This window comes from Hemicordylus capensis, chromosome 3 (genome assembly GCF_027244095.1).
Source record: "Hemicordylus capensis ecotype Gifberg chromosome 3, rHemCap1.1.pri, whole genome shotgun sequence".
In the NCBI taxonomy this organism is placed as follows: Eukaryota; Metazoa; Chordata; class Lepidosauria; order Squamata; family Cordylidae; genus Hemicordylus; species Hemicordylus capensis.
In genome coordinates, this window is record NC_069659.1 from 42,246,277 (window position 1) to 42,534,634 (window position 288,358).

The 288,358-nt window shown below is 44.6% G+C and overlaps 1 protein-coding gene and 3 long non-coding RNA genes across 5 annotated transcripts; 2 read left to right on the plus strand and 2 right to left on the minus strand.

Annotated features, from left to right (window-relative positions):
* Nucleotides 1–2,168: 2,168 nt before the first annotated feature.
* On the minus strand, nucleotides 2,169–42,167 carry LOC128351288 (uncharacterized). 2 transcript variants are annotated; one of them, XR_008319689.1, is made up of 5 exons: nucleotides 41,352–42,167; nucleotides 18,225–18,308; nucleotides 17,453–17,551; nucleotides 15,175–15,269; nucleotides 2,169–2,640 (listed from the first exon to the last, which is right to left on the minus strand). It is a non-coding gene; the product is annotated as an uncharacterized LOC128351288 (long non-coding RNA). The 2 variants fall into 2 exon arrangements; XR_008319690.1 differs by having other exon boundaries at nucleotides 15,175–15,321.
* Nucleotides 12,871–39,622, plus strand: RFC3 (replication factor C subunit 3). Its single transcript, XM_053310680.1, has 9 exons — nucleotides 12,871–13,118; nucleotides 16,591–16,728; nucleotides 18,302–18,369; nucleotides 20,830–20,927; nucleotides 23,629–23,810; nucleotides 25,884–26,020; nucleotides 26,108–26,206; nucleotides 36,787–36,856; nucleotides 39,313–39,622. Exons 1-9 carry the CDS (start codon nucleotides 13,032–13,034, stop codon nucleotides 39,502–39,504), a joined length of 1,071 nt encoding a protein of 356 aa, XP_053166655.1. The 5' UTR covers nucleotides 12,871–13,031; the 3' UTR covers nucleotides 39,505–39,622.
* Nucleotides 42,004–138,957, plus strand: LOC128351290 (uncharacterized). The gene is made up of 3 exons (XR_008319692.1): nucleotides 42,004–42,332; nucleotides 138,566–138,744; nucleotides 138,837–138,957. It is a non-coding gene; the product is annotated as an uncharacterized LOC128351290 (long non-coding RNA).
* Nucleotides 118,452–130,029, minus strand: LOC128351289 (uncharacterized). The gene is made up of 3 exons (XR_008319691.1): nucleotides 129,367–130,029; nucleotides 126,799–126,886; nucleotides 118,452–118,652 (listed from the first exon to the last, which is right to left on the minus strand). It is a non-coding gene; the product is annotated as an uncharacterized LOC128351289 (long non-coding RNA).
* Nucleotides 138,958–288,358: the final 149,401 nt, after the last annotated feature.

Genomic DNA, 288,358 nt, shown 5'->3' on the forward strand with positions numbered 1-288,358 from the left:
TTCAAAAGAACATGCTCAGTAGTTTCAACAGCACTAGAGCCACAAGCACAGATCATTCTTTCATAAAACGGAGTTTTCCTATATCTCCCAAGTAATACTGCCATGGGCAGTATTATACCTCGCTAGGATACAGGCTCTCCTATGGCTGGGAGTTGTTAAATCATAAAAATATGCTGCTGGCTTCAATGTCCAGTTTAATCTTCCAAAACCGAAGTGTCTGAGGACCAAATTGACATTGTTCTGATGATCAACATCACTTATTCTTAGTCGGAGGGATTCCTTGGCTCTTTTGAAGCCAGTTGCCAAAAGTGAACTCATTGGAAGGCCATGAGACTTAAAATTTAGACTTCAAGTGACGGTGCCATGAAGAATGGAAGGAGTCAGTTAACAATAAAGAAATTAACCCAATTGGAAAGTAGTTAAGTTTTAGCCAGTAGCATTCCTGCCTCCAGCTTAAGAACTTGGAGATAGCTTTCAGATTTTACTAATTTTTGGAAGACTGGAAAAAGTTCAAATCCATCTTTGCCAGATGCACAATATGGATGAAATATAAAATAATATAACATGGAAAAACCCATCAAAGTCTGATTCTCTCACTTGCTTGAGCTGCACTCAGCATGTTGCAGGGGAGAGGAAGACCTCTACCTTCCTCAGGCCACACAGTGACCTGGGTACCTACGGTGTTGCACCATAGCCTTTAAGACATCTGCTTGTTTGGAGCTTTTGAGACATAGGAACATAGGAAGCTGCTTTATATTGTCAGACATTGGTCCATCTAGCTCAGTATTGTCTATACAGACTGGCAGCGGTTTCTCCATGGTTACAGGCAGGAGTCTCTCTCAGCCCTATCTTGGAGATGCCAGAGAGGGAACATGGAATCCTATTTATTTTATTTTATTTTATTTTATTTACCTAGTGCATTTGTATACTATCCTATACAAAAAAGTTCCTGAGCAGTTCACAATCTGCAAGAGCATCATGCAGATGCTTTTCCCATCCCCTAAGGGGAATATCTTACAGAGCTCACATATGTAGTCTCCCATTCAAATGAAAACCAGGGTGGGTCCTGCTTAGCAAAGGGGACAATTCATGCTCACTACCACAAGACCAGCTCTCCTCCCTAGATCCTTTTCTCCTCCTGCCTTTCAACTTGGCCATTGACCTAAATTAAAATTACTGCCTTCCTGAAGCAAACACTAGGTTGGCTAGGTCCACAACATCAAAAGAGACGACAGGGAGTGGGACAGCCAAAAAAGAGGATGTATAGGACATTCATCTCCAAAAAAGAGGGCCAGAGGGAATGAAAAGAGGGCACTAATTTGCATAAAATTTGCATATGTTAATTTAAATGTTTAGGTGAACATATGAATTAACATATAAGAGCCCAACCTTTTCCAGTGTCAATGTTAAAAAACAAACCGGCATCAAAGTATATAACGTATCTCTAATCCTTTTGCCCACCCCCATCCCCAGCTGCTTCAATTCCGGACAAAGCAGCAGTCGGGCCAAATTTTGATATATAAGATGTAGTTATAAGAACATAAGAACAGCCCTGCTGGATCAGGCCCAAGGCCCATCTAGTCCAGCATCCTGTTTCGCACAGTGGCCCACCAGATGCCATTGGGAGCCTACAATCAGGAGTTGAGGGCATGCCCTCTCACCTGCCATTACTCCCCTGCAACTGGTACTCAGAGGCACCCTGCCCTTGAGGCAGGAGGTGGCCTACAGCCCTCCGACTAGTAGCCATTGATAGACCTCTGCTCCATGAAGTCATCCAAACCCCTCTTAAAGCCATCCAGGTTGTTGGCTGTCACCACATCCTGTGGCAGAGAGTTCCACAAGTGGATCACGCATTGTGTGAAACAAGTGGATCACGTGTTGTGTCCTTGACTTGTCAGTAGGGTGGCCAGGCCCACACTGCCAAAAAAGAGGACAGTGTTACAAAAAAAGAGGGCTATCTTTTTTAATAGAGGACATATGACCACACTAGCAAGCACTCACACTTTGGCTACTGTTAATGGAACTGCTCCCGGGTGATTGGTGAACACCCCTAAATGTTTCCGGGCTTTGTGTGGGAAATTAGTGACCTGAGGTGGAGCAGTCCCACGTCAGAATAATTTTTGTGCAAAGTTCTGGTCCCGGGGAAATGAACTGATGAGAGGTTGAAGTTCAAAACAAAGGAAGGTTTTATTTGGGGTTCAGGGGTACCGTGGAATAAGAGTTGATTAAAGCAATATTACTACTAAAAATGCTTTACAAAGATTAACCAGATACTTGCAAAGAGGCAATTTAGCATAGTGTCCGAATTAAATCACTTCCAGGCTGGCTAGAGAAAAGAAGGCTGTAGATAAACAGGTTTTTGGATTTAAGAAAAGATCTGGGATAGGGAGAGCCCAGAGGGGCACAATGATTATCATACAACCTCATCCTTCCTTTAGTAGCAACTGGACCCTCATAACTCAGGCACAACCGTAGGACCTCTATCCTCAGGCATGGAACCAGGCGACAAAGAACCAAAAGCAGCTTGGGGATTAGGCAGCAGGGGTAAATCCAAAAGGTGTCTGTTCTTCTGCAGTCAGCTTCTTGTAGCAGCAAAGTGAGTTGGGTAAATTGGACCAGCAAGGAAGGCCAACCTGGAGGCTGGAAAAGTGAATGATGCAATGAGCAAGACACAGCCTGGTGTTATGACGGATGCCAAATCTATCGCCCATACAATGGGCGACTCTATGGTGTAGAGACCAAATGAAGCACACTGGTTCAAGAAACCAGGACCAGTTATAGCCCAAAAGCCCGGAGGCAAGATACCAGCCACTCCTCTTTCCTGAGGAAGGAAATTCCAGTGGATCTCGAAAGGATCCATTGAAGCTATTCACTCATCCATGCACAACTGGGCTAAGGAAGACCAGCCCAGTTTTGCACGCACATGTGTACCACTGGGATCAGGCCCGATATCGGTGGTGCCTCAACGGCAAACATGCCTCAGCCAGCTGCAAGGAGGGGAGGGGGGATCCCCATGATGCACTGTGCACTCATGCAATGCATTATTGGAGCTCTGGAGGATGGGGCAACATGGGGCAATGATCCTGGCACCCAGACCCTCAGAGCTACTGGCAGCAGCCGGTGATCGTCTGGGCGGGCGATCCACCTGCCCAAAGGAAGGAACCTGCTCGTCTGCAAGGAGGTAAGCTTTTTAAGGCTCCCTCCCTGCTAGCCCTCTTGCCCTTTCTCACTGGTCATGAGAAAGGGCTCATTGTTTTTGTATGCTGTACCGGAATAAGACAATGGCATGAATGGTCAAGAACAACCTGTATGTAAATGGACTAAATGGATGTGCAAGGATGATTTCTGTTAGGTTGGAAAGACCCAGTAAACCAATCAATAATTTTAATGAGCACCTCTGAGTTCCTATTGCCCACTTAGCTCTTTTGTGATGAGGAAGGGAGTTGCATTAGCAGTGCCTTAACTGACTTATCGTGCTGAGGTGATTAGTGTTAGCTTTGAGGCAACTGCAGAGAACGGGAAGTTAAGGGTCAATCTTCAGACAGAGAGACTTTGAGCATGGAATTAACTTGTACGCTAACTCAGTCTACCTAGACATTTCCTAATATAGGGAAAGGCGCGAGGCTAATCCCCTTTCAACTTGCTTGGCAGCTGTTTGAATCTGGGGGTGATCGTCCCACTGCCTCCTAAGTGACCTGTCCCCAATCTGCCAACAAAAGGGTAGCCCATGATCCCATGAGACTCCTGAGCATGTTAAAAGTGGGAGTTTACAAGCCTGTAGTTTTTTAATGGAACTTCCAGTGGGGTGATTGGTGAACACCCCAAAATTGCGTTCGGGCTTTGTGTGGGAAATTAGCTCAGAGTGGAGCAGTTCCACATCAGAATAAATTTTAATGCAAAGTGTTACAGGAAAATGTCTGACAGAGAGAGAGAGATGTTCAAAAACAGAGAAGATTATATTTGAGGGTAGGGGGTACAATGGAATAAGAGAGTAACTTAAAGCAATGTTATTACTAAAAATACATTACAAGATTAACCATAAAAATGCTAAGAGGAAATTTAGCTTAATATCTGTATTAAACTAACTTCTAGGCTGACCAGAGAAACGAGGCTCAGAGAAACGGAGAATAAACAGGGATAGTGGGATCCCAGACTGGGGTGCAACAGTTATCATACAACCTCTTTCCTTCTGTTATTGGTGGGTGGATCCTTGTAGCTTGGGAGCAAATGAAAGACCTCTTTCCTTGGGGATGGACCAGGGAGCAGCAAACAGCAGTGACGAGTGAAGGGGGTTAGGTAGCAGGGGTAGATCCAAAGGGCATCTGTTCTCATGAAGCCAGCTCCCTGGTAGAGAGGAGGGCTGTGCAGATCGGATCTGGCAAGGGAGCTTATCTAGGGTCTGGAAGCAAGGGTGGCCTGCAGAGCAAAACACGGCCAAGTGGTATGGCAAGTGTCTGCTGCAGCATCCAAGTAATGGGTGACTCTAAAATATGGAAACCAAGTGAGGGGTACTGGAAACCAAAGGGAGAACACTGGCTCAAGAAACCAGGGGCTGTTAAAGCCCAAATTGTGTCCTGAGGGAACATTCCAGTTGCTCTTCTTTCTTGGGTAAGGAGGTTCTGGGGAATCTCAAAAGACCCCATTGTTTGTTGTGCTGCGCTACAACACAATGCTCAAATAGGTCAATGCAAATGGAGTGATTGGACATGCAAACACAGCAACTCTTTTAGGTTAGAAAAACCTAAAATAAAATAAAAAAACACCTAGTAAATCAGTGTTTTAATGGGTACATCTCTGAGTTTCTACTGTTCATTTTAGCCTTCCTTTGATAAGGAGGGAATGCACATCGTGGAGCCTTATTTGACTTCCCTGCTGAGGTAATTGGTTTTTAGCTCATTTGAGGCATCTATGGAGGAGAAGTAAACCAAAAGAGGGTCAATCATTCAGAGAGACTTTGAATGGAGAGTTGACTTTTGCGAGTTAACTTTGGTAGTCTACTTAGGTATCTCAGCATGGGGAAGACGCAAGGCTAGTTCTCTTATAATTTGGCTTTGGCAGCTGGTAAATCTGGGGGAAACTATCCCACTGCCTACTAAGTGACTGTTCCCCAGTATACCAACTCATATTGTTCCCTTGCTAACTTGGCAAAGAGGCACCTTGTAAAGTGGTGATTCTCTTTATTTAGCAGGGGGAGAGTAACTGGCCCTAACAGTACCTCCAGTGACTGTTGCTGGTGTCTATCTTATGTTTCTTTTAGATTGTGAGCCCTTTGGGGACAGGGATCCATCTTATTTATTTATTTATTTATTATTTCTCTGTGTAAACCACCCTGAGCCATTTTTGGAAGGGCGGTATAGAAATCAATCAATCAAATAAATAAGTATTGTGAGGCTCCTGAGCATGTCAAAATTGAGACCCATATGCCTGCAGTCTCAAACATAAACAGAGAGGCTTCTGGGAGCCTGCAGAAAAGCAGTGCTGGCAACACTACCTTCTCTAGGAAGCTCCTCCTCTACTCAGGTCCATTTGCTATAAAAGCACAGGCAATCCTATGGAGCCAGGAAGATAGCCCGTGCCTGTACTCTGCTGAGCAATAAAGAATTTCTTTCTCAGCCCCTACTGTGTTCCACAAATACTGTGCCTGAGATGGCTGTCCCAAAGGCATACTTCAGGTACAAATCTAGGGCTATAATTCCCTTGATCCCCTCAGCTGTTAGTCTTGCTGTTGCTACTCCTATAGCCTTGTTTTCAGCTTCTACATACTCAGTTTCAGATGTGTTCTTATGCCTGCCAGGTCTTCTTTGTCCTCCATGTATTTCACTCCAGCTCTGATTCCTGCCTTGCATCCTCGCCAGCTCTCATGTGTTCTTGCTAGTCTGCCTTTTGTGCCAGTCAAACATATATTCCCCATTTACCAACATCTTGATTTTGATCCTCGAGCTTAAAATCCAGCCACTCGTGCTGCTTCTTTCCTCTGGCTTTGTCACTTCATTCACATTGCTTCTCTAGTTTGACCCCTTGGCCAAAAAAACTAGTCTTGTTCACGGTACATTCTTCTAGCTATTTGCTCTTGTCCTGTATGTGGCTCCTCCTCGTATCTTCCCCAGCCTTGGTCCTTCACCTCTGAGAACAAGAATTGATGCTTCTCAAAGTAGTCCCAAAGCAGATAAAGAGCAGGTGCTGTCTTCATTGGCCACAGTTTTGGAGTCTGACATATTAAAATGTGGGTCTGTCCAATGCAATCAAGGTTGCTCTTTTCACTCCCTCATTTCACTGGGGTGACATCAGCCTGTCAACACTAGAACCATCTGTCAGTTGATAAGGGCCTATTTTCCCTAGTAATTAGTAGTCTGGCCTCTGGTAGGCACACAGAAATTCACTCACAGCAATACAGCCATCATGACAGGGAATGGATGATCTAAACCAGAGTGACAGCTGACACAGCTAACACACCAAACCATCAAGTACTGCCAATTTTGCTACACCAATATTTGCTCAACCAAATCTGTAAACAAAAGAGGACTTTCTGAATGAAAGACACTAAGGCGTATTTGCGGAGGACCTGGTAGTGGGTATGTGGCAAATATTGATCATAGCTGGCTCCCTTGAGATAATCATGCTGGTATCATTTGCTTATTATGTTTGCAGTCTGCCTTTCTCCCCAAAGAACATCATTTTAGCTTCACAATAGCCCTGTGAGAGAGATTAGGCTGAGAGAAAAGTGGCTTGCCCAAGGCAATGAGAAAGACAATGTTAAAGATGGCTTTCTTACAATGAGAGGTAGCTTTTTGGCTAACAAATTGTCAGTTAGTTTAAACTGCCTTCAGTTCCTCAAAAAGGCACCTATTTTTTGGTGTTGATAATATGCAGTTTAACCATATGTGTGCCACAGAAGTTATTGGTTCACATCTCCAGCTGAATTCTCAATGTGCAGCAGGAGAAACCTGGGTGTGTGGCATTGTGGTAAAGAGTGGAGTAAAGATAAAGTGTGCCGTCAAGTCGATTTTGACTCCTGGAGCCTACACAGCCCTGTGGTTTTCTTTTGGTAGAATCCAGGAGGCATTTACCTTTGACATCTCCTGTGCAGTATGAGATGATGCCCTTCAGCATCTACCTATATCGCTACTGCCTGATATAGGTGTTTCCCATAGTCTGGGAAACATACCAGTGGGGATTCAAACTGGCAACTTTCTGCTTGTTATTCAAGCATTTCTCCGCTGCACCACTTAAGGTGTACATAAAGAGTGGAGTACTGCAGTTTTATTAATTAGGGCTGTCAACAACCCATTAAAGAATGTTTAGTTGATTAATAATCTTCCTTTTAACTGATTAACATTTTAATTAGTCCAGAGTTTGAGAGTAGGGTAGGGCAGTGTGACTCATGATGTCTGAAGTAATGTATTTCTCTTAAGTATAGTTTATGTCCATCTATTATATTAATTCTCGTAGACGTGCCTCTGTGGGGATGCGTCCCGGCAACCCAGCGGATTGGCTGGGCGGTGGAGGCGCCTGATTGTCTGGCACACCCAGGAGGAGGAGAATTGGCCGGCCCATGCCGGCAGGCCTGGCCTGGTGACCGGTGGTGGCCGCAGACTCTAGCAAGTGAGAGAGGCGGGGAGGGGGAGACAGAGCGAGCGAGAGAGGCACGCGGGGAGGGGGAGACAGAGCGAGCGAGAGAGGCACGCGGGGAGGGGGAGACAGAGCGAGCGAGAGAGGCACGCGGGGGGAGAGACAGAGTGAGTAAGAGAGGTGCGCGGGGAGGGGGAGACAGAACAAGCGAGAGAGGTGCGTGGGGGAGAGAGAGACAGATCGAGCGAGAGAGGTGCGGGGGAGAGAGAGCGCGAGCGAAAGAGGCACGGGGAAGAGAGAGCGCGAGTGAGAGAGGCGCGGGGGGGAGAGAGAGCGCGAGCGAGAGAGGCGCGTGGGGGGAGAGACAGAGTGAGTGAGAGAGGCGTGCGGGGAGGGGGAGACAGAACGAGCGAGAGAGGTGCGGGGAGAGAGAGACAGATCGAGCGAGAGAGGTGCGGGGGGAGAGAAAGCGCGAGCGAAAGAGGTGCGGGGGAAAGAGAGCGCGAGCGAGAGAGGTGCGGGGGGAGAGAGAGCGCAAGCAAGAGAGGAGCAGGGGGAGAGAGAGCGCGAGCAAGAGAGGTGCGGGGGGAGAGAGCGCGAGTGAGAGAGGTGTGGGGGGAGAGAGAGGGCGAGCGAGAGAGGAGCAGGGGGAGAGAGAGCGCGAGCAAGAGAGGCGCAGGGGGAGAGACAGCACGAGCGAGAGAGGTGAGCGAGAGAGGCGTGCGGGGGAGAGACAGCGTGAGCGAGAGTGGCGCGCGGGGGAGAGAAAGCGTGAGCGAGAGAGGCGCGGGGGAGAGACAGAGCGAGCGAGAGAGGCGCGGGGGAGAGACAGAGCGAGAGAGAGAGGCGCGGGGGAGAGACAGAGCGAGCGAGAGAGGCGTGGGGGGAGAGACATAGCGAGCAAGACAGGCGCGCGGGGGAGAGACAGAGTGAGAGAGGCGGGGGGAAAGACAGAGCGAGAGATGCACGGTGGGGGAGAGACAGAGTGAGCAAGAGAGGCGCGGAGGGGAAAGAGACAGAGCGAGCGAGAGAGGTGGTGTGGGGGGGGCAGAGAGAGCAAGAGAGCTGTTGGGGGGGGGACAGAGCGAGTGAGAGAGCTGTGGGAGGACCAGCCAAACAAATTTTCCCAACTAACCCCCAAAAGGAAGTGAACTACCGCACAGATGCTCTGTGCGGGTTCAGCTAGTTTACTATATTTGTCTGGTTTTTTTTAATATGGTACACTGTATAATTTTTAGAGATATGAGCATATATGGTGATACTTCATATATATTTCTGTGAATCCACCCCACTCTGTAAATGAAGATTAAAAAGTAAGGTTACTGATGGACATCCAGAATAACAAAGCACTGATGCTGTGGGACAAGCACTATTGCTTCTGAAGAAGTCAAATAACTGAGTTCCACTGCTCATGCAATGAAGATGACAAATTTTGACAACCTTCCCTTCCCCTGGAAGTAGTCTGTGCCAGCTAAAGATATGTCCCTGAGGATTGCACAGCCCTCGGGAATGTAGTTTCAGTTTGCTTCTGGGAGAATGGGAGGTCAACAAAATTCACCTCCCCCACTTATGTACAGGTGCAGCATTAGTCTGGAACTCTTCAGAAGCACTGGTGCTACATCGGTGCTTCTCTCAGACACCTATGCTTCATTAGTCTAGATGATGATAATGATGACTAACAACAACAACAACAACTAGCTGATCCTGCACAGAGCATCTGTGCCCCTAGTTCTCCCTGTCTCCCCTCATTTTCATTTTGTCTTCAGCCCCAGTCCATTCTCCCCCTCCCAGTCTGCTTTCTCTCACTGCCTATCGGCTGCTTTCCCTCCCCACCTTCCAGGCTGTCTTTTTCCCTCCCTGCTGGCCGGTCGCTGTCCCCCACAGCATTAAAACATCAAGTACACATAACACATGAAATCACAACACAGCAAAAAAACAAAACATCAGCTACTGTCTGCCTTGTGTAAATTGTATGACCAGGACACACAGTGTAGGAGATTTCTATGCAGGTTTTTCTTTTCCTCTCCCAAAAAAGGCCTTTGTTCGAATTCAGGCTGTGACGAATCGCTGATATATAGAGGAAGAGTGAGTTAGCTACCTTACCAGATGTTCTGTATTTGCCAGATGTCCTTTATGATGTTTTAGTGATTTTTCTTTATTGCAAAGCATAACAGCCCCACAATACATAATGGATGCTATTTCAAAGTTTGCTCGATAAACAATGTTTGAAAGTTAATACCCTAATCAGCGGGGAAGTAATGATTAGCAAGCTAGAGGTTGCCGGTTCGAATCCCTGCTGGTATGTTTCCCAGACTATGGGAAACACCTATATTAGGCATCAGCATGCAATATAGGAAGATACTGAAAGGCATAATCTCATAGTGTGTGGGAGATGGCAATGATAAACTCCTCCTGTATTCTACCAAAGACAACTACAGGGCTCTGTGGTTGCCAGGAGTTGACACCGACTTGACAGCACTTTACCTTTATTTTATCCTAATCCTAACCCATTACACTGGAAGTCATTCACAATGAAGTCAATGAGACTTTTCCAAAACAAGATGAGAATGCAAGAGACAGGGTAGTACAAATATCAATGATCTCCCTTTCCCCAGGAAGCACTCTGTGCCACCCAAAAAATACATCCCAAGGCCAGGGTCATGCAGCCTTCAGGGACATATCTTCAGATGACACAGAGGACTTCCAGGGCAAGGGGAGGTTCTTGAACCCCGCCCCACCTCCCACACAAAGCACCAGTGCAGCATTAGTCTGGAACCCTTCAGAAGCACTGCTGCTACACCAGTGCTTATCTCATTGGACTGGTGCTTTGTTAGAATGTCAGGCAGTGTGAAGAAGCAGTGGAAAAGGCAAGTTCAGTATTAGAAACCATTAGAAATGGGATTGATAATAAAGCTGCTGGTATTTTATAAACTATCTTCATACAGATCTATGGTGTGGCTCTATATAGAACGTAGTGTATAGTTCCGATCACCCCAACTCAAAAAGACTGGAAAAAGCACAGAAAAGACCAACCAAAGTGATCAAGGGATTGAGCACCTTCTATATGAAGAAGATTAAGTATTTGGGGCATTTAAATGTAAGGGGGAAAGGACAACTAAGGGGAGGGGGACCAGATGTTTATGAATGATGGGAGTGGGGACAGTAGTGAGAGAGATATTTTTCTCATTATTCCATAACTAGAATTCAGAGTCACCCAACATAATCGATTGGCAGTAGATATACAACGGACAAAAAGCAATGTTATTTCATTCAATTCATTAGCCCTATTCAGACATTACGTTGTATGTGTAAATGTCTGCACATACATGCATGTTTTTGTGTGAATGACTATACATGTGTTTATTTCCCAAGTGAACCTAGGTAAAGGTCCCCTCATATGCAAGGTGCAGATAGGAACTGTACTGCTGTATTTGTGTTGAACATGTGTGAACAATTGTACATGAATACAGATCCAAAATACATACACTATACATACTATATGTGTGCTGAACATAATATGCGAATAGGGAAATTAAAGAAATTCCTGTCTCTGTAGGATAATATAATGGTCAGAATCTGATATGGCTATTAGAACAGAATTAAGACAAATCCGTGGGGAATAGAAACAACAAAGATTTTTGTGGCACCTCAAAGATGAATATATTTGTTGCAGCATAAGCGTTCATGTTAGTCTTTTTTGCTTATGCCACAAATAAAGTTTTTAATGTTAGTCTTTAAGGTTCCTCCAAACTCTTTGTTTTTATAGCTGCAACAGGTAATCCCCCTGGAAATGGTTATCAGGAGGATATGATAAGAAAATCTCCAAGTCAAGAGGCAGTGTTTTTCTGAATTCTAGGAGCTGGAGGCTGGCAACAGTAGATTGCCTTCATGCCAGGGGTGTAACTATAATAGGGCAAGGGGAGACAGTTGTCTGGGGGTCCACTGCTTTGGGAGGCCCCCAGAGGCAAGTCACATGACTGACTCCCCCAGCTGTGCACCCGCCAGGGCTTCCTTCAGTTGTATTCATCCTACAAAATTGATCTGAGTGTTAAGACCTGGAGCTACCAGAACAACATGTCTTTCTCTAGTACCATTAAATGACTTGCATCCTCGACAATTTACAAAACATATATATATATATATATATATATATATATATACACACACACACACACACACACACACACACACACTATGCTTTTTGTTACCACTATTCAGTAGGGATGTGCACGAACCGGTTCGGAGGCCATGTTGGAGGCCTCCAAACCGGTTCGGAACCAGACCAGCGGTCCGGCACTGAGGGGGGGTCTACCTTTAAGGGCGGGGGGGGGAGAACTTACCCCTCCCGCCGCTCTTCCCCCTCTGGCGCTGCAGTTTAAATTGAAGTTTTGGGGGCGGCAGCGTTCCTCCCTGCCGCCCCTGCCCCTGTCGTTGCCAGGAAGTCTCAGTAACAGGGGCACGCATGCGCGCGCCACCTACATCACACGCACGCTGCGTGTGATGTAGGAGGGTTGCGCGCAAAGCGGCGACGGGCGTGCGCCGCGACGCACACATGCGTGCTCCTGTTACTGAAACTTCCTGGCAACGACGGGGGCAGGGGCGGCAGGGAGGAATGCTGCCGCCCCAAAAACTTCGATTTAAACTGCAGCGCCGGAGGGGGAAGAGCGGCGGGAGGGGTAAGTTCTACCCCCCGCCCTTAAAGGTAGACCCCCCCTCAGTGCCGGACCGCGCCACACGGTTCCGTGCACATCCCTACTATTCAGTCTCATTTAAGATTTCTTTACTTCATGAACTGAGCTTCAGTGAGGGGGGGCAGTTTAAAATCTTGTCTCTGGGCCCACTCCAACCTTGCTACATCCCTGCTTCATGCCCTGCTTGCGGGCTTCCTAGAGGCATCTGGCTGGCCGCTGTCAGAAGCAGAATACGGGTGGTCTAGAGACAATACAGCAAGACTCTTCTTCGTGGAAGTTCTGCGTTGCAAAACGATGGAGAAATGCCCTCTTGTTCGCTAATAACCTTACAAAAAAAACCCGCCACCTACTGCTGGTTACCTAAAATTCCTATAAAAGCGGCCCACTGCTGCCGACTAGCCGATTCAAAGCACAGCTTTTTGCACGGATTGCCGATGAGACAATTTCATGCACACCACCCCGTCGCGCCTCATTTCTCTACGCGGATTTGCTTTGTTGCTTTTCCAATGCTTCGCTTCAATAGCGGCGGTTTTCATTTTGCAAAGTTTATCCCAAGGCGGCCACCGTAACGTCACGGCGCTGACTCCAGTCTCCCGCTAGCGGAAGCGAAACGGCGCTGAGCCGCAAAAGGGAGGTGGTTGTGCGCGTGCGTGGTGACGTCTCTCTCCCCAGGCTGGGGTTCTTCTCTCTACTTGGCGGGAGCTGCTGCAATCGCTGCGCGCGCTTTTTCAACCCGCTCTTGTCTTTACTGCCCTGCTGCGGATCGCAGCCATGAGCCTCTGGGTGGACAAGCACCGGCCGAACTCGCTCAGTAAAGTGGATTATCATCGCGAGCAGGCGGCGCAGCTTCGTAACTTGGTGAGCCGCGGCTGGAGCCGGGTGCTGTTAGGGGTCGCGGAGTATGGGGAGGGAGTCAACGATCTCTCTTGGCTGCTGAGTGTCCCAGTCTCTGGAGACTGTTTTATCTGGTATCGCGTTTCTTTGCTCCTCTTTCAGTAGTAGGTGGGGTTGCCAACTCTTACTTAATCTAGTCCTGGAGAATCGCGCCCCCCCCCCCCGCAATATTTTGAACAATAGTTTTGCCAGTACGATTACGCCATTAGACTCTCCAGGAATGCTTTCCATTGTCGGCTGATGTCGATTTACGCAGACTCCAGCCTCGCACCCCATATTTTTTGATAATATCAAGGCATTAAGACTTCCAACATTGCTTTCATTAGTGATTTGGAAACTGATCTACCCTGGTTCCTGGGGACTCCAGGGCAATTCTGGAGGGTTGGCAGCCCTAGCGACAGGTGCAGTATAGCCAGAGTGCAATCCCAGAGTCCGATTTTCAAAATTAGGCATGATTGTGGGGATAAGTGAAGCAATAACACTTTGAACATGTGCAGAATGCATTTCCTTCTACATAGTGACTTGCATCATCAACACTTGCCGCTCAAAAGCAAGCATAAAGTGACTTGTGTGGCACCTTAATGACTTCCACAAGTTTATTGTGGCATAGAGCTCACTTCATTGGATGCATGAAATGCTATATTGAGTTGACAAATCAAAACATACACAAGTACACAGAGAAAGTAGTAAATACTTGGGTACAAAAGGCCATGAAATGCAAGTGGCATCTCTGTTTGTGATATGCAAATGGTATTCAAGATAAGCCCAGTAACTGTTCACAAAAGCAGTAACTGGCAGTAATGCAGTATTTCCAGTGCAAATAGCATGGCTTCCAGATAGGCTTGAACCCTGACATGTTTGGTCCCCAGAGATCAAACACACAAATCAAGTACATAATGAAGCATGCTCAAGGGTTTTTTGGTTTTTTTTTTAAACACAGCTGACTGTTAATGGCCTGATTTAGAATGACTAGTGTTCTTTTTTTAATTTTTTTTAAGGATGTCTCATTCTAGAATATTACAAGCATCATCCTTATTTTAGAAGCTCAAAAGCAAGGATAACAATTCCACAGTCTCTGGCTGAAGTGTTGCCCTTTGTGGGTTGATTTTGAGCTAAATCTCAGCCTCAGAAAATGAGAAACACACACAAAAAAGTAGTGCATCTGAGCATATGTAGTACATGCCCCTTTCAACATTAACCGCAGCCTCCCCTTCCAACAGGAATGCTGGTATAGGACTTCTAGGTTAGAGGTTATGAATTTTTAATATACTTAAAACCCTGGCATCTTCTGTTGACATTAATCACTGATGGTCTCTGTTCCTGCCTCTAAAATCTTATTAACCCTGGCCCTGGCTGGTATTGCTCTTATTGAGGGCATTTTTTTCCAGTGAGATATCCCAGGGTAATAGTCTATTTATATCTGACTTGGTGCCACTGTGCACTGTTTGTCAGGCCTGGAATGAAATTGGAACATTTTGTGTACTCTTACTGTGAAATATGTAACTACTCTGTTGAAACATTATGCACAAAGTGAAGTAACTTTGGGGTGAAAGTAATTTATCTGACAAGATTTCAAACTTGGTGCTTTGAGCCAAGGCAGATCTTGTTCTGGAATTCAAACTGTCCCTAGGTTAAATGGAACTTGACACCATGGCCCAGGGGCAAAGGATGTGCGTAACCTGGCAGTTAATTCCCAAGTATACCTTGTAATCCACATTAGAGATTGCCAGTTCTACTTTTATATAGTTTCTCCTCCAAGAGCGTTTGATGGGAGAAGGCCATGGCGTATATTATAGTCTAATCCTAGCTATATAGGTACATAGGAAGTTGCCTTATACTGAACCAGATACTGAATGGCAGCAGTTTCAGACAGGAGGCTTTTCCAGATTCACCTGGAAATGCCAGAGATTGAATTTGGGGTCTTCTAAATGCAAAGCAGATGCTCTACCACTGAACTACAGCCTCATCCTGAAATGAATTGGACATATAAACCTGGTTTATTTCATTAAAACTTACTTACAGGTATGGATGTCTAGTCTTGCAGGATAAGACTTGTCAGTCTGTGCCGAATTCTGCAGCCCATGCTACTCGGAACTGCTGCTTGTAGATTCTTGTCTAAATATAAATACCAATCTTGTTCAAAAGGAAGCCTCAGTGACCTGAAGGGCTGTAGAATTTTGTATGAGAGACTATTTACCACGATATGCATTCTTGTCAATTTGTATCTTTTTGCAATGCTGGCTGCAAACTTAGAAGAGTTATTCCTATCTATCTATCTATCTATCTATCTATCTATTTATGGAATTTATATATCACCTAATATCAAAATCTCTAGGTGGTTACAGAATTAAAACATAAAACAAAATATAAAACATTTAAAATACATAAAAAGATACAATAGATAAAAACACATTAAAATTTAAAAAAAATGGTATCAGTTGAAGGCCTGGGAAAACAGGTACGTCTTCAGGGTCCTCCTAAAAACAAACAGAAGGGGATGCTCTTATTTCAGCAGGGAGCGAGTTCCAAACCTCTGGGGCAGCCACAGAGAAGGCCTGGTCCCTAGTTGCCACCAAATGAGTTGGTAGCAACCATAACCGGACCTCTCCCGATGATCTTAATAGGTGGCAGGGTTCATGACAGAGAAGGTGCTCTCTTAAGTACCCTGGACCTAAGCCGTTAAGGGCTTTATAGGTAATAACCAGTACTTTGTATTTTGTTCGGAAACATATACGCAGCCAGTGAAGTTATTTTAGAATCAGTGTTATGTGGTCCTTTTGTGTTGTCCCAGAGACTAATTTGGCAGCTGCATTCTCAGCCATTTGTAGTTTCTGAACTACGTACAAAGGCAGCCCCACGTAGGGTGCATCACCGTAGTCAAGCATAGAGGTTACCAGCATATGTACCACCGTTTTAAGGTCATTTGTCTCGAGAAATGGACATAACTGGCGTATCAGTTGAAGCTGATAAAAAGCACTCCTGACCACTGCCTCAACCTGAGAGACCAGGGAGAGTTTGGGATCCAGGATAACTCCCAGACTACGGACCTGATCTTTTAGGGGGAGTGTAACCCCATCCAGAACAAGCAGATCTAAACCATCTTTCGGATCCTGACCCCCTACAGACAGTACCTCTGTCTTGTTTAGATTCAACTTTAGCCTGTTATCCCTCATCCAGCCCAATATCGCTTCCAGGCAGGCACTTACAGGAGTCATGCCATTTCTTGATGAAGTTGGTATGGAGAAAAAGATCTGGGTGTCATCAGCATATTGATAGCACCCCAGACCAAACTTCCTGATGATCTCTCCCAGAGGTTTCATGTAGATATTAAAAAGCACTGTAGACAGTATGGAGCCCTGTAGAACACCACACTTTAACTCTCATTTTTCAGAGCGAAAGTCTCCTATAACTTAGTTTTGGCTAATTCTGTTCACAGGTTCAGTGTGGCGATTTCCCCCATCTTTTAGTGTATGGGCCATCAGGAGCTGGAAAAAAGACCAGAATAATGTGTCTGCTGAGGGAATTGTATGGCTCTGGAGTAGAGAAGCTCAGAATTGAACATCAGAATATAACGGTAAGAATATGTCTCAAGAAAATAACGGTATCTTTCAAAGACAAGATACAGAAATTGAGCACGGCTTTTCAGAGTGTCTCCATAATGCACGAAAAGCCAGTGCCATTACAAAATGTGCAGTTTTTTAATCTCCATAGGAAGTTTAAACACCATACATACAATTGATGAACTAGTCAATTGGCTGTTCTCTCTTACTAAGTATTAGCAACATGATTAGTTTGTAGGCATTTTGCGCTGTGGGATTTCTATTTAGCCAATCAGTACCAGGAATTTACCACTGCTGTTATCTCCTTTCAGTTGTGTGATATTGGATATAATTTAGTCTGGTACTTGAAATTTCCTGCTGGCTCAAGCTGAAGCCAGCAGTTAGTATAAGAGTCATGTTTATCTCTCTCTCTCTCTTTGGTGTCCGTCACTTTTTAACTACTCCTGCTTTCTCACATGCCAGGTGTAACTTGATAGAGGTATTTCCAAAAGGGAATTTTCAACCAACAGAGTTATCTCTTTGCATAGTTAACAGCTTGAGGAGTGAAGTGATAACTGGGAATTTTATTATTAAATAATCTCCTTCAATTGGTTCCAAACTGCAAAAAGAGTGTTGGTGCTTAGTAGTAGGCTGAGTTCTTAGAGAATGCGATTGCAGCTTCCCAAAGTCCTGTGCAAAACAAATAGGGATGAAGAAATGTTGGATAGGTTCATCATCCAGACAAAATATTTTACTCACCAAGCTATATTCGCACATTACTTATCAGGACTTTTTTCACTTGTCAGGCATCATTTTTCACTCATCAACAGACTAGTAGACTAGTGGATTCTTGTAGCCCTGCAAATAGTATTTTGTTACAGTGTTTAATATCTAACTTAACTTAATTTTGAAAATTTTTCTTGGATCTAGGAGCCAGCCCAAACATTTAGGAGCCAGATAGTGGACATATGACAAAATTACCGGGCTTATTGGCAAATATTGTGGATGAGAAGGTTAAATGGGCTTCTCATGATCTCCTTTACAAGTATTGTACTTAGAAACAGGGCTGCTTGCTTATCTTTAAAATTAGTAGTAGTATAAAAATTATTATTTAATAAAATACATATTATATTAAACAACTCTGCCTCTGAAAATCTGTCTAGTTAAATTTCTAGGTGCTATGGCTCCCTGATGCCTCAGATTTGTCAAGCCCTGACTTAATTTAAAAATAGGCTGCAATGTTTAGTTGATCAGTCCACTGTGTTTTTCCTTAAATAACTTTTAATACAAGTATTTATAAAACTGCAAATAGCAAGAACCACTTTAAGAGGCATTACCGAGAGAGTGAGTGAGGGTGTGTGTGAGAGTGTGTGAGTCAGAGAGTTCCCCTTTTAAGAAGATGTCTTCTGCAACCAAAACATGCATCACTAAAGTATACTTTCCCCCTTTAGAACTAATTTCCCCCCCACATGTGAATGTATATAGATTGAACTGAAGGGGCAAAACTGATGTACTTTTCCTGTAGGAATACCTTGTGATGTCAGTTGAGTCCTTCCTGCATTGGCTTCATAAATGTCATTTTGAGTTTTGTTTTGTTTTAATTTTCAGGCACCTTCTAAAAAGAAAATTGAAATTAGCACTATTGCAAGCAACTATCATCTTGAAGTTAACCCAAGGTATGTTTGCAATAATCTTTAGTAATGCTTACTTATGTTAATATATATACAGGTTCTCCCCCCCCCATTTTTTAAATTAAGACAAAATATACATTGAAATATATCTTAGAATTCTTAACACTGTAGGACCATATTGCTCCCAATACTTAGCATATGCAGACAGTGTGAGATTCTTTTTTTAAAAATGTACCAACCAAGCTTCCAGACAGAAAAAGAACAAGTTGTTATAGTAAGAACTAATCTGCCTACTTTTCTTTCACAATTGCAACTGAATTAAATTTGCTCCAAACTGGTTAAGCAGTTTACAAGTTAGCCCACTTGCACCTCAAAGGTTCATGCACCTGCCATATTGAATTGGGGAAGATGACATCATCACAAACAATGCATTTTAAGTGTCTATGTGTCCGTACAGCTGTACCAAATTTGGTCCAAATCAGTTCCCACTTGCACCTCAAACATTCCCGTTTGCCATCTTGAATCAGGGTGGATGACATCATTACAAACTACGCCCTTGAGCAGCCCCTATGTGTCCCTATACCTGTAGCAGATTTGGTTCAAATTGGTTAGTGGTTCACAAGTTTGCTCAGTTGTATCTCAAATGTTCATGCATCTGCCATCTTGAATTGGGGTGGATGACATCACAAACCAAAATTTAAATGGCAAGGCAAGGGAGGGAGGAAGAGGGTAGAGGGAAGAAGAACGGAAGAGAAAGAGGGTAGAGGACCGAGACAGAAGGCTGTGCGAAGCAAATGCAAGAAGGCAGCACAAGGCTATGTGTGCGTTTACATTGGGGTTTATAGTCCAAACAATCTCCTGTCATTCCAAATATACTTTGTATTACACTTTGACATTTTTTTTACTGCAGTCCCACCATATATGGCATTTCCAACAAAAATTTGATGCTGTCTGATATATAAGATTTATTCTAAATATATAATATATAATATAACTGAAGCAACATTTTAAAGTGTTTTTTCTTTAATAGCAATTTTTTTTTTTTTGAAATCTCAGTACCAAATTGGCACATATATTTCCATTGGTCTATTGGAAGTGTTTCATTAAGTTCTGCTTCCCATTTTCATCAGTATAGATCAGATTCTTTAATACCCTCTTTTAATAGTTCATACATTTTTATATGACCTCTTTACATATATTCCCAGATATTAATGATGATTCTAAACTTGGATTTGCTTTGACCTAAATCAGTTCTCTGTGCCACTCTTCATAAAAGATTTCGTACTTGCAAGTACTGCAACCAAGTTACCTTTAGCTGAGGATCTGCATTTCTCAACTGAAGGAAGTACAAGAATCTTCTACTCCAGAGTTTTTCATATGAAGCATATTCCGCTTGTTTCCAATTAGAAAAGTCAGATATTTGTTTGGCCACAGCAAAATCCTTGTGATACGAAAATGATGCAATAATAGATTGCCCTGCAATAAGATTTGCTTTGTATTTGTCCCATATATGTTTTACAGAATATCTTACTATATTTGGTCTCTTAACATACTGAGTTTGCTCTGCTTTATCCAGAAGTATGAATTACGCAATTTTATAAGTACCTCCAACCTTGGTTTTTAAAAAACTGAAATACAAGGCTTCAAGCAAGGAAGAACATATTAAAGAGGTGGTGGGAGTAGAAATGTTTGTATTAATATGGGTTATTTATAACAAGATGTAAGTTTGGATTTGAAAAATACAGATTTTAATAATATTTGCATATATGTTGTCACTTCAAGCAGAGTCTTCAGGGGGCTGAAAGTTTGGCTCCGTTCATGGAGTTCAACACTAGCTACCCTGCCCTAATTTGGAGAGATGCAAACACAAGTTAACAATTTAGGAATCGAAGACCAACATCTCTGTTAGTCAGCTCATGTGACCTGTGTTTCCTGGTCACAATCTGAACACAATGGCTGACATCCTGACCCACAAAGCGCCTGTGGAAGGACACTGCATTCATTGTAAAGCTGTTATGCCAGCTCCTTGTGCCGAGTCTGCAGCTTGGCCTCCAGACTAGTGTTGTGCTACCACAAGCTTGTCTGCACTTGGCAGCAAATGCACAAATCCAGTTTTTAGCACAATTATGCAATCTTCTTGCCCTAGCACAATTTTGCTCATCATGCAAGTGGTTCATTAGTCAGGATGTTGGAGTGTGTGTGTGTAACAAACCTAGACCCGGCTAAAGCTGCCGCCTGGGAATGGAGTGCTATTGGCTAGCTTTGCATAGATGTGGTTTGTTATTCTGGCCCCTATGTTCTCTCCCTTGAACTGCTGAGGTGTCTCCTCCACTGTCCCAAGGCAGGTGTGGACTGATTCAGTCATGACCTTGTATATAGTAAGTCCCATTGAATTAACTGGGATTTTCTTCTAAGTAAGCATTCAGAGCATAGTAAACTATTACAGACATGTAATGGGGAAGTGGGGGAGGGGAATGTTTTTTTTAAACTGAACTGTTTTTTCAGTGATGCAGGAAATAATGACCGGGTAGTAATTCAGGAATTATTGAAGACAGTAGCACAATCACAGCAACTTGAGACAAGTACTCAAAGAGATTTTAAAGGTCAGTAATGAGCTATAATCTTGCTGGAAAACATTGTTTAATAATTTGCGCAGGTTAAACACACATTTTGAATGGAGGTAGTTTCTTTGTTTCATATTTTACGTTCTTCAGCTCATTGGGTTGTATCCTATGTATGTTTTGTGTGACTGGCGGAGACTTCCATTCTGGTGGCAATTTTTGGAAGTTTTTTCTCTTCTGCAAACCGCCCCCCCCCCCAATGCCTCATTGCAACCTGCTTTGCAAGGTCTCCAGTTATGAGCAAATTTGGCGGATGCTGTTGGGAGCAGGAGACAGAGAAATTCCTTTGTGGGAACCTGTACATACTTTAGGTTTTGTTTACAACTTTGTTTTTAAATGGTGTTTGGAGATGTAACATTTCCTGAAATTTTGAATTCCTGGAAAAGCTAGGTTCTTCCTTCCTTTAAAAACCCCCAAAACAATTAGAGGGAAGGCTGACTTTTCAAACATAAATTATGTTTAAAAAAATTCAAATACATTGGGTAGCATCCAGCCTAAGTTAGTCATGACTAAATCCAATTAAAATAATGGGACTTAAATTAGTCATTATTAATTTGTCTCATGGATTATATTAGTGCTTAGTCATGACTAACTTAGTCTAGATGCTGTCCAATGTAGTCAACAGTTTGGTAAATTTTTATGAAAGTGTACTTTTAAAAGTGTAAATGCCTTTTGTTTTGTTAATATATACAGATATACTTAGTGTCACAGAAGGAGCTTCAAGCTGTTGTAAAAAGCTACTTTATAAAGTGGTAGCTCTCTTATATTTGCAGGGGGAGAGATGTCCAGTTCCACCCAGTTTCTATTGCTGGTGTCTCCTTTCTGTGTGTTTGATTTTTTTTAGTCCTTTTGGGACCCTGAACCATTTTCTCATACCTTCTTGCTATGTAAAGCTTACTTCATTGACTTTGGAAAATGGAAGTTTTGCATGAATCAGAACAAACTTCTCAGTTCTTTTCACATGTTAGTTTGTTCTGTGTTTTCTTCTTCTGTGCATAAGATGCATCAGTTCCTTTCACTTTCATCAGTTCCTTTCCTTCACAAAAGTCAAAGGCTGTGTTGTATAAGTGCTTGTCACCATTCTACAGAAGCAATATGATTTTCCAGTTTCCAGATTGCACTCCTCATGAAATATATTCTGTACTCGCCAACATTTGAGAATGTCTTTCCAACATCAAATTCTAAGAGTGTTGTTTTCTTGGTAATCCCATCAAACACTGTAGCCGTTTTATAGCAGTGGTGGATTGGTTGTGTAACGATTTCTTTTAAATGCTACCTCAGCTTCATTTGACCTCAATTATCTGTGGCTTCCTTTGATTCAGCTAAGTTTGCCTTTTTACCATTCTTGTTGGTTGGAAGAGAAGAAACAAAGGGATGTATTTTTTACAGAGCAGCACCAGCTGCTACACAAACACGACATTGTGAAAGTGATTTCTTGTTCTTCAATTCCATACCACTAGGAAGTGTGTGTGAATATTATTCTGAAAACATGGTGGGGGAGGGGGAAGGCAAATTGCATAATATTTTCCCCATCTGATTGATACCTTTCTTCCCGAAGGGGTGGCTCTCTGATGGGAAAAACCTATATGATTGGCTGTGCCTGTGTGGCTGGAATATATACATAGGCTGCCCGCAGCATAGGACTGCACCATGTGAAAGCAACTTCTGTGGAGTCTGTGTGTGTGTGTGTGTGTGTGTGTGTGTGTGTGTGTGTGTGTGTGTGTGTGAGAAAAGCTATGAACCACACCACCCATTGAGATCATCTGGAGAGGTTCGTCTGCAGTTGCCACCTGCTCGTCTGGTGGCTACTCAGGGACGGGCCTTCTCTATTGCCGCCCCGAGGCTTTGGAACACACTTCCTGCTGAAGTAAGAGCCTCCCCATCTCTTACAACTTTTAAAAAGGCAGTCAAGATGTATTTGTTCACCCAGGCTTTTAATTAGATACTGTTTTAATTGTGTTTTTAATTGTGTTTTAATAGTTTTAACTTCTTAATTTTAATTGTTGAAATGTTTTAATCTGTCTTTATTGTTTTGTAAACCGCCCAGAGAACTTGCGTTTTGGGCATTATAGAAATGTAAGTAAATAAATAAATAATAAAAGGGGGTCTCGCTGGAAGGATCAAAAGTGGAAATACGAATCCTGGTAGTCATTTTATTTTTTTTAGTAATACAGGAGAACCCTTTTATTCATGGGGGTTCCATTCCGCGGGGTTGGGATAGCACATCCATGAATAATGGGGCATTAAAATAAATGTCAGTTGGGGGTTAGGTTCCCACACCACCCAAAAGGGGAAAAAGCAGGCAAATAAAGGGTATTGTGCTCCAGGAGTCTCAGGATGGCCCCCCAAGGGTAAGAAAATTGGCCGAAAAACTGCGCCCCCCCTGTTTTTGTGTAAAATGAGCCGTAAAATGGCTCCCGATCTCTAAATGGTGGCTGGAAATGATCTCTGAGGTCATTTCCAGCCACCACCTACCTGTGGATAGGCAGATTTAACCCTTGTTGTGCTGACTTTTTTCACATATACTGAGGTTGGGTGTCCATTACCCAACAGCGGAAATGCGATTAATGAGGTTCTCCTGTGGTCTGTTGTGTTCGGTTTAAGCCAAAACCATGTTAAGATTTACTGTGTGAGTGTTGTGATAAAGGATAGCTTTGTTTTTGGTTTGTTTGCTTCTGTTTAGTGGTGCTATTGACAGAGGTGGACAGACTTACAAAAGATGCCCAGCATGCCTTGAGACGAACCATGGAGAAGTACATGGCCACCTGCAGATTGATTCTGTGTTGCAATTCCACATCGAAGGTCATTGCACCTATCCGGAGTAGGTGCCTCGCAGTGAGAGTGCCTGCCCCCAGCCACGAAGATGTGAGTTCAGGCAAAAGCAAAAGAATTGTCCGGTGCACAGTTTAAGCAGCTGTCTTACTACATAAAACATAGTGTGCACCATATCATGCAACTAGTTTTATCCATGTTGAATGTCTTCTCTGATTTTGTACCTACATAGATAGTCGCTGTTTAAAAACTTTTTGTATATTTGGTATGTGTGTGTATGCATGTGCGTACACACACACGTACACTTCTTATACATTTATGTTGTACAATTTGTTTTTATTCAAATATTTGTATTCTGATAAACTTGGTCTTTGTTTAGCAAGGACTGATAAGAGGGAAGGTTGTTTGGAGACAGAAAGTTAGCTGGGCACTAGTGGCTGAAGCAGTTTGGAAAGAAAGACTGGAAGTTCAGTTACTTTGCCGCTGACTGGGTTGACCAAGCCTTCTCCTCTAGTGTCCATGCCTTTTCTAGTCTGAAGGAAAAACCAGGAATGAGACAAATGTGATTTATCATGAAGGGGGAAAATAGTAGTCTGAGGGCAGCTTTGAATTATGATTCATTAAAAAACTTTCCATGAAGAGGAGGCTTTCTATCTCGAGACAGGTTGGGACTTGTTTTCCGCAATAAATCACTCTTGCGCCGTTCCTGCTTTTTCCTTCTGTCTGAGTTGGTGTGGTATTTCCCCTCCTGTTTGTTTTCATGTATTTTTCTAGTCTCTACTTTTCTCCACAAAGCTAAGAGAGTCTAAATGTCTACAACTCTGAAACTGTTCAGTATTTTTCCTGAGTGCTGAATGCACTCCTGTTTCTATATATTTGTAAGGTATATATTAAGCTTCCTACTGAAAGGCAGGGCCATGTTATATGGGGATACATTTGGATTCAGAGCTTAGAGATCATCCATCATGGAACTCAAGGTGGCATACATAGTTTGCAGGCATTGCATCCATCAAGATACTGACAAGACCTCGAACTCATCCACTTCAACAAGGCAGTAATATGTGTCCTAAGTCCATATGTATGCTGGCCTCATGCTGTTCACTTCTGTGATCCACCTGCTCCTGCTGGTGAAATCTTAGCTCTCATGTAGACTCCTTATAATAAATTCTGTGCCAAATTGTGCAATGATCCCTGGATAGATATTCTCTTTCAAAGTAGTAACCAAATCACATTGTAATTTTATTTATTTAATTTATATATCACCTCATGCCAAATGCTCTAGGTGGTTCACAACTATATATACAATAAAAATACAATACAACAAACTCTTTTAAAGGCTACAAAGATGTTAAGCCACTGATATCTCTAGGGAGCACATTCCACAGCGCAGGAGTGACTACATATAAGGCCCGTTCCCAGGTCGCCATCAGATGAGCTGGCAGCATCTGGAGATGGACCTCTCTCATCTCTTCAATTATTGGTTACTCATGCTGAATAGCATGACATCTAGGATGGGCAGGTCCTAAAATACACAGCATCACCATGTTGGGTGCATCTGAGGTTCTTGTTTCCTTTTTGCCATAAGGGCACAGCACGTTATGGCTGGTGCTATTTGTCTCTGTCCCAGGAAGCAGTAGGAAGGAACCAGTATGTATGAACATATGAAGCTGCCTTACACTAGTCCATCCATAGTGCCTACTCTGGCAGGCTCTGAGTTCTTAGGCAAGTTATTTCCCATAGCCCACTGCCTGATTCTTTAACTGGAGGTGGCAGAGATTGAAGCTGGGTCCTTCTGCATGCAAAGCACGGGCTCTACCACTGAGCTATGGCCCTTCCTAGTCCATTTTCCCTGTGTAAAGATATATATGCAAGGAAAGATCATGTTGTTGCCACTTGTTGCTGGTCCAAGGCAAATCATGATGGCAGGAAAGGGAGAGGATACAGGTGACCTCAAGTGTTACCTATAAATTTGGTCCTTGTGCACATTCAGTTGATACCCGTTTATAATATGGCCACCTTCTGTAAAGCCGACCCCATAGCTTATTCTTACAGCATGGTACTGCTTAAATTGAGAGGTGAGATACATTGCTTCTGAGAGAACTCTTGTAGGATTGCCTCACCCTCTGAGACAGTGTCAAACTATTCAATGTCCTGTTGATCTTCTAGATCTGCAATGTGTTGTCTAATGTTTGTAAGAAGGAGGGTCTCTCTCTTCCTCAAGAACTGGCTCGGAGGATTGCAGAAAAGTCTGGCAGGAACCTCCGAAAAGCCCTTTTGATGTGCGAAGCTTGCAGAGTACAACAGTAAGTCAGGAAAACAGAACTGATACAGGATATGCTTTTGTTAACTTGTTCTTGGCAACCCCTGAAAACATGTTGCTTGTTGCCCAGGCATCCTTTCACTCCTGATCAAGACATTTCCGAGACAGATTGGGAGATATATCTGAGAGAGACTGCAAATGCCATTGTTAGTCAGCAGACGCCCCAGAGGTAGGTGAGCATGTTGAGCTGCGGCTGGTAAGTGTTATGTTGTAAAATATGACACTTCTAAGGTTTCTGACATTAAAAAGGCACTGCAGCATTTTTAATACTGTGTTCATTAGAATGTCTAGACTGTGCATTTCCCAGAACTGGATTTCAAGCCTATATAGGAGATGGTTGAACTAGATTTCAAACAATGAGGTTATTCTTGGTCACTTAAAGCACAGAACACTTAAAAAAAAAAAAAACATACCCTGCCAATGTGTAATTGTTTTCAAACCATATATTGTAAACATCTGGCAAGACTTTTGAAAGATTCCAGGAGAAGTATGTAACTTGGTACATGCTGAAACCTTAAACTATTCCACAGCCTTGCAGCCAAAAGCAAATAAATAGGCTGCGGGCAATAAAATCCAATACTCACTCTCTAGGCATCTGAAAGTGCAAATCCTATTTTCTAAGGCAAGTGCTGTAATTTTTCCAGACACAAGATTAAATACAGTTTCTGCTGTGGCTATTTCACAGGATTTTTCTGTTTTGTTTTGCATTGTGGGGTTAGGACTTTATTTTGTCCCTCTGATTTCTGCCATCTCTCCTGTCTCTGTGGGGAAGGGTACAAAGGAGCAGGTTGTCTGTAGTCTGCGGCCTTTTCGTCAGGTGCATTTCCTCCCTTGCCCTTTGTTTCCAGTTTGCTGTAAGGATGGGCTAAAATTCATACTGCTCTAGTGGGACTAGATGGGACTCTTGGTATTTTCACCCAGGAAATGTGTATGGAATATAGTGAGTAAAAGAAGTCATTGAAATATTAATAGTTCCCATTAGCAGCCACCTACAAGAGTCTAAAAGCTGCTGCGTTGAAGCAGTCTATTGTGTAACAAACTTGCTTGCTCAGTGCAATGAGCTATTTTCACTGAAACCGATGAGGACAGCTTTTTTTGTTTATGCGGTAGTAACCCCACTCCCCCCTTTCGGCTATAAAATGCATTGGTGTTGGCACTAATTCATTGCTGTCCTAATGTCATTCATAGCTGCCAAACATTTGACTGGCTTTCGATACATTGTGTTGGCAGAAATTGAAAGACAGCATGTCACGGTGAATTTGGAGCATTTAATCTTTACTGCTGTGAACAGATGATATTGTAAGTCACATGGTCCACTGCTGATCTCATTAAAACTTCATAAGAGCTTCCATTATTTCCCAATATTGTTACCATTGTAAAAAAAATCCAGTTCAGAGACGAGGCAACCTGTTTAATTTTATTTAGTCATTACATTACATACCGCCCACTAGCATGACTCTAGGCTGCTTGCAAAAATTTAACATGAACATTTAAAGAATACTTAAATATATAAACTGTTAAAAACAATTAAAGGAATCCAGCAGCAAATGCCTGAAAGAGGTGTTCTCTTAAATACCTCGGGCCTATGCCGCTTAGGACTTTATAGACTATTACCAGCACTTTGTGTTTTGCCAGAAACTTATTAGCAGCCAGCGCAATATTTTTCAGAGAGGAGTAATATGGTCTCTTCTAGTTTTCCCAGAGGCCAGCCTGGCTGCCAAATTTTGCAGTAATTGAAGTTTTCAGACTAGATACAGAGGCAGCCCTATGTAGTCTAATCTAGAGATAACAGCATATGCACTACTGTTTTGCGGTCACTCTCTTCTAGAAATTGACTCAGTTGACCTATCAGCCTAAGCTGATAAAAATGCCGTTGGTCATTGCCTCAATCTGAGAAACCAGAGAGAGGCTTAAGCCCAGAAGTATTCCTAAACAGCATACCTGATCCTTCTGGGGGAGTGTAACCCCATCTATAACAGGAAGATCTACGGTAGCTCCTGAGTTGCAGCCCACAAAAATAAGTGCTTCCAACTTGTCGGGTTTCAGCTTCAAATTATTACCTCTTATCCAGCCCATTACTGCCTGTAGGCAGGCATTAAGGGAAGCATTCCTTAATGGGAGTGACTTTTCCTGAGAATTTTGTCATAGAGACATAGATTGTAGGGATGTGCGAAATGTTTCGGGTACAGAATGATCTGTACCCGAAACTGCCTGTTTCGAGTGATTCATTGCCGAAACGAATCACCCTCTTGCTCTCCTGAAATGTTTTGGAGCTGAAACAATCACCCCTGTTTCGGCTCCGAATTATTTGTAGCTTTTGCTCTCCATTTTGTGGCCAATTAAGTCCTCATCCTTCCTCCTCCATTTTGAGTGTGATGTGTCCTTGAATTTCCCGCCTTTTTGCCTCCCATTGACGTCAATGCAAAAAAGTCTGATCTGACGTCTACTTGAATTTCAGGTCCCAGGGCCAAAAGAGTGGGGTAGGGTGGTAGTGCCTTGAGGCTACCACCCAAATTGCAGTGGAATTTGGCAAAAGGCTGGTTTTTGGTGAATTGCTGAAGTTTCCGTGTCTTTGGGGCGGATTTGGGGCATAAAGTGTGATCTGGGGCGGAAGGGTGGGGTGGGGTGGTAGGGCCTAATGGGTGGAGGCTACCACCCAAATTGCAGGAGAATTGGGCAAAGGGCTGATTTTTGGTGAATTGTTGAAGTTTACGTGTCTTTAAGGTTTTGGAGCTCCACTCCTTAGTTCTCGCTTTGCAGAACAACATTCTCCAAGTGACACCATCTGGAATCTATCAGAGAGGTAGGAGCGGAACCACTGTAGAACTGCCACCCAATCCCAACTCCCTTAGGCGGTCCAGAAGGATACCATGATTGATGATATCAAAAGCCGCAGAGAGATCCAAAAGGCTCAGCAGAGTTGCACTCCCTCTGTCAGTACCCAGTTGCAGATCAACCATCAGGCTGACCAAGGCAGTCTCAATCACTTTGCCCACATGAAAGCCAGTTTGAAATGATTCTAGATCATCTGCATCATCCAAAACTGCCTGGAGCTGAGAGGCCACCACTTGTTCAATTACCTTGCCCAACCATAGAAGATTAGAAACAGTTCTGTAACTAGCTAACATAGAGGGATCCTGTGAAGCTTTCTTCAAAAGTAGTCTAATAAATAGCCTCCTTAAAACAAGGAGGCAATCTGCCCTCCCTCAGAGAAGCATTGATAATATTTACCAGACCCTCTCTTTTAATATGATTATCAGATGAGATAAGCCAAGTTGGGCAAGGGTCAAGAGATCAAGCTGTCTTAATTGGAGCTGTGGCTTTCCATTCCTGATTGCCTGATTAGCTGTACCTGTAGGCACTAATTACTATCATCCAAGTCTAGGAATCTGTTGTGAGAGGCTCTGGGTTTCTGGGGGTGTAGCTGGTGGTAGGTGGCCAGCCTATAGGTGGCCACTGAAGCTGGCTGCCAAAGGGGGCTGGCCTTTGGTATGGGATTGAGGCAGAGTGTGGTCTTTTATGGCTCTTTTAGAAGCTGCTGTTTAGATAGCTTCTGTTGTTGGGAGTTTTGGGTGAGATTAGTCTCCAATTTGTCTAGGCTTGTCTGGAGATGGGGAGACAGGTGATGGAGTGTGTCCACTGATTATGGAGCAGCTATTCTGGTGGTGGTGGGGAATAGAAGTAGCAAGTTCAGCATGCGGTTACAGGGGAAGGGAAATCAGAAATTTAATGGCTTTCCCCTTTCCACCTGCCTTGCCGGCTCTTTGACCTTGGGGAGCAGTAATAATTACCCACAGCTTCATCTTGCTCTTTTGTAATGTCAGGTCGGTCCAGGATAAATTGAAAATCATCCATGATCTGATTATGGATGAATGGGCTTACCGATATGTATCACAGAGACTTGGTTGGGGAGGTTGGTGGCCCAGTCTGGCCCTAGCTTCTCCCTCCAGGGTACTCTGTTGAGGAGCAGATGAGAGGACGTGGGCAGGGAGGTGGAGTGGCTGTGGTCTACAAGAATAACGTCTCCCTTACCAGGATCTCTGTTGAAGTGTCTAATCATATTGAATGTGTGTACTTAAGTTTGGGGACGAGGGATAGACTGGGACTTTTGTGGGTATACTGATCACCCCTGCCGCCCAACAGAGTCCCTAACTGAGCTGACAGACTTGGTCTTGGGTTTGGCATTGGAGTCTCCCAGGCTTATCATGTTGGGTGACTTCAGTGTTCACTTCAGGACCAATTTGTCCAGGGTGGCTCAGGAGTTCTTAGCAGCCATGACAACTATGGGCCTATCCCAAGTGGTCTCGGCACTGACTTGGCATGTTGCTAGACACATGCTTAATCTGGTATTTTACTCTGATCAGGGTGGTGTTCCATGGTCAGGGACTACTGTGATTTCCCCATTGTCATGGACAGTGGACATTGTCACCATCTGGTTAAGGTTGGACTCACAAACACTTCCCACCTCTGCAGGGGTGAGATGCCTATTAGGATGGTCTACCCAAGAAGGTTATTCAATCTAATAGGATTTCAAAGTCTTGGAAGGATTTAGTGTTGGCTGTGCCAGTGATTCTGTTGATGCCCTGGTAGAGAACTGGAACAGCAAACTTGCCAGGGCAGTAGACATGATCACTCCTAAGTGTCCTCTCTGACCCACTCCAAAATTGGCCCTTTTGGTATACAGAAGAACTACGAAAGCAGCGAGATAGACGAGTGCAAGTGAAGAAAGACTCTAGTCAAAAATGACAGATTACAACATAGAGTGCATTTGAAGACCTATGCTCAGGCAATATGTGCAGCAAGGAAGTGATTCTTTTCTGTCTATTGCATCCGCAAGCTCACATCCAGTGGAGTTGATTAGGATTGTGAGAGGGTTAGTACATGCCCCTCCTCTCTTGAATCAGAATTTGAAACCATCAATTACCCGTTATAACATTTTAAATGAATTCTTTGTGGTTAAAATTTCTATTAAACGCAGATCACACAATGATTGCAAAATTTAATGCAAACGTGTCCAGCAACAACTCTTATGTGGTAGGCTGGATCAGTCTCAGTTTGTGACTACTGGTAAGCTTCTTGGAACTATGCAGCCTACCATCTGTTCTCTTGACCCTTGTCTGACATGGCTTATACTACCTGGCAGGGAGGCTGTTGTAGAGGGCCTGGTAGGGATCATAAATGCTTTTCTGAGGGAGGGCAGGATGCCTTCCTGTCTTAAGGAGGCAATCCAATCATTAGTCCTCTTCTGAAGAAGTCTGTATTGGGTCCCTCAGAATTAAGCAACTATAGACCTGTCTTCAACCTTCCATGGCTGGGCATGGTGATTTCCCAGCTCCAGATAGTCTTGGAGGAAACTGATTATCTACACCCATTTCAAACTGACTTTTGGACGGGCTGTTGGGTGGAGACTGAGTTGGTCAGCCTGATGGATAATCTCCAATTGGGAAATGACAGAGGAAGTGTGACTGCTAGAACTTTTGAACCTCTTGGCGGATTTTGATACTATCGACCATAGTAACCTTCCGTAGTGTCTGAGGGGGTTGGGAGTGGGAAGCACTGCTTTGCAGCGGATCCAGTTCTATCTATCTGGCAGATTCCAGATGGTGTTGCTTGGAGACTGTTGTTCTTCAAAACATGAACTTTTATATGGTGTCCCCCAGGACTCCCTACTGTCTCCAGTGATTTTCAATATCTACATGAAAAACAGCTGTGAGAGATCATAAAGGAGATTTGGTGCAGAGTGTTATCAGTATGGCGCCCATTAGAAGGCCTAACCTTAAATGCTGCCTGGAGGTGGTAATGGGCTGGATGAGGGATAACAAACTAAGACTGAATCCAAGTAAGATGGAGGTACTTATTTTGTGGGGTTGGAGCTCAGGAGACAATTTTGATCTGGCGTTTCTGGATGCGGGTCACACTTCCCAAGAAGGAACAGGTATACATTTTGGGGGTGCTTATGGATCCAAAGCTCTCCCTGGTGTCTCAGGTTGAGTCAGTTGCCAGAGGTGCTTTCTATCAGTTTTGGCTGATATGCCAGCTGTGTCTGTTTCTTGAGATAAATGACCACGGAACAGTACATATGCTGCTAACCTTCAAACCTGACTACTGCAATGTGCTCTATGTGGTGCTGCCTTTGTAGCTCGGAAACTACAGTTGATACAGAATGCGGCAGTCAGGTTGGCCTCAGACATCTCGGAGAGACCATATAATTCTTATATTAAAAGAACTACACTGGCTACTAATAAGTTTCTGGGCAAAATACAAGGTGCTGATTATAAGCTATAAAGTCCTAAACAGCTTAAGCCCAGGGTATTTGCATACATCTTCTTCACTATGAGCCCCATTGCCCATTGAGATATTCTAGAGAGATTTGCCTGTGGTTGTCACCAGCTTGTCTGGAGGCTGCACAGAGAAGGGCCTTCTCTGTTGCTGCCCCAAGACTCTGGAATACACTCCGTGCTGGAATTGGAGCCTCTCCATCTCTCACAACTTTTAAGAAGTCTCTATAGACACATTTATTCACTGTACTTGTGGTTTTAAATTGTGTTAAGGTTTTAATTTGTCTCAATTTATTGCTGTAAACCCCCCATAGATGGAAGTTTGGGATGGTGAACAAATATAAAGAATTATATATAAAATAGCTCTTGTTTTGTGGAATGATAGTCTTCAAGCTACACCATTTGGATCCTACCTGTAAGATAAGAGTGGAACACTGTAAAGTGGTGCCTCCCACTCTCAAACATTCCAGGTGATCCAGAAGGATATCATGGTTGATGGTATCGAAAGCCATTGAGAGATTCAAAATGAGCAAAAGAGTCATACTCCTGTTGTCAGTTCCTAATTGAAGATCATATCTAAGCTGTCCAGGTCTCAACCCTCTAGTTGTCAGCTGTCTCAGCACTCTAGCCAGCTGAAAACCTTTTTGAAGTGGATCCAAATAATCTGTTTTCTCCAAGACTACCTGGAGCTGAGAAGCCCCCATCCTCTCAATCAGCCATGAGAGTTTAGAGACTGGCCTATAATTACTCATCACGGAGGAATCTAACATAGGCTTCCTAAGAAGAGGTCTAATAGCCTTAAGACATGGAGGCATTGTCATCCTGCCCTCCCTCAGTGACCTCCTTGCTAGAAGATAGATGAGCCATGTTGGGCAAGGGTCACGCAAACAAGTGATGGACTGCACCATTCCAAATAGCTAATCCATGCGCTTTGGAGACACAGGTTGAACATGTCTGTTGGTGGACATGTCTGTAATTGATTCTGCAAAAATACTAGTATCCAGATTGGCCCGGATGGAAGAGATTTTATTCATGAAAAACTCATTGAAACATCACAGTGGAGGTACTGATGGTATCTAATCTAGGTCTTGGAGAGGGGGACCTATGTTAATCCCCTCACAACTCTGGAAACTCTGCTGGGTGTGAGCTTGTGGACACAATGCACAAATGAAAGGATTGTTTCCTTGCTGCATGCATCGCCACAGCATAAACCATTAACTGATTTTGCTTCACTGTTTACTTTCTCTGTGTGTACGTGGAGTTCATGAAAACATATGCCACAGTAAATTGGCTGGTATTTAGGTAGCACAAGGTTCTTCATTTTTAATGTGAACAATGTTTTTCATATGTGATGGTAGACCTAGAAAAATAGTTGACTACCTAGGACAGATTCTACAATGCTCTTAGCAAAAATATGCTTAAAAGATGCAAGGTAGTCTCATGCCTGTGTTCCACTTACCATTGAGCTTACTGCAAGTACCCTCATGCGAACACAACCTTCTACCATGGATAGTAGCAGTTCTGTTGCTGTAAAACAGAGTTTGCATAGTAGTGTGTGGGGGTCCTTTTGGATCAGATCTTATGCTGTTACCATGGCGGAATATATTCCAGATTCCAGATTTTTAACAACATATTTAACTGTCATGTAATGGAAACCTGTTTTTGATTTCAGTTTTTAGGCACTTGGGATTTTTTCAGCTATGACAATTTATGTTGATAAAATGTCAGGAACTGCTTAAAAAATAAAGTAAAGGTAAAGTGTGCTGTCGATGTCAATTCCTGGCGACCACAGAGCCCCGTAGTTGTCTTTGGTAGAATCCAGGAGGGGTTTACCATTGCCATCTCCAGCGCAGTATGAGATGATGCCTTTCAGCATCTTCCTATATCGCTGCTACCCGATATAGGTGTTTCTAGCAAGGGTTTGAACCGGCAACCTTTGGCTTGCTAGTCAAATCATTTCCCGTTGCGCCATTAGGTTAGTTGCTCTAAATACTGAGCCAACCCTTGGTGCTGTTCTGCAGATCAACTTGCCTGATATGTAGTATGAATCTCTGCAGGGTTCTTCAGCATTTCCAGGGATAATTTATGTACCTAACAGTATAATCCTATGCATGCCTGCTCAGAAGTAAGCCCCACTTTGTTCAATGGGGCTTATTCCCCATTGTAGCATTGTCATTGTGGGTAACCCAGCAAGATCACACCAAAGTAAATGAAGCATGAACAGCAGAAATGATATATAATTGATGGGTAATAGAAAGGAACAATGGTATGAACAAGAAAAACTATGTGATAGACAAATGTAATAGCAGACAGTAATTAGTACATGAGCCAGCTGGGGTGGTTGGTTCCATCTTGGGGAACAAATCCTCATTGTGATTTTTGACACGGTCTACACCCCGAGAGATGGGAGATGGGTGATAGCATTGGAATACTTCCGGCTTTCATTGTATTATCATGCTTTTGTTGTCCTGACCATTGGGCCTGCAGTGGCCAAATTTGCAGTGGTGTTTTAAAAGCTTTAAAATGCTTTAAAAACACAAAAGCTACTATAACATTTTATTGCTGTCAGAGAAATGGAAATGGAAATTGGCAGGAGTGTCCTCCAAAGATTACTACATGGGGAGGATACAACAGTGTGTTCATTGTTACCTTAGCCCTTTCCTCTGTGCAAAAATGACTGCAATTTTATCCTAATAGTTTGGGGTAAGGATAAAGAAGGGGTAGTAATACAGAGACTGTATATGCAGCAGTGCTATCACCTATTTTCTGACTCTAGGGGGGATAGATGTTGCCAAAAATCACCGTGGGCATTTGTCTCCTGAGATGCTACTGATGGCCGAAATTTATGGGCCTGGCTTATGGAGTAAAAGATCAGAAGAGTGTGAGGAGGGCACACTTTTTCTGCTGTGATTAAGGGTATAGTTCTGCTTGTGACAACACACAAAGTGGCACCACTAGAAGTCAGCATGGCTCCCCTTTCTCTTCCTTGAAAGGTGAAGAATACACATGCAGCTGAAGTATACGACTTCAGCTGCATGTGGGACTTCAAAGTTTTCTTTTATGAGAAATAGAAATCCTATTTAATAAAATTTTGATTCTTAGCATTTATTAGACTACAAAGCCCAGCATTTGGGGATAAGCCATGATGGTTAAACTAGTATGGTACTAGTATCAATGTGTATTGTAGACATACACTCCCTTACTCCTTCTCTCTTTCACTCTGTCTTTTTACTTTTCTTAAAAAGAGAGGGAGGTGATGCATGTCGTGGTGCCACTGATGTGATGTACTTGTGGGTTGGGAACATAGGAAGCTGCCATATAAGCTGGTGTTCCAGTCTGCCATGCCTTGTGTAATAGTTAACAAAGTTGTGGCCCTTTTCTTCCATACTAAGTCTACGTGTTTTCTTGAGCTGGGGTCTGGGGACAATGTTTAATTTTTGTTTTAAAATGTTTTTAAATTGTTAGTTGTTGTTTTATTGTTTTTAATTTGTTTTAGCTTTTCATTGTTTTATAAGTTTGTTTTAATTGTAAACCGCCCTGAGCCATTTTGGAAGGGCGGTATATAAATCAAATAATTAAATAAATAAATAAATAATAAATATACTGAGTCAGACCATTGGTCTGTCTAGCTCAGTATTGTCTTCACAGACAGGCAGCTGCTTCTCCAAGGTCCGTTAGTTGAGGACTAACAAGTACAAGATCTTTAGCCATGCTAGTCTGTAACACAACTTAGCTGTAGTCCGACAGCATTGTGGTAGCAAACAAGCATTCTCCCCTTTGCTAAGCAGGGTCTGTTTTGGTTTGCATTTGAATGGAAGACTATATGTAAGCTCTGTAAGATATTCCCCTTAGAGGATGGGGACGCTCTGGGAAGAGCACAAGAAAGTTCCGAGTTCCCTCCCTGACATTGGGCTCTGGGGACTTCTGCCTGCAACTTTTGAGAAGCCGCTGCCAGTCTGTGTAGACAGTACTGAGCTTGATGGACCAATGGTCTGATGCGTTATAAGGCAGTTTCCTATGACATCTGGTGAAAGCTGTTCTCAATGAGTCACCGCAAGGCAAGGAGATCCTTTGCCTGACTTTGGAACATCCAGCTGCCACTTCCTCCTCAGTGCTCAGTACACTGGCTATTCTCTGCAGGCGGAGAAATAAGCAGTATCTGCAGTGAATGGAAGATGAAGTGCAGGTATTTCAGTGTGAACAACAGTTCTTTTGAAATGGAGGTGATATGGTGAAGCAGGAGGGGGGCTATACTGTCCTCTAATGGAGCTCCTCTGTGCAAAATCAAATCGCTGCTGCTGTTTCATTTTCATCTTGTGTAGAATGCAGGTAAAACAAACTTTAAAGGCTATTACGAAACTAAAAGCCCAACCTTCCAGTGATGGAAGTTAAAACTTTTTTCATTAAAAAAAATAACCATCTTAGATTTGGATGACAGTGAAGTAATATTTTAATGATTTCTTTCTAATAGGTTGCTTGAAGTCCGTGGGCGACTTTATGAGCTCTTAACCCACTGCATTCCTCCAGAGATTATCATAAAGGTAAATGATGTCATTCTTGTAACTGGTTAGTAGTTGAAGGTCTGATTAGATGACACTGTGTGTGGGGCGGGTGGCAGGTAGGAGAAGAGTTCTTATTTTTGCTCACCATTGGCAAGAAACTAGTCTTATGCATGAATGTACAGACACTCATACATGTGTGTGATTAACTTGTACCTACATTCATTTTAAAAGAATATGTGGGTATCGGGCCCCAGGGAGGAGAGCTGGTCTTGTGGTAGCAAGCATGACTTGTCCCCATAGCTAAGCAGGGTCTGCCCTGGTTGCATATGAATGGGAGACTCCATGTGAGCACTATGAGATCTTCCCCTTAGGGGATGGAACCGCTCTGGGAAGAGCAGAAGGTTCCAAATTCCCTCCCTGGCTTCTCCAAGATAGGGCTGAGAGAGTTTCCTGCCTGCAACCTTGGAGAAGCCGCTGCCAGTCTGTGAAGATGATACTGAGCTAGATAGACCAATGGTCTGACTCAGTATATGGCAGCTTCCTATGTTCCTAAATGTGTGGTAGAAATAGGAAGTATATTTCTGTACATGTGTTCAGCATAACATGCAGATAACTGTATCTGTGTACACTGTACATTTTTTGTACATGTGTTGAACATAATGTGTGAATGGGGCTATTGTGTTTAGGATAATTTGGATCTGTATGTATAGGCCTAATTCAGATCATGCCAAACCAATGTTAGGCTTTTTTGCTCATGGGCTTGGAATGTTGTCAAAATTGACAAAGCATGGTTTTCAGTAGGTCTGCAAACCACAATCGGAAACCATGTTTTGGAGTAGTTTTAAACCATGGTTTATGCTAACTAGAGTTTGAGAGGATATCTGAAATGACATACCATAGTTTGCAGCCATTGTACCACCTCCAGAGGCAACTGCATGGTGGACGTGAGAATGAACTTATGAACCAGAGTTCTGAGCAGATTGAAAATGAAATCAGACAAGCAGCTCTGAGCTATTTCTGTCAGTGAACTTCTGCATCTCTTCCAGAGTGAGTGTGTTTCCTGGGAACCTTCTGTTGGTAATCTTAAATCACATCATGTTCCCTCCCATTTCCATGATCTACGCAATCTCTTTTAAGATCACCCAGAGAAGATATGCAGGAAAGAAAAGCACCATGAAAAAGGATGTGGAATTTCATTGGCAGCCCATAGTACATTGGTTTGTGCAATAAGCTGGGAGCTATGCAGTTCCTCTTGCACTGCCTGGGACTCAAGAAAGGGAAAGATAAAGAAAAAAGGAGGAAAAGATGAACACAAACTTGCTCATTCAGCTGTCTGCAGATCATTTTGCTGACATTGAGAAACCAGAGGCTACAGCTGTAGTTGAGTCTCCAAACTTTATAGTTTATGCATTATTTCAGAGGAGTTAAAAATGAGTGTGTGATTACAAGATTATGTTATGCTAGATTTATGCTACTCCATAGGGGACAGGGAGCATGACAGAAATATGGATTCATGTGTTTAAAAAATGTCGTAAAGAATATTTTTGTGGTCTCCTCCTGTTAGATTCCTTTATTCCTATTGCATATTTGTGACCCAATGCAATAAAACTAAATGATAGCCTTGGTGGTTCAGGGCACTCTGCATTTTGGTGATTCTGTTCAGGATTACTTGTGCATTAAAAACAAATCTAGTTGTATACTTAATATCTGCATCCTAAAGAAAAAGTAAAGTTGCACCGTCCAGTCGGTGTCACCTCCTGACAACCACAGAGCCCTGTGGCTGTCTTTGGTAGAATATAGGAGGGGTTTACCATTGCCATCTCCCATGCAGTATGAGATGATGCCTTTCATCATCTTCCTATATTGCTGCTCCCAATATAGGTGTTTCCCATAGTCTGGGAAACATACCAGAGGGGATTTGAATGGCAACCTCCTGCTCGCCAGGCAAGTTATTTCCCTGCTGCATCATTACCTTCTACTAGGTCAGAATTTTTAAATTACATTAAATTAAAATTTTAATTCTTCAAAAAAGTATTGGATATCTAGATAAAATGTGACTATTCTTCTACTAGGTCAGAATACTATTTGAACTGCCAAATTCTTGAAGGGTAGTTTTATGGACTGGCTGGAGCATCTCTTAGCTATAACATTCTAGGACAAGGGTTCTTAACCTTTTTGTACCTACAGGGACACCCCCCCCCCACTACCCCCGGCCTGGATCCTCATGTAGTATTCATGGAGCACCACCCGATTAATATAATTTTCATAAGCTTCATTAAAATTTGTGCAGGCTGGGGGAGTGCTCAGGTAGTTATTTTCAAGAATGTTATTCTGACTCACCAGAAAGCAAACAAAACTCGGTGCACCAGAGATTTCCCATGGATCCCAGGTGAAGAACCCTGTTCCAGGAGGTGGAGCTTCCAGGAAAACACAGTTCTCTGTTATTAAATAATTGTGTGTATTGCTCAAAGACTATTGTCTATTACTCCATTTAGGGCCTTCTGTCTGAACTTCTGAACAACTGTGACGGGCAGCTGAAAGGAGAGGTCGCACAGATGGCAGCTTTCTATGAGCACCGCCTGCAGCTGGGCAGCAAGGCTATTTATCACCTGGAGGCGTTTGTGGCAAAGTTTATGGCCATCTACAAGAAGTTTATGGAAGATGGACTAGAAGCCATGATGTTTTAATCTGAAGTGTGGAGAATTTCACATGGTTTGTGAAGTTGACAGGTTCTGCTGAGAAGCTGTACAAACAGCAGGTCATGGTCGTATCACTCTATGGGAAAATAAAAGTTTATATGTTGAATTTCAGGAATCTGAAGTGTAGTCATATGCCCTTCAAAGCAGTACAATCACTGTAGGAAACAGGAACGAAGTTTTGTTTTAGCAAGTTATTTTATCAGAAGAGCAGTGCCGGTATCTAAGTAGGGGTGTGTGTGTGGGTGGATTTTTTTCTAAACACTGACTGAGATGCACATTGAGGAAACACCAGCGCTTCTCATGAAGTGCTGCTGCACTGCAGCCTAGTGCAGCTCTACTGTTTGCAGTGGTTAGTGTTGGACTAGGACCAGGAAGACCTGAGTTCAAAAACTCTGTGCAGCCATGAAATTTGCTGAGTGACTCTGGGCCAGTAGCTTATCTCTCAGCCTAACCTACTTCACAGAGTTGTTGCAAGGATAAATATAACCATGTACACAGCTGTGGGCTCCTTGGAGGAAGAGTGGGAGATTGATGTGAAAATATATAAATGGGGGCAGGGTGATTTTTGCCAATCTCTCTTGACCCTGGAAGTAGCTCCTGTAGCTCAGAAGTAAGTCCCTGAGGTCTTTGTGAGGTCTCACGCAGAGCACTTCCAGGGAGATCAGAGAGAATTGCCCCCTGTGGGCATGTGCTGCGTTAGTACAGAATGCAGTAGGCAGCAGCCACCTGTTTTGCATGTTAGCCACTATTACTTGTATTTCACACATAGTCCAGTGGCTTCTTCCATTGCTTCAGGAGGTGCTGCTGTGTAGCTCCAGGCTGGAGTGTGATTATTCTTGACACTCTGGAGCACCCAAATATGTTTTCTTGAGTACTTGCTGTGGTGCTGAAAAAACTTATAGCCGGAAACTAAGCATGTTTACTCAGAGGTAAAAGAGGGGCCCGGAGTTGTTGAACACATACTTCTTACCTGCACAACAGGGGCGTAGCAAGGTTGGAGTGGGCCCAGAGATGAGATTTTAAAATGGCCCCCCCCACTCAAAGTCCAGGGCCTCCGCACACCCCAGGCCCCCAAGGATTTAAGTCTGATATTTCAAAATTAGTATGCTGCCTGGAAATACATTTCACTGAATACACACACGCACACTTCACATATATAGTGATATACATTGAGTACTATATATTTGTGCTCCTTTTAATGCCTAGAACACACTAGAAACACTAATGATTAAAATGGCCCCCACGATGCAGATTAGCAAAGGAGACTTTCAACCATGCAGGGTGAGCCTATGTTTGTTTTCTCAGAATTCTGAACAAATTCAGTCAAGTTCGATTCCAGGAGGTTTTTCACAGGAGGCTTTTAAAGCCCTTTAACACACATCTCCTCTGGAATGAAGGTGCTGCATTCACATGTTGGCCAGATTTACCCTGAAGTCCCTGCAAGTTATTGGGGAGCAGTTCACACACAAGAAAAACAAAATAAAATAAAATAAAAGCACCACACATGCTTCACAGTTCTCACTCAGACCTTCTGGGTTGCAAAACAAACTTGAACATAAATGCATTTATGAATGAATGAATGAATGAATGAATAAAATAAATATAATACTGTTTGTTCCAGAAGTTTTCTGCAATTTTCTGCCATGAAACAAGCCACTTATAGGACTTTTTAGATAGTGTTTTTTTAAAGCCAGCAATATTTCCAAGCTGTTTTAAAATAAATATTCAGAGACTTCTCAGTCCCTCCCCCTCCCTATCAAAGCCCTATGGCAAGCAGATCCCTATATATCCGTGGGGGCGGGGAAGGTAACCACAAAAAGTTGTTTACATTCTACCTGGCAAATGCTGAGCAGGGTTGGGCAGGGCAGCAAAGTGTCTGCTGCAGAGAACAGTGGTGGCCACTCTGGCTGTCTCCTCCTTCCTGGTTTGCTTGGGCTCTACTCGAGTTCAGGCTTCACAGAGGCCTACATGGAGCTCTTTGCAGCTTGTCTGTTGCGGGCCAGGAGAACAAGCAGGAGAGAGAGCGAACAGGGCAAGTGGCTGAGGGGACTTGGGGCTGGGCAGGGGGCAATGGGGAGTCACGTGAGGTGCCTCTGGGGGGCCCCTCCAGGCAGTGGGGCCCCCAGACAACTGCCTCCCCTTGCCCGATTGTTGTTACGCCCATGCTGCACAAGGTTCTAGGTTCAGCCTCTAGGATCTCCAGTTTAAAGGTTCCCTGGTGGCAGAGTTGAAAGAGGCCTGTCTTAGGACCCTAGAGAGCTGTTCAGTTTTGTTTCAGTCTCTGACCAGCAATACAGATACAAATACTTTAAGCGTTAATAACAGTTCATCCTAAAGTATAACAATTGGTTTAAGTACAGGCGAAGCTTGAATTCCCGGGTGTTCCGTTCTCCGTAATTACTGCAGATAAGGAAACCGCAAATACTAAGTTACTAGGACTATGCAATCGCAGGTGTTACATTCCCAGAGGACAGAAATCACATTAAAGGTGGCAAAAAACTTTAAAACGGGCAAAATAAAGTTCCCTAATGTGATCTGCAGGCCTCCTGCTGCCCAGCAATGCTCCCCGCCCTGAAGTCTGAATTGCTGCTTTCCCCCACAGTTTTTCTCCCCCGCCCTGCAATTTTTCAAAAAGAGGTTTCTGTCCCAAATGAGCCACAAAATGGTTCCTCTTCATAAAATGGTGGTCAGAAGTGATCTCCAAGGTCATTTCAGGCTATCTCTGAACCATGGATACAAGAAATTAACCCTCTTTTGGCCGGCTATTTTTTAATGTATCAAGGTAGGATGTCAGCCACCCAACTGCGGAGAGTGAGGTAAGCCTGTATTAGTCTGATTCTAGTAGTCACCACACAAAATTGGCTATGTTATATGAAATGTCAGAATCATGGTCAGCAAGAGGAGCTCCAAAAGGATCTTTCCAAACTGGGGGAGTGGGCGACAAAGTGGCAAATGCGGTTCAGTGTTGGCAAGTGTAAAGTGATGCACATTGGGATGAAAAACCCCAACTTCAAGTATACGCTGATGGGATCTGAGCTGTCGGTGACTGACCAGGAGAGGGATCTTGGGGTCGGGGTGGACAGCTCGTTGAAAGTGTCGACTCAATGTGCGGCAGCTGTGAAAAAGGCCAATTCCATGCTAGGGATCATTAGGAAGGGGATTGAAAATAAAACTGCTAATATTATAATGTCCTTATACAAAACTATGGTGCGACCACACCTGGAGTACTGCATACACTTCTGGCCACCACATCTTAAAAAGGACATTGTAGAACTGGAAAAGGTGCAGAAGAGGGCAACCAAGATGATCAGGGGCCTAGAGCACCTTTCTTATGAGGCAAGGCTACAAACACCTTAGGCTTTTTAGTTTAGAAAAAATATGACTGCGGGCAGACATGATAGAGGTCTATAAAATCATGCATGATGTGGAGAAAGTGGAGAGAGAGAAATTTTTCTCCCTCTCCCATAACACTAGAACCAGGGGTCATCCCATGAAATTGATTGCCGGGAAATCTAGGACCAACAAACAGAAGTACTTTTTCACACAATGTATAATCCACTTGTGGAATGTTCTGCCACAAGATGTGGTGACAGCCAACAACCTGGATGGCTTTAAGAAGGGTTTGGATAACTTCATGGAGGAGAGGTCTATCAACGGCTGCTAGCTGGAGGGCTGTGGGCCACCTTCAGCTAGGGTTGTGCATTTTGTTTTTCTGTTTTGTTTTTGGCCCTAATCCAAAACAGCCCCATTTTGTTCTTCGTTCGAAATTGCAAAAGCTGAATCCAAAACGTTATGGATTTTAACGGCCCTGGGACAAAACTAGTGGGTGGGAGTGGTAGTGCCTAATAAGGTGGAAGCTACCACCCAGATTTCAGAGGAATTGGGCAAAGGGCTGATTTTTGGTGAATTGCTGAAGTTTAAGTGCCTTGGGGCACTGCCACTCAACCCACTGTTTTGCCCTTCAGGCCCCCTTTCTGCCCCAAAGACATGTAAACTTCAGAAATTCTTTAAAAATTAGCCCTTTCCCCAATTCCTTTTGAATCTGGGTGGCAGGAGGCACCCATTGGGGCACTACCACCTGACCCACTCTTCTGCCTCCAAAGCCCCATTTCTGCCCGAAATCCACCCCAAATAACATCACCACACAACAACAACAACAGCAGAGCTTTGCAAAGAACCAGGCAGATTTCCAAAGGTCATGCACATCCACCCCCCCCCCCAAATGCAATTTATCTACACACAACAGTGTGAAACAACAACAATGAAATGCACACTGCCCCACTGGCCAATGTGGGTAAATTTTACCCTTAAACTTCCTAAAAAGGAATAAGGAGGCAATTGCTAGCAGATCAGGCTGGAAGGGCTAGAAATTCAAACAGATGTCAAAACTCAAAATGGAGACTGAAGGAGAAAGACTTTTCGCGATTGCAAAATGGAGTTCCAAAACAGCCGAAACAACAAAATGTTTTGTATCCGAAACGGATATTTTGTTTTGGTCACAAAATTTTCTATTTTGAGCATTGGGTGTTTTGTTTCGGCTACAAAACAGCCGAAATGGCCTGTTTTGGGCACAAAATATTTTGTATCCCAAATGAACTGTACACCCTACCACCAGCCTCAAAGGCAGGATGCCTCTGAGTACCAGTTGCAGGGGAGTGACAGCAGGAGAGAGGGCACGCCCTCAACTCCTGCCTGTGGCTTCCAGCATCATCTGGTGGGCCACAGTGTGAAACAGGATGCTGGACTAGATGGGTCTTGGGCCTGATCCAGCAGGGCTGTTCTTATGTCCTTATGTTCTTAAGAGGAAAGCAAACAAAAACCTCAGCTAAACGGACTGGAGGAGAGATGTTGCTGTGTGTCTGAGTGAATTATGCAGGGCTACATGGGCCAGTGGTCTGACTTTGTTTATGGCAGTTTCACTTCTAACTCACTGAATTTGCTGACATTTCCTAGAAAATGCAGCCCAAGTCATCTTTTCAGCTTAATCTGGCATCTAGGAAATGATTCCAACTCTTGCTTCAGGCAGTTTCCTGTGGGAGCACACAAGGAATGAGTATCTTTTATGTATGAACACAAAGGCCCTTGAAAAGAATCACTGGGGCTAGTCTCACGATCAGCAAAAATTGGGCTAGGAGAGCCTAGCCCGATTTTGGCTGATCGTGTAAACCACCAGGCTCGCAAGTGAGCCTCGTGGCTTACAAGCGGCTAGCCCGCTTTTTTAGCCCTCCCCTTAGCCCGGGTTTGTGGAACGAGCGCTCTGCAAACCCCGGCTTTCCGATCGTGAGTAGCTGTGGTGCGGCTCTGCAGCATGGCTACTCATGAGAAGACCCCCGGAAGGGAGGCGAAAAGCCGCCTCCCGGCTCCGGGGATCTCCCCAGTATGCCCTGCACGCTCACTCAGGGCATACTGGTCCTGAGTGAGGACTCCTGCTACCCTGCTGCTAACTGGGCAAAGAGGCACCTTTTACCATGGTGATTCTCTTTATTGAGCAGGGGGAGAGTAACTGACCCTATCCACCCCCAGCACAGTACCTCCAGTGACTGTTGCTGGTGTCTATCTTGTATGTGTGGGTTTTTTTAGAATGTGAGCCCTTTGGGGACAGGCAGCCATCTTATTTTGGAAGCGCGGTATAGAAATTGAATTAATAATAATAATAATAATAATGAGCACCTCAACACCATAGGGGCCACAGAAATCACCATCAGCCAATTACAAAAAGCAGATTTACTGGGAACAGCCTATATTCTGCGACAATATCTATAACAACAGCAACAACATTGACAATAAAATTCTCGCATCCCAAGGTCCTTGGGAAGGACTCGATGTCTGGATAAAACAAACCAGTCAATAACACCTGTCTGACTGTGTAAAATAATAATAATAATTATTATTATTATTAATGGAGCTTCCGGGGGCTGCGTGGCCCCCGAGCTCCCCAGCCCCCGCTGGCTCTGTCACAGAGCCGGCAAGGGTGTAACTATAGGGGGCGGGGGGGGCACGTGCCCCGGGCGCCATCTTTTCGGGCCACATGGGGGGCGCCACCATGACCAAACTTAAAAAAAAAAATTTAATACACATTTCTCCTGCTCAGTGCAGCAGCGCTGCAGCAGTCAAGGGAGCACGTCGGCGCCCCCTCCCCCACGAGCGGTCCCTTCCGCACCACCTGCGCCCCCCCCATTGCTTTGCTGGCGGCCAGTCAGTGGCCTGGCTTGGTGGCGGCGGGCCCCTTTCATGCTGCTCACTGCGCCTGCCCGCCCACGCCCCCCCCATTGCTTTGCTTGCAGCCAGTCAGTGGCCTGGCTTGGCGGCGGGCACCTTTCATGCTGCTCACTGTGCCTGCCTTTGGCTGAGGCTCGCTCGCTCCTTCGCTCGCTTAGTCTGGAACAGCCAGAAAGAGGCCCTCTAGTGGCTTGCCAGCCAGAGGGTCTCTAGTCAGTGATGCACGCATGCGCAACTCGGTCGGCATGCCGTGTCACGCTGCACATGCGTGTGGTGCATCCATCCTCCTCTGTTCGCCTGCACGTGGTGGCGCGGTCGCCGTCACGGAGGAAAGCGTGGTTGCTGGGGCTGGGGCTGCACTGCAGCAGGCTCAGGCAGGACGACGAGGACACACACAGACACGCGCAGGGAAGAAAGGATTCGGCGGCGGGCGGGTGAAAGCAGCAGACCTAGTGTCAGGGTGAGAAATTGAATGAGTTGCAAAAACTACAGAAGCCACATGTGGAAAAAAAAACATATTAAAGAATCAGGCTTTTATTTAGCTGCCCAACTATGGTTCTCAGATGCCTAACAGGTGTTAATGTTTGCATTATATGCTCCTTTCTCCACCCCAAAAGAAAGAAAAACAATCATAAAGATTCTTTGGCACTCAATCTTAAATGCATGCATGTATATGGAACTGAGAGTCAATTCCCACAGCCTGGGTAGTACAGAAGTGTGAGTTGACTCAAGCAGTGTAACATAGCTGCCTGTGCATTGTTACAAGGTGTTTCGAGAGAGTTTTACCATGAGTTCTGCTTGCTGGCATGCTCGTTTTTGCACTGTGAAAGCTTGCCTTGTGATCTCAGTTTACGCTGAAGTGCTCCTATAACAGCTCCATCTCAGAAAAACCTGCAGTGTTAGCTTTAACAAGTGCCTGTGGTATCCTGCTAAAGACACAAAGTTTGGCAAGAAAAATGGGGGAGGGGGTTATATGCCAGGACCTTTGGAGATTGTCTCTTGCTTGTGAGGAAAAACCTAAGTATAATGTGGTGTGTATCATCAATCATTGCATCATAATTCTGTTGTTTGAGATACAAGCCAACTCCACAGGGTTGCTGCTTGTGAGGAAAAACCTAAGTATAATGTAGTGTGTGTCATCATTGCATCATAATTCTGTTGTTTGAGATACAGGCCAACTCCACAGGGTTGTTGCTTGTGAGGAAAAACCTAAGTATAATGTGGTGTGTATCATCATTGCATCATAAAAATTCTGTTGTTTGAGATACAAGCCAACTCCACAGGGTTGTTGCTTGTGAGGAAAAACCTAAGTATAATGTAGTGTGTATCATCATTGCATCATAATTCTGTTGTTTGAGATTCAAGCCAACTTCACAGGGTTGTTGTGAGGAAAAATGTGTGTCAGTCAGATGTATGCTGGGGGGGCGGCGGCGGGGGGGCGCGGCGGGAGGGCGCAATTTCAGTGCTTGCCCTGGGCGCCATTTTCCCTAGTTACACCTGGGTGGCTGATCCGGCTGCCCAGCGCTCCCTTCTTGCTCGTGTGCGGGGAGAGTGGGTTTAGCCCGCTCTCCCCACTCACCCTGCTAAACCAGGTCTCACTGATCATGAGACCCGGCTCAATGTGTGGTGCCCTGTCTGACACTGGTTTAACTCTAAGGTTTAGCATGTGTAAAGGTGATAAAGGCCTCTACTTTGAAATGGGTGTGACCAGTTTTCTCTAAAACCAGAATATTCAGATGTTGTTGTCTACAACTCCCATCATCCCCAACTACAGTGGCCATTGGCTAGGGATTATGGGAATTGTAGTCAATATCTGGGAAATCCCTGTTACAGGCAACACTGAGTGTGATGCTTGTTTATTGTTTGTGAATGATCTTAAAATGCTTCCTGAGTGGGAAGGCAATGAGAATAGGGAAATCTATGAAATGGTTTTTTAATCCATTCAATCCAGAAGTCTTTAATTTTGTTGACTATGAAATATATCTATTAGGCAATGACATAGTTTTTTAACAGCACATTCTTGGTGGAGCTTGCACAGTGGTATGGGGATTATGTTGATTTGGGACTTTTTGTGACTTTGGACAGATTGCAAACAAATGATGAGCTCTCACTATCTCCTGGCTCACCAATGCACACTTATTTCAGTGGCATTCCTAGAATCAGTAAGCTATAGAGCCAGTGTGGTGCAGCTGACAGTGTCAGACTTGGACAGGTTCTGCTGAGCAGCTGTATAAACAGCAAGTCACGGCTCCATTACAGAATAAAATGTATGTACTGAACACTTAGGTTCAAATCTGAACTCTGCCATGAACCTCAGTGAGTGACTATTACCATCTCCCAGCCTAATCTACTTTACTGAGTTCTGAGTGTAAAATGAGAGAATCCCCTAGATCAGGGATTCTCTATGTTGGGTCTCCAGATGTTATTGGACTTCAGCTCCCATAATCCCCAGGCCCAGTGGCCTTTGGGACCAATAACATCTGGGGACCCAGCATTGAGAATCCCTGCCCTAGATCCTTACATGTGTCCCTTGGTTGGGCAGTATATATACATGCAGTGAAAATAAATTTAACACGTTGTCTTGCATCATCCTCATAAATAGTTCTCTCACCAAAAAATAGTTCCATAGTAAGAAGCTGCCTTCTACAGAGTCAGACTGCTAGTCCATCTAGCTCAGTATTACATATCGTGACTGGCAGCAGTTCTCCAGGGTTTCAGATGGAGTGTTCCAAGACGGCGATTTTACTTTGATTAACCACAGAAGGGCAAGTTGTATTCACATATCATCCAGCTTTAAATCGAAGTCCCTGCGAGCTATCAGGGAGCACTCCCTACACGATTCGGCTTTTTCATTGCTTATTGGAGCTTAGTCCGATTTATGTCCTGGGTTAAAAAATATATAGAGATAGAGACAGATAGAGATAGATAGATATAAAAAATAATCCACTTTTTGTAACAGCCTTTTAGGGAAATTTGAAATATCTGCTCTTCACTCTTAATCCTACGGTAAAGCCTGCTGTCTAGGAAAGCTCCTGGCAATGCCATGGATTGAATCTGAGACCTTCTGCATTTACCACTGAGCTACATCCCCATCCATTCACACAGTAATTTCACTGCATCATCTTTTGCTAGATTTATGTTGTCATTTGGTATCATAGAATAAGAGAGGGAGTGTCTTAGGACATTAAGTGAAGCTCTTATATTTACCTTCAGAGACAGTCAGGTTAAGCTTTAAGTTAGCCATGTCAGCATTAATTGTTCCCAAAGGCTGATGGTGACTTTCAGTTCGTGTAATTCAGTGTTTTGATTCTGACTTCCATGAAGACTGTTGAATTAAGTCACTGGAGAATCTGGACTTGTCTCCTTTGGTGCTGTGTTGCAACTGTAGCTTAAAATAGCAGGTTTGCTTGCAATAGCAGGTTGCAGTGAGATGTTTTCACGCTGCACTGAAAATAATGGAGTGAGAAAGAGAACAGGAAAATGCCATGCAGGCAAATACCTGTAGCTATATGGATTGTGCATATTTCTGGCTGATTAAAGAGACCTGTCTGAGCAGCATCCTTCTCTTTGATTCTGGTGTATGGTTCTAGCTTAAGGTTCAATAATTAAATCCTGTGTACTAGTTTTAGATCCACACTGTTCACTGGCAACACAGAGGAAAAACTAGCCGATGTCTTTCCCCTCACCTCACACAGACAAGGTCATTTAAGCAAAACAAAACAAAACACCCTACAAGGTTGGTGTTTAGGACTATAAGAAGCTGCCTTATACTGAGTCGAACCACATCCACACATCGAACCACATCCGAGTGGAATAGAATCCACATTGCAAGATAGGTGCTAGTCTCATCAGATCCAAGGAATCTGCTTTATACAGTCAAACCATTTGGTCCGTCTAGCTCAGTATTGTCTACATTCATGGCAGTGGCTCTCCAGGGTTTCAGACAGGCATTTCACAGCTCTATCTGGGGATGAACCTGGGATCCGTGTGCAAAGCAGACGCTCTACCATTGAGCAGATGCTCTATCACTGAACTACAGTATAACCCCAGTATGTCAATTCTGTTGGTGTGTGTCATGCAGGTGATTCTAGGCATGTGTACTCAGAAGGAAGTAACTTAAAGTTCAAGGATTTCCAGGTGCATAGCATTGCAGTTTTAATTTTATAAACCAATTCAAAAATGTACAATTGATGGGAGATAAGTAGGGTGAAAATACAATAGTGAGGCGGCAGGACTTATGATGCCCGCTGAGCAACATTTTATTTTGACTTCCTCTTGTTAAAAGGTTCCTTTTCTCTCAGGATAAATAGAATAGACTCTGAGAACTATCATTTTATTGGTATTGTCAGGTCTGAAATAAATTAATTCACCAGAGTAGGTACAGTGAAAATGAACGTTTAAATGGTTTTTGACTTTAGGGAAATATAGAGTAGGAATGAAAACAATATAAGATAATTAAAATTGGTGCTAACTGCTTCATGTTTCAGTGGTAAATCAGTTTAACTGCAGTCTGGAAAAATTTTGTACACCTAACAGACTATAAAATCATTGGGATGGGCTTGCAATGTAATCGCAGGCAGTATTTTGTTTGGTTATACTATTGGATTTTCTCCTTAGGATCCATCCTCTTGGGCTTGATAATGTAGAGCTATGCTGATTTAAGCACAGGGGCCCCAATCCAGATATAGGATAGAGTTACATATGCAACAGAATGAAGTAGCAAAGTCCTAAGATGGTAGAGGGATTCTGCTATTTCACAGATGAATTGCATTTTTTGAATGTTCACCTATGTGTAAACAACAAACAAACAGTTGAGTTGCATTCATGGTTCTCAATCCACCAGGGGTATCTATAATGGATGGGAGCCTACTTATGCACAAGGATCTCCCTTGCTGTCTTGGAGTGATGGACTAGAAATAATCCAAGCTTGAGAGTGGCACTGATTTCCATTAATCTTCTATTTCTGCTTGAGTACCTTCTTTAACAGCATGTGCTCTAAGAGTCTATTTCCTCTTGCTATTCTGGTCTCATTGAATAAACTGTAAATAAGTAGGTTCTTCTAACATTGTATTATCTGGATGCTCCTTAAATGTCCAAAAGTAGTGTGACTGTACGTGCATGTGTGTGCGCGCACACACACCTGTGAAACCCCTTCATTTGGTACTTGAAATAAAAATAGAAAGGCAGCGTCTTAAGAGACCAAGGGCATACTGTTTGCTTTCTGCTGACAAGCTTGCTTTTTTATCTTGGATAGGATAATGGTAGACATTAACCAATGCATACAGTTTGAAAAGACTTTCACAGTGAACTTATAATGAACTTTAATAAGAAAGGAGAACAAAGGAGGGCTGAAATACAGTTCAAAACTTTGCATGTGGTAACACTGGCTGTTATCACACTAAATGTTCAAAGTTGACAGGCAATTCAGTGGCACAAAGAGCTGAAATGAATGGCTCAAGTGTGTGTGCCAGGTGTTACAGATTCACTTCGGAAGGTGTAGCTTATGAAATGGCGTTCTTGGCTGGCCAACAGAGACTTGGTGGTGACTCTTTCCACTCCCTGCAGAGTGTGTGTGGAAATGGCTCTGGTCAAGGGCCTAAAATGCATTTGTGCATCTCTGATCACCATGTTACTTTCAAGCCTCAAACAAGTTTGCTTAAAGGATATATCTGGGCAAGTGAATATGTTTTCAGCCTTATAAAAACACAATTCAACTGCATTTCACAATGAAGGGTTGATAGATAAAACTCACTATGGAAAGAGAACATACAAGCTGTCTTATACAAAGTCAGATTATTGGAACATAGGAAGCTGCATTATATCCAGTCAGACTGTTGGTCCATCTAGCTCAGTATTGTCTTCACAGACTGGCAGCGGCTTCTCCAAGGTTGCAGGCAGGAATCTCTCTCAGCCCTATCTTGGAGAAGCCAGGGAGGGAACTTGAAACATTCTGCTCTTCCCAGAGCGGCTCCACCCCCTGAGGGGAATATCTTGCAGTGCTCACACATCAAGTCTCCCATTCACATGCAACCAGGGTAGACCCTGCTTAGCTAAGGGGACAAGTCATGCTTGCGACCACAAGACCAGCTCTCCTCTCCTCAAAGGTTACAGACAGGACTCTCCCAACTCTACCTGGAGATGCCAGGGAGTTTACCTGGGACCTTCTGTACTGAGCTATGACCCTGTTCCCTAAGGGGAATATCTTACAGTGCTCACATGTAGTCTCCCATGCAAATGCAAACCCAAGTGTACCCTGCTTAACAAAGGAGACAATTCATGCTTGCTGCCACAAGACCAGGTCACCTCCCCTACTGGCCTAGCCAGCAGAGTATTGTCCACTCCAGATTAGATTCAGTTGTCCAAAGTGTTGGATGGTGGCCTTTTCCAGGCCTTCTACCAGTGATCCCTTTCACAGGAGATGGCAGATATTTTATGTGCCGAAAAAGAAACAGCCTAATTATAAGTTGTAAGGCAAAACAGATAAAGAGTTCATTATCCATCCTACCCCCCTTTTTGGAGCAGGAAATTCAAGATTATTACAGCTCACCGATATGAAGTAATAGGTGTAATTCATCTTGCTGGGGAAAGAGTTCCTATAAGCTCAAGCAATTCTTAATGCTCCATGTAGAAACAATTGCTTGACTGCTAGCAATTAGTGCTGCACAAAATTATGGCCATGATTTTCAGTCAGTGACCTATAAAACAAAGCCCAGCACTGCAGTTCACTAAATAAAAGCTATGCAAGATGACAATGAAATGGACTCAGGGTTCCAGAGAGTCTAAACATGTCACCTTTGATTTCTAAATGTTTTTAATGAGCTTTAAGAGTGGAAATGTGCAGTCATACAACTAAGGATGTCATATGGAACATGCCAAATAGGATCCAGGCTCTCAGCAATACATACTAAACATTTTCACAGTCACCTATTTTAGGTTGGTCATGCTTCTCTAAAAATAATCAGGGTAGGATTTTCTGTCCTGTCAGTTTAATTGGAAGGAGTTTGTCTCCAAATTAGCTAGGTCGCTTGGGACCAATAAACTTCAAATCACTTTGGCTGCTTTCCATGATGGAAAAATTACTCTGTTAGCAAATGCACTATACATGGGCTTTGTCAGATGGTTATGGTGATCTTCTAATGCTGGGCTCTTAGCAGGGTGTGTGTTTCCTCCGCTGAGTACAGCATGCACCTGTGTTTGAACATTTTTGGGGTGCTATCAAGATTATATATGTCAGTCCCATTTTAGAGCAAAATGCTATTTCCACTTGCTAATTTCAGATTTACTACAACGCTCCATTTCCAAGAATGCACTCGAATTCTAATACACAGTAAAATGGTACAAGTATTTTTACTATGTTCTTTTCCCTAAACCATTGATTAATTTTTATCACATCTTCTTTCATCTCTAGCTGCAGAAAAATGGTCTTCAGTGGTGTGGAGAAAACCTAGTTTGCAGTGTTTACAACCAGCTGGAGTATTCTCCAGATAGACTTACAATTTGGAGCTCTAATTAATCTCCCGGCCAGTTACATGTGTTGCAAGCTGGAAGCGTATTGTGCTTTAATCTTTTTAGTTAACTAATTCTTCTGGAGTAATTTCCTAATGGATGTCCTCAAACTGTACCACCTTTTTATGTGCATCTATCAAACAGGCCTATTTTTTTAATGTACTCTTGGGGCCCAGGGATAGCCCTGCCAGACGGCAGACACACACTCACTGGGTGCAGGCAATCAGATGGAGACCAATGACAACACAGGCAAGCAAGGAAAAGGGGACAGAGCATCTCGGACATATCGATCAGTGTTCAGAGATGAGGCATCTGGGCTTGGGATGTGACTTAATGGTAGAGCATCTGCTTGCATGCAGAAGGTCCTAGGTTCAATCCCTGACATTCCAGGTAGGACTGGGAGAGATTCCTGCCTGAAATCTTGGAGAAATGCTGCCAGTCAGTGTAGTCAATACTGAGCTAGATGGACAAATGGTCTGACTGGGTAGAAGGCTGCCCCAGAGGAGGGGTAGCAGCCTCTTGCAAGACTACCAGGATTGCAGCTGATTATTAAGAGTAGTAGAAGGAATTGCTGAGGAGACTGGTGGCAATTTCCATGACAGCAGAGGCCTCTGGTGAGGCGCTCAGCTGGAGGAATGAGTTTACAGTGGAGGAGGCTTTGGGGTGATGTTAAACCCCTTCACCAGTAGTCTGAAGTGCAAGTGGGTGAAGAACGAATCCCACTAGCAGAGGCGCCATTATGTACACAAGTCTCAATGGCCCTATATATTGATATTTTTATACTGCTTTTCATCCTAAGATTCCAAGGTAGTTAACAGTGAGAAAAAAACAAACACAGCTGCGTTCTTAAAAGAGAGTCAAGGGCCATTCATTGGCCAAAAGCCTAGATGGCTCTATTGACCCCCAGCACAGTACTTCCAGTGACTGTTGTTGGTGTCTATCTTATGTTTCTTTTAGATTGTGAGCCCTTTGGGGACAGGGATCCATCTTATTTATTTATTATTTCTCTATGTAAACCGCCCGGAGACATTTTTGGAAGGGCGGTATAGAAATTGAATTATTATTTCTTGTTTACACAGTCAGACAGGTGTTATTGACTGGTTTGTTTTATCCAGACATCGAGTCCTTCCCAAGGACCTGGGAATAATAATAATAATAATAATAATAATAATAATAATAATAATAATAATAATAATTCATTATTATAATATTTAATAATAATAATTCATTATTATAATATTTAATAATAATAATAATAATAATAATAATAATAATAATAATAATATCATCCAGACATCGAGTCCTTCCCAAGGACCTGGGAATAATAATAATAATAATAATAATAATAATAATAATAATAATAATAATAATAATAATAATAGGGCAGACTTCCATTTCCTCTGAAAGGCTGAGAGAGGAGCCATGCAGATCTTGGTCATGAGCAAGTTGCACAGCCTGGGGGCATAGAACCACCCTGCTGGATCAGGCCCATGGCTCATCTAATCCAGCATCCGGTTTCGCACAGTGGTCCACCAGATGCCGCTGGAAGCCTACAAGCAGGAGTTGAGGGCATGCCTTCTCTCCTGCTGTTACTCTCCTGCAACTGGTATTCAGAGGCATACTGCCTCTGAGGCTGGAGGTGGCCTATAGCCCTCCAACTATTAGCCATTGATAGACCTCTCCTATCAATTAGGGGTGTGCACAAAACCAGCTGGCCCAGTTTGGTTTGAGCCTGAACCAGACCCAGACAGGACTGGGCCAGTTGGATTCTGCCCCCCATTGAACTCCCTCGGTTTGGTTCAGTTTGGGGGTGGGGTGGGGTTCATGAGTCAAATTATTGTTTTTTAGTGCTTATTCTCTCCGGGGGGCTTCCCATTGCCAAGGCCATGGGGGGTATCCCATGGAGGTTCCCCTCCCGCTGGCCTTCTTTATGGAAAAAATGGCCCAGTTCAGGTGTTCTTCAGCCCTTTCCGGGCCTCTCCACTGCTCTCAGTGACCATTTTGGAGGCCACTGCATGTGTGCAGCGGGCTTCTGCATGGCCTAGGTCATGACCCAGTCATGCAGGGGCCCATTGTGCACACATGGTGGCCTCCAAAAAGGCCACCATGATGAGGGAAAGGCCCAAAAAGGGCCAAAGGCTGCCTGAACCAGGCCATTTTTGCCATAAGGAAGGCTCGGTCCATGGACCCCCCTCCCCATGGCCTCGGAGAAGCCCCACAAAGGGAGTAAGTACTACTTTAAAAAAATTTGAATCATGAACCCATCCCCCCCCCTGAACAGCAGTGGGTGGGGTTCAGTCCAGGTTCTGACCAGACAGGGTGTTTCGGTTCAACCCCAACTGTCAAACCTGTCTACACATCCCTAGGGGCAATCACTGAAAAGACCATGTATGCACTCAACAAATAAGCCTGAGCAGGTTTCAGCACATGGAGCACAGCCCTCCCAGCTGACCTAGTCAGGTCAGAATGTTCCTTTCAGGACGTGTATCCTCTTGCATGTGGCTTCTCGCTTTGCTCTGTTTTGCTGCAGCCATAGCTTAGAATTATGTCTTCATTAGAGCCAACTAGGATTACCTTGAAACTAGGGCAGAAGTAGGCTTGTAAGCCATGGTTTCAGGCAATCATTGCTAGCTCTAGCCCTAGTTACATTAGCCTTGATGCAGATGGAATAGTGAACTGTGGTTGCAGCAAGTCAAGGAAGAGGAGAAGTCTCATCTGAGGTTGTGGCATTCACTGTTTCCAAACCATAGTTTCGAGAGATCAGGAATGCCTGCGTCTGTTTCTAGATTGTGAGTCCCTTGGGGCAGAGATCTGACCCTTCATCTGCGGTAAAAAAATCATCTTGTACATGGATGATACTGATGTTACTACTACTATTATTTCTGTATATACCGCTTTTTGATGAAAAAGTTCTCAAAGCAATTTACATGGGCGCGGAGGGAAGCTGGTTCCCTGTCTTCAAAGCACTGACAGTCTAAGACACACAAGGGACACATCGGCAATAGCTGGAGGAATGCTGTGCTGGAGTTGCACAGGGCCAGTTGCTCTCCTCCTAAAAAATAATAGAATTGCCTCTTGGGAAAGTGCCTTCTTGCCTAGTTGGCAGAGATAGATATTTATTTATTTAAACAAAAAGAAATCTAGGAAGTCCTTTGTCACATAGGCAAATGGTTTATTTTTCAGAGGTTGAACTCTGTTCCATGCAGCTTCAAGAGACACTGCTATGGGGAATGAGAGCCCCAATTCTGGCAGAAGGATATAACTGGGGCTCTTGTCTAGAGGCTCACCCCAGGCACTGGATGATGGTAGTTGCTGATATGGGCATATCAGCTCTTGTATTCTCTCTGCTTTGCTTTGCACTGTATTCCCTAACCCTAACCAGCCGTTCATCTGCTAGAGACTCAAGGAAGTTAGTGGAAGTGGCTTTCCAGTAAGTGATCAGTTGTTTTCTGATAAATTAAGGATGAAAGGGCAGATTACTTGGCAGAAGAGTGCTCTAGAAGGCTCTGCTCTGCTTGCCAGCAGAGGGATACTGCCTTGAATGGTGGCTATTTTACACCACTGCTGCTAAAGCAGATTTATAGGATCAGCCCAGCAGAAGCTTGGGTCATGCCAGTAGACTTAATGGCAAAGGCCGTTGCATAAAAACCTAAACTAGATAATCTCAATGTATGTTGAGTATAAGAGATAGTATAAAAGCAACAACAAAACTCTTAAGGCCCAAATCCTCAGCATAGTAACTTGGAAGAAACGCGGAACCCAACAGAGTTTATGTTGGGGTCAACAGGCAGAGAACCATGCAACAAAGGTAAACAGAATGAATATAAAAAGCAAACTACTGCTGAAGATTTTCTGCCTGAAAGTGAAGAAAAGAAAATTGCAGCCCAGTTGGAAAAAAATATAATGTTTTAAGGTTGTGGTGAGGGCAAATTCTTGGGGCAAGCAGAGTGTACTCATGAATTTTATTTACATTTCAAAGACTACTTAATTCCAACTCTTACTCCAGAATTGGATTCCTCATCACAGGGTATGAATAATGCACATGGAAGAAAAGAGCAGGTGATCCAGAGTGGCTTTCCCATAGTCTATATTTATTGGTATTCTTAATGGTACAGGAGAAATTTGGGAAGTAAAGCCATTACTGGCAAACACAGAATAGTGGCTAATGCACTGACAACCTGCAGGCAATGTTGTAGAAGCTGATTAATGCTACTTGTACACTTATCAATGCTCAAGGCTATTTTCAAGAATAATTGCTACAGGAGAGTGGAAGGTGTTTTAAAGAGTCTTAAAGTGAAATTACATAGTTTTTGCCTTGTGGGCAGAAACAAAATCTCATCGTCCTGATTATCTTATTTGTCTGCAAACTTCTACCTTGTCCTTCCTCCAGGGAGCTCAGAGATATAATTCTATTATGCTACTCTATAAAGGAAAACATTTTAAACATATTTTTTACATATCCCACTGCTGTAACAGTATTTTTAACTCCACCAAATATTGCAAAATTGTACATAGGAAGCGGCCTTATATTGAGTCAGACAATTGGTCCATCTAGCTCAGTATTGTCAACACAGGATGGCAGTGGCTTCTCCTAGCTTGCAGGCAGGAGTTAGGGATGTTCGAACTAGCTCGAGGTTCAGCCAGTTCACCATCAGTCCAGCTCAAGAGCTTGCCCTTGGGCCAGGCCCGTTTTGGTTGAGATCGAGCTGAACCCTCTCCCTGCCTGGTTTGGGGGTTCTAATTTCTTAATTGTTTAAATTTAAAAAACCATTCACCTTCCTTAAGTAGTGGTGGTGGCCATTTTGGAGACCATCGCGCATGTGTCCTGGCCATTTGTATGGCCTGGGTCATGACCCAGCCACACAAATGGTGTGGGGCACATGTGTGGCAGCTTCCAAAATGGCCACCACCACTTAAGAAAGGGCCGGAATGGGCCAAAACGGCCCTTAGAAGATTGGGGGGAGGCCGGCGGGGGTAAAGGGAAATGGCGGAAACCCCTCGTGGCTATGGCAGCACCTCCCCCCCCGAGGCCACCAGGTCCAGTGGTGAGTGTTTTAATTAAAAAAAAAAAAATTTAGAACCCCCAGACCAGGATAAATTTGAGCCAAGCCAGGGGTGGTTGTTCAGGGCCACAAAAACGAACCTTCCCAGTTCAGTTAGAGTCTGATTTGGACTCAAACCAAACTGGGCAAACTTCTTTTGTGCACAGCCCTAGCAGGAGTCTCTCTCAGCCCTATCTTGGAGATGCCAGGGAGGGAACTTAGAACCTTCTGCATGCAAACAGGTAGGTGCTCTTCCCAGACTGGCCCCATCCCCTGAGGGAATTATCCTAAAGTGCTCTCACATGTAGTCTCCCATTCTAATGCAAACCAGGGCACTCCCTGCTTAGCATAGGGGACGTGCATGTATCCTACTACATGTCTATTGACTGCTGCCTCTTAACATTGGTTGCCAGAAATGGTGGTGCATGTGGCTTTTAGTTACAGGGTGCTAAGGCCTGCAGAACGCAGGATGATTGCTGGGAGGAGGATAGCTAGCTAGGTGGTCTGGGTCTCATAGCAGAGAGTTGGACGTGATGGTCTTTTGATCCCTTCCAACTCTATGGTTAGGGACGTAGAAAGCTGCCTTATACTGAGTCAGGCCATTGGCTTATCTAGCTCAGTGTTGTCTCCACCAGTGGTTCCCAACCAGGGTTCCTCCAGATGTTGCTGAACTACAACTCTCAGCACCACCAACCACAATACATCACAGCTAGGGATGCTGGGGCTTGTAGTTCAGCAACATCTGGAGGAACCCTGGTTGGGAACCACTGGTCTGCATTGACTGGCACTGGCTCTCCAAGGTTTCAGGTAGGAGAGTCTCCCAGCCCTACCTGGAGGCACCAGGGACAGGAGTGAATCTGGGACCTTCTGCATGCAAGCAGATGTTCTGCCATTGAGCTATGGCACCATCTCCTATGGAAAATATCTTGGCAGTCAGTACTCACATGTAATCAGCTTTCCAAATACAAACCAGGGCAGACCCTGCTCAGTTCATGCTCATGGCTGGTAGACCAGCTCTCCTCTCTGGTGGGAGGAGGAGAAGCTGACCACTTGCTATTCATGTATGACCCCCATCAGCACCTAGTTTTGCTGGAAGATACTTCTGAGGAAAAGACAAAGGCTAGTCAGCCACAGCCAAGGCCACACCCTTTCTCCAGTGTGGACGGTTGCTACACACTTATGCATGTCTCTTGCTTCTGAGATGGCAACTAGTTTGCCCATCTCTGTTCTTCAAGGGATTGATAAATTTGGCCATTGGCCCACCAGTGGCTGGAAATATTACCTGCACCCGCCACGTGCATGTGCCCGCCCACTGTGCACGTTGCACACGGGACAGGCACAGGTGATACTTCTGGCCACTTTCCACCAAGAACGGGGGAAGGGGTGGCAGGGAGGTATGCTGCTGCACCATGGAATGAGCTAAAAATGGAGCGCTGGCAGGGGGAAAGTGGTGGGAGGGGTAAGTGCACCCTCACCTGCCCTTAAAGAGGCACCCCTGCTGGCATTGCACTGCACCTCCGTGGTTCCGTGCACATCACTAGTGGGGAAGTCTGCAAGAAAACTTGAAAGGAGCCCCCCTTGATCACATGGCAACCAGCGGTTAGAGAAGGTAAGTACTACTACCTCAAATTGTTGAATAGCTGAAAACTTCAGCTAAGACCTATCTTTCAAACAATCTCCAAATATGCTAAACAGACAATAAAACCAGTCATGAAGGAAGAAAGCTAGGAGGGGAGGCGGCGCTTTCCAGTGTATAGCACAATGTTTTGTATGTATGACTATTTGCTCATTGGGCAGAAGTTGTGGCTATGTGCTTGATGCAAGGAGCTCCTGTCTCTCAGGGAACAAGTTTGTTCCTTCGAGGCCAAGGTAGATGATCTGGAGAAGCTCAGAGTCAGAGAGGTACATGGATGAGACCTTCCGGGATGTGATGGAGGCATCCCACTTCCAGGCTGATGGCTCATCTGCTGTCATGGAGAATGGAGGTTTCTGGGAAGGAGGACATCATTCTGAGGAAGAGGGAAATGCTCCCTTAGAAGGGATCTCTTTCATCGATGATGAGCCCATATCCTCTAGCACAGGGGATACTCCTCCCAGGGGGCATGGGGAGTCCTAATAGTGGGCAATTTAATCATTAGGGATACAGAAAGATGAGTCTGTGACCTGCATTTAGACCACATATTGACTTACCTGCCTTGTGCAAAGGTTGTGGACATCACGAGGCATCTAAATAGGCTGTTAGGCAGTGCTGGGGAGGAGACAGCTGTCATGGTGCACGTTGGCACCAATAATGTTGGGGAATGCAGTTGGGAGGTCCTAGAAGCAAAATTTAAGCTGCTAGGTAGCATATTGAAGACCAAGACCCCCAAGGTAGCATTCTCAGAAATGCTACCTGTTCCACTCACAGGGCCAGAAAGACAGTCAGAGCTGAGGGGGTCTCATCGCGTGTATGAGATGGTGGTGCTGGGATGAGAGGTTTAGATTTATTAGGCACTGGTATACATTTTGGGAAGAGCCTGTACAAAAGGGGAGGGATCCACTTGAACCAAGATGGAACGAGACTGCTGGCACTTAAAATCAAAAAGGATATAGAGCAGTTTTTAAAATTACACCTAGGAGATAGCTAACAGGAGCTGCTGGGCAGTATCCAGTTTGGCAAATGCCATCCCTTAAGGCATGAGGGTGTAAATGCTTCAGATAAACCAGAATAGGACAGAGCAGAATCAGGTAAAGAGCAGACAGAAGGATGTGCTAGCTGATCAGAGAGACCAAATTGCCAAAAGAAAAATAGCATAAACCATGTAAGAGATTCAGCATATAGGTGCTTATATGCCAATACCAGAAACCTCCAAGCCAAGATAGGCAAGCTGGAGTGCTTGGTTGCTACTGAAAACATAGATATAGTTGGCATAATGGAAACCTGGTGGAATGGTGAGAACCAGAGGGACACGGTTGTTTCTGGAACAACTCTATAGAAAGGATAAGGAGGGATGAATTGGGGGTGGGGTAGCAATGTATGTTAAAAAGGGATAGAATCTAAGAGACTAGAAAGCCTAGGAAGACTGGATTCCTCCACAGAAACTCTATGGGTGACAATATAAGGCCTGAAAGGAAATGTGCTACTAGGCATGTGCTATCGCCCTCCTGAACAAAATGCTGACAGTGACTGGGAGGTTCAGAAGGAAATCAGGGAGGCATCAAAGAGAGACAGAGCTGTAATAATGGGTGACTTCAATTACCCACATACAGACTCAGTAAATTTACATTCAAGTAATGATAAAGAGGCCAAATTTCTAGATACACTGAACAACTGTGTGCTAGAACCATTGGTCAGGGAACCAACCAGAGAGAAGGCAACCAGAAGGAGAAGCCGCATGGCTTCTGCAAAGGTAAATCTTGCCCCACCAACATTTGGAGTTCTTTGAGAGTGTCAACAGGAGTGTGGATAAAGGTGATCTTGTTGACATAGTATACTTGGACTTTCAGAAAGCTTTTGACAAAGTTCCGCATCAAAGACACTTGAGAAAACTTAGCAGTCCCGAGATAAGTGGACAGGTTCATGCATGGATTGGTAGCTGGTTGAAGGACAGGAAACAGAGGGTAGGTATAAATAGACAGTTCTCTGAATGGAGGGAAGTAAGAGATGGGGTCCCCCAGATATTTGTACTGGGACCAGTGCTCTTTTAATTTGTTCATAAATGATCTAGAATTTGGAGTAAGGTGGCTAAACTTGTAGCAAGGTGGCTAAATTTGCACATGACACTAAACTATTTAGGGTAATGAAATCCAAAAGAGATAGCAAGAAGCCCAAAAGGGGGTCTCCAAACTGGAGGAGTGGGCAAATGCAGTTCAATGTAAGCAAGTATAGGGTGATGCATATTGCAGCAATCCCTCCACCCCAACTTCACATATGCTGATGGGGTTTGAGAAGTCGGTGACTGACCAGGAGAGATATCTTGGGGTTGTGGTGGACAGCTAGTTGAAAGTTTCAGTGCATGGCAGCTGCAAAAAAGACAAATTCTCTTTTAGAGATCATTAGGTAGGGGATTGAAAATAAAAATGCTAATATTATAATGCCTTTATACAAATATGTGGTGCTGCCATATTTGGAGTACAGTTTACAGTTCTGGTCACCATATCTTATGGAGGACATTGTAGAACTGGAAAAGGTGCAGAAGAGGGCAACCAAGATGATCAGGGCTTTAGAACACCTTTCTTATGATGCAAGGCTACAACACCTGGGACTTTTTAGTTTAGAAAAAAGACGACTGTGGGGAGACATGATAAAGGTGTATAGAATTATGCATGGAGTAGTGAGAGTGGACAGAGAGAAATTTCTGTCTCCCCCACACACTAGAACTAGGGGTCATCCCATGAAACTGAAGGCCAGGAAATTTAGGACCACCATAAGGAACTACTTTTTTACACACCACATAATTAATCTATGGAACTCTTTGCCATGGGATGTGGGGACAGTCACAAGCCTGGATGGCTTTAAAAGGGGCTTAGACAAATTCATCAATGACTAGTGTCTGGTGGCTGTAGGCCACTTCCAGCCTCAGAGGCAAGATGCCTCTAAATATCAGTTGCAGGGGAGCAATAGCAAGAAACAGAGCATGCCATCACCTCTTGCCTGTGGGCTTCTCAGAAGCATCTGGTGGGCCACTGTGTGAGACAGGATGCTGGACTAGATAGGCCTTGGGCCTGAGCCATCAGGGCTGTTCTTATGTTTTTTCTTTTTTCTTTTTCAAATTTGTCTGTCTCTGGGGAGTTTACAAAATAAAACAGATTATTTATTTATTTATTTATTTATTTCATATTTTTAATACTGCCGGATATGTACATCTTTAGGCAGTGTACAAATTTTAATACTAAAATTAGATTAAAATATATAAAACCATAAAAAAACCACAAATTATTAAAATTAATTCTAATTAAAATCTTGTAGGAACAAGAGAGTCTCGAGGGTCTTCCTGAAAACAAAAAGAGAAGGAGATGCTCTTAGTTCAGCAGGGAGCATATTTCAAAACCTTGGGACAGCCACTGAGAAAGCCCATTCCTGAGTTGCCACCAAACGAACTGGTGGCAACTGTAACCAGACCTCTCCAGAAGATTGTAAAGGGTGGCAGCGTTCATGACAAAGGAAATGCTCACTTAAATAGCCTGCACCCTAGCCATTAAGGGCTTTATAGGTAATAACAAGCATTTTGTATTTCACCTGGAAACGTATTGGCAATCATTGCAGTTCTTTCAAAACTGGTGTTATATGGTCCCTTCTTGTCCCAGAGACCAATCTGGCTACCTCATTCTGTTCCAGTTGTTGTTACCGGACTACTATGTGGCAGCCCCACATAGAGCACATTACAGTAGTCAGGTCTGGAGGTTACCAGCATATGTACCGCTGCTTTTAAGGCATTCACCTCTAGAAATGGACGCAGCTCACATAACAGCCAAAGCTGATAAAAACAAAACAAAAACGCTCCTGACCACTGCCTCAGCCTGAGAAACCTGGGAGAGCTTTGGCTCCAGGAGAACTCCTAAGCTATGTACCTGATCTTTCAGGGGGAGTGTAACCCCATCCAGAACTGGCAGATCTGAACCATCTCTCAGGTTCTAGCCCTCCACAGTCAGTACCTCTGTCTTATTTGGATTCAACCTCAGTTTGTTATCTGGGTGTCATCAGCATATTGATAATACCCAGCACCAAACCTCCGGATGATCTCTCCCAGTGGTTTCATGTAGATGTTAAAGAGCACTGGATGTTAAAGAGCACCAGAGATTAAAAATGAAAACCTTAAAACAATTGAAAACCCCAATCCAGTTAAAGCTTGGGTGAGAAAATGACTTTAATGGCTTTTTAAAAAGTATCAGATATGGGAAGGCTCCTATTTCTGCAGGGAGCACATTCGAGTGTCAGAGCAGTAACAGAGAACGCTTGTCTCTGCGTAGCCACCAGACGCTCCAGTGGCAACTGCAGACAGACCCAAGCTGTTTAGAGTTTTTTTTTAATTATTATTATAACCAGCACCTTGTGTTTTGCCAAGAAACTTATTAGGAGCCAGTGTAGCTCAGTGTAGTATAGGAGTAATATGGTCTCTCCGAGATGATCCAGAGATTACCAATCTTGCTGCTGCATGCTGTAGCAGCTGCAGTTTCTGGCCTACATACAAAGGAAGCCCCAGGGGTGTAGCAAGGTTGAACTGGGCCCAGAGACAAGATTTTAAGATGCGCCCCCCCCCCGAAGCTCAGCTCCTGAAGTAAAGAAATCTTAAATGAGGCTGAATAGTGGTAACAAAAAGCATAGTAATATAACACAGCAATGTGCCACAATAGAACTTCATCCTAAATTATGTTTTAAAAGGTTTTGTAAATTGTGGATGATGCAAGTCATCTAATGGTACTAGAGAAAGAGATGCGGTTCCGGTAGATCCAGGTCTTAACACCCACATCAATTTTGGAGGATGAATACAACTGAAGGAAGCCCGGACGGGTGGGCGGCTGGGGGAGTCAGTCATGTGAATTGCCTCTGGAGGGCCCCCCAAGGCAGTGGGCCCCCAGACAACTGTCTCCCCTTGCCCTATGATAGTTATGCCCCTGGGAAGCCCCACATAGAGCACACTGCAGCAGTAAAGTCTGGAGGTTACCAGCAGATGTACCATTGTTCTCAGGTTGTTTATCCCAAGAAATGGACACAGCTGGTGGATCAGCCAAAGCTGATAGAAAGCACCTCTGGCCCCTGCCTCAGCCTGGGACACCAGGGAGAGGTTTGGATTCAGAAGCACCCCCAGACTGGGGGAGGTGTGACCCCATTCAGAACTGGTAGACCAAAATCATCTCCCGATTTGTGACCCGACAGAATAAGTCTTATCTGGATTCAGTCTCAGTTTCATCCAGCCCATCATTGCCTCCAGGCAGGCATTTAGGGACGTTATGCCTTCTCCTGGTGATGTTGACAGGGAGTGTCAACATATTTGGGTTTCAGTTGCATATTCATAACATCCTGCACCAAAGTAGTGCCTCCAGAAGGATGCTATGGTCAATAGTATTGAAAACTGCCAAGAGATCCAAAAGGTCCAACAGAGTTGTACTTCCTCTGTCAATTTCTAATTGGAAATCATCCATCAGGCTGACTAAGGCTGTCTTCACTCCATAGCCCACCTGAAAGCCAGTTTGAAATGGGTCTAGATAATCGGTTTCCTCCAAGACTGTCTGGAGCTGGGAGCCCACTACCCTCTCAATCACCATGCCCAATGATGGAAGATTGGAGACAGGCCCATAATTGCTTAACTCTGTGGGACCCAATGCAGACTTCTTCTGGAGAGGTCTAATGATTGCCTCCTTACGACAAGGAGGCATCCTGCCCTTCAGAAAAGCAATTATAATAATATTTACCAGGCCTTCTACAACAACCCCCCTGCCAGATAGTATAAGCTGTGTCGGATAGAATTGGCCATGTTCTTATGACAGTCAGCTGCCCCCAGGATCTGCGGAGATAATTCATGCTTGCAGCAGTGTCTATTTACCTGGCCTCATTTTTCATCATAGATGTCAACTTGAAAAAGAATCATTTCCTATAATTCTTCTCCCACACACACCCATAGAAATAGCTTTTTGCAAGCCTTAGGAAAAAAGAGGGATGCTTGGTTCTCTGCAGGAAATGGCGAAGGAGGTTTTGATGCTCACATAGTTGCCTTGAGATTGTATTTGCCTATATTATGATATTTTAAAAAGAGATCTTGTTTCAAATGCTACAAGATCACATTCCTGGGTTATCTGCCATCCAGATATTCATAATTTTTGCATGAGAATGGCAATCTTGAAGAAGATTTCTCAAAGATACAGAAGGCCAAGGGGGATTTACTGCTAAAATCCGCCTGTGATATTTTTTAAAAAGCTCTTTTATTTTTTGCTTTGTGTCTCACATTTTCTGCCTTTTGTTATTAATTGCCTGACTGTCACACATCTTACTAAAATATTTCCTGCAAACATTGCATTATAAGCAAAACATTGTATTATAAGTAAGCATGGATGAGAGACCAATGCAAGTCCCTTTTGGGGTTGGGGCCATAGCTCAGTAGTGGAAACATCTGCTTTGCATCAAAAGGTCCCAGGTTCAATCCCTGGCATTTTCCGGTGGGGCTGGGTGAGACCCCTTGCCTGAAACCTTAGAAAGCCTCTGCTAGTCAACATAGACAACACTGAGCTTGATGGACTAATGGGTCCATCTAGCATTGTCAGTAATGCTACCTGTTCCACGCGCAGGTTCAGTGAGACAGGCAGACTTGAGGGGTCTCTGTGTGGATGAGATGGTGCTGGGAGGAGGGGTTTATATTTGTTAGGCACTGGGATACATTTTGGGGCAAAATAAAAAATGGCTGCCAAAAACAAAATGGCCACTGTACATGCTCAAATGGTCATTGTGAAGCCCCAGGCCATGCCAGGCCTCATAGAGGCCATTCGAGCATGCTCTGCATCCTCCAAAATGGCCACCACACAGACCTTTGCAGGCCCAAACGGGCCAGAAAGTCAGCCCGGGATGGGCCGTGGCGGTGAATTAAGAGGCTGGCGGGGGGAGAGGGAACCTTCGCGGACCCCCCGTGGCCATTAGGAACCCCCCCAAATGGGCTAAAGGTAATTTTTGTTTAATTTAAAACAATTTTTTTTAAATTCACGAACTGGGGAGGGGGGTTCAGTTTGGTCCGGCTGGACTGTGGGGTGGTGGTGGTTCTAACCCAACCCCCAGAACCAAACCCTGCAAACCAGTTTGCACATCCCTACTACCAAGTCCAGGAGGATGCCAGCATGGTTAACAAGTAAAGTCAAGGAAACCATAAAGGAGAAGTAGACTTCCTTCCAAAATTGGAAGGCCTGTCCAAATGAAGAGAACAGAAAGGAATACAAACTCTGGCAAAAGAAATGCAAGGTGACAGACAATAAGGGAGGTGAAAGGAGAGTTTGAGGAACATTTAGCTAAAAGCATCAAGGAGAATAACAAAATCTTCTTTAAATACATCAGGAGCAGGAAACCTGCCAGGGAGTTAGATTGTAAGACTATGAGGGAGTGAAAGGGATTATTAAGGAGGATATGGAAGCTGCAGAGAAGCTCAGTGAGTTCTCTGCGTCTGTCTTCACGGCAGAGGATACTGAGCATATACCTATTCCTGAACCAGGCTTTTTGGGGATAGAGGCTAAAGAACCGAGTCAGATAGAAGTGGCAAGAGATGATGTTCTAAACTGTCTGGAAAAATTAAAAACTAGCAAATCGCCAGGGCCAGATGGCATCCAACCAAGAGTCCTTAAAGAACCAGCATGGCTTCTGCAAAGGTAAATCTTGCCTCATGAACCTTTTGGAGTTCTTTGAGAGTGCCAACAGGTGTGTGGATAACAGTGACCCATTTATCACAGTATGCCTGGACTTCCAAAAAGCTTTCGACAAAGTTTCTCAAGACTCTTGAGAAAACTTAGCAGTCATGGGAAAAGGGGACATGTACATGTGTGGATTGCTAACTGGTTGAAGGACAGGAAACAGAGGGAAGGTATAAATGGAGAGGTTTCACAATGGAGGGAAATAAGAAGTGGGGTCCCCTAGGGATCTGCACCCGGACTGGTGCTTTTTAATTTATTCAAAAATGATCTAGAAGTTGGGATAAGCAGTGAATTGGCCACATTTACAGATGATACCAAACTACTTAGGGTAGTGAAATCCAAAACGGATTGTGAGGAGCTCCAAAAGGTTCTCTCCAAGCTGGGTGAGTGGGCGACAAAATGGCAAATGCAGTTCAGTGTTGGCAAGTGTAAAATGATGCACATTGGGATGAAAAACCACAACTTCAGCTTGGGGTCGTGGTGGACAGTTCATTGAAAGTGTTGACTCAATGTGCAGCAGCTGTTAAAAAGGTAATTCCATGCCAGGGATCATTAGGAAGGGGGTTGAAAATAAAACTGCTAATATTATAATGCCCTTATACAAAACTATGGTGCAGCCACACTTGAAGTACTGCGTACAATTCTGGTCACCAGCTCTAAAGTAGGACATTGTAGAACTGGAAAAGGTGCAAAAGAGGGCAACCAAGATAATCAGGGGCCTAGAGCACCTTTCTTATGAGGCAAGGCTACAACACCTGGGGCTTTTAAGTTTAGAAAAAAGACGACTGTGGGGAGACATGATAGAGGTCTATAAAATCATGCATGGTGTGGAGAAAGTGTATAGAAAGAAATTCTTCTCCCTCTCACATAACACTAGAACCAGGGGTCATCCCATGAAATTGATTACCAGGAAATTTAGGACAACAAACGGAAGTACTTTTTCACACAACACATAAACAACTTGTGGAATGTTCTGCCACAAGATGTGGTGACAGCCAACAACCTGGATGGCTTTAAGAGGGGTTTGGGGATAACTTCATGGAGGAGTGGCCTATCAATGACTACTAGGAGGGCTATAGGCCACCTCTAGCCTCAATGGCAGGATGCTTCTGAGTACCAGTTGCGGGGGAATAACAGCAGGAGAGAGGGCATGCCCTCAACTCCTGCTTGTGGCTTCCAGCTGTGTGAAACAGGATGCTGGACTAAATGGGCCTTGGGCCTGATCCAGCAGGGCTCTTCTTATGTTCTTATGTAATGAGCTGACTCAATGTCAGGAAGCATCCTATGTTCCTAAGCTTAAAGCATGTTCCTTGGGTTTTTCTATGTGGCTTTTAAAAGAGATTGTGGGAATTAGCTTGTATGATCCTCAAGGCAGGGACTTAGGATTTTTAAAAAACATAGTCCTTTCTCATGTGCCACAAACCTGGGAAGTGGGCAGAATTTGTCATGGGATTACATATTACTTCCTGCAAGAAGTATGCAATCGAAGAGCACATCACATGCAATCGAGAGCCAGCATGGTGTAGTGGTTAGAGTGCTGGACTAGAACTGGGGAGACCCGAGTTCGAATCCCCATTCAGCCATGAGACTAGCTGGGTGACTCTGGGCCAGTCACGCATCTCTCAGCCTCACCTACTTCACAGGGTTGTTGTGAAAGAGAAACTCAAGTATGTAGTACACCGCTCTGGGCTCCTTGGAGGAAGAGCGGGATATAAATGTAAAAAAATAAAAATAAATAATAAAAATAATTTTACCAAGGTGATTATTGTCCATTTAGATTAACTTCCTTTCAAAGACATACCATAGCTACAGCAAAAAGTTCCTAAGAATCAGCCACAATTAAGAAAACCTCCCTGTCTGCAGTAAATGGCACATTATATGGTCTTAGAGCAGCATGAGAATAAGAAAGCAATCCTAAAAGAAATTGTCCTTTCCAGCATCTATTTATGTAGCTGCGTACTGACATGCTGTTTTAATGAAACCGTCATCAATTCCAGATGCACTTGAGCCCTAGAGCAGACGCCAAGAGCCTAACATTGAAACATTATGGTCAGTTTAATTAGAACTGTTGCCATTAGGTATTTAAAAAGGTATGCTCTGCTAATAAAACCTCCAAATGCTTAACCACTCAGTTTAGTGTTGTTCATACATTAAGTGCATGGAGCAAATTCCAAGGGCTACAGATAATACATTGAAATGGCATAATTGGAGGAAGCAGATGGAAATTGTTTTCCTGGGGTAATATCAAGATCCTCTTAAATCTCATAGGTTTTACTGTGTTTGGATTCTGCTCCCCCCCACCCCCAATTCAAAACCATGTTTTGCTTGAAAATCCATTTTACAAAGCACTGAGAATCTGTTAAAAGCAGGCTGTTTCTAGAAGATGATTATACTTTTAATTTCAGATATTAAAATATTTACCCAGTGGTACTGAACTGAGAGAATCCCCGTCATTTAATCAATAAACTCTTGTCTGAAATGGATAGCAACTAGCTTTCTTTGCTTAGTTAGCAAACCATAAATAAATATTCATCAAGAGCCTGATTCCTATTTCAGCTTAGAAGTCTGAGTAACCTTCAACTTACGCAGAGCCCTGCTAACTGAGCAAAAAGGCACCTTTCAAAGTAATGTTTCTCTTATATTTAGCAGGGGGAGAGCAACTGGCCCTATCCAACCCCAGTACAACATCCTCCCAGTGGTGGCTGTTGGTGTTTATCTTATATTTCTTTTTTAGGCCACATTTGCATGTAACAGCAAACAATGTGTAGATGAACCTGAGGTTAATTTTTGTAACTGAATCACATGGCAGATATTTGTCCAACTGTAGCATGGCAACTTCCGGTTTTTCAAGACGGGGAGGCACTCCCTTTTTCTGCTTGCTGATGCTGCATCCCAGCAAGCTCTGTAGCACTCGTGTTGCCGGACTGTGGGCAACATGTCAGAATGTCTGCAGGATGGCAGCCATTGGCCACAATCTTCAAGGGGGCGTGGCAAGCATGATCATGCCTTTTCAGAATGGATTGCACACTCTTAGCACGGAAAGGGCATTTAAATTAGAGATATGCATAAACTGATTTTTTCAATTTGATTTGTACCCGAATTAAATCACTCCCGATTTGTTTTCAGTCCGAATCCAGCCAACTAGCACAGGGGCGATTTGTTTTGTCCACCAATCTCTCAAAACAGGTAGGTTTGGGTATAAATCGTTTGTACCCAAATTGATTCACACGGACAGCAGGGACAGGCAGTGATTCTCTCAGCAGCAGGAAGGGGGTGAAAAAAATCTCTTCTCTTTTCCTCAATCAAGAAAGCAAGAACAAAAAGCAGAGAATCCACTCCAGGTAGCAGGCAGGCAAGGCAAGGCCAAGGCCCTCTGGCTCTCTCTCTCTCTTCTCCCAACCATCCCCACTCCCACAAGCCCATGGGGTACTGGGTTTTGCTGTTTCTGAGGTGTTCTGAGAGTAGATTCTCTGGAAGCAAATGAGAGTGGATTCATTGTTTGTCATTGAAAATGAATCCACTCTCATTTGCTACCAGAGAATCTACTCTCAGAACACCTCAGAAACAACAAAACCCAGTACCCCATGGGCTTGTGGGTATGGAGGTGGTTGGTACCCTATATGCACTACATCATCACTTGTTCTAGGCCACCCCAGTGCCCCCCAAGTGGAGTTATGGGGCTGCTGAAATCCCCATTATTCCCTGGGGGGGGGGAAGCTTAAAGACGCACAAACCTCACAAATTCTTTAAAAATCACCCCTTTCACCAGTTCCTTTTAAATCTGTATGGTAGCAGGCACCCATTGGGGCACTACTGCCTGACCCACTCTTCTGCCCCCGAAACCCCTTTTCTTCCCCGAATCTGCCCCAAAGACATGCCAACTTCAAAACTCCTTTAAAAATAGCCCTTTGCCCAATTTCTTTGAAATCTGGGTGGTAGCTTTCTTGCACCCATTGGGCACTACCACCCACCACAACTCACCCTGGTCCACCCTGGTGCCACTCCCCCATGGAGTTATAACTAAGGCTGTTGAAATCCCCATTATTGCCTATGGGCAAAAGCTTAAAGATGTGTAAACTTCAAAAATCATTTAAGAATCAGCCCTTTGCCCAATTCCTTTGAAATATGGGTGGTAGCTTGCTTGCACCCATTGGGCACTGCCACCCACCAAACCCCACTCTGGGCCACTGCGCTGCTCCCCACATGGAGCTATAAGGTTGTTTAAATCCCCATTATTCCCTATGGAAAATATCTTAAAGACACATAAACTTCAAAAATTCTTTAAAAATCACCCCTTTGCCTAATTTCTTTGAAATTTAGGTGGCAGCTTCCAACCCATTGCCCCCCCCTTTTGGCCCCAGGGTCCTTTTTAAAAATCTGAATCGATTCAGATTTGGAAAATTTGGGTACAAATTGAATCTGGGGTGATTCGGGGGTGGGGCGTGGGTCAGATTCAGACCCAAAACAAATCGGGGGTGTTTTGCTTAGGGTACAAATCAAAATGAAAAAATCAACTTGTTCACATTCCTAACTAACACAGTTCCTTGGCTAAACCTTTCAGAAGCCCAGAAGCCCTGGCTTCCTTTCCTCTTGGAACTCACCCCAAACTCTAGGAGAGAATCCCAAGTTTCCTACAGTCCTGCCTCCCAAGGATCTGCAGATGTCCTTCCATGAGAGAATTCTTCAGGTTAGCTTTTGTGACCATGAGGCAGCCAAAGCTCCATGGCTGTCTCCACTAAGCCTTCTGCCCATCCTCTCCCATCACCTGCCTGGCTCCCACTGAACTAACAAAGACCCCCTTTCACTTCCTGCCACCAGGCCCTCTATGTCCCAGTCACCCTGTGCTGAGTGGCTGATCCCTAGAGGTCACTGCCTGATGGACAGGACAGGGTTCACTTCCGGTTTACTCCTTAGGGAAAAAGGAAAAGCTGTTCCTGACTGATCGCAAGTGGATATAGGGCCGTAGCCTTTACTATTCCCTGGAAAAAGTCCTGCAGACACCCATGATCACCAGAGTCAATCAATTAGAATGTTGTGCTACCATAACACAGGAGTGCTGTTGCTCTCCTGATTTTGCACAAGTAACATTGTCCTACAACTTATAAAGCCTCATAACTACAGCACATCTTCTACAGGATTTGTCCAAAGAGGAATGGTCTCCTGCATACTGTATATTCAAAACCATACAGCAAGGTTGTGAGATCAGAGGTTAAATGAATCAAGGCTTTAGTTCTTTTAATACATGAGATTAATAGTCACCCCAATAGATCTAAAAGCAACATGAAATTAATTTTGTCTCATTCATCGTTCATTTCCAGTACTTTCCTTTAAAAGGGAAAATTAAAGAAGATTTTACCACATCTAAAAAATGCGTAGTGTGATTTCTGATATGAAATACAGAGGATGAGGAGAAAGAGAATATTTCAAAGGCTCTTGCTGTTCTTGGTTTCAAAAGAGTATAATTAATTGCTTCTTCTGTTAATTTAATACTCTGACTAATCCTACTAAAAGGGATTATTTAGTGCCAGCAGATAATGTAAGATTCACTTTTGTGACACTGTTTTCAAAGAGCCAAACAAGAAGCATCACCAAATTTGTATCAAAATTATTTTACAAGTTATTTTCAAAATTGATCTTGTAGGTCAATGAATTTTTAAAAAACCTTCTTAAGCTATGCAAAAAAATGGGCAACCACAAACTATTTTTTTCCTTCCAACACTGTCATTCTAAAATCAAATCCCTTTAAAGATAATTGAAAAAAGAGGGCAAAAGCCCATTAAAAACCATTACATGATTGCATAAGAATAGAATAGCAGCTCATCTGCAAAACAGGTTCCCCTTGACTTTGCACCACCTCGATGCTTTATTAAGTCCCATGTGGTTTCCAATTGCACCACTGAAGCAGGCCTGCTGATGCTCCAGATGTGTCCAATGTAGGGCTATTTCCGTACTGCCTTCCTCCTCCTGCTCAGACATTTCCTCTTTCCACATGACATGCCAAATCCAACAGGAAACCTTTTGCACTGAGGATGCTTTGATGTTAGACTCAAATAGTTTTTTTCACATAGGCATTTTTTTGGGGGGGGGGTCTCATAAGGAGCTTTTACACACAAAATGCAACTGCTTTTTCAAAGCACTCCACACCTCCCTTGGTAGACTCATCTGCTGAGCAAAAACATCACTTCTCTCCCCAAATTTTATTTTGCTGCCATGGCCATCCCAGAGGTGTTGGAGAGGAAATTTTCAGAAGAAAAGCTTCTGGCTTCCTTCCTAATTGAGCCAAATGCTGAACATCCAGGTGTGGGAAATGGAAGATATTCTGCACTTCCTTCCCATTCCTTGAGGATAGTCTTTTTTTCCACCCTAAGTCTACACAATGAATAAACACCCAGACCCCTTCCAGAAGTAAAGAGGTTACTCTAGGTGGGGCATGACCTCATAACCTTGGCATTGCACCATCCCATACTTAGAGCATGCACATGAACAGCCCTACCTGGGTAGCCTGGGTTTTTTTTAACCCAGGCTTACACTGAGGTAGATGGGTGCGAGCATGCCCTTCTACCATAGTCCCCGGTCATATAAACATTTGAGCTGCCTGCATCCTGAGCATTCAGAGAGACAGGTGTCTAGAGTGCCTGGCAGAGAGGAAATTCTGCAATGCACCACACTCCTGTTCCTTCTGATTGAAAGCATCATGTCGGCATGTTCAGCCTATGTGGGTAGGTTTGTGCTGAATTGTGCTCCAGTGGCACAATTTGCCAGCACATGGTACTTACAAGGCAGTAAGGTTGTTCTCGTGATGGCTGTTGGGGCTGGGGAGGTGGGGGGGGGGAGACAGAATCACACCCAGACAATCACTATTCCTCTTCGGCTGCACCGCTCTTGCACCCACACAAGCCGCAATGCAGGGAGTGGCATGGACTACTGGAGGCTGGGGAAATAAAGCCCAGCCCCCAGAAATCTCTCAATGCACCTCATGAGGAGTGTGGTGTATTGGGAGGTTGCTCCTCTGCCAGGCAGTCTAGACACTTGGCTCTATAACTCTTGGGAGGCAGCCTGACGGTCATGGAGCCAGCTGAATGGCGGCCTGTGTCCGGCTCCACTTGGCGGCCCCCTCCAGATATGCCCCATGCACATGATATCACATGTACGGGGGCATGGCTTGGGCTCCAGAGGAGCCCCTTGCGGACTCCTCCTTCCCATGCCCAGGCTCCCGAGAGCCCCAAGCAAACTCTCTGCTTGTTATTTCAGGCAGCACTGGCTATTTCCCTTTCTCTCCCTCCAGAGAGGGAGAGAAAGGGAAATATGTCTTATCAGGCAGGCAGCGCTGCCTGAAATGACAAGCTGAGAGCTTGCTCGGGCTCAAAGGAGCCTGGGCCATGCCCCCTTTGTGAATGATGTCATGTGTAAAGGGGGTGTAGCCTGGGCTTCCGAGAGCCCGAGCAAGCTCTCAGCTTGTCATTTCAGGCAGCGCTGCCTGCCTGATAAGACATATTTCCCTTTCTCTCCCTCTCTGGAGGGAGAGAAAGGGAAATAGCCAGTGCTGCCTGAAATAACAAGCAGAGAGTTTGCTTGGGGCTCTCGGGAGCCTGGGCATGGGATGGGGGAGTTCGCTCAGGGCTCCTCTGGAGCCCAAGCCATGCCCCCGTACATGTGACATCACGTGCATGGGGCATAAATGGAGGGGACCCCCGAGCGGAGTTGGACCCAGGCCGCCATTTGGCTGCCTCCAAGACTGTTGGGCTGCCTTCAACTTGTTGCATATTATAGGATAAGAAATGGTTTTTGGAAGGCTGAGAGTAGTACTCAAGCACTTTTTGAAAAGTGAGCATTTTTATTTTTATTTTTTTAACCCTGAATTTTCTTAGAGGCTTAATTTTCATTTTTTTATCTTAAAAGAAAAAAAACAAACAATCATGCTTTTCCCACAAATTGTGGCACATTGTGGTTTGCAATATTATGAACACAAAATAATATGTAACAAAATTAACCAAATAGTTCAAAAAGATGGCATGGCAGCATCAAAACATCAATTTGCTGAGCAAAGCAAAAATAGCTCCAGCATCAGGCCTTTTGGAAGAGCCAGTTCTGCCTTCTACTTCAAACACAGTTAATACAGAGTTTAGTTTATGATGTGTTTAAACATATTCAGATATGAATGTTGAATATTCATACATCTCCCTCATATGAATGGAGCGCTGGTCATATGGTAGCAAGCATGACTTGTCCCCTTTGCTAAGCAGGGTTTCTAGCCTGGTTTGCATTTGAATGGGAGACTACATGTGTGAACACTGTAAGATATTCCCCTTAGGGGATGGGGCCACTCTGGGAAGAGAAGAAGGTTCATTTCCCTCCATGGCATCTCCAAGATAGGGCTGAGAGGAACTCCTGCCTCTAACCTTGGAGAAGCCACTGCCAGTCTGTGAAGACAATACTGAGCTAGAAGGACCAATGGTCTGATTTGGTATTTGGCAGATTCCTATTTTCCTATCTTCCTGCTTGTATGTACAGGTCCATATACAGCGCAGTGTTAGGTAGGTGATCATGGGCTGCCTGCACTGCTGCATAGATTGGAAACATCACTGATGCAGTGGATGCTCTTGCACAACTCCTGAAAAATTGTGCAAGCATTGTTGTGCAATGGTACAGCTATCATTTCCAATGGTCATACTGTCATGCAACTGCATTGGGCACAATTTCTCAGCAGTTGCACAAGAGTGCACTTGCACAACTGTGCTGACCCTGTGTTTCCAATCCACACAGTAGTGTGGGCAGTCATATGGGCGAGGAAGAGAGCTGGTCTTGTGGTAGCAAGCATGACTTGTCCCCTTAGCTAAGCAGGGTCTGCCCTGGTTGTATACGAAAGGGAGACTACAAGTATAAACACTGTAAGATGTTCCCTTGAGGGTATGGAGCTGCTCTGGGGAAAGCATCTATGTTCCAAGTTCCTTCCCTGGCATCTCCAAGATAGGGCTGAGAGAGATGCCTGCCTGCAACTTGGAGAAGCCACTGCCAGTCTGTGTAGACAATACTGAGCAAGATGGACTTATGGTCTGACTCGGTATATGGCAGCTTCCTATGTTCCTATGTACTACTTGTCAAGCCTTGCTCTGTCTGACTGCTCTGTCTGTGGGCTGTGATGTAATTTTCCCACTCTTCAGCCTCAGCTTCCTCTCCAAGGTTCATTTGGTTGTAGAACAGCAGCACCTTGGTTTGGGAACAGGGAAGACAAAGCTGTTTTTCAAGACATGGTTTTTATTGCTGCTAGGGATGTGTGAACCGGTTCACCCTCGAGCTGGTTTGCCCTTGAGCTAGCCTGGCTAGAGGGCTCACCCTTGAGCCAGACCAGGCTCGGTTTGGCTCGAGGTTGAGCTGAACCCTCTGGACCAGCTTGGGGCCAGTTTGGGGGTTCTACATGAGGAATATTTTTTAAAAATAACTTGCCACCTCTGGAGGTTTTGGGGGATGCTGCTGTGGCCATGGGGGTTGGGCCTCTGGTGGTTTCTTCTCCCCTGATGGCCTTCCTCTGTCTTATATTATAGAAAATAAGTGTTTCAGGGCCTTTTTGGCCCTTTCTGTGCCCACGGTGGCCATTTTGGAGGCTGCCATGCATGTGCACTGTCTATTTGCATGAAATGCTCACTGTTTCACACCCCCTTTCTGTCCCACATAGAACGTATATTTTTGTTGCTTCTCCCTTACCCAATCACTAACCTCTGCATCCTCAGGGTGAGATGGCATGGAAAGCCCTATCAGTTGTTGCCATTGGGTAAGTTTGGAGATAGCTTTGCATTCTCTCAGCAGTTCAAATGGTGATTTTCTGTCATAGTAGAATGAGTAGTAGTTTGATAAACAAATAGAGTTTCACAGATTGCCTCCTTCCAGGGTGGTTGTTGCAAGGAGACCTGCCAGAAGCAAGTGGGAAGATAACAGGGGGAGCAGGGCCATTCCATCTGCCTTGCTGGGAGGACTCACCATCTAGCCCCTCTGCCTCCTGTGGACATTCCAGCACAGACGGAGTGCAGCCTGCTTGTTGGCTGCCAAGTAATCCAGCTGGCTGGTTGCCAGCCTCCCAGATTGCTGAGCTCTACCACCTGCTGCCTGTCCTGGGAGCTGCTCGTGAGAGGGGTGGCTTCTGAGGCTTGCAAGCTTAAAAGAGAGGAGGCTCGCCAAAGGCATAGTCATCAGCGTGGCCATCAGGCCACCTGTGGCGCAGTGGTAAAACTGCCGCCCTGTAACCAGAAGGTTGCAAGCTCGATCCTGACCAAGGGCTCAAGATTGACTCAGCCTTCCATCCTTCCGAGGTCGGTAAAATGAGTACCCAGAATGTTGGGGGGCAATATGCTAAATCATTGTAAACCACTTAGAGAGCTTCCAGCTATAGAGCAGTATATAAATGTAAGTGCTAATTGGGATAGGCCCATAGTTGTCATGGCCGCTATGAACTCCTGAGCCGCACCAGACAAGCCAGCCCCAAAGTGGATATTGAAGTCCCCCAGCACCAACAGTCTAGGAGACTCCAACACCAACTCCACGACCAGCTCTGTCAGCTCAGCTAGGGAGTCAGTTGGGCAGCCGGTTGGACGGTACATCAACTGAATCCCCACTCTATCCCTAGTTCCCAGCCTCAAAAATATGCACTCGATATAAGTCAGCTGTCTCACAGGGGCCCTGGTAAGGGAAATGGTATTCTTATGGACCACAGCCACTCCACACACAGACACCCCGCCCACATCCTCTGGCCTACTCCACGACAGAATAACCTGGTGGGAGAAGCTGACCACAGGACCACTCGCTTCCCCCACCCAGGTCTCAGTTATACATGCCAGGTCAGCTCCCTCATCCACGATCAAATCGTGGATAATTTCGGTCTTATTCTGAACTGACCTGGCATTGCACAGGAGCAAGGCCAGATTCTGTGGGTCGTTGGAGCTGCTCCCCAAGGCCTGAGAGTTGACAGAGCAGTTGGAAGTGGAAACAGTTACTAAATTTTAATTTGTTTTAACTGTTATAATGTTTGCCCTGGTTCTCCAGGGTATTTAGCTGTTTGAATGTTTTAATTGGTTTTATTCTGTTTTTATAGTTTTGATTTTAATTAACTGGTTTTACTTGTTTTTATTCTGTTGTAAACCACCCCGAGCCATTTTGGAAGGGCGGTATATAAACAAAACAAAACAAAACAAAACAAAATAATGTCCAGTTGTAAACTTTCCTTCACTAACTGATTAATTCTTTCCACTAAGCCATTCCTTCAAAGATCTAGAAACAGTCCCTCAAAGAAATAGTCTTCTGTTTTATCCCATGGTTGTGCAAGTATTGCTCTATTTCAAATGCGATAAGCTTTGTCCCATTGTCAGTCACTAGATGTTTGGGAAGACCTTCTCTTAAGAACATAAGAACAGCCCTGCTGTATCAGGTCCAAGGCCCACCTAGTCCAGCATCCTGTTTCACACAGTGGCCCACCAGATGCAACTGGAAGTCTACAGCAGGAGTTGAGGGCATGCCCTCTCTCCTGCTGTTACTCCCCTGCAACTGGTACTCAGAGGCATCCTGCCCCTGAGTCTGGAGGTGGCCCTCCGACTAGTAGCCATTGATAGATCTCTCCTCCATGAAGTTATCCAAGCCCCTCTTAAAGCCATCCAGGTTGTTGGCTGTCACTTAATTGTAGGAATGTTGTCAGCAAATGTAACTGCTGGCCACCTGGAATAGTAACCCACCATCTTTATAACAAATCTTTGTTCTGTGGATTGGTTATGAAAAGGCTCAATTATATCCAGAGCACATTTTTCCATTGTGATGCTCTACTGGAGTCAAGGGATGATAAAAGCCTTCTGTGATTTGTCACATACAGCATAAGCCATACATAAGGTTTAAGTTCAGTAAGCATTTGATCAGCATTGAAGGCCACTTTCCATTCAGCAGGTGTGATCACTCAATGAATGAAAGAAGTTATTTGTGCAGTTTACTGCTCCTTCATCCTTCTTCTGAGATCTTCTTTGGGCCTGGAAGCCGAGCTAAACAATCTGCAGTTGTATTCCAAAGACCTAGAAGATAGTCCACCAGGAAACCAAAGTCCATAATTCTGGTGATCCATTTAGCTATTCTTGGGGTTGTGCGACTAGATACCTGAATAGTAAATAAAGCGGACAGGGGTTTATCTGACCATAGAGTGAATTTTCTGCCCCACAAGTAAGTCCTGAAGTACCTCACCACCCGGAAACATGCTAGAGCTTCTTTTTCAATGACTGAATAAATCTTCTCTGATGCAGTAAGCACTCTGGCAGCACTTAAAATGCTGTCAGGAAGTAGTTCATCTGCCTCCTCCTTATCATATAGCGAATCAGTAATTTAGTGGACAGCAGACTTGCAAACCTTAGCAAAGTGTCCCCTTTTCTTGCACCTATTGCAAGTGACCTTCCATGCAGTACAGTGAGTAAAATTGGCTTTGTGGACAGAGTCTCCACATCAGTAGCATTGGTAGTGCTTCCTTTCCTGTACTGCCACTTTCTCAGGCATTTTACTGGGATTTGAAGGATTTAGACTGAACAGCCTGGATTTCAGAGGGCTGGTTTGGGGGTACCAAAAAGAGCGATTTAGTACAGCAAAGAGCATTTCCTACCCCACTAGCTATCTCTATAACTTTATCCAAAGTAAGTTTCCCTTCCAGTAGCAGTTTTTCACTTAGTCTGGAGCACATTGTTTTCATAACAATCTAATCCCTGATCATTTCATCAGTAAAGTTGGCAAACTGAGAGGTTACACTGAAGACACACAATGCTGTGACATATTGATCAATAGATTCACAAGGCAGTTGGGATCTAGAATAGATTTTCCTGCATCCTACAGATCCCTTTTGAGGACTGCTGCTTTCCTTCAAAACCATAGTGGTATTGTTTTACAATATGAAATGCTAGAAGAAACAACTTGTTCAGTCATTGACTAACAGTCAGTTTGCTTAATGACATGGAACAGATGGCCTAGCCTTAGAAACCGGGTTACATGCTTGCAGGAAAAATGTTGGATAAATAGATGCTGTTATCATAGCTATAAGAAACTCAATGATTCCCAGAAAGAACTTTAAAAGAATAAGAACACTGAAGAATGCTTAATGATGAGAATGCTGGACTGTGGAAAAATACTAACCTAATCAAGACCTCATCCCAGTTTCAGAATGCAACCATGTTCTTCTTGGGAGATTGCTGCATCATAGTATTAGCATTATTCTCAAATTCTGATTTGAATGCAATTTACTCTTGTCATCTTCACTAACATCTACCTTCATATCAGGTTTAATGCTATCTAGTTTTATGGTATTTTTAATCTGCTTTTAATTGGTTTTTTATTTTAATTGTTATGTATTTTTTATTTTAATATAAACCGCCCTGAGCCACCTTTGGGAGGGCGGGATATAAAACAAACAAACAAACAAACAAACAAACAAACAATATCCAGCACTGGTGCTGGGTTGCACTGAGCCTTGGGACAAAGTCTTGCATTGGGGTCCTTGCCCCCATTGTGCCTTGGGCCCTTCCTCACCATTGCTGGCCTTCACAAGCCCACTGAGTGGTGACGGACAGTAGCAGGTGCTCCTTTTCCCACCTGTAAAGTCCTCCTGCTGCCTAGTCATTTGGCAGCAACCCCACTTGCCCCTACCACTGGCCAATGGGCTTTGTTCCAAAGGGCCCAGAGTCATTGCAGCGGCCCCTCAAAGAAAGCTCATTAACCAGTGGGGAGGACAGGATAAAGAGGAGCTACTGTGAGTCTTGATTCACATAGCATCTCCTGTTTGAGATAATGAGGCCCTGGATACCTTGATAAAGAAAGAAAGCAAAAGTAGGATTCAAAGAATTTCCCCCATATACTTTCTGTTTAGTACCATTTTTGGTTCACGGTTTCAATTGGAGTCCTAGAAGGTTGGATTTGAATGATTTTCTGCTCTGTAGAGGAAAGTTCATATTCAATTCAGTAATTTTGGACTGTGATTAAAAGGAGAGGAGGACTAATACTGGAGTGGGATTTTACTGCAAATGGTATCTTGTGATTTATCCTTATTACTATGATTTGGATTAATATAAATAGTTAGACAAACAAAGGTCTACATTACTATTGTAACATTGGTGTGTCCGTGTGTCCATGTGCATGCGTGTGGTCCCTTAAGAAAGCATTTCAAAGTTGCATATATTCTCTATGATTTGTTTGTTTGTTTGGAAAGTTGACTGATATACTTTCACTTTTGGAATTGTTGGTGATTAGCAGGCCCAGTTTGGAAGTTTTTAAAAACCGTGTACACTCGCACACGCTTTTTTAATGCCCTGAACAGCTTTTATTCAGATGTGCTGAAGGTGGATGATAATGTGTGTTCTGTGCCTTTTTAATAGGCATATTTTAGCAATAATAGTTTTCTTCCATTATATCAGTCTTTCCCTTCTACCCCTTGTGCACCATTTCCTTGAGGAGGATGGGGGTTTGCATCCATTATTTCAACAAAGAGTTCATAGAATAAGAAACTGTGTTTGCTCATTATCTCAGAGAGGAGAGTTGGTCTTGTGGTAGTAAGCATGACTTGTCCCCTTAGCTAAGCAGGGTCCACCCTGGTTGCATATGAATGGGAGATGATGTGTGAGCACTGTAAGATATTCCCCTCAGGGGATGGAACCACTCTGGGAAGAGCAGAAGGTTTCAAGTTCCTTCCCTGGCTTCTCCAAGATAGGGCTTAGAGAGATCCCTGCCTGCAACCTTGGAGAAGCCGCTGCCAGTCTGTGAAGACAATAGTTAGCTAGATAGACCAATGGTCTGACTTAGTATATGGCAGCTTCCTATGTTGTTCCTCATTATGTGATGTGGCTGTACCTGGCTCAGTGCCATAGGAAGTGCACTGACAAGCCTCACCCCCTACACTGACATGTCCCTACACTATTCTATTCTCCATGGATATCAATACCTGCAGTGACAAACATTGTACCTGGGGCAAGATCTTCTCCGTGATTGAGAATGCATGGCACCTCAATGTAATTTATCTTGATTTCAGCAAAGCTTTTGCAAAATGTCCCCATGATGTTTTGGTTGGAAATTTGGTCAAATGTGGCCTAGATTACAATACTGCTAGGTGGATTCACACCTATTGCACTCAAAGAGGCTCTTCATCAAAGTGCAGGAAGGTTTCAAGTGGGGTGCTACTGGGCTGCGTCCTGGGTTTGGTGCTCTTCAACATTTTTATCAGTGACTTAGATGAAGGGGTGGAGGGAATCCTCATCAAATTTGCAGATGACAAAATTGGGAGAGATAGCTAACACCTTAGAAGACTGGAAACCTGGCTGAAACTAATAAAATGAAACTCGACGGAGATAAATTGCAAAGTTCTGCACTTAAGTGTCAAGGCTTGGAGATGGGCCTGGGCCATGCAACTTCTAAGGGCTGGGGGAGGGCACCATTAATAAAAGACTATGAATATGAATACTATAACATCTGCTACTTATCAGAACTGTTAGTGTTGTGTTAGATGGCCTGGATATTCACTGCCTTCTTCTGTCCATCACAGATGGATGACAAGAATGGAACCTTTCGCATGGCACCTTTAAAGTATAGGTGAAGTGTGCCATTGAGTCAATTTCAACTCCTGGCGCGCACAGAGCTCTGTAGTTTTCTTTTGGTAGAATATAGGAGGGGCTTACCATTCCCTCCTCCTGTGCAGTATGAGATGATGCCTTTCAGCATCTTCCTATATCGCTGCTGCCCGCTATAGGTGTTTCCCATAGTTTAGGAAACATACCAGCGGGGATTCGAACCAGCAACTTTCTGCTTGTTAGCCAACCATTTCCCTGCTGTGCCACTTATGGCATCTTTAGGGTGTATATAATTGTAGTCAGAGTTGGCATCAAGAATTGGGCAACTGATGCACTGGCCAAGGTCGCAGAGCTATCAAGGTACATACTACCAACCTCCAAAGTCTTGGTGAAAAAAGATGGGAGCCCCCAGTGTACCTGCTGAGCAGCACTCCAAACCATTGTTGCTATAATCACTGCCAATTTAAGCTTCATTCAAAGCTTTATGAGGCTTACAGCAGCCCAGAACGTTCTTCAGCAGCCTTCTTGTAGTCAATCCATACAACACTTAGATTTGTTTTTCAGGACTCCAGCACCTGGCATGGTCCTTGTTGACCCGGGCAATGACCGATTGGGTATAGATTTATTAAAGTTACATCTCACCATATTATTGATGGGAGAGCCACTCTTTGTCTGGCTCTTCTGGTGAGACCTGTTTTTTTTAAAAAAATAATAAAATTAAATTATTATTATTATTATTATTATTATTATTATTATTATTATTATTATTATTATTATCCCCCAGTGATAATAATAATAATTATTATTATTCCCCCAGTGAGGCACTACCTTGGTGTGGTTGTGGGGCTTGCGTGCTCTGAGGAAGGTGAGAGCTATGCCAGAGGTCCAACCATACTGGACAGGTCTCACCAGAGTAGCTAGACAAAGAGTGCCTCTCCCATCAACAAGCCAGGTGCTCCCACAGTCTGCCAGGTGCTGGAGTCCCTGGACATCTGGTGGCAAGTGGGCTACAGGACTCAGGATCTTCAGTTGAGCAACCAGGGCTGGAGACTGCAAGGTTACTGGAAGAAACATCGCTCAACCAGAAAAAAAAAATATGAAAAATGCCAACAAGGAAATAATGATCTGCTATTACAAGTCTAGTCCAACTAGAAGAGGTTATTTAAAAAGAATGTGCCAAATTTGGAAAGAGACGCATCCAGATACAGAAATAAAAGAACAAAGGCTAGCAGACCAGAGAAGATTCATAATAAGAAATAAAGTATTGACAGGAGTTGAGCTAGAAGAACTGCAAAGAGCAACACAGGCTCAAGATATGGAAGAAGAATTACCACCAACTGAAGCAGTTGCTCAGGCGCAGGTGGAGGAGGTGTTGGAAATAGAGGATGCCACTGTTGCTGAACTGTTTCAAAATCAAAACCAGGCAACCTCCCCTTTGCCTTCACCTCAAAAACCCGAATGCCGTTTAACAGAAAAGCAACAAGAACTAAAGCAAAAAATAACTGAGCACATGAACCAAACAACCACCAGGGTTCAACTTCCAGCTCTAAAAACAGCTGCCAAAAAACAACTTGCTCAGGTATTAAAAGATGTAAATGCTGCACTTGCAGAAATAACAACCAATAATTTGCAAGAAACAAACCAACTAATGTACAGTGCAGCAATGAGAACAACACAAGAGCTCGGATGTAAGATCAGTGGACCTGTCAAAAAAGAAAGTAGTACATCACCTAAATGGAAGATTAGATTAGAAAATAAAATCTCCAGGCTTAGATCAGATGCTAGTACATTGAAAGATATGAAAGACAAGAAGCTGAAGAATGAAAACACCAAACAGTATCTGATCCATAAATAACACCTAGATTCAAGGAAAATTAGAGAAGTGTTGGAAATAATAAAGCAGCAAATAACAGCAGTGTCAAAGAAGATTAGCAGATACGAAGCCAGAATCACACAACACAGGCAGTATCTCCAATTCCAGTTGAATCAGAGGAGTTTCTACCAAAGCATAGAAGGAGAAACTGCAAGAAACATAGAAACATCAAATAAAGAAGAAACAGTGCAATTCTGGAGGAAATTATGGGACAATCCAATAGATTATAATTAAAAAGCAGGCTGGATGAAAGAGGTCAAAAATGTAACCAACAAATGCAAGATCTAATAATAACACCAGAATTAATAAGTGAAAGAGCAAAGAAAATTAAAAATTGGACAGCACCAGGCGACGATGAACTGCATGGCTTTTGACTTAAACACCTAACAAGCCTTCATAAACAACTATCAAAACAGTTCAGTCACATTTTGCAAGGAGGTGATATTGAACAATGGCTAACAACTGGGAAAACTCATCTCCTAATGAAAGACCCAGCAAAAGGAGCAGTTCCAAGTAATTATAGACCGATAACCTGCCTGCCAACCATATTCAAATTATTAACTGGAATAATAGCAGATGAAGTGATGCAACACTTATTAACTAACAAACAGCTTCCAGCTGAACAGAAAGGAAATTGCCCAAACACCAGAGGCACAAAAGACCAGCTGCTGATTGACAAAATGATTTTAGAAAATTGCAAGAGAAGAAAAACAAATCTAAGTGTTGTATGGATTGACTACAAGAAAGCCTTCGACTCATTGCCTCACACATGGATACTAAAATGTTTAGAAACAACTGGTGTCAGCAAAAACATTCAGATATTTATTTTAAAAAAGCAATGAGCATGTGGAGTACACAGTTAACAATCAATGGCGAGACACTTGAACAGGTTAGCATTAGAAGAGGCATTTTCCAAGGGGACTCACTATCCCCTCTGTTGTTTGTAATCGCCATGACCCCACTTTCACAAATACTAAACAAAACAGGCCTCGGATACCAAACATCTAAAACATCAAGTAAAATCAACCATCTGCTGTAAATGGACGATCTGAAGTTGTATGGAAAGTCCCAGTCAGAAATCGAATCACTGCTAAACACTGTCCGTATATTCAGTAGCGATATAGCAATGGAGTCTGGACTAGACAAGTGTGCTGCATTAATAATGAACAGAGGAAAAATAACAAAAACAGAAGGAATAGAACTGCCCAATGAAAGCAACATCAAGAACCTGGAAGATAAGGAACATTACAAATACTTGGGCATTCTCCAGGCTGATAACATTGCACACACTGAAGTTAAAAGAAAAATGGGAAGTGAATACATCAGGAGAGTTAGAAAAATCCTAAAGTCCAAACTCAATGGCAGGAACACCATACAAGCCATAAACACCTGGGCTATACCTATTATCAGATACCCTGCAGGAATAATAGACTGGACCCAGGCAGAGCTAGAGATGCTAGATCGTAAGACCAGGAAAATCATGACCATCAATCATGCTCTGCACCCCCGCAGTGATGTAGATAGGCTCTACCTCCCTCGCAGCTCAGGTGGAAGAGGAATGCTGCAAGTCCATCAAACAGTAGAGGAGGAGAAAAGAGGCCTTGCAGAATATATCAAGGACAGTGAAGAAGATGCACTTCAAATGGTCAATAATGCAAAACTATTCAACACCAATGAAAGAAAGCAGGCCTACAATAAAGAACAAGTCAAGAACCGAGCAGAAAAATGGAAAAATAAGCCACTGCATGGTCAATATTTGCACAATATAAGTGAAAAATCAGACGTCACCAAGACCTGGCAATGGCTTAAGAATGGCAACTTGAAGAAAGAAACTGAGGGTTTAATACTGGCTGCACAAGAACAGGCACTAAGAACAAATGCAATAAGAGCCAAAGTCGAAAAATCCACAACAAACAGCAAGTGCCGCCTTTGTAAAAAAGCAGATGAAACAGTGGACCACCTAATCAGCTGTTGTAAAAAGATCGCACAGACTGACTACAAACAAAGGCATGACATGGTAGCAGGGATGATAGACAGGAACATCTGCAAAAAATACAAGCTACCTGTAGCCAAACATTGGTGGGACCATAAAATTGAAAAAGTTGAAGAAAATGAAGATGTAAAAATAGTATGGGACTTCTGACTACAAACAGACAAACATCTGCCACACAAAACACCAGATATAACTGTAGTTGAGAAGAAAGAAAAACAAGTTAAAATAGTCAACATAGCAAACCAGGGTATAGCAGAATAGAAGAAATAAATAAATAAATAAAAATCACAAAATACAAAGATCTACAAAAATTGAAATTGAAAGGCTGTGGCAGAAAAAGACCAAAATAATCCCAGTGGTGATTGGTGCCCTGGGTGCAGTTCCAAAAGACCTTGAAGAGCACCTCAACACCATAGGGGCCATAGAAATCACCACCAGTCTATTACAAAAAGCAACTTTACTGGGAACAGCCTATATTCTGTGACTATATCTATAACAACAGCAACAACATTGACAATAAAATTCAGGCATCCCAGGTCCTTGGGAAGGACTCGATGTCTGGATAAAACAAACCAGTCAATAACACCTGTCTGTCTGTGTAAATAAATAATAATAATATTTTACTTTATTTGATTTCTATACCGCCCTTTAAATATGGCTCAGGGCAGTTTACACAGAGAAATAATAAATAAACAAGATGGTCCCCTGTCCCCAAAGGGCTCACAATCTAAAAGAAACATAAGATAGACACCAGCAGCCGTCACTGGAGGTACTGTGCTTGGGGTGGATAGGGCCAGTGACTCTCCCCCTGCTAAATACAGAGAATCACCATGTTAAAAGGTGCCTCTTTGCCCAGTTAGCAGGGCTATGTTAAGTTATTCACATTAAACAGGAATAACTTCATGCATGTGTGATTTTGCAATGTCTTCTGCCTTCAAGGGGGGGAAAAAAATATTTATTACTCTTCATAACCAAACCCAGTTCTAGGAACCTGTTGAGAAATGCCTTTGGATGCATCCTGGTTGAAAGATAGAGCAAGTGCTCTACTGGGAGCCATTTAAAAAGAAAGCTGATATATTAGAGTGCAGAAAAGGGAATTGGGCTTTGGAGAAATTGCAAGCATCTTTTCAAATCTTTGGAATTGCTTTACTTCAATAGAAGCAATAACAACTTGCAGACTGAAAACAGTCCAGGGGAAGGCTAGGATAGAAGAGCCCCTGCTCCCCCCAGCCCAAGTTATATACATCAGGTTTTAAGCTTATGTCCTGGCATTTTCTTTCTTAGGGAAATGAACATGAGAAAACTCATTCTACTACTTGGGATGCAACACAGCTGGGTATGGTGAAAGAGAATCAGAATCTGTAAGATGGAGGGATAGATATTTCCATTTAGCAGTGAAAAAGTGAGAGCTCAAGTTTTAGTATACAAGCTGGGGGGAAAGCACAAATTGCACCCCCCCAAAGGCAGAAAAAAGCAAATAAAAATTTTTAAAAGCCCCATACAAACACCATTTAATATATAGGAAAATTACTTCTCTTCCAAATGAGAGGAAAAGGTAACAGCAATCATAATTGTGTTCCAGCATGGTAGAAAGCCTGTGTGGTTGTGCTGAGAAGGCTTCACAATACTGGCGGTGGAGGAGGGAAGAAAGATGGTTGCAATCTGTTATTAATGTTCTCAAACGTATCCATGGAGGAGGAAGGGAAAGATAAACATTTGGCTCCCCTGATTCTGCCACCTTTGGGGAATCCACAAATCGGATAGAGAGATTCTACGTTATTTATTTTAATTAGGTAATTAAGATCAACAAGATATGAAGACTTAATGTTAATTCATAAACTCCAAAATCTTTTAGGTGATCTCTTATTTTTTTCTTCTTCCTCCAATGTTGTCATACTGCTCTGACATTCTGTCAGCCCTGCAGAAATAACATATTGATGCCATGTTGAAACAATGTCCTAGAAGGAAATAACACACACTCCAATATTTTATGAGTGATATACTTCACTTCTCATCCACCCTGGTCTCCTGTAAATCCTAAAGCAAATGCTTTTCCCTCATACCTTTGCAGCTAAAAGTAAGAAGAAAGGAGAAAGCCTTTTTTTCTTCAGCACTTCATGCAACTATGGATGGAGTTAGGGATTTTTAGGCTGCAAACCAGAAATCCTTGCACTTTTAAACCCCTTTTGTGTGAGGCTGTGGTTTCTTCTCATTCCACTCCCAGGAGAGTATTCCTCTCATACTCCACTTGCTGTTACAAGCAAAATTCCAGTATGTTGCTTGGGTGGTGAGGGCAGCAGGTAGCAGATAGAACTGAGAGAAATGCCTGAAAGAAACTAGGTTCGTTCACATGTTATGTTCAACACTGAGAGCCAGCGTGGTGTAGTGGTTAGAGTGCTGGACTAGGACCGGGGAGACCCGAGTTCAAATCCCCATTCAGCCATGAAACTAGCTGGGTGACTCTGGGGCAGTCACTTCGCTCTCAGCCTAATCTATTTCACAGGGTTGTTGTGAAAGAGAAACTCCAGTATGTAGTACACTGCTCTGGGCTCCTTGGAGGAAGAGCAGGATATAAATGTAATAATAATAATAATAATAATAATAACAACACTCGTACAATGAGTGTACAGTGTACACAGGTACAGATCTATACACAGGTACAGTCATTCACAAGTTATGTTGAACACAGGTACAGCAGTACACTTCTTTTCTGTACCATGCATTTTAGGGGCCTGTATCCAGGCTCACTTTTAAAATGGACACAGATACAGTCATTCACACAAACAAACACGTGTATGAGTGTACAAACATCTGCACACCAGCATAATGTCTGCATTGGGCTTAGATGCCTTATCTTCCAATTCATCAGACATTACAGGGCAGAACTGCTAATACAGGAACTGCTAATACAGCACAGAGGGCAAAAGAGGCCTCTATTCCAATGATAGCTCTCTTTTATATTTAGCAGTGGGACAGCAACTATTCCCACCCTAGCAAATGTCAGAGAGGACCATTTTCCAGGGAGCTATTTAGATGAGGCCTCCTGTAGCAGCAGCAGCAGCAGCAGCAACACTTTTTTTTGTTGTTGGGCTGGGGCAAGGACCCAAACACTTCTGTTGGGGCAAGGACTTTTGCCATCTCATGACCCCTCAGCCCTCACTGCCGCTTAGAGCTGCTGTGGGGAAGAACAAATGTCAGCCAGGGGTCACCCTTACAACTGTAGTTTGGTGAAGCCCTACCCCTTGCAGCTGTCACCTGCGGCCAGGCTTTTTCTGACGACCCAATTTCTGGGGAGCTTTTTATAGTGGGCTTGCTGAAGTTTTATGAACTGCCAGCAGTCACAGCTAGAAACCCGGCCATTTTGTTTTTCTTTAACTGCATGCGTAAACTGCTTTGAGAAGTATTGGCCTGACAGGTGGTATACAAAGAAATCGAGCAATAATAGTATTCATCCCAATGCAGCATCCCATCCAGTGGTTAGTGTCTCCCTTGTGTCTGTTTTAAGATTGTAGATAACCTTCATCTTCTCTTTTCTTTTGCTATGTGAACTGCTTTGAGGTTGTTGTTGTTCTTGTTGAAAAGCAGAATATAATATTCTAAATAACAACAACTTGTGGAAACACAAGTTATAAATAAAGCAAGTATATAAATATTTTTTCAAAAATAACTCTAGGATATTATCACTGTTATTGTTGTATGTTTTGTCATATGGCTGCAACATGTTTCTCCTGTATTTCCTCCACAAAGCACATTTGTTTTTGTTTTTTTCAAATTCAATTTTTATTGATATTAACAATAGTAATATTATCATTAACAAATAAACAAAAGTGGACTTCCCACACACATCTCTTCGTGAATCATCAGCTATAAAATTTACCCTTGCTATAATAATAATTCAAAACATAAATTTAAACCCTTACAAACACAGTTAATCTACCCAACCTGCAATTTTTACTAAATTTCAAACCCTGCTGTAAAGTCCATAGTAGGAAAATAGTTCTTTAGATACAACAAAAATGGTGTACCAAATGGTACACCAAAATGTACAGCAAATGTGACTTTAAGGACAGAGGCTGGCTTCATAAAAATTGAATCTCGGGCCTGGCTTTTGATTATTTCTGGTTGAAAATACATCTGCGACCAGTTGGTTTAATTCCGGAGTTTCTTTCAGTTAGTCCCCAGCCATTATGGTGTACTACAGTAAGTACGAAGCTCACCTCTCTAGGCTTAGACCCAGCCCAACTGCTGGAATTGGGTCTAGTGAACGCGAAAAGAGTAGTGAAACAACGCTTTGTTGATATTGAGATCCAAGAAAACTAGGCTGCACTTCCAGAGTTTGATAGAGCTATAAGAACTAATATGGATCTTTTCCCCGCAAAATATCTGTCGACAATTACTTTCTCTAAGTTTCGATGGATATTCACAAGAGTAAGAGTTAATTTCTTTCCATCCGCACTTCTAGCTGGGAGGTTTCAAGGTGTGCCTTTAGAAGAACGACACTGCCATTGTGGGTCAGGAGATACAGAAACTGTCGCACATATCCTTCTCCACTGTAATCTTCATTTGTATCCCAGGGAACGCCTTATTACTCCTCTAATATGTAAACTGGCAGATCAATCCGATGCTAACCTTGTAAAACATCTGCTTTCAGACAAAGATGCTTTAATTTCTATTCCTGTAGCTAAGTTTAGTTATATTGCTTTAAAAAGGTATAATGGGATATCACCCCAATCTTAAACTGTATATATGTATATACATATTTTAATGTTTACTGGTTCTTACTCTCTGTTTGGTCAATGACTGTAAATAAAATTACATTACATTACATTACAACAAAAATGGTTTCCAATCTTCTTTAAAGCATTCTAAATTTTGGTCTCTTATCAATGTTGTAAGTTTTGCCATCTCCGCATATTCCAAAATTTTTATCAGCCAATCTTCTTTTGAAGGCAGTTCATTACTCTTCCATTTCTGTGCATATATTATTCTGGCTGCCATAGAAGCGTACATAAAAAATGTTAAATTAGTTGTAGAAATTACACCTTGTGTTATTCCCAGCAGGAAGGATTCTGGTTTCTTAGGAAATGTCATTTTAAATATTTTCTTTAACTCATTATATATCATATCCCAATAGGCCTTAGCCTTCCCGCAGGTCCACCACATATGAAAAAAAGTACCTTCAGAATGTCCACACTTCCAACATTTGTTTGAAACATTCTTATATATTAATGCCAATTTTTTTTGTATCAAATACCATCTATACATCATTTTATAATAATTTTCTTTTAAAGCATAACATGCAGTAAATTTTAAATCATTTTTCCATAATTTTTCCCAGGCTGCCATTTCTATATTACACCCCACATCTTGAGCCCACTTTATCATGGTCATTTTAACCACTTCCTCTCTTGTCTCCTCCAGAAGTAAAAGTTTATATATTTTAGAAACTAATTTTTCATCATTTTCACATAATTCCTTCTCAAAGCTCAAAATCTGATCTTCAAACCCAACTTTAAAATCCTTCTTATATATCTCATTTAACTGATGATACTGAAACCAATCTCTGACCAAATTTTGTACTTCAGTTAAACTTTTTAACTTACAGTCCTTTTCCTGAAAATATAACAAATCCCTATAGGTACCCCAATGCAGTTGCATATTTACTTCTTTACATGATAAAGCTTCAATTGGAGATACCCATAACGGAGTTTTAGGTTCCAACCATTTTTTATATTTTAGCCACACCCTCATTAAACGCCTTCTCACATAGTGGTTCAAAAAATCTTTATGTATTTTGCTTTTTTCATACCACAAATATGAATGCCATCCAAACCTTCTATCAAATCCTTCCAAATCAAGTATTCTAGGGTTTCTTAATGTTATCCATTCTTTTAGCCACGTCAAACAAACAGCATCAAAATACAACCTTAAGTCCGGTAAAGTAAGACCACCTCTTTCCTTTGCATCTGTTAAATTCTTAAAATTAATTCTTGGTCTTTTCCCTTGCCAAACAAACTTAGTTATATCCTTCTGCCATTGCTTAAAACAAGTTAAAGTATTGATTATAGGAATAGTCTGAAAGAGAAATAACATTTTAGGCAAGACATTCATTTTCACCACTGAGATTCTTTCCATTTGTGGTATTTTCCTCCCTCCCTAAAGTAAAGTGTGACACTTTTACTTGTGTCGACTCCAGGCACCCACAGAGCCCTGTGGTTGTCTTTGGTAGAATACAGGAGGGGTTTACCACTGCCATCTTCCTACAGTATGAGATGATACCTTTCAGCATCTTCCTATATTGCTGCTGCCCGATATAGATCTTTTCCATAGTCTGGGAAACATACCAGTGGGGAGTCGAACCGGCAGCCTCTGGCTTGCTAGTCATGTCATTTCCCTGCTGTGCCATTAGGTGACTTTCCTCCCTCCCTGCACATCCTCAAATAAGCCTTTGAGGTACTTTAAGCTAACGAACCCACAATTTCCCAGGGAGCTTTGCAGCTGAGTGGGTATTTAATCCAGGATACCTGATCAAAGTCCAGCCTAACCACCACACCACTGGCTGTTTAATATCAACTTGCCACATGTTTACGGTTGCCAGGTCCAGAAAGTGAAAAAAGTCTCTATCAATCACCAGAAAAGTGGAAATAGAGGGTGTGTTTCACCTTAAAAGTATCCTCTTTGCATAACATTTGCACATGTTTATTAATATTAGACATGCATGTTTTGATAAATATTGGATAATTTGAGAATAAATATTATTATTACTTATTGTTACTTATTATTTATTCGATTTCTATACTGTCATTCCAAAAATGGCTCAGGGTGGTTTACACAGAGAAATAATAAATAAATAAGATGGATGCCTGTCCCCAAAGGGCTCACAATCTTAAAAAGAAAAAGAAAAAAGCACCAGCAACAGTCACTGGAGGTTCTGTGCTGGGGGTGGATAGGGCCAGTTGCTCTCTCCCTGCTAAATAGAGAGGATCACCACGTTAAAAGGTGTCTCTTTGCCAAGTTAGCAGGGGTTATACAGCTCATGTATGTCTGCTCAGTCTGCTTGCCTAGGTGCAGCGTTCTCAAGGCCCCTGCTTCTTAAACCATAAATTCATCTCCTGGTTAGGTTTAACACACGCAGCCCTCCTCCTCCTCCTCCTCATGGGTCGCCCAGCTTGCTCTTCCCAGCCTGGCCAGGAACTTCTCCTCTTGATGTGAGGTAGGGTAGCCAGCTAGCTACCGAGTCAGCCTCTTTGCATGCTGGCACAGCAGTGCATGCAAGGTCTCCCACTCACTTTTCTCTACAACTACAAACATTTATTGACTGCTTTTCAACAGAAGGTTTCACAGTGGTTTTCAAATAAAAATAAATAAGAAGATGCTCCCCTGTCACCAAAGGGCTCACAATCCAAAAAGAAATGCAAGGTAACACCAGCATCAGCCACTGAAGGAATGCTCTGCTAGGGTTGGGGAGGGCCAATTGCTCTCCCCATGATAACTAGAAGGGATTCGTCACTTTAGAAGGGGCCTTTTTACTAAGTTAGCAGGGGGAGCTGCTAATTGAGTCAAGTTAGTTAGCTAACTGCTCACTTCTCACCTCTTCCACATGAAAGAAATAAGCTTCACCTCCCAGGCCCACCTATCCATGCTCCTACATCACATGGCTCTGCAACCTGCCACTCAGGGTTGTAGCTATAATTGAGCAGATGGGTTCAAAGAACCTGGGGGGCACAGCTCCTGAGGGCCCCCCAGCCCCCTCTATTTTCTTCTTTATCTCCCTCACTCCGAGGGGCCACAGGGGAGAGGGTGAACACAGCCCCCCCCCCTCTCCTAGCTATGCCCCTGATGCTGCCACTGAAGCAGAATCTCCCATCTGGTTTCCCCATTGGATGGATGCTCAGTAGGATGTTGGCAAGGGAAGGAGACAGAGGAAGAGAAGCTGCTCATGAGAGTAAAGTATTCTGAGCCAACAAAATGTTCCAGCTGCTTCCCAGAACTTTGGATACTACAACACATGCAAAAAAAGTTGTTTGGTCCCCCAAATAGTCACATGTCCTCTATAAAAATTCCTAGTTGGCAGCCCTGTACATGTTGTTTGCTGAAATACGAGTAGACTTGTCTTGTTCACATAACCTGCATTTTACTTCTGTTAAAACTTGCTTGATTTGAACTGAGAATCTAGGAATCAGTTGTTTTGCTAGACATTGTCAATAGGTTGCCTCAGGTGAGCAGATTTTATTGCTCTTGAACTGAAGAGAGTTGGGTAATTTAGTTGAAATGATGCCTCGTATAACTCGAAGACAATAAAAGATCTGTGCAAAATGCCCAGAGATGTCTTGACTCCCATTATCTGGAGCAGGCTGCATTTACCTTACAATTTTACCTTACAGCTGGAAGTCTCTGTGTTGTCTACAGGCTCATTTATAGCATTGTAAGGAACTTTTGCCATCTGGAGGTTGGCAGCCCGAGAATCCTAGATGCAGAGAATGAACCAAAGGTAAACAACTACTGCAGAATGCACCAGAGAGTAAGTAACAGCATATAGCTAGATAGAGCTAGCATGTAGTAGCAAAGGGCATCCTTTGCATGCGGAAGGTCTGGTCTTGTGGTAGCAAGCATGACTTGTCCTCATAGCTAAGCAGGGTCTGCCCTGGTTGCATATGAATGGGAGACTTGATGTGTGAGCACTGCAAGATATTCCCCTCAGGGGATGAAGCTGCTCTGGGAAGAGCAGAAGGTTTCAAGTTCCCTCCCTGGCTTCTCCAAGATAGGGCTGAGAGAGATTCCTGCCTGCAACCTTGGAGGAGCCGCTGCCAGTCTGTGAAGACAGTACTGAGCTAGATAGATCAATGGTCTGACTCAGTATATGGCAGTTTCCTATGTTCCTATGTTCCTAAGGTCCCAGGTTCAAGGCTTCTGTTTGAAACCCTGGAGAGTTGCTGCTAGTCAGTGTAGACCATGCTGGGCTAGATGGAACAATACTTTGACTCTACAGAAGGAAGCTTCCTGTGTTCACAGGCATTAACATAAAAGGGGGGAAGGGGATGAATTCTTGACAGCTATTCAGTGCACAAAACCTTATGATCTTTCCTCTGTGCTCCGAAGCTGTGTTGTTGTAGAACCAGGCCTGCTCAATGACCCCCTTTCCCAGTTGTTTTTGGACTACAACTCCCATAATCCCCAGCCACAGTGACCAATAGCCAGGGATTATGGGAGTTGTAGGCCAACATCTGCAGGAGGGCCGTAGTTGAGCAGCCCTGTAAGACCTTTGAATATGTTCTCTTGTGCATGCTTAGGAAGTTATATTTGTATATGATTTGCATGATGAATATATTAGATACTCTTGTTAATAACTTTCTAGGGAGTTGTCTGTGTTAGTCAGTTGCAGCCAAAGCAACAGAGAATCTTATTGCACCTTAAAGACTAACAGATTTAATATGGCATAAGCTTTTTGGGCTAGTACCCACATTTCTAGCCATTGTATCACAGTTGTGAAGCAAAAATCTTGAGTACTGATTAGTCAAAATCTTGATGACAAAAAATCTAATGTAGACAATGCCAGAGGAAGACTCACAAAGCAGAGGAGAGGAGAGTTGGATGGAATTCCAGTGGTGCTAATTTGTGGCCTCACCGCAGGGTCAACCCTCCTATAACCACAGGGTCAAGCCTCCTGTAAAGACCCTCCAGGTCTTTGTCTCAGAGCTAGCTCACATGAGGGCAAGAAAATGCCAAGTCATCCCTTTTGAGCTGCCTGGGTGAGCTTCTCCTAAAACCTTTCTATATTTCCGGTAGATTTAAAATGCTGCCACCAAGCACCCCAAAGCTTGCAGAGAACCGGACCAGTGGATTGGGTGCTTTTATCCAAGGTCCCTCTGTAACTGGGCAAATACAAAAAAACCTTCCACGTGTATGCCTATATGGGATGAGAAAAACAGATAGCTGCTGAGCGCTTGAGGATGCTTTTGCCCCAGAGAAATCCCCTTTTCTGCCCCCTGCTTTTCCTGAGGTAAAAACCAAGGAAAAACCAGAGGCTTGTAAAAACAAAAAACAAACAAAAAAAACAACAGTTTTATTCAATTACTACAGACTGCTTCTGTCCGAGGCTTCTAGCTTTAGACACATTCAAAAATACTTAGTAGGTTAAAAAAATATAGGTTGTCTTAGGCTTCAGTTTTAGGTTTGCCCCTCCCTCCAGGTAGGAGGGGTGAATTGGAGGGAAACAGGTGGGAAACTGCTCCCCTATGTGCTCCACATACAGGGGAGAAGGGATAACATGGAGGCTGGGATTCAGTGGGGGAGCGGAAAGTGGGGGAGCAGAAAGAGAAGAGGAAGGCAAGTGGGGGTTGGTGGGGAAATTGCTGCTGTGAGGGTCCTGTGAGGGTGGGGAGTGGCAGTTTGGCCCGCAGGCACTGGTTTGTCTTGGGCTGAGCCTGCTTCATACATCTTCCTCTCCTATGTCTCCTGTGGCGTTTTTGGTCAACCCATTCCTTGATCCAGGCCAGCTTTTGAATGGGGCTTTAGTTACTTGTATTCCAGTCCTGGAATAGAGGCGGGGCTAACAAACAGCCAGCAGCAAGAGCATGGAAAGCAGTCTGCACTTGCTTCTCTGCACATAGTATCTATTTCATGAAACTATTAATATCCCTGATTCCATTCCATGCCTTGTCCTTGCATACCACAACTCTTTCCCTTGGATTCTACAACTCCTGGTCTCTGCCTTGCTGCCCCCACTCTCTTCATATTCTGGCTCCTTGCCAAAACCACCCAGATGGTTAAAAAATCTGAATCTTGTAAATTACCCAAATTAAATGTATGCAACCCCATTCTTCTAGCAGTTTTGGTTTCCTTGGTACAGAATGCCTTTAAAAAAACAAAACATAATAGGCAGAAAACTGGTTTTAATGCATATGTATCTCTACCGAGATTAGCTACTTCTCCCCCCACCCTCAGAAAAACCAAACATATTATTTGAAGTCTTGAAGAACAGCACATTTATATAAATGACGTTCCCCATAGGCAATTATGGGATACTCAGGCCATTGCAGATCTTAGGATGGATTGCAGGAATAGATGGCTGACATTTCCCAAAGATCAACAGAGTACACAAATCTCCATGCATTTAAGAGCTCCCCATTATTTATTTATTTATTTTCAAGATCTGTTTGTATACTGCCTTTTGGCCAATGCACTAAAGACAGTCCACGGCTGAAAACAATGGCTTGCAATTTAATAGTTATGCCCACCTCGCAAAAAAGGGAGGGAGAAGAAAAAAGAGAGAGGGGAAAAGAAACTAAAGTACCATGACCACTGTGTGACAAAACAATTCAGGAACAGGGAGAGCTAACTTGCAGGTGGTCCCATCTGGGCCAAGTACAAGGGTTTTGTTGTCTCACCTTTCTCCTGGAGGCAACCGGGTGGAATTCCCGTTCTTCCATATGACTTCATTCATCATTCTCCCATATTATTAAACACTACTGAGTTATGCAATGTCATGAATCCTTTATCCAGTTATTTCATGTAATCTGCCTCATCAGGTTTTTCTCAAGGAATTGTTGGCCAAGCACGGTGCTTCTCATCTTGCCATACTTCAAAGCAGCATCTATACCTGGAGGAATCCATGCATGGCTGAACTGAGGCTTTATTTGAGCCATTTACTTGCATCTTACTAAGTCTCTTCCTTGACCTCCAAGCTCTCAAGGACAATGTTGGTGTCTCCTTGTTGCTTTTGATACACTGCAGTTTAGATGAAATGGGCTGATCTGTTTGGAGTGCTTTGGAGAAAGTTGAGCAGGTCTATCAATGGCTGCTAGTCTTGATGGCTACAGGCTACCCTCAAGGTTTAGAGGCAGGATGCTTCTGAATACCAGTTGCAGGTGAGCAACCAATCAACCAATAGGAGGAGAGGGAGCATCAACAGGACCAGATGGCATCCACCCTAGAGTTCTTAACAAACTCAAATGTGAAATTGCTGAAATCCTAGCAAAAATATGTAACTTGTCCCTACGATCAGGCTCTGTACCAGAGGACTAGAAAGTAGCTAATGTTACTCCAATTTTCAAGAAGAAATTTGAAAGGCAACTTGAAGGAGACACTGAGAGGTACATATTTATTCTATCTAGCTTCCCTACCCCTCCACCCTTTTAGGCTGGGAGAGCAGTCTGAGCAAGCAGTCTGAGCTGGGAGAGCAGTCTGAGCAGTCTGACCTGTAGGGATGTGCACAGAACCGTGGCTGGGTGGTTCGGAAGTGCTGGAGCTGGCTCTTTAAGGGCAGTGGGAGGGTGCACTTACCTCTCCCGCCACTTTTTCCCTGCTGGTGTCATGTTTTCCTAAAAACTTTCGGGGTGGCAGCGTAATTCCTTGCCACCCCATTGCCCTCCTCGGCCGGAAGTGGCCAGAAGTACCAAAAGGTTCCAGTAGTGGTATTTCCAGCCACTTGCGGCCAAGGAGGGCAACGGGGCGGCAGGGAAGTACATTGCCACTCCGAAGGTTTTTTAGGAAAACGTGACGTCAGCGGGGCGAAAGCGGCAAGAGGGGTAAGTGCACCCTCCCCTCCCCTTAAAGCGCCAGCCCCGGGGCCTTCGAACTTCGAACTGGCCCCGTGTTCGAACCTGTTTGGAGGCCCGTAAAAGGGCCTTCGAACAGGTTCGTGCACATCCCTATTGACTCCTGCTAACTGGGCAAAGAGGCACCTATTTAACGTGGTGATTCTCTTTATTTAGCAGGGGGAGAGTAACTGGCCCTATCCACCCCCAGCATAGTACTTTCATTACTGTTGCTGGTGTCTGTCTATGTTTCTTTATATTGTGAGCCCTTGGGGACAGGGAGTCATCTTATTTATTTATTTCTCTGTGTAAACTGCTTCGGAAACTTTTATTGAAAAGTGGTATATAAATAGTTGTTGTTGTCGTCATCATCATCGTCGTCGTCTCTCCCAGCCTCCCTCCAGGGAACTTATTGGTTGCTCTGTTCTTTCCAATTCCTCTAACATTCCTCAAAGAGCTGATAGGCTAGCTGGAAGGGGAAACAGTTCTTAAGTGTCTGATTTCCCTCCCCCTGTAATGGGGAAGGGACTATCGTAAGGACTAGCTGACTTGCCAATGCCATATTTTCATTGATTCCCCACCACCACTGGAATGGCCACCCCAGAGTCTCCGGGCAACCCACAACACAACCAATAATAGGACAAAAATACACTGCAACAATACCAATAAGAAGGCAAACAATACAAAAATACACAGGAGGTCCTACCCCAGCCCTCAGTCCCACCACTGAAGGCCAGCCTTGGGGGAGAAACGTAGCTGGTGACTCTCACTCACCCTAAGAGGCAGAGTTGGCCCAGCCCAGCACACAGACAGAAGCTGACTTGCTTTGCTCTGCTGTTCCCCTCCTTCATCATGGATGCACAATAGTTGCACACACACGCTACATCCGATCTGAAATTAAAAGGCCAAGAAGGGGTCCAGGCAGGCCAGGGGACCAATCCTAACCAAACCAAGCACAGACAACTAGCAACTACTACTACTAGTAGTGCTACACCACCAACATCACACACCACAGCATGAGCATAGTACACAGCCAGCAGCTGCTGCTGCTCACACAAGCCAACAAGACCTAACTAGATGGCAGTGCACGGCAGTAGTAGCCAACCCGTGTGACGACGCAACTGCAAGGGAAGGGCATAATTACAGGCAGGAGGCAATTCTAACACAGATAGAAAGTTAACATTAAGAACCACCAGTGTGTCTACATAGTGCAGTACAGCTGAGCTGAGTGTGATGATAGTTAGCAGAGCATTGAGCATTGGCAATGGCAACACTCACCTGCTGGTTCAGTAGTTCTCTACTAGTAGTAGTTCTCTCTTGTACACAGTGTCTTCATCTCTTCGTGTGTGCAGTGCATGCCTTTTGCCTTGCTTGGGGAAAGAAATGGCTCTGGTCCACCACATCTTTGCTCTAGGACACAGAGGCCCAAGGCAGGTGGTGACACCAGTGTGAGTGCATGCGTGTTTGTGTTTGCTTGGCCAGGTGTTGTGTGTGTGTGTGTGTGTGCTGCTAGCTAGGAGGGGGGAAGAGAGGGAGAGGGAGAGGGGAGGGAAGGGAGAAGGGGGAGGGGGAGAGGGAGAGGGGTGTTGAAGGGGAAGGAGGGTCCGGCTCAGAGTTGGTCATATGCCACATATATGCTGCACACACGTGATGTGTGTGCTTCGGTGGGAGACCAGTTCTCATCAGCTTGCCAGACCAGGGGCAGGAGGTTGTGGAAGGGAGGATGGAAGGGTGATGAAGAGGATGGAGGGAGGGATGAGGGGGGAAAGGGAGGGTTGGAGGGGGGGAGGAAAAAAAACATGTGGACACAGACAGACAGACAGACACTAGTGCACACTAGCAAGCATCCAGACACACAGACAGTGCTAACATCCATCCACACAGACACAACAGAAACACACACACACAGAGACAGACAGACACACACACACACCCCTACCTTTCTCTCCAGACAAGGACAAGCACAGACACACAGACTCAAGACCCTCCCCTCCCCACAAAGAACCCAGACAATAAAATCAATCATCAATATGTTGTGTTGACAGGTTCATTTCTATTATTATGATTTGGGGTGTTTTTTTCCTATCAGTCAACACATCAACAGTAACCATAATCAACAACATAAAAATTCATTCAGCAACCATGAAAAAGACATTAAACACATTTTTCATGAAAACCAACCCCACACATGGTTTCTTTGGTAACATATTTTTGAAAATAAATCCTTTTTGGAGTCCTCTATTACTTCCTTTGTTTACCAGTATGATTTTCAATATTTTTGGGGGGTTGATTAACATAACATTAAAAAAATTATTTACATCTTTATTTACATCTTTACAGAATGTGTACCCACTGCTGCCACTGATAGTCTAGTATTATTAGGGCTGTGCTACTTTAAGTGTGTGTGCTGTGCTCACGCCAGGTCCCCAAATGCTGACAGGTGGAGATAAGGGCTTGTGGTGGTCAGCATCGGGTTTCTTTTTACGTGGGCATGGGTATTGTATAAATGTTTGGCCAGTTGCAGCACTAGTTGTAGTGTGGGCAGTGCACACTGCGACTAGCTGCCACGGCTCAGTATCTGTCACATCAGCTCAGCTAGAGGTGGAAGGGGAGAGCAGAGGGATGAGTGCAGAGGATGAGCCAGGCAGGTGACCAACCATGGGGCAACCACGGTAATCACTCATCCAGCTCAACCTCCAGCTCGGGGTAGCCCAGCAGGGGGAGGTTGATCTTGAGAAAGACCAACTGCTCCACCAGACCAGCATCCAAGCGGGAGTGAGAGGGTGTCATCACGTCCCTGGCACGTGAGAACACCCGCTCGCTCTGGACACTGGTTGGGGGCAGGAGAGGAGGCGCACAGCAACCACCGCCAGGTCCGGCCAGCCTTGGTGGCGGGTCGCCCAGAACTGTGCGCAGTCCATCGAGCTGTCTTCTTCCACAGGCTTATCCAAGTACTGGGCAACGCATTGCTCAGCACTGGAGGGCCTGGCAGCTCGAGCCTCCTGCACACCAGGAAAGGTGCCAAGGCACACCTGCTGAAACCACTGGGTGGATTTCACAGTGGGAGCAAGTGGCTGCTGCATTGGCGCTGCCTGGGATGCCACGCTGCTGGACTGGGAAGAGGAAGGGGAAGGGGAAGCTGATGCCAGCTGGCCGCCCACTACACTGCTGCTGCTGGGTGCGGGTTGGGCGGGGATGTGTGCACCCACACCACTACCACCCTCCTGGTCTCTCCTGGTCCTAGCGACCTCCTCCTCCTTCACCTTCTGGACCAGGAGGTCCCTCCACCTGGGCAAGTCGCCGGCACTAAAGACATTGCCCTTGATGGCTGGGTTGCAGAAACAAGCGAGGACATACTCCTCCCTGCTTCCCAACTCACCAATGAGCCACTTGGCCACCCCAGACTTCAGCCTTCCAGCCAGAGCACGACTCTCTGGCATGGCATGGTCAAAGAAGCCTGAAGTTTGCCCATCAGCTTCTCCAGACCCAGAGCTGTGGGCAGCGCCTGGCTCAAGGGACTGGTGTCACCACACAAGCCCTTCGTGGCAAGCTGGAAGGGTTCGGGTGCCAACACCGCTTCGAACATCTGCTTCCACTTTTCATTAGAGAGGTCACAGATGGCCAAGGACTCATCCCTTGCCAGGGCGCCAAGGGCTCTCTCCTGCTCCAACAGCCGCTGGAACAGGAGGGAGGTGGAGTTCCACCGCATCTCTACATCCGTAGGGATGAGATGGCGAGTAAGCCCAAGGTCATCCTGCTTCTCGCGAAGCAGTCGCCTGAACTTCTCGCTGTGGTGGAATTGGGCAGCCAGCTTGCAAGCCTTCTCTACAAGCATGGCTGTGGCAGCAACAGCACTTTTGGCGGGGGGGCCTGGGCCTGGGACGCCTTCAGCTCCTTAAGGCTGAGGGTGTCCCTGACGGTCAGATGGAGTGTGTGTGCCATACACCATATTTTCACACAGCCCATGACTGTCTCGACAGTGGTGGTAATGTTGGATCCATTGTCAGTGACAATGAATCCCCTAGAGAGGTGTGGACACCCGCCAATCCACTCCTCTATCTGGCGGTCAAGTACGGCAGCCACCTCCTCCCTGGTGTGCCTCGTGTCCATCGTCTCCATGTGCAGAATGGCCCACCTGTGCCGTAGTGCAGCGGGAGCCGCGCTGGACCCAGAAGCATCACCCAAGGAGGTCCCCTATCTCTCTGGGCCCCACCAGTGTGCAATGAGGGCCAAGAAAGTAGAGTGAATCCCACTGACACTGGTCCAGAGGTCAGTCGTGAAATGCACGCTGGTGCCAGCTAGAGCCGCACTCAGCCCAGCTGACACGAGCTCCCTGCACCGGCAGTACAGGGAGGGGACCATGTTCTGCTTGAACGTGGTCCTTGAGGGGATGATGTAGTCGGGCGCAAGGTACTGGAGTATCCGGCGGAAGCTGGAGTTCTCAACCACCTGAAACGGCTGGTCATCAGTGGAAATCATCTCCTCTATGAGGGGTGTGTGTGTGTGTGTGAGGTGATGATGATCCACATGAACCGTCCGCTTGCTGCCTGACACCTGTGTCCACTGCTGGACTGGCAGTGTAGCCTGCTTTTTGGCTGGCACAGGCACACTGCCCTTGTCCTCCCTAGTGGCAGGTGCACCAGGCGCACTAGCGATGCCAGCACGGTCAAGGGGAGCTGGGTCGTGACAGTCCATGTGTTTCCACATGGGCGTCGTGCTCCTTGCAACGACTGACCTGCACCCTGCAGTGGATACAGCAGGCATGGTTCAGGGCATTTTCAGGGATCTCAAAATGCTCCCAGACACTGCTGCTCTTCGCCTCCCGTGCCCTGGGCACTGTCTTAGGCCTCTTGCTGCTGGGTGGCTGCAGTCCTGGGGGGGGGTGGCCGCTACTGCCTGCCCACTGCTGTCACCCAACCCCCTTCTGCCCTGTGTGGAAGTGGAAGGGCCTGGCTCCACTGGCAGAGTATTTGGCAGGAAAGTTTCTATGATGTGATGCATTGTTTTCTGGTTTAGGTTTATCTGAGGAAGTAACAATTAGTTATGAAACAGATTAATATCCAGAAAATCTGTAATATTGCATATCGTTTGCTGTACTGCACATGGATTTGGCTTTGAAAGCGTAAGATTAAACTACGCAGATTGTCTCCACTTGGATTATATGGAGAAGGAGACGTATCATCATATTACTGAATTAAGAAGAGAAACATCCTCGCCACTGGATTCCACGGAATTTGCACTTCTACTGTGAACTAATACATCTACAGGATAAGAACTGTTTATCCCTACATGGGAAATTGTAACATACATCTGGGGGAATACTTCTTGTTATATATGTTTATGTACTTTGTAATATCCAGTGTGTAAGCCACTTTGGCTCTGATATATTTATCAGATAAATTTATTGTGGAAGTTAAGTTGACAATCTGAGTACTCCTCTTTAGATTGTTCTAGTCACGGTGGGTTGTTTGGTTAATTTTTTTCCTCTCCACTACCTCAGCAGACCCTTCCTCGTCATTGGAGCCAGAGGGGTGGGACCCACCACTGCTGGACGCCGCCACGACTGCTCGTGCTTCATGAGGGGGGCCCCCACTGAGTGGCGAATATAGGGGGAAGGGCCCCAAGAGGGAGGGAGAACCTGGCTGCATTGCTGCCAGCATTAAGATCCTCCCTGCCCTCTGCCTGCTCTCCTGCACCAGCAGTCTCCTCCATCACCACTGGCAGTGCCCCAGCAGCACCTGGTGCCGAGGGACCCGCCACAGCCCTAGTGCCTCTGCCTCCTCTGGCAGCAGGCTGGGGGAAATCTAGCCTGCGGACAAACCCCTCAGCTGGGGCAAAGAATTGTGCAATGGGAAGGACCGGGGTATCCTCAGGCTCGTCCCCTCATCTTCTCCCTCTCTGCCCCACAGCCACAGGCACAGCCCGCCCTGGCCTCTCCCACCTCTGCCTGGCAACCTTCTGCGAGGCCTGGCCTGAACACAGTGCTCGTGTTGCTCAGACATGTTAAAGGTGGGAGACTGGGGGAGAAAGGCCAGAAAGGGGCAAAAAAATAATTTGGAAGGGGGGAAGGGGCAAAAAAGGCCAATTAATTGGGAGGCAGGAGGGAAATTTTAGGAGGGAAAGCCAATTGGGGGAAAGGTAAGACCTTTGGCAGTGGAAGGAAAAGGCCAATTGAGGTGAGGGGGAGGGGAACCTTTTGATTTAGGTTGGGGTGTTAGAAGCCAATTGGGGAGGGGTGATTAAATTTGAAAAAAGGGTGGACCCCTGGGTGGGTGACTGGGTGACACAGGCCATTACTAGGTGGAGTAGTTGCGGGGAGGGGGCCAAGTTTTTTTATTATGGGGAAAATGGGGAGGGCACAGCACCTACCGGAGAGGGACGCAGTCAAAGCTGCGGGAACCTGAAAATCAAACGAAACCCCTCTTTAGTGAACAGTGTGGATTGGGTTGGGTTGGGGAGGGGCAACAATTTAATTACTACAGTACCTTGCCTATTTTAAAAGAACCCTTTAACAAAACCCGCCCACTCCACCCAAAGCAAGCAAGTATACATACGGTAGCATATCATATAATAACAATAACCCGGCGGGGGGGGGGGGGTGTACCTGCGAAAAAAAGAGACAACTGCAAAAAAAGCAGCAATTTCTTCAACAACACAACAGTACATCTGTACATCTCAAAATATCCCTCCCCACACCCAAATGCATTGGAAAATACAGGTGTCCGTATTTAAAACCACCAACTAGGGAAGGGGACAACAAAAGGTGCACACACATGCACATGCATACGCTCACCCCTCTTTTTCCGGTCCTTCTCCTGCCGAACACTGCTGGTCAGACGCACAAACCAGCCACCCCTGGGCTGGTACACAGACAGGGCGGCACAGGCAGCCGGGGTGGTTGAGGACAGTTGAGAGAGGGGCAGAAATGAGGAGCCACTATTTGTGACTCAACTCACCCACCCCCAAGCAGACACAAATAAAATGAAATACTTAAAAAAAACAAATCACCGATGGCAGGGTGAGGTCGGTGGTGCTGTGGCTGCAGCTGTGGGAAGGGAAGAAATGAATAAAAGAAGGAAAGGAGACAGGGAGGGAGAGAGAGAGAGAGAGAGAGAGAGCGCGCAGCATGAAGGGGGGGAGTGGGGTGATGTAGCAGGGAGGGGGGATTCAGGGGGACAGCAGCAGCAGCAGGCCCAAGAGGGCAGAGAGGGGGTGTGAGTGGGGGGTATTACTGTAGCAGGGAGGGGTGTGTGTGTTGGGAGGAAGGGGGTAGCAGGCCCAAGGGGGTAGCAGGCCCAAGGGGGCAGCAGGCCCAAGGGGGCAGAGGGGGTGTGTGAGTGGGGGGTATTACTGTAGTGGGGAGGGTGTGTGTGTTGGGAAGAAGGGGGCAGCAGGCCCAAGAGGGCAGAGAGAGGGGGGTGAGTGGGGGTATTGATGTGTTGATTAGGGGTGTGTCCGAACTGGTCTGGAGACCATTCTAAAGGCCTCCGAACTTCCAGACCGGTTCGGACTTGGCCGGTCCGGGTCCGGGTGGGGGGGTCTTCCTTTAAGGGCGGGAGGGCTTGCTTACCCCTCTCGCCTCTTTGCCCCCTCCAGCGCCTGTATTCTATAGTATAATTGGGGTGCTGGAAACCAGCCACCCCAGCCGCCTCCGCCGCCCCCCCACGAGTGGATTAGGGGCAAAGAAAAGCTACTGCCGCCCCCCGCCCTCCCTCCCACCCACCGCCCCCCCACCCTCCCTCCCACCCACTCGCCGCCCCCCCGAGTGCTCACCACGTTTGCCGAAAAATAGAGAGGAGCTCACGCAGAGCTCCTCTCTTGCCAAAGTCTCCGGCCCAACTGGGGCCTTGGGCGCGCGTGCATGCACGATAGAACTCCTTAACTAATAGAACTTTCGCCGGAGGCCTGGTCTACCCGGCTTCCTCCCGGCGGGTAGACCAGGCCTCCGGCGAAAGTTCTATTAGTTAAGGAGTTCTATTGTGCGCGCGCGTGCGCGCACCCAAGGCCCCAGTTGGGCCGGAGACTTTGGCAAGAGAGGAGCTCTGCGCGAGCTCCTCTCTATTTTTCGGCAAACGTGGTGAGCACTCGGGGGGTGGCGGGGGGTGGGAGGGAGGGCGGGGGGGGTGGCAGTAGCTTTTCTTTGCCCCTAATCCGCTTGCGGGGGGGGGGGGGCGGCGGAGGCAGCTGGGGTGGCTGGTTTCCAGCACCCCAATTATACTATAGAATACGGGCACTGGAGGAGGCAAAGAGGTGGGAGGGGTAAGCAAGCCCTCCCTGCCCTAAAAGGAAGGCCCCCCTTCGGTGCTTGTCCGGACTGCTCCGGACCATGCACATCCCTAGTGTTGGTGTTGGGAGGAAGGGGGCAGCAGGAGTGGCGTGGGAGGAGAACAACAGAACAACAATAATATGGGAAAAGAAGCTGTAAAGCTGTAAAGTAAGTAACACAGAAACAGACACAGGGCAGAGAGAATGGACAAAAGAAAGAGCAGCAGGACAGACACAGTCAAGGGACTCACAGACAGACACCAGCACACAGCAAGGTCCAGAAGATGATCCCACAACTGCAGCCAAAGATAATTTTCCAGGCAAGAGGCTTGGCTTAAATAGGTTTGAAACTCCCTCCTTTGGGAGCCCACAATACACAGAGACCCTATAGAGCCCTATGGCACATCTAAACCGATTCAAACTGGTTCAAACCAGTTCGCATCTGGTTCGAATTCGGACCAGGAGGACTAAAAAAGAGCCCGGTCTGGTTCGAATTCGAACCATCGAACTGGGTTGGTTCGAATTCGAACGGGTTTGCACATCCCTAATGTATACTGGAAAGAAGTCAATATGTGCTTTATTGACTACAGAAAAGCCTTCAATTGTGTTGACCATGTCAACTTGTGGAATATGCTTAGGAAAATGGGCATCCCAGAACATCTCATTGTTTTCATCAGAAACCTATGCACAGGACAGGAAGCCACAGTCCAGGCAGAACATGGTGAAACAGACTGGTTCCAGATCGGCAAAGGAGTAAGACAAGGCTGTCTACTTTCTCCTTCTTTATTCAATTTACATGCTGAACATATACTGAGAGAAGCTGGATTGGAAGAAGATGAGCGTGTTTTTAAAGTTGGAGGAAGAAACATCAATAACCTACGCTATGCTGATGACACCACTCTGATAGCTGAGAATGCGGATGATCTGCAAGCTCTAATAATGAAAGTCAAGGAGTACAGTGAAAAAATGGGACTACAACTAAATGTGATGAAGACTAAACTAATGACAACGGGTACAGCAACCAGCCTCAGAACTGACAATGAAGACACTCAAGTGGTGGATAGCTTCTGCCTTTTAGGATCAACCATCAACAATCAAGGATCCAGCAGTCAAGAAATACGCTGCAGACTAGCACTTGGTAGGGTAGCAATGAAGGCCTTGGTAAGGATATTTACATGCCGTGACGTGTCTACACCTACAAAGATTAAAATTGTTCAGACAATGGTTTTTCCCATGATACTCTATGGATGTGAAAGCTGGACTTTGAAGAAGCAAGATAGAAAAAGCATTGACACTTTTGAACTTTGGTACTGGAGGAGACTTTTGAGGATACCATGGACAGTCAGAAAAACAAACAAATGGGTCATATAACAAATCAATCCAGAATTTTCACTCAAGGCACAAAAGACCAGGCTCAAACTATCATACTTTGGACACATTATGCGAAGATCCAGCTCCACTGAGAAGTCCATAATCCTGGGGAAAGTTAAAGGAAAGAGAAGAGGATGACCAGCAGCAAGGTGGATGGACTCGATTACAACAACAATGAATGCACCACTGAGCGACCTTAAAGGCCAAGCTGAAGACAGATCATCCTGGACAGAATCTATCTATGTGGTCACTAAGAGTCGACACTGACTTAACGGCACTTAATCAATCAATCATCATATGAGATAGAAAACAACACAATTCTGGTTTCTTTCCTTTCCTTTCCTTCCCCCCCCCTTTTTTTTGCCTTTCCCCCATTTTATGGCAAAAAGTTAATGATTTTGATTTATGGTGCCATAAATTGTTACCTTACAGAGTTGTAAGAATCATGTCAAGATAATACACATGAAGTACTTTGCACACAAAATGCTATATGTCAAAAAGAGCTATACAAATGCTAAATATTACTTAACATCATTTGTCCCACTGTTGTCAAATAAGTATTATATAATCCTGACAACCACAGGGTTCTGTGGTCTCCAGGAGTCAACACCAACTCGACATAACACTTTACCTAGCACTGTCATTATTTATATTATTATTATTATTTCATTTTCCTATGGTTATCAAACAGGATTTGCAGGGTTTTTTTAGAAATAACCTGCAAAACCTGTTTAGTGGTGGTGAAATGGAGTGAGTATTGCAATCTCTATTTCAAAAAACCTTCAACTCACACTTTATCCTCTGTTTCCAGCCTAAGACATCTCAATAGGCATTGCATCTCTTTTCCACTTGTACAGGTTTGTTTAAAAAGTTATTTTGCTGTGGGAGAAAATAAGTAAGCTGAACCAAAATTAATGAGCTTAACTGCCAGCAACTTCTAATAGATGCCGACACACACAGTTGGGAGGGGGGAAAACGATAATGGCAGTTTGGTTCAGGGGGTCAGAGAAACAAACACACAAATAATTTGAAAGAATTCTCAGAGTAGAGGCCTCTATTGAAAAATCTATGCACTCAGGGGACAAGTAGACTGCCTTGATTATTAAGAGACCATTTCACTTGCATAAATCTTTTCTATTTGACTGATAGTTTGATGAGATGCCTAATACAATTCTGGCTCTTTAGGACTCTTTAATGCATGGCATGCAGACAAATGGGGGAATAGTGATCCTCTCAGCTATAATACACATAGCCCAAAAAATCACGCATAAAATTGGAGACATTGGCTGACATCCTGACTAACAAAGCACTAGTGCAATAGGAGAAGTACTGGAATTGCATCAGTGCTTCTGAAGAGCTCCAGACTAACACTGTACTGGTGTGTGTGTGCGTGTGTGTGCGAGAAATAGAGTGAGAGCGTGAGAGAGAATGATTTACCCTTCCTCTGGAAGTTCTGTTTGTCACCTGAAAATATATCCCAGAGGGGTGTGTGACCTTTAGTGACATATTTTCAGGTGGCATAGAGCTCTCCCTGGGGAAAGGAGGTCATCAGAATCCACCCCTGCTTAGCCAGTAGTGCAGCTGAGTTACCCATCCTTTTTGGAAGCTCGGGGCTTCATTTGTCAGGTTGTCTGCAACAGTGATTTGTGGTGAAGTGAAGTAAGGCTGAGGCAAATGTTCTCCAACTGTGGCATTCACAGAAAGTAGCATTTTAATGGAGCTGAACAAATGATGAAAAAAATGCCAAACTTGACGAGCATTATTTCAGCTCTGAAATTTCAGTGTCTTTTCATTTCCCTGACTACTGCTTCTTTGGTTCTACCAACCCACATCATTTTGTTTATGAGCAACTGTGATGTTGTCATATCAATCATTACAGCACAATATCATTGGGGGGGGGGAATCATATGGGTTGCCACAGCCGACAGGATTACATGAGAGTGTGGGCAAATGGGGCTGAGAACAGTGAGGAGGAAAGAAAAAAGCTCTGAGAAATGCTGTTTCTGCAGCCACTGTTTCTGAGAACCATTGGAACTGCTTTAAAAGTTCACAACAGCCCTGAGATGCAGTATTATGGAACCATAATGCTGCACATCATGTTAGCCACTGACACAGATGGCGCTTTTCAGCATGAAAACCAATGCAGAACAAGATAAGAAGCTACTACTGATTGGCAGCCCAGTCTTCCAATCTTTTAGGGCAGCTTGTGGTAGATTAAACAGCTGAATTCTCTAATGATTTCCCCCCAAAACCAGAGCAAAGCATTTGCATAAGGGGAAGAAGGAATTTATTACAGCATGTAGTACTTGTAAATGGTTCTGAAGATTTTGGCATGGTATCAAGTAGGCCCATCTTTTTGGGGGTGGGGAGAGAATCAAGACAATTGCCCCAGACCCCATATGTGCCCCGGTCCCATGCCATCACCCCTCCCATGTCTGATGTGCTCCCTGGTCATGCGAAGTGGCGGTGGCTGCCCAGAGTGGCCTCTTCTTTACCCCTCTTTCCCTCCTCCAGTGTAAGCTATACAAGTTGCTGTCATCACTGCTTGCTTGGTTGCACAATCTCTAAGTGCTTGAATGCTAGCCTGAGAATGCTGAGCACCTGTCCTCAGTTGTGTGCAATTGATAGTCTTTATTTCCAATGGCTGTCAACTGCATTTGTGCAATTGTTGCATTAAGCACAACAGCGCTCTTGCGCAACTGCATGGATGTTCGGTTGCAAGGCACACGTAACACTGTGCAGTAGGCCAGCCAGAGTTAGTACTGATGTGAAGGGACTTTTTGTGTATCAGACAGACTTCTATATCTACATGCCAGGCATTCTAGGAGCAGATTGATGCCGAAGAGGACTGGACTACGTATTACCAGTCAGGCCCATTGGACTGACTGATTTCATGTCATCGCTCCACATTAGACCTCTTTCTTATAGTATGTTATGGCACAAGAGCTGTTGTGGCCCAGCTCCTTCTCATGATCTTGGGGGGTAATACGAGTCACAGTTATGAGTCACATTGGAGCAGCCCACACTGAGCTCTTCTCCATGCTAGTGTGTCCCAGTATCCACAATGGAGATAGTGGTGGGGGAAAGCTGTAGTGTGTGTGTTTCCTTCCATGTGGCCAATCTGACCTGGAGGACATCCCATGTTGCCTTGGGTGGTGAAGGAAGAAGCCATGTTGCAGGGGTTTAAAAGACACTAGCGTCATATAGGCGTGACTTGATGTGACTTGAATTAAGTGTGTAAATAGACTCCACTGACATGCATTGTCTGATGATAGAAGTTCTGTCTGCGGTGTCCATGACAACTCATGCAGTTCTACAGGTCATCATTTGATGCTGCACTCATCATCAAGTGATGAACATGTATGTAGATGAACCAACCATAAACGGACCTATGTTTAAGTATATTTACTTAACAGATTTCCCTTTCTCTATGCAAATGGTTATGCTTATCCTTCCCCACATTTATGTCTAAGGCGGACATAAGCAGAATTAGGGAATTCATTTGAGCACTGTGCATCTTGTTTGCTTTGAATCAAGAAAGTCTCATGAAAGCATTCCCTGTGCCATTGCTCTTCTGTGTGGCTTTACCACATTAAAGTAAAAGTAAAGTTGTGCCGTCGAGTTGGTGTCGATTCCGGGCGACCACAGAGCCATGTGGTTGTCTTTGGTAGAATACAGGAGGGGTTTACCACTGCCATCTCCCATGCAGTATGAGATGATGCCTTTCAACATCTTCGCTGCTGCCCAATATAGGTGTTTCCCATAGTCTGGGAAACATACCAGTGCGGATTCGAACTGGCAACCTCTTGCTCTGTAGGCAAGTTACTTCTCCATTGTGCCATTAGGTGGCTTTGACCATATTAGCTTATATCTAATTAAGAGAATAGCTAGTTCTCTGTGTGCACAGTCCTTAGAAAGATGTAATGGTAGTGCATTTGCTTTGCAAAAGGAAGGTACTACCAGCTTCAATCCAAGGATGAGAGGGTAGCAGGTCCTGGGGGAAAAATCTCCATCTGAGACCTTGGATAGCAACTGCTATTCTGCAAAGGCATAGTGGGTTATATGGGCCAATGGCCTAACTCAATAAAGACTGAGCAGCACTGATAATGTTTGGAATGTGGAAAAATAATGGAGTATATTGCATGGGAAATGGCTTTGAATCATTCCTCCACTCCTGTTCTTGACCTATTTCTTCTTCCTAGCAGTAAGTTTGCTACGTCAAATCAGCATGCCAGAGTTAAGAGAAACCCATCTAAAACCAAAGGAGAGGAAAAGGAAAACATGTTCCAGCAGCTGTTTCTGCTTATCACCTTTAATCTCGAATGCACTTTAGAATGTGTGCTTCCTACAGAGGAGGAGGTGGGGGGGGGGGAATCTATTTTTGCTTGATATGAATATGAAAGTAATTTGTTGCCATAGCAATGCATTTCCATCCTCAGAGTTGTGAATGTGATAGTTGCTTGAGGACTGGGGCAAAATGCAGCCATTCTTATATTAGATGTGAAGCATCATGCTCCGCTTAGCTTCTTGGTTGACAACTCTGTTCACCAACTTGTTAAGGATACTGCATTTGCATTCTAGCCATCTTTAGGCATCTGCTGCAACATGCCTTCAGGCCCAGGCCAGTCCTGCTGCTCACCAAAACTGACAGACAGTTTTGCTTGTCCTCTTCTACGGATCGGCAGTCCAACCCCCTGGTGGGAGCTGCAAGCCTTCTTCTCCATTCCTTCTTCCACAATCCTGGCTTCTAGGGTTTTTAGGCAACCCAGCAATCCCTTTCCTGACTCCACCACAAGTGCATGACTCCATGCACTTTGGGTTGCATGAAAGCCCTCATCAAAATGAATGGAGCTCGTGGCACAGGATCAGTTTGGACTAGGATCTAAAACAGTAAAATCCAGAATGTTTTAAGAAAAGTGTTCCCAGCAAATTATTTATTACTAACTTAACCTGCACAGAGCATCTGCGTGCTAGTACTTGATTGTTCCCCTCACCTCCTGCCACAGCCCCCCTCACCTCAGAGATCTCTGCACCCTCACCTGAGCCACACTCCTGCTCCTCCTCCTCCATCCAGTTGCTTCCATCCCCCTCACCCCTCTTGGTCACTCCTCCATCCCTTTACTCCATCCTCCTCACCCCTCTTGATGGTGGATGCAGTGTTGCTGGCGCCTATTGGCCAAGGTGCAGCCCCTATTCCCAGAGACCTCCCCACCCTCACACGAGCCACTCTCCTGCTCCTCCACACAGGAGCAGCAACAGCAGCAGTTGACCAGGCTCTTCCTCGCTACTGCCACCTCCACGGCCGCTCGTCCCCCTGAGGCCGCTGACAGGCCTGGGCCAATCTCTTGCCCTTCCTTTTTTGTTCTCTTCCCCGCCCTTCTTTTTCTCTCTCTCTTTCTCCCTTCCTGAGTTAACAGATCTTGTTCATCTTGTTTCCTCATCTAATTCAAACAAAGACATTCTCTTTCTCCTGAAGGGGCTCTTTTCTCCCTCATGACCCCTCTCTTCACAGACCCCTGACCACTATCCAGACAGACAGATTCCTCTCCTCTACAACCAAGAACATCTTCCAACCAGTAACAGTTGCATTCCAAATGACCTTAACCATCACAGGCTCCTCCTCCCTATCTGCACATGGAATCTCCACTGCCCAATCACCACAGTGCTTCTGCTTGTGAACTCTCACAAGAGCTGCCACGCACGGGATTAGCCATGGGTACGCTTTAGAGAATTATACATATATAGATTAGTTATTATAATAATTTATATACTGCATTTCATTAAAAAATAATCCCGTCATTCACAACATATAATAAAAATCTATTAAAATTATAATACACAATGAAAATCTATTTAATTTTTTAAAAACCCTATGAATATTAAGTATTTAATACAAGTATTAAAAATACAAATCTGTTAAAAAGTTAAAAACAGACACCCAATAAAACAATAAAAGCTGCACACAAAAGCAGCATTAGCAGAAGAGGAAAACAGCACCCTTGATATAAAAGCCCCAGTAAAAAGCCAGGTCTTTATTTGTTTTCTAAAAACTGTGAGGAAGACTGAAGATTGCCTATTGTAGAGCACAGCAGCTGCTGGTAGGGATGTGCAAACCAGCTTGAGGTTGGGCCATCAAACTGGGCCTGTTTGATGACTCACCCTCAAGCCAAACAGGGCACAGTTTGGCTCAGCTCGACTTTGAGCTGAACTCCCCAGGCCACCTTGGGAGTTCTAAATGTGGATTAAACAACAACAAAAACCCCACTGGGTCTGGATCATCTGGTGGCCTCCGGGGGGTGCTGCCACAGAGGGTGGTCTCAGAAGGTTTGCCCTCCCCCCAGTGGCCTCTCCCGGTCTTCTTTGGGCTTTTCTGGCCACACTCTCCTGGCCACATTTTGAAGGCCACAGTGCATGCACACTGGCCATTTGTGTGACGGTGGCCAGTGTACATGTGCAGCAGCCTTCACAATGGCCACTGTGAGTTGGGAGAGGGCCAAAAAGGCCTGAAAAGGATATTAACGGCCTGAAGACTGTGGGGAGACCAGCAGAGGGAGGGAGAACCTTCTCACCTCCCCCACCCCCATGGCTGCAGCAGCACTCCTTGAGGCGGCTGGACAACCCGGACGTGGCAGTGAGTTTGAAACCCCCCGCATTTAGAACCCCCAAACTCAAGCTGATCTGGGGGTGTGTGCACAATCAAACATGCCTAGTCTGATTCGGAAATGCCCATATTAACAGTGGGTTCCGAGCTGTGGACCTTGCCAAGAGTTTCAGTCCTGCAATCAAAGTGAGTCCATGATCTCATATGAGATTCCTGACTTGCCCTGGCTCAAATTTGCAGCAGACATTTTTGACCTTCATGGGTGATCTTATGTCACCATAGTTTATTATTTTGCAAAATATCCTGAAGTCTTGCTGTTACTTGATAAGACAGCTGCCACAGTTCTAGGCAAAATGAAGGCCACTTTTGCTCACCTTGGCATCCCTCAAGAAATCATGTATGACCACAATCCTTCTGTGAGTTCTGTGATGATGAAACTTGCTGCACAGTGGGGCATTACCATTACACGCTCAAGTCCTGGCTATCCACAATCAAATGGCCAGGCAGAGCAAATGGTTCAAACCATCAAGCACATGTTCAAAAAAACTTCACAGGACAGCAAAGACCCAAATCTGGCTCCGCCCAACTTGAGAAACACTCCTATGTGTCTGGAATATGTGCCAGTGTCTGGAATATGCCCCAGCTCAGCTGTTGATGGGAAGACTTCTACACACTATCTTATTTATTTAATATTTTAAATTTTAATGTTTAAAATTTAATATCTAACATTTTAATATATACTTTTACGAACCCCCTCGAACCCAAACCCTACTGGGTATGTGTGTGGGGGGGGCGGGTGGCAAAACTGAGCATGCTTGGTCCGGTTCGATTCCATTCTGGACTGGAACCAAACTAGGCAACTCGTTTTTGTGCACACCCCTATTGCCTTGTGAAACCGTGCAGACTAGAAGCAGACATATACTGAAGCTACCCTCCAAGTTCAAGGGCGACATAAAACAGACGCACTTCTCTCCATTTTCTGGGTCTGGCCAGTGCACTTGTTTGTCTTTGTTGGTCTGCCTTTGGCTTGTGCGGCACTGTGCTAGGCAGCCAAGCATGAGTTGCGTGACCCGCCAGTCTCCAGGCATGTGGGCAGCAGTGGGGCTAGGCCAGCCAGGTGAGAAGGCTGCTGAGCAGCAGACAGCCGCTTCCGCCTGATCATCCAGTGTGGCACCTGTGCCGTGTGCTCTTTGCATATGAGATGGCATGCGCAGCATTAGCGTGGAGAGCCACACAGCATGAGGAGAGCAAGACGGCAGCTTTAAATTGCTTCGCTACATATAGGCTTGGTATGCATAGGTATGATCTGGGTTTTGACACTGTCTTGCACAAGGAAACAGCAAGGTGCCATCTGCACAGCCACAGCCTGAATCCGGATCTTATCTTGACGTTTCAAGCTTAAAGCATTGTATGTGCGTTACAAAATAGTTAGCTGATTTTTAAAGTTTTGATAAGTTTGCAGGCTTGCTGGGTTTACTCAGAAGTAAACAATTTAGTTCAGTGGTCTTACTCTCAAGTAAGAGTGCATAGGATTGCAGCTGTAGAAGTGTGGCTAGCACGGCAGACTATTTTCCTCCATTTTTTCTTTTCTTTTCAAGAGCCTGGTACTCTAGTGCAAATCACGGGATGGGCCAGATGAAGAGCAGCCACCGATTAAGGAAGAGCAACTGCTGTGCGCAAGGCTTGGTTGGAGAACATGTCAGAGGCAACTCCTCCTGAGCCTTCTGCACCCGTGCACAAATTCACTTAAGGGGGGAGGAAGGGAGGGAAATCCGTCAGTCACTTGTGGCCCCTGCTCTTCTCTCTCTCTGGCGCTTTCCAGATTACACGCTACAACAGCAGTAAAATGCTTTGTCTTGGCAGGATCATATTGAAAATGATCCCCAGAATCTCAAACTCCTACAATGGGAAAACAGAGCTACCTTTTTGCGACGCACTTGCAAAGTTGTAGCATTATGATGCAAAGATAAAATCTGAAAGAAGGCATCGGAAATGTGAATGGCACCTTGCTGTCAGCATAGGGACGGCAGTGTCACAACACAGGAAGTACGGAAGCACACTTAGCAGATCGGTAGTGACACCATTGTAGGTTTTAATCTGGAAAGCACCCCTCTCTCTCTCCCAGGAGGAAGTGGTGTAAAATTTGACAGCAGCTTCAAAATGTTAGGGTTAACTGTGGGTTTTTACACCACTTCTTCCTGCACAGTCTGGAAAGCAACCTGGTTCCCCCCACTGTTTTTCTCCCTCCTTCTGGCCCCAGCAAGTAGGAATGGGCAGCAAGGTGGCAAGAATACTGCACACTGGCTGCTGGATCTGGGGAACAGGGATGGGAGGAGAATTGCTGGTTGCCAGGGCCACCATCACATTTAACCCCAACCCCAACCCACACACCCCACCGACTGAAATTGTTGCATTCCTCCCCACTCACCGCTGGTGCTGGTTTCCACCGTGTTTCTCCCCACCCCATGCCACCCATGCCTTCCAAAGCATTTTCTTTGCTGTGTTTCTCTTCCCTCTCACACACACACATTTTCTGGGGCTAGCCTGGTTCCTTTCTTCCTCAGATTGTCTATGCACCATTCTGTATCTGCAGGTTATTAGGAAGTATTTTATTCAGTATTTCCTCTAATTTTTTTTAAAAAGTTTCAACCTTTCCCTGAGTGTATTTTGGTAGTGCATTCAGTGACAGGACTGTCCATGCAAAATGTGGTATCTGCAAGTCAGTAGGAAGCATCTTATTCAGAATTTCCTCTAAAAATAAATCTCCTCCTCCTCTCTATTCGTCTTTTCTTCTTTTTCTTCTAAAAAAAATTGCTTTTATTAGTATTACAAGTAGAAACAGAAAGGTTACATCTCTGAGACTCCAACAAGACCAAACAGGTTTACATACAAGGTCTTATCCTTCAAAACCAAAACAAAGGAAAAATACAACAGTGTTAGTTAAATCTAAGGGGTCCTAAACTAGGTATCAGACATCAGTAGCAATCAGTAAAGAAACTTGAATTCCACAAAGGGAAATTAGAAGGAGAGAAAAAAAGTCTGTCCCAGCATGTCTGATCATCCCTCCTCTCTATTCTGGTGTAAAAATTGATGCATCCAGCCAATTGAAGTGGCAGGATTGAATCAGTGTTTGTCAGTGCTGTTTACGTATTAGCAGAAACAATGATGGTAAATTCCTTTGTTTTCATAAAAGCTTGGGTATTGCAATATTCATGGTGCCTGTGGGTTGATATAATGGTGTTATACAACAGTATAATGATATCCAAGTGGGTCTTCAAAAAATAAATTATCTCTCTCTCTCTCCCCCCACTCTGGGTGGGTGGGAGGGAAAGAGCATGCTTATCTTGCAAAGGGGGGTGGGCGTGTAAATCCATTAGATCTAGGCTCCATAATTACCTAGCTGTGCCCCTGATCAACCTGCCTCATCATGAGCACCCAAGTAGAGCCCTCTCCGATGCTCTTGTCTGGTGGATGGAAACCTTTGGAAGCAGACAGATGGTCTTTCAGACATCCAGATTTTAATCATTTGTTACATGGTGTTTCTCATTCATTTACATTTCTCCAGTCAAGTGTAATGTCTCTGTTTCAGATGATTGACCAGTCAAATAGAAATGAATGCACTGTGGCTTGGTTCAGTCATTTTTCTTTTGGCCCTATCCATTCCCAGCACAGCATCCCTCCAGTGGCTGTTGCTGGTGTGTCTCTTATATTTCTTTTTTTAGATTGTGAGCCCTTTGGAGACAGGGAGCCACATCTGTCTGTCTGTCTGTCTGTCTGTCAATTGCTTGGGCAACTTTGTTGAAAAGCATTATATAAATATTCGTCATATTATGGAGGCAGTATTCCACTGTAGTAGTGAAGCAGGTTGTCTACAAGCCTGTCTCTAGCCAGCAGGAAGAGCATGCACCAAACCTGGCACACAATCCCCACACAAACAATTAATTTGTAAAATATGCACTGCAAAAGATCAAGCAAACCTTCATTTGAACAAGGACTTGAAAGCATAGGCGTAACGATAGGGGGGGCAGGGGGGGCACGTGCCCCAGGCGCCATCTTCGTTGGTCACGTGGGGGGCGCCGCCATGACCCCCACCGATCCCCAAATTTTTTTTTAATTTTTAATACAAATTTCGCCGGGAAGGGAGCACGTCGGCGCCCCCTCCCACGAGCGGTCCCTTCCGCACCCGCGCCCCCCCCCCCACTTCTTTCCTGGCTGGCCTGCCGGCGGGCGCAACAGCAGAACGGGCGCCTTTTGCTCACTGGCTGCTCTCAGCTCGCTGGCTGCAGTGTCGCTCTCAGGCTGATCAGCAGCAGGCGCCGCGCCAGCCAGAATTTAAGAAGAGTCCCTTAAGAGGCCCTCTAGTGGCTTGTTGCAACAACAAGTTGCCAGCGCCGCCGGGTCTCTAGTGTACAGAATCACTTCTGCTTCCAGGCTGCTCCGTCTGTGGAGCTTCTCTCTCCGTTTCCTTGATGTGCTGCTGGGCTGCTGCTTAAATGTAATCATCGCTGCTTGTTTTCTGATGCTTCCCTTCTGGCGGGGGGGGGGGGGGGCGTGTGTGCTTTCCAGAAGGTGTGCTTGCCTTGGGACCTGGCTTTCGAGCCTGGGGAGAGGGGGCAATACGGAAGAGAAGTGTGTGTTGGTTCCCCCCGCCCCTTCCTCCACGCTGCTTCCCCTCTCGTCTTCCTTCTTCACTTTACTCTTATTTACTTTTGGATGGATGGACTGCTCCTTCCTAAGCCCTGTGTGTGTTGTGTGTGTGTGTTGGTTCCCCCCGCCCCTTCCTCCACGCTGCTTCCCCTCTCGCCTTTCTTCTTCATTTTACTCTTATTTACTTTTGGATGGATGAGGGCTGCTCTCCTTCCTAAGCCCTGTGTGTGTGTGTGTGTGTGTTTGTGTCCCCCCACCCCCACTCCCCCCACGTTGCTTTCCCCAGGCGCTTTCTTTAGGGTTGCGCTCCTTCCTTAGCCCTGTATGTGTTTTTTTCCCGTCCCCTCTGCCCTGCCACTTCCCCCACCTTGCTTCAAGTCTGATGTTTGAAAAAAATTGCTTAGTTGGTTTTAAGTGCTTCTAGAGAATTCTAGGAGAATGGTATCAGTGTTCATAAGCAGCATGCAGCATGAGTGCAACACACATGCACAGTTCTTGGACCTTCCCAGCTTTTGGTGAGCTAAAGTCTCTTTCTCCCTTTTTAAAAGGTTTGTTTGTACAATTCAATTTCTTAACACACGTTTGCCCTTTTGAAGAAAGATTGTTTCATGAGGGACATGCAGTGACCATTTCTGTGATTATGACTCCACTTTTTGCAGCAAATACCATCATGGATGTAGTTGGCATGAATCTCCAGGATACTATTGAAAACTATCTTAGAGATGTAAATGGCTTGATATTGTGAAATATTGGAGGGGGGGCCCCACATATCGCTTCAGTCAGAGTTGGCAGTCCTATATAGGTGTTTCTATTCGAACCCACAACCTTTTGCTCCCTAGGCAAGTTACTTCCCTGCTGTGCCATTAGGTGTGGCTTGTATTCCTTGTAAATCTAGGAGTAGGCAGTTGTGGGGTGTGTGTGTGTGTGTGTGTGTGTGTGTGTGTGTAGGATCTTGATTATGGAAGTTGGCTGAGTGTCAGGATGGGACAGGTGTCTTGTGTGTGTGCTGCAGTAGTATTTAGGAACATAGGAAGCTGCCATATACTGAGTCAGACCATTGGTCTATCTAGCTCAGTATTGTCTACCCAGTCTGGCAGCGGCTTCTCCAAGGTTGCAGGCAGGAGTCTCTTGCAGCCCTATCTTGGAGATGCTGCCATGGAGGGAACTTGGGACCTAGATGCTCTTCCCAGAGTGGCTCCATCTCCTGAGGGGAATATCTTCCAGTGCTCACACTTCTAGTCTCCCATTCAAATGCAAACCAGGGTGGACCCTGCTTAGCTAAGGGGCGGCGGCAGGGCACGCATGGCAGGGGGGGCGCAATTTCAGTGCTTGCCCCGGGCGCCGTTTTCCCTAGTTACGCCTCTGCTTGAAAGGTTCAGCCCTAGAACTTGTTTTCAGTCTCTTAAATGTAAAGTGTGCCATCAAGTCAATTTTGACTCCTGGAGCCCACAGAGCCCTGTGGTTTTCTTTGGTAGAGTACAGGAGGGGTTTACCATTGCCTCCTCCTGCACAGTATGAGAGAATGCCTTTCAGCATCTTCCTATATTGCTGCTGCCCAATATAGTACCAGTAGGGATTCGAACCAGCAACCTTCTGCGTGTTAGTCAAGCATTTTCCCACTGCTCCACTTAAGGTGACATTTTCAGTCTCTTAGGTCAGGCCTTTTCAATGTAATTGATCAAAGTTCTCTGTGTTTTATTTTGTGTGTGTCCTTGATTAAAAAGAGAAAGAGACTAGGCTTAAATATGCCTGACCTCTGCCTGCATGATTTCTTAAGGACAATACTTTTACAACACAACATTCTTGTTTCTGATAGCTTCCTTAGACAGACCCATGGCCTGAAACTCTTTGTAGTTTCCACTATCTATGTGAAGCCAGTATCAGTGGTCAGGTTTCAACAGAGTTTACAAGCAAGCAAAGCTTACACAGGGGGTTAAATTTCTGAGTCCTCAGCATTATGGCGAGCCCCTGGTGGCGCAGTGGTAAAACTGCTGCCCTGTAACCAGAAGGTTACAAGTTCGATCCTGACCAGGGGCTCAAGGTTGACTCAGCCTTCCATCCTTCTGAGGTCGGTAAAATGAGTACCCAGAAATGTTGGGGGCAATATGCTAAATCATTGTAAACCGCTTAGAGAGCTCTGGCTATAGAGCAGTATATAAATGTAAGTGCTATTGCTATTGCTAAGTGCTATTATCTCTTGGCTAAATATAACTAATGTTAGTGCTTTAATTTTCAACAACCTGGAGCCCAGCATCCCTCTGCTGCCCTGGATGCTTTATTCGTGAATGAAACCAGGAATCCACCACTGTACTACAGAAAAATCTACCTTCTCTTTTTACCCAGTCTGATAAGAACCCTGTTGTTTTTCATTGGATTTGGACAAGGCAAAAGCAACCATGACATTGTGAAGTCATTACCCCCTTGAACAAACAGGGCTGCTGTCTGACTCCAAAACGTTAGCTGGTTGTCAATATAAAAGCACTCCCAGCAATAATCCTACATGGTATAATAACCTCTCCTAGCATACTCTTTCACTTTCCCCTGTATTATGTCTTGCTGAAATGACAACTCCAAAAAAGCAGCTGCGCTGGTGGTAAAAGCAAGGATCTTGATTAATGGTGACGATTGTCAGGAACCAAGAAATCCTGAACCACCACCACGATTGCCTTTTTAAGGCATGGAGCCGGAGCCTGACTCTTGAAATTATGTCCCAAAGGAGTGCAGCAGAGACTGTGTCTGACTGCTGAATGTGCAAGTGTGCTGCCTCTGGAATGGAATTCTTGCCTCCAGGAGAAACACGGAAGTCAATGGGGTTGTGTCACTGACTGTATCGGAGAGGAGACTTCAAGGCTAATAATTCTCGGTATGTTTCACACTGAGAATTCTGCCATGAAAGCAGCACAAGTCAAAAGGCAGTGCACCTGGAGAAGGAACAAAACCAGCATGCAAGGACTGGCCAATTTGATCTCTAGGAGGCTGATTTCCTATCAGAAGTGATGATTACTTGAACCACGTTTTAAGGAGGAAACGTTAACAGGTGGTGACTGAAGCTGCATCCTCCTGCTGCTTCAAAAGTGTTTTTATGTTGAACTATATTTTCACATGATTATAATATGTATTAAAGCAGCAGTTGGAGGCTGCCCCCCGTCCCGAGATCAGCCTATTATATCACTGAGCTATTCCTTGTGTGTATTGCTGCAGCATCTTGCCTGCACAGTAAACTTGATATATCTTTTTAATATCTTATTTTAAGTTAAGTTAGCTTAATAACTTATTTTGCTGTTTTAGTGTGTGCTTTTATTATCTGTGTTTAACATATTTGATATGTTTAACATAGTTGCTTTGTTGTGTTTTTTGTTAAAGGTAAAGGCAAAGTGTGCTGTCGAGTGAGTTTCAACTCTTGGTGACCACAGAGCCCTGTGGTTTTTCTTTGGTAGAATACCAGCATCTTCCTATATCTCTGCTGCCCGATAAAGGTGTTTCCCATAGTCTGGGAAACATACCAGTGGGGATTTGAACCGGCAACCCCTTGCTTGATAATCAAGTCATTTCCCCATGTTAACTGCCCTGATAATTTTGACTGAATGATGGAATAAACATGAAATAATCAACAAGAGACCTCCATAGAAACTCTGTGGGTAACAATACAAGGGCCTGAAAGGAAATGTGCTACTAGGGACGTGCTAGTACCCTCCTGATCAAACCACTGACAGTGACCAGGAGTTGCAGAAGGAAAAATGGAAGGACAATGAACTGCACTCAAAAGAAGATTGGATGATAAAATTCTTGGAATATGCGGAGATGGCAAAACGTACATACTGATAAGAGATCAAAATTTGGAAGGTTTTAAAGAAGATTGGAAATCATCCTTACTGTACCTAAAGAACTATTTTCCTAATATCAATTTTTCAACAGGGTTTGAAATTTTGTAATATTAGCAGGTTGAGTAGACTAAAATCGAGTTTGGTAAGATAGGATATATGTTTTGAATTATTATAGCAAGGGTTAATTGTATAGTTAGTGATTCACGCTGATTGGTGAGCTGGAAGTCAATTTTTGTTTAATTAGATGTAATGAGATGTTTAAGACATTGTTAAAATCAATAAAAATTTAAAGCAAAAAAAAAAAAGGAGTTGCAGAAGGAAAGAGGCATCAAAGAGAGACAGAGCTGTAAAAATGGGTGACTTCAATTACCCACACATAGACTGGGTAAATTTGGATTCAAGTAATGACAAAGAGGTCACATTTCTAGACACGCTGAATGACTGTGCCCTAGAACAGTTGGTCATAGAACCCAGCAGAGAGAAGGCAACCTTAGACTTAATCCTGAGTGGTGTATAGGACCTGTTTCGAGATGTCAGTATAGAGGAACCTTTAGGGAGCAGTGACCATAGAGTGATCACATTCGACATACACGTGAGGAGAGAATCGCCAAGGAAATCTAACACAAACATTTTGAATTTCAGAATAGGAAACTTCTCTAAACCAAACTTCTAAAGTTTGGTTATAAGAAAACTGAAAGGGAAAATCAGGAGAGTCTCTTTGCTCCAGAATGCATGAAGTTTTTAAAAACCACAATACTAGAAGCCCAGTTACAGTGTATACCAAGAAGGAGGAAAAGTACCACCAAGTCCAGAAGGATGCCAGCATAGCTAACAAGTATAGTCAAAGAAGTAGTCTTTCCCCCCTGTATAGGGGAAGGCCTTCAGAAATTGGAAATTTTGTCCAATTGAACAGAAGGGAACACAAACTCTGGCAAAAGAAATGCAAGGAGACAATTAGGGAGGCAAAAAGACAGTTTGAAGAACATTCAGCTAAAAGCATCAAATTGAATAACAAAAAACTTCTTTAAATACATCAGAAGCAGGAAACCTGCCAGGGAGGTGGTTGGACTTTTAGATGATGAGGGAGTGAAAGGGATAATTAAGGAGGATATGGAGATTGAAGAGAAGCTAAACTAGTTCTTTGCATCAGTCTTCACGACAGAGGATACTAAGTGTATACCTATGCCTGAATTGAACTTCTCAGGGACAGAGGCTAAAGAACTGAGTCAGACAGAGGTGATGAGGAATGACATTCTAAACTGTCTGGAAAAATTAAAAAAAAATTACAGATTGCCAGGGCCAGATGGCATCCACCCAAGAATCCTTAAACAACTCAAATGTGAGATTGCAGACCTCCTTGCAAAAATATATAACTTATCCCTACAATCAGGCTCTGTACCAGAGCACTGGAAAGTAGCCAATGTAACAGCGAGATGTGGCTGTAGAAAAACTGAATCAAAATTATCCACAATTTGTGGTCGGTGCCATGGGCAGTCATGCCTTAATGCAAATCCACCAGATTTGTCAGAAGCAGGTGAAGATTATATTGAAAAGAATGACATAACCACACATTTTCAGTCAAATGAAACTAAAAACGAAGAAGGAAAGTCCAACATTGCCATTGACCTTCAACATTCTGATTCATTTGAAGGTGATGCCCTTAGCAAAGTTTTGAATTGGATACTCCCAGTATAAGCCAAGCTGTGAAGAAAACAAGATTTTTCTAAATGGCAACTTGTGGATTAGGTCTAATGGGAATACCACATTAAAAAAAAGTACTGGTATTCTATCTCTTGGGTGGTGTGAAAATGAATATGTAGGAGGCATGTTTCATGAACTGCATGTCCTTCATGCGTTCCTTGAGGCACGTAGCAAAAAAGAAAGGGGAAACCTCCTCTTGCAACTGACACTAAATTTTATGCTTCTTAATTATATTTAAGTTTTATTTTGAAGGAAAAGTTTATATGAGTGAGCTACAGCCAAAAGGGATGGCTCCGTTGCAATGAAGTAACATTCCACAGAAACCTTCACTTTATGGCAAAACCATTGGTTGAAATCTACACTGAACACCACATTTCTATAGCGAATTTGATGCTCTATGATTTTCATATTTAACATTTTCCCATTAGAGTAATGGTTTGTGAGATATATGTGAAAAACCATTGTTGGTGGCCATTTCCCCAAGATTCAAAATTCAAGTCATAATGATCAAAACTTTTAGTATGTTACAACAGTGTCCTCAACATCTGTACCAATTTGCAAAATTTTGGGTCCCCCAACCCCTGGACTACCAGCGATTATCACTCTTCAGCATAACGAAACGTGAATGGCAGAAGCCCGATGAACTTGATCAAGAGGGCTTTAAAATCCCATGGGAATTGGAGACAAAAGCTCATAATTAATACAAAAATAAAAATACTAAAGATAGAGATAAAGATGCTACAGGCAGAACTAGGGAGGTTTTGGGGGTGCTTACCAAATTCCATAACAAAATAGCAGTGAGGCATTGGAACAGAACAGGCAAAGCAATCCTGTCTTCCTTCAGACCGATCACCTTGTTCCTTCTATATGGATTCCAGAAAACAGAAACATACAAATATTGCAGATATAAGGCTTCTGTATTTCAAACCAATATAAATGTACTTTTAAAAATTTAATTGGAACAAATCAAAATTCTGGACAGCACCAGGAATGAAGTTACTGTTCTTTGTACAGTCCTGCACACAAAACTGTGCTGTAAGAAGATAAGACTAGGGAATTATGTAAAATTCTCTATGAGCAGCACAGCACTTGAAAGAGTAAATATTACTTCTTAACATAAAAGACTCACATTAATTCATTGCTGAGAAAATAAGCAATTGGGAAGTATAAAATATAAAGCTTCAAGCTGAATGAATTCACATGCGGTTGGTTCAGAAATGGTAGCAGAGGCAGAACCATCCACTTGCCTATCCAAGGAAACCGAGGATGAGAGAAACGCATTGGGCAGTATTTGCTCACGGTCAGATCTGACTGATTTGAATATTTAGGGCTGGAAAGCATTTCAAAACTTGCTTTTTAAAAGTTTATTTAAATATTTATATCCCATTTAACAAAAATGCCAAAGGTAGCCTTCATCTACTATTTTAAAGCAATCAGTTTATTTTAAAATATGAACAAGTTGTTCTAGTAAGAACTAATCAGCCTACTTTCCTTTCACTGTCATTTGCTGCTATCTTACTAATGTGAGCTAGTAAATGTGTTCATCAACTTTGGTAGTCCAGATATTGTTTCCTGTTTTTGAAGAAAGTTTTTTTAAAAACAGGATTACATTGGATAAGATTTTGCCCCTGAAGAAGGCTTCTGCCAAAAAGCATTGGGCTCAAATAAATAAGTTTACAGCACCGTGGGACTTTTGCCACTTCATGTGCAACTGTATTTGGTGCTTCTCATTTTTCTTCACCATCTTGGATTGGGGTGGATGACATCATCAAAAACTATGCCGTTGAGGTGTCCATATCTGTCCCTACAACTGTACCCGATTTGGTTCATATTGGATCAGGCGTTGTGAAGTTGATAGGGTGTGGTGGGGACACACAGACACACACACAGAATGCCAGGTGATCTCATAAGCCTACTGGAAAGTAGGCTAAAAATGGACTTGGGGCAGGGGGAGGAGCAGCAGATAAAAACAGGAAAAAGTAAATAGGGAGCAGATGCCACCCAACATACTGAATTCATTTGCCAGTCAGGTCAAGGGTCTGCTGAATCAGGAAGTACTTTAGTTGGTGCTGAAACACCAGTGGGGAGGGTGCTAATGGACTTTCCTCAGGTGCAGCCCAAGGTGTTGCAATGTCTGAGGCAAGGCAACAAAGGCTGCCTTGCCCCATGACCTTGCTGGGGCAGCTCCCTTTCAAAGCCAAGCTTTGCAAGCATTGGAAGCAGCGTGGAGGATAGAAGGTCGCCAGGAGCCTCCTCTGCTCTCTTCATGTTTCTTGCAAGCTTTGTGAGCAGTGCGAGTAGAGGTGCTTGTTGCAAGGGTCAGATCTGTCCAGTATTGCTGCTCTAATGGCAGCAAGGAGGGCATCTCCCCCCCCCCTTTGCTGGTGCCCCAGTTATTTGCCGCCTGAGGTGTCTGCCTCATCTTGCCTCATGAAAGGACTGCCGCTGCTCCCTATAATGCTTAGGGACAATTTACCACGTGATGTGATATAATCATGTTGGATGACTTCTTGCCCCTGCTCTGTAACTTTGGCTGCTGTTGGTAAGGGCAGGGGAAATTGAGAATGCAATGAAGAAATGTCACATGGTACACATACCTAAAAATTAGGGGTGAAGAACTTGTTAGAAGTGAGAATTCTAAAGCATTGCTCTTAGCACTGCAGTAACCTCTTCTGGACACTAGAGGCATGATGAAATATTAATAGTAGTGGTGTGCACTAAACAAATTTTGCGTTTCATTTTGAGCTCAAAACAAAACACAAAACCCTCAGCACGTTTTGTTGAAACACTGGAAACATTTTGAGTTCATTTTGGTGTTTTGAGTGTTTCGGCCATAGGGAACTGGCAGCATCACTACTCCCTCTGCTTGCCACTCTGCCTCACACCCTTCCGGACATCTTGTGGGGTTTTTAATTGAAGCCCTAACTCTGATGGGAGCAGGGAGAAGAAGTGCCTTTAAGGTGGGAATTTTTAAAAGCATTGTGGGGTCGGGGTGTCTATTTATGCTGTGTGTGCCATACACAGTGGCACCCCTGACCCTACAGTACTGTAGTGCACAAACCAATGTTTTTTTTAAAAAAAATCCTCCCAAATAAATAAACAGCCTTTATGGGGGAGGGGACTTTTTTTGGAGGGGAGTGAGCAACAATGGGGTAAGTCTAAGGTATTGGGGGAGGGGGGAGGGAAGGGAAAGGAAAGGGGATTACTGTGGCCTCTTCTAAATTAATCCCCCTGGCCTATTGTCCTAGTGCCTACCTAAAATCCCTTCCCCAAAGTTGGCCCTATGTACAGATTAAGAACTTAAGTTCTCTAATAACCTGATCAGTGACCAAGGGGGGCTTACCTTCTGGTGTCTCCTCTCAGTCGCTTCTGCTGGAGTCTGTCTAGGTGTTGCTTCCCAAGGCACTTGGGCTGAGACTCAACAGCTTGTGGGAAGGCCAGTGGGTACCAGTCAGGCACCCACCCACCACCCACCCAATTTTTTTAAAAGCTGGAAAAACACAAAAAAGGAACACCAGGGAAACAGAGAGAGCCTGGGTAGGCTGGGCACTAGACAGAAATCACAGCACACCAGCCTACCCCCACCCCCAAAAGAAGTCCAGTCGAGGCACACAGCAGTAGTAGTAACCCAGTTATTAAAGCCACTGGGAGCTGGTTACAAGAATAAGAAGAAATTCACACAAGAAAAAAATTTCAAAGCAGCACCCAGTTAAAACCACTGTGGCTGCTGGTACAATTTTAAAAAAAGAAAGAAAGAAAAAGCTGTTGTTGGCACTACAAATTAAAAGGAGCAGGGAAGAGAGGGAGGTAAGCCACAGGCACTCTCTGTCTGTCTGTCTCTCCCTCCACTGGACCAGCAGGCCCCAAGCAGGCCACCACTCTGCTTTCCTCTGCTGCAATCTCTGTCCTTCCTCTCCTATACCTTGCTTTTCAAGAGGCACTGGCTCACTGTAAGGGCTCTCTGCCACCTAGGCCCTTAAATACAATTGAAACTCCCTCCTTTGGCCTCACCTCTCCCTCCTGCCTCTCTCCAGCCAATGGGGGCACAGTTGCCCATGACAACACTTGATTTGGATCATAACAAGCCAACCACAAAGCAAGGAGATCTTAAGTCAATCAGAAGCCAGTGCTAGAAAACCAACCAGCAACGGAAAAACAGCCCTCCAAAATGGCACTCAAAACAAATTGAGTCAAAATGGGGCTCTTTTGTTTCAAGCTTGAAACAGGCCCTTTATTTCAAGGCTGTTTCGTTTCAAGCTTGGAGCACTAGAAACAGCTGTTTGAGCTTGAATAATTTTGAACTCAAATTGTTTTGCACATCCCTAGTTAATAGGTTTGTCTTGGTCAGTTAGATTCAGTTGTTGAAGACTAGTGCCTGCTTGAGTATCTTGCTCTCTCTTAGTATGTTATGTTTTAGTTCCTTAATAAATCTTTATTTGTTTTTGAACTCAACCTACTGTCTCTAGATAATATCTTGGGTTAAGCATCTTTACCACCAGGACATACTTTGCTGTGTGAGGACTTTAATGTTTTCCCTCAAACCCCTCAACAGAACTCACCACTTGGGTGTGGGTTTTGGCTAGGGGTGTGAATGATCTGTGGTTCGAGCACTGGTTCAGCAAGGGGAGAGGAGTGGGGAGTGGGTGCTTTAAGAAAGAGGAGAGAAGGTCCTTACCTGCTCTCCACTATCTCATGCAGTTTCCTGCTGGGGCAGTGCTTGGCCCAAGTACCCCTATGCAGCACCAGAATGCACATGGCATGTGCGGGCGCCATTTGTGTGCTGGTGCAGTGTGGGGGTATTTGGACTGAGCGCCTCCTGAACAGGAAGCTGCATGGGGCGGCGGAGATCAGGTAAGGACCTGCTCTCCTCTTTCTTAAAGCTTCCACTCCCCTCCTTGCACTGAACTGGTGCTTGAACCGCGGTTTGTGCATACCCCTAGTTTTGGCAACATTTCCATGGCAGGTGTAACACCTGCTTCCATTCTGCGTATCAGTTCCTGAGTATTCTTTATACATTGACCTGAATAGAAAGAACAGAAAGTACAATTTTAGCACAATCTTAGCTCATTTCAGGTGTATTTTCTCTCTCCCAGCAGTGAAGAACAGCACGTATAGCACCATTATACATACATCTGTGGTATATTCATATTTAGAATCCTGTGAGGTCACTCTGCCTCAAAAGGCTGAAAGAGTACAGGTGGGCAATTAAAATGATCAAGCACTTTTCTCAAAGGCCACAGAGCCTGGAGCTTCTTACTTTATGGGAGGGAAAGATGACTAAGAGCCAGGGGCTAGACGTTTATAAAATTATTAAAGATATGGAAAGAGATGATAAAAATGTTTCATCCTCTTTCTTCCTATTAGATTAGAACTTTGGGACACTGAACCCTTTTGACTGGAAGTACATTCAAGATTGCCAAAAGGAAAGATTCATTTCCCCCCACAATGCATGATTAACTTATAGGACCACTAGATGTGGTGATGGTCTCTAGCTGAGATGTCTTTATACAAGATTTAAAGAAAGACCCATACAATGAATATTAGCTATGAAAAGCGTATTAAAAACATCATTGGCCTCTTAGAACCAGATGCTGGGGACAAAACAACAGAGTGCCTATTGTTTTTATAGCCTGCTTGTGAGCTACCAGAAGCTACCAGTTGATGGACCTGATAGTCTTTGATCTTAGCCAGCAAGTGACATTTTATGTTCCTTTTTTAAAACCACTTTTACTGAGCATCACTGAGTTAAAAAAAAAAATCAAAGTACAGACCGATATATTTGTGGGCTTTAAACATTCCAAAATTGCTCACAGTTTGCTTTGGTTTTTTCTTTGTCCTTTCCTGAGATAAGCAGTTCATATTTTTGAATATAGGAAATGGGAATTAAGTCCCAGAACCCTCTGTCCTGCTTCCTCTTTTTGCTTATGATTTTGGGAAATATAGGCCACCTTTGCACATAATACCAAACCAGAGGCGAGCAAGCCAGAAGTTCAATTTCATGGTCAGCTGAATGCATGAAACTGTGGTTTTGTCACAAAAGTGACCTGAGATTTTTAAGCCGAAACCATAATCTGGACCTTCAGTTTGTAGTGAATTTCGCTGCTCCAACCTGAGGTTTGAAGGTGGCATCGTGTTGTCCAAATTCTGCCAGTGCTGTAACCTGGGCTTTGTGTTGTGCTGCTGTCAAAATGATAGAGAGGGTGGCTTGGACCAGCCCAGAAACGTGGCAGCTCTGTGCTTGTTGCGCTTCTCGCTGGCTATCTCTTGGAGCACTTGACTCACCCCCCTGCCCTGGTCTTCACATTCCTCCAGACATTGCCTGGCAACAGGGGTGCTGTTGCCGTGTCCCAAGCTTCACAGCATGTTGAATGGGATGAGAAGATAGGCACTTTGTGGAGAGGTCCACAAATCAAGTGATGAAAAGGTATTTGCACAAGCACATGCAGTCCCAGTGGCACCATGAACCAGGCAAACTGGTTGTTTCCCAACAAAGATAACACATGCCAGGGGAGTGATACCCAGAGTTTGGGTTGAAAGGCAGCCCCAGGAATTACTGAGTGCTCTATTTTTTGGTACAAATTAGTAGGAGAAGGGCGGCCCAGCCCCTTCTCCTTGGGTACCACTACCAGCATATACTTTACGGCATTACTAATGAGAAGAACCATCCTGGGGTATGTTGGGCTGGATCGCTAATCATGTGTGATGGTGCCTCTTATGTCAAGAATCGCTCTCTCGTGAAACTGGCAGGTCATAGAAACATGCACACATGTGGGCCAGAGAGCTTTTGCCACCCAGCCCAATTGCTAGAGCTACACATGCCCTAGCAATGGAAGAGTATCACACCAATACCTTTCCAGGTCAGGCAACTGGTGGACAGTTGGGTGAAAATGCTCACTCTGGTACATGCTCATCCCTCAGCACATAGGCATGTTGATTTTTGCTCAGTACAGCCACCATGCTTGCCAGGGATAAGGGCTTCCCTCACCTGTGATTCTCTGTGGCAGCTGATTTGTATATGCCACAACAGTGGTCCCAGCCTGGGAATTTTGAATGTGTACTAGAAGCCGTCCCCTATCTTGCCAGACTGATCCCACAGGGAAACAGCCAGACACATGGAGTGGTCCAGACTCCTTTGGAGTCTTTAGGGATTCCGTGTAGAGGGAAGGAGAGGAGTATGATTTCTATTTTTTAAACACATATTCCGGGAGCCCCACATCAGCAGGGGCCCCCATAGTTGGCTGGCCGAACTCATGAGCGTGCACTCCTCACAGAGCTCTGCTCTGGTCCTCTTCAGTGGACCGACCCTCTCATGAGAGGGCTAATCCCTGGCCAGAAAGCCGGCAAGGTGGCAGGAGTGTGCTTGGGTGTTCCTGCACTGCTTTGCCGAGGTCTGCCATCCTAACAGCATCCTTGGTCACAATGGACCAGACCCCAGGATCCTTAGCCCTCCCTCCTAGACACATTCCCTCCTAGGAAGTCATCCTTATCCCTTCCCGGAGTAACAGAAAAATAGTGCCCCTCTGCATCTCCCCAAACTTGCACCAGCTTGGCTCTTCTATGTGGGGTTTCCTTCTTGTGCAGCTTCTCCAAAGCTGCTGCAGGTGCTGCTGCTGCTACTACGACAACGACAAATATTTATATGCCGCTCTTCAACCAAAGTTCTCAAAGCGTTGAAATAGGAAAATACATAAATAAGATGGTTGCCTGTCATCAAAGGGCTCACTATCTAAAAAAGCTGTATATTCTTCCACCTCTTTCTCTTGTTTGCAGTGAGATCCTAATGATGAGTGCTCAGAAGTAAGGCCTATGTGGTCCCAAGAGACTTAATTCCTCAATAGTGTGTTTAGGATTAATTTGCTTTATGGACTTGTATTCTTCTTGCTCCTTCTAATTTATTTCAATCTGGCCTGTTATCTCACATACTGCACTGCTGATACATTAGCTTTAGTTACAGCTCCCTGAACACTGAGCCTTATGCCAGCTGCCTCCTTCCAAATGCACAACCCAGCCAGTGTCACTGTTAAAAGGTTGGAAAACCCAATAAAAACGAGAGGGGGTATACACAAGGCAATGGCGAATCAAATACTGAAACAATATCACCTCGATGTATTAAAAGAAGTGAAAATGTTATTTGCCCTGAGCTATTGTTCAAATATAGTAAACAAAGGGGGAGAAATGCAACCAACAATCTAGTACCATCTAGTGGTTAACAAAGAAGGAAAGGAAAATGACATTTCTATTAAAAAGGAACTCTTAGGAGAGAAAGCTCCAGCAATTGGCAGCTGTAATGTTAGGCCACTGACCAAAGACTGAGGAAGTAATATCATTGTCAGTATTATCAATATGAGCAAGGCTTGCTGGGACATAACCCGTAGAGGAGAGGATAGGGTGCCAATCCCTACGTACCATGGGAGACTGAACGGAAGTCCTATTGAAATTCAGTAGTTCTTTAGAGGAGCTAAAGAAACTTAGAGGCTATTCACACGATTGCAGAAAATTGGGCTAGCCGCCACTAGCCCAATTTTCTGCAATCGTGTGAACCACCGGGCTCAGCTACGAGCCCGGTGGTTCTAGAGCGGGTAACCCGCTCAAGTACCCCTCCCCTAAAACCGAGTTTGCGGAGCGAGCACTCTGCAAACCCGTTTTTTAAATTGTGAGTAGCCGCGGCACGGCTCCGCGGCACCGCTACTCATGAGGATACCCCCAGAGGGGAGGCAAAAAGCCGCCTCCCAGCTCCGGGGGTCTTGCCAGCATGCCCTGCGTGCTTGTGCAGGGCATGCTGGAGCTTCCGGGGGCCGATTGGCCCCCGCTCCCCCCAGCCCCTTCCGGCTCCGTCATGGAGCCGGCAATCATGTGGGCGGCTGATTTGGCCACCCAGGGCTCCCGCTCTGATCGTCTGCGGGGAGAGTGGGCTTAGACCGCTCTCCCTGCTCAGCTCATCAAACCGGGTCTCACTGATCGTGAGACCCAGCTCTTAGTCTGGATGTCAGTCTCTGAATGATGGCTGGTGATCTTTATGGGATGCTGGCTGGATGAGAAGTGGCCCCTCAAGGACTTCAGTTTGGGGCTGGCCCCTCTCCAGACAAGCTGCTCCCAGTGGGAGACAACATCTGCTTCAACCCACATGAAGCTTGGGAAGGAGATATCATGTTCCCCATGCTGAAAACATTTGCCATTCCTGGATTTAAAAAAACCTGTACGCCAGCATAGCGTAGTGGTTAGATTGTTGGAATAGGAGCGGGAAGACCTGAGTTCGAATCCCCATTCAACCATGAAACTCACTGGGTGACTCTGGGCCGGTCATGTATCTCTCAGCCTAACCTACCTCACAGGGTTGTTGTGAAGATAAACATAGCCATGTACATTGCTCTGAGCTCCTCAGAGGAACAGCGGGATAGAAATATTAAATAAATAAATAAATAAATGATCTCACAGATCTTAAAAACAACAACAAAGACATAACGATAGAACCTATGTTTAGAGCTTAGGCCACATTTCCCTGACACCTCTAATCTAATTTGCGACTTTCCTCCTCAAATCCCCTGGAACCTCGGATTAACATTCTGGCATAATTTACCTAAAATCATCCCTTTTATGCCAACTGCTGCTTACATCATACTTATTCAAGTAAGTTTAATTAACAAAGTTCCAAAAAACAGCAGGCTTTACATTTCCCTCCCACATAACATCAAACTAGCCCTGTACCCACCATACTCTTATGATGGTTTAACAAACTGTGGGACAGTTAAGATAATTGCTCCACCCACAATGGCCCATTGCATGAAGAGGAATGTGGACATGCCACTACCCCCTGCTTCCGCATAGTCATGTGAGGGCAGAAAATTGAAACTAGCCCTGATCACGTGGTTGATATACTACCGTAATGAAGTGTACCAACCATGTGATTAGGGACAGTTTGGAGGTTTCACTGTCCCATGACTATCTTCACTGTTCTTTTTGTGTGATGGGCTGCTACAGGTGGAGTGTATCGTCCAGATCAATCCATTGTGATGTGCGACAAAATATTATTTGCCATAATCCACTATAAACCACGCCTGCATAATGCCCATAGAAATGAATAAGAGTTCAATTCAGCATGAATGCTGGCCTCTCCTTTTTTCCATTTGGCTTGCACACAGGGACAGTTTCCAAGAAGATTTTATTTGTGTCTATTATCTTATTTCCCCCCCACCCCGCCCTCTAGATATTATTCTGCAAATTCTGTCTCTGGAGACTGTATAAAATAAAAAATCAGATATCAATATTCCTGTGTGGAGGAGATGTTACAATTTATTTCACACCTTTTGTATTATTCTGAGTAAACAGGTATCCACCACATCTATTTGTGATCATATTTAATGGACATGTGATGGCCCTGAAGAATGGAAGTTACAAAGTTATACTTCCAGCTTTACTGCAGTTAAAGGGAAAGACAAGCCCTATTCACACATTATGTTCAATGCATATAATATCTGTGTACAAAATACATACAGATCTGTGTACAGTGTACATACAGATCTATATGCATGGACAGTTATTCTCACAATATGTTCAACTCATGTACACTACTACACTTTCGATCTACCTGCATTTGAATGGCTCGAACTGAAGTTTACTTTTAAAATGAACACATATACACTCACACAAACCCTATTCAGACATTGAGGCTTTTCTCACGCATAGCCTAACCCTGGCTAGAGACACTCAGCCTGGGTTAAGCTGCACATGAGAAGCCCCGGGATCATGTCTGATCCTGGCAGGGCAGCGCTGCCTAGCCCCGCTGTTTACCCTGGCTGTTAGCTGAGGTTAAGGGAGTGAGCGCTCCCTTAGCCTGGGCTAACTGCTCGTGTGTTCACTGGGGCTATGTTTAGCCCCAGTGGACACAGAGATGGGCACCTAGAGCGCCCGTCTCTTGGGGGAATCACAGAGTTCCAACAACAACGTTAGATCACATTTGAATCCAACTTTTTGGAACTCATTCATGGAGTTCCAACAAGTTCTAGCCCCGGATCCCTCCTCCCCACACTGTCCTTCATGGAGCAGGGCTCTAATTTGAAAGCATGTTTTGTGCTCCCAACAAGAAAACTTGGTCATCTGTGGGGAAGGTAAGTTTATCAAGTCTCCCCCACTCACTTGCCCCTCACCCCCCCCGCCCAGTCATGAGAATGACCTCATTGAGTGTACAAATGTCTGTACACTTGTACATGTGATTGTGTGAATAGCTGTACCTGCATTCTTGTTAAAAGTGAATCTGGGTACAGGTCCCTCAAATGCATGGTACATATAGGAAGTGTATGGCTATATCTGTGTTCAACATAACATGTGAATAACTTTACCTGTGTACAGATCTGTTCTTGTGTACACTGTACATTGTATGAGGGTTTAACGTAATGTGTAAATAGAGCTACAAAACTATGTACATGTAACACTTATTTGCAAGTTCAAAGTAATGTCTCAATAGGGCCTTAGTCACAGATAAATCTGTTAAAAGTTATTTGTGTTTTTTTCCTGATCGCCCTTAGCAGTGCCATCTTAAGAATGTTCTCTGCTAACTAGGCAAAGAGGCACCTTTCGAAGTGGTGATTCTCCTATATTTGGTAGAGCACAATCAGTCCTATTCTTTCTCAGCACAGCATCCCTACAGTGGAGAGGAAGCCATATCTTTAAAATTCTTTGTAAACCGCTTTGAGAACTTTATCATTGAAAAGCAGTATATAAATAATAATAATAGTATGAAAACAGTCTTGCTGAATCATGGGTCTAGTCCAGCATCCGGTTTCCAACAGCTGCTAACCAGATGGCAAACCCACAAGCAGGACGTGAAGGACCAGCCTTCCCCTGTTACTTGTCACCATCCTCAGCAATTACTAGGGTAGGAGGCAGTGAATGGGGAAGGAGGAAAACTCCTCAAACTTAGCTGCTGTTTACCACATGATCATGGAAGAAGCCCCCACCCTTGTTTTCCCCTTACAAATGATCAAATATAGGGAGTGTGCACAGCTCCGGAATAAGGGTAGGAGGTGTCTCCTACTCTAGTAATCTTTATGTGAACTGCCCTAGAGATTGATTGCCTATCATGGTTGGCAGCCATTGGAAGACCTCTTCTCCATGAATAATGTCTCCAAATATTTTGAAGCAATAAAATGTCCCTTTAATGAAAGAATGCACACTGAATATCAGAGAATAGAACATCATATTGTTTTCAGTAGAGAACACTGTGTCGTTTCTTCACCTCCACAATTAAATCTGCTCTAACTCTGCTTTTGTTTGCATAGCAAAATGAGCACATCCAAGTTTCCTGGATTGCTTCTTTGTTTGAACCAGTCAAATCAAAATATTCTTCATGGGAGGTTGACTTGGTATTTGGGATGCTGATCTAAAATGTTTTCATTTCGCTGACTCCCTCAGGGAACTTCTGCCCTAGCTAATAATCTTTTCTTAGCTTGGATTTCCAGGCCTTCAAAGCTTATTAGAACAGACAAATCTCTGTTTATATAAGATTCTAAAGGAATCTCTGTTTTTCACCCTCTGGTGTAACACAGCTGAAATAGGGAGTCCAGATCCTCAGAGCACTCAGCCAGAAGGGGCATGATTGAAATGAAGGTGCTTTAAGCTGGCGGAACATCATGAGGATTGTAGCCTGCACTACTTTTATATCTACAAATGTTAACCCAAATGACATTTCCATCCCAAGAAAATGTCTGACTACCTTTTTGTAAAGGTGCGTATTTACAGATACAGAAAGAACCTTTAGGGAAAGTTTCTGAAGATTGTGTAGTCTTCCTTGCTTGATTGCTTTCTCCTCTCTTGTAGATATCCACAAAAGGCCAACAGATCCTCCAACCCCTCCTCTTTCTGAAAATGTTCCTGTGGGGCATTCCTATGTCATGAAAGTCCCCTCATCCATGAAATACACAACCAGCGCTCAATTGAAATATGATGAGGTTCGAAAATAAGAAAGCATCTAATGGCACCTTAAAGATAAACAAAGTTATTCTAGTATAAGCTTTCACTCCTGCAATTTTTACCATTTGAGATGGTAAAATTTTACAATTTTGTAAGTTTTTCTCCTTCTCCATACCTTTCTGTCTGTGTGTCTGTATATACAAACGTACGCATACACTTGCCAATTGCCAGTTGGGGATACACACTTCATACATATGATGGAGTGGACTGAGGTCCACAGCAGCTTATGCATCAATGTGTTAGTCTTTAAGATACTGCTAAGACTCTTTGATGTTTTTGCTACAACAAATTTACATGGCTATTCCTCTGGATGCCGCATAAAATTCAAGTCAACATATCAGTGTTCTGCAAAACTACCTAGACACCCACATTACCAAACTCGACTGGGCTCCAAGAGTTGGCCAGGCTGACCCCAGTACATGGAGAACTCCAGACTACACATGGAAGGTGCCAGGAGCAGTGGCATGGATGAGAAACCCATGCTGTTGTTGCCTTCGTCCTCCTCCCCTTCGTCCAATGGGCTGTCTCCTAGAGTCACTTGCAGTGATGCAGGGGCCCCTCTCAGTAAGCCCACTGACTGATGCGAAGGGGAGAAAGGAGGAGGAGTCACTACTGTGACATCCCCTAGCAGTGGCACCTCTTTCTTCTCACCATCCACCCTCTCCATCACCAAATGGGAAAGATCTGCAGCTGCAGTGACATGGAAGAGGAGCTGCCACTGCATCCCCTTCTCAAGGGAAGGAGACGAGGAGGGAGGGAGCCTGCCTGCCTGCCTGCCTACCTTCCCACATGGAGGAACAAGCCTACCTGAAGAATGGAGGAGAATCCACCCACCCACTGAAGGAGGAAACAACCTGAGGTGGGAAAAGAGCCACCGCTGAAGCCTGGTTCTTCACCAGAGCCCAAGCCACCACCGCCAATGCCCACCTGTCGACCAAAGTACATCCCCTCATGGGCACCCCAGGACTCATGTGCTCAAGCCCCACCAACCTGGAGCAGCCCTGTTGCCAGCCCTGGAAACCATGCTTGAATAGTGGTATATCAGGAGACACTGTAGTGGCCTCAAATGTGTCATAGAAACGGTGGCTTAGAAACTCTCTCACTAGAGGTGCAGTGTCTCTGCAATGGGCTTAGTAGGTTTAGGCATTTCCTCCTCAGATTTAGTGTTGAAGCCTGAACCCCTTATTTCTCTCTCTCATGACACCCCACATTGTCTCCATGAGTTGGCTCCCAGAGGTTACATTTAGAATGTTGGTTTAAAAAAAAAATTCCTTTTTTTCTTTTTTGCTAAATAGCAGCTGATGCTCTGAATCAGGACTTTGACACTTTGAAGGAAGGCTTTAACCCTTTGTCTTCATCATGGTCAGGACTGGCTGTCCACTGCTGTTATTTGCCCCAGGCAGGTGTCAATGGGAGCTTTCCTCTCAGAGCAAATGGCATCTGGAGGGTCCTTGAATCCAGATTGAGAGACACCATGGGGTGCCAGGGGTGCAGATGGAGGAAAAGCTTGACGAACAATTCCTATTGATTGATTGATTGATTGATTGCAGATGTAGATTATAGTAGTGATTGGGGGGGATATAGATTATTAGGTTTGGTGGGGGAGTTCATTAAAAGTACCTCTGATTACCAGTTGCTGGGGAGTAACAGCAGGAGAGAGGGCATGCCTTCAACTCCTGCTGTAGGCTTCCAGTGGCATCTGGTGGCCCACTGTGTGAAACAGGATGCTAGACTAAATGGGCCTTGGGCCTGATCCAGCAGGGCTGTTCTTATGTTCTTAAAGGTGTGTGTGTGGGGCGTCATCAAATGTATAGGTGGAGATCTACACCCCTGGCAGGGGCAAAGCTTCCTTTTTTCTAGTGGTTCTAATGGCCAAGTTCAGATGTACAAGTTAACAGGAGTTAAGCATGGCGGAGGTTTCAGTTCATAACTCCAAATCGTGTCACAGACGTTCACCAAACCATGGCCAGCGAAACTCCAGTTGAAGGAGAGAGGAGACCCTCCCTGCTGCCCGGCCACCAAGGCACATCCCCGCTGTCTCTATGATTGGAGTTTGGAATAGGCACGAAACTGCAGTTATAGCTGAGTCAGCATTCATGCATAACACTTTGGCAGCAAAGACTCAGTTGTCAGTGGTACAACTTAGAGATAACTGAAGGTTCCAAGTGGAGTGTGGCAAGGCAAACCAGAGTTAGCTTTTGTCCCATAACCATGGTTTTGCATGTTCGGGCGTACTGCAGTTACAACCTCAGCCAGCTATAACTGTGGTTATCCTTTATGTCTGAACTCAGCCAGAATGGAGTAAGTCCTGGAGCTGCTGTTTAGCAAAATAAAATATATCCAAATCCCCAAGGGTCAATCAATTGCTTAAAGTGCCTAGTTTGGCCTTGAGAAAGCTCCAAGATAACCTTCTTGTAAGTTACTTTTCAGTTAGACAGAGAATGATAAAATAATATATATTTCCACTCACTGAGTGCAATGAAGGCTCTAGGATATTTCTTTCAAGTCTCTTAAAACTATTGCCTGTACACACTCTAAGACAAATAACTATCTGTGTGAATAAGAAAATCTTCTATGAACCAACACTACATGCTACATATTTACTCAAGTAGACCTTTGCTAGTCAGATGTGAAAAGGTTTGTTTCATTCATGAAAGGAGAAAACCAAACATTACTGATGATGGTGTGAATTGAAATAAAAGTTCATGTTATATGACCAAATAATAGGTGAACTAAGAAAGGAGAGCAATAAATGAGTAAAAACTGTAACAACACTAATGCATCCCATGTCACAGGAAATTGCATTGGTCAGCATTGCTAAGCACACTTTGTATGAGAAAGCTGTAGCAGTAGCAGAGGAGAGCTGGTCTTGTGCTAACAAGCATGACTTGTCCCCATAGCTAAGCAGGGTCTGCCCTGGTTGCATCTGAATGGGAGACTTGATGTGTGAGCACTGTAAGATATTCCCCTCAGGGGATGAAGCCACTCTGGGAAGAGCAGAAGGTTTCAAGTTCCCTCCCTGGCCTCTTCAAGATAGGGCTGGGAGAGATTCCTGCCTGCAACCTTGGAGAAGCCGCTCCCTGTCTGTGAAGACAATACTGAGCTAGATGGACTAATGGTCTGACTCAGTATATGGCAGCTTCCTATGTTCCTATGTTCCTACTCTGATTCATTGCATGTTTCCATTTGGGCTGCTGACCTAAGTATGCATGGAAGTAAGCCCATTAGAATGAATGGGAATGCCAAAACTGTGTATAGGATTGAGGTATCAGAGTTCTTAGTTCTTTGGATTTACTTGTATAAAATGGGTGTTGCAAGATGGTGGGGGTGGGGTGGGGGGAAAGAGAACTAAAACAAATGCAAAACATAGTAAAATCATATTAGACCAGTTTACAGATGTCCATCCTGATGAATGTTCTGAAAGAAACCATGGCACCAGTCTTAAATATATGATATTTAGTATAGACTGCATGGAATGTTCTTCCATCACTAGTAATTACTCACATATGAGATTAGGAGAAAATGGCTGGCATCCTGACTAAGAAAGCACCAGTGGAATGGGCAGTGGCGTAGCCAGCAGAATGGCAGCCTGTGTCCCACCTGCTGGTGGATCCCGCTCGTGACGTCTGTGTGCATGACATTCATGTGTGTGATGTCACTCACAAGGGGGACATGGACTGATCACCCACGTACAATCGAGGCAGGGCCTGATAGCTGGAGGGCCCACTCCAGCCCTCCCGATCGCATTTCCAGCCAGCATTTGCTGGAAACGCCGGAGGGAGAGAAAAGGAAATAAATGGAGGGAGAGAAAGGGAAATAAATGCAGCCAGCCAGCAAATGCTGGCTGGAAATGAGCTTAGGAGAGCTCGAACGGGCATGCACAAAGTGGACCTGGCCTGGCTCTGGAGAGCTGTGAGAGCTCCCCCGAACTCATTTCCAGGAAGTCTTTGCTGGTTGGCTGCATTTATTTCCCTTTATCTCCCCCCAGCGAAGGAGAGGAAGGGAAATAAATGCATCCAGCCAACAAATGCTGGCTGGAAATGCGATCGGGAGGGGTGGGGAGGACTTTCTGGCTATCGGGCCACACTGACTTTGCATGTTACATCATGTGCAAAGAGGACACCAGTGGCCCTTTTCATTAGCGACCCAGGTTCTTTGAACCCTACTGTGCAATGGTGGCTCCACCCCAGGAATGGGACAAGCACCAGGGCTTCCAAAAAGTTCAACAGACTCAGCTTCACCGCTGGCTCAATGGTGGGGGCAAATTTAAACAACCATCCCTTTTCCAAGAAGTGCTTTGTGCCACCCAAAAATATGCCCCTGAGGGTTGCACAACCCCCAGGGAACATTTTTGGATGACACAGAGGGCTTCTGGGGGAAGGAGATGTTGCTGAAAGCCCCTCACCCCAACACACACACTAGTACCAGTACAGTGTTAGTCTGGAATGCTTCAAAAGCACTGATGCTGCACCAGAGCTTTGTAAGGATGTCAGCCACTGTCTCCAAGGAAGAGGTTTACAGGCAGATGTATGGCTCATCACCTCTCTTTAAGAAGCCACTAAAATAGCAATAGCACTAACATTTATATACCGCTCTATAGCCGGAGCTCTCTAAGCGGTTTACAATGATTTAGCATATTGCCCCCAACATTCTGGGTACTCATTTTACCGACCTCGGAAGGATGGAAGGCTGAAAGCCACAGGAACATAAGAAGCTGCCATATATTGAGTCAGACCATTGGTCTCAGTATTGTCTTCACAGACCGGCAGTGGCTCCTCCAAGGTTGCAGGCAGGAATCTCTCTCAGCCCTATATTGGAGATGCCAGGGAGGGAACTTTGGTCCTTCTGATCTTTCCAGAGCGGCTCCATCCCCTGAGGGGATATCTTACAGTGCTCACATTTCTAGTCTCCCATTCATATGCAACCAGGGCAGACCCTGCTTAGCTAAGGGGACAAGTCATGCTTGCTATCACAAGACCAGCTCTCCGCACCAAACTACATGTGCTTTGCAACTGTGTGCTAGTTTTTAAAAACACTAAACAGTTGCTGTGAGGAGCCAAATCTTGATCAGAATGGTGGCAAATGTGAGCAGGCTGTAGCGCTCTCCCTGCAAGGGAGAGAGGGAGCACACAGGGCTCCCCCCACAACAGCCAACAGAGGCTACTCCTGGTTCGGTTCTGAGATCATGGACAGTCGGGAGTGGAGGAGGGGAAGAGACGCCACACAGCTGTAGTTTCATAAATTTTATTACGGCAAATGGTTACATCTAAGCAATCAATCAAGAAAGCAAATCAATCAATTGGTTTTTCCCAGTGTAGTGTAATGTTTTCAGTAGCAGCTAAAATCATTTTCACTTACTAGCAATGAATTCTCTGTGTGTGTGATCTTGCAGCTGTTCTTTAGCTAAGACATAACAATTTACAGTTTCCGTTTAAGCGGAGAGAAGGAGAAGCTGGAAGGGGGGCATGGATGGGCAAAGAGAAGCGGGGAGGGAGGGAGATGCCCATTCTGGCATCAAATGGACAGTAATGAGGTGGTGGTAGGAGGAGAAGGGGAGAGGGCGAGTTGGATACAAACGTGTGTGCTAAGTCACAGGAAGGCTGACAGGCAGTACCAGGGAGGGGACAGAGTCTTCTGTGGAAAGCAAAGAGAAGCTGGATGGGGAGCTGGCTGTAGTGTGTGAGCTATGTCACTGAAAAGTTGACAGGCATAGGCTGAGGAAGAGACAGATACTTTTCTGGGAAGCAGAGGGAAGAGAGAGAGGGATCCATAGGACTCGAGGCGGGGGCGGGGGGAGATGGGCAGAGATGTTAGTTTAGAAGATGCTGGGCCACAGGCAGTGTGTGTAAATCCTATTTACCAGATCCTGCAGGCCAACGTCCGGCTGTGAGACTCAAAGAGCTTGAGTGCACAGAGAGTCCAGGAGGCATGGCAGAAATGGAAGTCCCTCCGATCTTAGAGGCCACAGCAACTTCAGCAGCCTTCCTTGTTAAGCACAGGTTGCCTTCACAGGATAGGGGCTATGTGCTACTCCTCACATGGAGTGAAAGCTTGACTTCCCTTGTTCTCCCTTATCAGGTGCTTGCAGGTGGGTTGAGTGGAGAGACCCCCCTCTCCTTCCATGTCTCCTCCTGTGTGTGACCTTTTATACCTTTTTCCAGGCCTGTTATCCATATGTCATATTAGAACAGTCATATCATTTCTTTCTGTGTCTCCAGTCAGATAACAACTTCTGCTCCCCCAAAACTCTCTTGCCATATTTGGTCAAGGAGCCTGCCATTTTGGGGGTCGTATCTGGCACTTGTTTACTGAATCAGATGGAGCTGTTTCCCTTTCTGATGTTCTCAAAACATCCCTGTCTCTGCTCAGATTGACAGGTTTGTGGTCAGCCTAGAGCAGACTTAAGGTGCCTTTTTGGTCCCCAAGAAAGTGTTAGAAGATAAGATGCGCAAAGTTTCAGCAATTAATTGTGTGCATATAATGTACCCCTAAATTATGTAGGTACTGATATCTATGTGTTACTTCCTAAGGCCTTCTAAATATGATTACCATTAACATTTGCAAATTTCAGATTGGGTCTCATGATTACCCTTGGCATAGCACAATGCATAAACATAAGAACAGCCCTGCTGGATAAGGCCCAAGGCCCATATAGTCCAGCATCCTGTTTCACACAGTGGCCCACCGGATGCTGCTGGAAGCCACAGGCAGGAGTTGAGGGCATGCCCTCTCTCCTGCTGTTACTCCCCTGCAACTGGTACTCAGAGGCATCCTGCCTTTGAGGCTGGAGGTGGCCTATAGCCCTCCGACTAGTAGCAGTTGATAGACCTCTCCTCCATCAAGTTATCCAAGCCCTCAAACAGGTTTCAGAGCGGGGAGGGGCAAGTTTTCCCCCCTCTTGTCAAGCCTTGAATATAGAACACACAATTCCATTCAGTTACTTTGGCTCAGGAGAGCCAAAGTTCACACCAGTTTCTTGCAAAATGATGATCCCAGGTACAGGCCTAAGCTTGGCCCTTTGGGCTCTCAGTGCTGGTCCCAATTCAACCAGGGTGTTCACCACACGCAGCGGAAGAACGTTTTAACCCTTTGGTCCTCCCTTTGGCCCATCCGGATTCAGGCATTTCATGGTTAGTATTTGCCCCTGGAGAAATTGCCCTTAATGCCAATGGGCTGGGTGTGGTTATTGAATAAAATGATTGGGAACTACACTCTGTACATATCTAATTACCTTGCTTTTTAATGTCCCAGGGTTTATCACAGCCATTTTAAGCAAGTCCCAAGACTTAAGTCCTGGATCAAATTAAGCCTCAGGTTTGTTTGTTTATTACATTTTATATCCCGCTCTTCCTCCAAGGAGCCCAGAGCGGTGTACTACATACTTGAGTTTCTGATCACAACAACCCTGTGAAGTAGGTGAGGCTGAGAGAGAAGTGACTGGCCCAGAGTCACCCAGCAAGTATCATGGCTGAGTGGGGATTTGAACTCGGGTCTCCCCAGCCCTAGTCCAGCACTCTAACCACTATACCATGCTGACTTAGGTTTAGAATACATGTGGCTGATAAGAAGAGCTGCTAAAATATATTGCTGGCTGATAGATCATGTTTACATTTGGGGGGCCTCTGACATTATTTATGAGACAGATCTAATGGTTAGATACTCTACACATTACCAGGCAGGGCCAGCTCCAGTGTTTTTGGTGCCCTAGACCAAGTATGACTTTGGCAGATTCCCATTCTATTATAATCCTATCATGTACAGTGGAAAATACAATTTTAACTGAATGTGGTGTTTGCCAAAGTTATACTTGGCCGGGAGGTGGTAACAAAGCAGATTATACCTTTAAGATTTTGTAAAACATCCCACTGCTATCCACCCCCCCATGACCCAGTGCACCACGGTCCTGCTCCATGCGATCTGACCCCACAGCACACCCCTCAAATGGTCGCCAAACATATGCACCGGTCAGCTCGATGTGGAGCAGGGCAGAAGCAGCAGTGGGACGTTTTACAAGACATAATCTGATTCCAAAATGCTGCCTTGGCCCAGCCGCCATGGTTATTCACTGGGGGGTGGGTGGGCAGCAAGGCATCCCCCTTCCCATTTGGTGTCTGACTCCTAGGTGACCACCTAGATCTCTTTAGTGCACAGGCCGGCACTGCTGCTGGCACACTTTTGAAAACAGAGACTGCAACGCTCAAGTTACCTGTTATCAAAGTGTGGGCAGAAATGAACCTCAGCAAGAAAGATGATATTATTTTAAACTGTATCTCATTAATTTCAGGAGAAGAGCATTCAAGAGAAATATGTTATTTTAAAACTCTGCTTTAAAAAAAAAAATCACATGCATTTCTTATTTGAAGACAGAGTTGCCATGGCAATTTGTTATTTACCAGTAGCATAACTGTAGCAATTTTTTTTCAAAACTACTTTATGAAGAAGTCACACACCTGCTTTTGAGTGGGCCTAAATCACTCACTATTTTCCTTTTCTTTCCCAAACTCTTTTGTTGATTGCTATTCAGAATCTGTAGGCTTCTTTCTCTGATGAATGCACCTCTTAATTAACATAATTCATGTTTTCCTAGTGAAACCTTCTGGATAGATAAAATACACTCTTTTTATATGTTCAAAATGAGTGTATGTGTGTATGCACATGTGTGCCTGCATGTACACACACACACACACACACACACACACACACACACACGTTGCCAACTTGACTGAAGTTATTCTTAGACATTTCCCCTCCAATATTTTGATGTAAACTGCCCTGAGCCTATTTTTGAAGGGTGGTATATAAATCAGATAGATAGATAGATAGATAGATATTTTTTCTAATAGGTTTCACAACATCAAGCCATTAAAATCTCTAAGATTGCTTTCAAAAGGAATCTGGAGTTTGATGCAGATTCTTGGAGACTCCTGGAGTATTGGCAACCCTAGTGTACATATATAATGCTTGCATAGATACACTTTGTTTTTTCTTTTTGCTTCTTAAGCACCATATATATGCTGCTTTTATTAAGTTACAACCTCAGTACTCAACATTTACCCAGAGGCGTATCTAGGGAAAATAGCGCCTAGGGCAAACACTGAAATTGCGCCCCCTGTCCAAGCATCTGACACCCATCTTTCAGATAACTTTACCATAATATCAGCTGAAAAATACAAGTCAGGCTCGTTAATCTTTTAATATTTAAAAAACTATTTTAGCAGTGGACTTAGCCAGACCAAAAAATGCTGGAAAACTACAAATTTCAGTATGCTGGGGCTCATGAAATACCCAAATACTATATGGAGGTGTACTTGAAAAACTAAACAGAAGTGCCTGTCTAATTCTCTACTATGTATTGTAGCATCACCATTACATAAGTTTTAAAAATAAATGGAGAATTTGACTTTTCCCAGATACTCTGTAAATAATTAAAGGATATGCAGAGTAAACTGTGTCACTGCTGGGAATATATTCTAGTCTTTCAGAAAGACAGTTAAAATGAGAGAAAGAGAGCAAGAAACTCCCAGTGGGCCTTAATATTAAGGATTTCACACTGATTCAAAGACAAATTCACCATTAATAGCCATATTAGCAAGACATCACATTTAACTCACTTATCACAGGAAGCAAAGTAAGAGCAAATGAATACAATCCTAGCTCATAAGCATCAGCTCAGTATTCACAAGCCCTGATTCTCTGTACATAGTGCCAATCTGAATATGTGTACAGTGACTTATATTATATATAATTATTTTTTTACCTGTAGCCCCTTCAGGGGGCTTCCTAAAGGCTGGGGGCTTTGCAAAGGTTCCTCCTCCCCCCACGGGCCTCTAGGGCCTCGCAGGGACCATTTGAGCATGTGCAGTGGCCATTTTTAAAAATCTTTTTTTAAAATGGCCACTGAAAACAAAATGGCCACCACACATGCTCAAATGGCCTCTGCAAGGCCTGGCATGACCTAGGGCCTCACAGAGGCCATTTGAGCATGCACGGTGGCCAATTTGTTTTTGGCAGCCATTTTTTTAAAAAAAATAATTTCACAAAATGGCGCCCCCCTTCAAGTGGCGCCCAGGGCACGTGCCCTGCCTGCCCTACCCCTAGATATGTCCCTGAGTTTACCCCTGCAACTTGTTTCTGTGTCATCTCTATACCAGAATAGTTTTCTGAACAAATGAAAAATCTGACACAAATAATTAAGTGGATGGGGAAAAGTTCAACAAATGTACATGGTTTCCCATAAAGCAGCATTCATTTAACTAGTAACAGAAAAAACATGAGGAGTCAGGGAAGTGGTGTGCACATGGATGCACATCAATTGTGGGTACATCTGTGTATGTAATATAAATTGCTACTAGTCCTGATAGCTTTATGCCTCCAATTTCAGAGGCAATATACTTCTCTATACTAGCTGCATGAGAGCAAGAGCAGGAGAGGGAGCATTCCTTCATCTCTTGCTTGTGGACTTTCTGGTTGTATCGTGGGAAGCAGCATGCTAGATTGGATAGGCCTTGGCCTGATCCAGCAGGATGCTTCTTACTTTCTTATGTTCTTAATTGATCTCATAACTTGATTGCTCAACTCTTGATGATTCAGTCCGATTGCCTCCATTGAAAATGATTATGTTTGTGATGATCAGATGATCAGAAAAATTGACGTATTGTGGTTAATCTGTGATGGCTCATTCACAGATACAAATAACTATGAAATGAACATGCACACACCAGCTGGATCAAGAGCCCCTGGTGGCGCAGTGGTAAAATTGCCGCCCTGTAACCAGAAGGTTACAAGTTCGATCCTGACCAGGGGCTCAAGGTTGACTCAGCCTTCCATCCTTCCGAGGTCGGTAAAATGAGTACCCAGAACGTTGGGGGGCAATATGCTAAATCACTGTAAACTGCTTAGAGACCTTCCAGCTATAGAGCGGTATATAAATGTAAGTGCTATTGCTATTGCTATCAAAGACTCATGGGTATTGATCTATATTTAGACTGATTTTCCTGTGCTGTTTGCTGCATAAATGAAGAAACATTCAGTTGCGGCCAATATAGGTGGGACGTGGGGTAAAGGTAAAGTGTGCCGTCAAGTCAGTTTCAGCTCCGACTTGAAAGTTTCAGCCCTGTGGTTGTCTCTGTAGAAAGCAGCAGGGGTTTACCATTGCCATCTCCCACAAACGATGAGATGATGCCTTTCAGCATCTTTCTATATTGCTGCTGTGTGATATAGGTGTTTCCCATTGTCTGGGAAACACACATGTGGGTTGCTAATCAAGTCATTTCCCCACTGCACCATTAGGCGGGGTGGGGGCACTAAATAAGTTGCAAGTGTGGCTCATTTCAACTCTCCTTTCCCTGCCCCAACCATCTTGTCTTCCCTGCTGCAGGTATAACCCTTAGTTATTTGCCCAGGTTGAGAGCTGGGAGTTTGTATCACCAGCTCGCATGCCAATGGTTAATCCCACAGCAGGCGTAACAAGGCAGAGTGCAATGGCCAGGGTGGGAAAAAGAGAGTGGGAATGAGCCGTAGTGGCAGCTCATTTAGCGTCCCCTCCCATCCCATTTGTACCAGCTGCTACTGATAAGACTGTAATCCTATACACACTTATCTGAACTCATTGGGACTTACTTCTGAATAAATATGTACTGTTAGGTTTGCATAAAAAACAACAACTATGTGCCTAGTTCTATGGACCCAACAGAGTTCTGGATGCAAGTCCACATTTATGAAACTGCACTTTTTGATATGGTATGAGGGTATGCTGTTCAAAAGGGGGGGAAACTCCAAAATCCCAGGGTTTTTTGTAAATTAGCTCTTTGGGTCTCAGCCTTAATAACCAACTCTGGTTCGACATTAGGCCTGCTTAATAATACACTGAACACACAGATTTCTCTCCTTAACGTATCTCTTTAGCAGGTAACATATTCTGTTAGTACCACTTGACAAATTATTGCCAGAACAAAATGAGTAGATCAGCAAACCATGGGCATATTATGATTTGTTCTTACAACAAATTCAATTAGGTCAATGCATTTTCGTTCCAAATACCAGTTTTAATTTCATACTTAGGCCTGAAGGAATACCGGTGTATGCAGTACCGCAGCAGATACACTTTATGATGATAACTAAGACATTGGGACTAAATATATTCCTGATATGAAGGCTATAATGTCAGCTCTAAGGATTTTTAATTAACACTTTCAGAATACATTAGGCGTATTCCATCCATCCAGCAAAGATGATTTTTCCACTTGAATTCTGCTCAAGAGTCTTGCTTCAGGTCTTTCAAAATGGTTATCAAGGAATAATAGCAGCTGCTGCATTTTAAAAGACACGAGTGAATAGACTGAAGACTTGTACTCAGCGAGAAATGAGGAAAAGTGCATACTCTTTTATGTTGGGGTTGGTGGCTTGCTCTCATTAGGAGCATGGAACATAGGAAGCTGCCATATACTGAGTCAGACCATTGGTCCATCTAGCTCAGTATTGTCTACACAACCTGGCAGCGGCTTCTCCAAGGTTGCAGGCAGGACTCTCTCTCAGCCCTATCTTGGAGATGCCAGGGAGGGAATTTGGAACCTAGATGCTCTTCCCAGAGTGGCTCCATCCCCTAAGGGGAAGATATTACAGTGCTCACACATGTTGTCTCCCATTCATATGCAACCAGGGTGGACCCTGCTTAGCTAAGGGGACAAATCATGCTTGCAACCACAAGACCAGCTCTCCTCCCATTATTCAATCAGCATTGTTTGATTCTGGTTCTGGTTGAGCGGAGAAACCCAAGCATGCCAGTGTTGTGCAGGTGCTTAATGTGACTTGTAGTTTGGCGCTCAGACACCTAAGAAATGTATGGATGAGAAGCAAGCAGGTCAGAAAATATAGGACAGGAGCAGGCTGAGGCTTCATGAGACTGTAGCTACAATTCTACCCACATTTACTCGGGAGTAAATCCCATTGCATTCAAGGAGACTCGCTTCGAAGTAAATATATGTGGGGTCGCATCAGGGTGGGAAGGCAAATCAAAGGAAATATTCTGCCAGCAGCATCTAGGAGTAGACAGGACTGCAGCGGAGTTGCTTAAGAAAGGAATTAGTACTTCTAGAGCAGGGGTTCCCAACCTGTGGTCCTCCCGATGTTGCTGACCTATAATCTCCATCATCCCCAGCTACAATTTATTGTGCATGTTGTAGTTCAGCAACATTTGGAGGACCACAGGCTGGAAACCACTGTTCTAGAGAATAAGTAGGGTTTCCACTGCTACCACTGGCCTGTCCCTGTACGAGAAACTGCAGAAATTTAGCAACTGAAGCTTTTCCTGGCATTGGGATAAGATGATGGGGAAAGTTTTACTTGTTCAACATATGTGCATGTCAGGCTGGTATTAGAGGAGAGCTGGTCTTGTGGTAGCAAGCATGACGTCCCCTTAGCTAAGCAGGGTATATGGCAGTTTCCTATGTTCCTATAGGCCAGCGGGAAAGTTGGCCACCTGTAAGGACGGGCATTCACAGTGGTTCTGTTTGGTCCAGGAAATCACCTGTAGCTAGTGAAAGCAAGCAGACCAGCAGTGGCAGGAGACAGTAGAGGGAGCTGTTGAGCTAAGTAAGGAGAAAGGGTTAGCAGGTGTGGGGAGTTCCAGGGAGTGCAAGAGGATATGAAGAGCAATGCATTTTGCATGTATTGCTAGACATATTTCTCAAATGCCCCTCCTTTGGGCCACAATCACTCATAGGTGTGCAGTCTATAATATTGTTCTCTCCACTTTCCATTGGCTTTGTAAAGGCTACCTGCCATATCTCTCGACACTCTCAACTATGTAGAATGTTGCCTGATGCAAAATATCCATTGCAAGTGTGCAGCTACAACTGAGCAGACAAGTCCTATGAACATGAGCTGCTCGCGGCCAGGGGCCACTTGCCTTCTGCCTCTCTGCCCTCTGGTCTGCTTCTCTTTCCTCCCTGATCCCCTGGGTCCCCACTCCCCTGCCATTTCACTGGCTCTGTGGCAGCTCCTAAAACCCCAGTAACCTCAGTGGCTTCCTAAGCTTCACCCAGTTGCTACACACTATAAAGATTTCACAGCCCAGTGCCTGTCACTAGGGATGTACAAGAATGGTTTGGCCTCAAACTGGGCAGGTTCAGCAGCTTGACCATGGACCAAGCCACGGGTGGTTCGGACAGCGATTGACCCAAACCCCCAACCACCCAACCAAATCCAGTTTGGGTGGACCAGTTCGGCGCTGAACGGGTGGGCGGGGGGTGGGCGGTGAGATAGGTAGTTAAAGTGCCTTCTTACCTGCCAAGTACACCACCAGAGCTCCTGCTTGCCCTCTCGCAGAGGCCATAACAAAAGCGTGCACCACCATCCTTCTTTCCCAAGCCACCTGCATGGTGGCGGCTCAGTTCATTTGCACGTCCTTCCAAATGGTGTCCGTTCATGCACAGACTCCACACAAATGGCCTCTTCATGTGTGAAGGCTGGAACTGAGCCACCACTCCGTGGGCATTTTGGTAATGGAGGGAAGATCAAGCACGCTTTTGCTATGGACTACACTGGGGGCCAGGTTGTGGCACCGGCAGTGCACTTGGCGGGTAAGAAGATGCTTTAACTACCTGCTCCCCTGGCTGTCCCTTCACAGGAGCCAGGACCCCTACCCCTTTACTTGTAAAGAGGAATCCTCACTGGATTCCCCTTTACAATTATTAGCCACCAAATGGCCAAACTGGTTCAATCAAATGGACCGGACCAGCCAATCGGTTCGACCGAACTGGTTCAGCAGCATGTAGTTCAGTTCAAATCTGATTTGAATTCAAGCCGAACTGCAATTTTCGGTTTGTGCACACCCCGACCTGTCACTAGACTGTGACATTTTAATAACATGCAGTGCTATCAAGCCAGGCAAAGCTTAGGAGCCATTGCTGCAACTCCTAGAGACTTAGGAGTTGCTGTTGCTGCTGCTGTAGCAGCAGCAGCTGAGTGTGTGGATGGAGGTCCAGTCGTGGAAGAGGTGAGCCACCACAGAGGTGGTGCTGAGGTGGTGAAGGGGGAGAAAGGGGGGTAGTGGCTTTGCTATGGTGGTGGCCCTGTCACAGGCCACCGCCAATGTTGCTATGCCACAGATCCACTGAAATTTACGAAAAGTGTCAATGACAGAAAGGCTATGCTAAAGAAAGTACTATACTTCTAAGATGAAGTGCCCACAGCAGTTCTTGTGCCTCAGCAAGTCAAAAATGCAGAACAAATATGGATGGCTTTCAACCACTAAAGGCTGTTTCTTTTCTGCATGACTCTTTCAATCCAGATCCAAAAGCTTGATGCGATAGCCCCTTCCTAATGTAGTGAAAAAGAGCAACATTTCACGAATGACACCAGGAGGGAGGTAGTTCTTTTGCTTAGGGGACTCTTTTGGAAGAGGAGGAGATCTAAACGCAGATACTGGAGTGGCATAGCAGGTAACTCAATAGCTACTGAGAGTGTTAAAAATGTTGGTGTGGTACTATGGCTAAGAGTATTGAGCCTGGAAGTCGCTGGCTTGGTTTCACCCCAGTTACAAATTCAACAGGTGTGGACTTGGCAAACTATCATTTTCTCAGTTACTGGACTCTGCCTGTAATATGGGGAAAATGATACAACTTCACCTTCCAGGACTGGTGTAAAGGTGACTAAGATCACTCATGTGAAGCTCAGTCACACAATGTGATGTTTTTGACTCCAGAAAATCTTGCAGAGCTTGTAATTCCCTGAATGACAATTAATTTTAGGAATAGGGGGCAAAATCCACTCAAGAATTCAGGCGGAATGTCAGGCTTGCTATTGGGTCAGAATTATATCTAGGCAGGACCTACATTTCATGCTTGCTGATCTTCTCTTCCTAACCACACAGCCATCACATAATTCACAACACAATGTTGGAGTAGATCCCTGGTGTGCATGTCTTACCTGTGCGTGAGCATGGTGAAAGTTTTAGGCACTTTTTCCCTTCAGAGGAAGAAGGGGTTGTGACTGTCTTGAGGGACAGTCAAGCTGCCAAGCAGAAAAATTTCTCACTTGGGGTGCAGCCCATCCCTTTTGTACAGGCCTTGCTTGCCCCAAATTGTATCCCAGTGCCTAACAAATCTAAACCCCTCTTCCTGGCACCAACGACTCATCTACTCATTGAAACCCCTCAGCTCTGCCTGTCTCACTGTACCTGCACATGGAACAGGTAGCATTTCTGAGAATGCTACCTTGGGGGTCCTAGACTACAATACACTACCTATCAGCCTAAATTTGGCTTCCAGGACCTCCCAACTACATTTCCCCACATTGTTGGTGCCGACGTGCACCACGACAGCTGTCTCCTCCCCAGCACTGCCTAACAGCCTATTTAGATGCTGCGTGATGTCCGCAACCTTCGCACCAGGCAGGCAAGTCACTGTGCGATCAGCACGTGGGTCACAAACCCATCTCTCTATACTTCTAATGATCGAATTGCCCACTACAAGGAGGCCCCCACCCCAAGTATCCCCTGTGCAAGAGGAAATGGGCTCATCTTCCACAGAAGGGGTCCCTTCTAAAGGAGTATTTCCCTCTTCCTCAGACCAATGTCCTCCTTGCCTGAGACCTTCATTCTCCCTGACAGCAGAAGAGCTATCAGCCCTGGAGTGGGATGCCACTACCTTGTCCCTGAAGGTCTCATCTGCATGCCTCTCTGTCTCTCTGAGCTTCTCCAGATCTGCCACCTTGGTCTCAAGGGAACAAACCTGTTCCCTGAGAGCCAGTAGCTCCTTGCACTCACCCATGACTTCTGCCCATGGAGCAAATAGTCATACATGTGGCATTCTGTGCAGTACGCTGGGAAGTGCCCCCTCCCCTGCTGACTTTCTATATTCATACTGGTTTTGTTGGCTATTTACAGTATTTAGAGATAGTTTATTAGAAGGATAGGTCTCAGCTGTAATGGTCAGATATTTAACTGTCCAAAAAGCCTTTCTCAAGATTATGAGGGAGAGATCAGTACTTATATGAGGAATGGATTTGTACTTACCTTCTCTTCTCCACCGGGCTCCTTGTGATCACAGGGGCTTGTTCCAGGCTCCCCCGCAAATTTCCCGCTAAACTCCCACAAAACTCCAACGTCCTGTTTGCTATCTCTGTTCGCTATGTTCTCAGGCCTTCACCCCTTATGTAGAGAGTAGGCTTCCAACTGAGACACAGGATGTGGGTCAAAGGAATGTGGGGCCTCCCACAGCCCTAGCTGACTCCACCCCCTCCAAGCAGGGACAAACAAAAACACTGGAGTTTGCTAGTCCTGGCAAATAATACACACACACACACACACACACACACACACACACACACACACACCTTAAAAGAAACCAGCCCCTCAAAATCTCCCCTCCTCCTGTTAGTTTGAAGGGGGGAAAGGCTAGATGTTCTGTTTAGAAAAGTTTGCTCACCTCCTCAAGCTGTGTCTGCTCTTCACAGAGTAGGCTTCAAACTCTGTGTCATGGTGTATGTGTGTGTGTGCAGGGGGATGATGCTTAACTTACGGCATGGGGGGCTTCAAAGGCCTTTAGGTCCAGGGTCTAAAATTACCACCTAGGTGCACCTCTGCCCATCTGGTTGTCTGTTCACTGCCCTCTGAGTGTGTGAACACTCCACTCCATTGACAGGTTTTGGGAGAGCTTTTCTTTTTTGCGGGGTGGGGTTCTTTTCAGGGTGCTCCCTAAGGTTTTTCCTCAAGATTTTTGTAAAACCGACACATATGCAGGTTACCCTGAGTCTGCCAGTACCTCCCTCTCACACAAAAGTGCTCTGGTTATGCATCCATAAGTATTTCAGCTATTTGAGAAAGAGATAAAAGATTCTCACCATGACGTTTCCAGTCATCCTCATAAGAACATTGGAATAGCCCTTCTGGATCAGGCCCATCTAGTCCAGCTTCTTGCTTCCTACAATAGCCCACCAGATGCTTCTGAGAAGCTCACAGGCAAGAGATGAAGGCGTGCCCTCTCCCACTGTTGCTCCCCAGCAACTGGCATTGAGGCATCTGAGCCTGGAGGTCTCCTTTTTATCTCAGTCATTTACCCATCCCCATCCATGGAGATTTGACCCAGCTCTGAGCCTCTCAAAACAGACATAACAAAACAGAATAGCCTAACATAGCCCTGCACTTGGCAAAGAGGCACCTTTTAATGTGGTGGTTCTCTTTATTTACCGGGGGGGGGAGTAATTGGCCCTATCCACCCCCAGCACTGTACCTCCAGTGACTGTTGCTGGTGTCTGTCTTATGTTACTTTTTGGATTGTGAGCCATTTGGGGACAGGGAGCCATCTTATTAATGTATTATTTCTCTAGGCGGTATAGAAATCAAATTATTATTATTTCTTGTTTACACAGTCAGACAGGTGTTATTGACTGGTTTGTTTTATCCAGACATCGAATCCTTCCCAAGGACCTGGGATGGCTGAATTATTATTATTATTTCTTGTTTACACATTCAGACAGGTGTTATTGACTGGTTTGTTTTATCCGGACATCAAGTCCTTCCCAAGGACCTGGGATGCCAGAATTTTATTGTCAATGGTTATAGATATCGTCGCAGAATATAGGCGGTTCCCAGTAAAGCTGCCTTTTGTAATTGGCTGATGGTGATTTCTGTGGCCCCTATGGTGTTGAGGTGCTCTTCAAGGTCTTTTGGAACTGCACCCAGGGCGCCAATGACCACTGGGATTATTTTGGTCCTCTTCTGCCACAGCCTTTTCAATTTCAGTTTGTAGATCTTTGTATTTGGTGATTTTTTCTATTTCTTTTTCTTCTATTCTGCTATCCCCTGGTATTGCTATGTCGATTATTTTGACTTGTTTTTCTTTCTTCTTGACTACAGTGATATCTGGTGTATTGTGTGGCAGATGTTTGTCTGTTTGTAGTCGGAAGTCCCATAATATTTTAACATCATTTTCTTCAACTTTTTCAATTTTATGGTCCCACCAATTTTTGGCTACAGGTAGCTTGTATTTTTTGCAGATGTTCCAGTGTATCATCCCTGCTACCTTGTCATGCCTTTGTTTGTAGTCAGTCTGTGTGATCTTCTTACAACAGCTGATTAGGTGGTTCACAGTTTCATCTGCTTCTTTACAAAGGTGGCACTTGCTGTTTGTTGTGGATTTTTCTACTTTTGCTTTTATTGCATTTGTTCTTAGTGCCTGTTCTTGTGCAGCCAGTATTAAACCCTCAGTTTCTTTCTTCAAGTTGCCATTCTTAAGCCATTGCCAGGTGGTTGTTTGGTTCATGTGCTCAGTTATTTTTTGCTTTAGTTCTTGTTGCTTTTCTGTTAAATGGCATTTGGGTTTTTGAGGTAAAGGCAAAGGGGAGGTTGCCTGGTTTTGATTTTGAAACAGTTCAGCAATGGTGGTATCCTCTATTTCCAACACCTCCTCCATCTGCGCCTGAGCAACTGCTTCTGTTGGTGGTAATTCTTCTTCCATATCTTGAGCCTGTGTTGCTCTTTGCAGTTCTTCCAGCTCAACTCCTGTGAATACTTTATTTCTTATTATGAATCTTCTCTGGTCTGCTAGCCTTTGTTCTGTTATTTCTGTATCTGGATGCTTCTCTTTCCAAATTTGGTACATTCTTTTTAAAGAACCTCTTCTAGTTGGACTAGACTTGTAATAGCAGATCATTGTTTCCTTGTTGGCATTTTTCGTATATTTTTTTCGGTTAAGCAACGTTTCTTCCAGTAGCTTTGCTGTCTCCAGCCCTAGTTGCTCAACTGAAGATCCTGAGTCCTGTAGCCCACTTGCCACCAGATGTCCAGGGACTATAGCACCTGGCGTGGTCCTTGTTGACCCGGGCGACGACCGATCCGGTATAGATTTATTAAAGTTACGTCTCACCATATTGTTGATGGGAGAGGCACTCTTTGTCTGGCTCCTCTGGTGAGACCTGTCCAGTATGGTTGGACCTCTGTCATAGCTCTCACCTTCATCAGAGCACACAAGCCCCACAACCACATCAAGGTAGTGCATCACTCGGGGATTATTATTATTATTATTTAATAATAATAAGAAAAGAACAAAGAAGAAGAAGAAGAAGAACAAAGAACAAAGAAGAAGAACAAAGAAGAAGAAGAAGAGCCCTGCTAGATCAGGCCCAAGGCCCATCTAGTCCAGCATCCTGTTTCACCAGATGCTGCTGGAAGCCTACAGGCAGGACTTGAGGGTATGCCCTCTCTCCTGCTGTTACTCCCCTGCAATGTTTTTAGAACTGTTGAATGACATGGAAATTATTTTCCATGAATTGCTTTTAATTTCAGCAAAGCTGCACTGACCCAAACTAAGTGTGTTTCCATGACTATTTTTAAGTGCAGTTCTTAAATTGGCAAGTTAAATAATTTCAGATTGAATCCTTAAAAGGTTAAATATGAGAAAGGACCAGATTGTATTTCAGAGGAACTGATTCTCTAATGCGCTTATGTCAACAACAGGCCCCAGTGGGACTGCATGCACAAACTGCTAATTGCTGAATAAACCTGTGCTGAGAAAAATAACAGTTCTGTGCTACCCATCTTATGATATATATGCCTTCAGTCTGAAATGTTCACAAAGACTGTACATTGATTGTTCTTATATATGAGTTCCATTGAGTTAGCTGAAACACATAAAAGACCTGCTGTATAGACCAAAGTTCTGTCAGGTGCAGCATCCTGCTGCCTACAGTGACCAATCAGATACCATTAGGAACCCCAGTAATCTAGGACATGAAAGCAACATCCCTTTCCTGTTGTTGCCGAAGGCAACAGCCCTCCTTCGGCTGCTTCCAGGCAGCAATTGGAATTCAATGGAATATGAGTCCTATTCAGACATTGAGCTCATACACAGAGTCAAAAACTGTGTTCTACCCAGGTTTGGGAGTTGTGTGTGCTCCCCATCTTCGGTTGTGTGGAAGCAAGGTAGGAGGAAAACCTGGGTAGAAGTGATTGTGTGGAAGCAAGGTAGGAGGACATCCTGGGCAGCTTTTCCTCCTGCCTAGCATCCACACAATCACTTCTACCCAGGTTTTCCTCCTACCTTGCTTTCACACAGCTCCCAAACCTGGGTAGAACACAGTTTTTGATTGTGTGAATGACCTCACAATATTGTACGTGCATACAGGTGTCTGTACACATGTGCATATTTTGTGTGAATGATTGTACGTGTGTTCATTTTCAAAATGAACCTGGGCATAGTCCCCTTTGAATGCAGGCTGTTGATAGGAAGTATATTGCTATACCTGTGTTCAACATAAAAATGTGAATGACTGTGCCTGTATACACTTCACGCAGACTGTACATGTGTTGAGCATAATATGTGAATAGGACTACTGGCTCCCATACTGTGCAACAAGCTGCTAATCCAAGTGAGAGGCATGCTCACTGCTTCTGAGGCAACCCTACACTCTGCCCATGCTGTTTGTGAAGTTGGGGCTTGTAAGATCTTGTGTGGTTTCACACAGAAGAATTCCAGGCAGGCACAGATCTCTTAACAAAGTATTTCCATAAAGCAAGAAACACACTAAGTAAAGATAGCAGACACTACACCTTGGCAGATTCAGTGTACGCCAGTAGAGGGAAACTGGAGGAGAGCTGGTCTTGTGGTAGCTAGCATGAACTGTCCCTTTTGCTAAGCAGGGTCTGCCCCGATTTTCATTTGAATGGGAGATGATATGTGTGAACACTGGAAGACATCCCCCTTAGGGGATGGGGCCTCTCTAGGAAGAGCATCTGCATGCTTGAGTGCAGAAGGTTCCAATTCCCTCCCTGGCATCTTGAAGATAAAGCCGAGAGAGACTCCTGTCTGCACCCTTGGAGAAGTCACTGCCAGTCTGTGTAACAATACTGACCAATGCCTGACTTTGTATAAGGCAGCTTCCTATGTTCCTGTGAAATCTTTCTGAAGATTCACTACACAATTCAAATGTATCTAACAGGGCTGCTCCATGGCTATTAAGGAGTATGCCATTGCACATCCAGTACTACCCCAATTGGGAATGATACTACTATACACTCCTTAGTAGGCATGGAGCAGTCCCACCATCACAAATAGTGTCAGTGGGGTATAGAGTGCCTCAGAAGCAGGAAGTATGCCTCTTGCTTGGATCGGCAGCTTGCTACACAGTATGTGGCCCACTTTCTCTAAAAACGGGGTCCTTTGGGCCTTAATCTCTAATAGACATTGATAGAAGCCCTGTTCAGACATAAGAACAGCCCTGCAGGATCAGGCCCAAGGCCAAACTAGTCCAGCATCCTGTTTCACACAGTGGGCCACCAGATGCCTCTGAGAAGCCCGCAGGCAAGAAGTGAAGGCATGCCTCTCTCCTGCTGTTGCTCCCCTGCAACTGGTATTTAGAGGCATCTTTTTCACAGCTACCACGCACTGAGTCAACACTTTCAATGAGCTGTCCAACATTCCAGGGAGACATGACAGAGGTTTATAAAATTATGAAGAAAGTGGATAGAGAGAATTGCTCCCTCTCCCTCTCGCACAACACTAGAACCAGGGGTCATCCTATGAAACGGATTGCCAGGAAATGTACGACTAACAAAAGGAAACACTTTTTCACACAGTACATAATTAATCTATGGAATTTTCTGCTACAGGAAGTGTTGATGGCCACCAGCTTGGATGCCTTTAAGTGGAGCTTATACAAATTCATGAGGGACAGCTCTATCTATGGCTACTAATATCTATCTATCTATCTATCTATCTATCTATCTATCTATCTATCTATCTATCTATCTATCTATCAATCATCACACTTGTACAGGTATACTGCCCAAAACTTGCATCTCTGGGCGGTTTACAATAAAAGACAAATTAAAAGAGAATTAAAATCTTAAAACATTAAAAATTAAAAATGTAACACAATGCTAAAACTATTAAAAACTGTGAATCTAATTAAAAGCCTGGGTGAAAAAATGTGTTATAACGGCCTTCTTAAAAATTGTCAGAGATGGGGAGGCTCTTATTTCAGCAGGGAGTGCATTCCAAAGCCTTGGGGGCAGCAATAGAGAAAGCCTGTCCCTGAGTAGCCACTAAATGTGTTGGTGGCAACCACAGACAAACCACTCCAGATGATCTCAATGGGCAGTGGGGCTCATGGCGAAGAAGACGTTCTCTTAAATACCCAGGGCCTAAGCTGTTTAGGTCACCTTAAGTAGTGCAGCAGGATATTGCTTGTCTAACAAGCAGAAGGTTGCCGGTTCGAATCCCCACTGGTACTATATTGGACAGCAGCGATATAGGAAGATGCTGAAAGGCATCATCTCATACTGCGCAGAAGATGGCAATGGTAAACCCTTCCTGTATTCTACCAAAGAAAACCACAGGGCTCTGAGGGTGCCGGGGTCGAAATTGACTTGACGGCACACTTTACCTTTAAGCTGTTTAGGCTTTTTGATGACTATAGGCTAGCTCCAGACTGCTTCTGAATACCAGTTGCAGGGGAGCAACAGCAAGAGAGAGGGTATGTCTTCATTACTTGCCTGTGGGTTTCCCAGAGGCATCATTTGGTCCACTGTGGGAAACAGGATGCTGGACTAGATAGACCTTGGGCCTGACCCAGGAGGGCTGTTCTTACATTCTTATTACACTGTACATGCATTCAGGTGTCTGTATACATGACTGTTTATGTGTTCATTTTAAAAGTGAACCTGGGTACAGGCTCCTCAAATACATGGTACAGATAAGAAGTGCGTTGCTGTATATGTGTTCAGCATAATATGTGAATAATTCCTCATGTGTACAGATCTGTACGAGCAATCACTGAACAGACTATATACCGTATTTTATGGACTATAAGACTCACTTTTTTCCTCGAAAAATATCCGCCAAAATTCAGGTGCGTCTTATATGTTTTAACAGTTTAATATGTTAAAACTCTGAAAAACTGGATTAAAATTAAGGTGCGTCTTATAGTCCGTAGCGTCTTATAGTCCGTAAAATACGGTATACCTTGAATGCAACAAGTCAACACTATGTACCTTGACTAAATGTAGCTTGAATGCAACTTGTCCTCCATGAATTTATCTAATCCCCCTTTAAAGCCATCTAAGCCATTGGCCACCACAACATTCTGTGGCAGTGAATTCTATAAATTAACGATGCATTGTGTGAATTAGAGCCCAGACCTAAAAGATTTGACACAGCCTAAATCCCTGATCCAGCCTGGAGAAAAGGGAGGGCACAGATGGCTGCCTGTTTATTTCAAGGGTTTAAAGAGAGGCTACAGCTTCTCACTGTCAGCTAAGTAAACATAATCTCCATATTGAAAGAGGAGTGATCTTTATATTACTCTTGTGGGGCCAGATTCAACGGGCAAAGACTGAGTAAACTGCTATGTCCCTCACACTGCATGAAAAACAAGTAGCAAATGCCTGGGGGGGGGAAAGGGAAAGTGAAACAATAATTGAGAATAATCTTTATGCAATGTCACATTCAAGTTCTGGGGATTATGGGGCACTCTCTTGACTTCTGGCTGACTCACTGCTATCCTAGCTCCCTCTTGAGTCCTCTGCTTTAGCCCTCATAAAGATCATTACTTTGCTTAAAAGCCTTTCGTTCGTCATAACACACTTCTATGTGTTTTGGACATGGACAAATCTCTTTAGAAAGCTCTTCCTGTACCCAGACTGTCTCTTCCAGCACAAAGAGAGTTCCAACAGTTCCAGACACCAGACTGTTCAGGACTCTAACCACATTTGCCTGCCTGCCTGCTTGCTTGCTTGCTTGCTTATTTATTTATTACATTTATAAACCGCCCCATCCAGAGGCTCTGGGCAGTATACAACAATTTTATAACAGCAAACCTCGAGTAGACGAACCTGAGATTAATTTTTGAAACTGAGAATCTCACTGCAGACGTTCGACCAATCATAGCCTAGCCACCTTCGGTTTCAGTGTAGGGGAGCCACTCCTTCTTCCTGTCCACCAAGGGCACATTCTAGCAAGCTCTGTAGCATTCATGTCACCAGATTGTCGGCAAAGCACCAGAAAGTCTGCAGGGCAGCCGCCATTGGCCATGATCTTTAAGGGGGTGTGTCAAGCACAATTGTGCCTTTTTGGAATAGATCATCCACCTTCGGCAGGGAAAGGGCATTTAAATCCCTTTAAATGGCATTCAAGCCCTTCTCCTGACAGCGATTGTACTGTCGCCCTCATAAGAGCCCAATAGCAAAACAGTTTCACACAAATACAATTTCTGGTGGAGGGGGGAAGGGTGCAGGGGGCACTATTTTTCTGTTACTCTGGGAAGGGATCATGATGACTTCCTCGGAGGAAATATGTATATGAGGGAGGGCTAAGGAGCCTGGGGTCTGGTGAGGTCACTGTGACCACGGTTGCTCTTGAGATGGCAGACCCAAGCAAAGCAGTCCAGGAACACCAAGCACACTCTTGCCCATGTGTTGGCTTGCTGGCCAGAGATTAGTTCTCTCATGAGAGGGCCAGTCCACTGAGGAGGACCAGAGCTTCAGTAAGCTTCGGTCCTCTGTTGGACTGCACTACCATGAGGTAGGACATTCAGATCAAGGGGACTCCACGGGTGGGGCCACCATACTCTCTGGTTAATAACAGAACTTGTACACCATGACCCCCTACTCTCCAGGCAGTCCTTTCATACTCTCAAGGCGTAGTGGCTGCTCCATGTGTCCAGGAGGGACTGGGTGGGAAGACTAAGGTAGCGCTGGGACCAGGGTCAGATCTTTCCTCTCATTCAAATTTCCTAGGTTTGGATCGGCATTACAGCATATGCAGATCAGCCACCACGGGAAATCAGTGGAGAAGGGGAGCCCCAATTATCAGCAATCATAGGAAAGTAGGGGTGCCATACTGTGCCAAAACAAACATGGATATGTGCCAATGGATGACCGGACTGGCAGAGAGACTGCTTGGACTGCTTTTTTGTGGCAGTTGCCAAGATAAGGAAAGGTGTTTCTGGGGTATCCGTCCCAACACCTTGCTTATGTCGAGCAACCAGGCTGGATGGCAGCTACCGTTCGGCCCACATGGGTGTTTCCATTGTCTTTCCCTCTAATGAGAGAGCGGTTCTTGGGAGAAGGGGCATCATCGCACATTATTAACAATTCTGCCCCAACTTTATTGTGTGTGTGGGGGGGGGGGAAATAGAGCACAACCATTCAAGAATTCCTGGGTTGGGCTGCCTTTTAAAACCAGCCCCGGGTATTGCTGCCTTGACATATGTTATTTTTGCAGCAACCCAATTGGGTTATTCAGTTTATGGTGCTGCCGCAAATGCATGTGCTTGTGAAAATACTTATTTATCAATTTAGTTTTGGTGAACAAACATAGTGCCCATCTTGCCATCCTGTCCTCTTTCTCTTCTGGTTGTCAGAGGGGGGAACAAGAAACACAGTGGGAAGCAGGCATCCCCCAATCTGACTTTTGCCTTTGATAGGCTTAATCTTAGGATGAGACAAGGCAGTGTCCCTGCTGCTGGCAATGGTTTGAGGAGCGCAGAGATGGGGACAGGGCAAGTACTCGGAGAGGTGGCCAGTGAGAAGCATGGCAGGCATGGAGCGGGCATTTCCCCGGGTGAGTCTGGGCCTCCCTCTCTTTGATTTCAGTTCCAGAAACAGCATGAAGCTGTGGTTATGGTGGCATCTGTTTTAATAGTCTTGTTTTAATTTTTCTGCATGAACTGCCTTGAGATCATTATAATAAAAGGCAGTATACCAATTCAACAATAAGATAGATAAATAGATAAATAAATAAATAAATAAATCTGTGTTCGGATTTAACACTGCCACCTTCAAACCTCAGGTTGGAGCAGCGAAACTCACTACAAACTGAAGGTTCAAATAGGGGTTTTGCAAGGGAAACTGCAGGTTGCTTTTGCAATGAAACTGCGGATTCACGTATTCAGAGGTACACAGATTCCAACCTTTGCCCCATTCAACTCCTCTTTGGCATTAACGTGCAAATGCAGCCTCTCTGTTGTTTTAACTGAGCACCCTTACAGCCTTCTGGCCTTTGTACTGCCTCCTTCTTCATACCAGAATGGTTCCCTTCTACATGTAACATGAGCTCTTAAAACAACACTACCTCAAAATCATCACAGCAATAAAGCACACACTCAATTTTAATTTTCTCCTCTTTTATTGTTTCAACCAATTATGTAAAACTTAAAAATTTAGTCATTTTCTCATGTCAGAGGCTCCTCGTAGCATGCGGTCCTAACCTGTAGATTATTTAACTTGTGCCTAAATCTGGCCCTGGCTCAGAGCAACCTATGCATGCAGAAGGTCCCAGGTTCAATCCCTGGCATCTCCAAGCAGGATTGGGAGACACTCCTGCCTGTAATCTTGAAGAGCCACTGCCAGTTAGTGTAGAGAATACAGAGCTGGATGGACCAATGGTCTACCTCAGTATAAGGAAGTTTCCTATGTTCCTGTGTTACTTTTCTGATGACAAAGAAATAGAAGGAAGGGCAGGCATCATTCAGAGGTAAGCAAATGATTTGCATGCAGAATGTACCATGTCCAATCCCAAAAATTGCCAGTTTTAAAAAAAGGATCTTGGGATCAAAGTAGATGTTATTCAGGAGTTCCAAGCATGTCACTCTCAACATTTTTTTCTGTGAGGAGAATCCAGGCATGCCTCTGCCTCCCCACAATTACTCTCAAAAGGGTTTCCGCTGCTACCACCAACCATTTAAAGGCAGATTGGACACTTATGAAACCCTAAATCCTCAAAAACATTCAAGGGAATGTTCAGGTGTGCAAACATGGGTATTCCTTGAACCTTGAGGGAAACTCCGCCAAATTCTGGAGCTTTTGCGTAGCTAAAGCCAGAGCGGGGTGAGGGAGTAACACAGAAATCTCACCACAGTCTAGTATTATAGGGAAAAGGTAAAAATGTACAAATGGAGTAAAACATTTATTCCCACATCCAAGGATCAGGAGACTAAGATACTTAATTGTCTCACCATGCCTCATGAAAGGACTACGCAGGGTCCCACTACGCAGGCACGGCAGCCTTCAAAATAGCCACCATGCCATGGAATAGGCCCAGAAAGGGTCGAAGACACCCACACTGGGCAATTTTTACAAAAAGGAAGGCCGGAGCGGGGAGGGGGAACCTCCATGGACACACACACACCCCGCCACCTCAGAGAAGCTCCCTGAAGGGGATAATTTTTTAAAAAAAGAAAACAATTTTTAAAATGTTTGACAACCCCCCCTCAAATTGAACCAAACCAGGGGTGGGGTTCCGATGGGGGGCAAAACCAAACTTGCCCAGTCCAGTTCAAACTTTGGGCCAGGTGGTTTTGTGCACACCGCTATCACTGAACAGCCAGTCCTCGCTGCTTCTGAATGTGGAGTTGTCTGTCCCTCCTAAACAGTTAGGCGATTCCCACGATCAGGCGAAATTGGGTTAGGGGAGCCTAGCCCGATTTTGCCTGACTGTGAGAACCACTGGGCTCGCAGGTGAACACGGTGGCCTCCAAGCGGTTAACCTGCTAAAGTAACCCTGCCCTAAAACCAGGTTTGCAGAGCGAACGCTCCGCAAACCCGGTTTTTTGAATCGTGTGTTGCTGCAGCACAGCTCCACACCACGGCAACTCACAAGTAGACCCCCAACTGGGAGGCTTAAAAGCAGCCTCCCGGCTCGGGGGTCTCTCCAGCATGCCCCGCGAAGCCCATGATCCTCCCAGCCCCCGCCAGCTCCGTAATGGAGCTGGCAGTCGTATGGGAGGCCGCTTCGGCCGCCTGAAGACGACAGCCTGCTTGTGTGTGGGGAGAGCAGGCTAAGCTCGCTCTTCCCGCTAACCCACTCCAGGCTCTTCTCACTGGTCATGAGAAGAGCCTCAGTGTGTCATCACTGCTGTGTCCCTGCTTCAATTGGGAATAATGGAAATCATGACTGTTCCGTGGATTTGCTGAACATTCAAAGACTGAATAATAAAGTGGCTCAGAAGCGGCATGTGTGTGGCTTCGAAGCTGCCTGCATGCCTGCTTTTGGATCTAAAGGGTGTTGCAAAGTACTAAGTTCACCCAGTGCCACATTACTATTTTGCTGCAATTATAAATACAAGCACAGAGTTAAAAACACCCTATTTTCAAACAGCTGCACTTACAAACAAAGCTCCACAACCTATTAAATTAGCAAAGTCCTCAACTTACAAACACCAGCCCACACATACAAACAGGCTGTCCCTCTCGGGAACGATAATATGTCCCGGGTTATGAACATCCAACTTACAAATGAACTGTTGAAACATAAACTGTTTGTAAGTTGGGGACTTCCTGCATTAACATCTATCTAAGAAAGCATTCCGTTTGATTGAAAACAACAATTCCATTCCAATCCTTTGTGTACATACAGAATACTGGCAGAAAGGGAATATGCTAGCATCAAGGCAGGAAGGCAGTGGAAGGAAATGTAGCTTTATCCCTCCCAGCCTCCAGAAAGCATAAGATACCATTGCTGAATTCTCTGATTTCCCAAGTGTCCTAGGGAAAAATAAGCTGAGCAGAGTACATTTATTTGCTTGGTTTCCTCAGAAAGAAAGACTGCTCATTTTTATCAACTGACAACTCAATTTGAAGAGATCAGTGATTTTCCTTTTAGAAACCAGAAGTTTGCTTCAAAGCGGTGACCTTTAAATGACCTTTATGTTGTATTAAAATGGCCTGCAAGCACTTATCTGCCTCGGGTCACTTTCACTTTTAATTGTGCTTTATTATTTGCCATTGTTGCAGAATGTTTCAGTCAATTTAACTGGAAGGGAATTGCTTCCTCTTCTCATGATGAGCTGAATTCAGGTTCTAACTATGAGCAATCACTGTTTTATTAACCTACAAGTCTTTTCTGCCACCTCCCCACCACATCTCCTTAATGCAGGGATTCTGAAATGTGGGTCCCCAGATGGTGGACTACAACTCCCAGCATTCCCAGGCACAATGGCCAAAGACCATTGTGGCTGGGAATGATGGGAGTTGTAGTCCAAGAGCCCCTGGAGGCTTTACAGACAGAGCTCTTACCCCAAATCTCCTTCAGAAGAGAGTGTGTGCATTCACACACCAGCCAAACTTACCCGGAAGTCCCTTCGAGATCCTTGGACCCACTCCACATACAAATTGGGCTTTGTCTCCCAAATTTTAGCTTATCTCGGTGTAGATCCAGGTTTTTAAAATGCTGGTTTTAAGCTACTTTTTCTGAAAATGCTGGAACAAATAGGGAGAGGCACTGATGTAGAATCATTAGCATGATAAGAGGAATACTCTCTTTAGAAATGCAGATATAGCTCTTTAGAAAGCTCTCCTTCCCCCATTGGCTAAAAGGAAAACATGGAGGTATGTCATGTGAACTTGTATCAAAACAAAACCCGAGAGCAGAGGGGAGAGGCTGCTTCCCTCAATGCCACAAGTGTGATTAGAAGTGGCTTCGCTCAACATTTACCCCGCAGCATGAAGCCATGTGCAAATAACTCCCTGGGGACCCAAATTTCAGGACTCCTGCCTTAAGGTTCTGCTGAAATCATGATATTATTTTGCAGATTAATGCATTGAATCCCTTCTGATTCAGATGAAAGAGGTTCTGGGGGGACAGAACAGGTGAGTAAAACTTTAACCACAAGATACATTTACTTTATTAGGCAATTGTACAGTTGTGTCAGACTCAACTAAAAATTCCTAAACATCTTGCTTTTGTTTGGCATTGTAGACCTTGAGATATTCTTCCAACACAGAAACAAGCCTGTTGAGTGAAGCATCAGATAGCTTTCATCCCATTCCCAGATTTTACTAATTAGACTCTAGAGGTAAAGTAGCCAGCCTTAGTACATATTAGATTATGCAGGAGCCAATTAAAAATGTGATTCTAAAATACACAACAGTAAATGTCAAATGCTCTTTCTGTTGTATTGTGTGCTATGCCAATCTACTTGGTGTTTGGGACCTTCAAGCATGAAGAGTTTGTGCTCCGATTGTTCTCATTTTACCCCTTGGTCTCTCAGGACTGGATTAATCATTATGCAAAATATGCTAGAGGGTAGGGTCCCAGCTGTACTGTTGCCTCTAAGTCAGCAGAGGTCTATATTGCAGCACACATGACTGTTTTCAGTCCTGTTACCTTAGCTGGCTGCCACCACCTGCAGGCAAGTGAGAACGGTCATGTGCCATTGTCTGATTCAGCTGGGAGAGATGTGTGCCTGTGCAGAGGTTGGTGGCCTGTACTGGAGTGTGGACTTCATTGGCTAGTACAGGGTGTTACAAGTTTCTACACACCTGCACAGGTGAACTGGGTCTATTTTTGCCCACCCTGCTTCTACTATGTATATAGCACTTCTAAACAAGAAGTTATCAAAATGGTTTAAATAGAGAAATCAATAATAAATAAAATAACACACACTTGTTCTTTGGCACTCTCAAAGAACTCCAAAAGGTTCGTGAGGCAAGATTTAGATTGCCTCGTGCTTGGGCTGTGCCAAGGGGAGAGCAGAGGCACTGGCAGACACACCGGGCCAGTAAGAATGTTAAACTACTTCTCTCGCCACCCTCTGACCACCCTTTTAATGCTGAACCAGTACTCGGTTTGGTTCAATTATAGACCAAACTGACTCCAGTTCAGTTCTCAATCAAGCCACCGAACAAGCCCAGTTGGAAGCAACCCAGTTCAGCATTACATAGTTCATGTGAGTACATAAACAGCTGATGTGGGTGAGAACCCAGAGAATGTTCCCCGCTTATCATGCCATGGTCCCCACGCTGAAGAAAGAGACAAAAATTGGTTGCTAACTCAGCATAAGAAGCAAGCAATTGCCTCAACTCTACACCACAGCAGATTACAACTGTGATTAGCAAGCAAGGACATTGCTGCTTCTGTGTGAACCTCTGTGAACACACTAAGCACACTTACGAAAGGAATGGTCAGTCCATGCATTCAGCAGAAACACAGAGTAAGAGATTTTTTTTTCTGTACCTCTTTGGTTTGCGGGTGGGGAAATATGTTTGGATTCTCCACTGTGAGGGAAAGCTCCCTGCATACTGAAAACCAGCATACTGAGGTTTCTCTAGACTCTTACCAAATTATCAACTTTTTTTTTTAATATGCAGAGAGTATTTTTTTGTGAGGGAGCATTCAAACATGCAAACCTCCCTGGTGTAGCAGGAAGTGGTACAGTCCAGAAAAAGCTTTTCTACATAGTCCTGCTGCATTTATAAATGGTCCAAAGATCCAAAACATTTTTTCCAAGTCACTGACTGGCTGACATCCTAACTAAGAAAGCGCCAGTGCTCCATGAGATGTGCCAGTGCTGTGGATGAAATCCACTAACTCGGCACTGGCATTTGCATGGTAGGGATAGTGGCATTTTGACAACCTTCCCTTCCCCTGGAAGCCCTCTGTGTTACCCAAAACATATATCTGAAGATTGCGCAGCTCTCAGGGACGTATTTTGGGGTGACACAGAGGACTTCTAGGGAAGGAGAAGTTGTTGAAATTTGCTCCTCTCCTATGCAAGTGCTCAATTAGTTGTTCTTGTCTGCAACACCGGCATATCTCATGGACCACTGGCCGGCCCGTTGTTAGGATGTTAGTAGGGAGAAAGACAACAGAGGCTGTGCATATGAGCAGCCAAACCCAGGCTCGGGCAGTTCAGCCTGGCCTGGGCTGCCTGTGCAAACTGCCAGGATCGATCCCAATCCCAGTACTGCCTCGGCCCCAAGCCCAAGTTTCCTATCCAGCCTTTTACTGGGGTTAAGAGGGCAAGAGCGCACCCTCCACCCTGGGGCTGGGATCACGTGTGTGCTTGAGCTGCTTCCAGCCCAAGTGCTCACAATCAGGAGCCTAGAATGCCTGACTCATGAGGGATATCCCCAATGCACTGTGTTCATCACATGGTGCAGTGTGGGATACCCGGAGTCCAGGACTCATTTTCCCAGCCTCCAGAGATCTGCACTGCTTGAAGCAACACAGATCATGTAGGAGTGCATGCCATGTTCCATACAGTAAACCACTGATCATCTAGGGGGAAGGTACGTTCATCGCTGCCTTCCTCCTGCCATTCTCCCTGCCCTGGGGTATGATCATGTGAAAAGACTTAAAATGTTTCTGTGGCCTTATATGAAAATACTCTGGAAAGCTGAGGGGTCAAGTCTACTCTATGAGAGATGACTTTAAGGGCACACAACACAAGAGACTCCTTCCAGATCAGACCAAAGGTCCACCTAGTTCAGCATCCTGCTTCCCACAGTGGCCTTCCAGAAGCCCTTAAAGTAAGGACTTAAAGGGAGCAGGCTTATGGGGAATAGTCTTTTCCAGCTCTTGCTCATTTCTGCTAGTAAGTTTCCCTGAAGAGGAAGTGGGGAATGGGGACACTGGAGTGGGATAAATGCAGTGTATGCCATTTAAAGCTCCTTTGATCATAAGCCCACAGGAATGTGTGCAAGTATGTTAGAGGCTTATGAGAAGATTCACAGAGTGATTAGCTTGCCAGGTTCATACCGCATAGATCAGATTGTCAAAGAACAAGCGCTGCTTTGTAAACCATGGTGAACCATCAACTTCTTCCACAGAACAGTCTATAAATTGCTAAGAAGCAGCCGGTTTGCACACCTGATCTGCCAAGTAACATCATTATATCCAGGCATTCCAATATTAGAAGCCCAGTTCAGAATCTTGGACTTGTACCCCATTTCCTCTAAATCATATCCTCAGCTACTTCCCTCCCTTCAAAGTTCCACAATTCTTTTCTTCACCAAAAGCATTTTTGGAACCCCTCTCCACCCCAGAGCAAAAGTATTGGGGTGTCAATTCATTGCTTCAATTTGGGGCATCAATTCATTGCTTCAGTTCATTTAAGCAATGAATTGGTGTGCAAGGAAATGGTTAAGCACCTCTCCCACTCCCTGTCACTTCTGTGCTTCAAAGACCCTCCTTGAAACTTTTCTCACTAGAAAAAAACAGGGTTTTAGAGGGGTAATTTAGATGATCACTCCTCATATGCAGTTAAAGGATGTGCCACGTTGACATCGGCATATCCTTGAGTGATGTTTGGGCAGGCATGTTTGCACCACAGCCCCAGCTTTATCATGTGTAGGGTAGGGATGTGCATAAAACCAGTTTGCCTGGTTCAGTTCGAATCTGAATCAGATTCGAACCAGAATGGGCATGTTCAGTTTTGGCACCCTGAACAAGGGGCCTGGATTGGTTCAAATACAAACCAGTTTGGGCTGGTTTGGGGGTGCCAGACATGGTGACTTAAAAAAAAAAAGGTATCACACTTAACGCTGTTGAGGGCTTTGGCAGCCCTGGGGAGGGGGTGCTGCTGCAACCATGGGTAGGGTCAGGTCTCCGGTGGGCTAGTTCTTCCATGGGCCAGTTCAGCCCATTTTCAGGCCATTTTGGCCCTCTATAAGTGATGGGGGCCATTTTGGAGGCTGTTGACCATGCACTCGGGCCATTTTGGAGGCTGCTGCGCATACACATGGGCCATTTACATGGCCAGGTCATGACCCTGCCATGCAAATGGCCCACACGCATGTGCAGCAACCTCCAAAATGGTCACCATGCACTCACAGAGGGCCTAAATGACCTGGAAATGTTCCAAGCCAGCCTGTGGGAGACTGGGAGGGGGGAAGCCAGCAAGGAGAAGGAGAGCTGCAACAGACACCCCCCGCCCCATGGCTACAGCAGCATTCCCTTCCCCCATGTGGCCACTGAAGCCCTTGGTGGTGGTAAGTGCAATCTTTTTTTAAAAAAGTGTCTGGCACCCGCAAACCAGCCTGATTACCTCAAATTGGCCTGGGGGCTGAACCGGGCCTGGTCTGGCTCGAGGGTGAGCCCTCAAACTGGTTTGACCTTGAACCAGTTTACACATCCTTAGTGTAGGGGCAGCTGTGGGCTGAGGTTCATCTGAACCAGCCCATGAGCAGAGCTGAATGCACCATTCTTTCTCATCTTCCCTTAGGCCAGGATCAACTGAGAGTGGAAAAACTCACACCGAATAGGCCATACCTATGCAGGTGCAGGATTCTCACATGGATATGACACAGCACAATAGGAAAGCAGATTCAGGTGACTGAGTGAATGTGTGACCAGGGCCCTTAAAAAGAATAGACAAGGATCTTGCACAATTTTGTTGGGTACAGGAATTTTTATATGTTGATGTGAAACTGAATGAAATGTTCCTTAGGAACCTTTACAAGTCTATGTTTCTCTGATTCTGTCCCTGCCTTACAAATCATGACCTACTTCTAAGGATTTTTTTGTTCTGCAAATCTTCTTAATGATTTTAATTGTTTGCCCTTTATTCAGACATAAATGCTGCTTTCATTTTATTTCTGTAATCCCTCACACATCCACTCCTGTTGTGATGACGTTAACAGCTTTGATTAAACAAACCATTGTGCTTTAAGAGACAGAAAATGAAATGCCATTACCAGACTTCAAGTGATGAAGTATTGCATAAGCATCAAACACTTTTATCCCTCAAATGAAAGCCAAATGGCTGGTTTCGGCTCTGAAATGTAGCTGGTGATAAAGATGACCTACTTACACTAGCGCTTCTAATGTATGCATTCATTACTATACATATGCAGTGTGGCAGAGTTATATAGTTGCGTGGGGGAAAACATAAATTTGAACAGCTTCTCTTCCATTTTGGAGCTGTTTGTGATTTTTTCAACTCTTGTAGTATCCTAGGTCCGGGTCATCCTTGCTAAGGCCTTGCTATAAAACTAGTTGGTGTGTTCAGAAAAAACAAACAAACAAAAAACAAACAAACCCACCATAGGCGGACATTCAGACTAATGTTGTGTACACTGAATAATGTTTCATGCGTAGGGTAATTTTTGCAGATTCTCCCTTCCTTTTCCAGCCATTTGTGCCTTCCAAAAACATGTCTATGCGGGTCTTGCAACTCCCAGGTACAGATTTTTGGGAGGCATAGAGGACTGTAGAGGGAAGGGAGAACTGGCCAAAATTACTCTGCCCCCATTGCACATGTTAAATATTATTCACTGCATGCAACATTAATCTGTATGTCAGCCACAGATTCCTGAAACAATCAAATCAAATAAACTTCCATGCTTTTGCACATTTTCAGTTTTAATGTACAGAAAATTTTCTTAAATTTACATTTCTCCAGATTTTTCCTACTATTTTTTTCCTACTTTTTTTTTTTAAAGAAAAAGCACAGAAGGACAAACTAGTTTATAAAAAAAGAATTGGGGGAGATGGGGAAAAGGAAACGTATGTATACAACATACAAAATAAAAAATGGAATGTAACTTGGAAATGCAGTGCATATAAAAGGTAAAGTGTGCCATCAAGTAGATTTCGACTCCTGGTGCCCACAGAGCTGTGTGGTTTTCTTTGGTAGAATACAGGAGGGGTTTACCATTGCCTCTTCCTGCGCAGTATGAGATGATGCCTTTCAGCATCTTCCTATATTGCTCCTGCCTCATATAGTACCAGTGGGGATTTGAACTGGCAACCTTCTGCTTGTTAGTCAAGCATTTCCCTGCTGTGCCACTTAAGGTGACACAGTGCATATAGGGAGGCCATAATTCTCTAATATACACAAATGATTGCCAACTTTAACACTATTCTCTCCCATCGGAATGTTTATGCCTGTGTCCATAGACATATTTGCATGCATCCCATGATTCCAAATAATAAAAGCAACCTGTACAACTGAACAGTGAGTAAATTAAGTGACGTAAACCTTGGAAGTGAACAGGGTGATAATATAAACCAGAGATGTCCAACTGGCAGCCTTTAAAGGAAGAAGGAAACAGACAAAATACCTCTGAGAAAGCCTCCAAGGTGAAGTATCTAGAAGGATTCCATTGTATTTTTTATAAGAGATTGAACTGGAGAGTCCCTAGGAAAAGCAAAGAAAACTACAATAAACTTCTTTCAGGTCATAGGGATGGAATCCCCTCCCCTCTTCTCCTACCACTTTTTCTCATTATGTAAAGTCTGCCCGGAGGGCAGAAACACAATTAATTGGTGCAGTGAAATGCTTAATTCATTAACTGCAGATTTGAAACACATATTTTAATCGGAGATTTCCCCTATGGCAGATCATTCATTGTTGATGCCATGTTGTAAACAATCCATATCAATCTCCTAGTTCCAAAAGTGCAATGAAAATAATGCCCCCCTCTCCTCCAAATATTTTTTATTTAGTAATATTGCCTATTTAAGTGTCTGTAATATTTATTCTGCCTGATTAAAAATAGGCATAGGAATGCATCTGCATAACCCTACAAAAATGTAATGTGAATACGTCCCCAAAAGATGGGAAACCCAGAACTCAAAATTACTAATTCCAGAGCTATCCCATTGGTTTGAATGGACCTATACTGGGGTGTAGCTATAATTGAACAATTATAGGTGGGGGATGAATGTCCTTGAGTCCCTGTGACGGGGGGTTCACTGGTTGGGCAACAGATTGTTCTTCATTCTCCCCTTCTCCCTGACTCACTGGCTCATTGTTGGTCCTTGATCAGAGGACTCATATCAGCTTCAAAACAACAATACCATCATCAGCAACAACAACAAACAAGCCTCTCCTGGAGATATATTTGCAGGCAGTAAGCAGCATATATGTTTAAAATGTGTATGTTTCCGAGCCACGGAAGTGTGTGTGTGTGTGTGTGTGTGTGTGTGTGTGTGTGTGTGTGAAAGTGTCTTGTGCCTGGGGTGTGTCTGATATTATTTTCATAGGCGTGAGAGACAGGGTATACTGGGAATGTTTTATTTTTCACCATATCCTTACACTTCTTCTGTAGCAAAGACATGAATGAGGGCAGTGACAGCAGAAGAAAAAATTAATGGGGGAGAGGCACAGAAGTGGCAAAGTGCATTTATGGGTGGGCGAGCTGTGTCCAACATATTCGATTTCTGAAACAAAAATGGGGGGAAAGGGGGGGACAAACTACTTGTATGACGGGGTGCTTTCCCCCTTTGCCCTCCTCTGGAGCCGCCCTTGGTTAGGAGGGGAGGAGAATCAAGTGAGGGGGTGGGAGCAGGGGACCATCTTCACTTTTGTCCCAGGGCCCACTTCAGCCTTGCTATGCCTTTGGATTTATGTTAAAGTAATTTAAGGACTGAAATTGCCACATTCCATACCAGTGCCTAGCCCAAGGAGTAGAGTGTTGGCTCTGCTGGTGACTCTGTTGGACACTCTGGTGGAGAACTGGAATAATCAACTCACCAGGGCAGTGGACACGATCGCTCCTAAGTGTCCTCTCTGAACTGCTTTGAAACTGGCCCCTTGGTATACGGAAGAACTATGGGGGCTTGAAGCGGCGAGGTAGATGACTAGAGCACAAGTGGAGGAAGACTCAACTCAAATTTGACAGATTGTTTGATAGAGAGCATTTGAAGATTTATGCTCAGGAGATACATGTGGCAAAGAAGCAATTCTTTTTCTCCCGTATCATGCCCGCAAGTTTACATCTGGCGAAGTTGTTCAGGGTCATGAAGAGGCTAATGTGCTCCCCTTCCCTACTGAATCAGTGCTTAGAACCAACAATTACTCACAGTGACGTTTTTAATGAGTTGTGGACAAAATCTCTCAGTACACAGGTTGACTTGGATTCAACTCCACAATTGTTGCAGAGTCTGATGCTGAGGTGTGCAGCATCTCCTCTTATGTGATGAGCCTTGATCAGCTTCAGTCCGTGACTCATGGGGATGTGGACAAGTTGCTTGGAATGGTGCAGCCTACCACCTGTCTTCTTGATCCTTGCCCAACATGGCTTATACTATCTGGCAGGGAGCCTGTGGTAGAGGGCCTGGTAGACATTATACATGTTTCTCTGATGGAGGGCAGGATGCCTCCTTGTCTTAAGGAGGCAATCATTAGACCACTTCTGAAGAAGCCTGCCTTGAATCCCTCAGAGTTAAATAATTACAGGCCTGTCTCCAACCTTCCATATTTGGGCAAGGTGATTGAGAAGGTGGTGGCCTCCCAGCTCCAGGTGGTCTTGGAGGAAACTGATTATCTAGACCCATTTCATACTGGTTTTCAGCTGGGCTATGGTGTGGAGACTGCCTTGGTCAGCTTGATGGATGATCTCCAATTTGGAATTGACAGAGGGGGTGTGACTCTGTTGGTCCTTTGGGATCTCTTGGCGGCTTTCAATACTATTGACCATTGTATCCTTCTGGAATGGCGAAGAGGATTGGGGGTGGGAGGCACTGCTTTGCAGTGGTTCCGCTCCTACCTCTCGGGCAGATTCCAGATGGTGTCTCTTGGAGACTGTTGTTCAAAATCTGAACTTTTGTATGGTGTCACTCAGGGCTCCGTATTGTCTCTGATGTTGTTGAACATCTACATGAAACTGCTGGGAGAGATAATCAGGGGATTTGGTGCAGGGTGATATAAGTAGGCTGATGACACCCAAATCTATTTCTCCATGTCAACATCATTAGGAGAAGGCATAACCTCCCTAACTGTCTGCCTGGGGGCAGTAATGGGCTGGATGAGGGATAAGAAACTGAGGCATAATCCAGAAAAGACGGAGGTACTTATTGTGTGGGATCAGAACTCGGGAAAGAATTTTGATATGCCTGTTCTGGATGGGGTCATGCTCCCCCAGAAGGAACAGGTACACAGTCGGGGGGTGCTTCTGGATCCAAGTCTCTCCCTGGTGTCCCAGGTTGAGGAGGTGGCCAGAGGTACTTTTTATCAGCTTTGGCTGATACGCTAGCTGCATCTATTTCTTGAGGTGAATGACCTCAAAACAGTGGTACATCTGCTGGTAACCTCTAGGCCGGATTACTGGAATCCGCTCTATGTGGGGCTGCCTTTGTACGTAGTCTGGAAACTGCAGTTGGTTCAGAACGCGGCAGCCACATTGGTCTCTGGGACATCTAGGAGAGACCATATTACTTCTGTGTTGAAGGAATTGTACTGTCTGCCAATACGTTTCAGGTCAAAATACAAGGTGCTGGTCATTACCTATAAAGCCCTAAACAGCTTAGGCTCTGAGTATTTAAGAGAATGTTTTCTTTGCCATGAGCCCCACCACCTGCTAAGATCATGTGGAGAGGTTCACCTGCGGCTGCCGCCAACTCATCTGGCGGCCACTCAGGAACAAGCCTTCTCCGTTGCAGCCCCTAGAATTTGGAATGTGCTCCCTCTCAAAATAAGAGCCTCCCTATGTCTGGCAACTTTTTAAAAGGCACTGAAGGCACATTTAATTAGATTTATAGTTTTAAAGAATTTTAATACTGGGTTTTTAAGGTTTTTAATCTTTTAAATGATTTTAATTGTTAATTGATTTAATGTTTTAATTGATTTTAATTGTAAACCACCCAGAGACTCAAGTTTTGGGCGGTATCAAAATACTTTTAGATAGATAGATAGACAGACAGACAGATTATTCCCTCCCAGGACACATTTCAATGAAAGGAGCCAATGCTCTTAGTAAAGACGGTGTAGTTAAGAAAAAATATGGAAACAAAATTGAAAACAACAAGAGGGATCAAATCTGTGTGAAATCTGCAGGAAAGTGTGGGTGAAAAACCAAAAGCACTCTATTGACTTTACTTCAGAGACGCATTGATAAAAGCTGTTTGACTTTGAGTATTGAGATACCTTTTTACTTATTTGCAAAAAGAATTTCCCTTGAAAAAGAATTCAACTTGAAATGCTTTGGAAATAAACAACACTGCTTTTTCCTACATAGCTGCTGTTTTTTCTTCTTCTTCCAGGCACTGGAAGCAATCTTAGAAAACAGCTGAGTTTTCCCCAAGACTCCTTCATGTCAACAGTGCAGAGCATCCAATCAACTGTGCATCTATCCAGGCCATACTGGTCTTGTAACTGTGCTCAAAAGGCAGCCGGATGGGTAGGAGATCAGCATGGATGGAAGTGGTGTGAACCGTAGGGATTAGATGCATTGCATCCGTGCATCAGATCCTGCAGAGAAGCACCATGTAGTTCTGATTGCGCTTTTGAATAATCCAGGGAACACGCACAATACAGAAGTATTGATAAATAGGAGTTGCACTTAGTCAAGGTTTATTGTGGCTGGGGCTACAGTACATAAGCATAGCAAACAGCGGACAGTTTGAATAGTGAATGTTCTGTTGCTTACGGTGGAACTTAACTGTCTCACAGGTTTAGTAAAGTTGCCAACATGGTTAATGCGCATAATGACTGAACCTCCCTAAATCTGATTCATAACAGGGCTTGGCTAACTGGTCTTGGGATGTGTATGAACTGTTCAATATCGGGCTGGTTCCATGGTTCGATTGTGAACTGAACTGCAGCCGGTTCGGTCCGTGATTGAACTGGACCAAGCCTGGTTTGATGCGAACTGATTCAACACAGAAGGGGGAGCAGGCCAGCAGTGGAGGAGTGGCGAGAAAAGTTGCTTAAGTTTCTTACTGGCTTGCTCCCGCTCACTGCTTGATACTCTCTGCCACTTGCCACCACTCACCACCCCCCAGTAGAGCTGAATTGCTGGTTGAACAGCTCTTTAAACAGGGTGCCTGTGCCACTGTGCGGTCAGCCTGTTTAAAGAGTGGTCTGGCCGGCGATTCGGCTCTACTGGGGGTAGCGAGGAGGGGCAAGTGGCAGTGAGTATCTGGCGAGCAGCGAGTGGGGGCAAGCAGGTAAGAACCTTTTAAACTTTTTTGCTGCTCTGCTGCCCCTTTACTTGTAAAGGTGAATACTCACTGGTTTGCTGCCCGAACCATCGAACCTGTTCAATTGAATGGACCAGACCGGCCAGTTGGTTCAACCAAACTCCCGCCATGCTCTTGATGACCCCTCCATGAAATCCTTGTCCATGAGATCCTGAGGAACTGCCTGTGCTGAGGCTGAGACTTTATGTACCTCTGACCCTTGTGTTGCCTGCTGCACAGCAGCAGATTTGGCCCTCAAGCTCTAGGCTGACCCTGCCAAGTAAGACTAATAACTGTCTTCTTTTGCAACAAGAAGATATAAGAGCTTCCTGCATCAGTATCCAGGTCATTTGGTCTTGATGTACTGCTAGCTACCACTCTACTCTGTTTGCTTGGTTTGATTATTGACTTGTTCCTGACTTGATGCTTGATTCTGACTTCTGGTTTCTCTAACAGCTCTCTTGGTCCTGTCTTTGGGCTGTGCATCCTCTAGGGGTAGCTGCCCATGGCCAATATGTGACACACCCAAACTCTCTTACCTGGTTGCAGGTGTGGCCACTCCTGCTCCATGGCTGGGAAGGAAGGATGGAGGAAGTAGCCTTTGTCTTTCTTCCTCCTCTTCTCCATGGTACCTGGAACACTCTTACAGTAGTGACACAGGCGCCAGGAGCCCTGTTTGTCAAGTGTACTGGCATCATTGTTATGGCAATGACGCCAGTACACTTGACAAACAGGACTCCTGGCGCCTGTGTCACTACTGTAAGAGTGTTCCAGTTGTTCTAGATGGAAGGTTTCACATTTAGTGGCAGCTGGTAAGTAGGAGGGAATCACTGGTGAGCACATGCTCCCAATGCTTCCACCTCTTCTGTGTTGTTGGAAGTTAGAAATATTGGGTTGACAATATCAAGTTCCTTCCACCACCCAACATTCTCCTTCCAACTTCAAATGTTGGTTACAGATGGCAGGAGAATGTCAGGCAGCAGAGGGAACTCAGTATTGTCAACCTGACACTTCTGGTCTCAGATGACTCAGAAGAGGTGGAAGTACCAGGAACCTATGCTTGTTGCAAACTGGCAGTTCCCTCCTACTTACTAGCTACCGATGTGTGTGAAACCATCCAGTGTTCTAAGTGTTAGGAGAGGAGGAGGAGGAAGAGGAGGAGGAGGGAAGAAACAGGCAGCTCCTTCCAGAGCATGCCAAAGCATGAGTGGAAAGTTGGGAAGAGTAAGTTGGGAAGAGTTTTTATCTGACTTAGGTAAAAATCCAAGTCAGAAAGTAATGTGAGGGTTATAAAGCTTGTCTTGTTTTAAATGCAAGCATTACGAGTTGCTGAAGTTTGTATTCTGAGCCAAGGAATCACAAAACTTGCCAAAAGCTATAAAGTTTCTCTTCTTATAGAACTTTGACATCAAGGTAATGAATCTGTTTTGATAGGAATATCTGACAATTTAGAAACATTCTTTTTGGCACTTTTAAAACTTTGATTTTTGTGTGCTTATAAAGAAAGAAAGGGAGGGAAATATAATTAGTAATGTTGTATCAACACTATGGGGCCATTCACACAACCTACTGGGTGGGTGGGTAGGCGGGGCGAAGGCTTCCCAAACCTTGCCTCCCCCACTCGAGACGATCGTGGTTTTGTTGGTGGGAGCACACAGTGCGCTCCCACACGATCAGCACTGCTCCGTGCAGCACGCAACAGGATGGATTTATCTGAGGCCCGGTGGATTTGCTCATTGTCCCAACCTCTGTGAATCCCATAATGCACCATGTGACACACATGATGCATTGGGGAATTCCCCCAAGAGATGGGTGCTCTAGGCACCTGTCTCTGTGTGCAGCCAGGCTGGAATCAGCCCATGCTCTCACACGGGCAAGTAGTCGGGGGTAAGGCTAAACCTTGCTCCCTTAACCTTGGCTAAAAGCCGGGGTATGTAGTGATGCTAGGTGGTGCTGCCCCACCAGGATTGGGCCCGATCCCAGTGGTTCTCATACACAGCCTCACCCAGGCTGGGCGTCCCTAGCCCAGGTTAGGCTATGTGTGGGAACAGCCTCTATATTTAGACTAAGGAATGTGCTGAAAAAAATGTACTGATCAGTTCTGTGTGGTAAAGCAGTCCTAGTATCTAACTGCCTGATTCCTGATTAAAGTAGTGGGCTCTTAGCCTTGTAGCTGAGCTTAGGCTGCAATTACATGTATTCCAACTGCATGAGTTTTACAACCTGCCTAAGCATCTTACTTTAGAGGCAGACATATGGAATGCAGGTGCACAGGCTACATTTTGATCTTCTTGTAATGCTGAGAATTCAGATGGTGAAGTAATTACTAAAAAGCCATTAAGTAGCACCAGAACATTTGCATTTCCCCACGGAAGTAGTGGGATTTCCCCCCCAATGCAGGACAAAGAGCAGTTGTTGGAAGGGTAAGCCAGAAAGAGTAGATTTATTTAGAAGCTCACGTTTCTATACAAATTCTGTACACTTCATCATAAACCATAGATATGACATTTGTCTCTAGGAATCAGACAACTGCATTTTCCAAACACTTTAATACAGTGTGCGTATTTAAATTGTCCCAACCTTGATTTCTTTCTATTATATTTTCTCTCTTTATAGCTCTTCAGTTTCTTCCTGTGCCTCAGGTGAATTAGATCTCTATTTAAAAAACCCACAGAAGGCTGGTCTTAAAAGACATTTTTATATTCTTCCATGGAGTGACACTGAAGGTATTCTGAATGTCTCCTCTCATTTTCCTATTGCTTTTTACCGGAAGTATACTCTCAAAGGCTTGATTGCATTTTCTCCCAAATATCAGATCTATTTTGCATTGGAAATCTAATTTATTGCTAAGGAACCTCCACCATAACAGACATTGTTTGCCTATGGTTGTATGCTCTGGCTCTTTTGAAATGATCTCAGGCACAAAATAAGAATGATCAGCCGATCCATTAATAAATGTCTCTTACAGCCAAAGAGCAGAAATGCCTACCCATCAGAGCATATTACAGTCTTTAAAACTGTGCTCTGATCACAATGGCCATTCTTACTTGGAGGTTTTGTCAAAATAAAAGAGGGAGGAATTTGTTCTTGAAGCTTGCAGAGGATAACATTTGATATGTAAAATACCACGACAACAGAAAAGCTTTCCTGCTTTTCAATGTTCAAAGCCAGTCCATACCCATCTAAATCATAAATACACTTTTTGCTTTTATTTTTGTTTGGTTCTTTTGCCATTTACAGTCATTTTGACTAACCTCTGCAGAGAGATATTTTTTAACCTCACTTTAACTTCCAGTAGCCCAGAGGTCTCTTTGTCCAGATCAGCTGATATGAATGTTTTCCCCTTGCTGGGCCCAACTCTATCCCTAATCCCTTTCTTAAATCCAACCACCTCCCTCTCTAGAAAGCCTCTTTCTCTTGTCCACCCAAGAATTCACACAATTAGGACTTTAAGCTAAAATGCCTCACTGCAATTGAATGTATTTTTGAAAGTAATATTGCTTTAACCACATATTTCTTTCTGCTGTGTCCCTCTCTACAGTAAAGACTTTATTTTTATTTTGAAACTTAAATCCTGCCTCAGTGCAGTCATTTCCTGGGTCCACAAATTTATGTCTGACGTGAAACTGTCCTTTCTAAGCTAATTTTCCCACACAAGCCCAAACACAGATTTAGGGTGTTCTGTTCACCAGTGTTCTCTCTAATTTTTTTCATCTGTGTGCACAATGAGTTTTGTTCTGGGCGGCAGTATCAAGGCAGTGTGTGGGCACATAAATTCAGAGTGGGACCTTCCTGATTCAATCTGAGCAGGACCTAAAATTAGCTGAGCAGACATTAAAAAAACTTGTGTGCTCGCGCACGTGTGCATACTTTAGAGGCAACACTGGTGCTCACCAGTCACCCTGGGGCATTTTCATTAACACACTGGTCCCCTGGGGTATCCCACTTCTTTCTTCCCTCCACTGTGAAAACTGTCCATTTATTCCTACCCTCTGTTTCCTCCATTATGGAGGCCAGGCCACCAGAGGCGTAACTAGGGAAAACGGCGCCCAGGGCAAGCACTGAAATGGCGCCCCCCCCATCCCCCCAACATACTACATTATACTTAGGTTTTTCCTCACAAGCGCCCACCGCCGCTGCCAAGCCAGGCCACTGACTGGCCGCCAGGTGCCAGCAAAGCAATGGGGGGGGGGTGCGGGCGGCGCGGAAGGGACCGCTCATGGGGGAGGGGGCGCCGACGCGCTCCCTTGACTGCTGCAGCGCTGCTGCACTGAGCAGGAAACATTTGTATTAACAAAATTTAAAAAAAAAAATAAAAAAAAAATTTTTTTGTCATGGCGGCGCCCCCCACGTGACCAGAAAAGATGGCGCCCGGGGCACGTGCCCCCCCTGCCCCCCCTATAGTTACGCCTCTGCAGGCCACACAGAGGCCATGTACGCAGGCACGCGGCCTCCATAATGGCCGCCAGGCCGCTGGGTGAAGGCCGAAAGCCAGCCGAAAAGCAGCTGAACCGGCCAAGGGGGTCACTTCAAAGGCCGGCAGGGGGTGGGGGAACCTCCGCAGACACACACATCCCCCCCGCCGCCTTCAGGAACTCCACTGAGGGGAGTAAAAGGTAAAAGAAAGTGTAATATATTTTTTTAACAAAATCAAGATTGTGAACCCCCTGAACATTCAGGGGTGTTCAGTCTGGGGTTGGACTGAACAGGGGGTGGTTCGTTTCGACCCCAAACGGTCAAACCAAACCGGTTTGCTGTCAAACCTGTTCGACGTCGAACCTGTTTGCATACTCCTAGCTGGCAGGGCTGCTACTGATGATTTTTGGATATTCTCCAGAAACTAGTACAGTTTATGCTATTTTAGAAATATAAACGATGATGGTTCAGGCAACATTGGCATGATAAGTAAGCACATCCATCACTCAACCTACAGAAATACTCTCTAGTCCTTGCAGAGAATAGCAGAGTCATTTTGGCCCCAAGGTGTGGTTTTGGCCCCAAGGTGTGGTCTTGCTAAAGCTAAGCAGGACTGTGTCTGGTCACTGCTTGGATGGGAGGCATGTAGGAACTCAATGTATACTGCCTTGACCACCATGGAAGAAAGGCTGGATAAAAAAAATATAATAAATAAATAAATACAGGAACTCCAAAGTCACATGGAAGAAGTCAAAACAGGACTATTTCACATGCAAAGTTCATCACAACTCAATGGAAAGGCGGCAGCAGTAGCCTTCCAAAGTGTCCCCAGGATTCTTCCATTTTGACAAACAAGGTGAGCAGGAGCCAAGTTCAGACATTATGCTGTATAGATGTACAGATGTCTGTACACTAATACATGGGTTTGTATGAATGGTTGTTCCTGTGTATGGTACAGATAGGAAGTGTACTTCTGTACCTGCATCCCCAGCATAACATGTGAATGACTGTACCTGTGTACAGATCTGAACCTGTGTACACTGTACACTCACTGTATGAGCGTTGAACATAACATGTGAATAGGCCTACTGAAGTGGTTCATGGACTACTGAGGGAACTTCAGAACCAGCCCTCAGGATATATTTGGCTTGATGCAGCACATGACATGTGTCTGCTCAGCAGAAAATTCGATTTAATTACAGAGGTAGCACATGTTCTTAAATCTTTTACCCAAGGCTGAATTTTTCACTAGGGCCCTAAGAGATTTCTGATGTCCCCTCTCCCCAAGGATTTCCCACTTAATGGAGATAAAATATTCACTTTATTAAATTCCCTCAAACTATCACCAGCATTACTACACTGCAGTATTTATTTATTTATTTATTTAACATATTTTTATACTGCCCAAAACTTGCGTCTCTGGGCAGTTTACAACAAGATAAAAACCAAAGGTAAAGCATTAGTTAAAAAACAAAAACAAGAAATTTAAAACACAATTCAATTTTTTTAAAAACAACAACAACAATATTCTAAAAACAACATTAAAACAATTAAAACAACTATTTATGTTGGGCTGGTTAATAAATGAACTGGTTAAAAAGAGGAAGATAATCTACTAAAACTTTTAATCACTTGACAGCCCTGTTTAACATTAATGAATAAATTAGGAAAAACAGTTAATTTAAATTTCAAATAGCAGTAAACAACTATAAATCAGGATTCTTGGTCTGAATCTTTTGTATCTTCAGGCTTTAATTATAAGTCTTGAAAATTTCACAATATATTGCCTTAGAATGATTATCTTAGCAGGGGAGGGGAATAGAGGAAAGGATTTACAGTGAGAAACAGTATAATGGATTTATTGGTTGACGTCCTGGGCAGGAAATGTGGGTGGCTTGAGCACCGTCTGCATCCCTGAATGCATGTAAGCACCCCCAAAGGGGCTGCACTGCAGTAAATGCTCTAGGGATGCAGTTCCACAATGCGACACCCATCATTTCCACTAGGCATTGTGTCTCAATGCACAACTGCATACAGGGAGTGCTTACTAAATAGATGAGGTGAGGATTCCAACCTGTGTTAGGCCCTATTAGAGGTACACCTAGGTAATTTAGGAGCCTGGACCTGAAGGCCTTTGGAGCCCCCCTCCCCAGTTGCAAGTTAAGCATCATCCCGCTACACACACACACACACACACACACACACACACACACAGTATTTTTTAACACGTTTGTTCTGGGGGGAACACAAACAGCAACTTATCTCACACGAATATACGAATTTAAAACGAGTGTATTTATGCAAATATGCATTAGCAGAAACATTTCAACACACAACCTAACACATTCCCATCCCATATATTTCTTTCCCCACTCCCCCCTCTGTCTCTAAAGCAGAGGTCATGCTCAGCTGCCTGGCACAGCATGGGCCAGTGGGGCAGCGACCACACTACCCGGGACAAATTAAAGAGGAGTTGGAGGTGGTGTGGAAGCTCTGGACTTCCGCCCAGAAGTCCAGGGGTAAGAGGGCCTTTGGGCCCTATGTACACATTACTTTTCTAGTATGGTTGCAACAGAGGAAAAGCTCCCCTGCTGTTAGCTTCCACATAGCATTGGTTATAAGGTAACACAGGGATAGGCAACCTTGGCTCACCAGCTGTTGCTGAATTACAACTCCCATCATCCCCAGCCACAATAAATCATAATAACAACTGAAGAGCCAAGGTTGCCTACCACTGTGTTAACAGATTGTCAGGGGATGACATGGATACACTCCAGGCTGATGCAAAGCAGCCCAAAGGAAATGCAGTACTAACCAGCATGGGAAGTATACCTATATGATCCAGATGACCCCCCATATTAGTGCTTTTAACCCAAATTGTTGCATATGGGGCCTTAGTGTTTCAGAGTGGTTGTTGTTGTTATTGTTATCTATCTATCTATCTATTTCTCTAAGGCATACCTGTTGCTAATCCCATGTGTGGCAGCTCTCATAAGAGTTCACGAGCAAGCTGCTGGCAGGAGGAGAGGAAAGTGGTGCCGGCGGCGGACAGGCTTGGGCTGAGGCGGGAAACAAAATGGCGGGTTGGTGGGGGAGAACTAAAGGTGCAGATGTTCTGCGCCCGGCACAGCTGGTTATTACTTATTACATTTCTATACTGCCCTATTGAAACGCTCTGGGCGGTGCACAGCAAGTAAAATGGGGCTATGGCTGTGGGGTGGAGACTGCCTTGGTCGGCCTGATGGATGATCTCCAATTGGGAATTGACAGAGGAAGTGTGACCCTGTTGGTCCTTTTGGACTTCTCGGCGGCTTTCGATACTATCAACCATAGTATCCTTCTGGAGCGTCTGAGGGGGTTGGAGGTGGCAGGCACTGCTTTGCAGTGGTTCCGCTCCTACCTCTCGGGCAGGTTCCAGATGGTGTTCCTTGGAGACAGTTGTTCTTCAAAATCTGAACTTTTGTATGGTGTCCCTCAGGGCTCCGTATTGTCTTCGATGTTGTTTAACATCTACATGAAACCGCTGGGAGAGATCATCAGGAGATTTGGTGCAGGGTGCTATCAGTATGCTGATGATACCCAAATCTATTTCTCCATGTCAGCATCATCGAGAGAGGGCATAACCTCCCTAAATGCCTGCCTGGAGGTAGTAATGGGCTGGATGAGGGATAACAAACTGAGACTGAATCCAGATAAGATGGAGGTACTCATTGTGCGGGGTTGGAACTCGAGATATGATTTTGATCTGCCTGTTCTGGATGGGGTCACACTTCCTCAGAAGGAACAGGTACGCAGTCTAGGGGTGCTTCTGGATCCAAGTCTCTCCTTGGTGTCCCAGGTTGAGGCAGTGGCCAGAAGTGCCTTCTATCAGCTTCGGCTGATATGCCAGCTGCGTCCATTTCTTGAGATAGACGACCTCAAAACATTGGTACATCTGCTGGTAACCTCCAGACTGGATTACTGCAATACGCTCTAGGTGGGGCTGCCCTTGTACATAGTCCAGAAACTACAGTTGGTCCAGAATGCGGCAGCCAGGCTGGTCTCTGGTCATCTAGGAGAGACCATATTACTCCCTTATTGAAGGAGTTACACTGGCTGCCGATATGTTTCCGGGCAAAATACAAGGTGTTGTTCATAACCTATAAAGCTCTAAACAGTTTGGGCCCTGGGTATTTACGAGAACGTCTTCTTTGTTATGAACCCCACCGCCCATTGAGATAATCAGGAGAGATCCATCTGCATTTGCCACCGGCTCGACTGGTAGCTACTCAGGGACAGGCCTTCTCTGTTGCTGCCCCGAGGCTTTGGAATGCGCTCCCTGGTGAAATAAGAGGATCCCCATCTCTGACAACTTTTAAAATGTCTTTAAAGACACATCTGTTTACCCAGGCTTTTAACTGATATTGTTTTGTTTTAGTAGTGTTGTTAGAATATTATTTTAAACTTTTAAAGTGTGTTTTAAATTTTTTGCTTTTAAATTTTCTGTTTTTGTTTTACTGTTTTTATTTGTTGTGAACTGCCCTGAGACCTTGGACTAGGGTGGTATAAAAATGCAATAAATAAATAAATATACAAAAACAAACACCATTTAAAACAAACAGGTTAAAACAATATAAAAGCAACTTTTAAACAGTCAGAGCGATTTAAAACCCATTAAGGATACTTAAAAACCAATTAAGAATACTTCAAAACAATTTAAAAACCTTGGAAGGCCAGGCCAAAGGAAATGTGTACAGAAATGGAACCTAATAGTGCTCTACAGGAGAATTTGGACACATACATCTTCCTCACTTAGATGACAAGTCTCAGGGCAGGTCTGTGGAAACATGTTGCAACTTGCAGCCATGTTGCTAATGCTAAGCGAGTCAGTGCCTGGATGGTGGACTACCTGAGAACTCTTTGTATGCACCCACGAGTTCCACCATGGAAGAAAGCCTGGATATACATAAATAAAACAGTATAAGAAGGTGGATATGCATATGGCCTCTTTACTCACATTGAAGATACGAAAACATTTTCCTCTTTCAGAATGTGTTGGATGATGGGTTGCTGCTATGTACTTGCACAGTTGAAGCACTGCTGCTGTTTCATGTGTTTAATTTTTGTTTTACTTGGTTTAATATTGTTGTCTGCTATTGTTTTAACTTTGTACATCACTGGGAAAATGAACAGAAGTTAATACTTTTAAAAATAACACTATTCATGTTAATTTTAAACATTCATTCATGCATTCATTCATCACAATTATATACCGCCCAAACTTTGTCTCTTTATTATAAATGAATAAATACAATTTCCCCATCAATGCAACTCTGAAAGGGGCAGAAGCTCTTCCTGTAACCAAATGTGGCAACCTTAAACAGTAATCTCTGATGGAGAGAAAGGGCAAGGGAAGCATTACTGAAAACACAGTGTTGATTCTAGAAAACATCTTGGGAACCATTGTTTATGTCTCTGGCCAAATCACTGACATTTTGCGAATGCTGTCTCATTTAATAATCATGCATTAGATTATCTGGAATGGAATGGACTCTTTAGAGTGCACTCTAATCAAATTCTTTTCCTCTTGGATGGAGAGCAGTGCTGAGGTACTGCTCGAGACCATAACATCTTTTTTCATCAGCTCATTTGGGTCCAAATTGTGGGCATGATGCTCAAATCAAGGAAATGACTGTGCTCAGAAGAATGCTAATGAAGGCCAGAGGAGTTCTCTCTCTGAATCCTGGAATCCAAAGCAAAGCCACAGTGCACTGTCAGCTTCATTGATAAGTAGCTGACGATTGTTATGAACATTCTTCTTGACAAAGGCTCTTTTTGCAGAGTCCAAAGTAAAGTGCTGCGTTTATAATGATTACAAAATAATGGTATAGCCAACCATTGAGCAGCTGAAAGGGTATGCATTATTAATGGGGTGGATCTTTTTTTTTTTTTTTAAGTTGTCTCATGCTTCAGACCTGCCTGGATGAAACATTCCCAGCCTTGAAGCCCTGCTTCCTAAATCATTGTGTGAATGATCCTCCAGCAAGGCAATTCTTATGTTGCTATCGTAATGCTTATGTCGCTATCCTAACGTCTCCAAAAAATGTAAGTGAGGAGTTGCTCAAGCTTTCTCTCTGTCTGCATCCCTGACAGGAGTGGAAGATCTGTGTCCAGTGTCTAGATCCAAATGCTCAAATCCTAGGAATGGCTGGGGAAAAGAAGCAAAATCAGGGTCCATACAAGGCAAGCCCAAAGATCAGGGGCACCCCAGGTGAAACCAGACTTTTGTTAGGCTTTTGCCTGCGTGGGCGGGTGCTTGCCGTCTGGTGGGCAGGCAATCCCTGTTGCCCTCACTGGCTGGCTAGCTGGTTCTGATGGCATGCACACTTGCCCACGGACACCTATCACCCGGCTGGCTGTGGTTGGTTGGCTGTGGTGATGGGCGTGATTCCCGTCACCTGGCTGGCTGGCCGGTTGACTTCAACAGTATGTGCATGTTGCCCAGGCCATCAGCGCCCTTCCCTGCTTGGTCGATTAGTTTGCCTAGCGGGTGGGTCGGCCCTGGGTTCATGTCTATCAAATGTGCAGACCGATCCTATGTATGTTTACTCTGAGGTAAGTCCCACTGAGTTCAATAGTGTTCACTCCCTGGCAAGTTTGTACAGGACAGTAGCCGAAAGAAATGGAACCTCATACAAGTCATGGGGCACATAGGGAGGTCTCACAAACACAGTCTTCTGCATTTATTTGCCTTTTAGTTATCAATAGCTTCACTTTATGTTCTCTAAAGCTCATGATTCTCTTCCCTTAGAGGAACAGATTCCCTGTCATTTGTATATGAAAATGGAGCTGCCTTTAAAGAGAGAGAGAAACTGCTAAATAGCATTCATAACATAATTCTAGAAACTTTTTCAGATATGTACCCTCCCCTTTTGCTTCCGTAGATATGCTTTTGAGGCAGGGATGTAGAGAAGGAAGAGCAGAAGCTATTTCATTTGTGGTCTTAAAAAATGTAGCCCCTCCTTTTGGAACCCTCTGACACTCATTTTGAAAAACATGGTCACCTTGACATTGTGCAGCTAACCATGGATACTGAGGTGATGTGGAACCCTGGATATTTACATGCTTCAGTGCTGCAAAAATTCTATACCATATTATCCTGATTGTTATATACGTGCATAAAAATAATCTTTAAATTCAACTCTCTTGCAATCTTGTTAAACCTACTAGCAAAGGAAACTCATTTACAAAATAACACCTTGGACATGTTTGACGGACTATCTGTGAGTTGTGCCTGTGCTCCATTAAAAAACAGCACTAACAGGCTCCCAAGAGGAGAGGACTTGTAGCCCAAAGAGTTTTGTAAATGCAAAGCCAGCATAAATTAGTGGCCGCCTCTCCTGTATATTTAAATACAACAATATCCAAGGCTTAAATCCTGCATGCCCTTTATTGCTCCCACACAGAATAATGCAGCTTTAGAACCAAACAAACCCTGTAATGAGAATACTAATACAGCCTTAACCATGAAAGTGTGCCATTATAATAATAGACTCCAGTCTTCAAAATAAATCACATCACCCAGAGGTAACAATTCACAAGCTGGAACCATTACAAAGTAATTCCCTGTTCCATACTCCAGTGTTCCCAAAATGGTAAATATGAAATACATTATTTCTATGCCTAAGTTATTTAACCTGTACACTTCTGTGCTTTAAAACCAACACTGGAAGCCTGGCCTGGTTCCCACTGCATGTATGAACTGGCAAGCCCATTTAATTCCCCTCGCCCTCAAATGAGGTTAGTGGAGCAAGTGCTACACTAGCCCCATTGTTTTGATCATGTGCCACGGTGACTCATGAGGAGACCCCCAAGCCTCCCGGCATCGGCGCGGGGGGGGGGCTCCCCTGAATGCCCTGCACCCTCACGTGGGGCATGCTGGGACTTCCAGCGGCTGGGTGGCCCCCAATCCCCGCTACCCCAACTGGCGCCGTGACAGAGCTGGTAGTTGTGTGGACAGCCGATCTAGCTGCCCAGGGCGAGCTGTCTGCCTGTCTGCAGGGAGATGAGTTCTCCCCACAGTGGGGAGATGGGTTCTCCGCACAGACCCCTCTTAGGCTCTCCACACTGCTTTTGTGGAGAACCTTACACACACACACACATGAATATGCACACACATATACATATAAAAGTAAAGTGTGCTGTCAAGTCAATTTTGACTCCTACCGTAGCACCCACAGAGGCCTGTGTTTTTCTTTTGGTAGAATACAGGAGGAGTTTACCACTGCCGCCTCCTCCTCCTCCTTTCAGCCTCTTCCTATATCACTGCTGCCTGATATAGGTGTTTCCCATAGTATGGGAAACATACCAGCAGGGATTCAAACCTTTTGCTTGTTTCCCCACTGCGCCACTTAAGGTGACACGGAAACATATACTTAATGCTGAGTAAATGGAAAAGGTCACAATCTTTTGCGGGTGGATTATAGTTTCACAGTTCAAAGTCAAACATTTGTCTTGGGACTTTACTACTACTATGAATGCTTACATACGACTTTTCAAAAAAGTGCTCACGGTGATTTACATAGAAAAATAATAAATAAATAAGATGGCCCCCGTCCCAAAAAGGGCTCATAATCTAAAAGCAAATATAAGGCACACACACACACAAAAACCAGCCACTCAAAGGATGCTGTGCCATGGTTGGATTGGGATAGTTGCTCTCCTCCTAGTAAATATAAGAGAATCACCACAGCAAAAGATGCCCCTTTGCTCAGTTAGCAGGGGTAGAACTTTGTCAAGTTCTTTACAGTCCAGTGCAATAAATACACTTCCTTTTCAAGGTTTCAGACTGTGAGTTTGGCAAAGTGCATTCCATACTTTCCCCCAAAGTCAAAATCATATTCAGTTAGTCAGACAACCAGCCCAACCCAGGCTAGGGCAGCCGAGCCTAGGCTGGGTTGTTCATGTGATGTCGCTCCTGATCCTGGCCCTTTTGCCCCCGCTAGCCTGACTTTTTAACCTGGTGTTTAGCCAAGGTTAAACAAACCTGCAGTTTGCTTAACTTCAACAGGCAATTGTGAGAACCATCGCTGTCAGGTTAAAAGTCTTCCTCTGGCCTGCCGCCATTTCTGGCAGCAAGGTGGAGGCAAGGCTCAGCCACACCGAGTGTGGCGACTGCTCTAATGAGAGCAGCCGCCGTGCTTGTGGTGCAAGGCACTCTGGAATGTGGGAGGGGGAAGTCCTCCCGCTCCCAGCTCTAGCTTTTGCTGCTCATGTGGGCACATGGTGTGGTGAAGGGACAGACGGCTGCTGCTCATCTGCTGGGCACAGCAGGTGAACTTCTGCCTTCCCTGCAACCCTTCCAAGCAGCCACTGGAGGTTGTATGAATGGCCTCTATGAGGCAAGTCTCACAATCGGTGAGACTTGCTGAAATGGGATTTGCGGGGAGAGCAGGCAGATGATCAAGGCTGCAGTCCTGGGCGGTCAGATCAGCCACCCACCCACACGACTGCCGGCTCCGTCACAGAGCTGGCGGGGGCTGTGGGCGTCGGGGGCCACACGGCCCCCAGAAGTTTCAGGATGCCCTGCGCAAGCGAGCAGGGCAACCTGGAGAGACCCCCAGGGCTGGGAGGCTTGTTTAAACCTACCGGCGGGGGTCTCCTCATGTGTTGCCATGGCACAGAGCCGCACCACGCCAATACACGATCAAATAGGCGGGGTTAGCGGAGCACTCGTTCCGCTAACCTCGTCTAAAGGGAGGGGGAATTAGGAGGATTTGCTGCCGGGAACAGCATTGCTCCCGTGGCAGCAGACGATCAGGCAAAAGCGGGCTAGGCTCCCTTAGCCCGCTTTTGCCCGATTGTGAAAATCTCCTCTATGTTTAGATTTGGCTCCTATCTTGCTACAGTGACCAGATATAAAGGGGAACAATGTCCCTGCACTCTTCATTCCATAGCTAGTGCAGTTTCTAAGCTCCTGCATGACAAGGGGCATGTACCAAAATTGCCACTTTTGCACAACTGTTATTAGGAGAGAAATGCTGGTTACATCCTTCTTGGCCTCAAATGCATGTTAAACAGCACAGCAGCAGTAATAAACTTCTTTGATTTGATTGACACAAATACGACTGGCTTAGTGCTGCTATATTTTGTGCAACTCAACAATTTATCCCACAACATCTTGCTAACTAAGTACAAAACACAAAATATTCTCTTTCAGCATAATAATCTAGATAAACGCTTGAAGCCATTTTATTCTTCCCCAGAAAAGATGACTTGGCTGGAGGCTTTCTTAGTGGTGGTGGTGTGGTGGTGGTGAATGCATTTAGCACAGAAAACTAGAAGAACATCAATCATTGTGTTAGCCCACATGCACTCAAGTTGATGTAGATCAAATACCAAAAGGGAACTATTAACTTTATGGATTGTCAATTAGACTCAAGCCCCAGACAGTTCTGGGCCCCGCAAGATATTATGTGGTTACAAAAAGGTTAACTTTTTTATACCTTTTAAAAGCCTTCCTGGTTAATTTGAGAATTTATTAATCAATCTTCAGTGTCAGCTAACACTAATGATAAAACAAACAGGGTAATTTGATGACATAAGGACTCTTTAGAACCTAAAAAGGCACAAGAAGAATGTTAAGCAAATTATAAAAGCCTTGAAAGGCCCTGTGACAAAAGCACATCTACATAAAGATAAAGGAAATAAATAGCCTGTAGAAAGGGATTTTTATTTTATTTTTTTAAAGTCCTTAAAGACTTGTTTTTTCACCGAAGCTTTTTTAACTTGACTGGTTTTAATTTTTTTTAAGGTTTTCATTTGTGTCTTAATTTGTTTTAGGTTGTTGTAAACCACCCAGAGATGGAGGTTAGGTGAAAGGAAGGAAGGAAGGAAGGAAGGATACTACTTTGAAGAGATGAAGAATTTTATCCTACAGACTTCCTTCTGTTCGGAGGAAGCAAAACCCTGCTCATTACAAGGGATCTTGTCAAAATTCAGTTTGAACAGATTTTGAAGACAGATTTGGTTGTGAATTCACCAGAATCTGTTAGTGGGTCTTGAGCATTTCAGAGCATCTTTGGGCTATTGTTAAGCCCTACTGTGCATGTGCAGAAGAGGCTTCTGGCATATGGAGTTGGTTCAGATAATACTGTCTAACTGATCCCACTCTAACACAACTGGGGATGTGAGTGCGTTCTGAGTGCCCACATTCCTCTTCCCTCCTATTGTGCCATCACCTAACCTACTTTTTAAAAAGTAATATTTAAATCATTTGTAAAGGGGCAGTTTGATGAACCCTTCCTGTGTGATTAGTGGTGGCATCCCAGCACATTGGGGAGAGGGGACAGGACATGAATTTCCACATTACATTCACACACTTGATTGGAAGGGGGTGGGGGCTGGTTAGGCAGTGAATCTGAAACAGCCCATTGTACCAGTTTCTGACTAGATTGGCCTGCATCATTAGCCCTATTCAGACACTGAGCTGGGTCTCACGATCAGTGACACTTGGTTTGGGGAGCTAAGCGGGGAGAGCAGGCTAAGCCCGCTCTCCCCGCACATGAGCAGAGCGGGAGCCCTGGGCGGCTGGATCAGCCACCCACACAATTTCTGGCTCCATGACGGAGCCTTCAGGGGCTGGGGGGAGCCGTCAGGGGCTGGGGGGAGCGGGGGCTGATTGGCCCCCGGAAGCTACAGCATGCCCTGGGTGAGCGCTCAGGTTTGCGGAGTGCTCGCACCAAAAACCTGGTTTAAGGGCAGGGGTAGTTAGGCGGGTTACCCGCTTAGGAACCACTGGGCTCGCAGCCAAGCCTGGTGGTTCACACGATGGAACAAAATTGGGCTAGCCTCCGCTAACCCAATTTCGTCCCATCATGTGAATAACCTCATTATGTTGTACATAATGCTTAGAATGTCAGCCACGGAAGATATGTCAACATTCACACAATCACACCATTCCTCTTTATCTTCCTGTCGCAGAATGAGGGACAGGTTTATTAATGGCGAGATGTTTCCTTCAGGTTTAGGGGGAGTAATGCATCTAAGTACTAGTGTCCGGGGAGCAACAACAGAAGAGGAGATATATCTTTATCTACTGCTGGTAGGCCTCCAAGAGACATCTGGTTGGGCACTGTAGGAAACAGGACATTAAACTAGATAGGTCTTGGACCTGATCCAGCAACGCTTTTCTTGTGTTCTCTTTGAGCTGTGCTAAGGAGGTCACTTAGAGAGCTTCCAAGCAGGGAAGGTTGACAAGGCTTAACCGAGGCCTATAAGGGTTTTCAATGCAAGTTTTCAATGGAAGAGCTTAATTATGGGGCATAATACTATCTCACAATAAATAAGATAAGGCCTCAGAACACTATTAGAGAGGATTTACTTCACCCAAGTAACTGTTTTTCCAAGACTTAATTTCAGCCATGGCTCAGAGTCAGAAACAGAGTCAAGAGCTGAGTCCAGAACACAGAACTACAGAAGCACTGAAAAATCACAGAACATGGTAGCAAACATCGGCTAACATGGAGACTAACACTGCATTTGTGCAATGAAAAAAGATGCACACATGCAAGTAGGTCATGTAACTGAGCAGATACACAAAGTTGCAGAGTCTTTTGCACTGAGTCCACTTGTGCAAGCATTGTGTTTGCACAACAAGAATTGTGGATAGCTTTGCATCATTCCTGGCAATGTACATGGATTGAGGAAGAGCTTTCATGGCAGGAGGTGCACCACAGTTCACACCAGCACACCCAGTTGCAACAAAACAACACTTGTCTGGAATGCAAGCTCCTGACCTAGCAGAACTAGCTAGTGTAACATCCTTGCACTAATGCAAAATTAGTCTGGATATCAACCACTGAATACAGTTTCTTCAGGATCTTATTTGGGGGAATAAAACTTCCTATGCCTCATGGTTGTAAAAATAAGGGAGGAGGCCAAGGCCCAGTAACAGAGCATATGTCAGTCATGAAAATGGTCGCAGGTCCAATCTATGTATCTCCACTTAAAATAATCTGAAGCAGAAGGTCTGGCAAAGAACAAACAGACAATGATGCTCAGCTATCAAAGGTGTGATTCAGTATAATTTAGTTTGATAGTAGGCCAGTTCAGATTACTTCCTAAAGCATGGTTTCCCTGCTGTTTTCTTGGCTCATGGCCTCTCCTCTCTCTGTCTCATGCCACCTTGTTTTATAGCTGCTTCCCTCATGGACACCAAGAAATCTTATGTAGATTTAACTAAAGTTTTATTCAGAAATAGCTCATTCTCCTTTCCCTCCCTTTCCCTTTCTGACTCCACCCCACCCTCTACAGGATCCCCACTGGGACAAACTTCTCAACAATACAACATAAAAGACTGCTCTATACATAAAAGACACACCCCTCCCCTTTATAACAACCAGAACTGAATTAATTTAAAATTCAGTGACAAAATATTGAAGTCTTCTTGGTGGTCTCCTGTAAAACACACACTTCTCCTAATTCTCAGGAGTTATCTGGCACAGGGGTGGTACAGAAGATTGTCCATCACATTCATCAGCCTCATCTGTGAGGTCTAAACTGAAGGCAAGATCAAATTCCTCTCCAGTTCCTCTCTTGAGATAAGACTCCCTTCCCTCTTGTCTCAAAGTATTCATGCTGGAATGACTTGAACTGTTCCATTTCATTCCAACATCCAATATGACATAATCTAGTCGGATTTCAATTATTTGTTTTGGCCCAGAATATCAAGAACATCTCTTTCTCACTTTATAAGGCAGCCTTAGTCCCCCACCTGAAATGTTTGCTGTTTTACACCCTGTTTTCGATCCACATATGATTTGTATTTTTGTTGCTTGTCCCTTACCTGATCATGAATCTTTGCATCCTCAGTGAAATGGCATGGAAAGCTTATAAGTAGTTGCTACTGGGTAAGTTTGATGGTTGCTTTGCATCCTCTCAGGAGTTCAAAAGGTGATTTTCCCTGTAGTAGAATGAGGAGTAGTTCAATAAGCAAATAGAATTTCATGGATCGCCTCTTTCCAGGATTGTTGTTTTGTATTAGCCAGTTGTAAACTTTCCCCCCACTAACCTGTTCATTCTTTCCTCTAAGCCATTCCCTCGAGGATGGTACAAGGAAATTATATTGTGTTTTATCCCATTACCAGTTACAAGTTCTTTAGGAAGACCTTCCCTTGCAAAAACTGAAGCCATGAACAGGATCACCTTGTTTGTAGGAATGTTGTCAGCAAATGAAACTTCTGGCCACCTGGAAACTTCTGGCCACAATCACTATAAAAAAATCTTTGTTTTGCAGGTTGGTTATAAAAAGGCCCCATTATATCCAGAGCAAGTTTTCCCCAGGGACCAGTGGGGTATTCTACTGGAGTCAAGGGGGTGATAAATGTCTTCTGCAATTTGTCACAAACAGCTCAAGCCATACAGTATCTGATTACATTTTCAATGTGCCTGTCCATACCTGGCACCAAAAACCAAAACCTGGCACCAAAAACATTCTCTGACTTGCCTTTTAGTCACGCTCATGCTCAGGTGACCTTTGTGGGCAATTTTGATCGCTTTTGCTTGTAAGGAGGTTGGCACCACCAAACGATCAGTCTTCAGCACCAGCTCACTGAGAAGAGATACCTCACTCACTACATGCATGTATGATTGAAGATGTTCAGGTACCTTGTTTTTGCACAACCATCCATAAGCTATGAAAGGTTTAAGTTCAGTAAGCACCTGATCAGCACTGAGGCCGCTTTCCATTCAGAAGATGTGATCATTCCATGAGTGGATGAAGATATTTGCACAATTACTTCTCCTTTATCCTCGTGTTCTGGGATCTTCTCTTGTCCTGGAAGCAGAAGTCAAGATAAAACAATCTGCAGTTTGTTTGTTTTATTTATTTACAGTCATTGACCAGAATAAACCAGAAATTACAATTGTAATAGCAAGAAACAGATGTCAAGCAAACATAAAAATAACACAATAGCAATTAATGCGATACCAGATCAACATCGCAGCAGTCTCATATACTGTCCAGGCTCCCCTTTGAATCAATCAAGGATGGCTAAATAACAAATTTTCACCACAATATAAGAGATAGAAGAGTCATTATCCACAAGTAAAAATTTAACTAAAAAATCATCAGAATGTCCAGAGAATCTGGTCAATAAGGGTAAAATAAGACAATGCCGAAAATCATGATAAAAACTACAGAACAATAAAAGATGAGCAATGGTTTCGATTTCGCCAGAACTGTAGGAACGAAGCCGAGTGTCCATGGGTAGGTGTTGAAACCTCCCAGTTAGCAGAGCTAATGGAAAAGCATTAAAACGGGCTCTTGAGAAGGTCCAGCAAAATTTGGAAAAAGTGATAGGTGCCAGGTATGGTGCAGGAGAAAAATCCAACCCGGTCTTTAATGATCTATGGAATGCAGGCAGACAAGCAACCTCATTCTGCAATCTGCAGTTGCATTCCAAAGATCTGGAAGATATTCCACCTGGAAATTAAAATCCATAAGTCTGGTGATCTATTTAACTATTCTTGGGGTTGCTTGACTCATTCCCCAATTAGTGAATAAAGCAGATAGGGGTTTATGGTCAGATCGTAAAGTGAATTTTCTGCCAGACAAGTAAATCCTAAAGTGCTGCCCGTCCCTGCCGGCAAGGTTGCCAGAACCTAAGGGGTATGCTCGTGGGTCAAATGGGCTGTAAGCCAGAATTTGGCTTTAAAAAAGCCAAATCTGGCCACTCAGCGGCCAGAAACATGTTAGAGTTTCTTTTTCAATGACAGAATACATCTACTCTGATGCAGTATGTACTGCTTGATTTCCACACAAGAACAATGGGACAGAGCCATTTTGATGAATCAACAAGCTATATGGTGTCTACATGCTGTAGTCTTAAAAGCTCCTATTTAAGTGGTTGGCACAATTCTATGGGTATGTTCCCAACTTCATGTTGTATGGGTATTGCATGTGCCTGAATTTTATGTTTGAAATGCAGTGCCAGGAGTATCCACAAATGACATCAGAGAAATCAGCAATTATATCAGCATATGAATTCTCCATCATCTTTAATATGGGTTTTGTGCTATTTGGGTCTAACACTATCTGTAGATCTTCCTGATGTTTCCAGCCCAATATTGAGACTCCTTTTTGTGACACATAGAAGCTATTCTCATGAGCAGCAGGAATCAGGCTAAGAGAGCCCAGCCCGGTTACTACTGTTTGTGTGCACCAATGGGAGCCACGCAGCTCCCGGTGGTGGCTTAGCGGCAAGCCCGCTTATGGAGCCCACCACTTAACCTGGGTTCTGGGCACATGAGCGCCTGAAAAGCAAATTAAATGATCATATGTCACCATGGTGTGGCTCCGCACCACAACAACTCACGAGTAGCCTCCCGGCATCGGGAGACTCCCCAAAAGGCACCACACACTCGCACAGTGCTTTATGGGACTCCTGGAGGCCCCCCGAATCCTACCGCCCCAACCTGCTCTGTGACGGAGCTGGTAATTGTCTGGGTGACCAATCCGGCCACCCTCCCAGGAAGGGCTCCTGGCTCATCTGTGGGGAGAGTGGGTCAAGCCCACTCCCCTGATGGCTCTTCACATGAATCGTGTGGAAAGCCTCATACACTTTCCTTTCTGCAGTACATTTTTTTGTATTCCAGGACAGCAGTGAAGTATCCATTTATGGTAAGAGGGGAAGCCCCATATATCCTTGGGTGGATGTCTGAAGGCTGCAGTTGCAGATCTGATGTAGTAAAGGATTTCTTTTAAAGTAGACCAAAAATGATAGTGTACAGAGAACCAGAATCAGCCATCATCTGCACTTCATGGCCATTAAGTTTAACTTGACAACGTGGAGCAGGCTCTGAGTCTGTCACACTTAAAATGCTTTCAGGGAGCAGTTCATCTGCCTCATCCTTATCAAATGGTGAATCAGTAATGGAGTAGACATCAGACTTGGAAACCTTAGCAAAGTGTCCCCTTTTCATGTACCTGTTGACCTTTGTGCAGGACAGTGAGCAAAATTGGGTCTGTGGGCAGTCTCTCTGCATCAGTAGCATTGGTAGCTCCTCCTTTCTTGTGCTGTCACTTTCTGAGAAGATTGGGTATGGAATGATTTAGACTGAATATCCTGGATTTTAGGAGGTTGGTTTTGGAGTACCAAAGAGAGTGATTTAGCACAGTGAAGAACATTTACTAGGTAGAATACAACACACCTCAACTTGGTTATCAAACCAGAATATACCAGAGTTTGATCCTGGTTTGTTTTAACAAACCACAGTTTCTCGAGTTTGGTTGTAATGCAGAACTATGGTTTATTCTAAAGCAAAAGCACAAAATTTTGTTCTCCTCCTCTAGTGCATGAAGGATATGGAGGAGTGTGTGTCTTAGAATGATGATCATCTGAACCAGCTCAGTGTGTGTGTGCCTTGCATCAGGATGAAGTCTCAGAAGTCAAAGGAATTGCTGAATACTATTTCCAGTGGTCAGAGGGCAAGTCTAAGTCTTCAACAGCCTATCTCCTTGTTCTTTCTCATCACAGCAGAAGCCAAATCAATAATGAAAAATAGCAAACGTGGAATAAATCAGAGAAAAGGCAAACAATAATAATGCAAATGCACCTGATGTGCATTATTTGTTACACAGAAAGGCTATTCTCACAAGCAGCCAAGACCAGGCTAGGGCAGCTAAGCCTGGGCCAGCTCCCGGTGGCACCTTGGGGGCCAACCTGCATAGCGAGCCTGCCTCTTAAATGGGGTTAAAGGAGCGGGCACTCCCTTCACCACATTTCCCTGACCGTGTGCAGCTCTGTCTGCTTTTAGCCGGCACTGTAACACTGACAGGCACCTGCCTATCACAGTGGGGATCCCCACAATTCACAGCGGATTCACATGGTGCCTTGTGGGATTTCTGGGGGCCGGGCATTGGCATATCGGGGGGAAATGGCGCCCAGGGCAAGCTCTGGCCCTGAAATGGTGCCCCCGCCCCCCCACCCCCACATACCTGTGCTGGCGGCGCCCCAGGTTGCAGATCGCCGGCGGTGGCGGTGATTCGGCGGTGGCGGGCGGTGGCGGGTCGCCCGCCTAGTGCGGCGGTGGCGATTCAGCGGTGGCGGGCGGTGGCAGGTGGCAACGGGTCGCCCTCCGAGTGCGGTGGTGGCTGCTGGCTGGCGGCGATTGGCTGTAGCGGCCCGAGCGGCGGCGGCGGATTGCCTGCCGAGGAGTGCAGGCAGAACGACGCCGAGGCCTGCCTGGCCCGGCGTCGCTTCCCAACTGCGCAGGCGTGCCTGCGCAGTTCACAGAATGAACTGCGCAGGCACGCTGGGCCAGGCAGGCCTCGGCGTCGCTCTGCCTGCACTCCTTGGTGGGCGATCCACCGCCGCTCGGGCCGCTACAGCCAATCGCCGCCAGCCACCGCCGCACTCAGCGGGCGACCCGCCGCTGCCGCCTGCCAAATCGCTGCCGCACGCTCGCCACCACACTCGGGGGGCGATCCGGGGGGGGCGGGGGGATGCCACTTTTTGGCGCCCCCCATGTGACCCGCCGGGGTGGTGCCCAGGGCACGTGCCCTGCCTCCCCCCCCATCGTTACGCCCCTGGGGCCGGGACAAGGCATCCCTGCCCCCAAGCCTCCGTGCTGCCTGGGGCAGCTGGTGACCATCTAGGTGTGTGATCAGTGCACCCAGCAAGGAATAAGCAATCATCTGCAGAGAACATAAGTATAAGCAGTCTTCCCTGCTGCCCACCTGCCATTTTGTGAGAATGACCTCATATTCTAAAATTCAGCATAACTGGTTACAGGATTTGGTTTTCCTTAATGCAGACTTCTGATTATTATTATTTAGCTCACAGATCCCTGAATAGAGCCTGTTTTTGTACTTGGGGCCTTATGAAGTGAAAAGGTCACATTTTGTTGCAGCACTCACCCAGCACTCACAAATCTTTGCTTAGGGGCACAGACCGGACAAAATATCAAACCACCAGTCAGTACTGAGTCATGTAATCTCTTTTGGGAAATGAAGCAAACACTGGTAGTTGGAAATGGAAAGGTACAGACATGCATGAATGAAGACCCCTCCCAACATGAGGGCCACATGGAAAAATGCAGCACTCCTGTATAGATCGTGTTGCATTTCTTAAATGAGAGGTGTCGAGTTCTATCTAGAAGATGAACTCTATCTTCTAAAAACCCTTAGCTGTAGAGAGGTAGCAAGGTTAAACTGGGCCCTGGGACAAAAAAGGTGAAGATGGGCACCCCTCCACCTCCTGCTGGCTGGGTGGGGGCTTTTCCTCCTACCTCATTCAGCACCTGGGCACAACTGCTGGATAGGACAGAGCCCTCCTACCCACTGGGAAGTTAGCAGATGTTGGGGCTATTCACACGATTGTGGAAAATTGAGATAGCCTCCGCTAGCCCGATTTTCTACAATAGTGAGAACCACTGGACTCGGCTGCGAGCCTGGTGGTTCTTGAGCAGGTAACCCGCTCAAGTAGCCCGCCCCTTAGCGAGCGCTCCACAAACCCACTTTTTAAATTGTGAGTAGCTGTGGTGTGGCTCCGTCCCGCAGTTACTCACGAGTAGACCCCTAGAAAGCAGCCTCCCGGCTTGGGGGTCTCCCCAGTATGCCCTACGTGCTCGCGCAGGGCATACTGGTGCTTCCAGGACCCACACGGCCCCCTAACTCCCCAGCCCCCACCGGCTCCGTCACGGAACTGGCAATCGTGTGGGTGGCCGATCTGGCTGCCCAGGGCTCCTGCCCTGATCGTCTGCGAGGAGAGCCGGCTTAGCCTGCTCTCCCCGCTGAGCTTCCCATACCGGGTCTCACTGATCGTGAGACCCAGCTCAATCTCTTCCTGCACCTCCTACCTTGTTTTTTGACTCACACATGAGCAGAAAGTGGGAGCATGCACAGCTCTCAAACTTGGGTAGGATGTGTCTCCTACTCTATTTATCATCATTTGAACTGTCTTAGTGTAGTATATCTCATGGAGAGTGTTGGGCTCAGATCATGGAAACTTAGGCTCAAATTTGCAGTAAGCCATGAAGCTTGTTGGGTAGACTTGAGCAAGTGGCTTTCTGTCTCTCAGCTTAACCTACCTTACAAAATTGTTGTTGGGATAAATCCATATCTTTGGAGGAACAATCCGGTACAAACATGTATGTGTGTACTAATATACCTGTGTGATCTGTAGGGATGCAGACAGAGGAGCAACTCCCCAAAAACGTTCTTTGGGGGGGGGGGATAGGAAAGACACTTGTGGGTGGGGAATGGAAGACATGATATTAGGTTTGGTGGGGGAATTCAGTAAAATGAAGTGGGGGACTCCTCAAATACTTAATGTGTGGGGGCGGGGGTGCAGGGCGGTTCTTTACCAGTGTTTTCCCTCTATTTTTCCCCCCATCTGTGTGAAGAATGAGTTTTGTTCTGGGTGGCAGTACAAGGCAGTGTGTGCACACGTGCATTCAGAGTGGGACCTTCCCGATTCAACCTGAGAGGGATTTAAAATTAACTAAGTGGACATCAAAAAACCTTGTGAGTGCATGCACTTGTGCATGCCTTAGAGGGAACACTGCTCCACACCCCTAGGCTAAGGTTACTTGTGCAGTAGTGAGGGATTGGCTCAAAACAGTATGCTCTTATAGTGCCAGGTTTTAAAAGGAAAATAAAGCCCCTAATAACAGCAATCAGTGAGTGAGTTTCAGATAGCAGAGCCTTTACTGGCTTGCTACTAGGCAAGAGCAGATCAGGTCATACTCTCTGACCCCTCCAGAAGTTTCTGTGTAGACCAACAGTCTGGTCTCTGCGTCTTGAGGTCTGTTCCTGGCTGTAGACCCCACTCCACTAGACTGGCCTCTGATGCTTAGCAACACACATTTGCAGCAAATGCTTCATCTGCGGCTCTGTGTAGCTTTCCCATTTAATTTTGTAGTTTGCATTGCTTATATAATAGAATTATGGCAACAGCAGCCCATGTGTAAAGATGCCAGATTCTTCTTTCTGTGGTTTAAGCTCCATTTCATTTAGAGAAAACATTTGTTAATTATGTAGGATGGATGCCCATCTACTGTAAAATAGCTGGAGATGCATCATTTCTTCCTTTGCTGTTAAAACGTTATTAAAATAAAAGGAAGAGTGAATTAGCAAACCTATTACAAAATGCACCAAGAAAAGCATCATTCTTGGCACTATAAAACACCACGCTCCAGTGTAATCTAAACAAACACCCACCATTTCCTGCTCTGCAGCACTCAGCTTTACTTTTGATGCCTCTTGAATATGACATGCTGTGTACCTGTTAGCAGTGCTTTCTAAAGAAATAATTCTCTCCTCCTTTCAGAGTAACATTTTTCTTTTCTTGTGAAACCTTGAAGAGACATTACTTGCAGTAATTTTGTTTTGGAATGATTTCCCAATAAAGCTGGTCCAAGGAACCTTTTTCAAGCTCAGATTGTCAAATGTTAGCAAACCTTTCATTTCTTAAAGCACCAAAATTACCAGTGATCTTAAGACCTATGGAGCTGGATTTCTATAAACACCTATAAACACAAAGAAAGAAATTTAAAGATGAAAAATCCATCATTTATATTTATACCTTGCCTTTCAGTAGGCTGTAAGGTGCTTAAGGTGGTCCATAATTAAAGTTGTCAAACACAGCAAATGATCACCCATTAAAATTGCAGCAGCTAAATTGATGCGCAGCATTACGACGCTATAACACTATGCCCTGGGGCTGCTGAGGACTTCAAAGGCAGCCACATCACTGTTCAGAAGCACTGGTTGCAGAAGGAGCATTTCTGCAGGTTTCCTCATTCATGAGAACGGGGAAGTCTGTGAAAATGCTGCTTCTGCAGTCACTGCTTCTGAGAAGTGTTGGGGCTGACTTAGAAGTCTGCAGCATAGCAATGTAGGAAGCTGACTTAGGATACCATGGTATCCTTGGCAGGAATAAGTGGGCAGGAGTGCTAACCGGTTTTGTTTTGCAGACTGTCTGCAGCTCCCTTCGCCTCTGCAAGTACTAATCTACGGGCACAGCTATGTGTTTTGGGACAGTCAAAGAGTGCAACAGACCAGTGTGGGTACCCAGCTGGGCCTTGCTGGAGTGGCAGAGGTGGATTGGCTGGGGCACCGAGGGATGCTGTGGAATCTTTTCCTTCTGTTGCTAGATGAGTATGCCACCACACAGGGGACACAGCATGTCCTGGTCATTCACCTGGGAGGCGATGAGATTGGCTTGCTTCAGGGCAAGGCTCTGATCCTGCAGGCAATCAAAGATTTACGTGGCTTTGCCACCCGACGGCCAGATATCTGGCTGGTTTGGTCCAAGTTGTGCTGGTTTGGTCCAAGTTTTGTCCTGGTTGTGCTTCAATAGGGCATGCAAGAAAGTGAATAGGGAAATTGGGAAGGCGGTCATTGCCTTGGTGGCAGTGTGATCAAGCATCTTGACATTCGGGTCCAGGATGTGACACAGTACAGGGGGGATGGAGTACATTTGACTGACTGGGGGGATGAGTTGTTCCTCCGGGACTTGCAACAAAGTCTGCAGGAAGTGCTATCTGGGTGGGGTAAGAGGTTTGCCCTACTTTTGTGGCAGGAGAGTGTGGGTGTTGGGTAGGTAGATTCAGTATTGGTGTTCGAATGGAGGGCCATTTGGGGTGGGGGTCAAGGAACAGCCCTTCAGGGTTTTGGCAGCCTGGAGGCCTGGGAATGGCCCCTACCCGGGGGGTGGCGTGACTCAGCAGCTCAGAGCTTTGGCGGCTTGGGTTTGGGGTGGATCGGGCCACTCCCCCCTCAGCTGGGTGAAGCCTCATGGTGAGAGGAGGTCCTGACATGACACCTGACTGAATCAGTACCTGGACCTTTGCCCTGGTGTGGGATGGCCCTCACTAGGAAGTGGCCATAACAACGGAGGAGTACCAGCACTCTGATTAGTTAGGGACCTCGTTGCAGGTTTGTTATCTGCTGTACATTAATAAAGTGGCCCTAATTTACTCCAACTAAGCATGTCCTGTCTTCATTGGGGCCTGGGGGTGCAATAGAATAGAATAGAATAGAATAGAATAGAATAGAAATTGTCTACACTGACTCGCAGCAGCTCTCCAAGGCTTCAGGCGGGAGTCTGATTGAGTTTTTCTGCCTGGATTGAGTTTTTCTTTGGGGGAAAGTACTTTTCTAGTGACTTCTTGGCTTTATTGTAATTGTCATCATCCCCAGTGTCTGAGAGAGAAGTAAAGATTAAGATGTCATACACTTGGTCTCCAAGGTAGTGCAAAAGGACAGCACGCTGTCTAGTATCATGGGCAGTCTATTTCCATAACACAGAACAAAATGTCTAGCCTTTGTCTGCATGTATCCCAGTGGGCTCCAAGAACTGTATGGGAATGGGAGATATCAGAATTAGGAATGCAGGGAATGAAAACAGTGGTTGTTGACCTGTGAAAAAGAAAACATGAAAATATTTCCTTTCCTCTGTATATGGGAATACTAGTTAAGACTTTTGTCAGGGCCTCTAATTCCAGAAAATTATTTTCCAGATTTCATTTACTTGAACACTTCAGTATTTTTTCTGTAAATGATATGTTTCCAATCGAAATACAAAGTGCTAGTTATGACCTATATTGCCCTAAAATGGCTTGGGTCCAGGATACTTAAGAGAGCACCTTCTCTGTAATGAACCCTGTCTCCTATTAAGATAATCTAGAGAGGTCTGCTTAGGGGTTGACGCCGGCACGTTTGGTGGTGATTTGGGACCAGGCCTTCTCTGTGGCTGCCCTGGGGCTTTGGAATATGCTCCCTTAGCATTTTCTTCTCTTTTTGCTTTTAGGAAGATCCTCATGCACCTGTTTTCTCAGGTTTTTAACTGAAATTAATTTTAAATTGTTTAATTTGTTTTTATCTCATGAGATTGTTTTTTTAATTCTGTGCAATTGTTTTAACTGTTTTTACTCTGTTTTATATTTGTTGTGTTTTAAATTGTGTACACTGCCTAGAGACATAAATATAATAAATAAATAAATAAATAAATAGTTATGAATGTATGCCTCTAATGTCTTCAGTGACAAATATCCCACATGAGTGTGAAATATGATTATCATAACTTTGCTCTCTCTCTCTCTCTCTCTCTCTCTCTCTCTCTCTCTCTCTCTCTCTCTCTCTATTCAATCCTGCAGTATGATCCTGCTAACATCGTGTGCTGATGATGAGGGAGGCTCGGCTGTCATGCATGTGGAACAGAGCCTTCTCATTCATGGCCCCCAGGCTTTGGAATGCTCTCCCCCATAGCACTCCAGGGAAGGAGTGCTGGACCGGTTCCATACACATCCCTACCCCCCCCCGCAAGCAGTTATTAGGCACGGAATGGAAAACAGAAACAACCTCAACAACAAGCAATAAAATAGCACATCAGTTAGGAGTGTGGTATTACAAGGAGACTAGGCTGAATTGAACAATAAATAAACAAACTCTTCTTTCTGCCATTTTAAAAAACATGCAAGGAGGTGTTTTTTTTTTAAATGGGAGTTCACTCAACCTCTCTCCCATTTCCAGCCCAAAATAGTACAGTCTAGGAAAAACTTCATTACTTTATTCCGCTGATTGTATGAACTGTTCCTCAGACTAAAAGATATAGCATCTGAACCCCAGGGTTCAGTCTGACAGTTATGGTAATGAGCAAATATTTCTGTAATGAACCAAGCAATATCCCCCCCCCCCCGCTTAATGAATGAGCCTTCAGCTTTGGTATGAAGAGTATATTTTTCAGTATTTCATCCTCAAATAGGTTTCTATTACTGAAGTTCAACTATTCTTCCTACAATGCTTTGAGCATGCATTGTGATTGTGGCATCATTTGAAAGAAGTGAGATCAGAAATGCATACCCTTAGTGCATTCACGTTCTATTTTAATAGGTTTGTGGTTTTTAAAAATCCTCCCAGACAATTAATTGGCTTCCTCTCTTAGATAAGTTTGATCTGTATCTCTGAAGGTCAAAGATCATCATTAAAACACTTCTGCTTGTGCTTCATATTTTACCACTTGGGATATCATAGCTTTCCTTTTAATATAACAAGACATAACAAAGCATGAGAGCGAGAAGAATTGTAAAGGAAATCTTTGCTAGTTAAGGACAACCTTGTAATTAATTCATGAATGCTGAAGGCCAGCTACAAAGATGCATAAAAAGCTAATGGAAGAGAAATCTACTGCAGGCTGGTTATCACATGGCCTACAAATATAGATGATTATACATACAGCAGGGTGCAGGAACAAGCATACAGCTTGCACACTCTCCACTACCATGTATATTTAATGTGAACCAAGGCCTATGGACATATTCCCCATTCACATAAGCTGCTCAATCATTTTTCATGGGGTATGCAGTGCCTACTTGCTTTGGTATGTTTTGCACATGAGTCCTGGTGCACATCAGTGTTTATATGCACACGGGCAGAGAGCCTGAGCCTGAGCCTTGTTCCTACACACACACAACCTTGTCAGCCAGCCCATAGAGGAAAGGTCATGACTGTGACAACACAAACATGCAGGACCAAAGCACAGCAGCATCAAGGAGGAGAAGTTCTGATTGGCTCTGAAGAGGGGCCTCTCTGCAACCTGCCCTCCACATGTAACACTTACAGGATGCAGTTTTGCACCTAAGGAATATAATGCATATTGTCTAAGGGAAAAAGGGATGCAGAGATAACGAATAATCATTCAAACATCATGCTTTCTCCCCACCACACGGCTGCACAAACAGGTCTAGGAATACAATGGACCTGCTTTATACAGCATCCGACCATTTGTCCATCAAGTTCACTAACATCTACACTGCCTGACAGCAGTTCCACAAGGCTTCATCAGAGATACCAGGGACAGGAGATGCCGGGAGATGCCAGGATTCAATCTGGATCTTTCCACATGCAAAGCAGTTGCCCTATGATGGAGCTACAGCCCTATTCCTGACAATAGGCTCTGAACCTCCAAATTTCCTTCCAGCCAGGAGTATCCAATTAGAAGCTCCACCAGTTCCCCTCATAGTGCAGTGACTCAGGCAAGGCTATCCACCCCTATGGGATGCATGGCCCAGGTGGCAGTGATGCAGAGATGCGGAGCTCTGGCAAAGCAATGGAGAGATTCAGGCCTGAAGTCTTTCCACTGATGCTGGCACCTGGAGTGCAGCCCCTGTTACAGCAGCTGTGGCAAACCCAGCTGGTCCCCATTTCATTTCATTTCATTTATTTAGTGCATTTCTATATTTCCTCATACAGAAGTCCTGGGTGGTTCCCAAACTAAAAACAACCATTAAAACACTAACACGATTAAAACAATTTTAAAATACAAATAAAAACTCTAAAACCCGAAGCTTTAAAACTATAAACTAAAAGCTTGGCTAAACAAATATGTTTTCAGGTTCTTCTTAAAAACATTCAGAGAAGGGGAAACTCTCATTAGGAAGAGCATTCCAGAGTGCCAGGGCAATTCTAGAAAAGGCCCCGTTTTGAGTTACCACCCAGCAAGCCGTGGCAACCGCAACCAGACTTCCCCAGATAGGGACATAGGGACATAGGAAGCTGCCATATACTGAGTCAGGCCATTGGTTTATCTAGCTCAGTAATGTCTTCACAGACTGGCAGTGGCTTCTCCAAGGTTGCAGGCAAGAATCTCTCTCAGCCCTATCTTGGAGAAGCCAGGGAGAGAACTTGGAACCTTCTGCTCTTCCCAGAGCAGCTCCATCCCCTAAGGGGAATATTTTACAGTGCTCACACATCAAGTCTCCCATTCATATGCAACGAGGGTGGACCCTGCTTAGCTAAGGGGAGAAGTCATGCTTGCTACCACAAGACCAGCTCTCCTCTCCTGATCTTAACTGCTGGTGGGGTTGATGAAGAAGAAGGTGTTCTCTTAAATACCTCGGACCCAAGTTCCTTAGGGATTTATAGGTAATGACCAGCACTTTTGTATTTTGCCTGGAAACCTATTGGCAGCCAGTGTAGTTCTTTTAAAACTGGTGTAATATGATCTCTTCGGGCACCCTGTATGCTGCATTCTGTATTAACTGCAGTTTCCAAACGATGTACAAAGGCAGCCCAACGTAAAGCACATTGCAGTAGTCAAGTCTGGATGTTACAGCATTTGCACCACAGTTTTAAGGTCATGTATCTCCAGAAATGGACATAGCTGGCGAATTAGCCGGAGTTGATAGAAAGCACTCTTGGCCACTGCCTCAACCTGAGAAATCATGGAGAGGTTAGGATCCAGAAGTACTCCCAGACTATGTACCCACTCTTTCCGGGGGAATATAACCCCATCCAGGCAGATCTAAACCACTTCCTAAGTCTCAACGTCCCACAGTGAGTACCTCCATCTTGCTTGGATTCAGCTTCAGTTTGTTCTCCCTCATCCAGCCCATTACCACCTCCAGGCTGGCATTTAGGGAGGTTAGGCCATTTTCTTATGAAGTTGACATAGAGAAATAGATGTGAGTGTCATCAGCATATTGATAATCCCCCCAATATCTCTCCCAGTGGTTTCATGTAGATGTTAAAAGGCATTGGAGACAGAATGGAGCCTTCTGGAGGCCCATACTGGAGTTCTCATTTTGAACAGTCTCCAAGCAACAGTATCCAAGAGCAACAGTCTGCAAGCGATACCATCTAGAACCTACATGAGAGATAGGAGCGGGACCATTGCCAAGCCGTGCCTCCCATTCCGAACTCTTTCTTGTGCCCCAGAGTGATACCATGGCTGATGGTATTGAAAGCCACCAATGATCCAAAAGAATCAACAGAGACATACTTCCCCTGTCGATTACTAATTGGAGATCAGGACCAGGCTGACCAAGGCCATCTCAGTGCCATAGCCTGCCCGAAAACCAGTTTGAAGTGGGTCCAGATAATCTGCTACGTCCAAGAGAGCCTGGAGCTGAGATGTCACCACCCTCTCAATCATCTTGCCCAACCAAGTGAGGTTGGAGACCAGTCTATAATTATCCATCACTGAGGGATCTAGGGCAGGCTTCTTTCTCGCTACTCCCCTGCCACCCTTCAGTGGATTCCCCCACCTCTTTACTTGTCAAGGGGAATCCTCACTGGATTCCCCTTTACAAATGTTGCTGCCCAAACCGCCTAACTGTTTCGATTTAACGGACCGGACCAGCTGATCAGTTCAACCAAACTGATTCAGCAGAACACAGTTCAGTTCAAATTCGATTTGAATTTGAACCAGAATGCGATTTTTGGGTTTGTGCACACCCTTAATATGCACTGGGCTCAGAGTGATGCCTTGATTCACCTCCCACAAAGGACAACAGTGGACTTTGGCTGCTGATCTTATATCAGTCTCTATTTATTTATTTAGCATACTTTTATACCACCCAAAACTCATGTCTCAACACAAATGGAAACAAACATTAAAATGTTTTTAAAACCATGACAAATTCTATAAAGCTGATTAAAAGCCTGGATGAATAAATGTGTCTTAACAGCCCTTTAAAAAGCTGTCAGAGATGGAGAGGCTCTTATTTTGGCAGGCAGAGCATTCCAAAGCCTCAGGATGGCAATGGAGAAGGCTCATCCCTGAGTAGCCACCAGATGAGTTGGGAGCAATTGCAAATGGGCCTCCCCAGATTATCTCAATAGGTGGCGAGGCTCATAATGGAGAAGGCATTTTCTTGAACCATTTCATTACTCTTTCCATTTCCATCATAGCTGTCTCACATGCTCTGCTAGAAATCTCTCTTTATCTTAAGCCTTATGTTGTACATGCATACAGGACACACGCTCATATTTTCATGTAAATGACAGTACCTGTGATAATTTTCAAAGTAAACCTTGGTCCTGGCCCCCCTCAAATGCAAGGTACAATAGGAAGTGTACTACTGTACACGTGTTGAACATAAAGTGTGAATAACAGTACCTGGGTACAGATCTGTATGTGTGCACACTGTACACAGATTCTACATGTGAATTGGTCCTTAGAATAATAGAATGTTGGGATTGGAAGGAAATGAACCTTGGAGGTCTACCAGTGCAGAAAGCAATGAGGCTGTTGTGGGTATGAATTGTTATTGTGGAGTAAATTAGACACTCTAAGCATAATAATTCATAATTTATTGGCTTTAGCAATTCCCTCAAATTAAAAGAAATCTTATTATTAGCAGGACAAACCCAGTTCTCTCTCTCTCTCTCTCTCTCTCTCTCTCTCTCTCTCTCTCTCTCTCTCTCTCACACACACACACACACACACACACACACACACAGAGCTTTGTCTGTAGCCTTGAATGCTCCAATTATAAGATTATATTTACATGCTGGGACTTCTCCTGGTCACACAGCTGGATGACTCACTAATTGCTTTTATTAATGAAGAAAGCTTTCCTTCCTCAGCTGTTATTTTGAACTTATGGGTCCTCTTTGCTCAATAAAGCATGAATCCTGCATCCAATACCACATTCAGATATTTTCTTAATAAACCAACAAATTAAATTGTAAATAGGAGGCGATATCTGAATTTCAAGCACTATCCATGGCTAATTAAGTTTTAATGGTAATAATTAGTTACTGTCAAGTGATATTAGTTTTAACAAAATTAATCTGTCTGAAAAAAGTAAATATTGGAGATGTTTAAAAAAGGATTAGCCCTCATTCGGTCTAAAATATTTCCAGGGGGGTTAACATGAAGTTATCAGGTAGAAACAATCTGTGTTTATTTTAAAAAGTATCTGTAATACTTTCTCTGATATAATTCTTAATAAATGTGTCTTAGGTTTATCTTGCTTTTTCTTCTACCTGTACGTGCATAATTACAAAAGTAAAAACAAAGTTTAAATATCATATATATATATATATATATATATATATATATATATATATATCTTCAAAAATATGAATAAGTTGTATGTTATATACTGAGCAACTAAAAGTTTTCAAATGCTATCAGCCTGGGTAGTATTAGAGCAACTAATTAATATTAGATAGATTTTCCATTTCCCTTTTACTCACTATCGAGTGCAAATGGAAATAATATAAAGTAAAACAATCATTCAAATGTCTTCTTTCAATCATGTGATTAACAAAATACATTTCTTTAAAAACAAGAACCAGTAAGTGCAGTTTCAAACAATATCTGCCCTAGCACACGTGAGGAGGGGCATGCCAAAAATGCGCCCATCAGAACAGCCTCCATGGATATCTCCATGCTCTCCCAGCTTGTCCTTTGATTGCTGGTTGGGGCTGTTCATTTGAATGGCCCCTAAACACACACTCCATATACTTAAAAAAAATAAAAATCTTTTCCACATGTGCTGGGGTCAATATCATTTGAACTGGCCTTAAGAGGAAAAAAATCATGCCAATGTATGGGCACTTCAGTTGCAAGAATGGCTGATCTGTGATCTTGCAGAGCTATTGCTGCAAACCTGCCATAGCTGAACAAAGGATTTCTTCTCCTTTGTGATAACGGGTCTGTGATCTCAGAAATGAATGAAGAGCAGTGGTGTCTGAAACATGTTCCTTTGCTAAGCACAGTAACTGGGGCATCAGAAATTTGCCATGCTACTAGTTAGGCAGAAATATAAGAAAGACAGAAATAGAACATGCATCGCATGATGGTATGTAGCAATCTGTTCTTCGGCATTTATCACAGTGCTTCCAACAGAAAAAGAAGCTATATTCCATACTGTTCTGCTGACCTAGTGCCCCAATTATAAGCACTCTAAATGATACACTCCAAGAACGGGTATATCAGTCCAACCATAATAGACCACAGTGCACAGTAGGCAAGTTTTATCTCTTTTTTCCCCACAGAAGACTCAACTGCTCTGCTGATTTGTCCCTGACCCGTTCCACTGGTCTCAGCATCACCCATTTTAGAGATGATGAGAAAAGATTAAGTAAATTCTCCATACTAAAGAAATTCTCCTGCATATCAAGAAAGGTTAACTATCTTCCTGCATAGCATCAGCTGTCTGACAATGATCGAAGGGAGGAAAAGATTTCTTTGTGTATGCATGCATGTGTGTTTTGCCACTTGGCCGTTTAAAACCCAGGTGGGATGTGGCAGTCTGTGCTTTATTAGTTCAGTGGTTCTTAGAATCTTCACCTTATATTTTCCAAGTTTGTATCCTTCGAGAATGGAATGCTTAAGAATGTGACTGTAGGGAACTGTTACCAACATTCAAAGGAAGACTAAGGAATGTCTTCCTGCATTACATCAAGGAACAGAAATGAATCAGTGGAAATGGCTTTTGGGGTCTCTGTGTGTCACATCTAGGGTCAGCTAATGTACAGTTTAAAATCTATGTCTCTTAAATCAAGACAAACTGCTGCTGTGACAAGAAGTTGGGACCAGATGTGCAAGATTAACAATGGAGGCTCTTTAGAAGATGAGGGTGCTCCCAGATTCTTGTATTAGGACTGCACTTTATTGAAGCAAATAATGGCTATATCTGTAACAATGGCTGTATCTGTTCTCTTCCAGGCAGTTAAGTTTGCTCTTTGCCAAATGTGAATCAAATAATCAAATTCTCCAGCACATTCTCATTTTCATCCACAGACATGAAACAAAGTCCTAACCCTGCACATATCAGGAATATCCATTCACCAGCTCCCCACAGATCAACATACACAAAATGAAAATAAAATGACAAAAGAACGTTGCCTCCTGCTAGCTAGGCAAGGAGGCACCTTTCAAAGTAGTTATTATCTTATATTTAGAAGGGGGAAAGCAACAGGCCCTATTCAATCCCCAAAAGAACATCCTTCCCATGGCTGTTGCTGCTGTCTACCTACCTACTATGTTTAGACTGTTGGCCCTTTGGGGGACAGGGAACCTCCTCCTCCTCCTTTTATTAACATTGTTTTGCTAACTTTTGTTGTTGTTGAAAAGTGATATATAAATAGTACTACTACTAGTACTATTTATATATCACTTTTCAACAGTGATATATATAAGTAGTAGTAGTAGTAGTAGTAGTAGTAGCAGCAAGTAAATAAGAACAGAATGGGTGCATAACACAATGGTGCCCATAGAGCCATTTGCCTCAAATGACTCACAGAACTGAGCCAAACCACAACTACAGTGGGAAGACGAAATCCTGAAGGAAATTAGCAAACCTTGAACCTGATGATGGCAATCTCTCAGGCCTTGATCATGAACAAACCAGATCACCAGCAAGGTCTTTCAGGTTACCAGATCTTTCCCCATACTTTTAACAGAGTTTCATAAAAGGCAGAATTCACATGCCCTATTATTGAGTCCTTTTGGAAGATTTTCAAAAGAGGCTACTACAACTCAGTTTTTGCAGGCAGAAGGTCCCATGTTTCAAAGGGCAATCCTTTCATAAGGGACAGTGAAGTGCTCGCCTCAGGCAATAGATTATTGGGGTGCTAGCAGGGCAGCAAAATGGCCTCCATCACTGCCATCAGAGTAGCCCTTCAGGTTCTGATCTGCCCTTTGTAAGCTTTGCAAGAGAAGTGTTTTGAATCTCCTCACACTCCTCCCAAAGCTTTTAAGAATCACAAGGAGAAAAGAGGAGCCTCTGGCAACCTTTATGCCGCTTTCAAGGGTTGTTTTTGAAAGGAAGTTGCCCCCCACCCATGGGCCAGGACCATGGGGCAAGGCAGCATTCAGCACATCTATCTATCTATCTATCTATCTGATTTCTATACCACCCTTCCAAAAATGGCTCCGGGCAGTTTACACAGAGAAATAACAAATAAATAAGATGGATCCTTGTCCCCAAAGGGCTCACAATCTAAAAAATAACATGAGATATACACCAGCAACAGTCACTGGAGGTACTGTGCTGGGGGTGGATAGGGCCAGTTACTCTCCCCCTGCGAAATAAAGAAAATCACCATGTTAAAAGGTACCTTGCCTCATACACGTAGTATCTTAGGTTTCCCCTGCCAGGTTCAGTCTTTGGTATGCCCGGGTAGGGTTAGCTACAGCCCCTCTCTGAACCCTGGAAAATCACTGCAGCCAATCTAATCAATATGGAGCTAGATGAACCAATAGCTTAACTCAATATGAGGCAGCTTCATGCAACATAATTTATTTTTGTTCTTAAAGCAACCCTCTATGCTGCAGAGAGGGCTAGAGTTTGGATTGCATCCATGTGATTGGAAGCTCTCCAAACTGGGATTGCCAGAGCGTAACTTGTAGCAAAGTATATTATTCTAAAGTTCTGAAAATCATGTTTTGTGCCTCTAATTGATAATAGTTGTAGCAGATCTTTTAGACCTGTCCCTTACAAAATGAAGCATATACAAAAGAGATAAATCAGAGAAACTGAATGTAATTTGGCAGCCTTTTCTAGAATTGCTCTCTAATTTATTGTTAATCTGCTGGAGGCCTCCCAAGCACAAAAGGCCCCCTCTTCCTTTAAAAAAAAAATTATTTTCCCATTATGTTAGAACTCTCTTTGTCTTTCTTAATATTGATTGGATTCTGGTGAGGAATGTTGATTGGATAGAGGAATCAGGGAGAGGGGGGTTGCTAAACTGGGAGATGTCACAAAATTGCTTCTTCTATTATCTCTGATTTGAATAGTGATTTCCCCCTTAAACCTCTGTTAATATTCAGTAAAGTACTAATAACACAAAGTCAGAACTTCAGCAGGTGTGGCTTTTCTATGCAAACCTCTTTGTTTTAGCTGGAAAGCAATATAATAATAATACTGACTGACATACTGCACAATGTTCCATCTGTCTACAAGGGAAGGTTTGCTCAGTTGTGCAATATGCCAGAACTGTGCACAAGTAGTTGGGTGACAGAGGGCCATGGGAAAAGTGGTCCTCTATTGTGCAACTGCATTGGCGTCATTGTAGCATCTTGCGCAAGATCACTCATGGCTGCATCCATTAGAAGAATGATGATTCCCACAGTCCACTGCACTGGTAGGGGCCCTAAAGACCTGAAAGAGAAAAAGAGCACCTTTTAAAAAAGAAGCTTCAGCAAGAGGCAAGTGGCCAGGCAGTTGGCCCTAGACTCCAGACAAGGACTTTGCACTGCTGTTCTCAGGTCCAGGTAAGGGGGGGTGGGATGAGGAGAGGGCAGGGGAAGGAAGAGAAGGGGTGCAGAAGAAGGGAAGGGGATGGGAAGAGGGCAGTGGTTCAACCATGTTGGAGAAATGTCAGTTCCATTCCAATTCGGTTCTGATGATTTTTGGGAAGGCATGACGGCCCTCCTGATAATTTATCTGTTGGGTCAGATCTGATCTGATTGGAATGGAATGGATCCAACATTTTTTGCAGAGCACAAGCCTAATACGTATGTGAATTTAATCAATTAAGATTAATAAAATTCATCAACTTAATTTCTTTAATTTGGTGACAGCCCTTTTCTCTGCTTTCTAAAAAAATATATTAAAAAGAGTTGGGATGGGGTGCAGGGTGCCGGCGGCGTGGAATCTGTTTCCTAACCTGCATCTTTTCTTTGCAAACACTTTAATTCCTTTGTCATTTGGTGAGCAAGGAAGAAATTCTCCAAGGGCTTAACTGCTAATGAAAAGGTCACTTTTATACTGCTATGTAGTCCCCTGAATTGTTGAGCAATTTCTCTTTTGTGCTAACAGAACAGAGAGCAAACCTGGGGGTGTCTACATAAGCTCCAATGACAGCCATTTCCCTCCCCTCGGATACTGCAGATAGACCCTTAGCTGGCATAAACTCAACAGGAATATTTGACCTTTCCATCTCACTATCTCTAAGAATGCATACTTCACGTTCTACTGAACAGCTTGTAGAGCACTTATGGGATAAGGGAATACAATCTTTAGAAGCAATAGGACTATGCATCTCTTATGTTTTCAGACGGAAAGAGCACTGCATTTGGCTGCAAAGGAAGTGTGTTGAAAGGAGAAGATCTAAAGAAATTCTCCAAAATTTCTCCTGGGGAGGAATCTTGAAATACTCTATGATACAAATTTCTTTGAATTCTACTTTGGAGAAATTTCATTAAGTCTTCACAGTTACATCATTTTTATCATGGGTGTGGCCAATGAAATATCTCTTTCTAGAGTTTTCACATGCTGAGTTTCTGGCAATGTTATGAGCCTGAAGTTCTACCTGCATGTGACACAGGATGGAGTGTGAGGGCTGCATTACAGGAGTTCCTTCCACGTTAAAGAGCAGGAAAAATAAAATGGTTTGTGCCACCTCTTCACAGCCACCATGGGTGCCTTTCCCTCTCCTGTTGGCCCCACCTGTAGCTCTGCCTCTTTTCCATTCAATCTCTTCTTGTTTCCCAAGTCTGTCTCTTATATGGTAGTTCTTCAGGTGTGTGTGTTTGGAGAGTATATAAGATGATCAACAGGTGGGTTTCCAGCTAAGGTCCAGGTTGAAGGGTAGTAAGAGATGGGAGCAAGTCTCTAACACATCCCTCTATGATATGGAGCTTAACGAGGACCGTACACACAGAGGCATGTGCTATCCCTGCCAAAAAAGTGGGTGAGTGGATAGCAGAAATGTATCCAAATGTAAATGGACGTACACACTTGGACCTCATGTAGCATATTATTTTGTACATGCATGGCACACTCTCCTATATCTCAACATTTGTAAACTATACACACAGGGGTCATATGTAATCCAACACTGTGCCAATGGAAGCAGCTATATGGGATCCAATTTGGACTGGAAGCACAGTGAGGACAAAGAGTTAAAGCCCCCTCCCCTCTGCCATGGTTCTGATGCAGATCAGCACCCCTCCCCAGGACTGCCGAGGATAACTCAAGCATACCATAATGTGATGATAAGCATATGGTTACCATATCTTCACACATATACCCTGGAGACAGGTATAACCTGCACCCAAGTTGAACCCATGGAAAATTAGCATGAATATTATAAACACACACACACACACACACACACACCCCGCACCTGTATACTGCCTGCACTGGCCTGCAAGAAGTCACCTCAACTGTTTTCCCCAGGGGCCTTGTTGCCATGGGGCTGCTTTCTGGTTTCCTGTGGGGGTGTGTGGGGGTGTTTCTTGGGGTCAGTGCTGCAGAGTGGTGAGGGCCCCTGCAAGATGGTGTGTAAATGCAAAAGGTCTGGGCTGCCCACCTACCTGCCCTGCAAGCAGCCCCGTCACCACCTCCCAAGGCCCAGCAACAGTGTGCACTATCCAAGCAACACCTCTGCCCACTGCCTTGTGCCAGGGAAGCCTCACTGAAAGACTCCCCTGGGCATCATAGAGATGGGATGGGCCTGCACTTCCAGGATCTCTGTCATGTGCAAATATCCTTTTGTATGACCCACATCCATTTAGATCCCTGCATCACCCTAGCGGGCAACAAAAACAATAATAAACTGTGGGAATATGCACAAAAATACAGTAATGTCATACTTACTTACGCCCTACCTAATAACTTTCTTCACCAAGGAAGGAGACAATTAGACACCAGAGTTCATGTTGTCTTAAGCAGACCACAAATTTCTCCTCCACAAATTATTAATTGTATTAATATGCTGCTATTTGCTAATGGTGCTGTGTTCTTCCTTTGTGTCTGCCTCTCTTTCTTTTTGATTAATTGCCATAATTCTGAAGCTGTGTCCAGGGACGTCTGGGGAATTGTTGCCCTGTTCCCGCACAAAATGCTATTGTTACCAGGCAAGGGCTTGTTACAATCTGAGTAGCAGAGTTAAATGAGATGCATTACCTTTCATAATCTTGATGGCACTGTCCTCATTTCTGCTTTGCATTCTCTTTGCTGAGAAGCTCTTTTGCTATCCTCATGCTCATCAATTAATTATTTTGTTTGCTACTTAACACTGCAATCCAATGCTACTTTGGGACTATCTCACTGTATTCAGAGGTACTTATTTCTGAGTAAATTTACATATGATTAGGTTGCATGAATTCAGCATTGGTGGTTTCTTGACCTCAATAAATTGTAACAGTGACTACTTGTACTGGTTTTTTTTATAAGAGGTTTTTGTTTTGTTTTCTTTTGTTGCAACAGAGATGGAAATCTTGGATAAATGTACCCTTGGAAAGGATGCTGGGAGCACCTTACAAAATGAGGCATTTAAGAGAGAGAGAGAGAGAGAGAGAGAGAGAGAGAGAGAGAGAGAGAGAGAAAATATTATACTGAATTAGAGCCACTATGCAAGCAGGAAACTATAGCCCAAGTGGAAGCTGAAGATGCTGAGCTAGCAGCACTGAGTCAGCACAGTTTCTGTGGCCAGAAGAGATTTGAAGGTACATTAATGATGGCTTGCTTTAATGGAATTATTGGAATACTGGTAAGTGCAGTCATCATTATATGCTTGTGTGGCACTAGCTCTATAAAACTCTATAACAGAGGTGTCTGTATAACAGGCTGTTAAAAAAAAAAAAAGCTCTGAGCTAACATTTGGCAAACAGAGCTTGGGCATGAAATTTTGTTTTACAGATGAGCTGTGAGGAAGAGCTCATTAGGAACCTTGGTAGAGCCGAGTTAAAGTGCATGAGATGTGACATTACCAAATCACCTTTATGGCTCTTTTTAATGCAGTTTTACACAGAGCAGGGGAAGGAATTTCAGATTGCATTGTGCAGCGGTCCTCAAGCTTAATTCCCAGATGTTGCTGGACAGCAACTCCCATCACATCTGAGGGCCAAAGGCCATCATAGCTGGGGATGATTGGTGTTGTAGTCCAGCAACATCAAGGTTGGGAACTCCTGATCCTGAGGATTCTTTTTGCAGCAAAGATGCAGCAAAGGTTTTTGAAAGCCATTCCCTTTATATTAAGTTTTCCCAAGAAACTTCCAGGATCAGGACCAAACGTTCCCCTGGGAGAACTGTGGTCAGATATATTGAAGAGCTCCCAGAGATCTTAGAGGTCTTTAACAGCTCTGTCCTGTCTACCTCTGGCTGTTGTAGGATCAACATGTTTCATGGACCTGTCCATGTGGTGCTATATGGAACAATGCCACCTTACCTGGATAGTCACTATTGGTAGTTTGAGTCATGGAACATTCTGCCCAATGCATGGGGGGAAGTGGCATACTGATTAGTGGCAAGACCAGCTGACACAATCCCACTCTTCTCCAAGTATGTCTGAACAGGTAGAGGGCAGCATGAGAAGTTGGCTACAATGACTGGCCCAAAGCCACCTAGTGGACACCATGGCTGAGTTGTGATTTGAACTCAAGTCTCCTAATCTGGAACTCATTCCACTTCAGCACATTTCACCACTACTCACACACAGCAACTCGCTGCAAAAATCAGGATTTAGGGCCATCATAACATGAGTTCCCAGCTCTGTCATAAAATCCCACTGATATGAAGCATAGGCAGAGAAACTCATGCAATCTATATATAAATCTCACCCTGCAGATATCAATCCCTGTGGTAAGTGAAACATTTAGATTGGCTCCTTTGGTCCAGTTCAGAAGTGTTCACTGTTTATTGACTGAAGAAATATTTTTGATGACATACTAGCTCCTGTGCTACAAAATATATACATGTGCACATTCATTTCCTGGTGTTTGCCTAACCCTCAAATCAACTCTGGAGCCAGTTTCATGGGCTAGGCCCAAATGTCTCCTTTGCCCCAACATGTTTCTCCCTGTACTCAGTTCTCAAAAGTAATGTCTCTTTTCATCACTAGATAGCTATACTGTGAAGAGTGGAGTACTGTTTCTTCAAGGTTAGTACTTGTCTGTTTGGCATTACCAAAGGACACATTTAGAAATCAATTACTCTGGGTTTAAGTAAAAGCATTTATATTGACAGGTATTCATAATTCAGGTTTATTACTCTTTCAAGAGCACTTAAAGTCAGTAAAAAGCCCCTGAGGACATGTTTTCAACTGTATCAAAGGCCTAGTTACCACAAATAGCAGGTGAGGTGGTAAACCTTTGGCTGGACTGTACCACTTTAGATTGCAGGGGAGGGCTCCATTGATGAAATATGTGTGTGTGCGCACACACACACACAGAGTTCCTACCCATAGAATGCCAACTTGTCGGAGAGAAGGCTAGGTAGTGGTTAGAGTGCTGGACTAGGACCGTGGAGATCTGAGTTCAAATCCCCATTCAGCCATGATACTAGCTGGGTGACTCTGGGCCAGTCACTTCTCTCTCAGCCTAACCTACTTCACAGGGTTGTTGTGAAAGAGAAACTCAAGTATGTAGTACACCGCTCTGGGCTCCTTGGAGGAAGAGCGGGATATAAAATGTAATAATAATAATAATTTACTATTTTCAAGCAAAGGAGCTTTCAGTCATGGAATATTTTCTCACTCTAGCTGATGTAAACCTTTGCTCCCCCTTCCCAGTCTTCATCTACCTTTCCACTTTGACATCCTTCATACACAAGATCACACCTTCTAATGTTGTATAATTAATCGACAGTTAATGGTAATGACTATCCTTGGATCACTTCCACAGTTTTCATACTTTCCTAATTGTTCTGCATTAAATCAGTAATTATTGGTATTGTTTGCTTCTGTAGTCACAACTGCAATCTCTACTTCACCCAAACTCACATTACTAAAGAGCAGGGATTCTAATCCACCAGGAAGTTTAAATAACTGCTCTTTTTAAATATTGAGCCTGCCAGTAGCAAATACACACTCGCACATTCCCATTTCCGCCTGCCTGCCTGTGAACATACCCACAATCCCATGCACACCCATACTAGTCTATCACACTTTACACAGCTCCCAGCCCACCCACCCCATGCTGTATCTGTTGATGGCTCCTTGCCTGGTCAGTGGACAAGCACTCGTGGCACAGGGAGGTACAGTGGTAGCGCTGCTTCATGGACTCAGAAGTCCAGCAGCCATTCTTCCCCAGCTACTGCTGTGCTTCTTACCTACTTGCAGCCTCCAGTGGCAACCCACCAAGAACTGCTGCTGACAGCTGCCATCTTCTCCATATACCAGGTCCAGAGGGTGGCAGCTGGAGTAGCTAGTGAGCAGTGGACTGGCCATGGGACTGGACCAGGTGAGTTAGAAGGTGAGTAGGTATCTCCGGTAGCAGGCAGGCATTCATGCATTAGTGTAGTCAATAGCTGTGACAGTAGCAGCACCAGTTAGGATTGCCAGAATGAGGGACAAAAGTTTGGGGGGGGGATCCGAGGGGTAGCTGGCTGGGGTGTGGGTGGGAGGTGTATGCAGTGGTAATCAGGAGCCTGAGTATTATTGATGTATATGTTACTGAATTATATGTGATTGAATAATGACAGCATTGTTATTATTTAGAACATATTCAAGTTATGCCACTTTTCAACCAAAAACTTTGCAAAATAAAAAGCTGCTCTCCCCTCCACCAAAATGAGAGACAAATGCTGTCCCTATAAGGACCAACCTTTCATCCCTGAAATGAGGGACAGTTGGCAACCCAAGCTCCAGTGGCTGGTTCTTGCAGCGGTGGATTCTCCTGCGCTGGACGTTTTCAAACAGAGGCTGGACGTACAACTGTCAGGGATGTGGTACATTTTTCCAGCACAGTGTAGGGGCTTGGAATAGAAGAACTCCAAGGTCCCTTCCAACTCTAATTCCATGATTCTATGGCTGGGCAATATTTGAAAAATGGTGCCAGATGGTTCCATCCCCTCGTCCCCATTTTCCCCCCTCTTACAGTGACTGTTCAGATGCTAGCAAAAGGGAGGGAGTTGATGGGTCCTAATGCTTTCCCCAGCACAGCTGCTTTTCTGCTATAAGTCCTGGACTGTTCTCTGACAGCAGTACTTAGTGGGAGAGAACCATACTGCTGTTGTTAACCACCCTATTCCAATGTAAGGACTATAGCTCAGGAGCAGAGCACATGCTTAGCAGGCAAAAAGTCCCAGGTTCAATTGCTGGTAGCACATGCTTGAAAAGACCATTGGAGAGCTGCTGTTATTTGGAATAGGCAGGAATGGGCAGGATGAACCAGTCACCCAACAAGGTAGATTGATATGTGATATCTCCCAGATGCATGGAGCAAGTTTCAAATTTGCTATTTGTTCCTACTTCCTCTCTCAAGCAGCCCTCTTTCACCCACATAGATCAGCAATTTCAAGTAATTTGTCACTTTTTGTAGCCTATACCAACTCATGAAACACACAGTTTGGTACTGCCATGATTTTAGGACAGCCCCCATGGCAATATTTGCTCAAGGTGAATTGCACGTTATCATTGGTAATACTGGAAAGGCATTTTGTGAATCCACAGCATGTCATGGGCTTTGTTAGATCAAGATAAATTGTTGCTTACTAGGTCTAGTCGTAGACTCTGGAGACTGCACTCTGTTAAAAAGAAAAAGAAGCCTTTGTGAGAAGAATAAGGTGTTTCCTACATATTCTAGCTGGCAAATTGGGGCTAACAAGTGGGTGATATCCAGATCCACTGTAGGGGGTGGGTCTAGGGTATCTGCCCTATAATTTTTCTGCCCCCAACCCCATAATTTTTTAAAATAATTTTAAGTAACTGAATATTGCTTGCACTTAGGACTGATGGGGGTAATCCATCACTTGCTATGCTGTAATGTAATGGAGGACAATTAAGGTGGTAAAAACAGTTGGACAAGTTTAGTCTGGCAGAATTCCATATTGTTAGACAAATAGCTGGTAACCATTCTTAATAATCAGTACAAATGTGCAATGGGGTGTCTTCCCCCCTCTCCCCAAAGGAATGTGGGATTTGAGTTTTCTGTGTGGAAATTATACTGAGAAAGGCAAGTACTTCTAGAGATCTGCAAGCAGCTTGGAGGAAGGCCTATCAAACACAGCATGGTGTGGTGGTTAGAGTGCTGGCCTAACCAGCCTCACAGGGTTGTTGTAGAATAGACATGATCATGTACACTGGTCTGAGCTCCACCGATGAAGCACAGGATACCAATGTAAATACAAATAAATGAATACTTCTGGGTAAACATAGGTAAACTGAATACACTGAGTAAACCCTGCATGGATTCAGGTACCGAAGACAAAACTGTATATCCAAGCTCAGCAGAAGACCTAAAAAACAGACAACACCAGATAAGCAGCCCCTCCTTACTTTTTTATGCCCCCCCAAAACCATTAGACTGGCTATGGGCCTGGTGACATCAGCTCAGAACAAAAGAAAGAAGAAGCAAGGTAATGTTAAAATATTCAGGGCTTTTGCTGGTGACAGTGGAGTTTTATGTCTTGTCCTTGCTTTGTACAGAAAAGCCCAGAACATCCCCTCCCAGTCCAGATAACAGAGCTTATTCTCTGACAGGTTTTGGAACAGATTTAGGAGAAACCTGCCAACTCTATATGTGGCTGAACACAGCCACAGCCAAATTACTAATTAGAGAAACAAGATGCTGAGGATTGGTGACAAAAACCTCTGACCCTTTGAATATCCATAAGCATTGAGATAAATGAGCCCATCACACACCTTCTCCACTAATTTAGCTTCAGTGAGTACAAATACTTTAGGATTAAATCAAAATTCCCACAGATGCAGGAGATGGACAGAGCTTAACACAATCAAAGCATTGTATTTATTAAGTATAGTTTCTGGCTAGTTTAGCCATTAACACAGCAAGGTATGAATGTCCAGGCAAAAATGCTGACTAAAATGAAACAGAGCAGACAAAATGTAATACTTTCCAGTATTATTATAACAAATTGATTTTTTAAAATTTGATTTGTACCCAGATCGAATCACCCCTGATTTGTTTTGGGTCTGATTCTGGCCAGCTAGCACAGGGGCGATTTGTTTTGTCCACAAATCTCCCCAAACAGGTAGATTCGGGTACAAATTGTTTTGTACCCAAATCGATTTGCACAGACAGCAGGAGCAGGCAGTGATTCTCTCAGCAGCAGGAAGGGGGTGGAAAAAAATTCTCTTCTCTTTCCCTCAATCAGGAAAGCAGGAACAAAAAGCAGAGAATCCACTCCAGGCTGCAGGCAGGCAAGGCAAAGCAAAGCTCCTCTGGTGCTCAATCTCTCTCCTCCCATGAGGCAGGAAGGCAGAATGGTGGCTGCCTGCCTCCTTAAGTACATTGGAAAATCCCTCCTTCAAACTCCCCCCACCCTTCTTTGACCCTTCCCCTAGCCAATGCGGGGTCAGTCATCAACACAAGATTTGAATTGAAATGAGCCAATCTGAAACCAGGGGGGAATTGCCAGCCAATCGTTGCACACTTTAAGTCACTAATCTGAAGCTTAGGGGGGTGGGATTTTTTTAAAAAAATCCTGATACAAAATGGAGACAGCAAGAGAGATTGCCACAAAATGGAGGTCTAAATCTACAAATGTTTCAGGTCCAAAATCTGGGTGATTTGTTTTGGACCAAAATCTGGCCAGCTAGCATAGGGGCAATTTGTTTTGTCCACAAATTGCCCAAAACAGGTAGACTTGAGTACAAATAATTTTGTACCCGAATTGATTCACACATCCCTAATTATAAACTCTAATGGCACAGCATGGAAATGACTTGATTATCAAGCTAGAGGTTGCCAGTTCGAATCCCCGCTGGTATGTTTCCCAGACTATGGGAAACACCTATACTGGGCAGCAACGATATAGGAGGATGCTGAGGCATAATCTCATACTGCACAGGAGGAGGCAATGGTAAACCTCTCCTGTATTCTACAGAAGACAACCACATGACTCTGTGGTCGCCAGGAGTCGAACCTGACTAGACGGTACAATTTACTTTTACCTCTAAGGCTGTAATTCATGCTACTAAGTTTTGGTCCTTCCTGTATTATTTGCTGTTCCATGACAGCTGTGATATTATAATGTTCCTTCCTCAATGGGGAAGTTCAGGACACAATAGAGTAAGTGCTTTTTGGAGGAGAGAACACTCAGACTTACTGTGCCTTTATAATGATCTATTTATATATACATTTATGGGGTAAGTAGGTTTTAATTTATGAGGACATAGTCGCAAGAAAGCACCCAAAGCAAGTGCTTGCCCCAAAGGAACCTGAAATCATCATCATCATCCAACCAAAGTTAAGCTACTCCTTTCAAAAGCACTCTTTAGAGAATCAAAATTTGTTTTGTTTCAGTCAGCTGTTTGGTAAGTAAGTGTGCCTCACATTTCAGGTACTTAGGTCAGCCATGTGTCCAATGTCTCTCATGCCACACCTAGGAAGTCTAGGAAAAGAACTCTTTCTTATTTTTACATAACAGATGGCGGGGCTTGCCACAGAAATGTATAGAAATCTCTGTGCAAGTCAGGAATGTATTTTCTTCCATCTGGTTCCGATCTACGTATCCCAGCTAACACTAGCCTGATTGACAACAGCTTAACAGGTATGATTAATTTCTACAGCAAACTCTGTTTATGCTTATACCCAATCGTGCAAATGTTCACTAGTTGGAATACTGTTCCTTCATTAAATCTATGACTAAATGGTTTTCAGAGTCATTCTGGAAAGCAGCACCTGCAGTGCAGATCTGTAGCAGATGCTGAAAACCAGTTAGTCACAGATTTAATGAAGGAACAGTATTCCAACTAGTGAACATTTGCACGATTGGGTATAAGCATAAACAGGGTTTGCTGTAGAAATTAATCATACTTGTTAAGCTGTTATCAATCGGGCTACTGTTAGCTGGGGTACGTAGATTTATGAGCCAGATGGAAGAAAATACATTCCATTTCATACAAAACACAGAGGCAAATCCAGATTTCCTACGGAATGTACACTCAGCAGGAGCTGAAGCCCAATATAGCTCTCCAAGCGAGTGTACAGGATGGATGTGCTTTAAAATTGTTGCATTCATACTTTATATTTTTAGGTATACACTTTAAAGCCCTTAGGTGCACCTCTAAAATGTAGCGTGCAAAGCGGCCCTAATTAACATTCTTAATTACTTACTGCTGAATGAAAATACTATTGGAAGACTAAATGTAATATAAAAATACAAATTCAGAAGATCAGAGGCCTTCAACAAGTGGGGAAATGATCAAATAGCAAAGCAGAAATTGGAGCCTACATGTTTCAAGTAGAATAAAAATACATGAAGTACAGAACTGGCTCTAAACATTATCATGGCAACTTCCAGTCCTCAGCATGACAAAAGGTCCAGAACTGGCTTGTTATGACTCATAAGAACAATGGAATCAGGCATCTTTTGGAATGGATCTCCATTCCAAGGTCTGGTCCTCCGCTGGGGCAGGGGCATAGCAAGGTTGGAGTGGGCCCAGAGACAAGATTTTAAAATGCCCCGCCTCACTGAAGCTCAGCTCATCCTAAATTATTTTTTAAAATGTTTTGTAAATTGTGGATGATGCAAGTCATTTAATGGTACTCGAGAAAGACATGCTGTTCTGGTAGCTCCAGGTCTTAACACTCAGATCAATTCTGGAGGATGAATACAACTGAAGGAAGCCCGGGCGGGTGCGCGGCTGGGGGAGTCAGTCGTGACTTGCCTCTCGGGGGGCCCCAAGGCAGTGGGCCCACAGACAACTGTCTCCCCCTGCCCTATTATAGTTATGCCCCTGCACTGGGGGGGGGCTTTCAAAATGTCCCCTGGGGGCCTCGTGGGTGGCACTGTTGTGGCCGCACCAGTGGTAGCCGAGTGCGCCCTGTCGCCCCTGCCAGCCCAATCTCTCTCCTGCATGGTGGGGAGTGGGGCTGAGCGTGGGCTGCAGCAGCCCACAGCGGCCTACTTTCCAGCTTCCACAGCTGCTTCCAAGGGCCGAGTTGTGCCTGCGCAGTCAGTCATCACTGATTGAAGCAAGCACGTGATCTCACACTCATGAGGCCCAGGGCAGCCAGTGAGAAAGAGTGGTGGCTACTGCAAGGAAAGGCAGGCTAGAGGAAAGCATATCCACTGCTGCATGTGAGTAAGCGTACTTCCCCCACCCCCATACACTCGATCCTCAGTTGACTCCACAGTGAACCTGCCCCTGCATGTTTACTTGGGAGTAAACCTTCTTCTTGTTCTCTGTGGGGTACCAGTGCAAGCAATGCAACCTGTGGGAGCGTGTCCACCCTCTCTCCTCCTCTCTTGCTAAGTTGCCCTGAGCATTTAGGGTGGAGAAGCAAAGCAGTTGGTTGCTTCTCCTCCCAACCCAGTCAACAAGTAGTTTTCCTTGCAGCCCAATCCTATGCATAGCTTCTCAAACATAAGCCCTATTGCGCTCCATGGGACTTACTCTCCAGTGAATACTCATGCAGAACAGTGTTCCCTCTAACAGGGATTCCCAGATGTTGTTCACTACAACTCCCAGAATCTCCAGCCAAAAGCCATTGTAGCTGGGGATGCTGGGAGTTGTAGTGAACAACATCTGGGAATCCCTTTTAGAGGGAACACTGGTGCAGAGAATCGCAGTATTCCAGCCTGAGTACTATGCATAGCTTCTTGGGAGCAAGACTCTTCTGGAGTTCAAAGGGGCTTACTCCCAAGTAAGTATTTTTGGGCAAAGACATGGAGTGGGTGGGCTTAGGATAAAACTCTTCCACCACAGGCAGAACCTGAGGTGGCGGTGGGTTGGGGTGGGGTGGGGGAGTGTTCATTGGCTGAGCCGTCTCTTTTGAAAACCACTCTGAGAGCTTTGGCTGAAGAGCAGCTGCTAAATCTCCCCAATGAATAAAGATATCAGCTCTGGGCACTTTCCAGATTAAACCCTACAACAGTGTCACTACAGATCTGCTAAGTGTGCTTCTGTACTTCCTGTGTTGTGACACCGCAGTCCCTACGCTGACAGCAAGGTGCCATTCACATTTCCAATGTCTTATTTTGGATTTTATCTTTGCATTATAGTGCTATAATGTTGCAAGTCCATTGCAGAAAAATAGCTGTATTTTCCCATTGTAGGAGTTTGAGGTTCTGGGGATCATTTTCAATACGACCCTGCCAAGCTGAAGCATTTTACCTCTGTTCCAGTGAGTAATCTGGAAAGCACCCTGCTGGTTCAACTCTGCAGATGCAGAAGGCATGGGTTTCAAGTTGGACCATCCCCTCCCGCTTTCATTCAAAACCTTTTCAGATCAGTTAAAAATTGGACTCTTTAGAGACAGGGAAGTGGGGGGAGAAATATGTGGCATGGGAAAATATCAAGTTATATGTTGGAATGTTTCTGCTAATATATATCTGCATAAAATAATCTTTACATTCTTGCAAATACAGTTGCTAAATATTGGATCCTTTGGAGACGAGGGTGGGGAGTGGGGAAAGAAATATATGGGATTGGAATATGTTAAGTTGCATGCTGAAATGTTTCTGCTAATGCATATCTGCATAAAGAGCCTTGTTTTATATCCTTACATTCTTGTGAGTTCAGTTGCTGTTTGTGCCCTCAAGAACCCATGTGTTAAAAATAGTGCGTGAGTCATGGTGTGTGTGTGTGTGGGGGGATGATGCTTAATTGTGGGTGGGTGGGGCCTCCAAAGGTCCAGGTTCCAAAATTACCTAGGTGCAACTCTGAAATCAGGGGTGTAGCAAAGTTGCAGTGGGCCCGGGAACACAATTTTAACCCCCCCCGCTCACCTTCTTCTTCAGAGAGACAGGAAGGGGAGAGCAAAGAGTAAAGGTGTTGCCCAGCCAGAGAGCCAGAGGTGCCTCCCTCAGGGGCTCAGGAACATTTCCCTCCCCCCCCCCGCCATCCAATTATAGCTCTGTCCCTAAGGGGCTTTACTATGTCAGGACATTTTATTTATTTATTTATTTATTTATTTGATTTATATACCGCCCTTCCAAAATGGCTCAGGGCGGTTTACAATTAAAACAAACCACTAAAACAATAAAGAGCTAAAACAAATTAAAAACAATATAACAACAATTAACAATTTTAAAACATTTTAAAACAACAATTAAACAATTATTAAAATTAAAAGCCCCCAAATCAGGTTATCATCAGGTTATTATTATTAAATCAGTGATTAAAAGCCCCCAAATCAGGTTAGAATGTTAAAACAGATTTAAAAACCTTGGAAAGCCAGACCAAATGAATACGTTTTAAGGGCTCTCCTGAAGGCTAATAGAGAATTCAAATTGCGGATTTCCGCAGGGAGCGCATTCCACAGCCCCGGAGCAGCTATAGAGAAGGCCCGCCTCTGAGTCACCACCAGCCAAGCTGGTGGTAACTGGAGACGAACCGCCTCAGATGACCTTGTGTGGTGGGGATCACGCAGAAGAAGGCACTATCTAAAGTAACTTGGGCCTAAGCCGTTCAGGGCTTTAAAGGTAATAACCAGCACTTTGTATTTTGCCTGGAAACATATCAGCAGCCAGTGCAATTGTTTCAGAATAGGCATCATATGGTCTCTCTGGGTTGCCCCAGAGACCAATCTGGCTGCCGCATTCTGAACTAATTGAATTTTCCGAACTACGTACAAAGGCAGCCCCACGTAGAGCGCATTGCAATAGTCAAGCCAGGGGGTTACCAGCTGGTGCACCATTGTTTTGAGGTCATCCTCCTCAAGGAATGGGCGCAGCTGTCGAATCAGTCGAAGCTGATAGAAAGCACTCCTGGCCATGGCCTCCACCTGAGATACCAGGGTGAGACCTGGGTCCAGGAGTACTCCCAAGCTGCGCACCTGCTCCTTCTGGGGGAATGTAACCCCATCCAGCACAGGAAGATCTAACTCACTCCTCAGATTCTGAGCCCCCACAATGAGCACCTCTATCTTGCTTGGATTCAGCTTCAATTTGTTCTCCCTCATCCAGCCCATTACTGCCTGTAGGCAGGCATTTAGAGAATGAGTGCCATTTCCTGGGGATGAAAAGGAGAAGTAGATTTGGGTGTCATCAGCATACTAATAACACCCAGCACCAAATCTCCTAATGACCTCACCCAGCGGTTTCATGTAGATATTGAAAAGCACTGGTGACAGATTGGAGCACTGAGGGACTCCATATGACAGCTACAGCTTTGAGGAGTGACTGTCACCAAGCTCAGCCATCTGGGATCTACCCAAGAGATAGGAACGGAACCACTGCAGAGCAGTGCCCCCTATTCCCAACTCCTCCAGGCAATCCAGAAGGATACCATGGTCGATGGTATCGAATGCCGCCGAGAGATCCAAGAGGACCAACAGAGTCACATTCCCTCTGTCGATTCCCCGGTAAAGGTCATCCATCAGGCTGACCAAGGATGTCTCAATCCCATAGCCCGTTCTAAAGCCAGTTTGAAATGGGTCTAGATAATAAGTTTCCTCCAAAACCGCCTGGAGCTGGTTAGCCACCACCCTTTCAATTACCTTGCCCAGCCAGGGGAGATTGGAGATTGGCCTATAACTACCCTTCACTGAGGGATCCAGAAGCGGTGTAACTATTGCCTCCTTCAAACAGGGAGGCACCCTACCCTCCCTCAGCGATGCATTTATGAGATTAACTAGGCCATCTCCAACAATCTCTCTGCTAGATTGAAGCAGCTAGGTTGGGCAAGGATCCAGAGAACAAGTGGTAGGCCGTACCGCTCCAAGCAGCTTGTCCGCGTCATCAGGAGTCACAGATTGATCTGGATAGTGAGGCCTCAACAAACATAAAATGGGTTCTGCGCCTGCGCAGGACAACTTCGGGTAAAACTGATTAGCTCCTCGCGACGCCTTTCAACTGCCTCTGCACGAGCCGTGCAGTACATATACTGGCAGTTAGGCGTCAGTTGCTCAGTTTCTTTCTGACCGCTGATGCGTTCGGACCTCGGAAACGTTGTTGCTCCTCGTATAGGGAATTAGTGATTTTACTCTGAAGACGACATTTTTTGCTTACCACCTTTACATAATGTAAGGATCGCTATCCTGCATTTGTCACTAAGCCTTGGAACTGTGTCCCTACTTCCCCCTGTCACGACTAGCAAAAATTAATAAAGTATTAAAGAGCTAAACGAGCCGGCCACAAACTCCTGTGCCCATGAGTAGTTCTGTGAGGGAGAAGACCACCTTTAAGTGGTGCATTCGCTGCAGGGCAAAGCTTCCGTCAACAGACGGCCATCGACTTTGTCTCCACTGCCTGGGAGAAGAGCACTCCACGACTGCTTGCCCTATTTGTAAGTCATTCTCGAGGCAAACTCTGAAGAATAGGGCGGCGCGGCTTAAAGTTTCGTTAATGGAGGACGCGCTCTGCCTGACAGCCGCTTCCTCCGTGCCGAGGGCTGCTACTATGCAGTCTAAACCCTCGAGCACTGCTCCCAATGCTGCGGGGACCTCTGTTAAAACTACAAAACAGAGCTCATTCAAGGAGCCCTCGATACCGAACAGTGACAGCCTGAAGCGCTCATGCACTTCAACGCCACCTCATACTACAAAGAGGAAGAAGGCAGCTCCAACTTCCGCCTCACGGCATACCACTCCGTCTCCCTCAGGGTTACAGGATGAGCCCCTGAGAAGCAGAGCGGGATCCCTGTCGCCTGCTCCAACCCCTAGACAATTGCCTTCGACACCAGCCTCGATGTCGAGCGCAGTAACACCACCTCGACATCGAGCTCGCAAACGACACCGCAACGATGCCGCTAAGGTCAAAGACTCCGCTACAACTAAGTCAAAGCGGGGGGGGGGCATTCCCTCGGCATCGAAGGCACTGACTCCACCCTCAATATCGACAGCAGCCTCTCCTGCTTCGACGTCAAGGGTCGCTCTGAGAGCTGATGTGGATACATCCCCAGCAAACAGGGAAGGCATAGCACCCCCTCAAGCTGAACGGGCATTCTTGGAGGATGGCATGCATATTGAAGTTACACTAGGGGAAGGGGGCGTCCCCCTACAACCCCTTCAGCCTGTGAACACAACCCCTTTCGCCTCTGCCTTCCAGGGGTTCATTTCCCAGGGTCTGGATGTGGATGAAGATAATATTAACCTTCCTCCTCCTCAGACACCTTCACTCACTCCTGCTCAGAGAACACCTATTGGTCTGTGTCCATTGAGAGGGTGGGGTGAGACTGACATCACTTTGTCTCCTAAGGAGTATACGCTGTTTAGGGAATGGCAGTTAGAACGGCTAAACAGACCCCAATTTCCAGATCGCTCTGTGGCAGCCACGACTCAGACAACACCTACTGTTCCACCTTGCACTTCAATTTCTATTCAGACTAATACTCCTTTAAGGGAGGGACCCATGAGCAGAAATACTGCAGTACAGACCTTAGAACCACGTCTATGCAGACCTCAGGTTCAGGAATCTTCGGTTCAGGCTGCCATCTCACTGCCTTGCCCTGTCAGAACGGTCTCGATTCAGACCTCATTGCCTCCACTGGTGACACATGGTGGCCAGAGGTTACACACTGGTCACGGGGAGAGTGTACTCTCAAAGTCATCTAACTTACCTGATACCGTGCCATCCTCCTCTGCTGAAGATGAAGAGGATTTCTCTTCCGACTCCTCAAAGGATAGCCCCAATGAAGATTCAGAAGATGAGCTTCCTAATGACCCCAGCCCAGATGTGGTGCCTCTTCCTGCTGATTCACCTACAGAGGAGATGAGGTCTTACAATCAGCAAGTAGCTGAAATGGCAGAGGTACTGGGTCTTGATCTCTCTCAAAAGACAACAGATTTGGATGACCCAATATATAATTTCCTTAAAAAACCGTCTGGCTCTCAACCAGTTTACCTGCCAATGCTCCCTGTGATCACAAAGGCAGGTCATACAGACTTCCACGGCTACTTCAAGGCGTCTGGAATCTCTATACAGAATAAGGGAAAAAGAAAACGAATATCTAATTACTCACCCAGTACCTAATTCGCTGGTTATTGACTGTGCCTCCTCTGCAAAATCGGGGAGAAGGCATACCACGCCAGCAGACAAGGAGGGCAGGAAGCTTGATGTACTTGCTAGAAAGGCTTACTCTACAGCCTGCCTGTCCATTAAGATTTCGAACTACATAGCTTGTCTGGCAAAATATACCTACGCTTTGTGGGAAAATCTCCATGCTCAGAGATCGTCCTTGACATCAGAGGAATTTCAAAAGTGTTTTGATACTGTTTTTGTGAAAACCACAACAGCTACACGCCAACAACTGGCGAATGCTAAACACTTGGCGGAGTCAGAATCGCGCTCTCTAACAACTGCTGTGATTTTGCGACGCCATGCATGGCTAAGGTCAACCACTTTGATGCAGGATATGCGCGACCGCATAGAGTCGTTACAATTTGATGGAAAAGGCCTGTTTGCAGAGCAAACAGATGATACTTTGGAACACCTTAAGAAGTCTAAGTATACAGCAAAGACGTTCGCAGCACAGCGCTTTACAAGTAATAGGTTTCAACCGTATCAACGGAGACAGAACTCTTACAGGAGAAATGAGCGCAAGGAGTATAGGAGACCCTTTAATGGATACAATCGCAGAAATTACGCACAAAGGAACAAGCCGGAACAGCAGGGCCGTAATAAGTCGGCACAGCAGCCGAAACAACATCTTTGATTGCTGCCAGAGCCCACAATTACTGGAACTGAAACAACAGAAACAGTTAAGCTTATCCAACAGAACCACAGGGAACAACATCACCTTGTTGCAAACCAGATACACCATCAAACTGGCAAGCCATGCCCAAGCATGGCAACACATAACATCAGATGGCTGGGTCCTGCGCATAATCAGGACTGGTTATGCTATCGAGTTCAAGACTCTTCCTCAGTTCAATGGGATAAAATATACCCCAGAAACGGAAACACTAGAGGAGGAGGTCAAGGTTCTGTTAGACAAGGAAGCAATTTCGCCGGTTCCGTGGGCTCATGCTATGACAGGCTTCTATTCAAGGTACTTCCAAATACCCAAGAGGGACAGGGGCATTCGCCCAATCATGGATCTCAGATGGCTGAACCTTTATGTTGACGTGAAGAAATTTCGGATGATAACGCTGCAAGCGATCCTGCCTCTTCTTCATCAAGAGCAATGGATTGCAACGTTGGACTTGAAAGATGCCTACTTTCACGTCGGGATTCAGGAGTCCCACAGGAGATATTTACGTTTCACACTGGGCAGTCGGATCTTCCAATACAATGTCCTGCCCTTTGGTCTGGTGACAGCCCCACGGGTGTTCACGAAGTGCATGGCTGTTATCATTGCCTACCTACGGACACAAGGAATTTCGATATTTCCGTATCTCGACGACTGGCTTATTACAGCACGGTTCAATACACAATTGGACGACCACATACAAACAGTGACTGCACTGCTGAGCGACCTGGGCATACGAATCAACTGGGAGAAGTCTCACCTGGCTCCCTCGAAGCGCCTAAGGTATATCGGTGCAGAACTAGACATGGACTGCCAGAGGGCGTTCCTCCCGCAGGACCGGTTCCATCGCATAAAGGAGATGGTGTTACACTTTCGTGCTACTCCACGTCAACAGGCCAGATCAATCCAGGTCCTATTGGGCCTGATGGCCTCTTGTACCACTACTGTTCGCTACGCGAAGCTACGCATGAGGAAACTGCAGATGTGGTACCTGGATGTTTTTCGCCCCAATGTAGACCCCCAGAGTCTGCTCCTTCAAATTCCGCATGCAGTCCAAGAATCATTGCGGTGGTGGACAAAGGATGCAAATATGCAGGAGGGGATGCCATTTCGGACCCCGGTACCTACTTGCACGCTGACAACAGATGCCTCGATGCTCAGATGGGGAGCTCATTTGGGAGTCCACAGAGCACAGGGCCGATGGAATCACCGAGAGAAGGAGTATCACATCAATTTCCTCGAGCTTCTGGCAGCCTACAAGGCATTGCAAGCCCTTCAAAAGATCATTCAGGAGGGAGTACTGCAACTTCAGATGGACAATACCACTGCAATCGCCTACGTCAACAATCAAGGAGGTACGGTGTCGAAGCCGTTGTGCCATCTAGGACTCCAGATATGGAACTGGTGCATTGCACATCGCATACATCTGGTGGCTGTACACATAAGGGGTCAGGACAATGTCCTAGCGGACACCTTGAGCAGATCACCTGTCCAACAGCAACATGAGTGGGAGCTCAACCCACAGTTGTTGAGAGAGATATTCCTTGCCTGGGGGACCCCAACTGTCGACCTGTTCGCGACAGCAGGAAACAAGAAATGCAGCCAATACTGTTCCAGAATGGGGGTGGACCCCTGTCAAAGGGAGATGCCTTCCAGTACCGATGGACGCAAAGTATGTTTTATTTATACCCTCCATATCCCCTGTTGAACAGGGTTGTGGCCAAGCTTTTACAGGACAACACCAGGGCGATTGTTGTCACGCCTTGGTGGCCCAGGCAGCCTTGGTTTCCTCAACTCTTGCAACTGTCGGACAATGTGTACAAGAGACTGCCACAACAGAGGGACCAGATATATCAGCAAGAAGGACAAATACTCCACCCCAACCTGTCAGTCCTCAACCTGACAGTATGGAAAGTGGGTTACTGAAGAAGATATTAAAGAATAGCAGGAGGAAGTCGACTAGGAGAAATTATTTCTGCAAATGTAGAAGATTTTCATTGTATGCCGCAGAGCACCAATTTGAACCTGGAGAGGCCTCTGTGAGGGAGGTATTGCTATACTTAACCTCCTTGAAATCCAGTGGATTGGCCAATACGTCCATAAAGGTTCATTTAGCGGCCATTTCTGCTCATCATGATGGCTGGAATCAAAAGACGGTTTTTACTCATCCTAAATGCAAGGAGTTTTTGAAAGGGTTGAGTAATCTATACCCCCCAGTAAGAAGATCATCCGACAAGTGGAGCCTCTCCTTGGTGCTCTCGACTGTGATGGAAAGTCCATTTGAACCTATGGCCACTACTTCTTTGAAGTTAGTAACGTTAAAGACCTTATTCCTGGTGGCAATCACATCAGCAAGGCGCGTGAGCGAATTACTTGCTCTACGAATGGATGAACCATATACTCGATTCTTTCCAGACAGGGTAGTTATGCGTTTGGACCCGGAATTCCGCCCGAAAATAGTGACTGATTTTCACTTAAATGCAGATGTGGTTCTACCTACGTTTTACAGGAATCCATCCACACCGCTGGATGCTTCTTTGCACTTGCTGGACGTGCGGAGGGCCATCCTTTTCTACCTGCAAAGAACAAGGGAAATGAGAAGGACAAGAAATCTTTTCATAGCCTTGAATGGAAAGAACCGGGGCCTTCAGCCATCCTGCCAGAAGCTGTCCTTTTGGCTAGTGGAACTCATTAAGATGGCCTATGATATACAGGGAGTCACTCCGCCATCAGCTATTAGAGCCCATTCAACTAGGGCTCACGCTGCCTCGGCAGCTCATCTTTCAGGAATAAGATTCAAGGATATTTGTATGGCGGCCACCTGGTCCTCGGACCAAACCTTTGTGAAGCATTATGCACTGGACCTTCGCTCTATAGAGGCGGCACAATTCGGCAGGGCCGTTCTGCAGAGGGTGCTTCAATAGCTTGTGTTGCCCACCTCCATTTGGATAGCTCGTGATTCACCCATTTTATGTTTGTCGAGGCCTCACTATCCAGATAAGCAGGTTGCTTACCTGTAACAGGTGATCTGGTAGTGAGGCCTCGACATTCATAAAACCCTCCCAGCCGGCCCCGCTGCAGAGTGCAAGCAATTGAAGCGTTGCATTTCTTCGAAATACAAGCGATTGGAACGTTGCATTTCTTCGAAATACAAGTGAATGTGCTGCTAATTTTCATCGCCAGCTTACGGTTCCTGTGGATGTCATTGACTCTTTAAAGTGCCGAGCGGCCATTCAGAAACTGAGCAACTGACGCCTAACTGCCAGTATATGTACTGCACAGCTCGTGCAGAGGCAGTTGAAAGGCGTCGCGAGGAGCTAATCAGTTTTACCCGAAGTTGTCCTACGCAGGTGCAGAACCCATTTTATGAATGTCGAGGCCTCACTACCAGATCACCTGTTACAGGTAAGCAACCTGCTTAAACCGATCCAACCAAACACTGCAAGAGGGATTGCGGGATACCTCCCTCACAGACCCTGCAGAAATAGTGGAGTCCAAGTCGGCCCGAATACAGGAGATTTTATCCGCAAAGAACCCACTAAAGGCTTCACAGCAGAGTATCTCCAGGAACTGATTTGAGGCAGAAGGAGCAGAAATTATGCGCCTCACCACCTGGGATAACTCTGCCGCACGTGAACCCGCAGACGCAATGCGTGCTGACCAAAACCGCTTTTTTGCTGTGCGCACTGCCATTGCGTAGGTCTTCAAATGGGTTCTATGCTGCATCCTGTCAGATTCGAGCCGAGTTCTCCTCCACTTGCATTCCAGTCGCCTACCAAGCCACTTTATTCCCCACAACTCCTCCATGTACCAGGGAGCCATCTTAGAAGCAGGCCTGGAGAGACATTTAGGAGCAATAATATCTACTGCCCTGGTGAGTTCTCTATTCCAGGTTCCCACCAGGGCATCGACAGAATCACCGGCCGCACCAACATCAAAACCCTCCAAGGCGTTTTGGAAACCTGCTGGGTCCAGCAGCCTTTTTCGGCAGACCATCCTAATAGGTCCATCACCCCTGCAGGGGTGGATTGTGACCGTGAAACCAACCTTAACCAGGTAGTGGTCTGTCCATGACAATGGGGTAACCAATGGCTCCCCCACCCACGGAACACCCCCCTGATCCAAACTGAAGACCAAATCCAGTGCGTGGCCGGCAACATGAGTTGGTTCAAAAATTAATTGGGATAGGCCCATAGTTGTCATGGCAAGCCAGACAAGCCAGTCCCAAAGTGGATATTGAAGTCCCATAGCACCAAGAGCCTGGGAGACTCCAACATCAACTCCACGACCAGCTCCGTCAGCTCAGTTAGGGAGTCAGTTGAGCAGCGGGGTGAGCGGTACACCAATAGAATCCCCAATCTTTCCCTAGTTCCCATCCTCAGAAATACACACTCAATATAAGTCAACTGTCTCACAGGGGCCCGCCGCCCTGGTAAGGGAAATAGTGTTTTTATGGACCACAGCCACTCCACTCCATACCCCCACCCCACCCTACTTCCCCTAACCTGCTCCACAACAGAGTAACCTGGAGGGAGAAGTTGAGCCCACACTGGGCCACTCGCCTCCCCCAACCAGGTCTCGGTTATACATGCCAGGTCAGCTCCCTCATCCATGATCAAATCGTGGACAATGTTGGTCTTATTTTGAACTGACCTGGCAATACAAAGGAGCAAGGTCAGGCTCTGTGGGTAGTTGGTGCTGCTCCCCAAGGCCTGAGAGTTGTCAGAACAGTTGGGAGTAGAGATAGTTACTAGATTACTAATTTTTCTTCCCCTGTAATGGCCAGCTGTTCTGCCAGCACCAATTCTTCTATTCTCCACCACTCCATCAATAGCTGCCCCAAGGCTGCCAGGCGCACCCCCTGCATCAGCCCCTTCAGGGGAGCCCAAACACATCTCAACAACTAGGCCTGGCACAACTCAGGGCAATAAAAACAGCACTTTGACCCCCAAAACCACCCACCCACGGAACAACCATCCCCCCAGCCCTCAGTCCCAAACCCCAAAGGCTGGCCCCCTTTGGCGGATGGCTTCGGCGGCCGCCTACAAGCAGGCCGCTGGCCATGCCGCCGGCGTGTCTTCAGCAATATTTATGAGCCTCTAAAACTCCCAGCAGCCCTTTCTGCCACAAAAGACTGCTGGCTGACACAAGTGTTAATTGTCAGGCTTTCTGAAGGCAGCAGGCTGGCAGACAGCTCCTCGTCCGGGCAAGATGGAAAAACAAACTCAGAGGGGCCAGATGTAAAGTCCGAGCTGGGGGCAGGGGGAGGGAGGAATGACAGTCAGACCCTCAAACCTTCTCCTCCGTCATTTTCTGGAGGTCATTTTCATAAAGTCTCATTTTCTGGAGGTGGGGAGTCTAGATAGATATTGGGGAGGGAAGAGAAGCTGGATCCAGAACATGGGATTGGAGAAGGAGAGGGAATAAAGTATCCAGGCATCAGCTTTTAGAGGAGAGCACCTTGCCATGGGGAGAAGAAGGGCTAAGGAAAGTGGGCACAGGGAACTGAAAGGAAGAGAATGAAGTCAGGCAAAAGTCTCTGTAAAAAAGGCAACCCCCAAATTCAACCCCTCCCCCCAAAGCAAAGAAAATTGAGATCCTGACAAGAGATTTCCTCTGATGGAGAGGCAAGGCCAGTGTGGGTGACCTGCTGTGCCCTGGGCTCCCTCCCCAGGTCCTGTTGCCCCCACCTGCACCTTAACAAGCCACTCCTGGGTGCCCCTTGCAGCAGCCACTGTGCTCAGGGCCTCAACCCCCTTGTTGTTACTGCTGCTGACTTCCCATGCAGCCTTGATCCATGATGAGGAATGTTAGCATATCACTGCTGGCCAAGAGAAGCTGACTGGCTGGCCGACGGTCGGGGAGGCCAGGCGGGCAGGGAGGCTGGGTAGACAGGCTCAGTGACATTGGTCCAGGAGCCCCAATACGAAGAGAACAGGGTGTGTGTGTGTGTGTGTAGCAGCCCATGGGAATCCTGTGGGTATCAGCGGCCCAGGGACTTTTCTCGTTCCATTATAGCCATGTGGCTGAATGGAATGGCATTTCTGCTGGCTCTGTCATGGGACTTGGGAGGAGCTTCAGGATTGCCACAAGGAATCTTACAACCAGTCCTTTGAACTGCTGAGTCAGCATAGCAGCTCTTTCAATTAAGCTGTAAGATCATTTTGAAAACTCAGCCGTTTATTTATTTATTTGTTTGCTTGTTTATTTAATATATTTCTATACCGCCCCAAACACAAGTTCTCTGGGCGGTTTACAAAACAATAAAAACAGCCAATAAAAGATCAAAACATTACAACAATTAAAATTAAAAAGTTAAAACTATTAAAAATACAATTAAAACAGTATCTGATTAAAAGCCTGGGTGAACAAATGCATCTTGACTGCCCTTTTAAAGGTTGTAAGAGATGGAGAGGCTCTTATTTCAGCAGCAAGTATGTTCCAAAGCCTCAGGGCAGCAGTTGTCATATACAAAGTTCAGTTTCTGAATTACTCAACATCAAGTGTTTGAGAATGAGGAAACCCGTCTTGTAAACCCGTCTTGTAAAAGATCAGGCATTCTAAGGACCAATGATAGGAAATGGATATATTTATTTAAAACATGGGCAGCATCCAGACTAAGACAAAGACACATTGCAAGAGCAATATGCTTCTGCTCATACAAAGGAGATGTGATTTTTGCTGATCCCCTCTTCTCTCTTCAACCCCTTCCACTCACCATAAATGTGTCCCTGGGGGTCTTCTAGCAGGCACAGCAGGCTGCAGTGGGAAAGGGGGATTGGCAGAGGTTGCTTCTCCCCCCTCCACCACCATTAGTGAATGGAAGCACCTCACTCACACCAGTCCTAGTGTAGATGCTGCCAGTGATGCTTATACCATTCTACCAATTTTTGTTGGATAAGCCACAATGGCTGATGGATTAGTAAACCATTTCTTAGTTCTCTGTCATGGCCTGCTGCCATTCAGTAATAGCTCTTTATAGATATTTAATTAAACTGTGCATTTGAAAGCACTTTTTAAAGAGTATTGCATATTTCTCCTGTTAAGAAGGAGAAAGCAGGATAAGTGAGTTTAGTTGTCACTGTCATAGCTTCCTGATAGAGCAGAGAACGACTGTATATAGAAGATAGTCCCTTCTGCTGTGGAGTTGTTAGGAAGCACAAGGAAGTCGATCAAAGTGCGGTTTGATGTTTCTCTACAAAAAAAGTGAGCAAGCAAGGGTACGGATCTCTAGCTTATTGGCACAAGTACTCTAGTAGCTGCCATTAGAAAGTAGTGATTTGCACTCCTATACAGAATATCACTCCATTATATATGTTAATTAACTCTGTGGAATAAGCATCACTGCCTCCAGATCTGACCTCGCTGAGGTTGAATCCAAATTTGAACTGGATTGAAAAAGTGTTGGTATGTCCACCAAACATTGGGAAATTGCTCATCTTAACCTGAGCCAATCCAAAGGCCCCATCCCACCCCCTGTACTAGTAAAGGAGAATCAGCACTGGATTCCCCTTTACAAGTACATTGGCCACCCAAACCAGTTGGATCAAACAGTTCGATCAATTTGAACTGAACCACAATTTTTGGTTCATGCACACCCCTAATGCAGTTTACCTGGGTCATTAACTGTGTATCAGTCATAATCTATCTCATACCATTGTTGTGAGGATAGTACGAATAAAATCTATGTCCTGGTGGAAGGGTGGTTTATAAATGTGATAATGGGGCTTCCTCATAAGTAACTGCATTGCATTGCTGCCTTAAGAGCCAAAGGTGGGGTGACATTGACCATTGGATGTATCCAGGTTATGTTACTCGTGACTAAACGCCATTAAAATAAATGAGACAAGTTAGCAATGACTAATTTAAGTCCCATTAATTTCAGCAAGACTTAGTCATTGCTAACTTAGTCCGGATCCTGCTCCATATGCATGGGATTGAATTTTCTTCAGCGGTCACTCAGCAAAAGATCTCATTAAAAAATGACTCATGTCCTCTTCAAGCTTACACCTCAATGACAAGTTTTACAGCTTGATCTTCTTTTGCAAGCGCCACTGAGATAAATTGGGCCTGTGTTTGTGAAGCGATTTGACTCTTCGACATCACCAGGCACTTAGAATATTTCCCTCATCATCTTTTTAAAATGTTCTTTAGATTAGTACAGCCTTCTCTTGCTCCTCCTATTCCCTTGGGTTCCCATTAATGTTCAGCTGTAATTAGTGGTCCAAGGTCAGACTTCTTTGTTTTAAAGAAGGGGGGAAATACTAAGCCACTCATATTTCATTCTGTATAATACAGAATGACAGGTACAGCTGGCCACAGAGTTATAGAGTTGTGCTTGAGTGCTTCTGAGTTCATGGAGGCGGTATCACACTTCCCCTTCAAGCTTCTCCCTCTTTCTCCTCGCCTCCCCCTTTTAAGCTGGACGAATCTTTATTTTCTTGCTGGCTGGAGACAGACAATAGCTCTACAAAGAGATAAAAGCGGTGTGACAGAAGCATTTTTACCTGTGGTGTGCATACTTGTTTATTTTGTCCCACTGTCAGCTGTGGTCAAACTGGTTTTTGAAACATTACAAATCTAGAACTGCCAAACTACATGATGTGGCAGACGTGTAGTTTTCATTCTTCCTCCTGAAGCTCTCTTTCTTTTCAAATAAAAAGCAGCCACAGAGGCTGAAATCAGGAGTAGACAACCAGTGGGAATGGTTGATGAATGATGGCCTACTGTGGGAATCAAGATGTTGGACTAGATAGGGCTTGGGCCTATGCAGCAAGGCTCTTCTTAATGCTTTCCCTTCCTTCTGTTTGCCCACTCAAAACTCTCCTCGCCTTCACTGTTTTCTAGCCCACTAGAGACAAGATATGAGAACCTTGTATCTTCTCCCATGGGGAAGAAAAGCAGATGGGACCAGGGGCGTAGCTATAATTGAGCGGGGGGGGCACAAATGTCCCTGGGGCACTGAGGGAGAGGGGGTCCCCAGCTGAGTGATCACTTTTGTAGCAAAGATATACGGGGCAGATGAAGAAGACAGGCGGCTCAGGGACCCATCTTCACTTTTTGTCCCAGGGCCCACATAGCATTGCTATGCCCCTGATGGGGACCTATTCTGAGCGAACCAACAGCAGTAAACAAAAGAGTTAAGCAGCTTCTCCCCTTCCTCCAGTTCTCTGCTCCTGGTTTTGGTTCTCCATGGCTGCTTTTCATTTATTAAGAAGTCCATTTGTACAAAGAATCATGGAATTGCCTGTCACATGTAGTTTGGCCCTGAGATGGCAAAAGGAGGAGTTTATACGCCACGGGCAACACTGCCACTTTCATGCTACCTTCGACTCTCAGAAATAACTATGATTTGTCTCCAGCAGTCGTTTCTCCCACTATGATTATATCGATGGTTGTGCTTCTTTGTTCATCTGCCTTTCTAATAACTGTACAAATTCTCACAGAAAGCCCATGTCATACCCATGTACACGCATAGCACCATAGCCCAATAGAATGGGCAAGCCTCTGGTATTTCTACATCTCCTCCTGTTGGAGGTGGATTTGTGCCCCACAGTGTCTCTCCTTCAGTAACACAACTATTTTAATATGACTAATATATTAATTTATTGAGCATGATTTAGGAGAGGAGAGCTGGTCTTGTGGTAGCAAGCATGGCTTGTCCCCATAGCTAAGCAGGGTCTGCCCTGGTTGCATCTGAATGGGAGACTTGATGTGTGAGCACTGCAAGATCTTCCCCTCAGGGGATGAAGCCACTCTGGGAAGAGCAGAAGGTTCCAAGTTCCCTCCCTGGCTTCTCCAAGATAGGGCTGAGAGAGATTCCCGCCTGCAACCTTGGAGAAGCCGCTGCCAGTCTGTGAAGACAATACTGGGCTAGATGGACCAATGGTCTGACTCAGTATATGCCAGCTTCCTATGTTCCTATGATTCAGACAATAAGGTCATACACACAACCAACATATCTGGCAGGGCGAAGGGAAGCATGCCTCCCCCCACACAATTGATATTTTCTGACAGGCTCTTCCACTCATGTGGCACACGAGCAGTGCCACAGCAAGTGGCAGAGCAGGGAGCCAGAGGAGTCAGTCCTCCGGCATCCCACAATGCACCATGCCAGGAGCATGAGATCCTCTCTCAGCCAGGTGCTTTTGAATGCAGTCTAAGCACACATATGACCCTGGCGCCTCACTCGCACCACCAACCTGGCTAAATGCCAGGGCAAAAATTAGGGTTAGGCAGGGTGGGAGCACCGAGATCGGGAGAGATCCCAGGGCTCCCCACGAACAGCCCTAGCCTGGGTTAGGCTGGGTTAGGCTGCTCATGAGAATAGCCTCTGTGTTAGTCATGACTATGCATCACTCAAAGAAATCATGACTATGCATCACTGAAATGTATGAGACAGGTTAGTTATTTTTAAAAAAATTATTTGCAGTATGCACATAATAACGTAGGACAGTATCAGATAACACAGTACATTTAATAATCATATTTTCCATATATCACAAGAAATCAGATCTAGTACTGTTAATATAATAAATATAATCTGTCCAAATAGGGTGGAACTGTGATTCTACACTCACAGCCTACATTAATCTAATCTTACCAGTGATCTTTTTTAAGAGCGCAATTGACCACACCTTATTATACCACTGCTCAATTGTTAATTGATCCAAATATTTCCATTGTTGAACAATTAGTGTTTTCACTGCTGGTTAGGGTTAGTTATGACTGACTTGAGTCCCATTAATTTCAGTGGGGCTTAATTATGACTGAGCCAGCTAATGGAGCACGGGGAAATGACTTGACTAAGAAGACAGAGGTTGCCAGTTCAAATCCCTGCTGGTATGTTTCTTGCTGGTATGTTTCTATGGGAAACATCTATATCAGGCAGCAGTGATACAGGAAGATGCTGAAAGGCATCATCTCATACTATGCGGGAGATGGCAATGGTAAACCCCTCCAGTATTCTACCAAAGACAATCAAAGGGCTCTGTGGTTGCCAGGAGTCGACACTGACTCGACAGCACACTTTACCTTTTAATCATGACTAACTTAGTTTGGATCCTGTCCATTCACTTTTTGTTCACCAAACCTGCAGAATATTGCCACTAGGGATGTACAAAACTTTCAGTCAGTGGAATGTTCTGACTAAACAGGGTGTTTAAAGTGTTTCGAACTTGGAACACTTCAAATGAAGGGCCAGTTCTGAGCTCGGAACAGAATGACCTCATTACGAGTGGGAATGTTCTGAGTGGTCCAAGTGACATATTGGACTCCAAAATGGCACTCTTCTTGCCTCTGTTCACATGCAGCAGCTATTTGTGTGGTCAGCACCATCACGCAAATGGCTGCCGCATGTGCACAGAGGCCAGAAGAAACTGTTTCTTGCACATCCCTAATTAGGGATGTGCACGAACTGGTTCACAGGCCATGTTGGAGGCCTGCGAACCGGTTCGCTTGTCCGGCAGTCCAATGAACCGTTGGTGGGGAGGGTGTTGCTTTAAGGGTGGTACTTACCCCTCCCGCCACTTCCCCCCCTCCGGCGCTCCAGTTTTGGGCAAAATCATTGGGGCGGCAGTGTTCCTCCCTGCCGTCCCCGCACAGTGCGCATGTGCATGTCACTGGCGCCCATGCACACGTCGGCAGCATGTGCGACAGCGGGCGCATGCACCCGTGTTACTTCCAGATTTGGCCAACAACAAGGGGGCAGGGGCTGCAGGGAGGAACGCTTCCGCCCCGAAGATTTTGCCAAAAACTGGAGCGCTGGAGGGGGGAAAGTGGCGGGAGGGGTAAGTACAACCCCCCTCACCCTTAAAGCAACACCCCCCGCCTCTGCAGTCCGTGCACATCACTATCCCTAATTGCCACTACTACAATTACAATTGCTACAAAGTTACTTTTATTTGCTTCTGTTACACCATAGTAACTGTCTGCACATTCAGTGTAGTTAGGAACGTAGGAACACAGGAAGCTGCCATATACTGAATCAGACCACTGGTCTATCCAGCTCAGTATTGTCTATACAGACTGGCAGCGGCTTCTCCAAGGTTGCAGGCAGGAATCTCTCTCAGCCCTATCTTGAAGAAGCCAGGGAGGGAACTTGAAACCAACGTACTGTATGCTTTGGTAGTTTGTTGGTTCAATAAAAAAAAATCTTGTCCTATCTTGAAGATGCCAGGGAAGGAACTTGGAACCTTCTACTCTTCCCAGAGCAGCTCCATCCCCTGAGTCAGTGGAATATCTTACAGTGCTCACATTTCTAGTCTCCCATTCAAATGCAACTAGAGCGGATCTTGCTTATCTAAGGGGACAAGTCATGCTTGCTACCACAAGACCAGCTCTCCTCTATACAATTGCTATACAATGTTACAAAAAGCATTATATCCTATTGAATGGATCTGTTCTATTTTCCATATTGTGAATCTATCCATCTTATTTTTTTTAGGAACATAGCATAAGTCTAGGATTAATTTGTAAAAAAGGGATGGTAGTGCTTAAGCCCGCTTGGATTCCCCACTCTCTTACCAAAAATCAGTGTCCTCTAATCACTGCATGGAATTCCTGGAGTTAAATGTAATATACATGTTTGAAATAATCCTAGATGTGTGAGGGATGGCTATAGTCAAACAGTTTGGAAGAAAAAGGCATTCTGCACTTACTCAGTGACACACTTTTCTCTAGAAGAGGATGTTACTGGCTTCATCACTTTGTTCACCTGGCTTCATCACTTTGTTCTTTTAGATGCCCAGTAAATACCTTTTTGTTCACTCAGGCTTTTAAAATATTGATTTTTGAAATTTTATGTGTTTTTATTTGATGTCTTAATATGTCTTTCTTAATATGCCTTTCTTTCTTAATATGTCTGTGAGCTGCCCAGAGGACAATTTGTTATGGGATTAATAATTTTATTTATTCATTCATTCATTCATTATTTCTGGTTTACACAGTCAGACAGGTGTTATTAACTAGTTTGTTTTATCCAGACATCGAGTCCTTGGGATGGCGGAATTTTATATCAATATTGTTGTTATTATTATAGATATCATCGCAAAATATAGGCTGTTCCAAATAAAGTAAAGTTGCTTTTTGTAATTGGCTGGTGATGATTTCTGTGGCCCCTATGGTGTTGAGGTGCTCTTCAAGGTGCTTTGGAATTGCACCTAGGGCGCCAGTTACTACTGGGATTATTGTGGTCTTCTTCTGCCACAGCCTTTCAATTTCAGTTTGTAGATCTTTGTATTTGGTGATTTTTTCTATTTCTTTTTCTTCTATTCTGCTATCACCTGGTATTGCTATGTCAACTATTTTGACTTGTTTTTCTTTCTTCTCGACTACAGTTATCTGGTGTATTGTGTGGTAGATGTTTGTCTGTTTGTAGTCAGAAGTCCCATAATATTTTTGCATCTTCATTTGCCACAGCTTTTTCAATTTTATGGTCCCACCAATTTTTGGCTACAGGTAGCTTGTATTTTTTGCAGATGTTCCAGTGTATCATCCCTGCTACCTTGTCATGCCTTTGTTTGTAGTCAGTCTGTGCGATCTTTTTGCAACAGCTGATTAGGTGGCCCACTGTTCCATCTGCTTCTTTACAAAGGTGGCACTTGCTATTTGTTGTTGATTTTTTGACTTTTGCTCTTATTGCATTTGTTCTTAGTGCCTGTTCTTGTGCAGCCAGTATTAAAACCTCTGTTTCTTTCTTAAAGCTGCCATTCTTAAGCCACTGCCAGGTCTTGATAATGTTTGATTTTCCGGTTATATTGAGCAAATATTGACCATGCAGTGGCTTCTTTTTCCATTTTTCTGCTCGGTTCTTGACTTGTTCTTTCTTGTAGGCCTGCTTTGTTTCATTGGTGTTGAATAGTTTCTCATTATTGACCATTTTAAGTGCATCTTCTTCACTATCCTTTATATATTCTTCAAGGCCTCTTTTCTCCTCCTCTACTGTTTGATGGACTTACAGCATTCCTCTTCCACCTGAGCTGCAAGGGAGGTATAGCCTATCTACATCACTGCGGGGGTGAAGAGCATGATAGATGGTCATTATTTTCCTGGTCTTACGATCTAGCGTCTCTACCTCTGCCTGGGTCCAGGCTATTACTCCTGCACAGTATCTGATAATAGGTATAGCCCAGGTGTTTATAGCTTGTATGGCGTTCCTGCCATTGAGTTTGGACTTTAGGATTTTTCTAACTCTCCTGATGCATTCAGTTCCAATTTTTCTTTTAACTTCAGTGTGTGTGATGTTATCAGCCTGGAGAATACCCAAGTATTTTTAATGTTCTTTCTCTTCCAGGTTCTTGATGTTGCTTCTATTGGGCAGTTCTATTCCTTCCGTTTTTGTTATTTTCCTTCTGTTCATTATTAATGCAGCACACTTGTCTAGTCCAAACTCCATTGCTATATCACTACTGAATATACAGACAGTGTTAAGCAGTGATTCGATTTCTGATTGGGACTTTCTATAAAGCTTCAAATCGTCCATGTAGAGCAGATGGTTTATTTTACTTGATGTTTTAGATGTTTGGTATCCGAGGCCTGTTTTGTTTTTGTAGTATTTGTGAAAGTGGAGTCATGGCGATTACAAACAACAGAGGGGATAGTGAGTCCCCTTGGAAAATACCTCTTCTAATGCTAACCTTTCCAAGTGTCTCACTATTGATTGTTAACTGTGTACTCCACATGCTCATTGCTTAAAAAAAAAATAATCTGAATGCTTTTGCTGGCACCAGTTGTTTCTAAATATTTTGGTATCCATATATGAGGCATGAGTCAAATGCCTTCTTGTAGTCAATCCATGCAACACTCAGATTTGATTTTCTTCTCTTGCAATTTTCTAAAATCATTTTGTCAATCAGCAGCTGGTCTTTTGTGCCTCTGGTGTTCGGGCAATTTGCTTTCTATTCAAGTGGAAGTTGCTTATTAGTTAATAAGTGTTGCATTCCTTCATCTACTGTTGTTGTTGTTGTTGTTGTTGTTGTTGTTGTAATATTTCATGTGTACCTGGTTTGGCATGTAAATCAGATTTCAGGAATTGACTCAAATAACTGGTAGCAGTAGTACTAGTATAAAAACATTATTTTGATTTATTTGGAGGAACACATGTGTCAAGATAATTTAGAAGTAGTAGTAGTAGTAGTAGTAGTAGTAGTAGTATTTCTACTTAGGTGCTAGTAATTAAGTACATAAACTCAGTATTTGTACTTCAAAGTATATGTAAAAACTGCAAAGGACCTTGCCAGAGTCTTAATGCCTCAGTTAGTTTATCTGTGGATGAAAGCCCTATTCACATGTACAATCCTTGTATAGCGTATGCAAGCACAGATCATTTGACAGGCTCACTTTAAAATAAGTGCACATACAGATATGTACACCATGTGTGCATATACAACACAATGCCTGAATAGGGCTTAAGTATTGTTGGTGGTTTTAATGTGATTTTATTGCTGTATTTATTTTATTTTAACATTGTAAACTGCCTTGAGATAAATGTTTGAAAGAAATGTTTGAAATGTTTGAAAGGTGGTGTATAAACTTATGCATGTATGCATGTATGCATGAATAAATAAAGTATTCAAACAAGCAAACCCTCATCTACATTTAGAATGGCCTGTGGCCCTTCTGGTCATGTGTTTCAGCTCCAATTCATTCTACTATTGAAATTTTCACATGATATCTTCCTTAAGAAGATAATTATATATCAGTGATACTGGCCAGGAGAACTAGGCTAAGGAAAGGCATGATTAAAATCCAGCAGTGTGGAATTGAATCCAGCCACCCTTTTCAGAGATTAAATATTTCTCACAGCTAGGTCACATTCTTTCAAGGATTACTTAAGCAAAAAGTTGAACCGTATCTTTACTCCCCAAAATATCCAATTAATGCCGGCTAATGCTAGAACAGGAGTTTATATAGTGTGAGCTGGATCTACTCTTGGTTGAAAATATTCAATATAGGCATAAGGACATAAGAACATAAGAACAGCCCTGCTGGATCAGGCTCAAGGTCCATCTAGTCCAGCATCCTGTTTCGCACAGTGGCCCACCAGATGCCGCTGGAAGCCACAGGCAGGAGTTGAAGGCGTGCCCTCTATCCTGCCATTGCTCCCCTGCAACTGGTACTCAGAGGCACACCCTTGAGGCTGGAGGTGGCCCACAGCCCTCTGACTAGTAGCCATTGATAGAACTCTCCTCCATGAAGTCATCCAAACCCCTCTTAAAGCCATCCAGGTTGTTGGCCGTCACCTGTGGCAGAGAGTTCCACAAGTGGATCATGCGTTGTGTGAAAAAGTACTTCCGTTTGTTGGTCCTAGACCTCCTGGCAATCAAATTCATGGAGTGACCCCTGGTTCTAGTGTTGTGTGAAAGGGAAAAGAATCTCTCTCTCTCCACTTTCTCCACGCCATGCATGATTTTATAGACCTCTATCATGTCTCCCCGCAGTCGTCTTTTTTCTAAACTAAAAAGCCCCAGGTGTTGTAGTCTTGCCTCATAAGAAAGGTGCTCTAGGCCCCTGATCATCTTGGTTGCCCTCTTCTGTACCTTCTCCAGTTCAACAATGTCCTTTTTAAGATGTGGTGACCAGAATTGTACGCAGTACTCCAAGTGTGGTCTCACCATAGTTTTGTATAAGGGCATTATAATGTTAGCCATTTTATTTTCAATCCCCTTCCTAATGATCCTTAGCATGCAATTTGCCTTTTTCACAGCTGCCGCACATTGAGTCGACACTTTCAACGAGCTGTCAACCACAACCCCAAGATCCCTTTCCTGATCCGTCACCGACAGCTCAGATCCCATCAGCATATACTTGAAGTTGGGGTTTTTCGTCCCAATGTGCATCACTTTACACTTGCTAACACTGAACCGCATTTGCCATTTTGTCGCCCACTCCCCCAGTTTGGAGAGATCCTTTTGGAGCTGCTCACAATCCGTTTTGGATTTCACTACCCGGAAGAGTTTGGTATCATCTGCAAATTTGGCCACGTCGCTGCTTACCCCTGCTTCTAGATCATTTATGAATAAATTAAAAAGCACCAGTCCCAGTACAGATCCCTGGGGGACCCCACTTCTTACTTCCCTCCATTGTGAAAACTCTCCATTTATACCTACCCTCTGTTTCCTGTCTTTCAACCAGTTAGCAATCCACACATGTACTTGTCCCTTTATTCCATGACAGCTAAGTTTCCTCAGGAGTCTTTCATGAGGAACTTTGTCAAAAGCTTTTTGGAAGTCCAGGTAGACTATGTCAACTGGATCACCTTTATCCACATACTTGTTGACACTCTCAAAGAAGTCCAAAAGGTTGGTGAGGCAAGATTTACCTTTGCGGAAGCCATGCTGGCTCACTCCCAGCAGGGCCTGTTCTTCTAGGTGCTTTACAATTTTATCCTTGAGGATGCTTTCCATCAATTTGCCTGGAACGGACGTTAGGCTAACCGGCCTGTAATTTCACGGATCACCCCTGGATCCCTTTTTGAAAATCGGTGTTACATTTGCTACTCTCCAGTCCTCTGGTACAGAGCCCGATTTCAGGGATAAGTTAAATATTTTAGCAAGGAGGTCAGCAATTTCACATTTGAGTTATTTGAGGACTCTTGGATGGATGCCATCCGGCCCTGGTGATTTGTTAGCTTTCAGTTTTTCCAGACAGTTTAGAACATCATCCCTTGTCACTTCTATCAGACTCAGCTCTCTAGCCTCCATCCCTAAAAAGCCTGGTTCAGGAACAGGTATATGCTCAGTATCCTCTGCCGTGAAGACAGACACAAAGAATTCATTCAGTTTCTCTGCAACCTCCATATCCTCCTTAATAATCCCTTTCACTCCCTCATTGTCTAATGGCCCAACCGCCTCCCTGGCAGGTTTCCTGCTTCTGATGTACTTAAAGAAGTTTTTGTTATTCCCCTTGATACTTTTGGCTAAATGTTCCTCAAACTCTCTTTTTGCCTCCCTTTTTATCACCTTGCATTTCTTTTGCCAGAGTTTGTGTTCCTTTCTGTTCTTTTCGTTTGGACAGGCCTTCCAATTTTGGAAGGAAGTCTTCTTCCCTTTTATGGCTTCCTTGACTGTACCCATTAGCCATGCTGGCATCCTCCTGGACTTAGTGGTACCTTTCCTCCTTTTGGGTATACAATCTAACTGGGCTTCTAGTATTGTGGTTTTGAGTAAACGCCATGCACTCTGGAGCGAAGTGACTCTCCTGATTTCCCCCCTCATCTTTCTTTTCACCATACTCCTCATTTGGGAGAAGTTTCCTCTTTTGAAATTTAAAATGTCTGTGTTTGACATCCTTGGTGATTCTCTCCCTGCATGTATGCTGAATTTGATGGCACTGTGGTCACTGTTCCCTAAAGGGTCAATGACACTGACATCATGCACCAGGTCCTGGGTGTCACTCAGAATTAGATCCAAGGTCACCTTCTCTCTGGTCGGTTCCATGACCAACTGTTCTAAGGCACAGTCATTTAGCGTATCTAGAAATTTGACCTCTTTGTCCTGACTTGAATGTGAATTTACCCAGTCTATGTGTGGGTAGTTGAAATCACCCATAATTACAGCCCTGCCTCTCCTTGATGCCTCCCTGATTTCCTCCTGCAACTCCCAGTCACTGTCGGCATTTTGATCCGGAGGGCGATAGCATGTCCCCAGTAGCACGATTCCTTTCCGGCCTTGTATAGTCACCCACAGGGTTTCTGTGGAGGACTCCAGTCCACCTAGGTTTTCTAGCTTGTTAGATTCTATCCCTTCTTTAACATACAGTGCTACCACTCCTCCAAGGCGCCCCTCCCTGTCCTTCCTAAAGAGTTTATAGCCAGGGATAACAGTGTCCCACCGGTTCTCACTGTTCCACCATATTTCTGTTATGCCCATTATGTCTATTTCTGCATTAGCAACCAAGCACTCCAGCTCACCCATCTTGGCTCGGAGGCTTCTGGCATTGGCATACAAGCACCTATACACTGAATCTTTCCCCTGATGTATGCTATTCCTTTGACTCTTTGACCTGCATGCACAGCCTCCCATCTGCTCTTTATGCAGTTCTGCTCCGTCCCCATCTGTTTTATTTGAATTCTTTGCAGCCTCACACTTTAAAAGATGGCTTATGCCAAACAGGATACTGCCCAGCTCCCATCGGCTGTTCCCCAGGTGTCATTTTAAAAGCTGCTCTGCAACCTTTTTGATTTTAAGCACCAGCAGTCTGGTTCCATCTTGGTTCAAGTGCAGCCCGTCCCTTTTGTACAGGCCTTGCTTGCCCCAAAATGTGTCCCAGTGCCTAACAAATCTAAACCCCTCCTCCCGGCACCAACGTCTCATCCACGCATTGAAACCCCTCAGCTCTGCCTGTCTCACTGTACTTGCGCGTGGAACAGGTAGCATTTCTGAGAATGCTACCTTGGGGGTCCTGGATTTCAAAATGCTACCTATCAGCCTAAATTTGGCTCCCAGGACCTCCCGACTGCATTTCCCCACATCGTTGGTGCCGACGTGCGCCACGACAGCTGTCTCCTCCCCAGCACTGCCTAGGAGCCTGTCTAGACTCTGTATAATGTCCACAACCTTCGCACCAGGCAGGCAAGTCACCACGCAGGTCACAAACCCATCTCTCTATCCCTCTAATGATCGAATCACCAACTAAAAGGAGGCCCCCACCCCCCAGAGGAGTATCCCCTGTGCGAGAGGATATGGGCTCATCATCCACGGGTCCCTTCTAAAGGAGCATTTCCCTCTTCCTCAGACCGATGTCCTCCTCGCCCAAGACCTTCATTCTCCCTGACAGCAGAGGAGCTACCAGCCCTGGAGTGGGATGCCTCTATCACATCCCTGGAGGTCTCATCCACATGCCTCTCTGTCTCCCTGAGCTTCTCCAGATCCGCCACCTTGGTCTCGAGGGAACGGATTTGTTCCCTGAGAGCCAGGAGCTCCTTGCACCGAGCACACACCCATAACTTCTGCCCATCGTGCAAATAGTCGTACATGTGGCACTCTGTGCAATACACTGGGAAGTGCCCCTTCCCCTGCTGACCTTCTATCTTCATACTGTTTTAGTTGGCTGTTTAGAGTATTTAGGGAGCTTATTGTCCGTTTATTAGATAATTTATTAGGATAGGTCTCAGCTGTAATGGTCAGCTATTTAACTGTCCAAACAGCCTTTCCCAAGAATATGAGGGATACGAGTTAATTGTATTAAGTGTCTCCACTTAATTGTATCTAAGAAACTTGGTTCTCAATGGCCGCTTTTGCATATACCAGCAAACTAGACTGGCGTTTGCCCCCATTCCCCTGTCACATTCCCAGGCAATCCCAATCTGTGGTCTGGGTCTGGTTTCGCAGGCTTCCTCCTTCTCTCGGACAGCCAAGGCAGCCAATCAGATATGGAGAGAGGGAGGAGCTTCCTACCCTCAACTCAGGTTACAAACAGCAGCAGCCTTCAAACAACACGATACCGCTCTCTGGCTGGAGATTTTGGCGGCAAAACCGAAGAGCAACTGAGGGTACAAATTCAGGTTTGTGGCGGAAATCTCAGATTGCTTTTCTCACGGAACCGAGGGTTGCCACATTCAAATGACCACAAACACGAACCAACAGCATGTTTGCGTCTGGTTTGGCATGATATCTGAAGGCATCCAGTATTTCAGGATCTGAAACTGTGTGTGGAGAAAGTGGATAGAGAGAAATTCTCCCTCTCACATAATTCTTCTCCCTCTCACATAACATTAGAACCAGGGGTCATCCCATGAAATTGATTTCCGGGAAATCTAGGACCAACAAATGGAAGTACTTTTTCACACAACGCATAATCCACTTGTGGAATTCTCTACAATGAGATGTGGTGACAGCCAACAACCTGGATGGCTTTAAGAAGGGTTTGGATAACTTCATGGAGGAGAGGTCTATCAATGGCTACTAGTCGGAGGGCTGTGGCCACCTCCAGCCTCAAAGGCAGGATGCCTCTGAGTACCAGTTGCAGGGGAGTAACAGCAAGAGAGAAGGCATGCCCTCAACTTCTGCCTGTGGCTTCCAGCGGCATCTGGTGGGCCACTGTGTGAAACAGGATGCTGGACTAGATATGCCTTGGGCCTGATCCAGCAGGGCTGTTCTTATGTTCTTATCTTAGATCTTTCTGGAAAATGCTACTTGAGAAGCAGATGCCTTTTTGCTACATGTGAAAAGCAACAAAGATGGAATACTTGGAAACAATAATAACAGCAGGCAACTTCCTCTACTGTTTTGTTGGTTGTACATTCTCTCCCCAGTCCTGATGTTTGAATGCTGACTCTTCTGCATGTGTATTCTGCGGTAGGTCTGGGCTGTAGTCAACAAATAGCCTGCAGACAACAGGCTTTGGAATGCTCTCCCAGTGGCCATTCGCTCCTCAGACTCCATCACAGTTTTTAGAAAGCTGGTTAAATCATGGCTTTTTATCCAGGTCTTTACATGATTGTTTTATTGCTGCTTCTGTGTGTTTTTATCCATGTATAGTTTTTTGTGTTTGTATATTATATATTTCAAATCTAAATTTTTTAGATTTGTTTTTATATTTTTAGCTTAATACTTTTAACTGTCATTTTTATTATATGTGTTTTAACTTTTGTAAACCGCCTTGGGATTGTTTTTGATTAAAGGCGGTATATACATTTAACAATAAAATAAAAATACAGCAGAGCCAGGATTGCCCCCACGGTGGAAATGGTGATGGCGACAGCCCTCTCTCCACCTCGATCACTTCTGGGACTGCCTCACTCACCACTTCTCCTTGCACTTTGCACAGCTCACCTCGTCAGCCCTGGCATTCCCCTCCCTATGGCGGTGGGGGACGCCCTGACCTGCAGCGAGTCTGCCCTGCCCCCACCACACAGCTGGCCTCTGTGCATGAGGCCAGCTGAGCAGCAGGGATAGGGCTGTCTCCCCACAGGCTACTGGGTCAGGAAGCTCCCCACCTTCATAGGGAGTGGGATGCCAGGGCTGTTGAGGTGAGTGTGTGTGCCACGGGGAGATGGGGTGAGCAAAGTAAGGATGTGCAAACAGGTTCGACGTCGAATGTGTTCAACGTCAAACTGGTTCGGTTCCATCCACCATCCGGGGTTGAACCGAACCATCCCCTGTTTGGTCTGACCCAGACAGAACTGTTCAGGAGGTTTGTGGACCCAACTGTTCAGGGGGTTTGTGGACTTTTTAAAAAATAAAATAAAGTATTTTTTTTACTTTCCCCCTTTGGGGGAGTTTTTGGATGCAAAGGCGGAGGGTGTGGAGCTTCCCCCTCCCCCAGCTGGCCTCTCTTCATGCCTATACCGGCCGTTCGGCCATCTCTTCAGCCCATTTGGGCTTTCCCCCTCCGGCACAGCAGCCATTTTGGAGACTGCTGCGCCTGTGCAGTTGGCCTCTTCATGACCAATGGCGCATTTAGGGAGGCCGGCAGGGGGAGGGAGAACCTCTGTGGACCCCCCCCCACTTCCAACAACTCCCCCAAAGGGGTAAGTAAAAAATAATAATGTTTTAAAAAATTAAAATTAAAAATAAAAATGTTTGCGAACCCCCACGAACCAAACCGAAGTGAACGAGGCATTCCCAGAGGCAAGTCAGCACAGGTTCTTGGAACTCGTTAGGGATGTGTGAACCAGTTTGGGGGTTTGGGGGTTCGGTTTGGGGGTTCAATGGTTCAGGGTCAAATGGAACCCCCCTCAAGTTTGGGGGTTTGCAGTCTTAAAATCCTTTTAAAAAATTCTTTTTTTTTTAACCTTTTAATCCCCTTGGGGGAGTTCCTGCTGGTTCCATGCACATTCGGGCCAGCTGGTTCCGTGCACATCCCTAGAACTCGTGCGCTCTATTATAGCTCTGGCCCTGAACGCAACCCATGGTCTGTAAAAAGGGAGCCAGAAGATCACATGTTTGGGACATACTCGTATCCAAATGCACATGGGTAGACAATGGTTCATAGAAAACATTTTGCATATGGCAGATGAGTGTGCAAGCAAAGTTTGGTCCCATGCCCAGATCCTATATGTTGGGGCATATTGTGAAGCAGCCATTATTGAAAATGATTTTGGACAAAGACTGCATTGCTGAATAGATTGGCACGGTATTTTTCAAGCTTTGGAAACTGTTGATATACCCTCAAATTGCATTGGCCTTATCTTCCAGTACAATAACTGTTTTCAAGAAATGATGCACACTTGGCAAAGCTCTAGCAGCAGCTCCAAAGAATGTACATGGGGATGTGTCTGGGAAATAAATATACCACTTTACAGACTATTTTTGTCCACAGTTTAAGATACCGATGTGCATAGTTATGTTTTCCACGAGTTATATGACAGGGGCCTCTAAATTTCCAAACATTTGATCTATTTCTAGGACTCCCAGCTGATTCTTGATTGAACATACTGAGAGGATGAGGGGCTTAAGAAGATACAGAAGAAGCAACAACAAACTCCTACTAAAGGAAGAGCCAGATAGCAGCAGACAGGAGGAGTGATGGAATGTAATATGAAAAGGAGTCTGTTTCGGTAGTCTAAACTAAACTGTTTGCTCTTAGCAGTCAACAGTCCCTTGCTTGCATCTGTTTAAATTTAGGCAAGCTTGTACTTTTGTTCCTGCCTCTTGCATCTACTTACATTGGATCAGCTTTGCCTAAAATGCTGCTAGCTGTGGTGTTCTTGGTTAATCTAGTCACTGATCCAGCTCAGCTTTTGAATGGTGCGTTGGTTACTTTTATCCCAGTCCTGGAGGAGAGGCGGGGTTAACAAGCAAGCAGCCAGCAGCAAGAGCACTGAAGGCAGACTGCACTTGCCTCTCTGTAAATTATATATCTATCTATCTCATTAAACCATTAATAATCCTGATTCAGCTCCACTGTCTTGTCCTTGCATACCACAACTCTTTCCTCTGGATTCTACACTAGCTACCCGAATATTTTACCATTCATGAATCGGTCAGTGTTTCCTATGACCTTCAGAAAAGTGTTTCTGTTCCAACTCAGTTTTTCACTTAACACCTATAGAATGTTCTGTCCTAACATGAGCCTTACTGTGCACTCGTTGGAAAGCATTAAAAAAAAAACAGATAAAGCCTGAGTGTGCTGGTTTCACTGTGGGATTTGAGAGAGAGCACTGAGGAGGCTCTTTTAATCTCCATGTGCCACTGCCTTTAAAGAACAGTAGGAAGCCCAGCCAGAATTCATATGGATGACTCTTTTATTTCACCCCATGGAGTTCTTTGTACTGCTGTCATATCTGAGAGGGAAGCTTTGAGAGGCATAAATTATCATTACATCATTGCACTTCAGTGGAAGTTGGATGGCATTTTTGCCATCGAATCTGGAGCTTTTATCAGGCTCATTTTAAGCTAGCCTCATTCTTGGCATTTGAGTTGTATGGTTGAGTAATGTCTAGGTGATAAATGCCTCCTATATTCAACTTTAAGCAATCTGATGAATTTCAAGCCAACACAATGTTTTCTGGGGAAAAAATTGTGTGGGGGATGTGAACTATACAGACATCTGTTGAATGATTGATGCAGCCAAACGCCTGTCATCCACTAGGATGATTATCCTCCTACCACTTACCCTCGAGTAGTCCCATTGCAATCTGTTGACTACTCCCAAGTAAGTGGTCTGAGGATTGAAGCCCAGGTGCCTAGTAACAGAGTGAGCAACCTAATGATACAGAATATAAAGAACAAAATTGCTCTGTAGTGCAATGAAGGACAACATGAGAATAATAATGAGGTTTAGTACCAGTAACCACAGACTATTGAAATTCATTATAGCTATTGAAGCCTGGACAATTTTAACAGATGCAACAACTATTTCTGCACAGAAAATGTAAGAAAAATAGACTCAACTAATGCAGCTTCACAGGGGAAACACAACATATGATAACCTTCGGGCCATTGTGTGAGATGTAGCTATTGCTCATTTGTATGAGGAGAGGGTGATTTCAGAGAAGATATTAACCTATTTTGTCATGTCACACAATGTCTGAGAAGACAAGTTCATAATCCTGTAACAGAAGGTATATTAATCTTCCATTTCCCCCACCGAAATGAGTCAACCAATATTATTAGCCATGTTTCCCAATAGGAAAGCTAAGAAGTGTTCAAAAAGTCCTCATCAATTTACATGATACACAGTTTAGCTTCTCTTTGCTTTATAAACATATACCCCTCTTCTCGCTGATATGCAGTGGTTCTCAAACGTGAGTCCCCCAGATCTTCTTGGATTACACTTCCCATCTTCCCCATTCTTTGGCCATTATGGCTGGGGATGATGGGAGTTGTAGTTCAACAACATCTAGGAGCCCACATTTGAAAACTTCTGCCCTAAGACAATGCCTGGTTGGGATCTGGGGCTTGACAAAAGAGCTAACATTCCTTAATGGTCCTGGATGCCTCCTTAATGGGAGATATTCATCTATCTATCTTTCTATCATATGTATATGCTGCCCTACATAGAATTTCAAGGCGGTTTACAATTTAAACAAACAGCAACTACAACAAAAACAAAAAAATCAAATTAAACAGATTAAAATTATCATAAAACAAACATTAAAACTTTAAAACATCATAAACAAAAGCTTGATAAAACAGGTGTGTTTTCAAAAGTCATTTAAAAACAACCAGAGATGGGGAGAGTCTGATTTCATTTGGGAGTCTCTGAGCAACCCAAGAGAAGGCCTGGTTTTGGGTTGCCGCCAACTGAGCAGGTGACAACCACAACCGGACCTCCCCCAATGATCTTAATAGGCGGCAGCATTCTGAAGAAGAAGGTGCTCTCTTAAATAGATTTTCCTAGAAGGTAAAGATCACATCAAAGGTGACTGCCACCCCCAGTAGGATGTGTGTATGGGGGGTTATTAAGGAACAAATGCAGCTGACCGCAACACAGTTTGAAGTGAGACAGTCAGGGATTGAATGGAGAAGGTAAGAGACAGAGTTGAAAACTGATGGAAAACTGTACTTGGGGTACAGGGGTGTCTCTCTGGGGTTCAGATGTGATATGTTGCTGAACTATGAGAGTGCACACATTGATTACTTTTATAGCTATATAGTGATAGCTCAGCCACCTAATGAAGCAGCGGGGAAATAACTTGCTTAGGGAGCAAGCGGTTGCTGGTTCGAATCCCCACTGGTATGTTTCCCAGACTATGTACTAAGACTATGAGAAACACCTATATTGAGGCAGCAGCAATATAGGAAGATGCTGAAAGGCATCATCTTGTACTGTGTGGGAGACGGCAATGGTAACCCCCTCCTGTATTCTACCAAATAAAACCACATGGCTCTGTGGTCTCCAGGAGTTGACACCGACTCGACAGCACAACTCTACTTTAGTGATAGCTCAAAAGTGATATCTTGCTGAGTTAAAGGAGTGTACGTTAGTTACTTCTTTCTGATGCTCAGGCTATGTATTTGTAATTTCACCAAATAACACAAAGACACCATACACTTCCAGTAATCTCTCCTTCCCAAAAAGCCAGAATCCAACCTGCTAGAAGTTCTCCTCTCCTGGGGAAGTCAGGTGAATGCATAACAATGGGAACTGAATACCTCTTCCCCAGACACCTACTACATTAGCACAGAAGGGGAATAAAGTTACTCTATTTATTATGTAATAAACATATTATTTATTTGACTATTTAATGTGTGTATTTGCTACCCTGCCAATACACAAAAGGCAGTTTACAATTTAAAATAAAGAGCATACAGTCTAGTACACATCAGGGAAAGGGAATGAGGAGAGGAGAGGAAAAGAAACATGATACCTGCTCTTTCATACTGTTTGTCATCTAATTGTTATCACATCCCTTGGGAATAGCCCTTAGGGAGACATGCCCTAAGAGAGGATGAGCAAAAAGGCCATTGACCTCACCTAGGCCAGTAAAGTGGGCCTTACTGTGTCATCTCTTTCTCTGATGCAGCCAGGTGGAACACCTAAGTTTTTGGTTATTCCTGGCTATTGGTGGGTATCCACTAAGGCTTTCGGTTATTACTGGCTAACATGATGCACAGCATTAAGGAGTCATAATGTCACACCCTAGGGCCACTGTGGAGTTAGAAGCCACTCCCATGCTGGTAAGAATGTTTGGGTGTGCTAGGAACATTTTCACATTTCTCACCATCTGTGACAATGGGGAAAACTGCGGAAGTGCTGCTAGCACAAATGTCCATTTTAACCAGAGTTGGGACTGCCTTTCGACTCCATAACGCCATGCATCATGTTAGCCACTATTTAGTAAGTGAGTTTCACAAGCAGAAAAGAGAGAGCTGTGGCCCTAAGAAGCTTGCCTACAATCTCACTTTTGACAGTGGAGCAGACAGAGACATTGGGGAAGGGAGAGAGCAAAGGATGAGTGCATCATCCCTACTACATGATTGTAGTGATAGTAAGGATTGGAGGAAGGACTAGGCCTCACTTGGAGCAACTGCTAGGAGGGTGAGCCTTTCCTAAAAAGGAAAAGAGCCCAGGAAGTTCAAATCAAAGGGACCAATCCAGAGGACTGGGTGGGGATTTCTGGCTCAGCCACTGGCAGAAGCTCTGGCTTGTTAGTCTGTCCCAGGAGGGCCCTAAGGAAGCAGTATGCTGTTAGCTGCTGGGGAAATGGGAAGGCCTGTAAGTAATAAGTTAGGACAAAGTAGGTTAAATGCATCAGGTATGTTATTTTTCTTTACTGATTGCTTGGAATCTGCATTGCCAGGTTAATGAAAACTCTCTTTTACAATCCATTTTATGAAAAGACAATTATTCTTATTGCATACCTTTTCCTTTTAATCTGATAATAAATCCTTGTTGCTGAAGTGTGCCACTCTTCATTTTGTGTCTGCCTTAGTTACACGTCTTTGGAGGCCTAGGACTGCTCACTCAGCCCTTTTGCCACTTTACCCCGCCCCTCCTCCTGAACCTTTTATGGACAGTGAGTTTCCCCACATCAAAATAAAGTGAACGGTGGCAGCCTACTGTGAATCCCTTACAGACAAGTGTTGGAAGTGGTCATTTCTATAGGGGTATAATCCTTTATTAACTTCTCTGCTAGCTACATGCTAAAAGTTCAGCCTTGGCTGGACTGATAAGACTGCGCCCGTTGTCTGAAAGCAGGTGTGGTTATCTGTTCTTTGCAGGTAGAGCTGATGCTGATGTGCCGAAACTGCTATCGCAAGAGCAAAGACTAGACCCCCACCCTTGGGGCTGGGGTCAGGTTGCAAACAGATTATAGACATGACCAGCACACTTTGGATGCAGTTGCTAAGGTCTACTATCTTATCTGGGGCAACAGATTGTATGCAATAGGGTTGTTTGTGGCTTGGTATTTAAGGGTCGGGCCCTCCCATGTTGGTGCGGCCGCCTCCCAGAGCTTCGTTTGCAAACCTTCTCAATAAAGTTCTTTTTGAAACTCTGCTTCTGGTGTCCAGCAAATAACCTAACTGAGAGAACGAACCAGGGAAATTGGTTCCCTTCCATCATAAGGATGCAACCCCAGTGAGCTCCAGAAGCTTCTCTTCTGGTTCTGGTTGGAGTCATGACAATGATGAACTACAGTTAGAGGTGCTCGGGCTTAGTTCTGTTGTACTCCTGCTACACAGGTTGGCATCCAAAATGTGAGCAGGAAGCATTTACCTTTCAAGTAATCCACAATATATTTGAGATAGAGATGAGAAGCAGTTTGAAGGGAAAGGAAGGTGTATTATGTTTCTGCATTTGACAGAACTTCCTTCAAGTGCCAACCGCAGCACTGCACAAAGCCAAGCACAATGAGGTGTTCTTGGCTTGGCACAATGTTGGATTTGGCAAGGGACAGAAGGAGGGATATACATGGATTTCCTTCCTAATGTTCCTTTGACATATTTTAGTATTAGGTATAATTTCCTAAAAGGAATTGGGCTACAGGCCTGTTCAAACTCACCCTCTTTGGCCTGCAGTCCTTCTCCCCCAGGTATGGGGCCTGTCTGTGTGGTGAATGAAAGAGTACATACTCGGTACATGCTCAGGAATACTGTTTTTATTTGGGAGGGGGAGTTCTTAGTCTAAGCCCTGGCACTAATAATGGGTTCCAGGGACTGTGGCTCAAATACAGCCCTGCAGCTCTTTCCTTTTGTTTATGGCAACACACACACACACACTCACACAGCTGCACACACGCTCTGCTTTTCGCTACCAAGTAGTTAAAACAAATAGTTAATAGTTAAAAACCAACCGTACCAGTAGTTGGTTAAAATAGTCCATCAGAATAATCATCGCAATAAAACATTATAAATACAAGTAAATAAGAGGACACTGTTGCAGCTTAGCAGGCAACAAAGTTGAAATTCTTGCTGAAGCAACTAAGTACCCTCTTAAATGCCAGCTGAGACGGAGCCTGATGGATATTGCCTGGGAGATTGTTCCACCGTCTGTCTAGGCACAGAAAAGACCACATCTATCTGACATACCAGGCTACTCTGAATGATATTTTCTGACTGCTCCTGCTCCCACATGTTTAAGACGTGTTTAAAACATGCACACCACGAGTATTCATGTCTCCCCCTCAGCATGCTGTTCCTTAATTGCATGTGGGTGGCATAATCAGCATTGCCCCTGTACATTGCTCTATAAAATAGTATATGGAGTGTGTGTAGAGGAGTGGTTCAGATGAACCACACCCCTACCAGATTAAAAAATTGTGGACTGGAGGAAGATGTGTGCACTCAGATCATAATCATGTGGGAGTGGGGTTGGCTGAAAAGCATAATCTGAACTGGCCCATTAAGCAGGACTCCCAATACTGATCTTAATACTCAAGTCATATGGAGGATGGCAGTTCTTAAGATAGCTTGGCCCTAGGCCATTAAGGGTGTTAAACTGAACTGAGTCCAGAAACAGATAGGCAATCAATGGAGGAAAATCAGATGATAATGTCAGAACCAGGAGTGCTCCCAAACTGTGAGCCTGCTATTTCAGGAGAAGTGCAATCCAAGAACAGGCTGGATACTCTCCCAAATAATCAGAACCCACAATCAATAATACTTCCATGACGTCCTAGCTAGATTAGTGCAGTGCTGCGCAGCTTTGGCCCTCCAGCTGTTTTTGTACTACAACTCCCATCATCCTCAGTCACAGTGGCCAATAGTTGGGGATTATGGAGTTGTAGTCCAGCATCTGCAGAAGGGCCAAAGTCGTGCAGCTCTGAGTTGGTGTATTAGGGTAGTTGATTCTATGCTATTTTGATTCATTAATGTTTGCTGATAACCACACTAGCTAAAACACAGTTCTGCATGCATTTAATTTTGGAACAGGTGGTCCTTACCAGTTGGTGTGATTTTTTTCTTTGCACAAGGAGAAAGAAGAGTGATGCTATTAATAAACACTATATTGTTCCAGTAGATGAAGGCAGTGACCCTAAGCAGCCTTGCCAGGAAATATGCTCCATTGAAATCAATAGGGCTTGCTTCCAAATAAATGTGTTTTGGGGATTGAAGAACCAGTAATGAAACCAAGGAATCAACTAAACTGGCTAATGTGGAATTTGTCTTTTGTTGAATTCTGTTATTAACGATCACATTTATAGCTCTTTAAATCTGCAGCAATCCTCCTCTTCCTATTACTTAGCTTTGTTTGCAGCCCAGCATCTGAAACCCTTGGGACAGCAGCTATCCTCCTCACACCTGGTTCTCTGAAAATACAGCAAAACACAAGCCAACCCTGCATGTGTATATGAAGCAATCCATCCCATAACTGAGTCAGGTATTGGGATAAGCATTTCAGTCCTTCATGCCAAGGTGTCTATCCCTACATCAGCCTTAGGCTGTTTGTCTTCTTGCTGCTGCAGATAACAGGATTAATCTTCTGGTGTCCTGGTTTTGTGTGCATGCTAACAAAATTTTACAATCACCCGTCCCTTCTTATCTTCTCATTTTGAACAGGGACTGTGTTTTCAGCTGAAGGGCAGCATCAACTGACTCTGGCCATGGTCTCACGCCAACAGGACCCGAGGTCCAAGCATCAAAGGCTGTGCTTCCATGGGGCAAAGAGGTTGCTGCCTCATGGGGTGGTACAGAGGCGTAACTATAGGGGGTGGGGGGGCACGTGCCCCGGGCGCCATCTTTTCGGGTCACGTGGGGGGCACCGGCATGACGAATTTTTTTTTAATTTTTTAAAAAATTTTTGTTAATACAAATGTTTCATGCTCAGTGCAGCAGCGCTGCAGCAGTCAAGGGAGCGCGTCGGTGACCCCTTCCCCACGAGCGGTCCCTTCCGCGCCGCCTGTGGCCCCCCCGCATTGCTTTGCTGGTGCCTGGCGGCCAGTCAGTGGCCTGGCTTGGCGGCGGCAGCGGGCGCTTGTGAGGAAAAACCTAAGTATAATGTAGTATGTTGGGGGGGCGCGGGGGGCGCCATTGCAGTGCTTGCCCCGGGCGCCGTTTTCCCTAGTTACGCCTCTGGGGGTGGAGTCCTGGGGCACCAGCAGGGTGGGGCTATATGTTGTTCTATAGAACTATGCTGTATTGATAGAAAGTCTTGTAAATTCAGGGGTTGGTTAAAAGTCGAATGGAGACCACCACCTATACAAGTGGGCAAGAAGGAAGAAGCAGAGAGTGAAAGATTCAATGTTTAATCCAAAAGTTATGTATAAACTTTTATTTATAGTTATGTATATCCATAGTTATGTATAAGAGACATCCAGTAACAGTAAAATGTATTACACAGAGAAATTAAGATGACTGACCATTTGAAAATCCAATTTTAAATATACACTCTAATGCCATTTCCTCTTCTACTCCCTCTTCTACTCATAATCAGCCCAGTGGAAAATGATGGGGGAGGAACACTTGTAAGACCCACTAACAGAAGAGTGTGGCTATCACCACCCTAAAGAAAGAGGAGCAAGCCAATTTGTACTATACATTAGGAAGAATTTTCTGTTAGAGCTGTTCAACAGTAGAACAGTCTGCCTTGTGCAGTGGTGAGATCTTAGGAACAGAACATCAGCCCTGCTGGATCAGGCCCAAGGCCTATCTAGTCTAGCATCCTGTTTCCCACACTGGCCCACCAGATGCCTCTGAGAAGCCCACAGGCAAGAGGCGAGGGCATGCACTCTCTCCTGCTGTTGCTCACCTGCATCTGGCATTTAGAAGCTGGAGGTGGTCTATAGCCATCAGACTAGTAGTCATTGAGAGACCTGTCCTCCATTTATTTGTCTAAATCCCCTTTTTAAGCCACCCAAGCTAGTGGCCAGCACTGTTCCTTCTAAGAGGAATTCCCAGATGTTGTTGACTACACTTCCCAGAATCCCCAGCTGCAGTGGCTTTTGCTTGGGAATTATGGGAGTTTTAGTCAACAACATCTCAGAATCCCTCTTAGAAGGAACACTAGCCAGCACCCCATCCCAGAGAATTCCAGCACATGGCAGATAATTCCATAGATTAATTATGTGCTGTGTGAAAAAGTACTTCCTCCTGTTGGTTCTAAATTTCCTGGCAATCAGTTTCATGGGATGACCCCTGGTTGTAGTGTGTGTGAAGGAGAAATTTCTCTCTGTCCACTCTCTCTACTCCATGTATAATTTTATACACCTCAATCATGTCTCCCAGTTGCCTCTTTTCCAAATTAAGAGCCCCAGATGCTGTAGACTTATATCATAAGGAAGGTGCTCCAGGCCCCTGATCATCTTGGTTGCCCTCTTCTGCACCTTTTCTATTTCTACAATATCCTCCTTAAGATACGGTGACCAAGGCTATACCCAGTACTCCATGTAAATGATGATGATAATGTCCTTTCCAACTCTAATATTTTACGATCCTATGCTTCTAGGTGAGTGCATGCATGTGCAGACTTACTAACAGAGGAAATCAAGTGGTGGCCACTGATGTAAAAATAAATAAATAAATAAAAAGGAAGGGATGGCATTTGGTGCCCTGCCTTAGGTAGAAAAAGGTTGGGGCCACCATTGGCAGCCAGAGAGATCTTTAACCAAATTTCCCCCAGTGTGAGCAACGATAGAAGCTTTGGCAGAGTCATTCCTTTAGGCACCTCAGCTGCTCACTCCTGTTTCTCTGTATCTTGGCTTCTGTGTGGGAGTGAGCAGCTGAGCTACATAATAAGAGGTCTCTGCCAAAGCCTCTCTTGCTTTTCATTCTACAGAAGTGTGGGCTGAAGAGACTTTTGCTTGTATCTCATTCCCCACAGCAGGTCATTCCTCCAGGGCAATTCCAAGGGTAACGGAATTAGGCACATTACCACTTTTTCAAAGACTGTAGCCATAAGTTGATGGCTCAGATTTTCAAGTTGATATTATGTGCACCCACTGGCAAGATAACATCTCCTAATATAACCCCCCCCCCCCAAAAAAAACCCCAATGCTTTTACAAAACCCTTAAATATCATAGGTTGTGTCTGAAACATGCAAAATACATCAATAATGGAATCAGAATTTTTGGACATTGCTTCTAATTCTGTTACTGACATATTTTACACGGCTCAGACACTATATAATATTCAAGGATTTTGTTAAAAAAAAAAAGGCCTTATAGTAGGAGTTGTTCTCCTGCCAATGGTTATATATCTGTTGGAGATGCAGTTACTGCATGGCATCAACTCTTAGTACCAGCAACCATATTGACCACTAAGGGAGTTAGGGGTAGAGATAGTGAGCAAGGGATTTCCCTCTCTGACTACGCTTTCTCTATACTTCCCCTTTGTCAGATAATCTTAGGTTTCATTCTCTCACTTTTCAGATGAACTGCTCAACAGCAGCAAAATGCTTCCGTTCAGACAAATTGCTTTCAAAACATAAACAGCACGAAAACCTGAAAAAACAGCAACTTCTTTACGCCATATATACGATGCCATAGCACTATATTGCAGCGATTAAATTCGAAACAAGGCACTGGAAATATGAACGGCACCCTGCTGTCAGTGTTGGGACTGCAGGGTCACTACCCAGGAAGTGTGGATGCACACTTCAGAGATACACAGTGACCCAGTTGCAGGGTCTAATCTGGAAAGCGCCCTGCTGACTTAGTGCCCGACACTTACTGCGACTCATTTCCAAACCATGTGATGAGGTTTGGAGATGAGGCAGTAGCTCAGTGCATGAGCGAGCACCTGCTATGTATGCAGAAGTTCCCAGGTTCAGTACCTGGCATCTCCAGATTGGACTGGGAGAAGTTTTGAGAAACTTTTCAAAAGTTTCTCCTGCAACTTTAGAGATGTCGCTGCCAGTCTGTGTAGACAATACTTAGCTAGATGGACCAATGGTCTGACTCAGTATAAGATTCATTGTAACCCCTTTGCAGGGTGTAATCTGGAAAGCGCCCTGGAGAGAGAAAGAGACTTCCTTCTTCTCCCTCTCCTCTTCCTGTATGTAGCTACCAGCAAAGCATGTAGGCCTCCTCTGTCTCCCTGATGATTTCCTAAATGAACTACTTTATTTAGAATTTTAACTCCATGTCTCTGGACAAAATTAATTAGCAGTGCTCTCTTTACCTGTGCACTTCCTCTGCAGCTGGGGCAGATAAAGAAATCTGCCCACCAAGCTCTCTAACAAAATCAACTTGAAAATTTGGTTAAGGCTACAGTCATTGAAAAGGTGGTAATGTGCCACATTCCATTACCGCTGGAATTGTTCCCCATGCTCTTGGCAATTTTTCTTCATGCCACTGTAGACATTTGTTAGCTGTTTCTAGTCACGTGGTGGAGGTGGTAGACCCACTCTGATTCATCTGGTGAACTGTGGCTCACAATATGGTAATAGCTACCATGCAGAGAAATTTAAAGGGGCCACCACCTAATGGCACAACAGGGAAGTAGCTTGCCTAGAGAGCAAGAGGTTGCTGGTTCGAATTCCCACTGGTACGTTTCCCAGACTATGGGAAATGCCTATATCGGAAACACCTATAGCAACAATATACAAAGATGCTGAAAGTTCATCTCATACTACGTGGGAGATGGCAATAGTAAACCCCTCCTATATTCTACCAAAGAAAACCACATGACTCTGTGGTCACCAGGAGTCGGCACCACTTGATGGCACTATACCTTACCTCATATCATAATGTAATGCACCAATAGGAAAACATAGTCCAATCCTAGCCAGTTCCAGCCTGAAAGGACTATTTGTTTCTAACTGGAATTAATCCAGGTCGAAAATGTCTCTTTGACTGGCAGTCTTGTTACAGATTAGTATGGTAGATTGGTCCAGTATGGTTGCCAGGAATTGGATTTAACAGATGTGATCCCATGGTACACTATTGCATCTCCAGCTCCTTTAAGCCTTGATTAAAGTTTTGCATTCCTGCTGGAAGAAAATCTTCTGTTAGCAAAGAGAGAATTAATACCCTTCTATTCTATGAGCTAGTTTTAACAAATAAAGGGGCCAGCCAAAAGAGGGATGACTGGCAGGCAAACAGCAAGAATCCTATTGATGAAGTGAAATGGTTGACTGAGTATATGCATACTCATTTCAAGTTGAAACCAATATGGTCCCGGGATATTAAAGGCATTCATTGGTGATAACTGATGAAGCCAGCTTTGATTCAGAATAGTGCTTGATTTTTTAAAATTGGAAAATCCACAGCTTTTCAGAAATTATTCAGTGACAGGAAGCTCCATGAGCTATCAGTCATGTTCCGTACCAATAACAAGACACCGTCTGAAAGTGTGCAGAGCAGAAGGCACTGTTTATATTATGTATGTATGTATTAAAGTGAGATATAAAATGCCTCTCCTGTTCACATGGTGGTGTATGACAAAATAAAAGGAATAAAACAAGTAAAACAGCATGACAATCACAGCAGAAACAAAGGAAAACTCTCTGTACATTGTTACTACTTTATAGTATATAAGAACAGTCCTGCTGGATCAGGCCCAAGGCCCATCTAGTCCAGCATCCCGTTTCACACAGTGGCCCACCAGATGCCGCTGGAAGCCACAGGCAGGAGTTGAGGGCATGCCCTCTCTCCTGCTGTTATTCCCCTGCAACTGGTACTCAGAGGCATTCTGCCTTTGAGGCTGGAGGTGGCCCACAGCCCTCCGACTAGTAGCCGTTGATAGACCTCTCCTCCATGAAGTTATCCAAACCCTTCTTAAAGCCATCCAGGTTGTTGGCTGTCACCACATCTTGTGGCAGAGAATTCCACAAGTGGATTATGCATTGTTTGAAAAAGTACTTCGGTTTGTTGGTCTTAGATTTCCCGGCAATCAATTTCATGGGATGACCTCTGGTTATAGTGTTATGTGAGAGGGAGAAGAATGTCTCTCTATCCACTTTCTCCACACCATGCATGATCTTATAGATCTCTATCATGTCTCCCCACAGTCATCTTTTTTTCTAAACTAAAAAGCCCCAGGTGTTGTAGCCTTGCCTCATAAGAAAGGTGCTCTTGGCCCCTGATCATCTTGGTTGCCCTCTTCTGCACCTTTTCCAGTTCTACAGTGTCCTTTTTAAGATGTGGTGACCAGAACTGTACGCAGTACTCCAAGTGTGGTCGCACAATAGTTTTGTTTAAGGGCATTATAATATTTAGCCGTTTGATTTTCAACCCATTTCCTAATGATCCCTAGCATGGAATTGGCCTTTTCACAGCTGCCGCACATTGAGTCCACACTTTCAACAAGCTGTCCACCACAACCCTAAGATCCCTCTTCTGGTCAGTCACCGACAGCTCAGATCCCATCAGCGTATACTTGAAGTTGGGGTTTTTTGTCCCAATGTGCATCACCTTACACTTGCCAACACTGAACAACATTTACCACTTTGTTGCCCACTCCCCCAGTTTGGTGAGATCTTTTTGGAGCTCCTCACAGTCAGTTTTGGATTTCACTACCCAAAAGAGTTTGGTATCATTTGCAAACTTGGCCACGTCGCTGCTTACCCCTGCTTCTCGATCATTTATGAATAAATTAAAAAGCACTGGTCCCAGTACAGATCCCTGGGGAACCCCACTTCGTACTTCCCTCGATTGTGGAAACTCTCCATTTATTTCTCCATTTGATAGACCTCTCCTCCATGAAGTTGGTAGAAGGTCTATAAACTGAAGTTGAGAGATCTATAAACTCTCCATTTCTTTCAACCAGTTAGTAATCCCACATGTACTTGTCCCCTTATCCCATGACCGCTAAGATTCCTCAGGAGTCTTTGATGAGGAACTTTGTCAAAAGCTTTTTGGAAGTCCAGGTAGACTATGTCAACTGGATCACCTTTATCCACATACTTGTTGACACTCTCAAAGAACGCCAAAAGGTTGGTGAGGCAAGATTTACCTTTGTGGAAGCCATGCTGGCTCACTCCCAGCAGGGCCTGTTCTTCTATGTGCTTTACAGTTTTATCCTTGAAGGTGCTTTCCACCAATTTGCCTGGAATGGATGTTAAGCTAACTGGCCTGTAATGTCCCGGATTGCCCCTGGATCCCTTTTTGAAAATCGGTGTTACATTGGCTACTTTCCAGTCCTCTGGTACAGAGCCCAATTGCAGGGATAAGTTATATATTTTAGCAAGGAGGTCAGCAATTTCACATTTGAGTTCGTTGAGGACTCTTGGATGGATGCCATCTGGCCCTGGTGATTTGTTAGTTTTCAGTTTTTCCAGACAGTTAGAACATCATCTCTTGTCAGTTCTTTCTGACTCGGTTCTTTAGCCTCCATCCCTAAAAAGCCTGGTTCAGGCACAGGTATATGCTCAGTATCCTCTGCCATGAAGACAGACGTAAATAACTCATTGAGCTTTTCTGCAACCTCCATATTCTCCTTAATAATCCCTTTTACTCCCTCATTGTCCAGTAGCAACGCAGGACAAATTTTGGTATGCCTAGGGACAGATTCAGAGTTCTAAATATTTTGTCACACCTTAATGTTTGCCTCCAATAACTCCAGCCATAAAATATCACAGACTTTGCATATACTCCCAGTTTATACAGTGGGTACAATGCAACACTCAATACTGAAGATTAGGGATGGTGTTTGTAATATCAGGTGCACAGGCCCAAAAGGTCTGTAAGAGCTCCAGCTCCTGATTCACTTTTGCAAATGATTAGGTGTAACTGCATAATAGGAGAGTGCTCAACACTGTGCTGTAAATATAAATAAAATGGATTGCCTTCTTTAGTGGAGTATGAAGACAGTGGTAGTGATGAGTTGGTTCAGTGGAATTATTTTGCCTGGAAGAATTTCTATTATGTAAATAAATTAGTTGTGTATATTATTAATCAGAATTAGTTACAACATGTTTATTATGTATAATAAATCAAATATCATGTTCTTTGGCTCTGGTTAATTTTTTTAGACCTTTATGACTAATTATAAGCTATCATTAATTCTAACTGAAATTTGGAAATTCAAATTCCCAGTTGGAAAACAAAAGTTTAATATCTATCTATCTATCTATCTATCTATCTATCTATCTATCTATCCATCCCTCCTGACATGTTCTATACACCACCATCCTTAGGTGGTGTATATAAGTTGAAATACAATGTAAAAGCAAGATAAAATGATTAAAACAATTATGATATAAAATTAATTAAAAGCCTGGGGAAACAGGTGTGTCTTAAGGGTCTTTTTAGAAATATCCAGAGATGGAGAAACAGTGGTTTTAAAAGGGGTGCATTCCAGAGCCCTGGGACAGCCACAGAGAAGGCCAGGTCGCAAGTAGCCACCAAATGAACTGGTGGTAGCCTTAACTGGACCTCCCCAGATGATCTTAATAATAGGAGGGTTCATGACAAAAGAGACGCTTTCTTTAAAACCCTGTTCCCAAGCCATTTCAGAAGTTACACGTAAGTGTGAATTACCATATGGATGCCGTCTTGAAACACAAATTTGAGGGTGCTTGGATTTTGTCTGATTTTAGATAAGCTAATCACTGTTAAGTAGAAAACACTTCCAAATGCTTTTTTCTTTCTTTTCCTTTTCCAATTTTGCCCAGATATCAGGTTGGTGTCATTTGGCAACTGCTGATCCCTGAGACAATCTCTATGGCTCTGCCAATAGTCTTTGCATTGTGATGGCAGTGTGACTCTTTCAGGTTCACCCAGGGAAGAGAGGCCTGTAGAGGACAGTTTTCTGAGAGTCCACTGAAATCTGGAATGGCTTCTATCAAGTTTTGTGCATTTTTAATATTTTTCCTGGATTAATGGTTTCTTCCCAAAATAACTACTAATGTAAATATTCAGAATTCTCTAGCGTTCTGAAGTCATGGGATTCATGATAGAATTTAGTAGTAAGTCTTCATTGCCAACTTTCCTTTCAATGGGATGACAAACACGCACATTTGGAGCATTTCTGGCTGCAGGGAATTCTAGAAGTGGAAAATATGACTGCTGGGCTTTGCATAAAAAACAAACATACTAATTTGATTATTACAATATGAAATTTTAAATTCCGTTCACATTTGGGGAGTTGACACATAGTCTTTGAATAATTTGAGCTTGGCAACACTGCAGAACCACTTTCACAGCTGCTCTTGAACCACTGTGGGCAGCAATTCAGCAATAAAGCAGCAAGCTGTCATGTAAACAATGCTAGGGTAGAAGTTCATGACCTTTTCCCCTCTGCCGTGCTCTGCACATTGCGTGCAGCAAGATTACAAACAACGTACATATTGATTTCTGTATCACAAAGTATTCTGTAAGGGGGAGCTACAGAGGGTTTCTATTGTAACTCCCACAAACATAATCGGAAACAAAGAAATTTCCCATCTGCCCACAATGATTATCTGATGAAAACAGATACCAGACACTAATGACTGGTGTCTACAAAGAAAGGTGAATCCCTCCTATAAGGGGTTCTTCTTGTAGAAGGGGTTCAAGTTTATAGAGGGCATGCCACCTACCCAGAAATCCTTGCTCTCTACAATTCAGTATACATGTGTAGATGGACTGTGATTACTTGGTAATGAAGGTAAAGGCACTCTACATGCCCAGAAGCACTTTAGAATTTCTTCACTTATTCCAGAAGACCACAGCTGTGGATACAATTGAACAAAGGGGCACAAATGGTGACAGCTCACTCTTTGCTCTTCAATGTTGTATGAATAGATGAGGCGATTGCAGTAGGTATATATGTTAAAAATGTTCCTGAGCCAGGAGAATGTGCATGCGCAAGTGTGTGTGTTAAAGGGTCTGCATGCATGGGGGGGGGGTGTGATATTATTTGCATAGGAGTGAGAGAAATGATGTGCTGAAGATGTTTTGTTTCCCACCATGACCTTTTGCAGTAAGGGGGTAGGAGGAAGAAGCCTAGAGGCCCAAGGACCCATCTTCACTTCTTGTCCCAGGGCCTACTCCAGACTTGCTATGCCCCAGTTCTATCATATCTAGAAGGTGGCACAAATGCCCCCTGCCCCTCAATTAGGGAAAGGCAACCCAGTGTTCCAGGAGAGGGGGAAGGTCAAGCATGCTCATGGCAAATGCATGTACTTTTTCACACGTGCTGGGGCTGACAGATGAACTGTCATCCAAATGATAGTTTGGTCCAGTGTTCCCAGCCCTCTGATTAGAGCAGAACCTAAAAGAAAGATCCAAAGTGAAGTTGCTTTTTTCTCAAATGTGGTATTGCATCCAATAAGAGTTGTTATTGTTATTTATGTATATAGTGCCATTCATTTGACACAAGGCAGGCAACAAAGGAGTGGAGGAGAAATGGAGGCAAGGACAAACAGAGGAAGTATGTGTAATGATTTTAGGATGTTAGGGCAATTGTTGCTACAACATCTGTCACCCCATTGATCACTAGGCTTGATTTTGTTGACCTGGCTGGCTAGGCGGATGTCATAGGAATTAAGGAAGCTGCCTTATACAAAGTCAGACCATTGGTCCATCTATCTCAGTATTGTCTGTACAGACTGGCAACGGCTTCTCCAAGGTTGCAGGCAGGAGTCTCTCCCAGCCCTATCTCAGAGATGCCCAGGAGGGAACTTGGAACCTTCTGCATGCAAGAACACAGGTATTCCCACGGTGGCCATATCCCCTAAGGGGAATATCTTACAGTGCTCACACATGTAGTCTCCCATTCAAATAAAACCAGTACAGATCCTCCTTAGCAAAGGGGGCAATTCATGCTTGCTAGCACAAGACCAGCTCTCATCTCCTTCCTTTCTCGTGCTCCATGTGCATCCCTCCAAAAGCTGCACGCTTGGTGGCAGAAGACAACCATCTCAGACAGGATTGTACAGGAGAACCTCCTTATTCGCGGAACCACTACTCGTGGGGTGTCTAATATACACTCATCTCCAGTATCCACAGATACTAATGGTTTAAAACTCACTTATCTGCAATTCCTAGAGGGCCGGAAGTGACTGCAGAGGTCACTTCCAGATGACATTTTGTTTGGAGGAGCCAAGGAGGAGCCATTTGTGGTTCTTTTCTTGGGGAAAAACACCAGACATTTTTCTGTGATTTTCTGCAGTTTCTGCATTTCATCCTTTGGGGGGCAATCCTGGGCACATGGGGGCCCCACAGTGCATGCCACAGTAAGTTGTAGGCCATTTGGGAGCTTCTCCCCCTTCCACCCTGGAACCTAACCACCCTTTCCCTATAGCCCTAATGCCGCATTACCATTCCAGTACTCATGGCAGTAGGCAAGGAATGGAACCCCCATGAGTAACAAGCTTCTCCTGTACTGTTCTTTGGTGAAAGATATGCAGTAGCTGAGAGCTGTGCTTCCCTGCTGTCACGCTCAAGATCATGACTATTTCAGTTACACATCCTCCGACTTAACTATGATAGGGTATATGGAAAAGACTCGAGCTTAACTCCGACTTAACTATGATAGGGTATAGGGACTAGGGAGTTGCGCCAAAGTCTTCATAGAAAAGGCGCGTTGCTTAGATGGGGCACAAATCTATTCTGTGTCTATTGTCAGTTTTCAGATTGCTCAGATGCTCTATCTGGGTAGACTGAACACATGCCGAATAGAAGGGGACCTGGACTATAACTGCAGTTGCAAGCCCCAAATACAGCTATGCAGTTTTCACTGACCACGTGAATAGATGCTACAGATGTACAAACAGTGCACGTATAGGCTTTATCTATGTGATAAAGAAAAAAGTAAGGTCCCAGTCCCATGGAAAAGCCCACACATGGACAATTGCATGGATTTCTGGGGGAAAGCCGTGGCTGGTATACCTTCCACAGGCTGGTTGAAGATTTTGTAGAAGGCGTTCATCTCTATAGAAAGCAGCCCCACGATCAACTGAATGTATGTAGGGTGAGGTGTGGCTTTCCACCAGGATACCACTTCTATGCATGTGGTCATGTGATTGGAGAGGAGAGTTGGTGTGGCAGCAAGCATGAATTGCCCCCTTTGCTAACCAGGGTCCACCTTAGTTGCATTTGGATGGGTGGCTACATGTGATCGCTGTAGATTAGGAGATGAGGGCCATAGCTCAGTGGAAGAGCATCTGCAAGCTTGCACGAAGAAGGTTCCAGGTCTACTCCCTGGCAAAGAGGGCTAGAAAGTGTTAGAGGTTGTTGATTTTTACCCACAATAGGTAAAACAGCAGAGCACTAAGGAATGAGCACACACTCCAGTTACAGAGTAGGTAGCAGAGGATGGTTTGGATATTGCAGCTGTTTAGAGAAAACACATGGAGATCCTTGTATGACTAAACACTAAATATTTATTGGTTAAATACACTTAGATAGGAAAGACCTATCGCTAATCTAAAGGACTACATAGTGGATAGGTAAGGAGAGAGAGAGATGTTTCCATCTGCTCTCTAGGAGGAAAGGAAGGATTGTGACTCAGCACTGGAAGTGCTGCAGAGTCAGTTCAGGGGTCATAGAGTAGGGACAGATAGGGAGACCCTGACTCACTGTCTCTACTCCCAATGCCCCTAGTGGTCATTAGGACAGTTGGTGCAAAAGGTCGATGCACTGGAAGTTCATCTCCAACAGAAAGACTTCTGTTTGAAACCTTTTAGAGTGCTGCTTCCAGCCAGTGCAGACAATACTACGCTGGATGGACCAATAGTCTGAGTCTGACTCAGTATAAGACAACTTAACATAGGAAGCTGCCATATACTGAGTCAGCCCATTGGTCCATCTTGCACAGTATTGTCTACACAGGCTGACAATGGCTTCTCCAAGGCTGCAGGTAGGAATCTCTCTCTGCCAGGAATCTCTTGGAGATGCCAGGGAAGGAACTTGGAACCCAGATGCAGTTCCCTGAGTGGCTCCATCCCTTAAGGGGAATATCTTACAGTGCTCACACTTCTAGTCTCCCTTTCATATGCAACCAGGGCAGACCTTGCTTAGCTAAGGGGACAAGTCATGCCTGCTACCACAAGACCAGCTCTCCTCTCATATAAGAACAACTTTTTGGACTGGTTTCTCCTGGTGAGCGGGAAGAGTGGGCTAAGCCCGCTCTCCCCACTGACAAGGGGGCAGGGAGCCCTGGGCGGCTGGATCGGCCGCCCACATGATGCCCGGCACCGAGACAGAGCTGGCGGGGGGTGGGGGGAGTGGGGCCGCGCGGCCCTCGCAAGGCCCAGTATGCCCTGCGCGACTGCGCAGGGCATACTGGGGAGGCTGCTTTTAAGCCTCCTGGCCGGGGAGGTACTACTCATGATCGTAAAAAGCAGGTTTGCTGGAGTGCTCGCTCTGCAAACCTGCTTTTTACCAGGGGTTCTCGCGCGGGTTACCTGCTCAAGAACCACCGGGCTCGGCTGCGGGCCTGGTGGTTCTTACTGTAACCAAAAATTGGGCTAGCCTCTGCTAGCCCGATTTTTGCTGATCGTGAGAAGCGCCCCTTTATGTTCCTGTGCCCCTAACCATGCTCCTGTTATGGATCTGACACTATTTTAGCCTCAGTCCTAAAGCCATTTTCCCAGATCAAGCAGGTAATACCTGCATGGGTAAAAGCAGCCTTTGGCATTTATTGTAGATGGAGATGTGAAAGAATGCACATCCCATTTCAGCACCACTAGCTATTATGTGTGACTAGTTGCCCACAGCTACATCTGAATCATGTTTCAGAGAGATAATTAAGTGCTGGATGTTATTTAATCAGTTGCTAATATTAGTGTGGACAAATGGCAACATTGAAAAAGAGCTCTCTTTTAAGTGGAGACTTTGGTGTGTGTTATAACAAATTCCAACCCACATTTTATAACTGCTTCCCTTGTAAATACAAATAAATATTATGAGGGTTTAACTAAGGCTTTATTCAGAAGCAACTCCATTTTTTCTCCTTCTCCTTTCTCTCTTTTTGCTTTTTGACTCCACCCCCACCCCCGCACACACTCTCTGCAGGATCCTCAATGGGACAAATATCCAAACAACAAAACACAAAGTATTACTAGATAGAATACAGTGGCACACTGAACTGTTTCTGCTGTTAAACATCCACATCCAAAAAGCTTAAGAAAAGATTACAGCGTCTGGATAGGTGACACTTTTGCATAACTGCAATTATATAAAAAGGTACAATTCAGTCCGATTGTGGGTATAGCACATGGGAGGATTCCTTTTGGGGGGAAAATGTACATCTGGGGGAAATGAAAATAAGACTCTGTTGAGGCCTATGATCATCTACATGCAGGCACAGCACCTACAATTAGATTGGAGGTGCACAGTATCATACCTGCCAACATGACGCTATTTTCCCATTCACTGGAGTGGGAAAATAGGGGCATGTTGGCAGGTATGCAGTATTTGTGCACAGAATCCCTGTTCACTTAACAAATACGTAAAGAATGAATGTATGAGTAGGATAGCAACACTCACTGGTCCCACTACTGGGCTTCATGCATTTATCCAGAGCTCTGGGCAAAGCCAAAGTTCATACAACTTGTACATGTGACGTTACATTCAAACTTCTAGATCAATGAATGAAGAGATGGGTGGAGACAACAGGCACAGTGCCAGCTCTGTACATTCATCCTGTACACATTGGTTGTGTGAATTAGGCTTTAGTGTACTATATTGAAACAAATAAGAAAGTGGACTTAAAAAAAATAAGTGTAAATGGCACGGTCTCTTCTGAAATTTGTCATTCAATATTGTGACTAGGAAAATGCAACAATTCTGCAGCTAGGGGGAAGGAAAGAGAAAATGTAGTATACTCAGTGGAGTATGGAAATATACTCTTTTTCATCCTATTGTAAATCTCAACGTCCAAGTGTCTCTCACAACAGAACTCACTGGCCCCTGATTGGGACACTTTGGGACACTTTTGGCCCACGGCTGTCAATTAAAGTGTTTGTTTATGGCCCACAAACAAGCACCTGCCTCTCAGAAGATAATGTTTATGTGTTTCTCCAGGGGTAAGTACATCCTTTTATGAGGAATATCCAGTAGCTTTATTGAAATAATGCATAAATATTTTGACATTACTTTCAGAAGCTTAATATTCAGATTATATTTCAGGTAACTTCAGTTACCTAGCAGTGGGGGGCAGGCTCTCCCTCACAGGAAGTCATCAGACAGAGGCTGGACAGGTCTATGGAGGAGAGGTCTATCAATGGCTACTAGTCTGAGGGCTATAGACCACCTCCAGCCTCAGAGGCAAGATTCCTCTGAATACCAGTTGCAGGGGAGTAACAGCAGGAGAGAGGGCATGCCCTCAACTTCTGCCTGTAGGCTTCCAGTGGCATCTGGTGGGCCACTGTGTGAAACAGGATGCTGGACTAGATGGGCCTTGGGCCTGATCCAGCAGGGCTGTTCTGTGTTCTTATGACAGCCATTTGTTGGGTATGCTGTAGTTCTGGATTTCCTGCACTGAGTAGGACATTGGACTAGATGGCCTTCAGGATACCCTTCAACTCTTTGATTCTTGATTTCCTTGATCATTCACATCCATTTTAATCTCTTTCATCCTTTCAACCAGGCTGCTGGTTTTGTAGTTTCCATATAGATTCATTTATAATTTGATTTATGAAATATGATCCATTTTTCCTCACAGGGACCAAAGAGGTTTACAGGGTTTTTTAAATGCAATAAAAAGCAGCAATAAAAACAGAGCATCAGCAGTAAAAACAGTCATTCAAGAGCTATTAGTTATAATTTCCTCTCCAAGTTAATACTTTTATGGGATTAGAACACTTATACACTGATGAAATCAACCACAAGCTGACCTATAAAGAAAAAAACGTTATCTGTTTCCTGAAGATCTGTCATGTTGGGATGAGGTAAATCTCTCTTGAGAGAGAGCTCCCTAGATAGTGACCATGATGGGAACAGCCTGCTCCAAGCTCTTGCACACTTTGAGTTGCCTAACAGTGATCCAAAAATTCCCTGATTAACACAGGATATGTAATTACTCCTGCCCCAAGACGTTCATGTATGGTGGCATTAAGAATGGATTTAGTGATCTGCAGTGAGAAGTATCTGGCGGAGGTGGAGAAAAGCTGAGGAAAGCAAGCAAGCAAAGAGTGGCAAAGCAATACCCAATATTATGTACTGCCTTTTTAAGAGGCCAGCCCTGAAGGCCTCTGAATGGAATTTTCCAGACCATGATTTATAGTTGCATCATTACAGTTACAGTTGTGGGGTGTTGAGATGGCAAACAGCCCTTTCCTACTCTTCCCCGATGATTTGTGCTTCCGTGTGTGAAATAACAGCCTTTAAAGCATGGTACTTTTACGCTGACCTGAAAAGGGCAATGTGGAATATTGTAGGGGTTAGGTGCTGCCCAGTGGAAAACTAAGTGTGAGTTGGAGGTTTCCTTTGGGAGCGTTGGCACTGCCCCAAATGTCCCCTCCATTTTGCACCTGGGAAGAAGACGCTCTGCAGTCTTCTTTCCTGGGGTCTGCAGTCCATTTCAAGTTGTGAGCTAGCTTGCAATTGTTTGCTGGTGCTGTTTGTTTATTTGTTTAACTTGTGCAGGATTTATGCACTGAGCTTTTTCAAGTGATAACTAGTAATAGTTAGAGTTATAATAGTTATAATAGTTAATAGTTTTTCTAGTAATAACTAGGTAAGTTGTTCTCAAGTTGTTTTCAGTTGTTCTCACCTGCTTTCACAGGTATTTAATTAGAATTAAATAATTTGGAGGAGGCAATGGTAAACCCCTCCTGTATTCTACCAAAGAAAACCACAGGGCTCTGTGGACGCCAGGGGTTGAAATTGACTTGACGACACACTTTACCTTTATAAAAATATGATAAAGGATATAATAAGGAGCCAGTGTGGTGTAGTAGTTAGAGTGCTGGACTAAGACCTGGGAGACCTGAGTTCAAATCCCCATTCAGCCATGAAACTAGCTAGGTGACTCTGGGCCAGTCACTTCTCTCTCAGCCTAATCTACTTCACAGGGTTGTTGTGAAAGAGAAACTCAAGTATGTAGTACACTGCTCTGGGCTCCTTGGAGGAAGAGTGGAATATAAATGTAAAAATAAAAATAAATAAATAAATAAATTATAAGAAGAGGTCCTGTGTTTACCCAAATAGAAGGTGAGATCCCTTAAAGATACAGATTAAATGCAGGTTGTATTGTATTTACCTGAAAGGGACTCTGCATTTAAGATGACACTCTGATTTCTAATATCAAAGATCTTGGAAAAAACCTAGTCTTGCATTCAGGTAAATACAGTATATCAGGGGTGTGCACAAACCGGTTCATGCTGAAACAGTTCACCATGAACCAGGCCAGTTTGACCGGTTCAATTGCGAACCGAACCAGGCTTCAAGAACTGAATTGAGCCTAGTATGTGGTGGGCCAGTTTGGCAGGCTTATAAAGGGGAAATTTATTTATTAATTATTTATTTATTCATCATATTTTTATACCGCCTGATATGTACATCTCTAGGTAGTGTAAAAATTTTAATATTAAAAACCACAGATTTAAAATACATATGCCTGAATCCAGTGAGGATTCTCCTTTACAAGCAAAGTGGGAGCCTTCACAAAAGGCTTTTAAAGGTGGGGGGGGGCAGCTAGACACACCTAAAAGTAGATAAGTTCCTCCTTATTGCCCCTGGCCCACTGCAGAGTGACGGCACTCCCTCCCTTCAGCAGCCCATGTGTGGTGACTGGGCTCTGGCAAAGACCTGGTCTCCACACATGCTGACCTTATCATCTTCTTGATGATAAGGTCTCCTTGCACCCTGCCCCCAGCCATCCTTCAGAAGCTATATTCCCCTTTACCAGCCTGCCGAACCACGGTCTGGTTCAAACCAAACCAAATTCGAACCAGACCACGGAATCCGGTTCGGTGCACAACAGTATATGCTGCTTGAAGACTGAAAATACAGTATAGCTTAAAGACTGTAATTGCCAAGAGGATAACATGAGATGATTCTGCCAGCCTCAGCTGATGCCCTTACTAAAACCCATGAAAAGTTAGGCTCTGCAACTGATTTAAAGGTGCAACTTTAACTGGAATTTTGGATTTATCATCTGATATTATCTCTAATTGGATGTTCCAAGAGTGCAGAGTCAACCTTGTTGTTTGAGGTTCTTTTTTTCTTTTTTTAAAGCTCTGCATAGCTAACATGACTAGAAAGAAATAAAAGCCCATTTTCATCTTTAAAGCCAGGTGAGCTGCTTTAAGCTGAATACATAAATGCAGCAAATCTGATCAGTAAAAAGGTGCAATTTTCACCTCTCTCTTTCTCACAGTTGAGCACTAAAATGAATGCATGAACAGCTTTTAGTATGCTAGTAGAAAAATTATGTTCTGTTTGAGGGCACGGTAGTTCTTATGCACGCCATGAAGGGAGCAAATCCTATTGATCGTCAGGGATTTTACTTAGGCATACCTTCATCTAGCTCTTACCACAATCCGTCAGAAAGCCCTCCTGTGGAAACGCCATTGGAATGAATAGAAGTGGTGCCAGTGCATTACCATTATCGTACAGCTCTTATTATTTTAATGGGACTTGAGCAGAAGAGTTTAGATTTGTCAGGCACCACAGGACTCACACACGAATCGCTGGGAGTTAGAGACCAGCCCCACACTCACTGCACCATCAGGAAGCAGGGCCAGCCCTGCTATGAAGGGCGTCAGGCAGCAGACCGTGGCGATGCAGTTGCCTCAAGTAGCAGAATATTAGGGCAGCAGCAGGGTGGCAAAATACCCCCCCGCACTACTCCACCTGCCTCCTTCTGTGTTATAGCTCAGTGGTAAAACTCTTATAGAGTGTCTACAGCAGATGTGAGCTATTGTAAAAGGTGGCTGGGTAAATGGCATTAGAGTCCCAGAAGAACTATGCCCATTGCCCCCCTGGCAGTAGTTGTCCTGGATTCCAGCTCTGTCTGGAGATGCCAGGTATTGAAGCTGGGATCTTCTTCGTGCAAGGCAAGCATGAATTGTCCCCTTTGCTGAGCAAGGTTTGTCCTGAGCAAGGTTTGCCCCAAGGTTTTGCATTTGAATGGGAGATTACATGTATGAGCATGTGTGAGCATCCTTAGGGGATGGGGCCGCTCTGGGAAGAACATCTGCATGCTTGCATGCAGAAGGTTCCAAGTTCCCTTCCTGGCATTTCCAAGATAGGGCTGAGAGAGACTTGTGCCTGCAGCCTTGGAGAAGCCTCTGTCAGTCTGCATAGACAATACTGAGCTAGATGGATCAATGGTCTGACTCGGTATATGGAAGCTGCCTATATTCCTATGTTCCTACTTTTCCACTGAAGTGCGGCCTCTTGGGTTTGGTCCAGTCTAGTCCTCCCCCACTCCCCTTCCCCCAACGTTCTCTCATTTTCCCATGAGATATATTGGTTGACATCTGAACTGAATTACTCATTAGTAGTTCTCCTGAAATTAAATGGGACAAGTTAATCATCATTATCTTGTTCTATTAATTTCAATGGGACTACTCAATATTTCAGTCCAGTTGTCAGCCACTCTTTGCTTGTGGGGCCCATTGAGAAAACTTTTGGAATACTAGAGCATGATAGGAATTGTTGTGGGAGGGTGGGATGACTCAAAACATTTGCAAAACAAAATCAGTTGGGGGTGTGTGTAAATTTTGATAGAAGTGGCAAATCTTCCAAATTGGTGTAGCCCAAACTTTTGTATCACAAAGAAACAATAAGTATACACATAGCTAAAACATCTGCTACAAATTTGACATCGGGTCCAACACTGACCAAAGGCATCCATTAATTAATTAGCTAAAAGGACCTATCAAAACTCTGCATATGTCCTCATCACATAGAAGTTAGTGCGCATAGAAATCTGAACAGAGGTTGGAACAGTTAGGTGGGTTTCTGTTTCTATGCATCACAGAACTAGTTTCTGGTGGTCACACTGAAGAAAAGGATGGGGATCTGTTACTTAGCACAATATTAGGAATTCTCAAAATTCTTGCAGAACAAAGTATGCAAATAAATAAGCATGCAAAAACACTTCTGTATAATTTATCCAGATTTCAGAATTGTGTACGGACAGAATTCCTGGGTACTTGTTATGAATAACTGTTATTTGGAAGGAGTGAAAGGAAGCCACTTGAACATCAAAGTATTGATGTTAAACACATATTTTTATAGTATACTTAGAGAAAGGGAAGGAAATCTGCAATTTTGCCCTACATGTCAGAAAACTATTGTTTCACATGAAATGCCTTTGAAGGCCTACTGAGAATAAGGTTAAATATAGCTACAAGTTGAAATAGGAACACTTCAGCAATTCTCGTGTAAAAATAGTACAACATTGAGAGTTGTTCACTGAAACCTGCTAGTTATGTAATAGTGACAAAGATAGCAAAATCATCCGAGACTTTGATATTACCATGAACTATCTGAAGTCCTGTTAAGTATTATTTCTTGGCATTATTCTTAAGCATTATTTTTGTATATAGAACCTGTACATTCTAGGGCTGGGCTGTGTGTTTCCAGGATGTCTAGAGAAGGAACATCCCAGCAATCAGTGATTGTGGTTGCTTGGCATTGGCTTGAAGATAATCCCACAATGTGAAATAGGAGGGTCAAATTTCCAGACCTGAGGGCTGCCATATTTGTTTGTTTGTTTGTTTGTTTGTTTGTTTATTAAATTTATATCTCGTCCAAACATACGTCTCTGGGCGGCTAACAATTAAAACATATATAAAAATTAAAACAATACATATACATATGTATATACATATGCATATACATATTTGACTTCCACTTTACCTGTAGCACTTGTCTCTATGGCTCCATTCAGATGTAACATGGCAACATGGGTCCAATGGA

Bases quoted from the DNA above. Each gene is read 5' to 3' on its own strand.
- RFC3 (XM_053310680.1), top strand. From the start codon at position 13,032: ATGAGCCTCTGGGTGGACAAGCACCGGCCGAACTCGCTCAGTAAAGTG. The intron at 13,119-16,590 runs GTGAGCCGCGGC...TTCTGTTCACAG, and splicing joins CGGCGCAGCTTCGTAACTTG to GTTCAGTGTGGCGATTTCCC. The intron at 20,928-23,628 runs GTCAGTAATGAG...GCTTCTGTTTAG, and splicing joins TACTCAAAGAGATTTTAAAG to TGGTGCTATTGACAGAGGTG.